This window comes from Salvelinus namaycush, chromosome 31 (assembly GCF_016432855.1).
Source record: "Salvelinus namaycush isolate Seneca chromosome 31, SaNama_1.0, whole genome shotgun sequence".
NCBI lineage: Eukaryota > Metazoa > Chordata > Actinopteri > Salmoniformes > Salmonidae > Salvelinus > Salvelinus namaycush.
Genome location: NC_052337.1, coordinates 4461739 through 4750096, shown reverse-complemented (window position 1 = coordinate 4750096; position 288358 = coordinate 4461739). Strand labels below are relative to the sequence as shown.

The following is a 288358-nucleotide window of genomic DNA, read 5'->3' as shown; positions in this document are numbered from 1 at the left end:
CAAGTAAAAGTGAGTTACCCAGTAAAATACTACTTGAGTAAGTCTAAAAGTATCTGGTTTTAATTGTACGTAAGTACAGTGGTAGCAAAAGTACATCATTTTCATACAAAGTTAAAGTAAATGCTATACATCAAATTCCTGATATTAAGCAAACCAGATGGCACAATTTGTGTATTATTTTTAATTACGGAGACAGGGGCACACTCAGACATCATTTACAAACACAGTATTTGTGTTTAGTGAGTCTGCCAGATCAGAGGCAGTAGGGATGACAAAGTGGTATATTGACAGGTGCCATAATTCTGTCCTGCTTTAGCAGTCTAAATGTAACAATTACTTTTAGGTATCAGGGAAAGTGTATGGAGTAAAAAGTACATTATTTTCTTTAAGAATGTAGTGGAGTAAAAGTTGTCAGCAATATAAATAGTAAAGTACAGATACCAAAAAAAAACTACTTAAGTAGTACTTAAAAGTATTTATACTTAAGTAATTTACACCACTGTTCTGAGGCAAAAGTGGAAATTACTATCTGGATATTATTGTTGCTTATCTGGCATCTTGTTGATGCTATGGCTCTGGTATAGTACACTATACTGTGTACTTATCGTTTGTTTATCTCCTACAGGGCGGATGAAAGGCCTGGATTTGCGATTGTTGAGCCGAGACTGAGGGATTACTACTATGACATATCGTCACAATGATCGGTCACCTCAATCAGCAACCAGTGGAGTGTATAGAGCATTTGACTCTGGACCTCAGGAGATACTGTCTGCTGTGGGGGGGGGGGGGGTGCTAGTGTTTTGCTCTTGGCACCGGTGGCTTCTTGGGAGTTCCTCTCATTAAAAAGTGTTATTAAAACCGAGAAACCTGATCAGTATAGATTTAAAGATTGAACATATTGTAAATTGATTACAAACATCAGTTTTAAACAATGTTGGAAAGTAAAGAAAAATATATTTAAAACCACTTGATTGAAACACACATTCATATTTTTGTCATTTATCAGACGCTCTTATCCAGAGCGACTTACAGTTAGTGCATTCATCTTAAGATAGCTATGTGGGACCACTACATAAGTACATGTTTCCTCAATGAAGTAGCTCTCAGCAAAGCTTGTAAGGGGGAATGAGCTATTGTGGGAGGAGGGATGTTGTGGGATTATTTAAGGTAATCTTTGAAGAGGTAGTGTTTTTGGGAAGTTGGGCAGGGACTCTTGCTGTCCTAGCTTCAGGGGGAAGCTGGTTCCACAATTGGGGTGCCAGGACATAGAAGAGCTTTGAAGATTTTCTTTTGTTCTGTTTAATTTACTGGAAATCTTTTTTTCTTCTCAATCAATATTGAATTTACAATAAAACAAGGAGCCTGGTGTTTTGTATTTCTTTTATCATGACTTTTTTTTACTTCTCTTTATTGACATTTATAAATATTTTTATTTCATGATTCTACTGGAGTTATGTATCAAAATGCTTCCACATTTTCCTCAGGATGTTATGTTCTGTTTTCCTCATCCTGGCACATATTGTATAATCCAACGGGCGAAGATATATCTGATGTAAATTATTACATTCTGGTTAAATACATTCACTGATGAGAATTATAATTAGTGCTAAAAAAATGAATCAATACAATTATTTTAAACTGTCTCACTGTCTTTGAATTGATTTGAAAAGAAATAGAACCGAGGGAGAACATTCAACATCACCGACTGAACAAAATGAAAAAGCACTGCTCTATTAATATGCATTGCTGTACTTTTGTGTTTTATACATGGCAATTGAATTCTAAAATATATTGTCATATACTGTTGTTGTATAGCACACTGTATAGCACAATGTTAATTGAAAAGTGAAAGACTAAAGTTACATACATGGGATGCTTTAGTGAATTTCAGAATGTCTGGAATAGAAAAGGCAGAAATAAAACAATTCAATAAGCATTCGCAGTGCTTCGCAGACTATATAGGGAACACACACACCTGTTGACCATTAATTATACAACTAATATAAGGACATGACATGAGACGGGAGTAGAAATTAACGTGGGCATTGTTTAATGCGTTTCACAGGAAGAACATTCCAAGCATTTAAACGTAGGTAAGCAAGGGGGGTTACAGGTGCCCTAAAGGGACAAAACTAGAATATCAATACACAACATATTCCTCCCCCTTTACCTTTGATGACTCATAAGGAAAAAGTAAATATTCACTGTTTTCTTTTTAACATAAATTCTCTTAATGTAAATAAATTAACTTTTCAGAATAACCTTTTCTAAATAAGGGAAAGAGGGTAGACTGCCTCAGTTCCCAGACTTAACCCTGGGGTGTATTCTGCCCCAATGTCGGAGGTTAGTCTGAACTAAATAGTCAACCTGTCAGGGGGTCGTCTTTCTCTTGCAGGGTAATGACGACGTACAGGTGAGTCTACAGTCACATTATCTCTGAGTCTGAGTGGTGATGGTGTATGCCCAGACTGGGGTGCAACAGTACCCTGCGTAAGCACTCTGGCTGGTTCAGGTGAGTCTGGAGCACTTTCCACATTTATAGGTTGCTGCAGTGGATGTTCTGGTGATGGCTCGTAGTCATGGTAGGTCTCCAGTAGCTGATCTTGGTTTGTCACTTGACAGGAGTCATCTCTGAGGTTGGTTCCTGGCAACAGTTGATCCACGTGTCTCCTCCAGATTATGTTTTCCGGTGTGTGAACTGTGTAGGACACAGGCCCTGTTTGTGCAACCACTGTCGCTGGTATCCACTTTGGACCTTTGCAGTAGTTCCGAGCAAGAAATCTCTCTCCAGCCATGAAGCTTCTGTATTTTGCTTTTCTCCGTCTCTCCACCTGTGCTAACTGTTGTGTCTGTACAACCTGTTTCGTCTTTGGAGGTCTCAGGAGGTCGAGTCGCGTGCGAAGCTGTCTTTTCATCATGGCTGACGCGGGTGCCACTTTGGTTGTAGCGTGGGGAGTGTTTCTGTAGGTTAACAGGAAGATGTTTAGACGCCTATTGAGGGTGCCGTTCCCTTGTGATGATTTTAAAGCTTGCTTCATCGTTTGGACAAACCTTTCAGCGAGGCCGTTCGTTGCAGGGTGATACGGCGCTGACTTGATGTGTTGAATTCCATTTGCTTCCATGAATGACCGGAACTCTTCAGACACCAGTTGGGTGCCATTATAACTAACGAGTTGTGTTGGCAAGCCGAAGCGACTGAAGATTGACCGTAGCTCTTCGATGGTTCTCTCCGCTGAGGTGCTCTTCATCACTGTGACCTCAGGCCATTTACTGTGTGCGTCAACTACGACTAAGAACATACAATCCTCCAGTGGGCCTGCATAGTCTATGTGGACTCGCTGCCAAGGCTCCTCTGGGAAGTCCCATGGGTGTAGTGGCGCTAGCTGAGGCATGTTCCTCATCTTTTGACATGCAGAACATGACTTGACCTTGTCTTCGATAGCTGCGTCCAGACCTGGCCACCAAAAGTAGCTGCGTGCAATCTCCTTCATTCACACCATGCCACAGTGCCCTGAATGGAATTCTTCAAGCACCTGCCTTCTCAGTGGCGGCAGTATGATGACTCGAAAACCCCATAGCAAGCATACAAACTGAACTGTGAGCTTGTTTCTCCTCACTAGGTAAGGTTGTAGGCTGTCCGACATCTCTACTTCTTTTCCACGAGTGACAATGTCCACGACCTCAGACATCACTGGATCAGTGTGGGTGAACTTTTTCACTCGGACAGATGTAACTGGGGCGTTCGTCACTTCCTTGAGGTAGAAGATTTCATCCTGGGAGTGCTCAGTGTGTGCGACAGCTAAGGGAAGCCTTGAGAGGCTGTCTGCATTGCAGTGCTGCTCAGACCTTCTGTACTTGATATCGTACTGGTGAGCAGATAACAATAATGCCCATCGCTGCATGCGGCTGGCTGCAAGCGACGGAATGCCGGTGTGGGGACCAAATATGGAGGTGAGGGGTCTACGGTCCGTCAGCAGTGTGAATCGTCGGCCAAACAGAAACTGATGAAATTTCTTAACTCCAAACACAATGGCGAGTGCTTCACGCTCTATCTGTGCATAATTGCTCTCGGCTTTACTTAAGGTCCGTGATGCGAAAGCAATTGGCCTTTCTTCACCTGATGGCATGATGTGTGAGACAACTGCACCAACGCCATAAGGCGATGCATCACATGCCAACTGTAATGGCAAGTTGGGGTTGAAGTGGGTTAGGGCCTCTGACTGAGCTAAAGCTGTTTTCACTTTCTTGAAGGCCTCCTCACATCTGTCTGTCCACTTCCACTGTTTGCTTTTGTTCAAAAGTTCCTGCAGTGGCTTTAACATGTTAGCTAGGTTTGGCACAAACTTTGCGTAGTATGTCAGTAGTCCTAAGAATGATCTCAGCTGACTCACGTTCTGTGGGGATGGAGCTTCCGCAACGGCCTTCGCCTTCGATGGCGCCTTGTGGAGCCCCGAACTGTCGATGACGTGGCCCAGGTACTCAATAGAGGGCCGGAAAAACTTGCATTTGTCCTTCCGGACCCTCAGACCGTACTCCTCCAATCTCTGTAGTGTAGCGTTCAGGTTTCTCAGGTGCTCCTGCTCGTCTTTGCCGGTGATGAGTAAATCATCGAGGTAACATTGGACCCCAGTGAGCCCGCTCAGTATCTGGTCCATAGCTCTCTGAAACAAGGCCGGAGCTGAGGTGATTCCAAAAGGAAGCCTCCGGTACCTGTACAGTCCTTTGTGAGTCACTATGGTCAACAGTTCTTGTGACTTGGTCCACATGCATCTGTAGATAGGCCTGACATAAGTCTATCTTACTGAATTTTTGTCCTCCAGCTAAACCAGAAAAGAGGTCGTCAATGAGGGGTAGTGGATATTTTTCAGCAGTCAATACTGGGTTAATGGTGACTTTGAAATCACCACAGAGTCTGAGTGATCCATCTTTTTTTATGACTGGAACAATGGGTGTAGCACATTCACTAACATTCACTGGATCCAATACTCCACTCTCGACTAGTCTGTTTAGCTCAATTTCAACTTTTGGTTTTATGGCGTATGGGACAGGTCTAGCTTTGAAGCATTTTTGGCTTGCTGTCTGGTTTCACGGTCAGTTTAACTGTTATGTCCTTCATACTGCCAAGTTCTCCTTTGAACACATCCGTGTGTTTCCTCAATGTCCCTTGTAGGTTTGTGTCCTCTTTTGCAACTATGTGAATTCCCTGCCAGTTTAGTTTGATCTTTTCTAGCCATGTGCGTCCTAGCAATGCTGGATGGTTGGCTTTCACAATGTAGAGTGGTAGCTTTACCTTCTGTTTGTTGAGCTCCACCGTAACAATCACACTTCCTCTCACTGGAACAAACTCACCGGTGTATGTTTTCAGCGTCATCTTTGTGGGCTGTAGTGTGAGGGGATGTAGTTTCTCCTTGTATACAGCCTCAGACAGCAAAGATATGGCTGCTCCAGTGTCCACTTGCATCCGTACTGCGTTTCCATCCAGTAGCGGTGTCACCCAGTAGCCGTATCCATTGTCTGAAATGGACATGACATGCAAAGATTCTTCCCCTCCAGACAGGGTATCACTTTGTTCATCCTCTGTGTGCTCCATTTCATGCACTTTCTTTTTGTACTTCCTGAAGTCGCTTTTCCTTTGTTCAGTACTTTTGTTTGATTGTGTCTTTTTATTTTTACATGCACGTTCGATGTGACCCTTTTTCCCCACAACTTCTGCAGTCTAAGTCTTTGCACCAACACTCCTCTGCTTGGTGACCTGGTTTCCCACAGCAATAGCATGGCTTGCCACCTCCTGCCTTGTTTTTTAACCACGTAGACACCTTATGCACTTTGGTCGATGCACTTAGCTGTTGTGCGTCATTATTTGCCATTTCCATTGACGTACTCACTTCTATTGCTCTCTGCAATGTTAAGTTACTCTCAGTCAAAAGGCGTTACTGAATTGCCTCGCTGCGCATGCCACACACTAACCGATCACGTATAGTGTCACTCATTGAACTCCCAAATTCACAGTGTTCAGATAACTGTATCAATACAGCCACAAACTGTGAGATTGATTCCCCCTCATCTTGATTTCTCTTATGAAACCGGAATCTCTCTGCGATTATTAGTGGTTTGGGAGAATAATGTCCTTTTAAGGTAGCCACAATTTCATCATATGATTTATCACCTGGTTTTTCAGGCGTTACTAGGCTGCGCAGTAGATTGAATGTTTTTCCCCCCCATAACAGTCAAAAATTGTTGGCACAACAACTTCTGCTTTAATTCCATTTGCCAACACAAAGTACTCAAAACGTTCTGTGTAAGAACTCCATTGTTCCACAGATTCATCAAATGTTCCTATATTTCCAATCAATGCAGACATTTTCGGTTTATTTTTCTTTCTCACACTTTTCAGACGGTCCCTTACTCCCAGACCCTTTTCTTTCTTTCTTTTAACTCACGCTGACTTCACTTTCTCCCGCAGCGAAACTCTTCCTATCCCTCGAGGCTCTCGTTGCCGTGACATCAAAAGCTAGCTAGCATCACTCGACTGGCTAGCTCCACGTTTTGTTTGCGTCTTTCTACGGCGAAAAAAAAGACTTTCTAACTCAAGACTTTCTGCCAAAGATGATGAGCACAAACGTGAGAACGTTTCTTCCTCGTTGCCAGTTTTGTTGTATAGCACACTGTATTACTTATACAACTAATATAAGGACATGACATGAGACGGGAGTAGAAATTAACGTGGGCATTGCTTAATGCGTTTCACAGGAAGAACATTCCAAGCATTTAAACGTAGGTAAGCAAGTTACAGGTGCCCTAAAGGGACAAAACTAGAATATCAATAAACAACAACTGTAGAATGGTGTTATGGGACCACCTGCAACATGTGGGCTGGAGTTTTATTGTACATCAGCCATCATAGAAACAGAGGCTCTATTGCACGTCACTTACCTTGCACGTCACTTACCTTAGCTACGGTTTTAGAACGATTCCACTAAAACGGGTAACTTTGATGGTTTTACATGTGTTAGGTTAAACCTGACTGCTCTGTCCACACAGGAATGAGTTCAGCTGAATGGGTGTAAATCCCTTTTGATGGCTAAAGCATAGCTATGCTAACAACACATTACATTTACATGTTAGTCATTTAGCAGATGTTCTTATCCAGAGCGATTTACAGTTAGTGTATTCATCGTAAGATAGCGAGGTGAGACAACTACATATCACAGTCGAAGTAAGTACATTTTTCTTCAATAAAGAAGTCAGTGCTAGTAGGAAAAGACAAATGCATTTCATTTGTATTTTGTTGGGGGGGATACAACAGATATGTTATTTAAGTTGCTCTTGTTGCTCCATAGGCAAGCGCCATGGTCTTGTAGTGGATGCGAGCTTCGACTGGCAGGCAATGGAGTGTACGGAGGAGCGGGGTGACATGGGAGAACTTGGGAAGGTTGAATGCCAGACGGGCTGCGGTGTTCTGGATAAGTTGCAGGGGTTTTTCACTCAGTTAAAACTCCCTTCAATTGCCTTCAAACATCACCAAACTCATGGACTATGTAGTTAACCATGTTATGTCAATTGTCATATTGCACTTTTTGCGCATTACATACCTGAATTAACATGGAACATGATGAGACTGAGAAAAGTTGGTAGTGTTCAGTACATGGCATTCTCCAAGATTGAGGAAGAAACATCCAAAATCTCACGATCCCACTAACGCCCACCATTGACGTCACAGCTCCGCCTCTTCCTGTGTGAGGAAAGGTTGTACTCTACAAATGTTGCACAGAATGAACCTGCAGGAGCGGGTCACTGTTTTGTTGTTTGCAGAGAATAATAGGGTATTGTCCAGGGTCACGCCAAGGTTCTTTGCACTCTGTGAAGGGGACACAGTGGAGTTGTCAACCGTGATGGAGAGGTGTTGGAGCGGCAGGCCTTCCCCGGGAGTCAGAGCAGCTCCATGTTGTTGAAATTGAGATTGGATGTCGGCCCACTAATTCAATCTGAGATATCTGGCAGGCACGCAGAGATGCTTGTCGCCACCTGGGTGTCAGAAGGGGGGAATGACAAAAGTAGTTGAGTGTCATCTGCATAGCAACGATAGGAGAGACCGTGTGAGGATATGATGGAGAAAAGGGGAGAGGGCCTAGAACCAAGCCCTGGGGGATACCAGTAGTGAGAGCACGTGGTGCAGACACAGATCCTCTCCAAGTCACCTGATAGTAGCGGCCTGCCAGGTAGGATGCAATCCAAGAGTGTGCAGAGCCTTAGACAATCAGCTCTGAGAGGGTGGAGAGGAGGAGCTAATGGTTTACGGCAGCGGATAGAAATAGGAGAATGAGAACAGAGGAGAGAGAGTCAGCATTGGCAGTGCGGGGATCATCTGTGACACAGAGAAGAGCAGTCTCAGTTGAGTGACCCATCTTGAAGCATGACTGGTTAGTGTCAAGAATATCGTTCTGAGAGAGATAGCGAGAGTGTTGGTCAGAAACAGCATTTTCAAGTGTTTTGGAAAGAAAAGAAAGAAGGGATACTGGTCTGTAGTTGGAATCAGAGGGGCCGAGTGTTAGTTTATTGAGGAGGGGAGCGACTTTTTGAAGTCAGAGGGGATGCAGCCAGTGGTCAGGGATGAGTTGATGAGGGACGTGATAGTGTAGAGAAGGGAAGTGGTGATGGGGTCGAGTGGGCAGGTTATCGAGCGGCTGGACATCATTAGTTGCAGGATGTTCAGCACTATGGCGCTATGTTCAGCACTATGGCGCTATGTTCAACACTATGGAGCTATGTTCAGCACTATGGCACTATGTTCAGCACTATGGCGCTATGTTCAGCACTATGGCGCTATGTTCAGCGCTATGTTCAGCACTATGGCACTATGTTCAGCTCTATGGCGCTATGTTCAGCACTATGGCGCTATGTTAAGCTCTATGGCGCTATGTTCAGCACTATAGCGCTATGTTCAGCACTATGGCGCTATGTTCAGCACTATGGCGTTATGTTCAGCACTATGGCGCTATGTTCAGCACTATGGCGCTATGTTCAGCACTATGGCACTATGTTCAGCACTATGGCGCTATGTTCAGCTCTATGGCGCTATGTTCAGCACTATGGCACTATGTTCAGCACTATGGCGCTATGTTCAGCACTATGGCACTATGTTCAGCACTATGGCACTATGTTCAGCACTATGGCGCTATGTTCAGCACTATGGCACTATGTTCAGCACTATGGCGCTATGTTCAGCACTATGCACAACGCTGCCTTCGGGAAGTAGCTGCCTTCGGGAAGTATTCAGACCCCTTGACTTTTTCCACATTTTGTTATGTTACAGCCTTATTATAACATGGATAAAAAATTCAAACAAATCTCAGAAATCTACACACAATAACCCATAATGACAAAGCAAAATGTTTGCTAATAAAAAATAAATAAACAGAAATACCTTATTTACATAAATATTCAGACCCTTTGCTATGAGACTTGCAATTGAGATCAGGTCCATCCTGTTTCCATTGATCACCCTTGAGATTTTTCTACAACTTCTACAAATTGATTGGACATGATTTGGAAAGGCACACACCTGTCTATATAAGGTCCCATAGTTGAAAGTGCATGTCAGAGCAAAACCCAAGCCATGAGGTTGAAGGAATTGTCCGTAGAGCTCCGGGACAGGATTGTGTGAAGCCACAGATCTAGGGAAGGGTACCAAACATTTCTGCAGCATTAAAGGTCCCCAAGAACACAGTTGCCGGCCAGACTGAGCTATCTGGGGAGAAGGGCCTTGGTCAGGTAGGTGACCAAGAACCCGATGCTCACTCAGACAGAGGTCTAGAGTTCCTCTGTGGAGATGGGAGAACTTTCCAGAAGAACAACCATCTCTGCAGCACTCCACCAATCAGACCGTTATAGTAGAGTGGTCAGACGGCAGCCACTCCTCAGTAAAAGGCACAGGACAGCTCGCTTCGAGTTTGCCAAAAGGCACCTAAAGCACCTCTGGTCTGATGAAACCAAGATTTATTTGCCGTAAATACCAAGCGTCACATCTGGAGGAAACCTGGCATGCCTACGGTGAAGCATGGTGGTGGCAGCATCATGCTGTGGGGATGTTTTTCAGTGGCAGGGACTGGGAGACTAGTCAGGATCAAGGCAAAGATGAACAGAGCAAAGTACAGAGAGATCCTTGTTGAAAATCTGCTCTGGAGCGTTCAGGACCTCAAACTGGGACGAAGGTTCACCTTCCAACAGGACAACGACCCTAAGCACACAGCCAAGACAACGGAGGAGTGGCTTTGGGACAAGTCTCGAAATATCCTTGAGTGGACCAGCCAGAGCCCGGACTTGAACCCAATCGAACATCTCTGGAGAGACCTGAAAATAGCTGTGCAGCAACGCTCCCCATCCAACCTGACAGAGCTTGAGAGGATCTGCAGAGAAGAATGGGAGAAACTCACCAAATACAGGTGTGCCAAGCTTGTAGCGTCATACCCAAGAAGACTTGATGCTGTAATCGCTGCCAAAGGTTTCTTCAACAAAGTACTGAGTAAAGGGTGTGAATATGTAAATGTGATATTTCTGTTTTGTATTTGTAATAAATTAGTAACATTTTCAAAAAAACTGTTTTTGCTTTGTCATTATGAGGTATTGTGTGTAGATCGATGAGGGGAAAAAACAATATAATCCATTTTAGAATAAGGCTGTAACATAACAAAATGTGGAAAAACTCAAGGGGTCCGAATACTTTCCAAAGGCACTGTATGTCAGCTCCATACGAATTTACTTTTAAATCTCAATTGCGCTATAGCGCTGAACTTGCGTGATACGGATTTAATCCAGCCCTAAGGCAAAGCTGACCTGGACAACCGTAGATCTAGAGCATGTGTAAGTATTTCACTGTAAGGTCTACACCTGTTGTATTCAGCGCATGTGACAAATAACATTTTATTTGATGTGTCAAAAACTCCACCTGGGGCGGCAGGTAGCCTAGTGGTTAGAGCGTTGGGCCAGTAACCGAAAGGTTGCTAGATTGAATCCCCGAGCTGACAAGGTAAAAATCTGTCGTTCTGCCGCTGAACAAGGCAGTTAACCCACTGTTCCTAGGCCGTCATTGTAAATAAGAATTTGTTCTTAACTGACTTGCCTAGTTAAACAAAGGTTAAATAAAAAAACAAGGCCCGAGGGCTGTGACACATTTCTATCCGGCCTGCGCAATGATTTGGGTTGTCAATTCATTTTGACTTGCTTCAATACAGCCCCCTATGCGCTGCACTATAAGTCACAGCAATGCACTGCCAACGTGCTGCACGCCAAACAACAGTGCATTGCCACACACACACACACACCTCTCATCCCAGACCCACACACACTCCCACACATGAGCCAGACAGCCAGTATCATATCATAACTAATAGCAATGACTGAGTCTTCTACTGGACCGAAAGTTTAAAAGTGTTCTAGGTAGGGCCAGGGGCACCGCCAGGGATTTTGGGCCCCATGAAAAGATATCACATTGGGCCCCACCACCACCACAGGCCACACCAACCCTGCACAATTGCTGTAACCCCACACCTCCAGAACCCAATCGACCCATTCAAAGCTTTAAATAACTCTACCTTTGCAGGCTTGTAACTCTCTTGTAGTCCAATATTTACTGTGCGATATTTACTTACAGTGAGCTGTGAAAATATAACACTGTGCAGACATGCATGCAACATTCTGCATACAGTGGAATTCACTATTTTATGCAAGACTGATACCCTCTATAAGAAATGTGCTAAAGGCCATCTTTTACAGTCTAAATGTAATTTTAATGGTAAAATTCTTGAATGGAAAGTTATCTTAACATTAAAGTTAAAATAAATATAACTTAAATATACATTAACCTCTTGAATTCAAATCAATTAACATTATCATCTATAGAATAATATAACAAAATAATAAAATCAGCAGCAGATTTTTGAACTAAGTATACATACCAACTAGACAATAAGCAGCTGTAAAAGAGGAAATGGAAAACAAAATGGAAATGAAAAGGCCTGATGGTGGCGCTAGAGCAAAGGTCAAGTGGTCACCAAATCAATAGGTTTCTTCCACTTGGGGTCTTGATTGTGCACAACAAATGTTATAGCAATCCAGCCATTACTTTGTGAGATATATCTTGTTCTTAGCCTGTGGGCATCATGTGTGTAGTGATCCAATATCATAGCCATGCCATTTAACAGTTATCACTGGCCCTTGCACAGACTTAGTCACCAAGAGCCCAGCTAGCAAAGTCACTGATCAAGTCTTTGAAGTCCAGCTTTCTAGCTAACTGACTTTCAATGGACAGCATGGCAAGACTGCAAAGCCTGTCCTGGGACATAGTGGACCTCAAATAGTTTTTAAAATCAGTTTTAGCTTACTGAAAGCTCTCTCGCCACCAGCAACAGTCACATGTAATGTGCAAAATATACGTAAAGCAAAGCACACTTCTCCAAAAATGCTTTGCAGCTGCATCTTACAAATTGCATTCAGGAAACCAAGAGGGGACAAGTTAGGGGGGAAAGTGGCAGCATATACGGTCCCGTGTGGCTCAGTTGGTAGAGCATGGCGCTTGCAACGCCAGGGTTGTGGGTTCATTTCCCACGGGGGGACCAGGGTTCAATTCCCACGGGGGGACCAGGATGAATATGTATGAACTTTCCAATTTGTAAGTCGCTCTGGATAAGAGCGTCTGCTAAATGACTTAAATGTAAATATACAGTGTTCAGGTGTCTTACTTCATTTTGAAACTCAGGTGTAAGATCTCTGGAATACTTCATGATCAGTGGTTGGCACACAGAAGAGACTTTATCCTCACTAATCTGCTAAAACAGCAGAAAATTCTTCAACAATTTTTGCAGTGGTGTGGAACCTAGTGTCCAAGTCACTTATGATGTTGTCCATAGCAGTAAAAAAACACCTTTGTTGCACTGTCCTGAGCTGTCTCATCATGGAATCTCTTCATTTTCCTCTGGCGGCTGTGTTCCTTACTAAATTGAGGTGCAACATCCATTTGTGTAGCAATCAGTGTTGCCTCAGACAGGAGAGCCTCTCATCCATCTCTAAGAGCCTGCATCTCTTCCTTTAAGGCGCTGATATTGGCTGCCTCTGTATCAAGTGAGATTTTTCCTGACTGGAGAATCACATTCCTGTCCTCAATGCATTGCTGTACCTGCAATTATGCCAACTTACATGTCATTCAACACAATGCTGCTCACCTCCTTCAGTTGGAAGTAGGGCTGGTTCAGGGGTATGGGGATGTGGAGACAGGGCTGCTGAGCCTGAAGCTGCATCTGTTGGGCCTGGCACCAGGCAGGGGCAGGGACAACTGATTTATTATGAATTTGCCTGCATTGATTAAATGTCGGCAAAAAGAGGAGCGAAATGTAAACACTCAGTATTTTCTGTGAAGATATTATGTAACTAATGTTAGTAGAGCAAAAGTAGGCTATTTCACTATGGGCTAAACTAACAGGTTAATTTCCACCACTCACGGACTACACCCATCTTCCTTTGTGAAAAATTGGGTGACATACTGTCGCCCTTCCTTTTCTCTCTCCTGTCTTTCTTTTCGTTTATGGAAGCCAGATTTTTCTTTAGGAAGCTGAGACATGATGAACCACCGCACTCCTCACTCGCAATTCACTGCTAGCAAGTACCGTTCCCGCCTGGTTTGGGGCAGGACCGAACCATTTCATGTAAATAGAGGGGGGCAATACAGAGGCTCCCACAAGAAAAGAAAAAGAAACCGTTAGTTTTATTAGTACATTGTAAATAAAATATTAAATTAAGGATGATAGGTTAATAATTTAATATATACATTTTTGTTCCTAATGTTCTAATACACAGGTCCGTAGAATCGTCCTAACTACAGGTCTAAAGAAACATGATATGACGAAAATATAGTATATTTCAGAAGAACAGAGTAGCGTACTCTGAGTTGTACTTATGTTAGGTCCTGATCTGGCTATGCCATATGGCTGTGGGTACACGAGTTCATTTAGCAGACACAATTTGCTTAGAATTCCGTGGCATTATTTTATATTATTTTATAGTATGAAGAATACAATTTAATAAAGCTGAATAAATAAAACATTCTATTTTCTCCAAACGAAAATATCGAAATGTCCACTTCAAGCTTAGGTTCCAACAGGTCATTGCTGTAGCCTACAGAAAATGTAATCTTGGTTGTTAAAAAGTTATAAGATAAAGGATTCAGACGCGGGTATAAATTACTAATAAAGGACAATAGGACACTCAAGCGAGTATAAATGAGTCTGCAGTTGAGTCATCTACTTCATGAAATTATAGCCTGATGTGCTCACATTGGTGAAAGAAACTTCAATTGCGCTGCTTTCGTTCGTCCCGCTTACTGGCAAAGCAGCAGAGGGAAAGTTGACAGACAGACAAATGCCACAGTTTTAGCTAGGCTACTAAAATGTTGTAGTCCGGCTTCGGTTTTTAATGCTTGACTAACCAAAAAACAAAACCTGCGACAAATCACCATGCAAAGGAGACACACGTAGGCCTATTTCAGCAACATCTGGGCAGTAACCTAGTAGCCTAGGCTGTCTACTCAACGACAATACATTTTGAGTGCACCATAAGCCAATGCTGCATTCAACCGCACGGGTGATCCATGCAGTGCAACAAAAACATTTAAAAATGTTTTAAGTTTAAATAGTACAATAATCTAGCTAAGTTTTTGGTATTTGGAGTTAAATACTTTTTGATTAGGATCGCAGCATATTATGCACATCTGCAAGAATAGCAGCAAAGGCTGGACAAATATTGATATCTTATTTTGTTTTAATATGTTAATACGGCTATATGCATTATAAAGGGCCATATTTTATCATATGTAAAACAATCATTACCATAACAGTCTATGTATGGCCCGGTAGTCCCTTGTGTTTTTTCAATATGGCCCAACAATTCCTTGTGTCTTTTCAACATGGCCCACGAATCGCTTGTGTTCTTTCAATAAGGCCCACGAATCCCTTGTGTCTTTTCAATATGGCCCACGAATCCCTTGTGTCTTTTCAATATGGCCCGCAAATCACTTGTGTCTTTTCAATATGGCCCACGAATCCCTTGTGTTTTTTCAATATGGCTTTTGCACTGATTGAGGTTGACGCCCCTGATCTAGAGTATAGGGCCAGGATTCAATCAAAGGCCTGTTGTCTACAAAAGCACAGTGCTTTACATTTAAATGTAATTTCAGCTTGAGCCCGACAACTGCAGCGTTTACTCAGCCTAGATATTCAACTCTATAAATATAGATGAACCAGAACTAGACTAGACATCCAACACCTCCAACTCCACTATAGACCTAGACAGACTAGACAGACTAGATATTGTACTCCACTATAGAACTAATTTCATAGACTAGACATCCAACTCGATTACAGACCTAGACCGTCTAGACATTGAACTCCATTATAGTCCTAAACCAACTAGAATAGATGGTCCATCCATCCACTAATTTCATAAAGACAATTATGTGTTATTATATTACCCATTAACACTAGATGGCAGTATTGATTCATTTCGATGTCGGCTCAAGACAGACAGACCGTGGCACTTCTCATCAAGTGACCCACTTCTGATAAAGACCACCACTAGGCTTGCTAATTTCACAAAAAAAATGTATTTTTAGATCGAACCAGGTAGTGTTAAGCATGCAGTCCACTATATTGGCACAAGTAAAACAGAGACATTTGTATTTATTAAGACCAGGCACCACAGGCAAAAATTGTGATTTTGCTTCCGTCAATTTTCAGATTTTGGGATATTTTGCAACTATATCAAATATCAATATCAAATGTACAAAATGTATCGGCAATAATGTATATAAATACTTTATTTGTATAATTTTATCCCAACTCGGTCAACTACACCTAACATAAATGTCGTTCTTGATAGCATGTTTAATGTAGAACTTCAACCGCTATTTTTTTAAACTCTCCACGTTGAATCGTTCAAAAGCTTGTTTTCCGGAGCATGTCGTTAGCTAGTCCATACATGGCTATATCCTTTGTAGACGTAGTGCCTAGTGCTGAAAGATTAGTAATTTCCTGACATCCGATTGGTTACTGGCATTTAAAGGCCCTTTCCGGCAACCTGATTGGTTAAATGGCCTCACGTGCCACACAGCGCTTCCTTGTTTGAAAATATCTCCCGCAAAGAATCAAATGTAAAGAGAGACCAAATGAGAAAATGTCAAAGAATATACCTACGGTATGTGAATAAAAATAGGCGATCTCAGTTAGCCAATGCGAGAAACGCAGTGAATCAAAGAAAACAACTGCCTGATCCGCCGATCGAGGCAGTGGCACTACAGGTAGAGGAGGTAAAGGAGGTAGCCCGCAGCAGCGCGTTGAGACTCAAATTAGTTTAAATGAAGATGACAACAAGCAGCGATCAATCTAGCAGCCAGCCAACAGTGGCTTTTATTCCACATGTCTCAAATAAACCAACCTGTACATGATTTGATTTGCCCTAATTGTCTGAACACTGGACTGAAAATCACCACAGACTTCACCAACCAGTGATTCTGTAATTCTGTCATGATAGAATATGCAGACTGTGAAGGTGATCGTGATGCATTTAGGAGGAGTGTTTACACTTCCTCCATGCTGCAGGACTACTCCAGGGGAGATGTGGCATTTGATATATATGTGAGGATTATTATTCTAGCCCACGAACTTGGACTTGGTAATGCAGTTTTAGGGATTCCTTCCTTGCTTCTCAGCTCATATCAGAGACATGACAGGTAAATAAAAAGGGAGAGTAGCCCATTATTGTCAGGTGACTTGCTGTGTATAAATAATATTTACTTCCTTGTTCCAGCAAATGTATTCAATGTTAACAAAACAGAGTGATAGGAAAACAACTATACAATGAGACTATCACATGGGCCTACAGTGTCATAGGGCTGTAGCCTAATGTGATTAGTGAGAAATTAGCTTTACATAACGTAAATGCGTGCTGATATGCTAATATTTACATAGGGTAACATGCTGATAATTTAGTCCTGCAGTTATGTCTGTAATGTCAACAGACATACAGTGGCTTGCGAAAGTATTCACCCCCCTTGGCATTTTTCCTATTTTGTTACCTTACAACTTGGAATTAAAATAGATTTTTGGGGGGTTTGTGTCATTTGATTTACACAACATGCCTACCACTTTGAAGATGCTAAATCATTTTTATTGTGAAACAAACAAGAAATAAGACAAAATTAACAGAACTTGAGCGTGCATAACTATTCACCCCCCCTAAGACAATACTTTGTAGAGCCACCTTTTGCAGTAATTACAGCTGCAAGTCCCTTGGGGTATATCTCTATAAGCTTGGCACATCTAGCCACTGGGAGTTTTGCCCATTCTTCATGGCAAAACTGCTCCAGCTCCTTCAAGTTGGATGGGTTCCACTGATGTACAGCAATCTAAGTCATACCACAGATTCTCTATTGGAATGAGGTCTGGGCTTTGACTAGGCCATTCCAAGACATTTAAATGTTTCCCCTTAAACAACTTGTGTTGCTTTAGCAGTATGCTTAGGGTCATTGTCCTGCTGGAAGGTGAACCTCTGTCCCAGTCTCAAATGTCTGGAAGACTGAAACAAGTTTCCCTCAAGAATTTCCCTGTATTTAGCGCCATCCATAATTCCTTCAATTCTGACCAGTTTCCCAGTCCCTGCCAATGAAAAACACAGCATGATGCTGCCACCACCATGCTTCACTGTGGGGATGGTGTTCTCAGGCTGATGAGAGGTGTTGGGTTTGCGCCAGACAGTTTTAGTCTGATCTGACCAGAGTACCTTCCATATGTTTGGGGAGTCTCCCACATGCCTTTTGGCGAACACCAAACGTGTTTGCTTATTTATTTCTTTAAGCAATGGCTTTTTTCTGGACACTCTTCCGTAAAGCCCAGCTCTGTGGAGTGTACGGCATGAAGTGGTCCTATGGACAGATAGTCCAATCTCCGCTGGGGAGCGTTGCAGCTCCTTCAGGGTTATCTTTGGTCTCTTTGTTGCTTCTCTGATTAATGCCCTCCTTGCCTGGTCCGTCACTTTTGGTGGGCGGCCCTCTCTTGGCAGGTTTGTTGTGGTGCCATATTCTTTCCATTTTTTAATAATGGGATGTTCAAAGTTTAGGATATTTTTTAAGGTCTCTGACCTGTTTTGAGAGCTCCTTGGTCTTCATGGTGCCGCTTGCTTGGTGGTGCCGCTTGCTTGGTGGTGTTGCAGACTCTGGGGTCTTTCAGAACAGGTGTATATATACTGAGTTCATGTGACAGATCATGTGACACTTAGATTGCACACAGGTGAACTTTATTTAACTAACTATGTGACTTCTGAAGGTAATTGGTTGCACCAGATCTTATTTAGGGGCTTCATAGCAAAGGGGGTGAATACATATGCACTCACCACTTTTCCATTATAATTTTTTTTTTAATTTTTTGAAACAAGTAATTTTTTACATTTCCATTCACCAATTTGGACTATTTTGTGTATGTCCATTACATGAAATCCAAAGAAAAATCGATTTAAATTACAGGTTGTAATGCAACCAAATAGGAAAAACGCCAAGGGGGATGAATACTTTTTCAAGGCACTGTAATAAGTACTTTCCCCCCCACTTTAGTTGCAGAGATTCAGAGAGGGCTACAGTCAATGGAGAGTGCTGCAAAGATAATTAGAAGAGCATACGCAGATAGAGACCCAGACATAGCAGAGATGCTGAAGGAGGATGAGGATGACATCATAGACATTAATGTATCCTTCGATGGCACTTGGCACAAGAGAGGATTCACTTCCAACTACGGGATAGGTGTGTGCATTGGATCTGGTACCAGCGAGCCATAGAAAATGGTGAAGATCCAACCTGTCACAAAAACCTTGGAGGCCATACATTTTTAATAGAGAGGTTGCACAGAAAATGGTAGCTGTATATCATAGGATGTCAAATGATAACGTCCTCCAAAGAATGTAGCACGGAGGTACCCAGAATGCAAATGAATGTCTGAACTCTCTAATATAGTCATGATGCCACAAAACTGTCTTCGTGGGCAAAAGCCACATTGACGGAGCATCCAGTATGGCAGTAGCCACGTTCAATGAGTGAGCCACTGTTATAGCAAATGTGATGAACAAATTATGGCTTGACAACACTTTGGTGACACTGGAGCAATCAGAGAGGAGTTGTGAGAGTTGATGCTTCTTCAATGGAGTGTGGCAAGCGTAGGCGCAGGTCCCATGACACAGTCAAGAAAGCAAAGCGTCACCAGCAACAACTCAAAGAGGGCCTTACATATGGGGCAGGCATAGCTGATTCATGTTCTGCACATTTCAACAGCCATACAAAGTCCTTGTATGTGACAAATTGAGCAAAGTGATATGAGAATTTGCCCAAAAGTACATATTTGCCCAACAGACCAGTATTCAAAGCATATCCTCTACTGCTTGAAACAAACATATTAAATGTGCTAATGTATATGTAAAAGGTATATTTGATGTTTATTTGTCAGTTTAGAAGTGATATATGAATAAGAGCTTAATTAATGTGACATAAATTGTCATATTTATGGAAAGTACATTTTAATTGCATTAGCCTATCTTTATCGCCCATTTTCTCAAAATGCTCATGTTCCTGGTGCGCCAATTCATTTTTCTCAGTCTTCAAAGGACATATATTCCCATTATTCCACACACAGGTTCTTAGGTCTTATAGTCAGACTTTTACAGAGGCTTTTTTTAATATCTTGTGTCGTTTTGATTTTAAGTGTCATTTTATGTGTAAATATATGCTAAATATGCATCCATCATACATGTGAATAGTGTTTTTTAAATAATTTCATGAAATGACAATATTTTGATAAACTGATCTGTAAAAGTCTGACCATTGAGTGTCTTATCACAATAAAAAAAAATAACATTCTGCATTGAAGCAATGTGTTGAAAAACAGATTCTTGGAATATGCAAATTAGCACATATTTAAGGATAGGTTGCCTAATTTGCATATTTTAATTTACAAATAAATAAAACTTGTAATACAATAATATATTGAATTTATGTATACTTTGAACTGGTAAAGTTTTAGTCTGACGAGAGTAAAGAAGAAAAAATAAATCCATATTAGCCTGTGGTGCCTGGCCTTAAGGATCCCCATTAGTTCCTGCCAAGGCAGCAGCTCTTCTTCCTGGGGTCCAGCAAAATACATTTTGTTAAACATTACAATACATTTCACAACAGATTTCAAAACACATTGTGTTCCCTCATGCCACTACTCTACTACCACATATCTATAACACAAAATGTATGTGTACGTGTGTGTATAGTGCGTATGTCATCATGTGTGTGTGTATACATGTGTCTGTGCCTGTGTGTGTGTCTCTTCACAGTCTCTGCTGTTCCATAAGGTTTATTTGTATTTGTTTTTTAAAATTATATATTACTCCTCATATAATAACAATAATTTCCATATTTTAAGTGAAATTAAACTGTTCTCATTATCTTATACCACTTATGCTGCTGCCATACTGTTTACTATTATTATAATTATTCATCCTGCTACCAGTCACTTTCTCCTAATCCCTGCCTACATGTACACATCTACCTCAAACTACTCCAGTAATTTGTACATTTGGTATTGCCACACTACATGCCCTTTAAGTATATGCGTAGTCTTTAATACATTTTTAATTTCAGGTTAATCTTCCACTGCTTTAACTGTTTAAAGTCATGGAGATGAGAATCAGTTGCTAACTAACATAATGGTTAAGTTTGGGTTTCCTTTAAAGCCGTAATCCGTAGAGGTGAAACTGCCTCGTCCGTTTGCGATATTACAACAACAAAGATGTTAATTGAAACAACAAATACTGTTTTATACCCTCTGACATAATTGCCAGTGCGATAGAACAGCAGACTACGTAGTATTATTTTGATTTTACCACGGTGCAGAATGATCAGACTACGTAGGGCTATTTTGGTTTTACCACGGTGCGGAATGATCCTCTGCTCCATGTCATAAACCAAACAATAACAAAATGCGCCTGGGGCGACCAGTGGCAGATGCAGTTTCACCTCGTGCATTAACTGTCAACCTCACATGACATAAGATTGTTTTATTTTATTAATACAGTGGAAGTGGTGTACTATGCACTAGAGGCATCTGAGCTTGTGAATGACAAACTCTTGACCCTCAGTTGATACAGGCCCTTGAGTTGACACAACTAGGAGTCTGACAAAAACTAGGAGTCTGACAGAACTAGGAGTCTGACAGAACTAGGAGTCTGACAAAACTAGGAGTCTGACAAAAACTAGGAGTCTGACAGAACTAGGAGTCTGACAGAACTAGGAGTCTGACAAAACTAGGAGTCTGACAAAACTAGGAGTCTGACACAACTAGGAGTCTGACACAACTAGGAGTCTGACAAAACTAGGAGTCTGACAAAACTAGGAGTCTGACACAACTAGGAGTTTGACACAACTAGGATTCTGACATAACTAGGAGTCTGACAAAACTAGGACACACTACCAGCCGTTCCACATGCACATACAGTACATATAAGTTAATTCAGTCTATTGATATAATACCAACATGACTCTGACGTGGAGTACATGTTTTACACAATGAATAAACAACTGAGACACTGTTAATCTCCTAAAGAATTTGCTAATGCTACAATATATATATTGAAATGGTGTGGTGCTGAAGAACGCTCCAGATGAACCACAGCCTCCAGCTTTGTTTAGACGTACAGTAGAAGAGAGACGGTTACTCGAAATGAGGAGGAAGACAAATCCGTTACGCTGGTTGGGCTGCGGTGACAATTCAACAAAAAAAGGTTGACTTTCTCGAACATCTGCTCGGAGTGGATGTCGACCACAGTGCACCTAGGATGTCTCCCACGAGCCCGGCCAGCGGAAAGAGTCGGCCCTCAGGTTGAAGGAGGGAGCCTCTCTTTTTCTTTTTTAAATTATTTTATTCTTTTTTTACGCAACCTTCACTTTGTGGTGGGATCCCCCTCGGCTCAGTGCTGGGGCATCTGCCGGAAACAGGGCAGCCACAGTGGGGATGTGCTTGCAGCTTTGTCTCAGGCTTCACAGGCCTGAAACAGCAGCTCTGGTCAGGGCCCTAACAGTCTGTCTGCCTGTCTGCACGGGTGTGATAGATAGCCAGAGGCCCCCTGAAGACTTCTACACACACACACACACACACACACACACACACACACACACACACACACACACACACACACACACACACACACACACACACACACACACACACACACACACACACACACACACACATTTATTTGCACAAAAACACACAAATGTATGTACATACACACACATATACACACACTCTCTATTTTTTTCTCTTTCACTCTCTCTCTCTCTCACACACACACACACACACACACACACACACACACACACACACACACACACACACACACACACACACACACACACACACACACACACACACACACACACAACACACACACACAATATGACATGAGAAACACTGGGCTGGTAAACCAGATATTATTTCTGACAGAATGAAGAGTAGTTCTGAGAGGCATTGTGTCTGCTTGTGGTCGACTGGGTTCTAGTGGAAAGTGACACCTGTTTCTCCTGGTTCCGAGGTATTTTAGTCTTTGGAGCGGTTCAACTGTCAATTTGAGTTAAAGGCACAGTTTGCACTTCTAAACGCAAGCGGACTTGCAGAACTCTGTGCTAAATTCACCTCTATGCTCCCTGTTCATTTTCACCTGTTATTGTTCTACAATAATATCAGGTCAGGTCCTGACAAAGACCTAGTTGTACTTTTCTTCTTAAACACTTTGGGGGCAGCATAACAGTGTGCAGATTTATATTTTTCTACTCTATATTATTCTACAACAGGGCAATTAGTTAAATTAAAAGAGCAAAGCAGGACTGAAATCCGTTCTTCCTCGCCACAAATGGAAGAAAATTTGTGTTTACCTCAACTGAAAATAGGCCTGCTCTGATTATCGCCAAGTGTCTGTGTCCTGGTTAACACCAAGTAACAAAACATATCTTAGAAAGTCAAGCATCTGCAAACTACTAGCGTAGTAAAAAAGTAAATAGCTGGCATATTGTCAAAGGACTACATCCATTCCTTCACAGCATTTGTGAACTTCTGCGACGGTGCTTCGAACCCCTTCCATCTACAATACATACGTATTACACCTACAGTGAGCTCCAAAAGCATTAGGATAGTACATTTTATCTTGTTGTTTTGTCTCTGTACTCCAGCACTTTGGATTTGACCGTTCATTTCTATTGGCCATAAATAAATCTGAAACACAACCAAAACGAACAGCAAATGCATCCAACAAATTTGTAGAGTCACAAGCGTGATGTAGTCATTGAGTGCTAAGAATATGGGACCAAATACTTAACTTTTTACTACTTTAATACACAGTAAAATGGGGGGGACTATGTACAAAAAGTGCTGTAATTTCTAAACGGTTCACCCGACATGGATGAAAGTACCCTCAAATTAAAGCTGACAGTCTCCACTTTAACCTCATAGTCATTGTATAATTTCATATCCAAAGTGTTGGATTACAGAACCAAAACAACAAAGAATGTGTCACTGTCCCAATACTTTTAGAGCTCACTGTACATATTGAGTCAATAAAACTGTGCCCTCTCTAAAGTCAACGAAGAGTGAACTAAACAAATATAATCACAGTCGACCAACAATATCTCTAATCCCAACAGTCACTTGCAGCCTCATCCTGACGTGTAATTACGAGGTGCTCAACTACAGTATTGAATAACCACCGTATGAGGAGACAGTGATGAAGGTCCTATGTGGTGTGAAGTTTAATTTATTACGCTGTGTGCAGTGGAAGCGGCTGCCAGGTTCAAACCACCGGATATCCATTAGAAGTCTATACAGTCAGGCTGAATCTGCCCTGGGTCCTGTGTGGTTGACCTGCGGTAGACCTTTGCCAGTCACTGTATTGCAGAGCCACTAGTTGGGAGCTAATGCTAAGCTAATGCCCAGAGGCTATCTAACTACAGCAAAACTAGCAGATCAACGGACTACACACCGAGCAGATTCTTTTAACAACTGTCCATAGGTGGTTGGGTTGGCTATAGTTGGATAGATGTGTAGAATCCTTAACAACCCTGTGAGACCCAAGCATAGATCCAAATGCGGAAACATTTTCACTACTCCTCAGAAATACTTGTAATAGGCCTCTGTTTATAAAAAAAATAATATGCAAAAATGCTACATTGGGCTTCAATGGTTGGAAACTTTTGTGGTAAGAAAACTGTGAAATTCTATAAAAATCACATCAAAGTGGATGAAAAGCATCGACGTGTGATGGAACACATTGTATAAAGGTATACAAATCTGAAATTAAGTTATATTTAGTCAGAAATTGCCAAATGTATCAACTTGACCAATTAAAAAAAAAAATGTATTTTGCTATCAAAAACATATATTTTTGAAAAGGTTCAAATATTTTGTGGGTTTTCTTTCTATAGAGAACATGTAACTTACTTTGAATCATATTTGGTTGTCCTTTCTGGTCTGTAAAGCAGGGATCTTTGAGCCTGAGCCTGGGGAACCACAATCTAACTAAACTAATCAAATCATCATAAAGCCTTGGGTGAATCAGGTATGTTAGTGCAGGGCTGGAACAAATGCCTGCACACCCTGTGTGTCCACAAGACCAGAATTGTGTTTTACATCTAAAGCAAAATCTTCTTACTTCCTTTAGGTTCCTTTAGGATCATATAGGTTCCTTTAGGTTCCTGTTGACTCCTGTGGATTCTTGTAGGTTCCTTTAGGTTCCTGTGGGCTCCTGTAGGTTATTGTAGGTTCCTTTAGGTTCCTGTGGACTCCTGTGGATTCTTGTAGGTTCCTTTAGGTTCCTGTGGACTCCTGTGGATTCTTGTAGGTTCCTTTAGGTTCCTGTGGACTCCTGTAGGTTCTTGTAGGTTCCTTTAGCACATAGGCGTTTTTGGTCCAATAATCTACATCGATATCATTGGTTTATTCTGCTGTGACTTCACAGGTCAAAGATATGCTAAATCATGGGTTGTGTATTATTTAAGGTCACTCTTAATCTCAACAGAATTGATCAACCCTTAGCTATGAAACATATGAAGAGTATATTACACTGGCAGAACAAAAAAAATTAAGATTAAGCATAGGGGTCGAAATGAATTAAGGTTAGGATTAAGGTTTGGTTTAGGGACAAGAGTTCGGTTAAGATTAAGGTTAGGTTTAGTTTCAGTAAGGTTAGGTTAGGTTTAGAGAAAGGCTTAAAAGTTAACATTGTGTTAGCGGACTGCCATCTGCCGCCAAACGAAATCTGCCAGTTGAATATCATCATCATCATCATCATCATCATCATTGTTCAGCTGCAGAACAGTCGACTAGTCCAGTGGTTCCCAAACTGTAGGGAATACACATTACACACATTAGGCATAATGTATAGAATTGGAGCTTTAAAAGTGCAAAATGTTCTCTGCACCCCATGACAAAATGTGTAGAATTGAAGGACATATGCTTGAAACCTGCAACAAGAGGGGTGTGAACCGTTTGTGTCGTGAACAATGCTTGTGCCCATAGAAATAGACGTGGCACGTGCAGGGGCGCGGGATGTTTCCCAATGCTGGAAGGGGAGCAATGTTGGAAGGGGGGCAATGCTAGTTCGGGGAGCAATGCTGTAAGGGGGGCAATGCTGTAAGGGGAGCAATGCTGGAAAGGGGCAATGCTGGAAGGGGAGCAATGCTGGAAGGGGAGCAATGCTGGAAGGGGGGCAATGCTGGAAGGGGAGCAATGCTGGAAGGGGGGCAATGCTGGAAAAGGGCAATGCTGGAAGGGGGGCAATGCTGGAAAAGGGCAATGCTGGAAGGGGGGCAATGCTGGAAGGGGGGCAATGCTGGAAAAGGGCAATGCTGGAAGGGGAGCAATGCTGGAAGGGGGGCAATGCTGGAAAAGGGCAATGCTGGAAGGGGAGCAATGCTGGAAGGGGGGCAATGCTGGAAGGGGAGCAATGCTGGAAGGGGAGCAATGCTGGAAGGGGGGCAATGCTGGAAGGGGGGCAATGCTGGAAAAGGGCAATACTGGAAGGGGGCAATGCTGGAAGGGGGGCAATGCTGGAAAGGGGCAATGCTGGAAGGAGAGCAATGCTGGAAGGGGAGCAATGCTGGAAGGGGAGCAATGCTGTAAGTGGGGCAATGCTGGAAGGGGAGCAATGCTGGAAGGGGGGCAATGCTGGAAGGGGGCAATGCTGGAAGGGGAGCAATGCTGGAAGGGAAGCAATGCTGGAAGGGGAGCAATGCTGGAAGGGGGGCAATGCTGGAAGGGGAGCAATGCTGGAAGGGGCAATACTGGAAGCGGGGCAATGCTGGAAGGGGAGCAATGCTGGAGGGGGAGCAATGCTGAAATGGGGGGAAATGCTGAAAGGGGAGCCCCAACTGAAAATGTTTGGGAACACCTGAACTAGTCGACCAGTTGACTGGCTTGCTCCTACCTATCTTTCCGATTTGGTCCTTCCGTACATACCGACACGTACGCTACGGTCACAAGACGCAGGCCTACTAATTGTCCCTAGAATTTCTAAGCAAACAACTGAAGGCAGGGCCTTCTCCTATAGAGTTCCATTTTTATGGAATGGTCTGCCTACCCATGTGAGAGACGCAGACTCGGTCTCAACCTTTAAGTCTTTACTGAAGACTCATCTCTTCAGTGGGTCGTATGATTGAGTGTAGTCTGGCCCAGGAGTGTGAAGGTGAACGGAAAGGCTCTGGAGCAACGAACCGCCCTTGCTGTCTCTGCCTGGCCGGTTCCCCTCTCTCCACTGGGATTCTCTGCCTCTAACCCTATTACAGGGGCTGAGTCACTGGCTTACTGGTGCTCTTTCATGCCGTCCCTAGGAAGGGTGCGTCACTTGAGTGGGTTGAGTCACTGACGTGATCTTCCTGTCTGGGTTGGCGCCCCCCCTTGGGTTGTGCCGTGGCGGAGATCTTTGTGGGCTATACTCGGCCTTGTCTCAGGATGGTAAGTTGGTGGTTGAAGATATCCCTCTAGTGGTGTGGGGGCTGTGCTTTGGCAAAGTGGGTGGGGTTATATCCTTCCTGTTTGGCCCTGTCCGGAGGTATCATCGGATGGGGCCACAGTGTCTCCTGACCCCTCCTGTCTCAGCCTCCAGTATTTATGCTGCAGTAGTTTATGTGTCAGGTGGCTAGGGTCAGTTTGTTATATCTGGAGTACTTCTCCTGTCTTATCCGGTGTCCTGTGTGAATTTAAGTATGCTCTCTCTAATTCTCTATTTCTCTCTTTCTTTCTCTCTCTCGGAGGACCTGAGCCCTAGGACCATGCCTCAGGACTACCTGGCATGATGACTCCTTGCTGTCCCCAGTCCACCTGGCCGTGCTGCTGCTCCAGTTTCAACTGTTCTGCCTGCGGCTATGGAACCCTGACCTGTTCACCGGACGTGCTACCTGTCCCAGACCTGCTGTTTTCAACTCTCTAGAGACAGCAGGAGCGGTAGAGATACTCTCAATGATTGGCTATGAAAAGCCAACTGACATTTACTCCCGAGGTGTTGACTTGCTGCACCCTCGACAACTACTGTGATTATTATTATTTGACCATGCTGGTCATTTATGAACATTTGAACATCTTTGCCATGTTCTGTTATAATCTCCACCCGGCACAGCTAGAAGAGGACTGGCCACCCATCATAGCCTGGTTCCTCTCTAGGTTTCTTCCTAGGTTTTGGCCTTTCTAGGGTGTTTTTCCTAGCCACCGTGCTTCTACACCTGCATTGCTTGCTGTTTGGGGTTTTAGGCTGGGTTTCTGTACAGCACTTTGAGATATCAGCTGATGTAAGAAGGGCTATATAAATACATTTGATTTGATTTGATCATCATCGTTCAGCTGCAGACCAGTCGCCTAGTTGACCAGTTGAATATCATCATCGTTCTGCTGCAGACCAGTCACCTAGTTGACCAGTTGAATATCATCATCGTTCTGCTGCAGACCAGTCACCTAGTTGACCAGTTGAATATCATCATTGTTCAGCTGCAGACCAGTCACCTAGTTGACCAGTTGAATATCATCATCGTTCTGCTGCAGACCAGTCACCTAGTTGACCAGTTGAATATCATCATCGTTCTGCTGCAGACCAGTCACCTAGTTGACCAGTTGAATATCATCATCGTTCAGCTGCAGACCAGTCACCTAGTTGACCAGTTGAATATCATCATCGTTCTGCTGCAGACCAGTCACCTAGTTGACCAGTTGAATATCATCATCGTCGTTCAGCTGCAGAACAGTCGACTAGTTGACCAGTTGAATATCATCATCGTTCTGCTGCAGAACAGCCGACACGTTGAATATACACTACATAAAACATGAGAAAGGGATGTTAAAAATGGATTTGGAGTACAGTGGGAGCTACTGTACCAAGTGAGTCACTGAAAACATGCTTAGTCCCTTTATCAACCACTAGAGGGGGCCCGTGCACAGAGGAAGACTGACTGTCTGAGGGCCGTGTCTTACCACCGTCTCGGGGCCGTGTCTTACCACCGTCTCGGGGCCGTGTCTTACCACCGTCTCGGGGCCGTGTCTTACCACCGTCTCGGGGCCGTGTCTTACCACCGTCTCGGGGCCGTGTCTTACCACCGTCTCGGGGCCGTGTCTTACCACCGTCTCGGGGCCGTGTCTTACCACCGTCTCGGGGCCGTGTCTTACCACCGTCTCGGGGCCGTGTCTTACCACCGTCTCAGGGCCGTGTCTTACCACTGTCACAAACGGTCCCAACCAACAACTGTTTCTCTATTGCATCCTCTACAGCAGATATCATCAACTATTCAGCAGTGGGACGATTCTTTCTTGAGCAGTTGGTCAGGGGTGCGGAATACTTTGGGAACAGATTTCCATCATTTAAATAATCACTTGGTGCTGATTTGCTGGTGTTTTTACAGTTTTTATGTCCAAAAATAATAATCGTTTTTTTTTTTACTTTAGGGGGGGCAAATAAAATCACCTGTGAGGTGCCAGTTGTAAATCCACTGAATAGCTATAACAACCTCTGCATGATATATCAGCATGTACACATGCTTCACACATGTTGTGCCAAAGACCTCATACCTTCATCCACAGGAAGTGGATGTTGACATAGTCCAGCCCACGCTGGTGATTCAGGACTATGACATGCAGACGCAATAGGGCTATTCACGGCTTGGCCTGACTTAAGAAAAATATTTGTGTGCTTATGTAAATTTAACTTCCTTTATTGTGACTTAAGAGTGTCTCATTTGGAAGTTAAGGTGTTTGGTACAGGATAAAACTTGAAGTTGATCATATTTGCTCACTGTACCTTGGTGATCACGTTTGGTGCCTAAACTTAACCATAACCCGTACCATTAACCATTTTACTTTTCAACTTCAATGGGGTAGAGACGTCACAAGGATCCCGGAGAGCAAGGACCTTAAACAAATACAGTGGACTACCTCTTGGCTTCTGTTTCTACTAGCTGGTGGTGACATCAGATTTTGGTAGAGCCACACCCAGTTGAAAATGCCCCACGGTCAGACATGCTAGGCATGCAGCTGTGATCCACTGACATAGTGGACAGACTGAATAAATGGAAATAAGTCTCAGTCACAAGCTCAAGGCGATATACCTTTACCATTTACTCAACTTATGGACATTTGGTAACACTACTTACAGCCAACAGTTATAATGCATTATGATGTGGTTGTAATGCATTGTAACATCAGCATGTATGACCTCCTTATAATGTCTTATATGGTAGCCATTTTAAATCAGTTGAACATTTGCTAGATGGATAGACATAATACATTATAAGCCCTGTAATAAGACAATGTAAATGCTCATACATGCTCCTGACAGGTAATAATATGTTACAAGACATTTCGACAGAGGCATCAACTACTTCCTGCTTGAGAGCTAGAAATGACAGCGCTGATGAAGTGTTCAGTCTAGTATGAGATAAATTACCTTGATGCTGGTTTTATCACAGCCTCCTAAGTGAGACCAACTATATGTGTAGAGAAGAAACAAGTCTAAACAAATAATCAACAAGGTCTGGAAATCAAAATAAATGATTGTGAATGTGGATCAAAAACAATCTTGCAAAAGCAGCCTCCCTAATGCTCCTGGCCAAGAGGCCAATAGGGGCAGTCACAGGAAGTAAAGTGTTTTGCCTGATCTGTATTTGTGCCTGTCACTCAAACATTCCACAGTAATCAAGGTCCTGTTGCATAATGCCATGAATGGGCATGTTCCCCGTGGGTGCATTAACCACACCACAAGAGGTGTGTTCATAAGAACTAAACATTGTGGTGTTTTTCTTTACAGGTCTGTTTTTTCATGTACAGTACTGTATCTACAGTAGAGTACTTTATCTACAGTAGAGTACTTTATCTACAGTAGAGTACTGTATCTACAGTAGAGTGCTTTTATCTACAGTAGAGTACTTTATCTACAGTAGAGTACTGTATCTACAGTATAGTACTTTATCTACAGTAGAGTACTGTATCTACGGTATAGTACTTTATCTACGGTAGAGTACTTTATCTACAGTATAGTACTTTATCTACAGTAGAGTACTTTATCTACAGTAGAGTACTGTATCTACAGTAGAGTACTTTATCTACAGTAGAGTACTTTATCTACAGTATAGAACCTTATCTACAGTAGAGTGCTTTTATCTACAGTAGAGTACTTTATCTACAGTAGAGTACTTTATCTACAGTAGAGTACTTTATCTACAGTATAGAACCTTATCTACAGTAGAGTGCTTTTATCTACAGTAGAGTACTTTATCTACAGTAGAGTGCTTTTATCTACAGTAGAGTACTTTATCTACAGTAGAGTACTTTATCTACGGTAAAGTACTTTATCTACAGTATAGTACTTTATCTACGGTAGAGTACTTTATCTACAGTATAGTACTTTATCTACAGTAGAGTACTTTATCTACAGTAGAGTGCTTTTATCTACAGTATAGTACTTTATCTACAGTAGAGTACTTTATCTACAGTATAGTACTTTATCTACAGTATAGTAGTTTATCTACAGTAGAGTGCTTTTATCTACGGTAGAGTACTTTATCTACAGTATAGTACTTTATCTACAGTATAGTACTTTATCTACGGTAGAGTACTTTATCTACAGTATAGTACTTTATCTCCAGTACAGTACTTTATCTACAGTAGAGTACTTTATCTACGGTAAAGTATTTTATCTACAGAAGAGTGATTTTATCTACGGTAAAGTATTTTATCTACGGTACAGTACTTTAACTACAGCAGAGTACTTTATCTACAGTAGATTACATAACCATCACAGTAACTGTAGACGGAATCTTTCTAGAATTACATCTTCATTTGGGTCATTTCCAGTTGACTGTTATATTTGTCATTATGCAGTGTTTCTATTTACAGTTCTAGCATTGATTTACATGTGGTTGAGTTGTCAACTAACGTGAATTCAGTGTGAAATGAACAAAACATTTCACCATCTCATTGGATTTAGGTTAAAAGTTGGGTGGGAAAAAAAGCTGAAATTCCCCTTTACGTTGATTACTTTCTTCAAATCCAATCAGTTTTCCAACATTGATTCAATGTCATCACATTTCTCAATTTTTGGTTGAAATGATGTGGGAACCATGTTGATTCAACCAGTTGGTGCCCAGTGGGTGGTGCCTTTAGTCAAGGCCAAATTTGAACAGTTCAACCGTCTATAGAGAGGGTGCTTACATTTCTAAGGGAGCTGGTGGTTACATTTAATATAGCCTATTTCTAGACATTGTAATACAAAACCAACTATTTTCATCTACATTCAGGATGAAAACAAAGGGATATGTCCACCCGGTTTGAATAGATGCAGTGGCCTCAGAAAGTATTCACACCACTTGACGTTTTCCCCATTTCGTTGTGTTACAAAGCGGGATTCAAATGGATTTGTCATTTTTTGTCAGCGATCTACACAAAGCACTCTATAATGTCAAAGTGGAAGAGAAATAAATATGATAACAATAATATTAATGAATTGTACAATATTTGCCCATTATTCTTAAAACAATTCTTCAAGCTCTGTCAAATTGGTTGTTGATCATTGCTAGACAGCCCTTTTTAAGTCTTGCCATAAATTTTCAATCTGATTGAAGTCAAAACTGTAACTAAGGCCAATCAGGAACATTCAATGTCGTCTTGGTAAGAAACTCCAGCGTATATTTGGCCTTGCGTTTTAGGTTATTGTCCTGCTGAAAGGTACATTTGTCTGTGGGAAAGCAGACTGGACCTGGTTTTCTTCTAGGACTTTACCTGTGCTTAGCTCTATTCCATTTATTTTTATCCTAAAAAACTCCCCCAGTCCTTGCTGATGACAAGCATACCCATAACATGATGCAGCCAACACCATGCTTGAAAATAATGAAGCATGGTACTCAGTTGTGTTGAATTTGATGCAAAAATAACACTTGTATTCAGGGCAAAAAGTTAATTTCTTTGCCACATTTTTTTGCAGTATTACTTTAGTGCCTTATTGAAAACAGGATGCATGTTTTGGAATATTTTTTATTCTGTACAGGCTTCCTTCATTTCACTCTGTCATTTAGGTTAGTATTGAAGAGTAACTACAATGTTGTTGATCCATCCTCAGTTTTCTCCTATCGCAACCATTTAACTCTGTAACTGGTTTAAAAATCACCATTGGCCTCATGGTGAAATTCCCTTAGCGGTTTCCTTCCTCTCCGTCTCCTGAGTTAGGAAGGACACCTGTATTTTTGTAGTGACTGGGTGTATTGATACATCATCCAAAGTGTAATTAATAACTTCACCATGCTCAAAGGGATATTCAATGTCTACTTTTTTTTACCCATCTACCAATAGGTGCCCTTCTTTGCAAGGCACTGGAAAACCTCCATGGTCTTTGTCGTTGAATCTGTGCTTGAAATTCATTGCTCGCCTGAGGGACCTTACAATTATCTGTATGTGTGGGGTACAGAGATGAGGTAGTCATTCAAAAACACTATTATTGAACACAAAGTGAGTCCATGCAACTTATTATCTGACTTTTAAAGTACATTTTTACTCCGGAAGTTATTTAGGCTTGGCATCACAAAGGGGTTGAATACTTATTGACTCAAGACATTTCAAGCTTTTCGTGTTTTATTCATTTATAAACTTTTTTTTAAACATAATTCTACTTTGACATTATGGGGTATCATGTGTAGATCAGTGACACAAAATCAAAACGACAAATCCATTTTAATCCCACTTTGTAACACAACAAAATGTGGAAATAGTCAAGTAGTGTGAAAACTTTCTGAAGGCTCTGTATATCTGAAACTTCGGTTAGGCCGGTAACCAAAAGGGCATGGGTTCAAATCCCTGAGCCGACTAGGTGAACAATATGTCGATGTGCCCTTGAGCAAGGCACTCAACCCTAACTACTCTGCATAAGAACGTCTGCTAAACGACTAAAATGTAAAATGGGTAGAATATACAGCACATCTCACCTCTAGCTGAACCAATATACTCCACTGTTTAATCCACCCACACGTCAGTAAGGCTCAACTAGAGGGGTTCTGAACCAAAATACTCCACTGTTTAATCCACCCACACGTCAGTAAGGCTCAACTAGAGGGGTTCTGAACCAATATACTCCACTGTTTAATCCACCCACATGTCAGTAAGGCTCAACTAGAGGGGTTCTGAACCAATATACTCCACTGTTTAATCCACCCACACGTCAGTAAGGCTCAACTAGAGGGGTTCTGAACCAATATACTCCACTGTTTAATCCACCCACATGTCAGTAAGGCTCAACTAGAGGGGTTCTGAACCAATATACTCCACTGTTTAATCCACCCACACGTCAGTAAGGCTCAACTAGAGGGGTTCTGAACCAATATACTCCACTGTTTAATCCACCCACATGTCAGTAAGGCTCAACTAGAGGGGTTCTGAACCAATATACTCCACTGTTTAATAGAGGGGTCACCCCAGCCAGTAGAAAGTGTGTACGGCAGTGGGCTGTTTGCGGGACTACAGACCACGTAAAAAGGCCACTCGTCTTACTTGGTTCTATGCTTAATCAAAGCCGCTATATTATAGGTTCGTTCAGCACTATGACATCATCACACTCAATGGGGTGACTTCCTGCAGCTTGGAAACACACACAACGCATAGAAACACACATTCACATAGAAATTCAGACACACACACACACACACACACACACACACACACACACACACACACACACACACACACACACACACACACACACACACACACACACACACACACACACACACACACACACACACACATACAGAAACAAACCCCTTCCCCCCACCCTTATTCATAGTACACCACGGCCGAACTTGTTGACCCCCCGGAGGCAAACATGCCTGTCCGACTGGGCCACGTGAGAGGGACGATACACAAGCACTGGCTAGCTAGCATTTGGCTTCTGGAATGAGTGCAGTGGGCATGGCTCACCGTTCAACATTCCAGCTGCATTCAGCACATCGAGCTAGTTAATAATCGTGGACCAACCTTATATCAGAATTGAGGCGTACCAAGTATAGTCACTGATAAGCAACTAAAATTGGGTCAGCTGTCGGCCTACAAAAGCAGCTGTGCCGGGGCTAAAACAAACTGGACTTTGGACTTCAAAGCATGTTTGGCTTGTGTCTTCGGTAACTATGTAACTCTCTATTGCAAGCGCAGGCCTATATAGGCCTACTAAATTTAGATACATCTCATATACTACACTTAGACCAAGAGACAATACTGTTCAACAGTAGTCTAGAAGAAAGTCAAAAGAGACATGAAATAGAAATGAACTAAAAGGGGATGGGCTCTTCAGCTGTGGCTACAGCAGCTGCTGTAAATCTATATTGTTTTAGGCCGGTTGATAATGAAGCAGAGATATGGCTGTTTCAGGCCGGTTGGTAATGAAGCCGAAATAAGGCTGTTTCAGGCCGGTTGGTAATGAAGCCAAGACAAGGCTGTTTCAGGCCGGTTGATAATGAAGCCAAGACAAGGCTGTTTCAGGCCGGTTGGTAATGAAGCAGAGATAAGGCTGTTTCAGGCCGGTTGGTAATGAAGCAGAGATATGGTTGTTTCAGGCCGGTTGGTAATGAAGCCGAGATAAGGCTGTTTCAGGCCGGTTGGTAATGAGTACTAGTTTATTACTGACATAATTTACTGACAGAGGGGACATAGCCCTAGGCAGAGGGGACAGAGCCCTAGGCAGAGGGGACATAGCCTTAGACATATTGGACATAGCCCTAGGCAGAGGAGACATAGCCTTAGACAGAAGGGACATAGCCTTAGGCAGCGGGGACATAGCTTTAGACAGAAGGGACATAGCCTTAGACAGATTGGACATAGCCTTAGACAGAGGGAACATAGCCTTAGGCAGAGGGGACATAGCTTTAGACAGAAGGGACATAGCCTTAGACAGAGGAGACATAGCCTTAGACAGAAGGGACATAGCCTTAGACAGAAGGGACATAGCCTTAGACAGAAGGGACATAGCTTTAGACAGAAGGGACATAGCCTTAGACAGAGGAGACATAGCCTTAGACAGAAGGGACATAGCCTTAGACAGAAGGGACATAGCCTTAGACAGATTGGACATAGCCTTAGACAGAGGGAACATAGCCTTAGGCAGAGGGGACATAGCTTTAGACAGAAGGGACATAGCCTTAGACAGAGGAGACATAGCCTTAGACAGAAGGGACATAGCCTTAGACAGAAGGGACATAGCCTTAGACAGATTGGACATAGCCTTAGACAGATTGGACATAGCCTTAGACAGATTGGACATAGCCTTAGACAGAGGGGACATAGCCTTAGACAGAAGGGACATAGCCTTAGACAGATTGGACATAGCCTTAGGCAGCGGGGACATGTTTAAGTGTTTAAGTTATTGGACTTTCAAGATGCACCATGATGATGATGATGATGATGATGATGATGTGGGTCAAATTACACTTTGCTTTCCTGGTCAAAGCAGTGCACCATGTAGGGAGACATACTGTGTTTGTGAGTCCAGACAGTGGTCAGACGGGTTACATAACCTTATGGACGAGAGGCCAGTTGGCAGTGTGTCCAGTGTGGTATCCAGTGTGGTGTCCAATGTGGTGTCCAGTGTGTGTCCAGTGTGTGTCCAATGTGGTGTCCAGTGTGGTGTCCAGTGTGGTGTCCTGTGGTGTCCAGTGTGTGTCCAGTGTGGTGTCAGTGTGTGTCCAGTGTGGTGTCCAATGTGGTGTCCAGTGTGTTGTCCAGTGTGTGTCCAGTGTTTGTCCAATGTGGGGTCCAGTGTGGTGTCCAGTGTGTGTCCAGTGTGGTGTCCAGTTTGTATCCAGTGTGTGTCCAATGTGTGTCCAGTGTGGTGTCCAGTGTGGTGTCCAGTTTGGTGTCCAATGTGGTTTCCAGTGTGGTTTCCAGTGTGGTGTCCAGTTTGTGTCCAGTGTGGTGTCCATTGTAGTTTCCAGTGTGTGTCCAGTGTGGTGTCCAGTTTGTGTCCAGTGTGTGTCCAGTGTGGTGTCCAGTTTGTGTCCAGTTGGTGTCCAGTGTGGTGTCCAGTGTGGTGTCCAGTTTGTGTCCAGTGTGGTGTCCAGTGTGTGTCCAGGGGGAAACAACAGCTGTGCTAACGCAATGTCAGGCCCATGTCACATTCCACACATCCACTTCCACACTGATCCACAATCAGCTGTGGGTGGCAAACAAGAGCTTACTGTAGAGAACGAGGTATGCAATATACACACTCCCTTACAATAGCTTGTCTCATCTGTTGGTTCTATGCCTCCACTTTCACAGCTTCCTACTCTGAACTCAAGAGGAGAAGTCCTATCTTCATTATGACTCTTTATGTCTTCATTATGACTCTTCATGTCTTCATTATGACTCTTCATGTCTTCATTATGACTCTTTATGTCATGCATTTAAGGCTTTATAAATGCAACATAATCACCACCGTAAGGTAAGTTACTGACAAAACTGAGATCTCATCTTTGTGGATGGAAAGAACTGTCTATCTGCTGTCTATGTTTCTATTTTCAAATAATAGTTCCCTCTGGATGGTGAATGTAGTCCCCTCTGGGTAGTGAATGTAGTCCCCTCTGGGTAGTGAATGTAGTCCCCTCTGGGTGGTAAATGTAGTCCCCTCTGGGTGGTGAATGTAGTCCCCTCTGGGTGGTGAATGTAGTCCCCTCTGGATGGTGAATGTAGTCCCCTCTGGGTAGTGAATGTAGTCCCTCTGGGTGGTGAATGTAGTCCCCTCTGGGTGGTAAATGTAGTCCCCTCTGGGTAGTGAATGTAGTCCCCTCTGGATGGTGAATGTAGTCCCTCTGGGTGGTGAATGTAGTCCCCTCTGGATGGTGAATGTAGTCCCCTCTGGGTGGTGAATGTAGTCCCCTCTGGGTAGTGAATGTAGTCCCCTCTGGGTGGTGAATGTAGTCCCCTCTGGGTGGTGAATGTAGTCCCCTCTGGATGGTGAATGTAGTCCCTCTGGGTGGTGAATGTAGTCCCTCTGGGTGGTGAATGTAGTCCCTCTGGGTGGTGAATGTAGTCCCCTCTGGGTGGTGAATGTAGTCCCCTCTGGGTGGTGAATGTAGTCCCCTCTGGGTGGTAAATGTAGTCCCCTCTGGGTGGTGAATGTAGTCCCCTCTGGGTGGTGAATGTAGTCCCCTCTGGGTGGTGAATGTAGTCCCTCTGGGTGGTGAATGTAGTCCCCTCTGGGTGGTGAATGTAGTCCCCTCTGGGTGGTAAATGTAGTCCCCTCTGGGTAGTGAATGTAGTCCCCTCTGGGTGGTGAATGTAGTCCCCTCTGGGTAGTGAATGTAGTCCCCTCTGGGTGGTGAATGTAGTCCCCTCTGGGTGGTGAATGTAGTCCCCTCTGGGTGGTGAATGTAGTCCCCTCTGGGTGGTGAATGTAGTCCCCTCTGGGTAGTGAATGTAGTCCCTCTGGGTGGTGAATGTAGTCCCCTCTGGGTGGTGAATGTAGTCCCCTCTGGGTGGTGAATGTAGTCCCCTCTGGGTGGTGAATGTAGTCCCCTCTGGGTGGTGAATGTAGTCCCCTCTGGGTAGTGAATGTAGTCCCCTCTGGGTGGTGAATGTAGTCCCCTCTGGATGGTGAATGTAGTCCCCTCTGGGTGGTGAATGTAGTCCCCTCTGGGTGGTGAATGTAGTCCCCTCTGGGTGGTGAATGTAGTCCCCTCTGGGTGGTAAATGTAGTCCCCTCTGGGTGGTGAATGTAGTCCCCTCTGGGTGGTGAATGTAGTCCCCTCTGGGTAGTGAATGTAGTCCCCTCTGGGTAGTGAATGTAGTCCCCTCTGGGTGGTAAATGTAGTCCCCTCTGGGTAGTGAATGTAGTCCCTCTGGGTAGTGAATGTAGTCCCTCTGGGTGGTGCATGTAGTCCCCTCTGGGTGGTGAATGTAGTCCCCTCTGGGTAGTGAATGTAGTCCCCTCTGGGTAGTGAATGTAGTCCCCTCTGGGTAGTGAATGTAGTCCCCTCTGGGTAGTGAATGTAGTCCCCTCTGGGTGGTAAATGTAGTCCCCTCTGGGTAGTGAATGTAGTCCCCTCTGGGTAGTGAATGTAGTCCCCTCTGGGTAGTGAATGTAGTCCCCTCTGGGTAGTGAATGTAGTCCCCTCTGGGTAGTGAATGTAGTCCCCTCTGGGTAGTGAATGTAGTCCCCTCTGGGTAGTGAATGTAGTCCCCTCTGGGTGGTAAATGTAGTCCCCTCTGGGTAGTGAATGTAGTCCCCTCTGGGTAGTGAATGTAGTCCCCTCTGGGTGGTAAATGTAGTCCCCTCTGGGTGGTGAATGTAGTCCCCTCTGGGTAGTGAATGTAGTCCCCTCTGGGTGGTGAATGTAGTCCCCTCTGGGTGGTGAATGTAGTCCCCTCTGGGTAGTGAATGTAGTCCCCTCTGGGTAGTGAATGTAGTCCCCTCTGGGTGGTAAATGTAGTCCCCTCTGGGTAGTGAATGTAGTCCCCTCTGGGTGGTGAATGTAGTCCCCTCTGGATGGTGAATGTAGTCCCCTCTGGGTGGTGAATGTAGTCCCCTCTGGATGGTGAATGTAGTCCCCTCTGGGTAGTGAATGTAGTCCCCTCTGGGTGGTGAATGTAGTCCCCTCTGGGTAGTGAATGTAGTCCCCTCTGGGTGGTGAATGTAGTCCCCTCTGGGTGGTGAATGTAGTCCCTCTGGGTAGTGCATGTAGTCCCTCTGGGTGGTGAATGTAGTCCCCTCTGGGTGGTGAATGTAGTCCCCTCTGGGTAGTGAATGTAGTCCCCTCTGGGTGGTGAATGTAGTCCCCTCTGGGTGGTAAATGTAGTCCCCTCTGGGTAGTGAATGTAGTCCCCTCTGGGTAGTGAATGTAGTCCCCTCTGGGTGGTGAATGTAGTCCCCTCTGGGTGGTGAATGTAGTCCCCTCTGGGTGGTGAATGTAGTCCCTCTGGGTAGTGCATGTAGTCCCTCTGGGTGGTGAATGTAGAGCCTTAAAATTGCCCAATAGAAACCTTCTCTGAGTTATTTGAAAGCTCATTTTGAGCAGTAACATTAGAACAGAAGTTATGGTGAAACTGTGATTGAGTTAAACACAGTTGTTAATGTAACATTGTTAAAGGTATGTGAAGTGTACAACTGTATGTAAGACAAGATTGCTCAGCTCACAGAGTGATAACTGGTGTACCCCATACGTAGGTAGCCTAGTGGTTAGAGCGTTGGGCCAGTAACCGAAAGATTGCTGGATCGAATACCTGAGCTTACAAGGTAAAAATCTGTCATTCTGCCCCATAGCAAGGCAGTTAACCCACTGTTCCCAGAGGCGCCGAAGACGTGGATGTCGATTATGGTAGCACCCCGCACCTCTCTGATTCAGAGGGGGTTGGCTTAAATGGAGGAAGACACATTTCAGTTGGACAACTGAGTAGGTGTCTCCCCTTACCCTTTGGTTCAGTGCACACACAGGCAAGGTGGCTACTATATACACTTTTACTATGGCCTCTTACATGCTATGCCTTCTCTGCCACCACAGATATTTATACATTTGAACAGATAGTGTGCACAGAGACGCAGCTTTCACTGGAGACGGGGGACAGGGGACATTTCCCCCCCCCCCCCACACATTCTGAAATTGCATTTTTGTCCTCCCCAGTTTTATCATTGGAATGTGATACAAAACGAGACGACTGTGTGCTTTAGGACCATGCGGACGTCTCCAATTTCCCCCCTACTTCTAAAACCAAAGTTGCGCCCCTGAGTGTGTACCTATTTCTGCACAGTAAATTACATTTTTATAGTGTATCTTTTCATTAAATGGAGGCCGAAGTAAAGTATGGAAAAGTTTTATGTATAGCCAGGATCAAAACAACACCAAAGAAGTCTGATATAGCCATATGACTTAAATTAGCGTAGTGCAATCAACGGTTTTTCTAAAAACGGCACGAGCTACGCCACAGCAACAACTTTTCACCGTGGCAACAGGGAAATGTCAGGCTGAATGAATCAGACAAGGCCTAGTCTCTGCACACAGATCACTGTAATTAATTAATGGTTTTCAGCAAGGTGGTAGTTTCCATGGCGACATAAAGACCCACTAGACCCAATCAGAATCATACGTTCACCGGAGGTATGGCTGTTATTCATATGGAGGTATGGCTGTTATTCATATGGAGGTATGGCTGTTATTCATATGGAGGTATGGCTGTTATTCATTTGGAGGTATGGCTGTTATTCATATGGAGGTATGGCTGTTATTCATATGGAGGTATGGCTGTTATTCATATGGAGGTATGGCTGTTATTCATATGGAGGTATGGCTGTTATTCATATGGAGGTATGGCTGTTATTCATATGGAGGTATGGCTGTTATTCATATGGAGGTATGGCTGTTATTCATATGGAGGTATGGCTGTTATTCATATGGAGGTATGGCTGTTATTCATATGGAGGTATGGCTGTTATTCACATGGAGGTATGGCTGTTATTCACATGGAGGTATGGCTGTTATTCATATGGAGGTATGGCTGTTATTCATATGGAGGTATGGCTGTTATTCACATGGAGGTATGGCTGTTATTCATATGGAGGTATGGCTGTTATTCATTTGGAGGTATGGCTGTTATTCACATGGAGGTATGGCTGTTATTCATATGGAGGTATGGCTGTTATTCACATGGAGGTATGGCTGTTATTCATATCAAATCAAATCAAATTGTATTGGTCACACACATGGTTAGCAGATGTTAATGCGAGTGTAGCGAAATGCTTGTGCTTCTAGTTCCAACCATGCAGTAATATCTAACAATTTCACAACAACTACCTTATACACACAAGTGTAAAGGAATGAATAAGAATATGTACATAAAAATATATGGATGAGCGATGGCCAAACGGCATAGGCAAGATGCAGTAGATGGTGTAGAGTACAGTATGTACATATGAGATGAGTAATGTAGGGTATGTAAACATTATATAAAGTGGCATTGTTTAAAGTGGCTAGTGATACATTTATTACATGCAATTTTTAATTATTAAAGTGGCTAGAGATGAGTCAGTATGTTGGTAGCAGCCACTTAATGTTAGTGGTGGCTGTTTAGCAGTCTGATGGCCTTGAGATAGCAGCTGTTTTTCAGTCTCTCGGTCCCCGCTTTGATGCACCTGTACTGACCTCGCCTTCTGGATGATAGCGGGGTGAACAGGAAGTGGCTCGGGTGCTTGTTGTCCCTGATGATCTTTATGGCCTTCCTGTGACATTGGGTGGTGTAGGTGTCCTGGAGGGCAGGTAGTTTGCCCCCGGTGATGCGTTGTGCAGACCTCACTACCCTCTGGAGAGCCTTACGGTTGTGGACGGAGCAGTTGCCTTACCAGGCGGTGATACAGCCCGACAGGATGCTCTCGATTGGGCATCTGTAAAAGTTTGTGAGTGTTTTTGGTGACAAGCCGAATTTCTTCAGCCTCCTGAGGTTGAAGAGGCGCTGCTGCGCCTTCTTCACCACGCTGTCTGAGTGGGTGGACCATTTCAGTTTGTCCGTGAAGTGTACGCCGAGGAACTTAAAACTTTACACCTTCTCCACTACTGTCCCGTCGATGTGGATAGAGGGCTGCTCCCTCTGCTGTTTCCTGAAGTCCACGATCATCCTCTTTGTTTAATTGACATTGAGTGTGAGGTTATTTTCCTGACACCACATTCCGAGGGCCCTCACCTCCTCTCTGTAGGCCGTCTCATCGTTGTTGGTAATCAAGCCTACCACTGTAGTGTCATCTGCAAACTTGATGATTGAGTTGGAGGCGTGCATGGCCACGCAGTCATGGGTGAACAGGGAGTACAGGAGAGAGCTGAGAATGCACCCTTGTGGGGCCCCAGTGTTGAGGATCAGCGGGGTGGAGATGTTGTTTCCTACCCTCACCACCTGGGGGCGGCCCGTCAGGAAGTCCAGGACCCAGTTGCACAGGGCGGGGTTGAGACCCAGGGTCTCGAGCTTAATGACGAGTTTGGAGGGTACTATGGTGTTAAATGCTGAGCTGTGGCCAATGAACAGCATTCTTACATAGGTATTCCTCTTGTCCAGATGGGTTAGGGCAGTGTGCAGTGTGATTGCGATTGCGTCGTCTGTGGACCTATTGGGGCGGTAAGCAAATTGGAGTGGGTCTAGGGTTTCAGGTAGGGTGGAGGTGATATGGTCCTTGACTAGTCTCTCAAAGCACTTCATGATGACGGAAGTGAGTGCTACGGGGCGATAGTCATTTAGCTCAGTTACCTTAGCTTTCTTGGGAACAGGAACAATAGTGGCCCTCTTGAAGCATGTGGGAACAGCAGACTGGGATAAGGATTGATTGAATATGTCCGTAAACACACCAGCCAGCTGGTCTGCACATGCTCTGAGGATGCGGCTAGGGATGCCGTCTGGGCCGGCATGAGGCCGCAGGTTTTGGTAGCGGGCTGTGTCGGTGGCACTGTATTGTCCTCAAAGCGAGCAAAGAAGTTGTTTAGTTTGTCTGGGAGCAAGACATTGTGGTCTGCGATGGGGCTGGTTTTCCTTTTGTAGTCCGTGATTGACTGTAGACCCTGCCACATTCCTCTCGTGTCTGAGCCGCTGAATTGCGACTCTACTTTGTCTCTATACTGACGCTTAGCTTGTTTGATTGCCTTGCGGAGGGAATAACTACACTGTTTGTATTCGGTCATGTTCCGGTCGCCTTGCCCTGATTAAAAGCAGTGGTTCGTGCTTTCAGTTTTGCCCGAATGCTGCCATCAATCCACGGTTTCTGGTTGGGGAAGGTTTTAATAGACGCTGTGGTACAACATCACCGATGCACTTGCTAATAAACTCACTCACCGAATCAGCGTATTCAACAATGTTATTGTCCGACGCTATGCAGAACATATCCCAGTCCATGTGATCACGTGGAATCCGATTAGTCAGACCAGCGTTGAACAGACCTGAACACGGGCGTTTCCTGTTAAAGTTTCTGTCTATAGGCTGGGAGCAACAAAATGGAGTCGTGGTCAGATATTTCGAAAGGAGGGCGGGGGAGGGCTTTGCATGCGTCGCGGAAGTTAGAATAACAATGATCCAGGGTTTTGCCAGCCCAGGTCGCGCATTCGATATGCTGATAACATTTAGGGAGCCTTGTTTTCAGATTAGCCTTGTTAAAATCCCCAGCTACAATAAATGCAGCCTCGGGATATGTGGTTTCCAGTTTACATAGAGTCCAAGGCAGTTCTTTCAGGGCGGCGGAGGAGGTATGGCTGTTATTCATTTGGAGGTATGGCTGTTATTCATATGGAGGTATGGCTGTTATTCATATGGAGGTATGGCTGTTATTCACATGGAGGTATGGCTGTTATTCATTTGGAGGTATGGCTGTTATTCATATGGAGGTATGGCTGTTATTCATATGGAGGTATGGCTGTTATTCATTTGGAGGTATGGCTGTTATTCATTAGGAGGTATGGCTGTTATTCATATGGAGGTATGGCTGTTATTCATATGGAGGTATGGCTGTTATTCACATGGAGGTATGGCTGTTATTCATTTGGAGGTATGGCTGTTATTCATATGGAGGTATGGCTGTTATTCATATGGCGGTATGGCTGTTATTCATTTGGAGGTATGGCTGTTATTCATATGGAGGTATGGCTGTTATTAATTTGGAGGTATGGCTGTTATTCATATGGCGGTATGGCTGTTATTCATTGGATCTGATGCACCGACAAGCATTTTCAGGGCTAAATGTTCAGAAGATCAAGCTACACCCCTAAAGGAAGACTTAGGGCTCTATTCAATCTGTAACGCAGAAGTTCAGAGCTGAAGCCCCATTGAAATTTAAAGACAACGTTCCCGCGTTGGTGGAGACCGCATTCACGATAAACGGTGCATATGTCAGCTCAATCTAAAATGACTTTTACATTTCTGTCACGCAAACCTGTAACACTTCAGCGATACAGACTGAACAGAGCCCTTAAAAGATGATGATAAGTGCCGTTTGCGTCATTCACCGTAGTTATTAGGCCTGCCCTAATCTTTTTCTCTTTGCTGGGTTGCCGAGCAACTGGAGTTCATCTCCGATGTTCGAAACACATGAACGTAAGGTAACACACTGAACATAGAGGGGTCTGCGGTAGAAGGGAAAGGGTAAATGGGGATATCTAGTCAGCTGTACAACTGAATGCCTTCAATTGAAAGAGGGTTGAGAACATGGGGAGACAAGGGTGAGACTGACCCTGAATAGAGGGTGGAACACAAACAAGGACACACAGATGAAAGGACAAGGACACTCTGCTGACAAGGACACACGGATGAAAGGACAAGGACACTCTGCTGACAAGGACACACGGATGAAAGGACAAGGACACTCGGCTGACAAAGACACACGGATGAAAGGACAAGGACACTCTGCTGACAAGGACACACAGATGAAAGGACAAGGACACTGCTGACAAGGACACACAGATGAAAGGACAAGGACACTCTGCTTGTTTCATCCCTTTCTTATTCATTTCTTTCTGTTGAGGATAAAATAAAAATACTTCGTGTTCAAGTCGGCAGGCGTAAATTATTTCAAATGTAATTTTGTAATTGAAACGGGCCCTTTGGTTTTCTATAAGGCATGGCAAAGGAATTGACCCCAAACTCTGAAATGGGGACCTGGGGACCATTAAATAGGCCACTTGACACACATTTGATGTCATTCCAGTTTCAACAACAAGAAGCTACGCTAAGCTCTGGTAATATAAGTACATGTGCTTTGGTTCAGAGTATGGTTACACAGAACAGACATGGTTTCATTTCAAAAGAGGGCATCATAGAGCCTTCGCAAACCATATGGGAGGTCAGTTACTCAACAGGGGGTGAGAAAGACGGAGGGTGAGAGAGTAAGAGAGAGGGAGGGAGATAGAGATAGGGAGTGGGAGAGAGAGAGCAAGAGAAAGGGGGAGAGAAAGAAAGAGAGAAAGATGGAGTGGGAGAGAGCGAGAGAAAGAGAGAGAGAGGGAGAGATAGAGATATGGAGTGGGAGAGAGAGTGAGACAGAGAGAGGGATATGGAGTGGGAGAGAGTAAGAGAGGGAGAGAGAGAGAGATATGGAGTGGGAGAGAGCGATATGGAGTGGGAGAGAGCGAGAGAGAGAGGGAGATATGGAGTGGGAGAGAGAGAGGGAGATATGGAGTGGGAGAGAGCGAGAGAGAGAGGGAGATATGGAGTGGGAGAGAGAGAGAGAGAGAGGGAGATAGGGAGTGGGAGAGAAAGAGACAAAGAGAGAGCGATAGGAATAAACAGTGGGACAGTTGCTGACTCGCAAGCACTCCAAGCCCTTGGCGTGAAGAGCTGACTGCACTTGTTGGCAAGGGGGGGGGCACGGACTGTGAAACAGAGAGTCTATTTAAAGGTCTTCCCCCAGAATAGCACACATGTGAAGAGAGAGAGCAGCTGTCCTGGGAGGGAGAGCTGGACTGTAGGAGCCCAGCAGGGCTGCCCCCAAATGGCTCCCTATTCCCTATGTAGTGCACTACATTTGACCAGGGCCCTATTCCCTATGTATTGCACTACATTTGACCAGGGCCCATAGGAAACAAGATGCCATTTGGGACGTAGACAGTAATGTGACAGCAGGAAGGAGGGACATTGATAAAGGGATATGTTGTTCTTTGATGGGGGCCTTTCATGATGTGTTCTTCATTGATGGGGGCCTTTCATGATGTGTTGTTCTTTGATGGGGGCCTTTCATGGTGTGTTGTTCTTTGATGGGGGCCTTTCATGGTGTGTTGTTCTTTGATGGGGGCCTTTCATGGTGTGTTGTTCTTTGATGGGGGCCTTTCATGGTGTGTTGTTCTTTGATGGGGGCCTTTCATGGTGTGTTGTTCTTTGATGGGGGCCTTTCATGGTGTGTTGTTCTTTGATGGGGGCCTTTCATGATGTGTTGTTCTTTGATGGGGGCCTTTCATGGTGTGTTGTTCTTTGATGGGGGTCTTTCATGGTGTGTTGTTCTTTCATGGGGGCCTTTCATGGTGTGTTGTTCTTTGATGGGGGCCTTTCATGGTGTGTTGTTCTTTGATGGGGGTCTTTCATGGTGTGTTGTTCTTTGATGGGGGCCTTTCATGGTGTGTTGTTCTTTGATGGGGGTCTTTCATGGTGTGTTGTTCTTTCTTGGGGGCCTTCCATGATGTGTTGTTCTTTGATGGGGGCCTTTCATGATGTGTTGTTCTTGATGGGGGCCTTTCATGGCCTTTCACCACCCAGTCTTAACAGCAGCTAGGGTTTCAAAACCACTGACACCAATGGCGAGGATTATTATTAAACTAGAGCTGACATGGATATACACGCACGCACGCATGAAAACACACACACATTCACACACATAAAAGCTACCAAAGACATGTCAAGTGGCTAACATTACACGAAGAATGTAGAGTGTTACATTGTGGAAGACGACATCATTGGATAGCTGGGTGAGTTTATACTAGGACTATAATCTATTCCTTACTAGGGCTATAATCTATTCCTTACTAGGACTATAATCTATTCCTTACTAGGACTATAATCTATTCCGTACTAGAGCTATACTCTATTCCTTACTAGAGCTATACTCTATTCCTTACTAGGACTATAATCTATTCCGTACTAGAGCTATAATCTATTCCTTGCGAAAACCAAATCACTTTCCGTCAGATCTAAAGTGAGAAAGTGCTCACCATTCTTTGCAGATAGAAAGCACTTTATCACCATAAACAGCTTTTCTCCCACACACAACATCAAATGAATCATCTCCAGCACCACCACAACATCAAATGAATCACCTGCAGCACCACCACAAAACCTACATTGTATGTAGATTGATGAGCAATTCGTTTTATTTAATCCATTTTAGAATAAGGCTGTAACGTAAAACAAAATATGGAAAAAGTCAAGGGGTCTGAATACTTTCAGAATGCACTGTATAAGAATGCTGGGTAGGCCATTATTATATTATGGTAGGCCATTATTTTGGCTACCATGGCTATGCGCCCATTGGATGATAATGCCCTAATCCACAGGGTACGACTAGTCACCCAGCTAGCACAGTGGATCTGGGCCGATTCCGGCTGAGAGTCGGTGCACTCGGCTGAGAGTCAGACTCGGCCGACGTCATGTGGCCCGAGACTTGGCCGCCTTCGGCAGTATTACTTATGGCTAGGATGCGGGGATTGAGCTCGGGCAGATTCTGGTGTGAGTTATCTGACCAAAATGTATTACTTGGGTCTCGGGCCGATTGGGGCTACTCTCTGGCAGATGATTACACGGGCTGCTTTATATAATTAACATTTCATTATTTATTTTATTTTTCCATATTTTTGTTTCTGTGATCAAAAAACACAATTAACATTTAAATTAAATTCTTTAAGAGTCCTGTTTAAGTTGTATTTTAGTATTTTGATACTTTGTGCCGCAACCGGGAGACACATGAGGCGCCTGTTGGCCCAGCGTCGTCCAAGTTAGGGGAGGGTTTCGCCGGCCGGGATATCCTTGTCCCATCGCGCTTTAGCAACTTCTGTGGCAGGCCAGGCCACTGACATGGACACTGACACGATCACCAGGTGTACGGTGATTCCTCCAACATATTTTTTGGGAGTGGATGGGTATAATTTGTATGCATAAAATGTGTAACAGTAATATTTAAAATTACTAAATCGGGTAATTTGTATACATTTATTTAAATTTGCATTGGGCCGCTTCTGGGGGGATTCTAGTAAGATGCCGACAAAGTCGGCTGAATTCCAGTAGATAGAAACGGCCCGATTGTCACGGCCGCCGTAAGAAGCGGACCAAATCCTTATGCGTACATAATCTGTTTATTTAGAAAAATGACGCCAACAAAACAACAAACAATACAAAAACAACCGTGAAGCTTAAGGCTATAGTGCCACAAACAAAGTTAACTTCCCACAACGAAAGGAGGGAAAAAGGGCTACCTAAGTATGGTTCCCAATCAGAGACAACGATAGACAGCTGTCCCTGATTGAGAACCATACCAGGCCAAAACATAGAAATACAAAATCATAGAAAAACAAAACATAGAATGCCCATCACAAATCACACACTGATCAAACCAAATAGAGACATAAAAAGGCTCTCTAAGGTCAGGGCGTGACACCGATGTACTTAGGCCGATTCTGGGCAATCATTCATTTTGATTCCGGAGCGAGTCCGACACCCGATTCCAGCCCGATTCAATCAGTTCCGGCCCCCTGGAAGAGGGCCACTTCTGGGCCGATTCCTCATTGCTAGCTGGGCACTGAATGGTTTGATGAGCATGAAAATTAGGTAAACATGCCATGGCCGTCTCAGTCACCAGATCTCAACCCAATTGAAAACTTCTGGGAGATTCTGGAGCTGCTCCTGAGGCAGAGTTTTGCCCTACCATTAACAAAACACCAAATGGTGGAAGAATGGTGTCGCATCCCTGCAATAGCGTTCCAGACACTTGTAGATCTATGCCAAGGTGACATAAGGTGTTTCCTTTATTTTGGCAGTTACCTGTAGATCGCTTTAAAACAAACCTATTGTAAGTCTTGTAAAATGAAGCCATGCCTGTCAAACCTGTCTCCACTGATGACTATTACGACTGCGTTGCCTTCGACCAGGCAAAGCCCTGCAGGGCTGTGGCAGCCTGCTTCCGTGGCCTCTCTATTCCAGGAAGGAATGCAAGGTATTTCGTCAGCACAGCTGAAGGGGGTGGAGGAACACGTAGGCCTGGACCCCGGGGCCTATAAACACACAGGCTATGAGCTGGCAGCTGGGTCTCTTTGTGTGGCGGTCAACTGTGCTTCCTCGTGTGTGTGCGCGTGTGCGTGTGCGCGTGTGCGTGTGTGTTTGTGTGTGTCTCGCCCTCGATTGTTTAACTTTAGAGAACATGGGAGAGTTGTGGGAGCCAGTGCTCTCACTGACTAAGGGGGACAGTTGGGGGAGCCAGTGCTGTCACACTGACTAAGGGGGACAGTTGGGGGAGCCAGTGCTCCCACTGACTAAGGGGGACAGTTGGGGGAGCCAGTGCTGTCTCACTGACTAAGGGGGACAGTTGGGGGAGCCAGTGCTGTCTCACTGACTAAGGGGGACAGTTGGGGGAGCCAGTGCTGTCTCACTGACTAAGGGGGACAGTTGGGGGAGCCAGTGCTGTCTCACTGACTAAGGGGGACAGTTGGGGGAGCCAGTGCTGTCACACTGACTAAGGGGGACAGTTGTGGGAGCCAGTGCTCTCACTGACTAAGGGGGACAGTTGGGGGAACCAGTGCTGTCACACTGACTAAGGGGGACAGTTGGGGGAGCCAGTGCTGTCACACTGACTAAGGGGGACAGTTGGGGGAGCCAGTGCTCTCACTGACTAAGGGGGACAGTTGGGGGAGCCAGTGCTGTCACACTGACTAAGGGGGACAGTTGGGGGAGCCAGTGCTGTCTCACTGACTAAGGGGGGCAGTTGTGGGAGCCAGTGCTGTCTCACTGACTAAGGGGGACAGTTGGGGGAGCCAGTGCTGTCACACTGACTAAGGGGGGCAGTTGTGGGAGCCAGTGCTGTCTCACTGACTAAGGGGGACAGTTGGGGGAGCCAGTGCTGTCACACTGACTAAGGGGGACAGTTTGGGGAGCCAGTGCTGTCTCACTGACTAAGGGGGGCAGTTGTGGGAGCCAGTGCTGTCTCACTGACTAAGGGGGACAGTTGGGGGAGCCAGTGCTGTCACACTGACTAAGGGGGACAGTTGGGGGAGCCAGTGCTGTCTCACTGACTAAGGGGGGCAGTTGTGGGAGCCAGTGCTGTCTCACTGACTAAGGGGGACAGTTGTGGGAGCCAGTGCTGTCTCACTGACTAAGGGGGACAGTTGGGGGAGCCAGTGCTGTCTCACTGACTAAGGGGGACAGTTGGGGGAGCCAGTGCTGTCTCACTGACTAAGGGGGGCAGTTGTGGGAGCCAGTGCTGTCTCACTGACTAAGGGGGACAGTTGTGGGAGCCAGTGCTGTCTCACTGACTAAGGGGGACAGTTGGGGGAGCCAGTGCTGTCTCACTGACTAAGGGGGACAGTTGTGGGAGCCAGTGCTCTCACTGACTAAGGGGGACAGTTGGGGGAGCCAGTGCTGTCTCACTGACTAAGGGGGACAGTTGTGGGAGCCAGTGCTGTCACACTGACTAAGGGGGACAGTTGGGGGAGCCAGTGCTGTCACACTGACTAAGGGGGACAGTTGTGGGAGCCAGTGCTGTCACACTGACTAAGGGGGACAGTTGGGGGAGCCAGTGCTGTCACACTGACTAAGGGGGACAGTTGTGGGAGCCAGTGCTGTCACACTGACTAAGGGGGACAGTTGTGGGAGCCAGTGCTGTCACACTGACTAAGGGGGACAGTTGGGGGAGCCAGTGCTGTCACACTGACTAAGGGGGACAGTTGGGGGAGCCAGTGCTGTTACACTGACTAAGGGGGACAGTTGTGGGAGCCAGTGCTGTCTCACTGACTATGGGGGACAGTTGGGGGAGCCAGTGCTGTCTCACTGACTAAGGGGGGCAGTTGTGGGAGCCAGTGCTGTCTCACTGACTAAGGGGGACAGTTGTGGGAGCCAGTGCTGTCTCACTGACTAAGGGGGACAGTTGGGGGAGCCAGTGCTGTCACACTGACTAAGGGGGACAGTTGTGGGAGCCAGTGCTGTCTCACTGACTAAGGGGGACAGTTGGGGGAACCAGTGCTGTCTCACTGACTAAGGGGGACAGTTGTGGGAGCCAGTGCTGTCTCACTGACTAAGGGGGACAGTTGGGGGAGCCAGTGCTGTCACACTGACTAAGGGGGACAGTTGTGGGAGCCAGTGCTGTCACACTGACTAAGGGGGACAGTTGGGGGAGCCAGTGCTGTCACACTGACTAAGGGGGACAGTTGGGGGAGCCAGTGCTGTCTCACTGACTAAGGGGGACAGTTGGGGGAGCCAGTGCTGTCACACTGACTAAGGGGGACAGTTGGGGGAGCCAGTGCTCTCACTGACTAAGGGGGACAGTTGGGGGAGCCAGTGCTGTTACACTGACTAAGGGGGACAGTTGTGGGAGCCAGTGCTGTCTCACTGACTAAGGGGGACAGTTGGGGGAGCCAGTGCTGTCACACTGACTAAGGGGGACAGTTGGGGGAGCCAGTGCTGTCACACTGACTAAGGGGGACAGTTGGGGGAGCCAGTGCTGTTACACTGACTAAGGGGGACAGTTGGGGGAGCCAGTGCTGTCACACTGACTAAGGGGGACAGTTGGGGGAGCCAGTGCTGTCACACTGACTAAGGGGGACAGTTGGGGGAACCAGTGCTGTCACACTGACTAAGGGGGACAGCTGGGGGAGCCAGTGCTCTCACTGACTAAGGGGGACAGTTGGGGGAGCCAGTGCTGTCTCACTGACTAAGGGGGACAGTTGGGGGAGCCAGTGCTCTCACTGACTAAGGGGGACAGTTGGGGGAGCCAGTGCTGTCACACTGACTAAGGGGGACAGTTGGGGGAGCCAGTGCTCTCACTGACTAAGGGGGACAGTTGGGGGAGCCAGTGCTGTCACACTGACTAAGGGGGACAGTTGGGGGAACCAGTGCTGTCTCACTGACTAAGGGGGACAGTTGTGGGAGCCAGTGCTGTCTCACTGACTAAGGGGGACAGTTGGGGGAGCCAGTGCTGTCACACTGACTAAGGGGGACAGTTGTGGGAGCCAGTGCTGTCACACTGACTAAGGGGGACAGTTGGGGGAGCCAGTGCTGTCACACTGACTAAGGGGGACAGTTGGGGGAGCCAGTGCTGTCTCACTGACTAAGGGGGACAGTTGGGGGAGCCAGTGCTGTCACACTGACTAAGGGGGACAGTTGGGGGAGCCAGTGCTCTCACTGACTAAGGGGGACAGTTGTGGGAGCCAGTGCTGTTACACTGACTAAGGGGGACAGTTGTGGGAGCCAGTGCTGTCTCACTGACTAAGGGGGACAGTTGGGGGAGCCAGTGCTGTCACACTGACTAAGGGGGACAGTTGGGGGAGCCAGTCCTGTCACACTGACTAAGGGGGACAGTTGGGGGAGCCAGTGCTGTTACACTGACTAAGGGGGACAGTTGGGGGAGCCAGTGCTGTCACACTGACTAAGGGGGACAGTTGGGGGAGCCAGTGCTGTCACACTGACTAAGGGGGACAGTTGGGGGAACCAGTGCTGTCACACTGACTAAGGGGGATAGTTGGGGGAGCCAGTGCTCTCACTGACTAAGGGGGACAGTTGGGGGAGCCAGTGCTGTCTCACTGACTAAGGGGGACAGTTGGGGGAGCCAGTGCTCTCACTGACTAAGGGGGACAGTTGGGGGAGCCAGTGCTGTCACACTGACTAAGGGGGACAGTTGGGGGAGCCAGTGCTCTCACTGACTAAGGGGGACAGTTGGGGGAGCCAGTGCTGTCACACTGACTAAGGGGGACAGTTGGGGGAGCCAGTGCTCTCACTGACTAAGGGGGACAGTTGGGGGAGCCAGTGCTGTCACACTGACTAAGGGGGACAGTTGGGGGAGCCAGTGCTGTCACACTGACTAAGGGGGACAGTTGGGGGAGCCAGTGCTGTCACACTGACTAAGGGGGACAGTTGGGGGAGCCAGTGCTCTCACTGACTAAGGGGGACAGTTGGGGGAGCCAGTGCTGTCACACTGACTAAGGGGGACAGTTTCAAATCATTGTTTGCCGAGGTCTACAGTGGTGTAATGTCTCTCAAGGTTGTTTGACAACGCCTGGAAAAGGGTAAGGAGAGAATTGTTCAATAAGAGTAGAGGCTCTGTTTGTGATAAGAACAATGCTCTGGGTTTCTGTTCACTGTGACAGGGGGAAATGGGTTACGTTCATGATTTGCTCGTGTAGTCACTGTTTTCCCTGCAGGCTCACTAACCATAATAGAGGATCTTATCATTTAGAAGAGTTTCTAAGAGCTTTCAGACAAAACAGCACGTCATGTGCTGCGATGAAACGGCTCTGAATCGGTTGATCTGATATTTTTGGGTGATTTTTTTTTGCCCTTTTCGTGATATCCAATTGGTAGTTACAGTCTTGTACCATCGTTGCAACTTCTGTACGGACTCGGGAGAGGCGAAGGTCGAGAGCTGTGCGTCCTCCGAAACACAACCCCGCCAAGCCGCACTGCTTCTTGACACAATGCTCGCTTAACCCAGAAGCCAGCTGCACCAATGTGTTGGAGGAACCACCGTACAACTGGCAACCGTGTCAGTGCGCATGCACCTGGCTCGCCACAGGAGTCGCTAGAGCGCGATGGGACAAGGACATCCCTGCCGGCCAAACGCTCCCCTAATTCGGACGCTGGGCCAATTGTACATCGCCTCATGGGTCTCCCGGTCGTGGCCGGCTGCGACACAGCCCGGTATCGAACCAGGATCTGTAGTAACGCAGCTAGCACTCCAATGTTGTGCCTTAGACCGCTGAGCCACTCGGCTGGCCCAAACAAAGAAACTTTACTTGATATGAAATGAAACATGCCCTGCATTCTCATGTGTTAGCAGAACGGCAAATAGCCATTTGCCCAGAAACAGTTAAAGGTAGACCAAGTACAATGACAGGTAGTGGCAGGTAGTCTAGTGGTTAGAGCACTAGGCCAATAACCGAAAGTTTGCTAGATCGAATCTCTGAGCTGACAAGGTAAAAATCTGTCATTCTGCCCCTGAACAAGGCAGTTAACCTGCTGTTCCTAGGCCATCATTGTTAATAAGAATTTGCTCTTAACTTAACTTATAATTCTTGATTTACCTACATTCAGCCCTGAGATATAATACTTGTTTCACCTACATTCAGCCCAGAGATATAGTTTTACCTACATTCAGCCAAGAGATATAGTTTTACCTATATTCAGCCCAGAGATATAGTTTTACCTACATTCAGCCAAGAGATATAGTTTTACCTACATTCAGCCAAGAGATATAGTTTTACCTACATTCAGCCCAGAGATATAGTTTCACCTACATTCAGCCAAGAGATATAGTTTTACCTACATTCAGCCAAGAGATATAGTTTTACCTACATTCAGCCCAGAGATATAGTTTTACCTACATTCAGCCAAGAGATATAGTTTCACCTACATTCAGCCCAGAGATATAGTTTTACCTACATTCAGCCCAGAGATATAGTTTCACCTACATTCAGCCCAGAGATATAGTTTTACCTACATTCAGCCCAGAGATATAGTTTCACCTACATTCAGCCCAGAGATATAGTTTTACCTACATTCAGCCAAGAGATATAGTTTTACCTACATTCAGCCAAGAGATATAGTTTTACCTACATTCAGCCCAGAGATATAGTTTTACCTATATTCAGCCCAGAGATATAGTTTTACCTACATTCAGCCCAGAGATATAGTTTTACCTACATTCAGCACAGAGATATTTGACCCTAATTAGACAGCATTTAGGAAATGGCAACAGACGCAGAGTAAGCACTTCTCAGGGTCTTTGTTCATTCAGCTAACTGTTATACAGAGTGAAAAAACTGGGCCTGTATTACAATGTACTCTGTAGCCTGACTAGAGGCAGGGATGTTTTTGTGTGAATGTACTTTAATGTCTTTCTTTACTGTCGAATGACATTAATCAAGACTCTGTCTCATTCTTTTAAAGCGATAAATGTACCCTTTAGGGACAATCTTACTGTACTTCTAATAAAATAAGGATACGTCAAACACTTATGAAACGTGTAGCAACATGGTGTTGACTGTTAACATCAGTGAGAATCCAAAAAGGTATGTCGATTAGAAATGCATGGTTGGATAAAAACCATGCTGCAAATAGCTGGTTGAATACATACAGTTGAAGTCGGAAGTTTACATACACCTTAGCCAAATACATTTAAACTCAGTTTTTCACAATTCCTGACATTTAATCCTAGTAAAAATTCCCTGTCTTAGTTCAGTTAGGATCACCACTTTATTTTAAGAATGTGAAATGTCAGAATAATAGTAGAGATAATGATTATTTCAGCTTTTATTTCTTTCATCACATTCCCAGTGGGTCAGAAGTTCACATACACTCAATTAGTATTTGGTAGCATTGCCTTTAAATTGTTTAACTTGAGTCAAACGTTTCGGGTAGCCTTCCACACGCTTTTTCAGTTCTGCCCACAAATGTTCTATAGGATTGAGGTCAGGGCTTTGTGATGGCCACTCAAATACCTTGACTTTGTTGTCCTTAAGCCATTTTGCCACAACTTAGGAAGTATGCTTGAGGTCATTGTCCATTTGGAAGACCCATTTGCGACCAAGCTTTAACTTCCTGACTGATGTCTTGAGATGTTGCTTCAATATATCCACATAATTTTCCATCCTCATGAGGCCATCCATTTTGTGAAGTGCACCAGTCCCTCCTGCAGCAAAGCACCCCCACAACATGATGCTGCCAGCCCCGTGCTTCACGGTTAGGATGGTATTCTTCGGCTAGCAAGCTTCCCCCTTTTTCCTCCAAACATAACGATGGTCATTATGGCCAAACAGTTCTATTTTCGTTTCATCAGACTAGAGGACATTTCTTCATTCTTTGTCCCCATGTGCAGTTGCAAACCGTAGTCTGGCTTTTTTATGGCGGTTTTGGAGCAGTGGCTTCTTCCTTGCTGAGCAGCCTTTCAGGTTATGTCGATAAAGGACTCGTTTTACTGTGGATATAGATACTTTTGTACCTGTTTCCTCCAGCATCGTCACAAGGTCCTTTGCTGTTGTTCTGGGATTGATTTGCACTTTTCGCACCAAAGTACGTTCATCTCTAGGAGACAGAACGCGTCTCCTTCCTGAGCGGTATGACGGCTGCGTGGTCCCACGGTGTTTATACTTGCGTACTATTGTTTGTACAGATGAACGTGGTACCTTCAGGCATTTGGAAATTGCTCCCAAGGATGAACCAGAAATGTGGAGGTCTACAATTTTTTTCGGAGGTCTTGGCTGATATCTTTTGATTTTCCCATGATGTCAAGCAAAGAGGCGCTGAGTTTGAAGGTAGGCCTTGAAATACATCCACAGGTACACCTCCAATTGAATCAAATTATGTCAATTAGCCTATCAGAAGCTTCTCAAGCCATGACATTATTTTCTGGAATTTTCCAAGCTGTTTAAAAAGGCACAGTCAACTTAGTGTATGTAAACTTCTGACCCACTGGAATTGTGATACAGTGAATTATAAGTGAAATAATCTGTCTGTAAACAATTGTTGGAAAAATGACTTGTGTCATGCACAAAGTAGATGTCCTAACCGACTTGCCAAAACTATAGTTGTTAACAATAAATGTGTGGAGTGGTTGAAAAACAAGTTTTAATGACTCCAACCTAAGTGTATGTAAACTTCCGACTTCAACAGTATTATTGTTGCATCATGGTTTCATGAGAAGTTATCAGGCTCCAACCTGTTCAAACGCCTACACAGTTCCTACCCTATTGAAGTTTTATTGCTCTTTTGTAAAAAAAAATATTTCACTAGGCAATCTAGTCAAGAACAAATTCTTATTTACAATGACGGCAATGAACTGCCTTGTTCAGGGGCAGTAATATCTAACAAGTAATATCTAACAATTTCACATATACCCAATACACACAAATCAAGTAAAGGAATGGAGTTAAGAATATAGAGCGGCACAGACTAAGATAGAGTAGAATAGTATAGAATACAGTATATACATATGAGATGAGTGCAAGATATGTAACAGGAGGAACACTCTTACTGACAGTTGTGGCTGCTTTGTGTGATGTATTGTTGTTTCTACCTTCTTGCCCTTTGGGCTGTTGTCTGTGCCCAATAATGTTTGTACCCTGTTTTGTGCTACTACCATGTTGTGTTGCTACCATGTTGTTGTCATGTTGTGTTGCTACCATGCTGTGTTGTCATGTGTTGCTGCCATGATATGTTGTTGTCTTAGGTCTCTCTTTATGTGGTGTTGTCTCTCTTGTCGTGATGTGTGTTTTGTCCTATATGTTTATTTAATCCTGGCCTTTTGCCTTTTGGTAGGCCGTCATTGTAAATAAGAATATGTTCTTAACTGACTTGCCTAGTTAAATAAAGGTTAAATAAAATATAAATAGAACACTCCCTAGTCCCTTGCCGATGACAAGCATACCCATAACATGATGCAGCCAACACCATGCTTGAAAATATGAAGTGGTACTCAGTGATGTGTTGTGTTGGATTTGACCCAAACATAATGCTTTGTATTCAAGACAAAAAGTTAATTTCTTTGCAACATTTGTTGTATTGCAAACTTATTGCAAACAGGATGCATGTTTTGGAATATTTTTATTCTGTACAGGCTTCCTTCATTTCACTCTGTCATTTAGGTTAGTATTGAAGAGTAACTACAATGTTGTTGATCCATTCTCAGTTTTCTCCTATCACAACCATTTAAACTCTGTAACTGGTTTAAAAATCACCATTGGCCTCATGGTGAAATTCCCTTAGCGGTTTCCTTCCTCTCCGTCTACTGAGTTAGGAAGGACACCTGTATTTTGTAGTGACTGGGTGTATTGATACACCATCCAAAGTGTAATTAATAACTTCACCATGCTCAAAGGGATATTCAATGTCTGCTGTATTTTCTTTTACCCATCTACCAATAGGTGCCCTTCTTTGCAAGGCACTGGAAAACCTCCCTTGTCTTTGTCATTGAATCTGTGCTTGAAATTCACTGCTCAACTGAGGGACCTTTTTAAATCATGTTAAACACCATTATTGCACACAGAGCTAGTCCATGCAACTCATTATATGACGTTTTAAGCAGATTTGTACTACTGAAGTTATTTAGGCTTAATAAAGGGGTTGAATACTAGTAAAAATATGACGTGGGGTATTGTGTGTAGATCAGTGACTCAAAATCTCAATTGAATCCATTTTAAATTCAGGCTGTAATAACAAAATGTGGAAAAGGTCAAGGGGTGTGAATACTTTTTGAAGGCAGACAATGTGGCTAACCTTCAGCCCTGAGGAAACTATGTCCTCAAGCAGACAAATTGGCTAACCTTCAGCCCAAATGCTAACGTTTTTGCAACTGACTGTTAGAAGTATGAGATTAACCTTCCCACAAGAAAAATAAAATAATCTCAGGAAAGGTCTACTAATGTTTACCACTTAGCCACTTCCTTTGAAATGCATTCAGGGTGAAATAAATGACCAGTGGGTTTTTGAAGGGGGATGAAACGCCATTCTCCGATAATTTTTCATGGAAAACATTAAACATGTTCGCTGTAAGGCCTAAAGCATTTAAACAGCACATTTCATAAACTACTGTAAACTGTAAAAACACCAGCTGACTTGTTTTCATGAGAGTTTCTCTTAGGGTGAAAGGTCATAAAACATCAATACATTGATATTCATTTGGTGTCAAGAAACTAGGCTTAGATCCAAGGTTGGCAGAAGGTCTTTTTACACTACAGTATGTCATGTGTAACTAGCTTCAAAACATGAGACGAGAAGCATAGACAGGTGACAGAGTTTGAGACAGAACTTTATTGTGATAGCTCTACAAAGATTTCCTCTGTGATCTAGGAACAGATCCTTTCTCTAACATTCAAACATTAGAAAACACAGCGAACTTGGGAAGTGCAAGGCTTTTATCATGTGATTTGCTGTTAGCCTGCCTGATATCATGAAATGTAATTAGAAAATGGATTGGATGCGCTGACGACCACACGCTCATCAAATAAATAGGGAATTTCGGGGACGATTCGTTTCTGCGTAATACTAAGGATCTAATCTCATCTCATCACAGTAGCAAATTCTTCATTATTCTGATCTTCTGAATCACTGAGAAACAAACACTCGATAATGTTAACATACAACAGACAGACCACATGTTGGACACGACAACAAGGAAAGGCAACTCATGACATTAGAAACTGAAAAAAATAAAGTCATCATGCAGATTAGCGGTTCTGGTTATGAATCAGCTGTAAAGTTGTTCTCTCCCTAACTTCTATCTCTGTCCGGATACAGTACTTTTATGTGACCTCTCACGTCTCGGTTAGGACACCCCACTCCAGTTATAGTGCGGAGGGTACTGCCTATATTGCCGTCTTATGGGAATCTGACAGAAGCAGTGAAAGGAGGAGAACTGAAGGTAGCCATTTGCGATTGCTCTTGATTGACCCAGGGTGAACGTTTACTCTCCCTTGAAGCGAGGAGGCCTCTTCTCCTTGAACGCAGCCAGTCCCTCCAGCCTGTCTTTTGTCGGAATCACCTTGGAAACCACAAAAGATGTGTCAACGAAAGACAACAACGTATATGTTCTATTTTTAGTGATCCTGCGAGCCATGATGGTGGTGGTTGTTTATGCGTCATACTGTGTGAGTTGTTTGATGGACAACTGAAGACTGTTCAAAGTGGTGTCCAAAGTGAGCGTAGCTATGCAGCAGGTGGAAGAGGTACACTATGTCAATAGACACTATCTAACCTTGACAAAATCGTGGCGTTATTGTATGTGAACTGCGTATAAAAAGAAGTGTACATTTTAAATAGTTCTAGCAAAAAAATAAGCGTCAGAAATCTACAGCATATGGGCTATTTAACAGAATATGGGCTATTTAACAGAATATGGGCTATTTAACAGAATATGGGCTATTTAACAGAATATGGGCTATTTAACAGAATATGGGCTATTTAACAGAATAATGGGCTATTTAACAGAAGGGTTGTGGAATTTAAGTTCTTGTTCATGACTAGACGTACCTGGGCATAGCATGCTTCTTCAATTGCTAATCCCGTATTTAAATCCACCTGAAAAATATCAAGATATTAGAGAAAATAACAAACATATGCAGCAATATAAACCGTATAAAATAGCTATTTTCTACCATCTTTATTCTTGACCAGCTATGTGGTTTCATTGTTCCCTGTCATTCCTACAGGATCGAAACTACAGATGTAGTGTCTTAATTTGATCACCCTGTTGCAGAAGAACTTTCCTGCAATGGAAATGGAAAACTTGTAGTGTAGTATTTCAGGTTTAAAAAGGCTTCTCACGTTTGTAATTTCCACTGAAATTTCAGACTTGATTTTCCCTTATGAAAAATGTATCAACACCTACAAAAATTTTCATTAATTACATCGAACAAAAACATAAACGCAAATGGTAAAGCCTTGGTCATATGTTTCATGAGCTGAAATAAAAGATCCCTGAAATTGTCCATACGCATAAAAAGCTTATTTCTCTCAAATTTCTTTACATCCCTGTTAGTGAGCATTTCCCCTTTGCCAAAATATTCCATCCACCTGAGAGGTGTGGCATATCAAGAAGATGATTAAAAAGCATGATCACTACACAGGTGCACCTTGTGCTGGGGGACAATAAAAGGCCACTAAAATGTGCGGTTTTGTCAAACAACACAATGCCACAGAAGTTTTGAGGGAGTGTGCAATTGGCATGCTGACTGCAGGAATATCCACCAGAGTTGTTGCCAGAGAATTTAATGTTAATTTCTCTACCATAAGCCACCTCCAACGTCGTATTAGATCATTTGGCAGTACGTCCAACCAGCCTCGCAAACGCAGACCACGTGTAACCATGCCAACCCAGGACCACATCTGGCTTCTTCACCTGCGGAATCGTCTCAGACCAGTCACCCGGACAGCTGATGAAACTGTGGGTTTGCACAACCGAATAATTACTGCACAAATTGTCAAGGAAACGTCGTCATCACCAAATGCTCATCTTTGATGGCCACTGGAACACTGGAGAAGTGTTCTCTACACGGATGAATGGAGGTTTCAATTGTACCGCACAGATGGTAGACCGCGTGTATGGTGTCGTGTGGGTGAGCGGTTTGCTGATGTCAATGTTGTGAAGAGAGTGCCCCATGGTGGCGGTGGGGTTATGGTATGGGCAGCATAAGCTATGGACAACGAACACAATTGCATTTTATCGCTGGCAATTTGAATGCACAGAGATACCATGACGAGATCCTGAGGCCTATTGTTGTGCCATTCATCAGCCTCCATCACTTCATGTTTCAGCATGATAATGCATGGCCCCATGTCGCAATAATCTGTACACAATTCCTGGAAGCTGAAAATGTACCAGTTCTTCCATGGCCTGCATACTCACCAGACATGTCACCCATTGAGCATGTTTGGGATGCTCTGGATCGACATGTACGACAGCGTGTACCAGTTCCCGCCAATATCCAGTAACTTTGCACAGCCATTGAAGAGCAGTGGGACAACATTCCACAGGCCACAATCAACAGCCTGATCAACTGTATGCGAAGGAGATGTGTCACGCTGCAGGAGGCAAATGGTGGTCACACCAGATGCTGACTGGTTTTCTGATCCACTCCCCTACTTTTTTTTTAAAGGTATCTGTGACCAACAGATGCATATCTGTATTCCCATTTATGTGAAATCCATAGATTAGGGCCTAATTAATTTAAATTGACTGATTTCCTTCTATGAACTGTAACTCAGTAAAATCTTTGAAGTTGTTGTGTTTATATTTTTGTTCAGTGTATAAGCCACATAATAATTAACATTTCCTGTTACTGTAGGATTCTTTTCCAGCTGTAGCAAACTGGCTCAAATTACGATCCTATATCTGTATTGAGCATATGTCTGTGCATTGGTGAAATGTTCACCAACTTTAACAAACCTACCTAGATCCAAGACCCATTCCAAATTCACACTTTAAAGGTTGAATTATACAGAATTAGGGGGCAGCATTTATTTTCCCTGACAGCACAGAGGGAGGAGAAACCTACTTTCATAGGTTACCTTGGCATTAAAACCGAACCAGAAATATCTCCTGTGCCATACTCTCCTTTAGAAAATAACCTACATTTAAAAGAGATCGTTGTTGAGCAATTTTATAAAGGAATGCACAGGTTCTTTGTGGGGAAAAAATTCTCTCTGTTTAAAAATGTGCATCTTTCAAGTGGGCCACCTGCTGTTCAAAGTAGTTAGGAACACGTTAAGCTTTAATGACCCGTATTCATATAGCCTGAGAAAACTACATGAAACCAGGCTGGTCTTGTTTGTGATTTGACCATTTGTCAAATTTGGCCCCAATATGGATATTGGCAGTTAGTGTAGCCTATGATACATTAACTTGGTAGAACAGGCTGTCTACAAACAACACCTGTCAGAAAGTGCGGTTTGGAGATATCTTCACTTGACTTGTCAGTTGTGACCGTTGGCCTCTGGTATAACGAAGTCACTCAACAGATTCTCTCAGGTTTCTCTGACGGCCTTCAGATGTGACATGGGTCCCTTTGGCAAGTGAGCTGACTCACTGACTACTGAATCAGATGCTTACTTCAATCCTCCACCATGCTTTGTGGCACCGATTCCTAAATGCAGCAAGACCCAAGAGGCCATACCCAAATACTATTACTAGACCTGAGGTCATTCCCAAATATTATTACTAGACCTGAGGTCATTCCCAAATACTATTACTAGACCTGAGGTCATTCCCAAATATTATTACTAGACCTGAGGTCATTCCCAAATACTATTACTAGACCTGAGGTCATTCCCAAATACTATTACTAGACCTGAGATCATTCCCAAATACTATTACTAGACCTGAGGTCATTCCCAAATACTATTACTAGACCTGAGGTCATTCCCAAATACTATTACTAGACCTAGGAGATCATTCCCAAATACTATTACTAGACCTAGGAGGTCATTCCCAAATACTATTACTAGACCTGAGGTCATTCCCAAATACTATTACTAGACCTAGGAGATCATTCCCAAATACTATTACTAGACCTAGGAGATCATTCCCAAATAATATTACTAGACCTGAGGTCATTCCCAAATACTATTACTAGACCTAGGAGATCATTCCCAAATACTTTTACTAGACCTGAGGTCATACCCAAATACTATTACTAGACCTGAGAACATTCCCAAATACTATTACTAGACCTGAGATCATTCCCAAATACTATTACTAGACCTGAGGTCATTCCCAAATACTATTACTAGACCTGAGGTCATACCCAAATACTATTACTAGACCTGAGATCATTCCCAAATAATATTACTAGACCTGAGATCATTCCCAAATACTATTACTAGACCTGAGGTCATACCCAAATACTATTACTAGACCTAGGAGATCATTCCCAAATACTAATACTAGACCTGAGGTCATTCCCAAATACTATTACTAGACCTAGGAGATCATTCCCAAATACTATTACTAGACCTAGGAGGTCATTCCCAAATACTATTACTAGACCTGAGGTCATTCCCAAATACTATTACTAGACCTAGGAGATCATTCCCAATTACTATTACTAGACCTGAGGTCATACCCAAATACTATTACTAGACCTAGGAGATCATTCCCAAATACTATTACTAGACATAGGAGATCATTCCCAAATACTATTGCTAGACCTAGGAAATCATTCCCAAATACTATTACTAGACCTAGGAGATCATTCCCAAATACTATTACTAGACCTAGGAGATCATTCCCAAATACTATTACTAGACCTGAGGTCATTCCCAAATACTATTACTAGACCTAGGAGATCATTCCCAAATACTATTACTAGACCTGAGGTCATTCCCAAATACTATTACTAGACCTGAGGTCATTCCCAAATACTATTACTAGACCTGAGGTCATCCCCAAATACTATTACTAGACCTGAGGTCATCCCCAAATACTATTACTAGACCTGAGGTCATTCCCAAATACTATTACTAGACCTAGGAGATCATTCCCAAATACTATTACTAGACCTGAGGTCATTCCCAAATACTATTACTAGACCTAAGAGATCATTCCCAAATACTATTACTAGACCTAAGAGATCATTCCCAAATACTATTACTAGACCTAAGAGATAATTCCCAAATACTATTACTAGACCTAGGAGATCATTCCCAAATACTATTACTAGACCTAGGAGATCATTCCCAAATACTATTGCTAGACCGGAGGTCATACCCAAATACTATTACTAGACCTAGGAGATCATTCCCAAATACTATTACTAGACCTGAGGTCATTCCAAAATACTATTACTAGACCTAGGAGATCATTCCCAAATACTATTACTAGACCTAGGAGATCATTCCCAAATACTATTACTAGACCTGAGGTCATTCCCAAATACTATTACTAGACCTGAGGTCATTCCCAAATACTATTACTAGACCTGAGGTCATTCCCAAATACTATTACTAGACCTAGGAGATCATTCCCAAATACTAATGCTAGACACAAGAGGTCATCCTTAAAAGGTCATCCCTAAGGGGCCAATCTCAAATATGATTTGAACCCAAGTCTGCTTAGAACATCAAAATGACGTAACCGGTGCCCCAACCATTCAATCATAAACATATGACCAGATTTGGTCAAATTATAAAATACTGTACTTGAGGCCAGTATGTCGACTGAAAACTGAATTTGGGGACATTTGATCACTTATTACAGAGATGGAAAAAGTACCGTTATGTATGAGTCTTACCTCTATGCCCTGGTTGATGGCCAACTTTGCCATCCTAATTGCAATGGGACCCTGAGGACATCAAAGCAAAACAATAGTTTGTTTAGGGTCAAAAGTACATTTAAATAACAATGGTTGTTGTGTCTACCCTGAGTCAATATAACAGATGGTTCTCCGGTATAATGTTGAAGGTCACTAGAAATCTAATCCGTACATAAAAGGTACAACACCTGCATTCGCTCAGGTGTTATTTCTAAGAAGTTGATACAACACGACTGTATGCTAAACTCCAAATCATTCAGTGTAGCAGGCTATTCTGAGGATCTGAGAATAGGTTTGATTTCAGGGCAGAGTCAACGGCCATGTCGGAACACCCGTACGTGCATCTAAAGAGTACGCTGATTGGGTATGCAAAAATAAAACGTTTTATATTATGTGAAATTTCTAAACATGTAGTACATTTTATATGCCAGGATGTAAATGTCATTTCAGTTTTTTCATCTAGTATGAATTCGCTGCACGAATTGAGGAAGAAAATGACATCTATAGACCCAGCTGATAACCAAGTAAGGGGACACGAATGTGTAATTTCGTCCCTGCTTAAAGGTGGTATTACTCCGGTTTTGATACAATGTACAGTGCATTCGTCAACTATTCAGACCCCTTGACTTTTCCCATTTTGTTACGTTACAGCCTTATTCTAAAATGGATCAAATACTTTATCCCAACTCATCAATCTACACACAGTACCCCATAATGACATAGTGAAAACAGGTTTACATTTTTTTGTGCAAATTTATACAAAATAAAAAAACTCATACCTTATTTACATAAGTATTCAGACCCTTTGCTATGAGACTCAAAATTGAGCTCAGGTGCATCCTATTTCCATTGATCATCCTTGAGATGTTTCTACAACTTGATTGGAGTCCACCTGTGTAAATTCAATTGATTGGACATGATTTGGAAAGCCACACACCTGTCTATATAAGGTCCCACAGTTGACAGTGCATGTCAGAGCAAAAACCAAGCCATTAGGTTTAAGGAATTGTCCGTAGAGCTCCGAGACAGGATTGTGTCGAGCCACAGATCTAGGGAAGGGTACCAAACATTTCTGCAGCATTGAAGGTCCCCAAGAGCACAGTTGCCTTCATCATTCTTATTAAATGGAAGAAGTTTGGAACCACCAAGACTCTTCCTAGAGCTGGCCACCCAGCCAAACTGAGCAAATGGGGGAGAAGGGCCTTGGTTAGGGAGGTGACCAAAAACCTGATGGTCACTCTGACAGAGCTCCAGAGTTCCTCTGTGGAGATGGGAGAACCTTCCAGACGGACAACCATCTCTGCAGCACTCCACCAATCAGGCCTTTATGGTAGAGTGGTCAGACGGAAGCCAGTCCTCAGTAAAAGGCACATGACAGCCCACTTCGAGTTTTCCAAAAGGCACCTAAAGGACTCTTAGAACATGAGAAACAAGATTCTCTGGTCTGATGAAACCAAGATTGAACTCTATGGCCTGAATGCAGAGCGTCACGTCTGGAGGAAACCCTACAGTGAAGCATGGTGGTGGCAGCATCATGCTGTGGGGATGTTTGCAGCGGCAGGGACTGGGAGACTAGTCAGGATCGAGGGAAAGATGAACGGAGCAAAGTACAGAGAGATCCTTGATGAAAACCTAATCCGGATCACTCAGGACCTTAGACTGGTGCGAAGGTTCACCTTCCAACAGGACAACAACCCTAAGTACACAGCCAAGACAACGCAGTAGTGGCTTCGGGACAAGTCTCTGAATGTCCTTGAGTGGCCCAGCCAGGGGCTGGACTTGAACCCGATCGAACATCTCTGGAGAGACCTGAAAATAGCTGTGCAGCGACGCTCCCCATCCAACCTGACAGAGCTTGAGAGGATCTGCAGAGAAAAATGGGAGAAACTGCCCAAATACAGGTGTGCCAAGCTTTTAGCGTCATACCCAAGAAGCTAAAGGTGCTTCAACAAAGAACTGAGTAAAGGGTCTGAATACTTATGTAAATGTGATATTTAAATGTAGCATTTTTAATACATTTGCAAACATTTCTAAAAACCTGTTTTTGCTTTGTCATTATGGTGTATTGTGTGTAGATTGATGAGGAAGAACATTTTTTTAAATCAATTTTAGAATAAGGCTGTAAGTTAACAAAATGTGGAAAATGTCAAGGGGTTTGAAAACTTTCTGAATGCACTGTACGTACATGCTTTATCATATACTCACATTTGGGTTGAACTCGCGGGCCAGGTCCAGTGCTCTGAGGTAGGCTGCATCTCCGCTCTTGTTCTGCTCCACAGCATGGCTGACCAGGCCCAGTCTCTTCGCCTCTGTTCCGTCAATTGCCCTCGCTGCAAAGATCAGCTCCTTAGCCAGGGCTACCCCGATGGCCCTGGGTAGTCGCTGGGTACCACCTGGATGGAGGCGGTGGAGGAGAATGAAGTGGAGGAGGAAGAGGGGGTGGAGGAGGAAGAGAAAGAGAAGGAAGAGGTGGTGGAGGAGAAGGAAGTGGAGGAGGAAGAGGTGGTGGAGGAGAAGGAAGTGGAGGAGGAAGAGGGGGTGGAGGAGAAGGAAGTGGAGGAGGAAGAGGGGGTGGAGGAGGAGAAGGAAGAGGAGGAGGAGAAGGAAGTAGAGGAGGAAGAGGGGGTGGAGGAGGAGAAGGAAGAGGAGGGAGTGGAGGAGAAGGAAGTGGAGGAGGAAGAGGGGGTGGAGGAGAAGGAAGTGGAGGAGGAAGAGGGGGTGGAGGAGGAGAAGGAAGAGGAGGGGGTGGAGGAGAAGGAAGTGGAGGAGGAAGAGGGGGTGGAGGAGAAGGAAGTGGAGGAGGAAGAGGGGTGGAGGAGGAGAAGGAAGAGGAGGAGGAAGAGGAGGTGAAAGAAGAGAAGAGATTGGGCGCTACAGTGAGTAACGTTATGTTAATGAATAAATATGGCTAGCCTGCTGAAACAGAACAAAATATGAGCTATAATTCTATTTGTGAGAGCTGGCTGTTTTTATTCATACATGTTGGATTATTCATGGTTTATAACAACCAAAGACAGTCTACAACACTAACACACCTGATTTAAAACATTAACCAATCATGGAATGAAAGCCTGCACACTCTGTGAAGCTGTCCAGGACCTTTGGAGCTGGAGAGGAGACCCCTGGTCTACAGTGCATCTTTGTTGAAGTTTTCAGTTGAGGTTATTGTGATGATTTGACAAGGAATATTCCCCACAAATGAGATAAGGATGAAAAGCCATGTTTGAACAAGGCTGTGGGTCATAGCACATTCCTCCTGGGCTGTGACCTCCTGGGCTGTGGGTCATAGCACATTCCTCCTGGGCTGTGACCTCCTGGGCTGTGGGTCATAGCACATTCCTCCTGGGCTGTGACCTCCTGGGCTGTGGGTCATAGCACATTCCTCCTGGGCTGCGACCTCCTGGGCTGTGGGTCATGGCACATTCCTCCTGGGCTGTGACCTCCTGGGCTGTGGGTCATGGCACATTCCTCCTGGGCTGTGACCTCCTGGGCTGTGGGTCATGGCACATTCCTCCTGGGCTGTGACCTCCTGGGCTGTGGGTCATGGCACATTCCTCCTGGGCTGTGATCTCCTGGGCTGTGGGTCATAGCACATTCCTCCTGGGCTGTGACCTCCTGGGCTGTGGGTCATAGCACATTCCTCCTGGGCTGTGGGTCATAGCACATTCCTCCTGGGCTGTGACCTCCTGGGCTGTGGGTCATAGCACATTCCTCCTGGGCTGTGACCTCCTGGGCTGTTGGTCATGGCACATTCTTCCTGGGCTGTGACCTCCTGGGCTGTGATGTACTGGCAGGTGGATCGTGGTTAAACATTCTATAATACTCCACTTCTCTGTATCTTTTGGGGTGGAAAACATGTACAGTAGTGAATCAATTTCTTCCTTGTTGAAAGGACACTGTAAATCCTGACCTTTCTCACTCAGTGCAAGCAATTGCCTCTGTCTGTGGAAGTCACATAACTGGGAGGTGAAATACAAAGACAAAGAAGGCCTTGGCTTCTCACCACCTGAATAAACAGTAACCTCATCTTGCAGGAGCTGTGATGCACTTGGCAGCAGTTATGTCAAGCCTAGATCTAGATGCATCAAATATCTAGAAGGTGAACACAACTAAACGAGGGGTACAAAAAAAAGGGAGAAATTTGAGATAAACAGCAATGTGCTTTTTATTGGGCTTCTCTTAAAAATGCTAAAGTAGATAGCTTTCCTGAAACCACGAGGAGAATGCTGAAGTAATTTATTTTATTTTTATTTATTTTATTAAACCTTTATTTAACCAGGTAGGCCAGTAGAGAACAAGTTATCATTTACAACTGCGACCTGGCCAAGATAAAGCAAAGCAGTGTAACAAAAACAACGCAGAGTTACACAAACAAACGTACAGTCAATAACACAATAGAAAAATATATGTACAGTGTGTGCAAATGTAGAAGAGTAGGGAGGTAAGACAATAAATAGGCCATAGAGGCTAAATAATTACAATTTAGCATTAACACTGGAGTGATGGATGTGCAAGTAGAGATACTGGGGTGCAAAAGAGCAAGAAGATAAATAACAATATGGGGATGAGGTAGTTGGGTGTACTATTTAGAGATTGGCTGTGTACGGCTGTGTACAGGTACAGTGATCGGTAAGTTTCTCTGACAGCTGATGCTTAAAGTTAGTGAGGGAGATATAAGACTCCAACTTCAGTGATTTTTGCAATTCGTTTGAGTCATTGGCAGCAGAGAACTGGAAGGAAAGGCGGCCAAATTAAGTGTTGGCTTTGGGGTGACCAGTGAAAAATACCTGCTGGAGCGTGTGCTACGGGTGGGAGTTGCTATGGTGACCAGTGAACTGAGATAAGGCGGGGCTTTACCTAGCAAAGACTTATAGATGACCTGGAGCCAGTGGGTTTGGCGACGAATATGAAGCGAGGGCCAGCCAACGAGAGCATACAGGTCGCAGTGGTGGTTAGTATATGGGGCTTTGGTGACAAAACGGATGGAACTGTGATAGACTACATCCAGTTTTCTGAGTAGAGTGTTGGAGGCTATTTTGTAAATGACATCGCCAAAGTCAAGGATCGGTAGGATGGTCAGTTTTACAAGGGTATGTTTGGCAGCATGAGTGAAGGAGGTTTTGTTGCGAAATAGGAAGCCGATTCTAGATTTAATTTTGGATTGGAGATGCTTAATGTGAGTCTGGAACGAGAGTTTACAGGCATACCAGACACCTAGGTATTTGTAGTTGTCCACATATACTAAGTCAGAACCATCCAGAGTAGTGATGCTAGTCGGGCGGGCGGGTGCGGGGAGCGATCGGTTGAAGAGCATGCATTTAGTTTTACTAGCATTTAAAAGCAGTTGGAGGCCACGGATGGAAGGAGTGTTGTATGGCGTTGAAGCTCGTCTGGAGGTTTGTTAACACGTATACTATGACTAACTTCCTTATCAGACTAGAATGGCGGTTATATTGCTCATGGCACTGCTCACCAAGGTAATAACCTCAGTCCGGATGCATTTCTACAGGAAATAAAACATTTACATACAAACAATGCAATGCACATAGTCCGGAGGAAAATAAAACAAGACATTTTAAACAAATGGCAGTGTAATTCCTTGGTAATAGGGCTTAGAGTGAATATGGGTCAGTCACTTAATTATCAGCGTGTATTATCAGTATGTTTACAGTGATCACAGACACATTCTCACCTCCCAGACAGGATGCTCACACATATTCAGTCATTCTGAGTTGATCAGATAGAACAGGTAGGGGAGTGGTGGTGACGACATTATTCTCTGTTAGTTGTGTTTTCATTCTGACAGCTGCTACAGCCCATGTTGTGTCGACTAAGACAAAATGATAACACGGGAAAAATAAGGGACATCACTAAAAAGTTACATATTATTATTATATATTTGTATAAAATTACAGGTAAACTATACACAAGGTGGAATGTAGCTGTTCGAGACTTTTGCATATAAATAAATGCCATCTGTTTTTGTTGTCATGAAAGTGTTAGTTAGTAGTTGGTTTGAAGTGGTCCTTGTTGCTCAACTCTTACACAAGAACTTGGATGGGAAAGTGTTTACCCGTGGAGGAGCCTGCATGAGTTATCACAGAACCCTGATGGCGCAATGATAAACACTCATTTGTTGCCAATTGCTGTTTTCTCTGTCTACCTCCCTTTGCTTTGGACTGTTTCTCTGTCTACCTCCCTTTGCTTTGGACTGTTTTCACTGTTTCTCTGTCTACCCCTCTTTGCTTTGGACTGTTTTCACTGTTTCTCTGTCTACCTCCCTTTGCTTTGGACTGTTTTCACTGTCTCTGTCTACCTCCCTTTGCTTTGGACTGTTTTCACTGTGTCTCTGTCTACCTCCCTTTGCTTTGGACTGTTTTCACTGTGTCTCTGTCTACCTCTCTTTGCTTTGGACTGTTTTCACTGTGTCTCTGTCTACCTCCCTTTGCTTTGGACTGTTTTCACTGTTTCTCTGTCTACCTCCCTTTGCTTTGGACTGTTTTCACTGTGTCTCTGTCTACCTCCCTTTGCTTTGGACTGTTTTCACTGTTTCTCTGTCTACCTCCCTTTGCTTTGGACTGTTTTCACTGTGTCTCTGTCTACCCCTCTTTGCTTTGGACTGTTTTCACTGTGTCTCTGTCTACCCCTCTTTGCTTTGGACTGTTTTCACTGTCTCTGTCTACCTCCCTTTGCTTTGGACTGTTTTCACTGTGTCTCTGTCTACCCCTCTTTGCTTTGGACTGTTTTCACTGTTTCTCTGTCTACCTCCCTTTGCTTTGGACTGTTTTCACTGTCTCTGCCTACCTCCCTTTGCTTTGGACTGTTTTCACTGTGTCTCTGTCTACATCTCTTTGCTTTGGATTGCCTCCTTTCTTACTTGCTTCATCAACTCATAACAGTTAGCTTAAAATAACGCAACATAACATAATAACAGAACTCTGAAGGCTAAAAACCTTTGATTAGCCCAAAAAAATTGGCTATTGTTTACCCATTCCACAGAGCGCAAGATAGTGCACTGCAAATTCTCAGACAACATATTCAAGACTTCCTCGACAAACACATAAGTGAAGAAAAAGGCAGATGAGAGATAAGATGTTACATAGAATCGTTGTGTCACTCGTCACTTACATTATTAACCACACAATTCTGGTAACTTCTGTGGCTCGACCTCATAGTCTTGCATAACATTGTGTAACTAAGTTTTAATACACCAGGGGGAAAAAAATGGTGCAACGACTTCTGAGAAATCATTGTCACAATGCCATTTTCCTCATGGCGGTTGGTCAATTTTCTCATTGCTTAACCATTGCCTGAACCGTAAACATTGCACAATGGGGAAAAGCTACAGTTAGTGTCTTGACATGCCTTGAGAAAGTATGATGTAGTGCAAATACTGTTGCACAGTGCTATCATGTCAAGGAGCTGCCTTTGGAGGCGTGTGTTTGAAATCAGTGAGCCGGACAGCAAATGAAGTGAAGTGAAAATGCATTTTGGCTTCAAAGAAAAGTTCAAGGTCGGTGCTGAAGAGGACTCGTGACACATGGCAGCTTTGTGAGGAGTCAGACACTTTCTGCAGAAATGAGGCTCCTAGAATCGCAACATTAACCCTTCCCAATAGCCAGCACTATAGACTTATGTCTAGCGCAATGTTTCTGTTTACCACAGACGGTTGGGGTCAATTCAGGATTGAAATGACCAGACAATTCGTCAAGTGTAACATGGTGAAATACCTGAATAACTGAAATCTTGCTGGAGCTCTGCTGAGTACCGCATTACAAAAAGTTTGTTGAATTCCCAACGTGTTTTCACTATGCTTTCAACCATCTAAAAGCACAACCAAATTCCAAGGGAAAAACAACTTGTGACTTTTGGTTTAGTTGTCATCTTAATGTGTTATCACTGCACTTTCAGCCATTTAAAAGCACAACAAAGTTAAAATGGGAAATACAATGTCTGACATTTTGTTTTTAAAAATACAACATAATGTGTTACCACTGTGCTTCAACTAACAGCAGATTACCTGGATTATAGTTCAGATGACTTTAGATGTACATTGTGCAAGTGAGATTCTGCATAGATTATCAACATTGTGAAGACTTTGTATGATTACATAATAAAACACTTGTAGTTACAGTAACCTCAAAATGTGGCCATGGATGAGTTACACATTTTGGAGTTGAATAAAAAAAAACTGCTCAGAGCTACTGGCTTAATCCTATTCCTTAAATTTCATTTTTGGTTTAGTTGGAGATATAATTTGTTAACTTTTTGCAAATCCAATGTATTTTCCACATAGATTCCACGTCACAATACGTGACAAATTACGTTGGAGCAACATTGACTTAACTAGTTTGTGCCCAGTGGGCATGAACTGATTTATCACATACTATTTTAACAGAAGACATTTTTCAATATCTATATCAAAAGTACTTTGTTTTTATCATTTTCATTAAAAAATAAAAATAATCTCAACATATGGCTGCTTAATCTTGATAGGACAGACCTGATTTTGTTAAATGCAAAATTAAATTTAGATTTATTATTTTATTTATTTAACCTTTATTTAACTAGGAAAGTCAGTTAAGAACAAATTCTTATATACAATGACGGCCTACCCCGGCCAAACCCAGACCAATTGTGCGCCGCCCTATGGGACTCCCAATCACGACCGGTTGTGATAAAGCCTGGATTTGAACCAGGGTCTGTACTGACACCTCTAGCACTGAGATGCAGTGGCTTAGACCACTGTGCCACTCGAGAGTCTTATCTAAAAATGAATCTGAATCAAAATGTTCTATCTATTTCAAACAGACTGCCAAATAAGGCCAGCCTTAGACATAAACTAGGCTATTAGGTAATCTAGAGCTTTTAAGGACACGGTTTGGAGGAGCTGGCAGAAGTGGTGTTGGCTGGCTGACACCCTGGGAACAACACATAATATATATAAACTCAGCAAAAAAAGAAATGTCCTCTCACTGTCAACTGTGTTTATTTTCAGCAAACGTATCATGTGTAAATATTTGTATGAACATAACAAGATTCAACAACTGAGACATAAACTGAACAAGTTCCACAGCCATGTGACTAACAGAAATGGAATAATGTGTCCCTGAACAAAGGGGGGGGGGTCGAAATCAAAAGTAACAGTCAGTATCTGGTGTGGCCACCAGCTGCATTAAGTACTGCAGTGCATCTCCTCCTCATGGACTGCACCAGATTTGCCCGTTCTTGCTGTGAGATGTTACCCCACTCTTCCACCAATGCACCTGCATTTCCGGGGGGAATGGCCCTAGCCCTCACCCTCCGATCCAACAGGTCCCAGACGTGCTCAATGGGATTGAGATCCGGTTAAATAAAAGGATGGGCCTCTCCAAATTACAAAGCCATATTCACATGACATGGATAAATGTCAACCGCTTGTACACAGACTCCAAAGGGCAGTGGGTTTTCTGCATAGAAAAATTTGTTTTTTCAGTTGCCTATGTCCAAACGGTAAAAAAAGAAAACATTGAAAATAATTTGGGATGGGGGGCATCGCTGCACAACTATTTTCAGATCTCTCCAGAGATGTTCGATCGGGTTCAAGTCCGGGCTCTGGCTGGGCCACTCAAGGACATTTGGAGACTTGTCCCGAAGCCACTCCTGCCTTGGCTGTGTGCTGAGGGTCGTTGTCCGGTTGGAAGGTGAACCTTCGCCCCAGTCTGAGGTCTTCAGTGCTCTGGAGCAGGTTTTCATCTCTGTATGTTGCTCCATTCAACCCGATCGAACATCTCTGGAGACCTGAAAATAGCTGTGCAGCAACGCTCCCCATCCAACCTGACAGAGCTTGAGAGGATCTGCAGAGAAGAATGGGAGAAACTCCCCAAATACAGGTGTGCCAAGCTTGTAGTGTCATACCCAAGAAGACTCAAGGCTGTAATCGCTGCCAAAGGTGCTTCAACAAAGTACCGAGTAAAGGGTCTGAATACTTATGTAAATGTGATGTCAGTTTTTTTTAAATACATTTACAACAAAAAAATGTAAACCTGTTGTTTTTACTTTGTCATTATGGTGTATTGTGTGTAGATTGATGAGGGAAAAAACAATTTACTCCATTTTAGAATAAGGCTCTAAAGTAACAAAATGTGGAAAAAGTCAAGGGGTCTGAATACTTTCCGAATGCACTCTATGTGTGCCATTCAGAGGGTGAATGGGCAAGATTAAATATTTAAGTGGCTTTGAACGGGGTATGGTAGTAGGTGCCAGGCGCTCCAGTTTGAGTGTGTCAAGAACTGCAACACTGCTGGGTTTTTCACGCTTAACAGTTTCCTGTGTGTATCAATAATGGTCCACCACCCAAAGGACATCCAGCCAACTTGTGGGAAGCATTGGAGTCAACATGGGCCAGCATCCCTGTGGAAAGCTTGACACCTTGTAGAGTCCATGCCACAACAAATTGAGGTTATTCTGAGGGCAAAAGTGGGTGCAACTCAATATTAGGAAGTGTTCCTAATGTTTTATACACTCAGTGTATTTTTAAATAAGATCTTTGAAAACTAACAATAAGTATTTCTGACATGGCATGGGGCCCCCAGTGATTTTGTTAGAATGTTTCAGTCACTCAGATAGCACAAGCCATGGCAAAATATATAGAGTTGAAGGACATTTTTATCTAAGCCCAATAGCAAAATGTGTTAAATTTTAGCTTTAAAACTTCTAAATGCTCTCTCCACCACTTTTTCACTGCAGCCAAAAGGAGGGCCTCTAAAATGTTTCGGTCTGTGACCACACCAGTGGCCACGCCCACAGCCAAGTCCCCCCTACGCCCACCACCCAAGCCCCACTTTGACCCAGATAAAAACCCTTGAGTGAAACATTGCTGGTATTGCAATCTTGAAAAGTAAATAGAATGCAATCTCTATTTAATTAGACACAAAACAAAAACCACATGGCTTTGGAAAGCAAACTATTCTAAATAAATTACAAAATACACTCCAAATTGTACCGAACATGTTACAACACATGGCAACTTCCGGTAACGCCTTTGATTCATGCTTTGATCTGTTTCAATAACCCATCACTTTCATGTGCTTAATCTGTAATTTAAAAAAAAAATAATAACTCATAGTGAGCAATACAAACGTACACATCTAGGCTACATTTCACCCCTGAATTCCTCCTTTGTGGCCTACATAAAGTGTTGCCTACATGGGGCCATGTTTTTGTTGACAGCAACTGTGGAACTAAAACAAAACTTTACTGTAGCAGGATGCTTTACGAGAGACTTGGCAGCGATGTCACGAACATGTACCTTGGCGCATGCTTGGAACTTTGTTCAGGGAAAAATAGGGATATATATATATATATATATATATATATATATATATATATATATATATAGTTACAGGCAGGGATCTACTTCTTGTGTTACCGTTGCTCATCACTAGGCAACAGGGCTCAACTGTGCTAGCCTATTTCAAGACGCTCCATTCAACCTGGGTTTGTTAACATTTCTGCTCACACTGCTGTTGACAACATTTGCCATTATCCAATTTATCAATTGAGTTCTATCTCAGTTGGCCCAGTTTTGAACTCTGACCGTGGCAAATGCGTAACTATGGTTCCGAAGAGTGCTCACAACCAAGAAAAACATGTTTTATTATCTGCACCAAACAAATACTTATATTCCTACACTGTCTCTCTGTTTACTGTAGGTCAAAACGGGGGGAAAGCAAACCCCATGGCACTACGGTATTGAGTTACATGATACAGTGCTTTTAGATATGCTTATATAATGTCCTGTCTTATCCCCATGGGGTTGCTGGACATTAATAATGGGCCTGTGATATTAAAAACGCCTACTTCTGAGACAAAGAGGCTCTTTTAAAAGGATCTGGGCCCAGTACTGACTGTTATGAGGAGACCTGGAACTGGGTCAGTGGAGTCATGCAGATACAGTATGTACTACTTCACAGATACAGTATGTACTACTTCACAGATACAGTATGTTGTACTTCACAGACACAGTATGTTGTACTACTTCACAGACACAGTATGTTGTACTACTTCACAGATACAGTATGCACAACTTCACAGATACAGTATGTACAACTTCACAGATACAGTATGTTGTACTACTTCACAGATACAGTATGTTGTACTACTTCACAGATAGAGTATGTACTACTTATCAGATGCAGTATGTGGTACTTCACAGATACAGTATGTGGTACTTCACAGATACAGTATGTGGTACTTCACAGATACAGTATGTAGTACTTCACAGATACAGTATGTTGTACTTCACAGATACAGTATGTTGTACTTCACAGACACAGTATGTTGTACTTCACAGACACAGTATGTACTACTTCACAGACACAGCATGTACTACTTCACAGATACAGTATGTACTACTTCACAGATACAGTATGTTGTACTTCACAGACACAGTATGTTGTACTACTTCACAGATACAGTATGTACAACTTCACAGATACAGTATGTACAACTTCACAGATACAGTATGTTGTACTACTTCACAGATACAATATGTACTACTTCACAGATAGAGTATGTACTACTTATCAGATGCAGTATGTGGTACTTCACAGATACAGTATGTGGTACTTCACAGATACAGTATGTAATACTTCACAGATACAGTATGTTGTACTTCACAGATACAGTATGTTGTACTTCACAGACACAGTATGTTGTACTTCACAGATACAGTATGTTGTACTACTTCACAGATACAGTATGTTGTACTACTTCACAGATGCAGTATGTACTACTTAACAGATGCAGTATGTACTACTTCACAGATATAGTATGTGGTACTTCACAGATACAGTATGTAATACTTCACAGATACAGTATATTGTACTTCACAGATACAGTATGTACTACTTCACAGATACAGTATGTACTACTTCACAGATACAGTATGTTGTACTTCACAGATACAATATGTACTACTTCACAGATACAGTATGTTGTACTACTTCACAGATACAGTATGTACTACTTCACAGATACAGTATGTTGTACTACTTCACAGATACAGTATGTACTACTTCACAGATAGAGTATGTACTACTTCACAGATAGAGTATGTACTACTTCACAGATAGAGTATGTACTACTTCACAGATACAGTATGTACTACTTCACAGATACAGTATGTACTACTTCACAGATACAGTATGTACTACTTCACAGATACAGTATGTACTACTTCACAGATACAGTATGTTGTACTTCACAGATACAGTATGTTGTACTACTTCACAGATACAGTATGTACTACTTCACAGATAGAGTATGTACTACTTCACAGATAGAGTATGTACTACTTCACAGATAGAGTATGTACTACTTCACAGATAGAGTATGTACTACTTAACAGATACAGTATGTTGTACTTAACAGATACAGTATGTTGTACTTCACAGATACAGTATGTACTACTTCACAGATACAGTATGTACTACTTCACAGATACAGTATGTACTACTTCACAGATACAGTATGTTGTACTTCACAGATACAGTATGTACTACTTCACAGATACAGTATGTACTACTTCACAGATACAGTATGTACTACTTCACAGACACAGTATGTACTACTTCACAGATACAGATGTTGTACTTCACAGATACAATATGTACTACTTCACAGATACAGTATGTACTACTTCACAGATACAGTATGTACTACTTCACAGATACAGTATGTACTACTTCACAGATACAGTATGTTGTACTACTTCACAGATACAGTATGTTGTACTACTTCACAGATACAGTATGTTGTACTACTTCACAGATACAGTATGTACTACTTCACAGATACAGTATGTTGTACTTCACATATACAATATGTACTACTTCACAGATACAGTATGTACTACTTCACAGATACAGTATGTACTACTTCACAGATACAGTATGTACTACTTCACAGATACAGTATGTTGTACTACTTCACAGATACAGTATGTTGTACTACTTCACAGATACAGTATGTTGTACTACTTCACAGATAGAGTATGTACTACTTAACAGATGCAGTATGTGGTACTTCACAGATACAGTATGTGGTACTTCACAGATACAGTATGTAATACTTCACAGATACAGTATGTTGTACTTCACAGATACAGTATATTGTACTTCACAGATACAGTATGTACTACTTCACAGATACAGTATGTACTACTTCACAGATACAGTATGTTGTACTACTTCACAGATACAGTATGTTGTACTACTTCACAGATACAGTATGTTGTACTACTTCACATATACAGTATGTACTACTTCACAGATACAGTATGTACTACTTCACAGATACAGCATGTTGTACTTCACAGATACAGTATGTTGTACTTCACAGATACAGCATGTTGTTCTTCACAGATACAGTATGTTGTACTTCACAGATACAGTATGTTGCACTTCACAGATACAGTATGTTGCACTTCACAGATACAGTATGTTGCACTTCACAGATACAGTATGTTGCACTTCACAGATACAGTATGTTGCACTTCACAGATACAGTATGTTGCACTTCACAGCACGTGGTACCTGTTGGCACACTTTATGATGGGGAGCGAAACATGTCATAACACCATGTTCTCAGTATTGGTGTCTGGTACTTATATATTAAAACACGTCCCAAATGGCACTCTATTCCCGTGTCAAAAGCAGTGCACTTTATAGGGACCCATTTGGGATTCAGCCACAGTCTTCATAGAGGTACCAGATGACAAGGAATGAAAAAGGGAAAAAGTATTCTCAGGTTTGAACAATACTTCCAAGTGCACTTTTTAAAAATCTCTATAGAAGACTTTGAACCAGGTTACTAAGTATGTTTCTAAAAGCGAAATTGGAACTGTGGGAAAGGCAAATTGAATAGACAACACTTTGAACAACTAGCTGTATTAAAATATTTAACTGCAGCAATTTCTCGCTGCTCGCTCTAACCTTTTGGTCACCGTTACTAAAATAAACTATATGGGGATGAGGTTGTCATTAGATCAGAGGAAATTCAGATTTCTCAGAAATGGTGAATGGCTTTTTTTTTAAAGAAAATTAAAGCTTCTTTGGCAATGTCAAGAAATGAATAACAAGGTAAAATGTTTTCTGTCCAATTTGCATCATGGCAACCATTACATCCTGAGAGGAGTAAAGCACATCCTGAGTTCTTAGAATCAGAGCTGATGCAAGCACCATCATCACAGGAAATCACTGTTGATATAAAATTAAGATTGTAACATTCACAGTTGGATAATACTTCAAAATAAACATAAGGAATACGTAAGATTCGTTACACCTTCATAACTGTAACGATTGTCTACTTCGTCTTCCTCCTCCTCAGACGAGGAGAGGCGAGACGGATCAGATGACCAATATGCAGCGTGGTAGTTAGACATAATGATTTATTGCAAGACGAAGACTGACACGAAATACACTTGATAATTTACAAAATAACAAACGACGTAGACAGACCTGGACATGCGAACTTACATACAACGAAGAACTCACGAACAGGAAAATGACTACACAAAACGAACGAACGGACAAACAAACCGAAACAGTCCCGTGTGGCGCAACACAGACACAGACACAGGAGACAACCACCCACCACAATCAATGTGAAAACACCTACCTTAATATGGCTCTCAATCAGAGGAAATGAAAACCACCTGCCTCTAATTGAGAGCCATATCAGGTCACCCTTTAACAAACATAGAAACACATAACATAGACTACCCACCCAAACTCACGCCCTGACCGTAAAACACATACAAAATAACAGAAAACCGGTCAGGAACGTGACAATAACGCATCAAAGTCTTTCAGAATTAGGCCTAATTCTTGTATGACACAACATACTTACCAAACAATAAAAATGTATTAATACTTTCTATTATTATTTGTTATTAGATTTGTCAGGATCCCCATTAGCTGACGCCAATGGCGACAGGGGTCCGACACATAACGAAAATGTCAATTAGTTTACTATGCAGTAAACTAATTGAAATCATAAAATGATTGCATTGCAGTCCAGACTTTAGTCAAAGCACGGTATGCATTGATCCAAGAACAGCTCACTTGGAAACCAGCAGACGAGGCAAACAAATTTGGAAAATCCCTAGTCATGGCCATGCCAAACAAATGAGCTTTCGTTTCTTTTCCGGTTAAACCTAACTGGTTTTCTCATTAAAGAACATGCCAAGATTCTGTGTAAGGATACTGTATTCTTTGAATTTAGGTGTGTCATAGTTGGTAAACGTTTGCCTGGGACTACGGCTGCATCCCAAAAGGCACCATATTTCCAACATAATGCACTACTGTTGACCAGGGCTTTTACTCTACTAGGGCTCTGGTCAAAAGTAGTGCACTATATAGGGAAAAGGGTGCCAAATAGGGCACAGCCAATATCTGGGAACACCACTTCCCTAAGTGTTTCGGAAATCCCCTCAGATGACAAGAGCACTTATTATCTTAATATCAATGTCTTTATTAATTCATTATAAATATTAACAACGTCTATATTAACGTCTATATTAACATTGTCTTATTATCAAAGTCTTTATTATCTCATTATCAATGTCTATATTATCAACGTCTTATTAACAACATCTATATTATCAAGGTCTATATTATCAATGTCTTATTATCAATGTCTTATTATCAATGTCTTATTATCAATGTCTTATTATCAATGTCTTTATTATCAACGTCGGCAGGTGGCCTACTGGTTATGGCGTTGGGCCAATAACAGAAAGGTTGCCCATTTGAATCCTCAACCTAACAAGGTGAAAAATCGGTCATTCTGCCCTTGAGCAAGGCAGTTAACCCCCCCACAACAACAGCTCCCAGTGTGGTAGCAAGGCAGTTAACCCCCTCCCCACAACAACAGCTCCCAGTGTGGTAGCAAGGCAGTTAACCCCCCCACAACAACAGCTCCCAGTGTGGTAGCAAGGCAGTTAACCCCCCACAACAACAGCTCCCAGTGTGGTAGCAAGGCAGTTAACCCCCCACAACAACAGCTCCCAGTGTGGTAGCAAGGCAGTTAACCCCCCACAACAACAGCTCCCAGTGTGGTAGCAAGGCAGTTAACCCCCCCACAACAACAGCTCCCAGTGTGGTAGCAAGGCAGTTAACCCCCCCACAACAACAGCTAACAGTGTGGTAGCAAGGCAGTTAACCCCCCACAACAACAGCTCCCAGTGCGGTAGCAAGGCAGTTAACCCCCCACAACAACAGCTCCCAGTGTGGTAGCAAGGCAGTTAACCCCCCACAACAACAGCTCCCAGTGTGGTAGCAAGGCAGTTAACCCCCCACAACAACAGCTCCCAGTGCGGTAGCAAGGCAGTTAACCCCCCACAACAACAGCTCCCAGTGTGGTAGCAAGGCAGTTAACCCCCCACAACAACAGTTCCCAGTGCGGTAGCAAGGCAGTTAACCCCCCACAACAACAGCTCCCAGTGTGGTAGCAAGGCAGTTAACCCCCCACAACAACAGCTCCCAGTGTGGTAGCAAGGCAGTTAACCCCCACAACAACAGCTCCCAGTGTGGTAGCAAGGCAGTTAACCCCCCACAACAACAGCTCCCAGTGCGGTAGCAAGGCAGTTAACCCCCCACAACAACAGCTCCCAGTGTGGTAGCAAGGCAGTTAACCCCCACAACAACAGCTCCCAGTGTGGTAGCAAGGCAGTTAACCCCCCACAACAACAGCTCCCAGTGTGGTAGCAAGGCAGTTAACCCCCCACAACAACAGTTCCCAGTGCGGTAGCAAGGCAGTTAACCCCCCACAACAACAGCTCCCAGTGTGGTAGCAAGGCAGTTAACCCCCCACAACAACAGCTCCCAGTGTGGTAGCAAGGCAGTTAACCCCCACAACAACAGCTCCCAGTGTGGTAGCAAGGCAGTTAACCCCCCACAACAACAGCTCCCAGTGCGGTAGCAAGGCAGTTAACCCCCCACAACAACAGCTCCCAGTGTGGTAGCAAGGCAGTTAACCCCCCACAACAACAGCTCCCAGTGTGGTAGCAAGGCAGTTAACCCCCCACAACAACAGCTCCCAGTGCGGTAGCAAGGCAGTTAACCCCCCACAACAACAGCTCCCAGTGTGGTAGCAAGGCAGTTAACCTCCCACAACAACAGCTCCCAGTGTGGTAGCAAGGCAGTTAACCCCCCACAACAACAGCTCCCAGTGTGGTAGCAAGGCAGTTAACCCCCCACAACAACAGCTCCCAGTGTGGTAGCAAGGCAGTTAACCCCCCACAACAACAGCTCCCAGTGTGGTAGCAAGGCAGTTAACCCCCCACAACAACAGCTCCCAGTGTGGTAGCAAGGCAGTTAACCCCCCACAACAACAGCTCCCAGTGTGGTAGCAAGGCAGTTAACCCCCCCCACAACAACAGCTCCCAGTGTGGTAGCAAGGCAGTTAACCCCCCACAACAACAGCTCCCAGTGTGGTAGCAAGGCAGTTAACCCCCCACAACAACAGCTCCCAGTGTGGTAGCAAGGCAGTTAACCCCCCACAACAACAGCTCCCAGTGTGGTAGCAAGGCAGTTAACCCCCACAACAACAGCTCCCAGTGTGGTAGCAAGGCAGTTAACCCCCCACAACAACAGCTCCCAGTGTGGTAGCAAGGCAGTTAACCCCCCACAACAACAGCTCCCAGTGTGGTAGCAAGGCAGTTAACCCCCCACAACAACAGCTCCCAGTGTGGTAGCAAGGCAGTTAACCCCCCACAACAACAGCTCCCAGTGTGGTAGCAAGGCAGTTAACCCCCCACAACAACAGCTCCCAGTGTGGTAGCAAGGCAGTTAACCCCCCACAACAACAGCTCCCAGTGTAGTAGCAAGGCAGTTAACCCCCCACAACAACAGCTCCCAGTGTGGTAGCAAGGCAGTTAACCCCCCACAACAACAGCTCCCAGTGTGGTAGCAAGGCAGTTAACCCCCCACAACAACAGCTCCCAGTGTGGTAGCAAGGCAGTTAACCCCCCACAACAACAGCTCCCAGTGTGGTAACAAGGCAGTTAACCCCCCACAACAACAGCTCCCAGTGTGGTAGCAAGGCAGTTAACCCCCCACAACAACAGCTCCCAGTGTGGTAGCAAGGCAGTTAACCCCCCACAACAACAGCTCCCAGGCTTATCGACATCGTTAAAAATAAAGTACAAACCATTTCCAACAAAGAAAACAAACAATATCTGAAATTCTTTCATTATACAGACAGACCCACAGAGTGCTCAGTTGCGCTTTATGTGTTAATTCTCCTTCCTTCCTTATAAATTCCCTCAAATACAAAATAAATAAATGGGGAATATACTTTAGATAGGGGCATTATAACCTACAACAATACAAATGAAAGAATACAACTTCTATATTGTTCCCGGAGCGTTATTCAATCCAAACAGCTTGGACAGCCCTCGACCTTTTAACCCCAGCGTAATCCACCTGAGCTCGGATAACACATCCCCTTTAACATCCCCCTGGGATGTCTGGAGCTCCCTGACCCCTTCCTGCCTGCATCTCACATGTCAAGGCATCCGTCAACCATCAACCTCTAAGACACGCTGTCACCTGATAGGTCAGGTCTGGGTGTGAAAACACAGTCTCTGTACAGACCGCTCTCTGGCCTTGGCGTTGAATGCTGAATCACTGAAAACGGCTCAGTCGGCTGCCAAAGGGTTTGCCAGGGAGCTAAGAGTTTCAACGTAGGGAACTTTGGAAGTGCAAAGGGAGAATGGCATGCACATGACCTTTTAAGGTTTTGTTTCGTGTTTATAGTTGGAGAGAAACATTATTTTGATTATATCCCATTCATAACAACTGAGTGAGCGGATTACCAAATGACTGAAAGTGACGTGCATTTAAGGCTTGGAATACTCTCTACAATAGCAATGGCCTACATAGCGAGGTTTGACATTCTAGCTGTTATTTCATTGTATACAACAGTAATTCAGTTCACGGGTTAACCACTCACTTTCCAAATACCAAACATCACAGGTTAGCGGGTGAAACAACCACTCTTTGTTATATGTTCTGGCAATACAGGCATTAGAACGCTTATATACAGGTACTGCCAAGATAAAGGAAACACTTGAGTAAATGCAGGATATAAAGTATATTGAAAGCAGGTGCTTCTACACAGGTGTTGTTCCTGATTTAATTAAGAAATTAACATCCCATCATGCTTAGGGTCATGTATAAAAAACGCTCACTTGCCCATTATTTTGGCTACCATGGCTAGAAGAGATCTGAGACTTTGAAAGAAGGGGTCTCAAAGGACCATAGGGGGGTTTAAAGGGTGTGTATGTATGTGTGTGTGCACGTACGTCTCAGACACCAGCTCTCAATCCAATTGAACACTTATGTCAGATTCTGGAGCACCTGAGACAGTTGTCCACCAACATCACCAAAACACCAAATGATGGAATTTCTCGTGGAAGAATGATGTCACATCCCTCCGATAGAGTTCCAGACACTTGTAGAATCTATGTAAAGACACATAGAAGCAGTTCTGGCTCGTGGTGGCCTAACACCCTAATAAGACACTTTATGTTGGTAGTTACCGGTAGCTGTTAGTAGTAAAATATCACATTTGTTATACTACAATGGGTGTCTCCTCACATAGCGAACCACAGTCAGGCACTAAGTGAAACACTATTCCCATTAGGAACACATCGAGAGATAATGACAAGCCTTGGTTACTGTAAACAACAACAGTTCAGAGGACTGGGGTTGTGTTCAGTAGGAACTAAATGGAAAGCAACAGGCCAAAACGTGGAGGGACCAGTGGTGTAGTGCCATTTCTTCAGGTGCCAAGCGATTTAAAAAAAAATACATCATCATTCTCAATCAAAGTTGCAATGCAATGTCTGCCTATACATACACATATTGGCTCACAGAAATGTTTATATTTTTAATACCCTTTAAATTAGATCTAATTTCAAAATAGTCCACCATCACTGTCAATCGTGAATTATATTTCTTCACGTTTTACGTGAGCTGCATCTGCGTATACCAAACATCTGATCACAATCAGTTTTGTGGGAATACGCAGATCTACTGATGTGAAACATTTTTTGAGAAGATGGGGTTATAGCCTACCTGTATTTTCTTTCAATAGAAGCACATAGCCCAGTGGTCACCAACCAATCAATCGTGATCAAACATTTCAGTAGAAAAGCCAAAGGTTTGCACTGACTTTTTTGTGTTCATGTTGGCGGTAGGTGCACTTGATTCAGACGTACTCCTCCTACCCGGTGGACCGGGAGATCTGTGGTGCGCCTACTGCTCTGGCCAATCAGATAGCTCAACTCACTGTGTATACAGTTTCCACAACCACAGTCACAGCAAAGTTTGATACTAGGCTACGTGGGCGGCAGGTAGCCTAGTGGTTAGAGCGTTGGATTAGTAACCGAAAGGTTGCAAGATCAAATCCCCGAGCTAACAAGGTAAAAATCTGTCGTACTGCCCCTGAACAAAGCAGTTAACCCACTGTTCCTAGGCTATCATTGAAAATAAGAATTTGTTCTTAACTGACTTGCCTAGTTAAAAAAAGGTAAAATACTTTTTTTTTTTAAACGTGAGATTCATAACTTAAAACCTTGACCAGAGAGAGAGACTGTCAAAGAATACAGCAAAGAGCTGCTGTTTTTACAAGTGAATTCATGTCTAAGTTTTGTATTCAGCACTGTCAAGACTGTTTTTATTTAACACTATTACAAAACTTCTCCGTACTTCCACTGGCGCTGCAACAAATGAGTAGCCAAGTGTATTGATAGCCCTGCTTTTTATTGTTATTAGCAGCTCATCGTGTCTATTTTAATATCGAGGAATAATTCACTTTCTCTGATCATAGGAAAAACATGAATTTGTGGATGAGGCAGATGCGGTACGATTCAAGTTTCGCCATCACGTGGAAGACGGTGTCCCCTCTCTCTGGTCAGTCTCACCGGAGGAGAGGAAGGAGAAAACAGGGACCGTGCGATGCAGACCCTCTGCTGCTTCGCTTCCTCCCTCCGCTGAGACGAATGCCGTGTTAAAAACAACTGGGAAGTCTGGGAAGACTTCCTGGGAAGACTGGGAAGACTTCCGAACTTCAGTGCGTTCGAGACAACTGGGAACTCTGGAAGAAAAGAAAAATAGAGATCTGACTGGGAAAAATAGTTTTGAATGGTCATCCAAACTCTGAAACTTTTTTTCGATTTTTCTAGAGCTCTGACTTTCTGACCAGAAGATCACTGACGTCATGATTTGATCTTGTTTTGTCCGAATTCCTAGTTGTCTTGAAAGCACCATAAATATCAGATGCAGGTACCATCAGTCCAGTAAAATAGAAAAGCTAATTATTTGCAAATAATTTGAACTTATGCTCAGCTGTACCTCACAAGCACTACACCAACTGATGTATTTTGTTATCAAAGCTAGCGTTTTAAAATATAATATCGCCTGAGAAGAAAAAGAATGACAGGCCAGGCATGTAGCCAATCTGCTGTGATAATGTACTAGGCCCACTGCATAAACCTCATTTTTATTAGGTTAATGTTACATGTTTAAAAAAAAATCTGAGCTGTAGATCTCAGCTTGCTTTTTGACTGAGAAAGTGATCTTGACTCAGAAAAGGTTAGTGACCACTGGCCTAGCCTGTTGATGTTTGGCTTCTGTCATTCGCTGAGGAGAGAGAGCTGCATCAGTCAAAGGTCCCTTTGTTTTTAAGACATACAAAGCCCTCAGAAGACGGCAGTGAATGTGCTTGCTGGGTGCCAACGGAGTCAAAAGTCTAATGGATTCAAAAGTTAGGTATCTAACCAGTGGTTCTAACCGGTGGTTCTAACCGGTGATTCTAACCGGTGATTCTAACCGGTGGTTCTAACTGGTGGTGGCCTCTGGGCCGGTGTTTTCTCATGTCCTAAATCTAGATCTGTGTGTCAGTGTATATCTTCTTCCGGAATTAAGCTTTACAGTCCGCTTGACTTGAGATCCGTCAGCTGATTATAAATAGAGACTACAACTCATTATTTTTTATAATAAAACACACAAAACTGACAGAGCAATGAAAATAGCTCTAACTCATCTCCCATTCAAGTGTGCTCCATTTCCTTAGTGAGGAAGTTACTGGGCTACAATCTGACTGGGGCTACACTCTGAATGGGGCTACACTCTGACTGGGCTAAAAAGGAAGACACAAAATATGGTTACATCCTTAATGACTATTTACAGACAGCGCACACCCACACCCACCCACACCAGGGTTTCCGTTAGCCAGTAATCGCCGGCTTTTATCAACAACAAAAAATCTGAAAAACGGACATATGCGCCGAATACAACAGGTATAGACCTTACAGTGAAATGCTTACTTACGAGCCCCTAACCAACAATGCAGTTTAAAAAATATGGATAAGAATATGAAATAAAAGTAACATGCAATTAAGAGCAGCAGTAAAATAACAATAGCAAGACTATATACAGGGGAGTACCAGTACAGAGTCAATGTGCGGGGGCACCGGTTAGTTGAGATAATATGTACATGTAGGTAGAGTTATTAAAGTGACTATGCATAGATGATAACAACAGAGAGTAGCAGCAGTGAAAAGGGGTGGGGGGGGGCATGCAAATAGTCTGGGTTGCCATTAAATGTTTAGGAGTCTTATGGCTTGGGGATAGAAGCTGTTTAGAAGCCTCTTGGACCTAGACTTGGCAGTCCGGTACCACTTGCCGTGCGGTAGCAGAGAGAACAGTCTATGACTAGAGTGGCTGGAGTCTTTTACAATTTTTTGGGCCTTCCTCTGATACCGCCTGGTATAGAGTTCCTAGATGGCAGGAAGCTTGGCCCAAGTGGTGTACTGGGCCATTCGCACTACCCTCTGTAGTGCCTTGCGTTCGGAGGCCGAGCAGTTGCCATACCAGGCAGTGATGCAACCACTCAGGGTGCTCTCGATGGTGCAGCTGTAGAACCTTTTGAAGATCTGAGGACCCATGCCAAATCTTTTCAGTCTCCTGAAGGGGAATAGGTTTTGCCGTGCCCTCTTCACGACTGCCTTGGTGTGCTTGGACCATGTTAGTTTGTTGGTAATGTGGACACCAAGGAACTTGAAGCTCTCAACCTGCTCCACTGCAGCCTCGTCGATGAGAATGGGGGTGTGCTTGGTCCTCTTTTTCCTGTAGTCCACAATCATCTCCTTTGTCTTGATCACGTTGAGGGAGAGGTTGTTGTCCTGGCACCACATGGCCAGGTCTCTGACCTCCTCCCTATAGGCTGTCTCATCGTTGTCGGTGGTTAGGCCTACCACTATCGTGTCATCGGCAAATTTAATGATGGTGTTGGAGTCGTGCCCGGCCGTGTAGTCGTGAGGGAACAGGGAGTACACGAGGGGACTGAGCACGCACCCCCGAGGGGCCCCCGTGTTGAGGATCAGTGTGGCGGATGTGTTGTTACCTACCCTTACCACCTGGGGGCGGCCCGTCAGGAAGTCCAGGATCCAGTTGCAGAGGGAGGTGTTTAGTCCCAGGGTCCTTAGCTTATTGATGAGCTTTGAGGGCACTATGGTGTTGAACGCTGAGCTGTAGTTAATGAATAGCATTTTCACATAGGTGTTCCTTTTGTACAGGTGGGAAAGGGCAGTGTGGAGTGCAACAGAGATTGCATCATCTGTGGATCTGTTGGGGCGGTAAGCAAATTGGAGTGGGTCTAGGGTTTCTGGGATAATGGTGTTGATGTGAGCCATGACCAGCCTTTCAAAGCAATGCATGGCTACAGACGTGAGTGCTACGGGTCGGTAGTCATTTAGGCAGGTTACCTTAGTGTTCTTGGGCACAGGCACTATGGTGGTCTGCTTAAAACATGTTGTTATTACAGACTCGGACAGGGAGAGGTTGAAAATGTCAGTGAAGACACTTGCCAGTTGGTTATGTTGGAGTCATTAAAACTCATTTTTCAACCACACCACAAATTTCTTGTTAACAAACTATAGTTTTGACAAGTCGTTTAGGACATCTACTTTGTGCACGACACAAGTCATTTTTCCAACAATTGTTTACAGACAGATTATTTCACTTATTATTCACTGTATCACAATTCCAGTGGGTCAGAAGTTTACATACACTAATGCCTTTAAACAGCTTGGAAAATCCAGAAAAAGATGTCATGGCTTTAGAAGCTTCTGATTGACATCATTAGAGTCAATTGGAGGTGTACCTGTGGATGAATTTAAAGGCCTACCTTCAAACTCAGTGCCTCTTTGCTTGACATCTTGGGAAAATCAAAAGAAATCAGCCAAATTGTAGACCTCCACATTTCTAATTCATCCTTCGGAGCAATTTCCAAACGCCTGAAGGTATCACGTTCATCTGTACAAACAATAGTACGCAAGTATAAACACCGTGGGACCACGCATCCGTCATACCGCTCAGGAAGGAGACGCGTTCTGTCTCCTAGAGATGAACGTACGTTGGTGCGAAAAGTGCAAATCAATCCCAGAACAACAGCAAAGGACCTTGTGAAGATGCTGGAGGAAACAGATACAAAAGTATCTATATCCACAGTAAAATGAGTCCTATATCGACATAACCTGAAAGGCCGCTCAGCAAGGAAGAAGCCACTGCTCCAAAACCGCCATAAAAAAGCCAGACTACGGTTTTCTAACTGCATGGGGACAAAGAATGTACTTTTTGGAGAAATGCCCTCTGGTCTGACGAAACAAAAATAGAACTGTTTGGCCATAAAGATCATCATTATGTTTGGAGGAAAAAGTGGGAGACTTGCAAGCCAGAGAACACTATCCCAACCATGAAGCACGGGGTGGCGGCATCATGTTGTGGGGGTGCTTTGCTGCAGGAGGGACTGGTGCACTTCACAAAATAGATGGCATCATGAGGATGGAAAATGATGTGGATATATTGAAGCAACATCTCAAGACATCAGTCAGGATGTTTAAGCTTGGTCGCAAATGGGTCTCCAAATGGACAATGACCCCAAACATACTTCCAAAGTTGTGGCAAAATGGCTTAAGGACAACAAAGTCAAGGTATTGGAGTGGCCATCACAAAGCCCTGACCTCAATCATATAGAAAATTGTTGGGCAGAACTGAAAAAGCGTGTGCGAGCAAGGAGGTCTACAAACCTGACTCAGTTACACCAGTTCTGTCAGGAGGAATGGGCCAAAATTCACCCAACTTATTGTGGGAAGCTTGTGGAAGGCTACCCAAAACGTTTGACCCATGTTAAACAATTTATAGGCAATGCTACCAAATACACTCAATTAGTATGTCAACTTCTGACACATTGGGAAAATTATGAAAGAAATAAAAGCTGAAATAAATCATTCTCTCTACTTTTATTCTGACATTTCACATTCTTAGAATAAAAGTGGTGATCCTAACTGACCAAAGACAGGGAATTTTTACTAGGATTAAATGTCAGGAATTGTGAAAAACTGAGTTTAAATGTATTTGGCTAAGGTGTATGTAAACTTATTGATGAAGCCAATGACTGATGTGGTGTACTCCTCAATGCCATCGGAGGAATCCCGGAACATATTCCAGTCTGTGCTAGCAAAACAGTCCTGTAGCTTAGCATCTGCTTCATCTGACCACTTTTTATTGATCTAGTCATTGGTGCTTCCTGCTTTCATTTTTGCTTGTAAGCAGGAATCAGGAGGATAGAATTATGGCAAGATTTGCCAAATGGAGGCCGAGGGAGAGCTTTGTACGCGACTCTGTGTGTGGAGTAGAGGTGGCCCAGAGTTTTTTTCCCCTCTAGATACACATTTAACATGCAGATAGAAATTTGGTGAAACAGATTTAAGTTTCCCTGCATTAAAGTCCCCGGCTACTAGGAGCGATGCCTCTGGGTGGACAAACCTGGACATACCTCTCCACATCTTGAATCTATATTTTTTAAAGATTTAATAGTTTATTTTTAATTTTACCTCCTTTTTCTCCCCAATTTCGTGATATACAATTGCAATCCAATAACAATCTTGTCTCATCGCAGCAACTCCCCAACGGGCTTGGGACAGGCGAAGGTCGAGTCATGCGTCATCCGAAACATGACCCGCCAAACCACCTTACCACCTACTTACCACCTGCCCGCTTAACCCGGAAGCCAGCTGCACCAATGTGTCGGAGGAAACACGGTTCAACTGAAGACCCAAGTCAGCCTGCAGGCGCCCGGCCCGCCACAACGAGTCGCTAGAGTGTGATGAGCCACACCATTCATTACCAGATTCAGCTGAGGTCTGGAACTTCGGGAATGATTTGTACCAAATACAGTGCTCTTATTGCTAACATATGTAATGGGGAATTGATTTAAACTATCAAAGGGCAAAGAATTCACACAATAAAACAACATGCTTTTCACTGACAGCTGCAACTCAATAATTAGCTAGGCCTTTTGCCAGGCAAGCGGCGTATGAAAGACTTCCTCATATGCCATTTCTCTCCTTTTCTACTGGTTTTCACTGTCCAGAAGCCAAATGTACAATCCTAGTCATATTAGCAACCCGTCCTAGTTGTTACATCTTTAGATTCACCCTCTTCCTACGTTTGTGAGGGAGACGTTCATCTCTGTTACACACCGTTCACATCAGGTGCAGTGTTTAGAATGTTGTTTTCTCGCAAAACTGCATTTTGGCAAACGTTTGAAAATGACGTTTTATTTGATGTTTCATTACAGGAGTTGCATGGTATGTTAAGATGAATGCTAATGGGTTACGCACCGGTAAATTTCTCAAACGGCCAGTAAATTAAAATCTTCCCCCACATTTTTCTCATGGAAACCCTCACACAACACACAAACAGAAAGATGGACAGACAGCTCACACACAAAGAGAGAGACAGAAAGACAGACAGCGCACACACAGACGGACAGGTTGGAGTGGTCAGACATAGTGGTCAGACATAGTGGGCCAGACATTTCCGTGGGTAACTGCAACAGCCCTTCAGATAGATGCCGCTTAATAACAGTAAATGTGTTCCAGGGCACAGGACGGCACGCCAGCCAGACAAAACATGTATCCTGCTGACGTCTCCCCTGCCACCCCACCCCCAACCCACACATTACCAGGGAGTGCGGCGGCAGCGGTGAATAAATCTCCAAAGACTTGGACGGGTGCCAAGGATTTGGTGACCTATTTTCAACCAGGTGGAGAGCAATAGGCAGAGGAAAGACACTCTCTTTTGTGGATCTGTCTTTTTCCTCTCTCTCTCTCTGCAGAAAGCCACAGCTTCAAATTATAGAGTCCTAGATAAGAATGCTTTATCTCGCTCTCAAATTTCAATAGAGACCGAACAGATTTTTAAAAAGGCATTTGGGTGCATTAGTGAGACCTCATTAGAAGACAGGCAGTCTTCTCTGATCCGCTGCTTGGTCACAGGTTTATTCAGCTGTTGTAGTGAAGCTTTGGGCCCGTATAAAATCTATGTTGCGGAAAACACGGAAGGAATCACAGAATCCAGAAATTAAAACGGAATTCAACAATTTTCAAAAATGTGTTGAATTTAGTATGATATCAACTAAAGATATTGAACTGAGTAGGAACTAAACTAAATGTACTGAACTTCATAGACAATTATTTAATTTGCCCAAGTTAATCATAAGACATTAACAAAATTGCATCAGTGATTGGTATTTTCCTGCAACTTTCTTAAAGGGCACAGGAATTCCCGTCTGTGTGTGTTGTGTGGCGCAGGTATGTCTAGTCTACACTTTGTGTAGCCATTAGCGATAATGCTAACGATACCTATCTGCTGGTAGATGGAAAGGCTTTCCCAAAACCTTTTCAATTAAATGTCAACTACAAAGTAGCCTATGCCTTGCCTTGCAGAATTAAATTATGATTATTGGCATCATTCCAGTGGCCATTTGTTTTGCAAACTCTGCAATCCTATGAGCACTAAAGAAACACCACCAAAACAATGCTCTCTGGATGGTATGCCCTTGCATTAAAAAGGTAACTACACCCAAAATTCAGAGAAAATGTACTTGATACGATTGTGATGTGTTGTCTCACCTAGCAATCTTAAAATGAATGCACTAATTGTAAATCACTCTGGATGTATGCATAAGAGCCTCTGCTAAATTACTAAAATGTTTTAAAAAATCTAAATTTCTTAGATTTTTTCCCAGAGCTAAAAAGTGGGCCACTGATGTGGGTTAATCAATGCTGTGGACTTAAAACATAAATTGTTGTTGTTTTTCTGTTTCAAAAAGTGTGATTTTGAAAGCAAAAACCTGAAAAAAAAATGAAAACTGAAACCTGGAAAAACAAAATGGAAAAAACTACATTTGTGAGAATTTTTGGAGTGAATAATAAAATGACTGTCGTCCTTTTACAGGGCTCTAGAAGCTCCTTCAGCCTGATGGAGTGGGAGGGGAGGATAGTGTTGAATAATGTCCCAGTTATCTCTCCTTCCTCCATAAGTGTGCACTTGTTCCGTTCCCTTCACTGAATTGAAAGGAAATGACAGGTGTAAGAAATATGGTGTAAACTCCCACTAGCCTATGGCTACACCAATCCAAATGCAAGTGCACACTTCAGGAGAAAGGACATATTATTGGGACACACCCTTGAACTGACTTCCTTCAGTTTCTCAGCTGTGGTCAAGGATCTGTGGATACTGGAGAACCTCAAGAGCTCTTTGTTGCTCTTAATTTAGAGGACCTTTTATACATCCCCCAAAAACCATTAGAACATTATTTTTAAGGGGAAGTGATATGTAAAATTTTAAACGATGCCCAGCGAGAAGGCAGAGATCATTTACACGAGATTTAAGTAAATAGTGCAACAATGAGTTGCATGCAGTGCAATCACCAGCTGTCGTCCTAAAGTTAATTTGGGTTTGTATCCATCTACATCAAATCTGTTATTTTGGGAAACATTTGGTGCTGCAAGAGCTTTTCCGTGGACACGATTGATACTGTAACGAACACAAATCACTACTAAAACTTCAATGATACATTTTAGGCCATTGACAGATCATTAGGTCAATCCTCAATAGTCAAATTTGACTTAAAAACTGTGTGACAACTGTGGCTGTCAAATATCCCACAAAAATAAAGTGTGAGGAGAGATCAGCAGAGAGAGAAATTGATTTCAGAGAGGCAGCCAGCGAAATGTCAAGAGCTAAATCCCTTAGGCCTTGCGAGAGACAAAGACAAAGGGCACCTGAATCCCTGGATGAGACTGAACAGAGACGGACAAAGCTCTGACATCAACCCTGATGAATCGTACAGCAATGGGCTGGTGGTGCCTCAGAAATGACTGGCATGCTCTATGTAATGTAGAACACCTGTCAAATCCAAACAGAATTCACACTGACATGCAGTCTACCACAGCGAACTACGTTTCATTATGGTCGACAGGTTTAGCAGTCTACACATCTTCAAAATTCTCTCCATTCCCTCTTTGGGTGGCTGTGCAGCTAATAGCTATAAACAGACACAAGACCTCTGTTGATGCCTCTCTACTCTTAGACTGGAGAGAAGTAAGCTGGTTTTATTAAACAATCCTTGAAGGGGGTTCAACACCAGTGTAGCTCAATCAGACATGGATTGACCTAGTTCCCTACTGTGACCTCCCTTATAACTACTCATCATGTTGCACATATAGCACAATTATATTGGTTAAGTGATGTCCAAAGAGTTTGGGTAGCATACTGTATGTGCAATAAAAACTGTTGAGGAATATGCACTAGAATGAGTCAGTGTAAGCTTCTCCTAATAAAAGGCTGACCCACAGCAGTTCAGGGTTGTGTACATTTTGTAGGCGAACAAATGTGAAGTGTGTACCTTCCTGGTTACAATTGATGATAAAAGGCAGGAAAGAAACAGGCATTTACCACATACATAGCTAGGACACAATGCTACATATCTCTTCCTTGCTTACATATCGGAGCGGCTTTTCTTTTAGGTTAGACAGAGACACAGACAGTCTTGAGCTCTGTTTTTCATGCCACATTAAACAATTCTGCAACCAAAATATATCTCTGTGTACATTTTCATGCGGTGCACCATTTTATCCAAATTGACCCAGTCAACCTCATATCTGGTCAACATTTGAAAGTTGGTACACCAGGGATACTAAATAAAGAACTCTCAGGGATTCCGGGAAAGAAAAAGCCATTTTGGCCCATCGACGTAGGACGTGTTATAACAGCCAAGAGAGAGAATGTCGCCCATACGTCACACCTGGACAAATGCCGCAATTTATTTCAAACAACAACATTTACTTGAGATTGACATTTCTTAGAAATACAAAACTGTGTCATTTAGAAAGAGGTTGTATATTCACCATATCGCTTGTGGTCAAATTTGAAAGGCAAGCATTTTTTGGTTTGATTGTCAATTTCACGAATTGTAGTCTTAGCACACAAAGGCACAACAGCACACTAGGAAATGAAACCTTACCTGCTCCTGGAATGATGGCGAGTTTGGTTTCAGTCAGGCCGAGCTTTGCATTGTTAGCTACAGAAAAAGGGAAATGTGACAGAGTCAGAATATCTGGAATCAATCAGTTCTAGACAAACATCTTTGATCTATTTCCTTACAGTAGAAAGGGAATTCCGGCATCGGCTCAGAGCAAACTAACAAATCACACGTCTTGGCTTGAATATTTATATTTAGAGTGACTAATACTTAAGCAATAAGGCCTGAAGGGGTGTGGTATATGGCCAATATACCACGGCTAAGGGTGTGAAATGTGGTGAGTGACTTTTTCTGTAGGGATGCACAATATATTCATATCGGTAACAGATGGCAATGGCTAAAAACATATCTGCCATACCGTTGATGTACCCTTATTTTTGTGTTTACCTTTTGGCTTACAGGCCACAGAACTGCTGCAGGTATCTTTAATGTAAATAAAGGAGGGAGATACATTCTAGGTTGTAAATGTTTTCTGCACCCACCCGGGCACCAAGAACCACACACCTACTGAGTCAGCCCTCACAAAATAGTTTAGTTTCATCCCTCACTAAAAACAATGACAACCACTATGGCTGTCGACAGTTGATTCATTCAGAGAGGACTCTTCAGTCACTCAAGTCTGGCATGCATGCTCACATCCATCTGTGGTGCTATGATGCCCTGAAACTTTAAAGCCACTTTCATCTGTGAACACCCCCCCCCATCCAATCCGATGCTTAAAATAGATGCTAATAAACTCATCAGAGAACATGTGTGAAAGCATATGGAATATCGCAGCTCTCTCGTACGAGGAAGGGGAGTGATGCGCTAGGAACGAGGAACAGATTTAATTCTGAGGCTGAGGAAAAACATTGCACACGCTGACATCTGTTCCTTGGTCATTTTAAAGATGGAGTGTTGATTCGCTCCAGCAAATGGAAGCCGTGTGGATCTCAATAGAAGGGACTTGTCATGCTTGACGAGGACAACATGTACATTCAACAACAATTTGATCAAATACAGTGATGTTTTTAGATAGGCATTCATCTTACAAATATCATAACGAATGAATCAAATTATACTAATTTCATCAGTAAATGAATCAACCAACTGCCATAGTCTAATCTCTCAATGTGGGGAAACAAAATATAGGTTATGTAAATTCTACTAAATCTGTTCTGTACAGTCTATTCATTCATCAGGGCATGTGGGGGCATGTACACTCTTATATTTGCTCATGATCATTTGTCAACTAGAGAAGTACAGTATTTCAAAAAACATGTACATTAACTCTGTTGAACAGGAATTTTATCATGTCTCATAATCGACCCAGCACAAAGACACTGTGTCAACACTTTGTTTTACTAGTATGAATCTTTGGAGGCTCTAGAGAAATTCTAGCTGTGTGTACTGTAATGTCTATGCTACACCGCTATATATTAGTCATTTAGCAGACTCTCTTATCCAGAGCGACTTGCAGGAACAATTAGGGGTTTAAGTGCCTTGCTCAAGGGCACATCGACAGATTTTTCACCTAGTCTGCTCTGGGATTCGACCCAGTGACCTTTCGGTTACTGGCCCAAAACTCTTAACCACTAGGCTACCTGCTACCTATATGTACCTGTTTTACATACAAGCACCGGCACACCCATTTTAGCACAATGGGTTACTTACAGGCAATTCTGATGTCACAGGACAGAGCCATCTCCAGACCACCACCAAGGGCAGCTCCATCGATAGCTGCGATCGTTGGCATGGGCAGATTACCTACACAGAAACGGGGGTATTTGTCAAAATGGAGTATGATGTAAAACATTTTTCCTCCAGTAGACACAAAGAAAATAAGAAGACATGTCATCGATCATCTCTCTGAAGACAGTCATGTCTCACACACATCCACAACATAAAACAATAACAAAATGAAATATGTATAAATGACTCTACGAATTAGCAATGAGTCCTTAGCCCTCAATCACAACAGTGTAAAATGTGCACAGGCAATATGAACACATCTCCCTGAAACACTGAACCTTGTGTAAACCAATGTGTAAATACATACAGCGCATTCGGGAAAGTATTCAGACCCTTTAACTTTTTCCACATATTGTTACGTTACAGCCTTATTCTAAAATTGATTAAAATTGTTTTTCCCCCTCATCAAATCTACACACAATACCCCATAATGACATCACATTATGGTGATATTGTGAGGTATTATGGTGTATATTATGGGGTATTGTGATGTAATAATGACATCACAATACCCCATAATGACAAAGAAAAAACTGGTATAAGAAATAAAAAACAGAAATACCTTATTTACATAAGTATTCAGACCCTTTAGCTATGAGACTCGAAATTGAGCTCAGGTGCATCCTGTTTCCATTGATCACCCTTGAGATGTTTCTACAACTTGTCCACCCGTGGTAAGTCCACCCGTGGTAAATTCAATTTATTGGACATGATTTAGAAAGGCACACCAGTCTATATAAGGTCCCACAGTTGGAAGAGCATGTCAGAGCAAAAACCAAGCCATGAGGTTGAAGGAATTGTCTGTAGAGCTCCGAGACAGGATTGTGTCACAACAAATTTCTGCACAATTGAAGGTCCCCAAGAACACAGTGTCCTCCATCATTCTTCAATGCAAAACGTTTGGAAGCACCAAGACTCTTCGTAGAGCTGGCTGCCTGGCCAAACTGAGCAATTGGGGGTGAAGGGCCTTGGTCAGGGAGGTGACCATCGGGTTCTGCAGAGAAGAATGGGAGAATCTCCCCAAATACAGGTGTGCCAAGCTTGTAGCATCATACCCAAGATGACTCAAGGCTATAATTTCTTCCAAAGGTGCCTCAACAAAGTACTGAGTAAAGGATCTGAATACTTATGTAAATGTAATATTTCTGTTTTGTTATTTAAAAGCCTGTTTCTGCTTTGTCATTAAAGGGTATAGTGTGTAGGTCGATGAGGGGAAAAAATGATTTAATCAATTTTAGAAGGGGAAAATGTGGGAAAAGTCAAGGTGTCTGAGTACTTTCTGAAGGCACTGTAGGTGCAGTGTGGCAGCTCAGTGTTTATCCCATATCGCCTAGGTGCCCTCAAACTAAACTCTGGACCTCCAAGCCAGTTCCACTGTGTTTTTTTTCCATTGTTCCCTTCTAATCAGGGACTGATTTAGACCTGGGACACCAGGTGGGTGTAATTAATTATCAGGTAGAGGAGAAAACCAGCAGGTTCCAGACCTCGTGGGGTAAGAGTTGAATACCCCTGGCCTAGTGAATAACAAGACTCTAAAAATGGAATGGAATGAGTCATCTCATTCCAGTCCACCTGGCATGAATTTATAACCACAGGAAATGAGCAAGAAAAAAGTATTATCAATGACTCGAATGGATTTTAAGATGATGAAATGATTCATGTGCTGCTTTGTGAACATGAAACAATTAGGGACATAATGTCCAGACTAATTTGTGTGAAATACTAGGGCCGTGACAATACCAGTATCGTGATAATAGTATCGTGGAAAGGAAACAAAACACGAAGCGGATTTAACTTCTTTAGGAAAACGTCCCTTGGAAGGAAAAAAACATCATTATGTTGTCATCCAGTCACATTTACTGATTTTTCAAACTATAGCACACAATATTTTACATACTGCAGGTTTTTAACCCCTTAGAGTCGATGTCCACGCCCCTGCAGAAATCTAATTTCTATAATACAAAAAATATGTCTGTTTAAAGTAGCAAAGAGTTTGGTCTACTTCGTGTTTGAATTTGTTTGTAATTGGGGGAAAAATATTGCGATACTGGTACCGTCCCGGCCCTATGAAATAAGTCGTCAACAATTCCCTCACCAAGTTCTGAGATTAGTGCCCTTGCCTTGGACACAAAGGGTCCAACTTCACTTTGGTGCATTTTGGCCCTCTCTTTAAGGTCCGCACCTGTACAGAGAAAACAACATGTCATTGTCATCTAATAAATCATGTAATAGAATGAAAATGTGCTCTTTCCCCCCCCCCAGCTTTTCCACCAGCATCTACGCTACAACATAGGTTAAATAAATTGGTGAGGAGTTACAGACAGCATAAAAGCAACAAAAACGTACACAGATTATGGCTAGAGGTAACTGATTCCACACTCCCGCGAGTTATAAAAATACATGCAGGAAATATTCAATTGTACACTAATAAATATCAGCCTTCAAATTAACGACATACCTCATAGATTTTTTTTACAAAATTTAAGACTATCACTTACACAGTAAATGCATCATGGGCATAGTTCAAACTGTCTGATCCCATTGTCACCCAAAATATAAAGTTGTTGTGTACCTGCACAGAATATCCCAGGCACCATGCTACAAATGATGACAGTCCGCACTTTGCTGTTCTTTTTTACACTCTCCACAGCCTCAGTCATCTAACAGAAAACACAATCAAAATGGGTGCTAATAACAGCCATAATTGATGTAGGCCACCTCACGGATGTCCATACATACCTGAATGACAAGGTTTTTGCTGATGGCATTTTTTTGCTTTGGTCGATTGATCCCAAAGACGACAATCCCTAAAAGACAGATAACATGTTAGAACTACGGAGAGGGGGCCATGAATAGCAGACGGAGTGGGGGCCATGAATAGCAGACGGAGTGGGGGCCATGAATAGCAGACGGAGTGGGGGCCATGAATAGCAGACGGAGTGGGGGCCATGAATAGCAGACAGAGTGGGGGCCATGAATAGCAGACAGAGTGGGGACCATGAATAGCAGACAGAGTGGGGGCCATGAATAGCAGACAGAGTGGGGACCATGAATAGCAGACAGAGTGGGGACCATGAATAGCAGACGGAGTGGGGGCCATGAATAGCAGACGGAGTGGGGACCATGAATAGCAGACAGAGTGGGGGTCATGAATAGCAGACAGAGTGGGGGCCATGAATAGCAGACAGAGTGGGGGCCATGAATAGCAGACGGAGTGGGGGCCATGAATAGCAGACAGAGTGGGGGCCATGAATAGCAGACAGAGTGGGGACCATGAATAGCAGACAGAGTGGGGACCATGAATAACAAACATGATATATGATATTATATAGTACCATAGTACTATGATATAATATAGTACAGTACCATAGTACTATGATAAAATATAGTACAGTAACATAGTACTATAATATAGTACAGTACCATAGTACTATAATATAGTACAGTACCATAGTACTATGATATAAGATAGTACACCCATAGTACTATATAATATAGTACAGTAACATAGTACTATGATATAATATAGTACAGTAACACAGTACGATGATAAAATATAGTACAGTACCATAATACTATATAGTACAGTACTATACTACAGTACAGTACCATAGTACTACGATATAATATAGACACCCATAGTACTATATAATATAGTACAGCACCATAGTACTATGATATAGTATAGTACCATAGCACTATGATATAATATAGTACAGTACCATAGCACTAGGATTGAATATAGTACAGTACCATAGCACTATGATTTAATATAGTACACCCATAGTACTATGATATAACATGGAAATTATATAAATCAATACGATCCCTTATTGTTTAAATGTGTCCTATGGAATAACGAGACATCACCATTACTTACTACGTCTGTGATCATACTGAATACCATCAATAACACTATGGCACTGTGCCCAACAGAGGCTTGTGGGAATGTATTCTTGGTTCCATGTCTCTGACAGAGGCCAATGGCCATGGGTGAATCTCAAAAGTGTTTATCTAGATTCCTCCAGGATTTTCCTTGCCTCCTCAATCAAAACAAATCAAATGTTGTGTCACATGCGCCGAGTACAACAGGTGAAATACATACTTACAAGCCCTTAACAATGTAGTTTTAAGAAAAATAAACTCAAGTTTTTTTTTTTTTTTTAAGTAACACAAAATAACAATAACGAGGCTATAGCCTAGTGGTTAGAGTGTTGGGAAAGTAACCGAAAGGTTGCTGGATTGAATCAACCCCGAGCTGACAAGGTAAAAATCTGTCGTTCTGCCCCTGAACAAGGCAGTTCATCCACTGTTCCCGGTAGGCCGTCATTGTTGATGAGAATTTGTTCTAAACTGACTTGCCTAGTTAAAGGTTAAATAAATAATAAAAATATATATACACAGGGGGTACCGGAACCGAGTCAATGTGCAGGGAACAGGATAGTTTAAGTAATTGAGGTAATATTTACTTGTAGGTAGGGGGTAAAGTGACTATGCATAGATAATTAACAGAGAGTAGAAGCAGCGGGGGAAAAAGGCGAGGGGGGGTTCATGAAAAACGTCAGAGGGAAGCAGTACTCTCTCTGACATTTTGAGAAGCAGGCGAGGAATTGAGCAAAATACTTCTGACATTAACTGGTAAGTCCTGGACTGGGGATTGAAGGGATAATACCAAACTCATCATCCTTTATATTGACATGGGACACCCTTAGGACAAGATCACAAGGTTGGGAAGTGGTGAGATTTTGCAAAGAGTCAAGTAATTGACACTGACAAATACCTTGCAGTCAGTTTGAACATGGATGTTGTACGCAGGTTCCATTGAAAAAGTTCAAGGTTTTTCTACATACTTGACTTCTGGATAGTGATCTCTGACAAAGCTAGAGAAAATGTGACAAATATTTTTGGAGATGATTTATCTAGTTTTACAATTGGATCATTTGGGAACCGTTTTTACCAAAATAGTCCCCCCCCCAAAAAAAAAAAATAAAGAAAATATTGGCAATTTAAGCTTTCTTTAGTGTTATGTGTCAGTCATTCAAATTCGCTATGTAGGCAACAGGTAATGTACAATAGGTGTAGGTAGACCTTGGTAATTAGCATAGGACATTGTAACATATTTTTTAGAAACAATGTTTCTCTTTCAAGGATTAGTCACTGTAACATTGTTTTTGACAAGTTATGACGTTGAGCGACAGATAGCGTAGCAGCTAACAGAGCAGCTTTATCTGCAGGAGACTCAAGCGTGTCGCGTTGAGTTGTTAATAGTTTTTTGATTTGGCAACACTTCCTGAAACAAAGTCGTCTTACACCAACAACACGATTTGGGATTGTTTTATACACTAATGGCAATGGCTAGCTACCTGAATCTTCTCCGTCCAGATATCTAATGCTCAAGTCATCCTTAATATCGGAGCTGTAATGACGGGTCGCTCCATTGCTTGTCGGACGAATGTACTGTAGTTTGTTGTTGAGGACATTGTGCAAAGACTTCGTATGCTCCTGCAATCTGCGCACTCCCTCGATGGTACCCGTTTGGGGTCGAATAGCTTGCAGAAGAACTCGGCAACCCACAAGAACCGCCATACTGTAGTGCTGCAGTGTTGTTTTGACTTTCAACTTTGAACCGAGTGTGACGTGGGGTTGACCACGTGACCAGCCACACACGCCGCAGAATAGGATTCCCTCTGCTAGCTACAGTCATACGATAATGCTCTCAATGCTCTCTCCATTATTGTTTAATAAACAAACAAAAAAACTCGCCATCGAAATCCATCAATTTGACCTGTGTATCTTCGTCGAGACCGTAATAACACTACAGTGAAATTCTGAGCTATGGCACGAACGCATTTTCGCCCAAACATGCATTAGATGGGACAAAAACAAAGCAACTTGAATTGTTGCCTGCACTCAAGATGCATTGGTCTCAGGTTGTCCATCAAAGAGTGAAACCACCAACAAAATGTAAACACTGCAGTGTGCTGTATCTCTTTACATGGTAACTGCCCTTGATCCTGTATGCAGTTCTCAAGGAATGACATTCCATGAAATTAAGCAGTTTGGCTATTAGAAAACATGACTGCATGACACCATTGTTCTCCTATGGCTTAGCTTTATGGTTATAATGGACTAAGAAAGACAGTTGTATTAATCTCATTAAGGTAGGCTATTCATGAAAATGATGTGGTATTTCAATAATTGAAATGACTGAGACTGGAGTCTTTAAACAAGTATTTCAGTAGTACCCCAGTCAGCCAGTGAAGGAATGTAGACATGCCGACTGTATAGTAGTTTTTGCTGTGATGAGGCTGGATTACTTTCCCAGATTTAATGAGATAAGTAATATTGTTATTATTAGGTGTCTGTAGATTTACATCCCAGGCATTATCTTATAATTGGCAATTGAGGAGACTGAAAAGATTTGGCATGGGTCCTCAGATGGGTCCTCAGATCCTCAAAAGGTTCTACAGCTGCACCATTGAGAGCATCTTGACTGGTTGCATCACTGCCTGGTATGGCAACTGCTCGGCCTCCGACCATAAGGCACTACAGGGAGTAGTGCGTACGGCCCAGTACATCACTGGGGCAAAGCTTCCTGCGATCCAGGACCTCTATACCAGGCGGTGTCAGTGGAAGGCCCAAAACATTTTCAAAGACTCCAGCCACACTAGTCATAGACTGTTCTCTCTGCTACCGCACGGCAAGCGGTACCGGAGCGCCAAGTCTAGGTCCAAGAGGCTTCTAAACAGCTTCTACCCCCAAGCCATAAGACTCCTGAACATCTAATCAAATGGCTACCCAGACTATTTGCATTGCCCCTCTCCCACTCTTACACCGCTGCTACTCTCTGTTATTATCATCTATGCATAGTCACTTTAATAACTATACCTACATGTACATATTACCTCAATTACCTCGACTAACCGGTGCCCCCTGTATATAGTCTCACTAATGTTATTTTACGGCTGCTCTTTAATTACGTGTTACTTTTATTTCTTATTCTTATTTGTACTGCGTTGTTGGTTAGGGGCTCGTAAGTAAGCATTTCACTCTAAGGTTGTATTCGGCGCATGTGACTAATAAAATGTGATGATTTGATTTGACCAAGATACTGGGGAAAGAGCCAACATGGTCTTCAATGCTTTACTTTGTTATAGTTGTGGCCATATGACTGAAATCTATCAACTCTTTCTGGCTAAATGCAAGTTAGGCTGGTTGCTGATGAGAAAACAAGTTCTCAACGGGATATATTTGTTGGCTTCAGATAGCAATAATTTATTCATAATGATTCATTTACTGTATATGTAATATTCTAATTTCAAGGTAAGGTTGTATAGTTAGTTGTATGTCAGCTGATTTTCAGGGTTAAAAAGAGTATTATTTTGCCTAGGGGTGCTCATGGGACAAAAGGGGTCCCTTTAAATGGACAGAAATATTGTCCAGAAATGACCTCATTGGACAGAAAGAGGCACACCTCCCCACACTTATCAGCAAAAAGCATATAGGCTATTGTTGGCCAAATACTTTGTGTGGTTTCATGATATACTGTAAGAAATGGATAATTATCATAAATGTATATGACTTGAACCATTCAGCAAAGATTCTATCCAAAATTGTATGTAAACAATTAGCAATTTAACTCACATAGTGTTTCTTTAACTTGTCTGGGTTGGGGCGGGAACACAAAAGTGGGCATCCCTTCATGTACATGCCTCACCTGTAGTTTTTCCCCTGCTAAACTCTTCAGAGATTGTAACGGATATGAACAGTTTCTGATGAGTGTATTGCATTAATCCTACCAGTTTCTGATGAGTGTATTGCATTAATCCTACCAGTGTCAGAGACAATGATTTATCTGCATCCTTGCCGTGAACTGTTTGTTGAAATACTTAACAGATCAACTGAAAATAATACTGCTAAATTACACACACACGCACAAGGTTCAGTGCTTACACATATTTATTGTCAACAAAAAGTCACCATTTACAACAAAACTTTTCAAAAGTTGACGTAAAATGTGCATGTACAGTAGTAGCCTCAGCCTGACATTTGGCTTTGGGTTACAGGTGGAGTTATGAAGAAGATACGCCGAACTACAACAGCAAGTGCACAACACACCATTCATTTTAAATGTACTGCATTTATACACCATATCAACCGCACAGTGCAATAGTAAATACAGTGGAAAACAAGGCATTGTGCAAACAGAACTCATTTTGAGTAACATCCTTTCGATAATGACTCATGATCAGCAGTGCTTTTGGTTGATTCTATCACGGACCCTTGCCTCGATGTTATCAGTCTTTTCAGAGACAAAACTTCTGCAGACAGGTCAGCTATGCCTCGTTTTAAGTACAAGTTCTCAGAGTCTGAGTGGGCGTAGGAGCCGTCTTCAAGGTCCAGAGTGAGTTTTTTGGAGACAGGGACCGGGGACAGCCTGTTCTGGTAGCCATTTTGTGGCTTCTCTGAGCTGTCTTTGTGCCAGTGCTCTGGCTGGTGGGTCCAATCCCGGATGTTGGTCACTTGGAGTGACAAGGGGCTGAGGGACGACTGCATGTAGTCTGCCACGGCACCCTGGCCCCTCTGGTAGCCTTCTCTGGCCGACATGTCGATGGGAGAGGAGGACTTTCCAGAAGAGTCGTAGTCAGGGTCGATGGCCTCCACTTTGATTGGAATGGCCCTGTTCTTGAGCCGCAGTTTGTGGGGCAGAGCCGACGAACAAGCATCTGGCACTTTGAGGCGGGATACGATGACGCTCTTCGGGTCGGCGGCATGTGGCATGGGGCCTTTGGGGACCTGCTGCTCATCCTCGCCGTCCGAGGACTTACTCACGGCACCGTCGTCCGAGGTCCTCGGGGAGTTGCTGATCGACCTGGTGAGCGGCAGGAACGGGGAGGGTTGGGAGTAAACCCCGGGGAAAGGGCTGGCAATGTAGTTCCTGTACAGTTCGTATGGACTGCTCCTCTCACGCACGTAGCTTCCGTGCTCGGCTGGCTCTTGCTTGATGATCTCGGGGGTCCTGCACATGCTACCCTTGGTCGCTGTAGAGATTTCGGCCATGTCAGACTGCGTGCTGTGAGGGGAGTGCTTGATGACCGATATGCAGCTGCTGCCCAGGTGAGGGGACTCCAGGTCCCTGATGCAAGAGCCTCGGGCTTCGCCCGGCGAGACAAAGTCGTGGTAGAGGGCGGCCGTTGACACAGAGATCTTCTGCACCTCCTGCGTGTAGGCCGCAGAGCTGACCAGGCCGAATTTGAGTTTCAGGGCCAGCAGCTCTCCTTTGAGGGAAGCGTTCTCCTCGCCCAGGGCCAGCAGCTTGTTCTCCAGCACCATGTCGTTGAGGCGCCGCTTCTCCCGCGAACGCTTGGCCGCCTCGTTGTTCTTGCGCCGCCTCTCCCAGTAGAGATTGTCTTTCTTCTCGTCCGGAATGAACTCCCGTTTCCTGCGGCAGGAGGTGCCTTTGGCCTTGAAGGGCATGGCAGAGAGCTTGTGGTCCATCAGATCCCTGTTGGCCTCTTGACGGGGCACAGCCAGAAACAGGGCATCCTCTCCGCTGTAGGAGCCATTTGACAGTGGCTCGCTTTTGATGGTCTGCATATTTCAACGATTGGGATATTTGTGTTCAAGAAACTCATAGGTCCTTAGTCCTTTTGACTGGACATCTCGTTATCTTAAACCAAAAGGTACCAATGACATTTGTGTCCAACAATGGTAGTTCCAACAGGGGAATAGTCCTTTAGAATTCACCAAAGCTGTTGAGAAAAGAAAAAAGGGGAAGTTTTAGATATCAAAGTTTAAGATCAGATGGTTTTTCACATTTGTCTTTGGCTTCCATTTCATGTGCTTAGTCACAGTGTACATCACTATCACATTAATCTTTCGGCTGAGTAAACATAGATGTTGCTTAGTACTCAGAGTACTGTAAGAAACAAATTCTTGAAGATTATATTCACGCTCACCTTTTCTACATACTGCTTAATAAAGGGAAAGTATTGTGTTTGAAGTTTTTGATGGGTATTTTTTGTGCAGAACATACCATATATACCATATATACCCGAAAAGGAGTAGCCAGGCTAGTTAAGCAAGCCAGGCACCATAATATGGTTTTGTCTTCAAACGTATCAGTGGATGAACTTGAAAAACTGTATCTGGAGTTAGTGATGCCATAATAATCTTATAACGTTTAGTATAACTAACTCTCAAAGTAGCTGAAATCCTCAGCGGTTTTGAGATGTGAAATATCCTCCACATCATTATTAAAACTCATTTTGTAATCTAGACTTTGGACATCTTGTATTATTACACCATAAAGTAAAGCAACTTTTACAGCAGAGGAAAATTAATGTCTTGAGCTCAGTTGAGCTTCGTAACAAATGACGGAATGTCTGCATAGTAAGCTTATGTAATGGCTTTAACATTCCCCTCCTGCTTAACAGTAGATTTACACCAGTCCATGTCCAATTAAATACACTGTTTAGGTATAGGTATGTATTATTCTTTATTATAAACTGGGTGGTTCGAACCCTGAATGCTGATTGGCTGACAACTGTGGTATATCAGATACCGTATACCATGGGTATGACAAAAACATTTATTTTTACTGTTCTAATTATGTTGGCAACCAGTTTATAATAGCAATAAGGCACCTCAGGGGCTTGTGGTATATGGCCAATATTGCTGTATGCAGGCACATGCGTAAGAAAGGCTTACGCTGTGATATATTGGCCATATACCACACCCCCTCGGGCCTTATTGCTTAATTCTGTATTGTTTACTGACAGGGTGCCTGTGAACAGGTTACACCACTGAGGGTGGCCCTTGGCCACACATCTTACAACTCTGAGCCTGCTGGCCATCTATGAACGTTTGAACATCTGGAAGAACAATCTTGCCTTAATGGCCATCTACTCTTATAATCTCCACCCGGTACAGCCAGAAGAGGACTGGCCATCCCTCAGAGCCTGATTCCTCTCTAGGTTTCTTCCTAGGTTCTTGCCTTTCTAGAGAGTTTTTCTTTAGCCACTGTGCTTCTACATCTGCATTTCTTGGTGTTTGGGGTTTTAGGCTGGGTTTCTGTATAGCACTTTGTGACATCTGCTGATGTAAAAAGGGCTTTATAAATACATTTGATTGATTGATGTTACTCATCCTGAGAGGGGACATAAACTGTTAAACTTTGCAACCTCTTCAGATCACAATATCAAGAGGGAGATGCTTGCTGAACCAGGTCTCCATTTCCCTATTATAATAGACCAATCAGATGCCCTATCTTCATTCTTCACTAGAGAAAATGTATTACAGTGGATTCAAGGTTTTATTAACTATTACCATTAGTTGGGTCCCATTCTCTCTCTCCCTCTCAAATTCTAATTCAAATTGGCTTATTGGCATGGGAAACATGTTTACATTGCCAAAGCAAGTCTTTATTGATCTCTTTCTCTCCCTCTCTCTTTCTCCCTCTATAAGTACAGTGTAGGAATTAGGTAAAAACATTGTCATAAATACATTAGACTGTCCATCTGTATCTACAGACAAAGTAGATGCTTGTAACAAGTACAACCTTTCCAGGACGAATGGAGGACAAGACTACTCTGACATTTTAGGGTGACACAACTGCGAAATCCATTGGTCGGAGAGTGGCGAAAATTATGCGATTTTTGAGCGCGCACGACCCCATTCAGGCTCTACAAATGATGTCATCGCCAGAGGTCTTTAAGCACTAAGTCATGCACACTGAAACAATCCCCGTTTCAAAACAGTCTAGGAGGAAAAGCTATTTGCTATTTCCTTGCGGCAAGTCAGTTGAACAGCAAGATCTATTAGTGCCGTAAACCCACTACCCTAAACATAGATGTTTAGCTCCAGTCGTAAAAGAGCTGCGAGACCGCCTGACAATGACCTTCAATGGTCAAGCTCGGTGGTGCGTTCAAATCGAATGAGATAAACAGCTCGGAGCCAAAGGCGTGGTCCTTTAGTAACCACCGCCTAGGTTTATAGTCAGATTAAGCAGCAATGGAAGAAGAAAAAAAAACTACGCAGCTATACTGTAGTTACATTGTGTTCCTATATTAGAGCCTACACCGTGCTCCCATAACTCCCCAAAACAAGGAACAAAGGAATGCGTCCAGTCATAATCATCACACGTGGTCGGACAGAAACAACAAAATAAAAACAAAATCAGTGAACAATGACGTCAGACTCACACAATTGACACTATGCTAACTAAAGGGCCGAAACACGTGCGAATGAGTCTGCGATGTTTTTCTACACATTTATAATGGAGTTGTTTTTTTTGGAATGAACTTGAGTCAATATCGCGGTAATAATGTAGGCAACAACGGTATAATAACGTGTTATACTACGGTAGCATACAATGTCGCCAAACGCGCACCAAATGGAACAATACACTCTGCAAATATTGATTCCCCGCTCTTTTTTTGATACCATGCTCGGATTTGTGAGTCATTTTAGCCTATGGGCAACAACTCCAGACAGTCTATAGGTGTAGCGTGCAAAGTTCCTCAATCGTTAAACAGCGACGGAATGTTCTGATTGTCAGTTGAACGGACCCGAAAGAATGAGGTGCTCGTTCACCGTCATGTCCCATTGCCCCTGATTACTTCATTGTGTCAGGATTATAAAATAAGCGCGATCAACTCCATCCCTCCCCAGCAAATTCTGTGGCTGAGGAGGTTATGCAATGTTAGCCTATACAGGACTGGTAATTGGTTTAAAGAAAAATGATCTAACACTAAGAACAAATACATGTCTACTTGAAATAGATTACCCAAGCCTATTTCCTCAGAGGAAAGCATATACACATATGTAGTACCATGCATATTTTGCTTGCTGTATTGGTATGTAGGCTAATGCCCATTTTAAACTGCAACGGTGTGAGGTAAAGCAGTGCTTGGATAAGCCACCAACACAGGCATATTAGGCTATTATATATATAAATATATATTGTTTTACTTATTTCCATCCGCAGAGAGACAGCAGCAAATCCACCCACATCGAATTCCAGGTCACTGTGCCATGTTCCGTCTGCGCGTAATGTTTACTGGTAGTTATCGAGCCTATAATGATACTAAATATCAAACTAAACCGCACGCTCGCTACTGTAGCAACATGTGAAGTCTCCAGCCGTTACAGCTAACAAAGCAGGCGAACCTCATACGTAACATCATACGTGATACCACAGCTATCCAACTAGCTAATTGCACAGTAATACACTTGTTATGAGTTAATGTAATACGTTTAAAAAAAATAACAGGTAAACTTTTTAAATTAATGAATATGGTGCAATACAATAGCTAGAGATTTTGTCTATAGAGACAAAATAGTTAGGGCGGCCAACTAGACTGCGTAAACATAATTTCTACCAGTATGGCTGGCTTTCCAACGCTTAACTAAAATAAAAATTACCTTTTCAAGCATCAGGTTGATAAAAAAAAAGTATTGTTTTCCGGTGTATACCGTGTAAAAGAGTATAGGCTGAGTTTCTGATATACAAAAACAAATCGTTTTGCCGGAGGCAAAATCCAGTAAATTTGGAGTAGCGTTCCTTGTCTGCTTCGCTTTTCCTTTCGGAGTGACACTAGTATTCTGCCAGCAGCACAAACGGTGACGTATGCTAATGAAGAATTCTTCAAAATAAAAGCCCGCATTTCAAAACATTGCAATGTGGTTAACTAATTCATTTAAGATATTAGATTTTAATCAATGGACATTTTTATTGTGATTAGAAGCGAATGAAATAAGGACTTTATGCAAACAATTACACATATGCTTCTAAAAACATTTTTTAAGACAACTATATCGAAAAAATACAATGTTCAGATAATGTTCACAATATTGGGCTTTCCACTCCACCCATTCCGTTGGTCCCAATGCAATACACTGTAGGGCCTATACATTACATATTGGCTTATAGAGAAAAAAACGATTCTATGTGCCTCTGGTTAAAGTGTGGTTGGGTATACTCAATAGGCTCTGTAGAATCTATAGATGGTGTTTTTGGGGTACTGAGGTCTATATACCCAGTAACAGTTTATACTCCAACCATTCCATTCACTGTAATGCCTATAAATTACATATTGGCTTATAAAGAAAAAAATGAGGTACTAAAAAAATATATAACACTTTAGCCAAAGGCACATAACTATTTTATTTCTCTATAAGCCAATATGTAATTTATAGGCCCTACAATGTATTGCATTGGGACCAATGGAATGGGTGGAGTAGAAAGTGATGCTGGGTGTTTAGACCACAGTCCCCCAAGAAACAAAACCCATATATAGATTCTACAGACCCTACTGAGTATTCCCAACCCTACTTAGAAATACAAAAAAAAATCTGCAATCGTGCTTCCAGCATAATATCCTGTTGCCAGGAGAACAGTAATCGAAGTGACCGCTGCCTCGTGAATTTGTGTTAGTAGGTCAGTGGAGAAGTGTATTGGCGGCGTGCTGTGAGTGACAGCCCATGCAGCCAATTGAAACCCAGCATTTTCTGTTTTGAGCCAATGATTCTTTATTCCAGTAGACATATCAAGTCTGATGCTCGTGAAGTCGCAAATCTTTTTCGGGGAACACAGTAACATGAGATATTCATATCAATGGAAGAATCTAAAACATTGTGAATTTTGATTGATGGCAGTTTTTTATATTTTAATTAGATGGAAACATTTCAAGTACAAATATGATTCTAGAAAAAAAAAACATTAATGTTAAAGATTTTTGCATTAAAGTAACCAAAGTCAACTCTTTAGTGAGCTAACATACACCACCGCATATAGTACATTTATAACAATGAAGTGACCCTGCAAAACAAGTGTCCTCTATTGACTAAAATAGATAAAAACTAGATATGATGCCATATTTGATGCCATATTTAGAGGCCATTTAAATAATTTTGGTTATAATATATATATATATTTTTTTTTTTAATGACCATAACTTAGGCCAAGTTAATATGAATCGAATTGTGCAGTTTAGTTTCTAGGCTACTCAAGAAAAATGACTTGGAGTAATGGAACATGAGCATATAACCGTGGCTATTTATTTTACACCTGCCCTCAACAATGACTAGACTAACTGATTGACACAAGTAAGATAATTTTTCCAAATTGCTAAATTATGCGATGAAGGATGAAAAACGAATTAGTATGAGCAGTACTAATGTGTAGGTAGGGCTTACAGACTCATGCTCTTTATAAACAAAGTGCGACATCACCTGGCGGTAAAGTCCATATTCATGATTTTGCAACCTTAACAATTTTGTAACTGTAATTTACTGTTCAACGTATGTTTGAATAATAAACGAACTAGGCATGCAATAGGACCATTGTCGTTTAGGGGATTTTAATCATAACATACCGTTCATTTAAATTTTATAATAGGCTTCAATCGTTTTAAGCCAAAACCGATTTTGGAAGGGCAACACAACAGCATAATATCAACAACAACATTTTAAAAAGGTTCTAACAGTCAATGGGGATTCAATCCAAAAATCTGTGTGATTTTGACAAAATGATTTGCTTTAGGTTTTTCACCTCGGCACATAGCGACGCCAACTGATGCCTTAAATGTCCGTTCTCAATCATTTCACCTGAGACGATTGTAGCAGGTGAACTTGTCATTATTTCTGGCGTCGTTGCTTCTTTTGACACTAACTGTTTACTGCAAGAGCTGGCAAAATATTGCGGCAACTTGTCTTTTTCAGGTTGAATGTTAGACCTACTTGAATTAGGCTTACTTTCTTTTGCGCAATCCCATTGTATCAATTCTTGCTCATCCATATGGCGCATAGGCCTAGTCCCATTGTAGATGCACAGTTGACCACTGTTCTTTATTTCATTGTCGTTATCTGTAGAAGCTCTGTTAAACAAATTCGTTTGTTGCTTTAGAGGTTTGTTAGCTTTGAACCTTAATTTGTGAGGTAAAAGGTACATTGTCCCACCGTCAGATGTTTCGGTGGTTGTTCTGTCATGGGCTTGTGCGCCCCTTTCATTTCTTTCCGAAGAGCACGGCTCTATACCGTGACTCTGACCGTCAGTTGAGATTCCTTTATTTGCGCGGTCGAGATCCACAGGTGTGATTCCATTTGCAAAATCTTCAATGTTGGCATCTCGCGCATGGTGCGCACGTGCATTGGAGTATTGAGCGCTTGTCCGAATCACTGAGTATGATATGTCGACATTTGGAGAGGTGCTATATCTGGATGGTGATTCAAATATATGAGAAGGATAATGTCCAACATTGCATGCAACACCAACATTTCTGTAGCACTGATAGTCATTCAAAATTGGCACAGGTGGATAAGAATCGGGTACTCCAGCTCCGGAGAAACATTCCTTGTCCGGAGAATGGAATTGGTGAGAAACATCTGAACAGTTAAGATGGGTTCTTCGACAGGTGCCAACATTGGGGAAATCTGGGTTATGGATAAATCCAGGAACATCAGTAAATATATTGTCCGACACATCTTTTGAAACGTTAAACTTTGTGCCAAATGACACATCGGGTGGCAGCATCCAAGGAGCCGCACGAGGGACGCTAGTTGAGGACGGATGAAAACAATGTGTTGAGAAGTGTTGTTCATCAACGGGTTTATCGCGACCACCGTCCACTCCAATGGCGCGATATTGAACGGCTGAAAGGGTCGCTCTTAGTTTTTCGTTCTCTCTGAGAAGTTCATTTGCTCGCCCCTCTAACAGAATCCCTTCCATTCTCCGACGCTGCCTTGACATTTTCGCTGCCTCGTTGTTTCTTTTCCTTTTGAACCAATAATTGCCATCTTTTTGCTCCTCAGGTATGAACTCTCTCTTTCTGCGCACTCGTAGTCTCCCTTTAGGACTAAAGGTCGAATTTAATCCCAAAACGGAGTTTGCGTAAAGACGCACAGGGCTGCTGGTGTTGTCACCAGACTCCTGAGAAGGAGAGGACAACATGGTGGTCGTGGACATGACTTTTGGATAAAGCGATGTATCTTGGCTAGTCTGCATCCCACCTACACTTATCCATTGTTTTGCCATAAATTATGTGCGTAAATCCAACCTTTTTTCTGTGCACGGGCAACGTCCATTCTGTAGGCCACAACTTCGAGGTCCATCTATGTGCATGCCTTTTACGTGAATTCAGAGGGAAATTCGAGGATGCTGTCATTGTCAGTTGGATCAGTGAGGCACGCCTACACTTTGCAAAACCACAAGGATAAATCGAGTGAAGCTGTGTCTGTTATGTTTTTACGCGCCAGCCCAGCATCGGGCAGCTCGTGCACTTTTGTTAATCACAATGCAGCATTTTACAGCGCTCTACGTTTTGATCTGAACCAAGGTCACCCCCCCATTTCAAAAACGTAGAAATGGGATGCCAGCACGGGAGAGATATCAAAACCACTCAACTTGTATGTTCACTGCAAAGATTAGGATTATTTCAAATATTCTTACTTTAATACTATTTTATGTTCATTGTAATGCATTTATATATTTTGGCTTTTGATGGTAAAGGTTATGTAAAAGGAACCTTCTCCCCTTTTTGCTGTTTTCTCGGAAAAAAGTATCAGCAGAGGATATTTTATCAACTAAATATTTTACATTACATCGCTCTTCTTCAGGGGATGAAGTGGATATATATAACAAATACAATATATATATAGATATACAGTACACTCCGTAATTATTAGCACAGTGAAGCATTTTTTCCTCTTTTGGCTCTATACTCTAGAAATTTGGATTTGAAATCAAACAATGACAACGAGGTTAAAGAGCAGAATGTCAACTTTAATTTGAGGGTATTTTCGTCCATATCGAGTGAACCGTTTGATGTAGTCATTGCGTGCTATGCATATGGGACCAAATACTTAACCTTTTACTACTTTAATAGACATATAAGTGAATTTGTCCCAATACTTTTGGTCCCCTAAAATGGGTGTACTGTGTACAAAAAAGCGCTGTAATTTCTAAACGGTTCATCCGATATTGTAGTGAATATTCAGGGAGAAAAAGGTGTAGATTCTCGCGCAGAGCGCGGCAGGTGTTTATTTCGCCTTCGCAGAAGGCAGGAATCAAGGTCACGGGTAGGCAAACAAGCAGGTGAATCAAAAAACTAGGACTGAAGGCTATAACTGGTTCTCACAAACGAGCCAGGAACATGCTTAGTAGAGTCAAAACGAGCAATACCTCACAAAGACACAAACAGAACGAACTGAACTAAATAAGGAGCTGATGAGACCAGGTGAGTAACTAACACAGGTGAAATCAATGAACAAAAATGAAAGACAGGGGCTACGTTCAAGAACACAAAGAAACAGAACACACGGTTGACTAAGAATATAAATACAGAACTTTACAGATATGGATGAAAATACCCTCAAATTAAAGTTGACAGTCTGCAATTTAACATCGTAGTCATTGTTTGGTTTCAAATCCAAACTGTTGACGTATAAAGCCAATGGAAGAAACAATGCTTCTCTGTCCCAATAATTATGGAGGGGACTGTATTGATTGAATTATACATCTTCAGTTACACTCCCGTGGAATGATGAAAAATAAGAAATAGTTTTGTTTGACTTTTATTTTCAGGTTTACTCTGATCAGTTTAAACTTAAAGTGAACATATACAGTGCATTCGGGAACTATTCAGACCCATTTACATTTTGTGACATTACAGCGTTTTTCCAAAAAATGATTAAATTGTTTCTTTCCCCTGTCTACAAACAATACCCCATAATGTCAAAGCAAAAACAGTTTTTTATACAGTATCAGTCAAAAGTTTGGACACACCTACTCATTCAAGGGGTTTTCTTTATTTTTAATATTTTCTACATTGTAGAATAATAGTGAAGACATCAAAACTATGAAATAACACATGAAATTATATAGTAACCAAAAAATTTGTTAAACAAAATGATTCTTCAAAGTAGCCAGCCTTTGCCTTGATGACAGCTTTGCACACTTTTGTCATTCTCTCAACCAGCTTTATGAGGTAGTCACCTGGAATGCATTTCAATTAACAGGTGTGCCTTGTTAAAAGTTCATTTGTGGAATGTCTTTCCTTCTTAATGCATTTGAGCCAATCAGTTGTGTTGTGACAAGGTAGGGTTTGGTATACAGAAGATAGCCCTATTTGGTAAAAGACCAAGTCCATATTATGGCAAGAACTGTGATGTGATGAGGTTGCACCCAGGAGCAGAGAAGAGACCAGAGGAGGAATCAGTGGTTTAGGATAAACGTAAATACTTTACTGAGAAACGGTAACAGGAGGATCACAGTAACACTGGGAAAACAACAAACACTAGGTTTTGAAAACTCACTCAGGAGACAAACACACACGGCAAACTAATCAAGCTTCTGCAAAAGGAAACAGAAAACACACCTCTCTTAAAGAACAAGAAGACCCGCACACTGTTTACAAAAGCTTTGTTAACAGGGAAATCATAATGCGTTATAGAACACACCTGAGTGTCATTAATGTCTCTAGGACGGTTTCTGCCGCCTCCTGGTGACAGGTGGAACCATGACAAGAACAGCTAAAATAAGCATAGAGAAACGACAGTCCATCATTACTTTAAGACATGAAGGTCAGTCAATCTGGAAAATTTCAAGAACCATCAAGCGCTATGAAGAAACTGCCTCTCATGAGGACGCCACAGGAAAGGAAGACCCAGAGTTACGCTATGCGCTTCAGCACTCGGCGATCCCGTTCTGTGAGCTTGTGTGGCCTATCACTTAGCGGCTGAGCCGCTGTTGCTCCTAGACGTTTCCACTTCAAAACAACAGCACTTACAGTTGACTGGGGCAGCTCTAGCAGGGCAGAAATTTGACAACTGACTTGTTGGAAAGGTGGCATCCTATGACGGTGCCAGGTTGAGCTCTTCAGTAAGGTCATTCTACTGCCAATGTGTCTCTACGGAGATTGCATGGCTGTGTGCTCGATTTTATACACCTGTCAGCAGTGTGTGTGGCTGAAATAGCCGAATCCACTAATTTGAAGGGGTGTCCACATACTTTTGTATATATAGTGTACCTGCCTCCATGGTTATAATGCCATTTGTGCAAATATTGCAATGTATGCCACTGGTTTTTAGGACTCCAAACAATATGATTCTGAAGTCGTATAACCCCCTCACTGGTGCTGTGAAGAAACACTGAAAACTTTGAAAAGACAGAACACATATGAGTACCCCTCCCCCCCCCCCCCCTCAAAATATAAAACTGCAGTGAAGGATACATTACAATTCACCATTTGTTGGGTTGTAGTGCTTGCCGATGATAGTGAGGATGTTTTTGTGGACCAGGGTATTATATTTGTTGAAGGATCCATAGTAACCACTAGTCCCCAAAGTAATCCATAGTAACCACTAGCCCCCAAAGTAATCCATAGTAACCACTAGCCCCCAAAGTAATCCATAGTAACCACTAGCCCTCAAAGTAATCCATAGTAACCACTAGCCCTCAAAGTAATCCATAGTAACCACTAGCCCCCAAAGTAATCCATAGTAACCACTAGCCCCCAAAGTAATCCATAGTAACCACTAGCCCCCAAAGTAATCCATAGTAACCACTAGCCCTCAAAGTAATCCATAGTAACCACTAGCCCCCAAAGTAATCCCTAGTAACCACTAGCCCCCATAGTAATCCATAGTAACAGCTAGCCCCCAAAGTAATCCATAGTAACCCACTAGCCCTCAAAATAACAGAGAATGCCACCTTCCATTCTGTAAGAGGAAACACACACACACACACACACACAAACAAACAAAATCAGACTCGAAATCAAACGATACCTACCAGAGGCCTGTTCCACCCAAAAAAGTGATTTTGTTGTTGATTAATGTGGCAGTTCCAGTTATGTACGTGTATCTCAAGATAGTATTGTAAACTAAGACCAGTCTACCTGTGTCTCACCTGTGTTCTCTATCTTCAGCTCCTCCACCTCAGTCTCCTGGAGTTCCACCTGGTTCTCAGTGTGGTTGGAGCAGACATCAAGAGGTTCTCAGTGTGGTTGGAGCAGACATTAAGAGTCCTCAGTGTGGTTGGAGCAGACATCAAGAGTCCTCAGTGTGGTTGGAGCAGACATCAAGAGGTTCTCAGTGTGGTTGGAGCAGACATCAAGAGGTTATCAGTGTGGTTGGAGCAGACATCAAGAGGTTCTCAGTGTGGTTGGAGCAGACATCAAGAGTCCTCAGTGTGGTTGGAGCAGACATCAAGAGGTTCTCAGTGTGGTTGGAGCAGACATCAAGAGTCCTCAGTGTGGTTGGAGCAGACATCAAGAGTCCTCAGTGTGGTTGGAGCAGACATCAATAGGTTCTCAGTGTGGTTGGAGCAGACATCAAGAGGTTCTCAGTGTGGTTGGAGCAGACATCAAGAGGTTCTCAGTGTGGTTGGAGCAGACATCAAGAGGTTCTCAGTGTGGTTGGAGCAGACATCAAGAGTCCTCAGTGTGGTTGGAGCAGACATCAAGAGGTTCTCAGTGTGGTTGGAGCAGACATCAAGAGGTTCTCAGTGTGGTTGGAGCAGACATCAAGAGGTTCTCAGTGTGGTTGGAGCAGACATCAAGAGGTTCTCAGTGTGGTTGGAGCAGACATCAAGAGTCCTCAGTGTGGTTGGAGCAGACATCAAGAGGTTCTCAGTGTGGTTGGAGCAGACATCAAGAGGTTCTCAGTGTGGTTGGAGCAGACATCAAGAGGTTCTCAGTGTGGTTGGAGCAGATATCAAGAGGTTCTCATTGTGGTTGGAGCAGACATCAATAGGTTATCAGTGTGGTTGGAGCAGACATCAAGAGGTTCTCAGTGTGGTTGGAGCAGACATCAAGAGGTTCTCATTGTGGTTGGAGCAGACATCAAGAGTCCTCAGTGTGGTTGGAGCAGACATCAAGAGTCCTCAGTGTGGTTGGAGCAGACATCAATAGGTTATCAGTGTGGTTGGAGCAGACATCAAGAGGTTCTCAGTGTGGTTGGAGCAGACATCAAGAGTCCTCAGTGTGGTTGGAGCAGACATCAAGAGGTTCTCAGTGTGGTTGGAGCAGACATCAAGAGGTTCTCAGTGTGGTTGGAGCAGACATCAAGAGTCCTCAGTGTGGTTGGAGCAGACATCAAGAGGTTCTCAGTGTGGTTGGAGCAGACATCAATAGGTTCTCAGTGTGGTTGGAGCAGACATCAAGAGTCCTCAGTGTGGTTGGAGCAGACATCAAGAGTCCTCAGTGTGGTTGGAGCAGACATCAAGAGGTTCTCAGTGTGGTTGGAGCAGACATCAAGAGGTTCTCAGTGTGGTTGGAGCAGACATCAAGAGTCCTCAGTGTGGTTGGAGCAGACATCAATAGGTTCTCAGTGTGGTTGGAGCAGACATCAAGAGTCCTCAGCTCCAGGGCTTGGGCTGGAACCAGTGAGTTTAACCATTGATTGATTGGAGTAACAAATGACAAAATATTGGTAGGTTATCCAATTCACCAAAAAATTGCCAAAAAATCTTGTTTTCTGTGTCATCTCCTTCATTCCATTCAGCTCTTCCACCTGCATTCCATTCAGCTCTTCCACCTGCATTCCATTCAGCTCTTCCACCTGCATTCCCTTCAGCTCTTCCACCTGCATTCCCTTCAGCTCTTCCACCTGCATTCCCTTCAGCTCTTCCACCTGCATTCCATTCAGCTCTTCCACCTGCATTCCATTCAGCTCTTCCACCTGCATTCCTTTCAGCTCTTCCACCTGCATTCCCTTCAGCTCTTCCACCTGCATTCCATTCAGCTCTTCCACCTGCATTCCATTCAGCTCTTCCACCTGCATTCCACACAGCTCTTCCACCTGCATTCCCTTCAGCTCTTCCACCTGCATTCCATTCAGCTCTTCCACCTGCATTCCATTCAGCTCTTCCACCTGCATTCCCTTCAGCTCTTCCACCTGCATTCCATTCAGCTCTTCCACCTGCATTCTCTTCAGCTCTTCCACCTGCATTCCCTTCAGCTCTTCCACCTGCATTCCCTTCAGCTCTTCCACCTGCATTCTCTTCAGCTCTTCCACCTGCATTCCCTTCAGCTCTTCCACCTGCATTCCCTTCAGCTCTTCCACCTGCATTCCCTTCAGCTCTTCCACCTGCATTCCCTTCAGCTCTTCCACCTGCATTCCCTTCAGCTCTTCCACCTGCATTCCATTCAGCTCTTCCACCTGCATTCCATTCAGCTCTTCCACCTGCATTCCATTCAGCTCTTCCACCTGCATTCCATACAGCTCTTCCACCTGCATTCCCTTCAGCTCTTCCACCTGCATTCCCTTCAGCTCTTCCACCTGCATTCCATTCAGCTCTTCCACCTGCATTCTCTTCAGCTCTTCCACCTGCATTCCCTTCAGCTCTTCCACCTGCATTCCCTTCAGCTCTTCCACCTGCATTCTCTTCAGCTCTTCCACCTGCATTCCCTTCAGCTCTTCCACCTGCATTCCCTTCAGCTCTTCCACCTGCATTCCATTCAGCTCTTCCACCTGCATTCCCTTCAGCTCTTCCACCTGCATTCCATTCAGCTCTTCCACCTGCATTCCATTCAGCTCTTCCACCTGCATTCCCTTCAGCTCTTCCACCTGCATTCCATTCAGCTCTTCCACCTGCATTCCCTTCAGCTCTTCCACCTGCATTCCCTTCAGCTCTTCCACCTGCATTCCATTCAGCTCTTCCACCTGCATTCCCTTCAGCTCTTCCACCTGCATTCCATTCAGCTCTTCCACCTGCATTCCCTTCAGCTCTTCCACCTGCATTCCATTCAGCTCTTCCACCTGCATTCCCTTCAGCTCTTCCACCTGCATTCCATTCAGCTCTTCCACCTGCATTCCCTTCAGCTCTTCCACCTGCATTCCCTTCAGCTCTTCCACCTGCATTCTCTTCAGCTCTTCCACCTGCATTCCATTCAGCTCTTCCACCTGCATTCTCTTCAGCTCTTCCACCTGGCTCACATTGGTTGTAAGTCTGGCCTGTGTTTCTGAAATGTAATGACAGTAAGGGCTCTATTCAATCTGCACCCTTAAAGCGTTACAGATTGCCAGATATAAATGTAAAAATAATTTCAGATTGCAACATTTGCAGCGTTTACCGTGAATGCAGTCTCTGCTAAGGCGGGAACATCGCCTTTACATTTCAATATGATGTAACGCTGAACTTCAGCTTCACGTTGGGATGGGGGGAATGGAATGGGATGTTGTGGAGTTGGGGGGTGATGTTTGGCTGGGGGTGAATGGAATGGGCAGTTGTGGAGTTGGGGGGTGATGTTTGGCTGGGGGTGAATGGGATGGGATGTTGGAGGTGATATTGGGCAAGTTGATGATGGGATGGGGAATTGGGAGTGTTATTGGGCTGGGGGGAACGGGATGTGGAGTTGGGGGTGAGGTTCTGCTGGGGGGAATGGGATGGGGAGCTGGGGGTAATGGGATGGGGAGCTGGGGGTAATGGGATGGGAAGCTAGGGGTAATGGGATGGGGAGCTGGGGGTAATGGGATGGGGGCCTTGGTGTAATGGGATGGGGAGCTGGGGGTAATGGGATGGGGAGCTGGGGGTAATGGGATGGGGAGCTGGGGGTAATGGGATGGGGGCCTGGGTGTAATGGGAAGGGGAGCTGGGGGTAATGGGATGGGGGCCTGGGGGTAATGGGAAGGGGAGCTGGGGGTAATGGGATGGGGGCCTGGGGGTAATGGGATGAGCTAGGGGTAATGGGATGGGGAGCTGGGGGTAATGGGATGGGGAGCTGGGGGTAATGGGATGGGGAGCTGGGGGTAATGGGATGGGGAGCTGGGGGTAATGGGATGGGGAGCTGGGGGTAATGGGATGGGGAGCTGGGGGGAATGAGATGGAGAGCTGGGGGGAATGGGATGGGGAGCTGGGGGGAATGAGATGGAGAGCTGGGGGTACCTTGTCCCCAGCTCCACTTTCTGCTCCACCACCATGGTCCCCAGTGCTCCCAGCCCAGATGTTCGGCTCTGCGGATGTCTGTCTGTTGACGTTTTGACCTCATTTCTTGTCTTGAACTCTACACCTTTACCTTTAGTGAACTGTACACTTTGACCTCTCGTGACCTCTACCCCAGACATAGTGAGCAGTAGCAGAGGAACAACAAAGACTTGCATCTTCGTATCACAAACACACCTTTCTAATGGAACAGGAGGTAGTCTGAATATCTCTCACCCTTATATGCACACATACATATTCAGGCGCAAGGAACCCACACACACACCTAGCCTGTGCAGGTGTGTGATAGTCAATCATTACCAGTGTTTGTCAACAGCTCTGCAGTGTTACTTACTAGTTTGGTCTGGTTTGGTTAACAGTGTCCTCAACTGCCCTGGGACCAGTTTAAAGGGCTCTGGTCCAAAGAAGTGCACTATATATGGAATAGGGTACCATCTTGGATGCACCCTAGGAGTTTGGAGGATCAAGTGTACATCTATATTGTAATACCACAAACTCGCTCCTAGTTTTATACAGATTTTCTTCATTTTAGGCTCAAAAGAAGATGCCACAGGCCGCTCAGTGTTTGGTATGTGTTTTTTTGGGGTGTTTTTGTGTTTTTGGCAAGTCTGTAACCCTAATGTCACAATGCATACTACCTAATTAGGCCAGTTAGGAAATGTAAGAATGACTACATTACCCATAATGCTCTGTATATCGGCTTCCATAGAACTATGTGACATCATGAAAATCCATCATAAGTCTTTTGGTACAAACCTCACAATGACCAAGGGAACTATGGCTCTGCAAAACAGGTGTTGGAGGTAATGACCAAGGAAGGGAACTATAATGAATCAAATAAGCACTAGGCCTAAAACCTAGGCAACAAACATGAGTGGGTAGGTTTGTCAGCCTACACTGGACAAATAACCTATATCATTACTCTGTGTGAATTCTGTCTCTCTTTGATTCTTTGTCTGCGTTTCTCTGAGCACGTGTCTCTCACTCTCTTTCTTAGATGTCCCTGTCTACAGAGCAGAAGAAGCCCATATGTAACAATGTTTACCTAATTCACTGTACCTACTACCTATGTAACTAATCATTCTCTGGGTGGACAGCATCTGACCAAATTACACAATATTTTAGTTCTGGGTTAACCAAGATTACTATGTAACTACACATGCATTGGGTACTTATTGTAAAGTGTGGGCTTTAATAAAGAGAGGAACAAGGCTGATGTCTTTATAATGTATCACTTTATTGGATACTCCATGTGGCTGGATGTATACAATATATGGTTAAAATTTGTTATTACACCTTTGAGAAGAAAAAAAAAGAAAGCAAATATCTGGTTGCAATGACATTTAAGTATTAACCTCAGACTAAACACTTTTTGCCCAACAACGCATGATAAAAAAAAATGGTGTTTAAAAAACAAAAAGATAATTACATAAATTACAAATCTGTAAAACAGGGTATCAAAGTTGAAGTTGAGCAACGTGTAACATACAAGCCCATACGAAGGAGAATATGAGCATAAGGCTCATACGTAATAAGGCTAAACATCAACAATTCCCACGCTAATATACTTATCATGTACAGTTCTTTCTTGTCTTATCACATGAAGATGTATGTTGAGTAGTGACACATCCATGTTTAGTGACAGTGAGCAATATCAATCTACTGAGTATAACAATTATTTGCTAAAGTTTTATTCCAAAATACTGTATCTAAGGAAGGTTTAATAAGGCAATTCTGCCACTTTTCAACCTCATATTCATTATATCCAGCACCATACCAGTATCTACATACTGTATGCATTTCTATGATCTGTGGTCCTAACAAATGCTTCTCTGGTACGGATTAAATGGTATGGTATGGATTAAAAGTACGATTGTTTGATTAAAAGGAAGACGGCGATTTTCAAAATCGGCAACGAGTTTCTAAAAATCACCTTTTTAAACATTTGAACTTTTGATGATGTCATGTGCCATTTTCACATATATAGACATATGAAGACAATGAAAAGGGAGGTTGAAAAGTGGTGGAATTGCCCTGTAAACTCCCAATCATTTTTTTCGTCCATTCATCATACATTCTGCCAAATTGACACACTCCTATCTCACGTAAAACCACAGTAAAATCATCTCTGGAGTAGGCCTACTACTATACAATTGAACATTTTGAAAACATTAACACAAGGCAACTTCAGGAATCCTTTGTCGAAAAGAAAATACTTCATGTTGCACAGAAACAGTAAGAACCTAAATTCTTCTGAATGGCTTTGCAACAAAGTGAGAACACTGTCCATGCCGGTCGCACCCGCAGCCCAAATGGTGAAAATGGTTCTCTTCATTGACGTTTTCTGTCGAGCGGCTTTCAGGGTTCAGGGTTCGTTTTATGACACTTCGCTAAAGGGGTCCTGCAGGGAAGAACCTGAGACACTGATATCATTCGGATGCACCAGTGACAACTAAACAACCCATAAATAACATTCAGTCACTGTTTTTCCAATGCGTTCCCTTCACTTATTCATGGCGCTCAATCGAAACTCAAACAAACTAAGTTCACAGAGCGTTTTAGCTCTAGTTTGTTCCCCAGTCCTCCAGACTTTCGGTCCCCCTATGCCTCAGAGTGCATCTCCATGTCGTCAGTTTGTGGCAGGTCATTATCACCCAGTAATTCAGTTTCGGGGACTGTTGTGTCCTCCCCATGCCCCAGCCCATTCTGGGACGCACCGTCCGCCATGTCCTCCATGTTTGCCTTGGGGCTATCGCTGAGCAAGCCCGCCCGCTCCGTACCTGAGGCGTTGGAGGGCGCCGTGGTGACGTAACCCGTGGAGGTGGAGCCGCTGCCGCTGTGGTGCGATCCTGCCTTGGCCACCATCTGCGGCGGGTGGTGCGCCATCTGCTGGTGCGCCATTTGGTGCATGGACATCTGCATGGGGTAGAAGTTCTGCAGGTATGGGTACGCCGGCATGGGCTGGTAGCCATTGACCGGGATGTAGAGCTGCTGCGGGTGCTGCTGCAGCATGGGCCGGTGCATCTGGCCCTTCATGGGCATGAACTGGGGCTGGGGGAAGGGTGAGTTCTTCTTGGGGTTGGCGTAGCGCGCGGCATTGGTTGCACTCATGCTGATGCTACTGATGGGGCTGGTGCTCAGGGAGCTGGTCTGGGTGGTGTTGCTGGTGCCCGAGGTCTGAGCCGAGCTGTTGTAGTTGGACAGGCTCTCCCAGGTGCGCAGGCGTGTGTGGATGTCCTTAAAGCGTGGGCGGCGTGCCGGGAACTCGCTCCAGCACTCTAGCATGAGTGTGTAGATCCAGGCGGGGCAGTCGTCGGGACAGGCCAGCACCTGTCGGTTGCGCACCATCTCGATCACGTCCTGGTTGGAGTAGCCGCAGTAGGGCTGCAGGCCGTAGCTGAAGATCTCCCACAGCACCACACCGTAGGACCAGATGTCCGAGTCGGTAGAAAACTTGCCGTACATGATTGCCTCCGGGGACATCCAGCGGATGGGGAAGGGGCTGGTGCCCATCAGCTTGTAGTAGTCGGCTGAGTAGACCTCCCGGAAGAGGCCCAGGTCCAGGATCTTGACGTTGAGCTTGTCGCAGACCAAGATGTTGCGGGCAGCCAGATCCTTGTGTACCACGTGGTGGCTGGACAGATACTCCATGCCGGCGGCCACCTGTGTCACCACGTGCAGGAAGTCGGCCTGCTCCAGCGTGGACTTCACAGTCTTGTCGTCGTCCGAGCTGCCCACGTCGGAGTGTGGCGAGCGCATGACCAGAAACTCGTGTAGATCGCCCAGGCCCGAGTAGCTGAAGATCATGCTGATGGGTTGCTCTTTAGTCACCACGCCCAGCAGGCACACGATGTTGGGGTGCTGGAGGCGCGAGCGCAACATGGCCTCGTGGCGGAACTCCTCGCGGAGAGTGCCCTCGTCCTTGTCCTTGACCGTCTTGATGGCCACCACCTGGGTCTGCTCGCCGGGCGCCGTGCCGTATAGGTGGCCCTTGTAGACCTTGCCGAAGCGGTCCTCGCCCAGCTCCTCCATGAAGCGCACCGCTGAGAGGTTGATCTCCCGCAGCTTCGCCTGGGTCACAAGCGGAAAACAGAGAGAGAATCAGAGTTTTAAAAAAACTGACACTGATTCATGCTGATGTTAAAATAACACATGCAATAACAGTTAAAAGTTTGGACACACCTACTCATTCAAGGGTTTTTCTTTGTTTTTAGTATTTTCTACATTGTAGAATAATAGTGAAGACATCAAAACTATGAAAAAAGACATGTAATCATGTAGTAACCAAAAGTGTTAAACAAATCAAAATATATTTAACATTTTTGATTCTTCAAAGTAACCACCATTTGCCTTGACAGCTTTTCACACTCTTGGCATTCTCTCAACCAGCTTCATGAGGTAGTCACCTGGAATGCATTTCAATTAACAGGTGTGACTTGTTAAAAGTTAATTTGTGGAATATCTTTCCTTCTTAATGCGTTTGAGCCAATCAGTTGTGTTGTTACAAGGAAGGGGTGGTATACAGAAGATAGCCCTATTTGGTAAAAGACCAAGTCCATATAATGGCAAGAACAGCTCAAATAAGCAAAGAGAAATGACAGTCCATCACTACTTTAAGACATGACAGTCAGTCAATCCGGAACAAGTGCAGTCGCAAAAACTGATATGATGATATGAGGACCGCCACAGGAAAGGAAGACCCAGAGTTAATTCTGCTGCAAAGGATAAGGTCATTAGAGTTCACTAGCTAACCCATATGACGGCAGCTAGCCCATATGACACTAGTTAACCCCATACGACTGTAGTTAACCCCATACGACTGTAGTTAACCCCATACGACTGTAGTTAACCCCATACGACTGTAGTTAACCCCATACGACTGTAGTTAACCCCATACGACTGTAGTTAACCCCATACGACTGTAGTTAACCCCATACGACTGTAGTTAACCCCATACGACTGTAGTTAACCCCATACGACTGTGGTTAACCCCATACGACTGTGGTTAACCCCATACGACTGTGGTTAACCCCATACGACTGTAGTTAACCCCATATGACAGTAGCTAACCCCATATGACAGTAGCTAACCCCATATGACAGTAGCTAGCCCCATATGACAGTAGCTAGCCCCATATGACAGTGGCTAGCAAACCCCATATGACAGTGGGTAGCCAACCCCATATGACAGTAGCTAGCCAACCCCATATGACAGTAGCTAGCCAACCCCATATGACAGTAGCTAGCCAACCCCATATGACAGTAGCTAGCCCATATGACAGTAGCTAGCCAACCCCATATGACAGTAGCTAGCCAACCCCATATGACATTAGCTAGCCCATATGACAGTAGCTAGCCCATATGACAGTAGCTAGCCAACCCCATATGACAGTAGCTAGCCAACCCCATATGACAGTAGCTAGCCAACCCCATATGACAGTAGCTAGCCTAGCCCATATGACAGTAGCTAGCCAACCCCATATGACAGTAGCTAGCCAACCCCATATGACAGTAGCTAGCCAACCCCATATGACAGTAGCTAGCCAACCCCATATGACAGTAGCTAACCAACCCCATTTGTCAGTAGCTAGCCAACCCCATTTGACAGTAGATAGCCCATATGACAGTAGCTAGCCAACCCCATATGACAGTAGCTAGCCTAGCCCATATAACATTAGCTAGCCCATTTGACAGTAGCTAGCCCATATGACAGTAGCTAGCCCATATGACAGTAGCTAGCCCATATGACAGTAGCTAGCCAACCCCATATGACAGTAGCTAGCCAACCCCATAGGACAGTAGCTAGCCAACCCCATAGGACAGTAGCTAGCCAACCCCATTTGACAGTAGCTAGCCAACCCCATTTGACAGTAGCTAGCCAACCCCATATGACAGTAGCTAGCCAACACCATATGACAGTAGATAGCCCATATGACAGTAGCTAGCCTAGCCCATATGACAGTAGCTAGCCTAGCCCATATGACAGTAGCTAGCCAATATGACAGTAGCTAGCCCATATGACAGTAGCTAGCCCATATGACAGTAGCTAGCCCATATGACAGTAGCTAGCCCATATGACAGTAGCTAGCCCATATGACAGTAGTTAGCCCATATGACAGTAGTTAGCCCATATGACAGTAGCTAGCCCATATGACAGTAGCTAGCCCATATGACAGTAGCTAGCCCATATGACAGTAGCTAGCCCATATGACAGTAGCTAGCCCATATGACAGTAGTTAGCATACATTACAGTATTTAGCCCTTATGACTGTAGCTAGCCCACCTGGTGCTTGTGCTGGTTGAGCAGCGGCAGCTCCATGTCCTGGCTGGGCGAGGCAGTGAGCTGACGGCGAGGGGGCGTGTCAGTGGGCTCCTTCTGCTTGTTGCGGCACATGCAGACCAGGAAGAAAAGGCATGCGATGACCAGTGGGATGGCGATGCTGGGGATCAAGATGTACAGGATCTCCTTCTTCAGGTTCTCTGGCGGTGCTGGAGGTCAAAGGTCAAACAGGGTTTGACTGACACTGACAACTGACACTTGTTTGACTGACAACTGACACTCAGCAGTATAATGTCGCCACGAGCAGTACCACACACATTTAGGTGGTGAAAACGTTGAAAGACTTTGCTCTCACACAGTCAGTCACACAGTGTATCTGCACATGTACACAGGCACACTTCACGCTGCAATGTGGTAGCTATGGGACCAAAACAGAGGAGTTTAGTTGTTCGGAAATTGACCCGATATTGCGGTTTACTTTGTTTAACGCTGACTCTACCTTGAACTGGGCTGAGTTAACTACTTTTGTGTTTTTTTTAATTAAATGCAGATTTTCCAGATTCAGATTCTTGGACTGAAAAGCACGTTCAATGGAGATTCTTCACTGAGCCTACATTTGAGTCCATTAAAGGTCTGGAAAAAACGGCCTATTATGTGTGTACATATAATGCAATGTAGAAAAGTCCAAGTGTACTCATGTAAGAGGAATGGAATGGTATGTAGTAAAAGTAACACTATCATTATGCACTGGCATCACAAACAAACACATGCCTTTTTTTACTACTCATTCTAACATTTTCCACCAGACTGGGACTCTTAGATCTCACACCTTTTATGTGAAGTGGGGGAGGGGGGGGAGGGGGGATGCCAAATCGGTGACAAAATGCTAAAAAGACATGCTCAGCTCTTACTAAGTTTAGTAAATAAGTATTTGGGTGCTATAGCCCAGGAGTATTTTCCATGGAAATCAACGGCTAGCCATAAAATAACTCTGGGGTTCAGTACTCACTGCAGGGGCGGACGTCGCACAGGTCCACTCTGACCTGCTGGTCAAGGGTGAAGCACCAGGGACCCTCCATCTGGCCCCCGGGGTTACGGCAGAAGTTGTGGCCCCCTCGCAGCTCAGGATACTCCACGGGGGACAGGTGGTGGCTGTGGGGGTACTGGGCACTCCACGGTTGGCAGGGGTAGCCCGACTTGGAGACGCTCACCGTGCCCTTGTAGTTGGCTCCGCTGCCATTGTAGCAGCTGTGATCTGTTGGCGAATCTTTCACGAAGATTAAAAGTTAGTTTTGGATGACTTCATTTATGTTTTTACAATGTTTGAATTATAACTGCCAGGAAATCAAATAAGGAAGAAGAAGCAAGTTTGAAGTTGTGTTAAGTTTCTTCAAATGTAGTTCCATCTACCTAAATGTGCCAAAGTAACAATTTCCAGAAATGCCACAAGAGGGCTCCCTAGATACACAATACAAACAACCATAGTTCCTTAACCTGATGATGTAATGAAATGTCATTCAAAAATGTGTATATTACAAAATATAGGCGACAGCCTGTGTCTATGTCTATGTCTATCCGTCTGTCCACCTCTGCCTGCATGTTTGTGTTCAGGTGTCCACCTACATGTCCCTGTCTTGTGTGTTCATGTCTATGTGTCTATGTCTATTGTCCACTTACATGTGCCTAGCTTGTCCAGGGGCACCCCGATCCTCATGCAGTTGGCAGCGTCGGGCGAGCCCGGGTGGGGCAGCAGGTGGCAGCTGGGCAGCTCCAGTTGCATCAGGATGAGAGGGTTGGAGCGGGCGATGGTGTACTCGGTGTGACACAACTCGTTCTCTAGTGCCTCGCACTCGTCACGGCACAGCTGGCGGCGCCGCGGGCCCCGAGCCCCCTCGTCGCACAGCGGGAACACGTAGTGACAGAAGGAGGGGATGGCGAACTTGGAGCACTGGTCCGAGAGCTGCGTGGACGTGCCGATCATGGTGAACGCGGCTGTGGGGGGGAAGAGCAGGAGTAGTGAGTCATTATATTATAGAGACTTGAGTTCAATCAGGTGCCCACTGTCCATGTAAATCTTATTCATTATGACCTAAAAAGGCAGAACTGACTAGATCAGCACTGCTACTCTGAGACATTTGAATGAATATGGGCCCTGGTCAAACTACCCCTTGAATTCACAAGAATACATGATGGGGATGAGTTTGGCCAAATTTAGAGATGCCATTCTAAGAGTATATTCTGATTCTAGTATTTAGCCTTTCATTAGGATCTCCACTGGCTGCAGCACATGCAGCAGCTACTCTTCCTGTGGTCCACTAGCTACAGCACATGAAGCAGCTACTCTTCCTGGGGTCCACTAGCTGCAGCACACGAAGCAGCTACTCTTCCTGTGGTCCACTAGCTGCAGCACATGAAGCAGCTACTCTTCCTGTGGTCCACTAGCTACAGCACATGAAGCAGCTACTCTTCCTGGGGTCCACTAGCTGCAGCACATGCAGCAGCTACTCTTCCTGTGGTCCACTAGCTACAGCACATGCAGCAGCTACTCTTCCTGTGGTCCACTAGCTACAGCACATGAAGCAGCTACTCTTCCTGGGGTCCACTAGCTGCAGCACATGCAGCAGCTACTCTTCCTGTGGTCCACTAGCTACAGCACATGAAGCAGCTACTCTTCCTGGGGTCCACTAGCTGCAGCACATGAAGCAGCTACTCTTCCTGGGGTCCACTAGCTGCAGCACATGAAGCAGCTACTCTTCCTGGGGTCCACTAGCTGCAGCACATGAAGCAGCTACTCTTCCTAGGGTCCACTAGCTACAGCACATGAAGCAGCTACTCTTCCTGGGGTCCACTAGCTGCAGCACATGAAGCAGCTACTCTTCCTGGGGTCCACTGGCTGCAGCACATGAAGCAGCTACTCTTCCTGGGGTGCACTAGCTGCAGCACATGAAGCAGCTACTCTTCCTGGGGTCCACTAGCTGCAGCACATGAAGCAGCTACTCTTCCTGGGGTCCACTAGCTGCAGCACATGAAGCAGCTACTCTTCCTGGGGTCCACTAGCTACAGCACATGAAGCAGCTACTCTTCCTGGGGTCCACTAGCTGCAGCACATGCAGCAGCTACTCTTCCTGTGGTCCACTAGCTACAGCACATGAAGCAGCTACTCTTCCTGGGGTCCACTAGCTGCAGCACATGAAGCAGCTACTCTTCCTGGGGTCCACTAGCTGCAGCACATGAAGCAGCTACTCTTCCTGGGGTCCACTAGCTGCAGCACATGAAGCAGCTACTCTTCCTAGGGTCCACTAGCTACAGCACATGAAGCAGCTACTCTTCCTGGGGTCCACTAGCTGCAGCACATGAAGCAGCTACTCTTCCTGGGGTCCACTGGCTGCAGCACATGAAGCAGCTACTCTTCCTGGGGTGCACTAGCTGCAGCACATGAAGCAGCTACTCTTCCTGGGGTCCACTAGCTGCAGCACATGAAGCAGCTACTCTTCCTGGGGTCCATTAGCTGCAGCACATGCAGCAGCTACTCTTCCTGGGGTCCATTAGCTGCAGCACATGCAGCAGCTACTCTTCCTGGGGTCCATTAGCTGCAGCACATGCAGCAGCTACTCTTCCTGGGGTCCATTAGCTGCAGCACATGCAGCAGCTACTCTTCCTGGGGTCCACTACTGTCTTTATATCAACTTTTGTATGCCATCAATACAAAGTAAGCAAAGTGAACGGGAAACTCTTCCTATAAGCCTTTTCTGTTTTGGGGGGTTAGTCTTCTACTTGAGGTAGACGGACACCAAGATATTATTACATAGAGGAGTGAAAGTAATGAAAGAAAATACCCTCATTTCCTGAGAGAACCCATGCCAAACAGAACAGGGCTACGTCCCAAAACGGCACCCCCTATTCCTCATGTAGTGCACTACTTTTGACCAGAGCCCTATGGTCAAAAGTTGTGCACTATATAGGGAATAGGGTGCCATTTGTGATGCAGCCCGAGTTTGGGACAGAGGAATCATGGGGCAATATCTTCTCTGACGGAGATATTGCTTCAAATGTATTTCATTTGAGGGGCTTAACGATAAGATTATACTTCTTAGTCATATTTTCTATGTCCTTATGGTATCTTAAACTCGAGTTAGGTAACTGTACTTGGCATCTGTTTTGTGTAAAGACCCGTGCATTCCGAAGGTTTAAAACCCCCCCCCAGAACCCACAATTTTACAGATCTGATATGTACCACGATCTGCCAGGGCAATTTTCACCAGTCAGATTTGCTTGCCATACATACTTTAATAGCCTCCAGATCTATACACTACTCAAGTAAAAACAATCCTTTCCTTATGCATCCTACAAAACGACCCTTCATCTACACCACTTGGAAAACATGGAAACGTTCAAAACACACATCATGCCTGTGCGAAGGTGATTATGTGCTTGCATTTTTGTGTGCGGGTGTGAATAAGCAAGAGAGCGAGAGAAACAGACAGTGTTTTACTCCAGCAGAGCTTGTGACTGTATTTTGGCATACCTCCCCACGGGCAGCCCCGGGACGTGCCTCCCCACGGGCAGCCCCGGGACGTGCCTCCCCATGGGCAGTCACGGCACATAACTTCTTATGGGCAGCCCCAGGTCTAGGGTTGCAAAATTCCAGGAACTTTCAACAAATTCCCTGGTTTAAACCAAAATCTTGGTTGGAGGAATCCAGATTACCTTCTTATTCCCTCCTGATTCTGGGAATCCTCCAACTGGAATTTAGGAAAAACCAGGGAATTTATTGAAAGTTCCTGGAATTTTGCAACCATACCCAGGACATATGAGTCACAGTGAAAATAAAGAAGTGCTGTACGGTGGGTCAGAACATTATAATATAAATGGGCAGCAAATTGGCGAACAATAAATGATTGAGAGATAAATCCAAGGCACATCACTACTAAACCGACCATGTAGACAAAGTCAAATCTTAATGAGTTGGGATAATTTTTATTCCAGTGTCCAATTTTCCAGTTCTAGGTGTTGAACTAAATATGGAACATTTACATTATGGCTAATAAATGCATGCATTATTGTCTAATAATGGACCAGCCTTGGAATGGAACTGAGCAACATTATGGATGTCGTCAGGGTATTCTTGATCAATGCAATGATTTAAATCAAAATAAGATAACACAACATTGTATCTCTCTGGTAGTAATGGAGACAAAACACAGTGTACTGAATTCGCTCCGAGATGGAACTGATCTTGGTTCAGTTTTGAAGTTTCCCCCGCCAATAGTGAAGGTTAGCATTTGGGGAGGGGAAGCTGATCCTAGATCTGTACCTAGTGGGAACTTCCCCCCCAGAGCGTAACGGTGGTCGAGGGGTGTGATCTCACCTGTGATGCGGTTCTCACTCTCTCCCTGCATCTGCAGAGATTCCACGTAGATGCTGCGGTTGCCGATGAAGCGGGCACAAGCGATGCCCCGGTAGGGCTGGCAGAAGCCCTTCTCATGCGTCCTGTAGGAACACAGACAGACAATGAACCACAGGTTCACTCAATGTTTCCCCTACCGTTGTATAGGCGGGGTGGAGCAAGAGAGAGACACACACACAGGATACAGAGAGCCTGTTCAGCCAGATATCTCGGCTAGGCTACATGCTAACACTAGTATGCTACCGTATTACATGACAGCCTCTCCTGTGTACGCTGATGTACAGGTAGCCTGTGAGCTAACATAACAGCCTCTCCTGTTTACGCTGATGTACAGGTAGCCTGTGAGCTAACATACCAGCCTCTCCTGTTTACGCTGATGTACAGGTAGCCTGTGAGCTAACATACCAGCCTCTCCTGTTTACGCTGATGTACAGGTAGCCTGTGAGCTAACATAACAGCCTCTCCTGTTTACGCTGATGTACAGGTAGCCTGTGAGCTAACATAACAGCCTCTCCTGTTTAAGCTGATGTACAGGTAGCTTGTGAGCTAACATAACAGCCTCTCCTTCCAGCTAGCACAGTGGATCTGGGGCGATTTCGGCTGAGAGTCAGGGAACTTGGCTGAGAATCAGACTCGGCCGACGTCATGTGGCCCGAGACTTGGCCGCCTTCGGCAGTATTACTTATGGCTAGGATGCGGGGATTGAGCTCGGGCCGATTCCGGTGTGAGTTATCTGACCAAAATGTATTACTTGGGTCTCAGGCCGATTGGGGCTACTCTCTGGCAGATGATTACATGGGCTGCTTTATATAATTAACATTTCAGTATTTATTTATTTTTCCATATTTTTGTTTCTGTGATCAAAAAATACAATTAACATTGAAATGAAATTCTTTAAGAGTCCTGTTTAAGTTGTATTTTAGTATTTTGATACTTTATGGAAGGCAATTGATAAGCATTAAAAACTTTGTGGATGGAGCCTCCCGAGTGACGCAGTGATCTAAGACACTGCATCGCAGTGCAAACTGTGTTGCTACAGATGCTGGTTCGAGACCCGTTCCGGCCGCAACTGGGAGACCCATGAGGTGACCCACAATTGGCCCAGCATCGTCCAAGTTAGAGGAGGGTTTGGCTGGCTGGGATGTCCTTGTCCCATCGCGTTGTGGCGACTCCTGTGGCTAACCAGGCGCATACCTGCTGACATGGTCAGCAGGGGTACAGTCGTGGCCAAAAGTTTTGAGAATTATACAAAAAGGGCTTCACAGGCAAGGATATTGCTGCCAGTAAGATTGCACCTAAATCAACCATTTATCGGATCATCAAGAACTTCAAGGAGAGCGGTCCAATTGTTGTGAAGAAGGCTTCAGGGTGCCCAAGAAAGTCCAGCAAGCGCCAGGACCGTCTCCTAAAGTTGATTCAGCTGCGGGATCGGGGCACCACCACTACAGAGCTTGCTCAGGAATGGCAGCAGGCAGGTGTGAGTGCATCTGCACGCACATTGAAGCGAAGACTTTTGGAGGATGGCCTGGTGTCAAGAAGGGCAACAAAGAAGCCACTTCTCTCCAGGAAAAACATCAGGGACAGACTGATATTGTGCAAAAGGTACAGGGATTGGACTGCTGAGGACTGGGGTAAAGTCATTTTCTCTGATGAATCCACTTTCCGATTGTTTGGGACATCCGGAAAAAAGCTTGTCAGGAGAAGACAAGGTGAGCGCTACCATCAGTCCTGTGTCATGCCAACAGTAAAGCATCCTGAGACCATTCATGTGTGGGGTTGCTTCTCAGCCAAGGTAGTGGGCTCACTCACAATTTTGCCTAAGAACACAGCCATGAATAAAGAATGGTACCAACACATCCTCCGAGAGCAACTTCTCCCAACCATCCTGAATGGGCTGCCATCAGTCAGAATGTGGCCCAGAAGTTAATTGACAGCATGCCAGGGTGGATTGCAGAGGTCTTGAAAAAGATGGGTCAACACTGCAAATATTGACTCTTTGCATCAACTTCATGTAATTGTCAATAAAAGCCTTTGACACTTATGAAATGCTTGTAATTATACTTCAGTATTCCATAGTAACATCTGACAAAAATATCTAAAGACACTGAAGCAGCAAACTTTGTGGCAATGAATACTTTGTCATTCTCAAAACGTTTGGCCACAACTGTATGGTGTTTCCTCCGACACAAAACTATTTTTTGTGGATGGGTATAATTACTATTACTACTATTTATAATAGTAATATTTAAAATTACTAAAATTGGACAATTTGTATACGTTTATTTAAATTTGCATTGGGCCGCTTCTGGGGGGGGGGTTCTAGTAAGATGCCGGCAAAGTCGGCTGAATTCCGGTAGACGGAAACGGCCCGATGTACTTAGGCCGATTCTGGGCAGTCATTCATTTTGATTCCAGGCTGAGTCCAACACCCGATTCCGGGCCGATTCAATCAGTTCCAGGGGGCCGCTTCTGGGCCGATTTCTCATGGCTGTGTACGCTAATGTACAGGTAGCCTGTGAGCTAAACCAAAGGGGAAATGTCTAATGTAATCTTGCCTTGTTTTGAAACTTTTCTCTGAGAACATTAGCATTTTGTGTTTGCACTGGGCTTAAATCTGGTTCCAGATCAGTTAGCTAGCTGCTACAGACTTTAATCCCCAACACAAACAGGCAGTGGGTTCAGTGACAAAACCTGTATGTTACTGAAATGTGAGACTTACCTTAGGTTTGCACATGATCTAGAATGGGTAGGAAGGGTTGCATCCTTTTTCTGTATCCCTGAGAAGTTGTGTGTGTCTTTCTGTGCAAATGTCTCTTTTCAGTCACCGGTATATGAAAACACATTGAACTGAGTGTGTAAACTCATTATACAGACTGAAGGTAGGCATATGAGCACTTTGTATAATCTGGTAGGCTGTTTGATTCAGTATCCTCTGTCTCTGTACAACCCTGTGTGGAGGAACCAGTGAGAGCTGGTCAAACGTTTAGCTTTTTGCCATTCTCAGTGCAGGAGGTACATAAAGCCCTGAAATCCTTAGATCAGAGAAAGCCTGCAGGTCCTGATCTTCTGGATCCCTGCTTTTTAAAACTGGCAGCTGATTTTATAGCTGAACCACTTACACATCTGTTAAATCTAACCCTGGAATGTAATGAAATTCCAAGGATCTGGAAATCAGCATTTGTCCTACCACTTTTAAAAGAGGGAGATCCAACTCTTTAAAAAAAAAATACAGGTCAATCTCAAAGCTGTCACCCTTGGCGAAAATACTTGAAACCCTTGTTAGTGAACAGCTAAAATAGAGTTAGTATATAAAAAAAAAACTATTTTATCAATGTACCAATCGGGCTTCAGGAAGAAGCATAGCACGATTCTAGCAGCCATGATGTAACTGAAGGCTTGACAAAAAATTGATCTCTCTAAGGCTTTTGATACAGTTGATCATGCTATACTGAGGCAGAGATTGTCGAGCGTAGGTCGCATGCAGTTGCATGGTTTGCTAACTATCTGTCTGATAGAACTCAGTGCACTCAATTTGATGGGCTCATGTCTGTTAAATTGTCTGTCTGTAATGGTGTGCCCCAGGGCTCTGTACTTGGTCCCATCTTATTCACTATTTATATAAATAATTCAGACAAAAATTTGCAAAATGCACAACTTCACTTTTATGCTGATGATACTGTTATTTATTGTTGTGCCTCGTCTCTCACAAAAGCTTTCCAGAACTTGCAAACTGCTTTTTATACTGTTCAACATACCTTGTGTCAATTGAAGCTTATCCTCAATACTGACAAAACAAATGAATGGTGTTTTCTAAAGGAAGAAATAGACCTCTGAACCTTTCACCTATTACTACCTGTCAGGACAAGGAGATTGATGCTGTTACCTCATATAGACATCTTGGAATTTTAATTGATGAAGGCCTCTCTTCTAAATTGCATGTTCCACAACTTACAAAAAAATGTAAACTGAAGTTGGGATTTTATTTTAGGAATAAGGCCTGTTTTTCTATTGAAGCCAGGAGGCTAGTATCAGCTACATTTATGCCTTTACTAGACTATGGGGATATTTTATATATGAATGCTTCCGCTCAGTGTTTGAGATGAATTGACACCCTTTACCATGGGGCACTGAGATTTATTTTAAACTGCAAAACCCTTACGCACCACTGCACTTTATATACCAGGGTTGGCTGGCCTTCTCTAGTCATCCGTAGGCTCAGTCACTGGTATACTTTTATTTATAAAGCCATTTTGGGTTTACCACCATTTTGGGGGCATTTTGATTCTTCAGAAATGTGGTGGGTACTCTCTTCGTTCGCAGGACTTCATCCTGCAATCTGTTCCAAATGTCCGAACGGAATTTGGTAAAAGGGCTTTTATGTACTCTGCGCCATCGACTTGGAATGCCTTAAAAAAAATTTTTTAAATGGAATAACAAATACATAATTTGAAGAACTAACATCAGTGTTAAACTGTAAATAAGACTTTAATCAAGAGAATACAGGTTAAATGTAAAAATAAAAATAAAGTTTAATGTTCTCTTACTTAGAAAATAGTCCTGATCATATAGGCCTAGACCTAGATCATTCCCAAAACAACTAACACATTGAACTCATACATTTTCAGTCATTTAAATTTTAAAGTCATGCCTTTCTACACAATACCACAACAACAACAAAAAACTATCTGGGAGGTAAACACGAATAAATATTCAATAATTTTGCTGTTAATTTCAAATGTAATCAAGGCATTAGAGCATAACCAGAGGCCACCAAAAGAGAGCTCCTTCGGCCCGGGTGTGCCTGGTTGGCTACTTTTTCTATTTGGCTGGCTACTCTATGTACTTGTAGAAAACACTGCTTTGGATGTGCTTGAATCATACTTCCTCACAACAGAGAGTGGGAGAGAGACGGGAAGAACATCGAATATTGCAAAGCTCCCAATCCTAAAACTCGGCTGCCGCTCACAGACCTCTCAGCTGACAGGCAGCCCCCATATGTATAGGGAGACGTTGCCCTTAGACACTGATCTTGAGTGGGATCAGCTTTGCATCTTTCCCACTAATGGTTAAGGTTAGGATTGGGGAGGGGAAACTGATCCTAGATCTGTACCAGGGAAAACTTCACCCAGAGCCAGCCCATATGGAAGCAGCAGGAGGAGGGAAGGGAAAAGAAAGCCGCAGCACTGGGAAGCAAAGCCACAATGACGTACGTCGACTCTCCAAGGGAGACTTCAGCATTCTAGAGTGTCCCGTGATCTGCCCTTTCCCCAGATTAAAGAAAAGTGGGATCCAAGCAAAGGAAAAGACGTGGGCCAGTGGGGAGGTTTAAGGATTTCAACAACAGTACTGTGGGTTGGGAATCTTTGGATAAAATTCCCCTTATGTAAGACTCTTGTAGGTTACACAGTATGCCTACCTTCCTTTAGTAAGAGTATTGTTGATACACAGTAGGCTTACCTTCCCTTTTGAGTGCAATGCGTTTGCTTTCCCTAAAGGATCTTGGTGCACTAGTCAAATAAGAAGTGAGGACATCCTCTTTTCCAAACCCAAGCAAGCAATCCAGAGAACCTGATACTGATCTCTTAACCCGTACCAACACAAACTGTCTGGAGAGCTAGCTCAAGGCTGCGGTTACTGCCCTTAACAACTGAATTCGGATCAGTTCTCTCTAACCCCAGTTGTGAGCTTAAGCAAGATTAACTAGAACAACAACACTGGTCCAAAGCCAGTTGTTAAAAATGTACAATAACCACACACGGCTCTTGAATACCAGATTCGTATTAGGGGAACATGCACACTTTCCAGCTAAGAGGCACATCTTTCCCTAGGCACAGATCTAGGACCAGTTCAATCCTAAAGATGAATCATAACCACAATCCATACAGGACATAAACTGATCTCAGTGTCAAGGGGGCAACTTCCTCCAACTCCGATTTAAAGGGATTTGGGCACTTAAAACCTTATTTTACTCAACCAGAGTCAGATGTCTCTGCGTGCAGTTTGAAGGAAGTTCAATGTAGCTTCTGGAACAATTGCTAACTAGCATTAGCACAATGACTGGAAGTCTACAGGAACAGCTAGCATGCTACTGACACCTAGATATAGATTAGAGAGACTGGTGAGATCTAGTCTAAGGAGATCTGGGGTCTAAGGCTGTGTTTGGGCTTGCCCTGTAATCAGTAGCAGACAACCTGCCATCGTAAATCAATCTAGGTTATCTCAGGGAACACAAATCAGAGAGTGCTCATGCCTTGTGTGCATCGTGTACCTCAGTGTGTTTAGTCTTCCTCAGATTATCTATAATCCTCTTCACGACGGTTATCGTTGACACCTCTGACTGAATCCTTTCCCCTATGACCAAAAATATTGTGGTGTCGTCATCCGTGGTTGGCTTCAATTGCTCACAAAAAAAGCATCGGATACACGTGAAGTTGTCGTGGATTTGAGAGGTTGAGAGCCAAATTTCAAAACGTCAAAACATAGAGCAAAAAGCAGCCAGCAGTCAATTGCCGTTACGCCTCAGAGAAAGGAAACTGGCTTGATTCATAAATAAAAGGAGAACCTTTGTAGTTGTCCCTCAACAGAAGAGGGGAAATGCAGAAGTAGATGTGGTAGGTAATCTGGGGACATAATTGCATGTGGCGGGCCAACAAAGGCTACTTTGAAAACAGCCATGCCCCTGGGGACTTCGTCCAGACTTTGTTCAGCCGTATTGTAAACAAAAAAAAGGAGTTACTAGAACCAGACTGCTTGAGAGCACAATGCTGCTGTAAAAGTTTAAAGGTCACGAGCAACAGTGTTATGACATATTTTCTCCAATTCATGGGTTAAGTTTACAACAGCTTAGATAAATGGATCCTATTTTTCAGGGCGTTTGTGCGATTTGTGCTTTCTCTCTATTCAAACAAATGAGATGTGTGAATGGATACGGTGCAGAGGGTGGCACCTCTAGAAAAGGAATGTCTGCACCGTTCACTTCTCGTTTGCTTCAACGTCCTCCAGAGAGGCACGTTGCCAGGAGAGCTGTCAATGCTTTAAGCCCTGCAGTCCTTCCAGCTTCAATATCCCATATGGTTACAATTTAACTCCAGTTTGGATCAACTGCGGGGGATTTTTGCCCAAAACGCACGTTTGAAGACTGAAGTTTAACAAGAATTACTGTAGGTTCGACTTCCTACTTTCTTACTTCCTTTTGGCCGACGAATGCGTGGTGAAGGTGAAAAATAAATACTTGCGTGAATAAAAGGGAGGACGGAAAACGTTTCCAACTGGACAGTCGAAACGCAGCTACGGGAGCTAGAGTGTGTTAAAATGCTTGTGGGCACTGAGGGTCAGAACGAGAGAGAGGTCACTATAGTTTATAGCTACAGACTCATAGACAAAGGCGTCAAAACCGACAGAAAGAACTCCCTAAGGCTACTCTGGCATTGACATTGTTTATAGACTTATGGCATTGATTTACCTCCATGTTTTTACAAATGCAGCTCAAGCATTATTAGCACACATGCCACAAAAAAAGTATTAAAACTACATGCGTGTAGTGTACAATTGTGTGGTGTGTGGAAACTGAATTGGATATTTATGCACCAAAAAAATAATATAATCATTAACTTCACTTAGCCCTCATTCACATCAGCTGGACTGAAAAACACAGGAATTGTATTTATAGAAAATTTTAAAAAACGCCTTCATGTGGTGCGAGCAATTTCCAACAGCTTTTGATCTATGAGAGCATCTACTTCTGTAAAGCTGTGCCTTCCTTCTCGGCCTCAACCACCTATTATCCTTGTGACTGCACAAAATATATAGAGAGTCTGGAACCTTCCCTATATTTATTCAAGAAGGTTGTGGACAGTAAAATAACTCCATAGCAGCAAAGACGAGTTGCCGGATGGTTTTCGATGTGATTTCACAAAAAAGGGGGAGAGACTCAAGAAACAAATTTAAAATCGGCACGATCCGTTGGGATGTTTTGCTACGAAGGGAAACTTTTCCAAACCCCCCCCCCCCAAAAAACAATGTTGCAAAAACTGCAAAGACTGGCTTGATTACTTGGCTTTGTAGTTTGTCCTGCAAAGAAAACGAGACAACACCAAAAGCTGTATAATCTTTTCTCCAAGCCTGTAGAACTCTCCTAACACACAGAGAAAGAGTGAGAGAGGGGTATTGGTATCATAACATTCAAGCTCCAAATAAACTCTTTGTACTGATTATCACAGGAAAAACAACATCATCTCCGCACCACAAAACACCATTCCAAACCTGCTCCGCTCCACATTGAGAGAAGTAGGTAACATAACAAGCACATAACATGCAAGCTCCAAATATGAAATTCCCTTTGCTGAAACCCAACGTTCAGAAATGCCGTTTGTTTGGGCATTTCACAGGGGGGAGCCAGCCTGAAGGTGTGTGGACAGGGGCGAAGGGGCGAGGGAGAGACAGAGGAGGGTTTGTGTGAGTCCAAGAGAGTGGAGAGAGGGGAAAGCAACCAGGTCAGGCCAGAGGGCCACAGAACACAGAGAACCTGTATAAGGGAAACATTCTACCTGATCAGCATTAAGCTCTGTACACACACACACACACACACGTGTAGAAACACAAACTGCACACACACACACACAACCATTTTGCAAATTGCAACCTAACTAACACAAACCAGACCCCTTCACCAGAAATCACAAACCTGGCTAAGAACGTTTTCAGAAACAGACAAGTTCTTTAGAAAGTACTTTTGGTTAGGTGAGACATTTGGTTTCTGTTTCAAGGTAAAATACATATTTTCCACTGTAAGTGAACTATTCATTTATACATCCTATTCTAATTCACATCTATTGTAATAATCGACTCAATTCTATATCGCTAGGTTAAAAGGTCACGTTTTACGTTGGCAGCCAGATATTCTAAAAATAAATCAGTAGTAATTGTCAATCTGTGTATTGGACCAGAGACAGGCTCCTATTGGCCAGGCTGTCCAGCTCTGTAGCCAAATTAGTCTGACACTCTTCAGATGGTTCAACAACAATGCAGTTAGTTGTGAACACACCGAATGAGGGGGAGAAATGCCTCCAGAGTTCCATTCACTCTATAGGTGCGTGAGATTCTCTGAGTCAAACAACCTGTCAACAGAGCTAGTATGTGGAGTTGGACTGGGAGTAACAATAACGAAACATAATATGAAGCACACGGTTGCTGCTAAAAATAAATTGTAGGTTTGTTGTGTGTCTTTTGAGAGTGCCCCATACACCGTTCGACTCTTTGTCATAAAGAGCAAAGACTTAGCTATAGCTTAACTTGTCTTAATTTTACTTAAAAACAACACAAGCTTTAGAGTGTGCACACCTGACAAACAACAGCCCCATATCTCCACACGAAGCCTGCTGAGCCAAGTAAGACAAGCCACACATGAATTACACTCACAGAGGGAGGCTGGCACCTCTTTTGAAGCCTGATGAGACGTTTCCTCAGTTCCTCAGCATTGATTGAGCGATGCCAAGTAGCAAGTGACCTATTACAACTCTCCACAAACAAGCATGCTAATTGCTAGGAAGCTCTATAAAGATCTGAGGCCCTCAGCAAGGTAGAGCTCCATTGCGTCCTTGCAGGCTACGAAGAGAAAACTTCGCCTTTGGTGGCAGAGAAACATCAAATTTACCTCAGCGGATATGTGATTATTACCTTCTGAGGTAATATGTGATAGTTTACGACCGTTTCATTTACTTTGGCTGGATTCACCAAGCCATGTAAATGAGTTTTGTAAGCCGATTTCCTCCAGGGAGAAAATTGGGTTTAATGGCGTTACTAGAGGCAATTAGGTATTTACGCACAGGCAGTGTGGTTTGTTTTTCTAATAGGGGGGAAAGCTACAGAAATGTCACTTGTTTGGCCTCTGGATTAAATTAAAAATGGTTCATGCAGTGGCCTTTGTGTCAGTAAAGGACAGTGCAAGTAATAAATCAACTTTACCACTAGGTGGCGATAATGAATTAAATAATGGGAGAGATTGGTTTACATAGAAGCGCGGCCAGGCCGTTAATAACTGCTGTTCACCAAGTTGGAAAAACAAAATCTCACCAGTGACAAAACAGACAGGACCATCTTCTGTGCCACATGTGAGACTCGGTCTTGGTAATTACATATAAAACTATGAGTGGAAAACCCTGGGCCTTCTTCACTGCTCCACTGGGGTGTATTTTAACCCACACAACACTCCGTCTCCCATGACGACAAAAAGGTGAGAGTGGTTCTCTTCTTTCTCGTTTAACATCTCTGAACACACGGCATCTCTCCCTCGCTCTGTAAATCAGTATATGTGGGTGCGGTAACAATCAGCATTACAGAGTCTTGACTGGGGGGAGGAGACAGAGGGGAGGAGAGTGAGAGAGTACACAGTGGCAGAATACCTGACCACTGTGACTGACCCAGAATTAAAGGAAATCTTTGACTATGTACAGACTCTGTGAGCATAGCCTTGCTATTGAGAAAGGCTGCTGAAGGCAGACCTGGCTCTCAAGAGAAGACAGACTGTGCACACTGCCCACAAAATGAGGTGGAAACTAACCTAACCTCCTGCCAAATGTATGACCATATTAAAGACACATATTTCCCTTAGATTACAAAGACCCACAAAGAATTAGAAAACAAATCCAATTTTGATAAACTCCCATATATATTGGGTTAAATACCACAGTGTGCAATCACAGCAGCAAGACTTGTGACCTGTTGCCACAAGAAAAGGGCAACCAGTGAAGAACAAACACCACTGTAAATACAACCTATATTTATGTTTATTTATTTCCCCTTTTGTACTTTAACTATTTACACATCATTACAACAATGGAATATTGACATAATATGACATTTGAAATGTCTTTATTCTTTTGGAACTTTTGTGAGTAATGTTTACTGTAAATGTTTTATTGTTTATTTCACTTTTGTTTATTATCTATTCACTTGCTTTGGCAATGTAAAGTGTAGACATTGTTAATGTTGTAAATGACTATTGTAGCTGGAAATGGCTGATTTTTAATGGAATATCTACATAGGCGTACAGAGGCCCATTATCCTCAACCATCACTCCTGTGTTCCAATGGCACGTTGTGTTTTCTAATCCAAGTTAATCATTTTAAAAGGCTAATTGATCATTAGAAAACCCTTTTGCAATTGTAACAGTTTAACTTTCGTCCGTCCCCTCGCCCCGGGCTCGAACCAGGGACCCTCTACACACATAGACAACAGCCACCCTCGAAGCATCGTTACCCATCGCGCCACAAAAGCCACGGCCCTTGCAGAGCAAGGGGAACAACTACTTCAGGTCTCAGAGCGAGTGACGTCACCGATTGAAACACTATTAGCGCGCACCACCGCTAACTAGCTAGCCATTTCACATCGGTTACACAATTATGTTAGCACACCTGAAAACTGTTGTTCTGATTAAAGAAGGAATAAAACTGGCCTTCTTTAGACTAGTTGAATATCTGGAGCATCAGCATTTGTGGGTTCCATTACAGGCTCCCACTCCTCTTACCAGGGCCTCCCACTCCTCTTTCTATTCTGGTTAGAGCCAATTTGCTCTGTTCTGTGAAGGGAGTAGTACACAGCGTTGTACGAGATCTTCAGCTTCTTGGTAATTTCTCGCATAGAATAGCCTTCATTTCTCAGAACAAGAATAGACTGATGAGTTTCAGAAGAATGTTCTTTGTTTCTGGCCATTTTGAGCCTGTAATCGAACCCACAAATGCTGATGCTCCAGATACTCAACTAGTCTAAAGAAGGACAGTTTTATTGCCTCTTTAAACAGAACAACAGTTTTCAGCTGTGCTAACATAATTGCAAAAGTGTTTTCTAATGATCAAATTAGCCTTTTAAAATGATGAAACTTGGATTAGGTAACACAACGTGCCATTGGAACACAGGAGTGATGGTTGCTGATAATGGGCCTCTGTACACCTATGTAGATATTCAATAAAAAATCTATAATTTCCAGCTACAATAGTCATTTACAACATTAACAATGTCTACACTGTATTTGTGATCAATTTGATGTTATTTTAATGGACAAAAAATTTGCTTTTCTTTCAAAAACAAGGACCTTTCTAAGTGACCCCAAACTTTTGAACGGCAGTGTATGTTCCCCATGCCAATAAAGCCCTTTAAATTGAATTGAAATTGAATTGAAATTGAGAGGAGAGTGAGGAGAAAGGGGTACTCAGAGACACAAAAGCATTGCTCCAGTCTGGTATTTACGACAGAGCACTAATCTACCACCAGTTCTCTGTTTGATTGGGCTAGGGAACCATCGTCACGGAAACAGCCCCCACTATCAGTACTAGCCTGAGAGCCTCTTCTTCTCCCGTGAGCCTCCAGAAAGGGACAATGCTCTAGGGGGGGGGGGGGGGGGGGTAGTTTATCCTAGGTACAGATCTAGGATATGCTTCCCCTCCCCCAATCGTAACCATTAGTGGAAAAAATACAAAACTCACCCAAGATCAGCATCTAGGTGCAACTTCAATTCTACTCCTTTTATTGTGAGACGCCTTTGTGATAATAATGACTGTCTGAATTTGCAGTTGATCAAAACATTCTTAGCACATAGCTTATTGTCTGCATTCCAAATGACATCCTAATTCCCTATATATAGTGCACTACTTTTGACCAGTATGGGCTCTGGTCAAAAGTAGTGCACTAGGATATAGGGTGCCATATTTGGGATGCAGACAAGACCACAGAAGAATGATTCACTACTCTTGCCTCTTCCTCCAAGTTCTACTTCAAAGGGAATTGTCTTGGTTGGTTATTGCTAAGTAAGGTGTTGTTAAAAAGATCTCTCTGAATCATTGCTTAGTCATAATTCAAGTTTAGGTGAGGAGGGTTACAGTTGGAAGTTCTACTAAGGTAACCACACACTGAATGGAAGGGTGGTAGCTCACTTGGGGGTACATTAGAGGTGTGTGTGTGTGTGTGTATATAAAATGGACCACATCCCATCAACAGCTCGCACTTCTGAAACAACCAATCCACAACAAGTCACTTGTAACGGATTTCCTCTTCGTCTGAGGAGGAGTAGCAAGGATCGGACCAATGTGCAGCGTGGTAAGTGTCCATAATGAGAATATTTAATAAATCCACAGAACACTGAACAAAATAACAAAAGTACAAACAAACAACCGAAACAGTCCCGTATGGTACTAACACAGGAAACAACCACCCACAAAACACAATAGAAAACAGGCTACCTAAATATGGCTCCCAATCAGAGACAACGACTGACACCTGCCTCTGATTGAGAACCATACTAGGCCAAACACATAGAAATATAACAACAGAACAAAACATAGAAAAACAACATAGAATGCCCACCCCAACTCACACCCTGACCAAACTAAAATAAAGACATAAAAAAGGAACTAAGGTCAGAACGTGACATCACTACCTAGTCTTGTATCATATTATTTTGAGTGTACCCCCCCCCCCCCAATCTCAATCCATCCTGTTCTCTTCAGTAGCCTACGTTGGTTAACATGCTCCATTCAGTGTGCGTGGCTTTCAGAATGGCCCCTCAGACGTAGCGCTATTTATTTGACCTTGGCTAGGAACAATTACGACCCCAAACCGAGGGTGACTGCCAGCTTTCTTAGGGCTCCCTGGGACATTAAACAGGGCCTGTCCGACATTAGAATGAGTCTTTTGTTTCTCAGCCGACGTAAAGGAGTGCCAAGCAGGGGTCCCACACTGTTGCACCTACGGAGGTCCACCACTCCTTTCAGACACCCCTCCCCCCTTGCTTATCGGCCTCAACTTCCAATCATCACCCGCTTTGTTAGGCTTTATTAGGACGCAACAGCAGCCAACAGCAACAAGTGCTTTTTTTGTGTAACTTGGTGTGTTGGTGTGTGTGTGTTTTGGGGGGGGGCAACTAGCAGTCATTTGGGGGGGGGGGGGGGGGGGGGGGGGCACACTGCCATGGTCATTGAGCTGGTCTGGTTTTGAGGAAACAGAGGGGGAGTGTGATTTATATTGGCCAAGCGCTCTGTTGAGTTAGACACGGTCTGCGTAGAGTGTGTGTGTCTGAGTGGATAGGGGTGGGCGGTGTGAACAGAGCAGAATATAGAGTGCTATACAAGGTCTGACACATTGGTCCAGTCCTAAGCTATGCTAATGCTAACGTCTAGCGCGTGTCCAAAAAACACTGACTGGATTCTAGAACAAGTCTGCCCTTAATAATAGTAATAATAATAACTTCTGACCCACTGGAATTGTGATACAGTGAATTATAAGTCTGTAAAAAATTGTTGGAAAAATTACTTGTGTCATGCACAAAGTAGATGTCCTAACCGACTTGCCAAAACTATAGTTTGTTAACAAGAAATTTGGAGTGGTTGAAAAATGAGTTTTAATGACTCCAGCCTAAGTGCATGCAAACTTCCGACTTCAACTGTAAGCCTCGTGCTTTTCAATGACCCAAAGTCACTTAAAGCTAGGCTAGCAATGAAGCTAGGCTAGCAATAGACACAACGACTGGTTAGCATCCTGCATTTGACAAAACTGCTAATTACATTGTTAGCCTACTGATGATATAAGCAACTTGTTCTGACTGAGATTCCAAAAACAACTGGTCACAATATAGAGACTATGAATCAGCCGGTGTTGTTTTCGAGACCACCTAAAGCAAGACCGATTCAACACTAAGACCGGAGCTAATCAAGTCAGAGTCAAGAATATGGAGACTATGAATCAGCATTCTTTCCAGTTTTGGACCAACCTCGATGAAAACCGCTAGTGTCTGACTCAGTGAAGGAATCTATTCCCTGCTCTGTCTTTAACTCATTCACGTCAGGAGAGCTTCAAAGGAAAGGAGAAGGGAAGCTGCAGGAGCCTCTGTTCTCAAATGAGTTAATATTCTGCTTCAATGCATCTTCTGTTCAATGACATGCTGTTAGACTATGTATTGATAATTGCGTAAACCCACACTGATGTGAAAATCATGAGATAGATAGTGAACATGTGCATGCCTGCATTTAAGTGTGTTTTTGGGTGCAAGTGAGGTCACATGTGCTCATATATATACACAGCGCCAGTCAAACGTTTGGGCACGCCTCCTCATTCAAGGGTTTTACTTTATTTTTTACTATTTTCTACATTGTAGAATAATAGTGAACACATCAAAACTATGAATTAACACTTATGGAATCATGTAGTAACCAAAAAAGTGTTAAACAACCCCAAAAATATGTTATATTTGAGATTCTTCAAAATAGCCACCGTTTGCCTCTTTGTATGACAGCTTTGCACTCTTGGGTTAGGGTTACCTGGAATGCATTTTAATGAACAGGTGTGCCTTGTTAAAAGTTAATTTGTGGAATTTCTTTCCTTCTTAATGCGTTCGAGCCAATCAGTTGTGTTGTGACAAGGTAGGGGTGGGTATACAGAAGATAGCCCTATTTGGTAAAAGACCAAGTCCATATTATAGCTCAAATAAGCAAAGAGAATTGACAGTACATCATTACTTTAAGACATGAAGGTCAGTCAATACGGAACATTTCAAGAACTTTTAAAGCTTCTTCAAGTGCAGTCCCAGAAACCATCAAGCGCTATGATGAAACTGGTTCTCATGAGGACCGTCACAGGAAAGGAAGACCCAGAGTTACTACTGCTGCAGAGGATAAGTTCATTAGAGTTACCAGCCTCAGATTGCAGCCCAAATAAATGCTTCACAGAGTTCATGTAACAGACACATCTCAACATCAACTGTTCAGAGGAGACTGCGTGAAATCAGGCCTTCATGGTCAAATTGCTGCAAAGAAACCACTACTAAAGGACACCAATAATAAGAAGAGACATGCCTGGGCCAAGAAACACAAGCAATGGACCGGTGGGAAGCAATTAGACCGGTGGGAATCTGTCTTTTGGTCAGATGAGTCCAAATTTGAGATTTTTGGTTACAACCGCCGTGTCTTTGTGAGACGCAGAGTATGTGAACGGATGATCTCCGCATGTGTGGTTCCCACTATGAAGCATGGAGGAGGAGGTGTGTTGGTGTGGGGGTGCTTTGCTTGTGACACTGTCTGTGATTTATTATTAATTCAAGGCACACTTAACCAGCATGGCTATCACAGCATTCTGCAGCGATACGCCATCCCATCTGGTTGGCACTTAGTGGGACTATCATTTGTTATTCATGGAGTGCTGCCTCAGATGACCCGGCCTCCACAATCACCCAACCTCAACCCAATTGAGATGGTTTGGGATGAGTTGAACAGCAGAGTGAAGGGAAAGCAGCCAACAAGTGCTCAGCATATGTGGAAACTCCTTCAAGACTATTGGAAAAACATTCCAGGTGAAGCTGGTTGAGAGAATGCCAAGATTCTGCAATGCTGTCATCAAGGCAAATGGTGGCTACTTTGAAGAATCTAAATTATATATTGATTTGTTTAACACTTTTTTGGTTACTACATGATTCCATGTGTTATTTCATAGTTTTAATGTCTTCACTAATGTTTTACAATGTAGAAAATAGTACAAATTAAGAAAAACCCTTGACTGAGTAGGTGTGTCCAAACTTTTGACTGGTAGTGTACACACACACACACACACACACACACACACACACACACACACACACACACACACACACACACACACACACACACACACACACACACACACACACACACACACACACACACACACACACACACACACACACACACACACACACACACACACACACACGTAGTAGAATTACTTACGCTTCATTGGGCTCGTGTGTTGGTGACTGCCCTGTAGAGAACAAGAAAACAGGAGAGTGTGAAAATGGAGCAATATGCGATTGCCTTTTATCAAGCCACATCAGACGCTATCCCATTTCACTTTTCGTATTACAATCATAGGTCAAGGCCAAAGGCTGAGGATTCAGAAAGGGCTTTAGTATCACTGAGGGAGGTTAACACCCAGTTTGTGTTTTTGGCCTTGGTTTACCTCCATAAATCATCAGTTTGTATTTTTGGCCTTGGTTTACCTCCATACATCATCCGTTTGTGTTGTTGGCCTTGGTTTACCTCCATAAATCATCAGTTTGTATTTTTGGCCTTGGTTTACCTCCATATATCATCAGTTTGTGTTTTTGGCCTTGGTTAACCTCCATACATCATCAGTTTGTATTTTTGGCCTTGATTTACCTCCATATATCATCAGTTTGTGTTTTTGGCCTTGGTTTACCTCCACAAATCATCAGTTTGTGTTTTTGGCCTTGGTTTACCTCCATAAATCATCAGTTTGTGTTTTTGGCCTTGATATATGGAGGTAAATCATCAGTTTGTGTTTTTGGCCTTGGTTTACCTCCATACATCATCAGTTTGTGACAGGGAGTGTAGCTAGTAGTGGATGTTCAACAATGCCGGGCATCTAAAAATCTGTGATTTCAATTATGACTCTTGTAATTACAAGTCTACAACATGACCCAGAGCATCCTGATATAGCATAATACAGTATATAGCATAATACAGACATATAGTGGTATATGTCCTGGGAGAAACGTGAATGATAAATTGCTAGTGGCATGAGTTTAGAAATAAAAATCCCACTGGTGACATAACAGACCTTCTCCCTCTGAGGAAATACCTACTTCTGTTTTCAATAGCAGCCTTGGTAAAACGTTCACTTACTAAAAGCACTAACATTATTGTACTGAGATGACTATGCGTGGGGGAAGCTAGCGCTACAATTTTAGCCGGCTATTGCACTAAAACTGTCAGCGGCGTGGGTCTTTAAAAAACGAGTTTATCTAGTATCACATAAAAGCAGTTGAAAACATTTGGAGAGCAAAAACACTGGGGAAACTGTTTCTGTGCTCGGCTAGATTTAGGAATGGTCGTTTTTACGTTAGGGAGGTGGGAGAGTTATACTGGTGCTCTTCAATAAATCTTAGCGCGGTGTCAGGAGTATGAGGTTGTACATATGGCCCCTTCACTAGTGTCGCTCCAGTTCATTTAGATCAATGGCATTGCCACATAATAACCCTCCAAAATAACTGGCCAGAACGGGAATAGGGCTATAATCGCTACTTGGGTGAATTAATCGATTGTGACTTATGAGTAGTGAACAGAAAGTCCAATTACCAAAAATGTGCAGTTTGCCTTGTCCAGGAGTAGCTATGAATGCTGGGTTTATTTATTGAGTGAGTGGTTTCTGAAACCATGTATCCCACGGTAGGTTTAACAACCATCTCTGTATCGCTCTCCTTTTTCGCCCTGCCCTCTCGCTCTTTCTGTTAAAGTGTGAGAGGGAAAGAAAGAGACACAGGGGCAAAAGAAAAAGTAAACGAGCAAGAGAAAGAAGGTGACACAAAGCCCAACCACCAACCTCTCCTTACCCAGCTTCACGTAGAGCACGCCAGTGCCAGAGATCACCTTGACCGGGTTGGAGGCCACGCACTGGTAGTAGCCTGTGTCCGTGGTGTCCAGGTCCGTGATGCGCAGCTTGGAGCCCGCATCGGTTTTGCGGATGGAGATGCGCCCTTGCTCCTGGACCACGGGCGCGTCATTCTTCAGCCAGCGGATGGTGGGCCGCGGATTTCCCGTCACCTTGCAGTGCAGCGTGGCCGCCTGGCCCTGCACGATGGTGATGTTGTTCACCGGCTCCTGGAACTCCAGGAAGTAACCTAGGAGAGAGGTCACAGGTTAGGTTGAAGGTTAGGGGTTAGAGGGCTAGGATAAATATCAATGAAGGATGGAATGTTGGGGTGAAGACCTCTACGTTCTCTTGTCCTGGTTGGTCTTTGCTCAAAGTTTTTCTGCACTTCTCACACTGTTGTGCCGACTCGAACTGCACTCTGCTGGCTTGGATGTTTTGTATTCACTTTGCCGTTTCTAATATAGTTCCAGTAACTATGGTGGATGTGTAACTAACCAGGCCAGTACAGTACAGCTCGGCTCACTAGTGTGAAAAAGGTACAGAGGCCTATTATAGAAATGAAGCAACATACAGCACTATGTTGAATCAATGGGAAAGAATTCCAACATCACATTCTGAAGCTCCGAGGCTTGTCCTGTTGCAGAGAGAAACACCCATTCCCCTCTACTGATATCACTTATTAGGAGGACACGTGATCTCAACGGCTACAATAAGGAACACGATAGTGGAAGCCTTAATGAGTGAGGGGCTGCTCCTTTTCTTTTCATCCAAGTTTCTGTCCCAAATGGCAACCTATTTCCCTACATAGTGCACTACTTTTGATCAGAGATCTATGGGCCCGGGTCAAAAGTAGTGCACTATGTAGGGAATATGGTGCCATTTGGGACACAACACCAGTTTCCTGTCTGGAAGAGGAGAGTTAGAGCCAAACAATCGTGTTCCCCCACCTCCTCCCACTTCCTGTTCAATGGAGGTTGAGTACTTCCTGCATCCCTCTTTCTTTCTCTGTCATTCTCTCTTCATCCCCCCAGATGCCTATTTTTAGAACACAATGCCTGCACTGAGAAAAATATATCTATATGCCAACAATGCCTAATTTATCATAACCATTACAGATAACAAATCCTAATTGCTAAATTGCCGCATATATATACAGTCAATAAAAAAGCAAGCGTAATTTAAGATTGATTTATTGAAACCGTGATATGAACTGGTTATATCTTGGAACAAAATCTTCAAAAAAGGTAGTAAACTCAACACTAACCTCAGCAGTGGCGGCTTGTAGAAGACTATGGTTGTGCAATGGTATAGCCTTGTTTGTTAATTTAGCAGACAAGACGCTTGTCACGCCCTGACCTTAGAGAGACTTTTTATTTCTCTATTTGGTTAGGTCGGGGTGTGATTTGGGTGGGCATTCTAGTTTTTCTATTTCTTTGTTCGCCGGGTATGGTTCTCAACCAGAGGCAGCTGTCTATCGTTGTCTCTGATTGGGGATCATACTTAGCCAGCCTTTTTTCCACCTTTAGTTTGTGGGATCTTGTTTGTGTGTAGTTGCTTTCTGCACTGCATATAGCTTTACGTTAGTTTTTGTATTTTGTTGTTTTTCGGTGTCATTTAAATAAAAGAAAAATGTACGCCGACCACGCTGCACCTTGGTCCAATCCATCTTTCAACAGACGTGACAGAAGATCCCACCACAAACGGACCAAGCAGCGTGGCCAGGAGGAGCAGACATCCTGGACATGGGAGGATATCTTGGATGGTAAGGGATCCTGGACGTGGGAGGAGATCCTGGCCGGAAGGGATCGCCTTCCATGGGAGCAGACGGAGGCAGCGAGGGAGGAACAACGACGAAACACCGAGGTTCGCGACCACGAAGGAAGCACGAGAGGCAGGCCCACATTTTTTGGGGTGGTTGGCGGAGCCAGGTTTCAGACCAGAGCCAACTCCCCACACTCGCTTTAAGGAGCGTGTGACCGTTCAGGCACCATGTTTTGCGGAGATACGCAATGTGTCTCCAGTGCGCATCCACAGCCCGGTGCGTTCTGTGCCAGCTCCTCGCACTTGCCGTGCGAAAGTGAACATACAGCCAGGACGGGTTGTGCCGGCTCAGCACTCCTGGTCTCCAGTACGCCTACTCGGTCCAGGATATCCTGCGCCGGCTCTACGCACTGTGTCGCCAGTGCGCCTTCACAGCCCAGTGCGTCCTGTGCCAGCGCCCCGCATTTGCCGGGCTAAAGTGAGCATCCAGCCAGGACACGCTCCAGACCTCCAGTGCGCCTCCACGGTCCAGTATATCCTGTGCCAGCTCCATGCACCCGGCCTCCAGTGCGTGTCTCCAGCCTGGTACGTCCAGTGCCTGCTCCACGCACGAAGCCTCCGGTGATCATCCTTGGCCCGACGCCTCCGGCGATCATCCTTGGCCCGACGCCTCCGGCGATCATCCTTGGCCCGACGCCTCCGGCGATCATCCTTGGCCCGACGCCTCCGGCGATCATCCTTGGCCCGACGCCTCCGGCGATCATCCTTGGCCCGACGCCTCCGGCGATCATCCATGGCCCGGAGCCTCCGGCGATCATCCATGGCCCGGAGCCTCCGGCGATCATCCATGGCCCGGAGCCTCCGGCGACGGTCGGCGGTCCGGAGCCTCCGGCGACGGTCCAGAGCCTCCGGCGACGGTCGGCGGTCCAGAGCCTCCGGCGACGGTCGGCGGTCCAGAGCCTCCGGCGACGGTCGGCGGTCCAGAGCCTCCGGCGACGGTCCAGAGCCTCCGGCGACGGTCCAGAGCCTCCGGCGGCGGTCCAGAGCCTCCGGCGGCGGTCCAGAGCCTCCGGCGGCGGTCCAGAGCCTCCGGCGACGGTCGGCGGTCCAGAGCCTCCGGCGACGGTCCAGAGCCTCCGGCGACGGTCCAGAGCCTCCGGCGACGGTCCAGAGCCTCCGGCGACGGTCCAGAGCCTCCGGCGACGGGCGACGGTCCAGAGCCTCCGGCGACGGTCGGCGGTCCAGAGCCTCCGGCGACGGTCGGCGGTCCAGAGCCTCCGGCGACGGTCGGCGGTCCAGAGCCTCCGGCGACGGTCGGCGGTCCAGAGCCTCCGGCGACGGTCCAGAGCCTCCAGCGGCGGTCCAGAGCCTCCAGCGACGGTCGGCGGTCCAGAGCCTCCAGCGGCGGTCCAGAGCCTCCAGCGACGGTCGGCGGTCCAGAGCCTCCAGCGGCGGTCCAGAGCCTCCAGCGACGGTCGGCGGTCCAGAGCCTCCAGCGGCGGTCCAGAGCCTCCAGCGACGGTCGGCGGTCCAGAGCCTCCAGCGACGGTCGGCGGTCCAGAGCCTCCAGCGACGGTCGGCGGTCCAGAGCCTCCAGCGACGGTCCAGAGCCTCCAGCGACGGTCCAGAGCCTCCGGCGACGGTCCAGAGCCTCCGGCGACGGTCGGCGGTCCGGAGCCTCCGGCGACGGTCGGCGGTCCGGAGCCTCCGGCGACGGTCGGCGGTCCAGAGCCTCCGGCGACGGTCCAGAGCCTCCGGCGACGGTCGGCGATCCAGAGCCTCCAGCGACGGTCGGCGATCCAGAGCCTCCAGCGACAGTCTGCGGTCCAGAGCCTCCAGCGACAGTCTGCGGTCCAGAGCCTCCAGCGACAGTCTGCGGTCCAGAGCCTCCAGCGACAGTCTGCGGTCCAGAGCCTTCAGCGTCAGTCTGCAAAGCATATTCTACCACAAAGTGGTACAGTATAAAATGGATCTCTGATTAAAGATTACATTTTATTTTAACCTTTATTTAACTAGGCAAGACAGTTGAGAACAAATTCTTATTTACAATGACGACCTACCCCGGACAACGCTGGGCCAATTGTGCGCCGCCCTATGGGACTCCCAATCACAGCCAGATGTGATTCAACCTGGATTCGAACCAGGGACCGTAGTGACTCCTCTTGCACTGAGATGCAGTGCCTTAGACCGCTACGCCAGTCAGGAGTTGACGTCCATTAGAGTACTCCATTACTTATACCCATCCCTACACGCAACCTTGTGGCGGTCGCCACATCTGGTTTACGTAACACTGACTCTTCAACAAAACAAACATGTCACTTCCTCGCGACAGAGATTGAAGGAGTAGGGTGAGAGAGAGAAGGAGGGGGGGGGCCTCTTCTCCCCTCTGCTGCTCACAAGGAGGTGAGGAATACCGCAGGCAATGAACTCTCTCTTGAAATAGAGGGCCCGGGAGGAAGGAATGGACAGAGTGAGCATGAGAGAAAGCAGGAGAAAGAGTGAGAGAAAGAGGGAGAAAGAGGGAGAATGAGAGAGAATAAAGAGAAAAAAGAGAAAGAGAAAGAGAAAGGGAGAGAGAAGAGAGAATAAAGAAAGGGAGAGAGAGAAGAGAGAATAAAGAAAGGGAGAAGGGAGAGAGAGAATAAAGAGAAGGAGATAATAAAGAAAGGGAGAAAGAAAGAGAGAATAAAGAGAAAGGGAGAGAGAGAAGAGAGAATAAAGAGAAAAGGAGAGAGAGAAGAGAGAATAAAGAGAAAGGGAGAGAATAAAGAGAAAGACAGAGAGAATAAAGAGAAAGACCATTCAGGTCCTCTGCATTCCGACCAGCGCGACTCACTACAAATAACCGATGCCATTGGATAAGAGACCCAGACCGAGCCTACACTGCACAGTCATGTGATCCTGCCCTGTCGCCAGGTAACCAATGTTAACAAACATTGTCCAGGGTCAACACTCTGGTCAAGACCAGTAGACCACTGAACCATAGAAATAGCCAATAGAATATCTAAGTACTGAACTCTGTGTACCAAGGTTACAGACGCCTAGCCCCAGACCTGCATGTGATTTAGCCAACTGCTTTCGCAGATTTGGGGTCCATTCCATTTCAACTCTGCAAGGTATATAACATCAATCATCACATTGGACATTTGCGTCAAAATAATTTCTGTTCACATACTGTATCCTATTCCCTATATAATTTATTCCTTGCCCATAGGCTTCTGGTCAAAGGCAATGCATTATGTAGGACAGTGTTTCCCAACTCCAGTCCTCCAGTAACCCCTACAGTACACATTATATAGGGCAGTGTTTCCCAACTCCAGTCCTCCAGTAACCCCTACAGTACACATTATGTAGGACAGTGTTTCCCAACTCCAGTCCTCCAGTAACCCCTACAGTACACATTATGTAGGACAGTGTTTCCCAACTCCAGTCCTCCAGTAACCCCTACAGTACACATTATGTAGGGCAGTGTTTCCCAACTCCAGTCCTCCAGTAACCCCTACAGTACACATTATGTAGGACAGTGTTTCCCAACTCCAGTCCTCCAGTAACCCCTACAGTACACATTATGTAGGACAGTGTTTCCCAACTCCAGTCCTCCAGTAACCCCTACAGTACACATTATGTAGGACAGTGTTTCCCAACTCCAGTCCTCCAGTAACCCCTACAGTACACATTATGTAGGACAGTGTTTACCCAACTCCAGTCCTCCAGTAACCCCTACAGTACACATTATGTAGGACAGTGTTTCCCAACTCCAGTCCTCCAGTAACCCCTACAGTACACATTATGTAGGACAGTGTTTCCCAACTCCAGTCCTCCAGTAACCCCTACAGCACACATTATGTAGGACAGTGTTTCCCAACTCCAGTCCTCCAGTAACCCCTACAGTACACATTATGTAGGACAGTGTTTCCCAACTCCAGTCCTCCAGTAACCCCTACAGCACACATTATGTAGGACAGTGTTTCCCAACTCCAGTCCTCCAGTAACCCCTACAGTACACATCATGTAGGGCAGTGTTTCCCAACTCCAGTCCTCCAGTAACCCCTACAGTACACATTATGTAGGGATGGAGAAAGGGGGGATTGGAGGGGGGGTGAGAGAAGAGGGGGAGAAGGCAGATGGAGAGGGGGAGATGAGAGAGGGAGAGACGGAGGGGAGATGAGAGAGAATGTTGGCCAGGTTCTGACAGGCAATCATGTCTCAATCTCTCATCACACTGTCTATCTCTATGGTCTGGTCATTCTCTGTTAACACCCTGCATTGGGAGACTTACAACACACACACACACACACACACACACACACACACACACACACACACACACACGGCCCATAACTCTAAAGGTAATGACTTATTCTCTGATAATTACTGAACCATCTCTGATTTAACAGTTGATGACTTCCTGCTTTCTTATCCTTTAATCTGAGGATTTGCCTGTGTGCCATCTGTCCTATGATAAATCCTGTTGTCTTGGCCCAAACCTTGGTGAGGTGGCATGCCTGCTCATGTAGGTTTGGTAAATGCCTATGACCACATAAGCAATCAAGTACTTTGGTGGTTAACACAGTAGATCAGTTGTTACATACATGCTGTCACTGAATCCTACAGGACCTACCGTGAGTATGCACACTGTAACCACTAACCTAATCTACTGTTCTACAGTAGTGAAATCCATGTACACACACACACACACACACACTTAGAGAAAATAACATATGACCTTCATAGAGCCCACCACTTGGATATGCCTTCAAGTTGTATATTTTGTAATGCCATAACATCATGTTGCCAAGCCACAACTAGCCCCGCTAGCCTCCAACAGCCTTGATGGAAAGTAATGGACAATGTTAGCAGGCCAAGGAGAGTGCAAGGCAAAGCTCCACTCCAGCTATATTCCAATTGAAAAATAACCTCAAACAGCCTCAAATAACCTCAATCACTTTGGTGTTTTTCCTTTCCTCCAGGCCAAAAGGCTGTTGGCGCCTGTACAACTGTTGATTTGAACAAATACACTTAAACAGTTTTGGAGTCGGTAGATATCTTGGATACTTGTCCTCAAGGCATCGGTTCAAAAGGCCGGTGATAGGATTTATCTATTTAAACGGCAACAAAGGGTCAAGGGTGAAACCAATGGTGTGGGATGAGTCTCAAGTAGTTACAATATTCAGTGCATTATGCCTATATGCCTATATGCAAATGCCTATAGGCATTTGATGTGTAATGTCTTCACGCATGGCAAATAATGGGATTTAAATCAGGAAGTGATGACCATCATCATCTTCACTATCAACTTATATCATTAACCAATAAAATTGTACAAGCAATAACCCAAGTTCAAAAGTGGCCTGGAAAGTTTTCCAACCTATAAATTCGACTATTCTCTAGAAAACATTTTACGCTATATTTTCTCCAAATTGATCTCAATATGTTGTGTTTTGGACAATTATTCCCCCATAATGCCATTAGATAATATAGTAATACCATTACTTCTTTTTTATTTATTTATTTATATATTTTTTAGATGTATTATTTTTTATTATGAATAATAATACCATTACTGTTAGACCCCCTTTTCCCATATGTCACCCATAACACAAAATGTTAGTCTATTATCAAAAATATCAGGATGACAACATAATGTCCTCTTCCCTCAACTTACCCCTTTAATATAGGGAGCACCCCCCTATCCACGTCGACAGGACAGCAGTGGAGAAGGTGGAAAGTTTTAAGTTCCTCGGCGTACACATCACAGACCAACTGAAATGGTCCACCTACAGAGACAGTGTGCTGAAGAAGGGGCAACAGCGCCTCTTCAACCTCAGGATTCTAAAGAAATTTGGCTTGTCACCTAAAACCCTCACAAACTTTTACAGATGCACAATTGAGAGCATCCTGTTGGGCTGTATCATCGGCTGGTAAGGCAACTGCACCGCCCACAACCGCAAGGCTCTCCAGAGCAACGCATCACCGGGGGAAAACTACCTGCCCTCCAGGACACTTACAGCACCTGATGTCACAGGAAGGCCAAAAAGATCATCAAGGACAACAACCATCAGACTGTTAAACAGCCATCACTAAACACAGAGAGGCTGCTGCCAATATACTGACTTGAAATCATTGGCCACTTTAATAACTGGATCACTAGTCACTTGAATAATGCCACTATGATTATGTTCACATATCTTGCATTACTCGTCTCATATGTATATACTGTATTTTATACCATCTATTGCATCTTGCCTATGCTGCTCTGTCATTGCTCATCCATATATTTATATGTATATATTCTTATTCCATTTCATTAATTTACTTAGATTTGTTTGTATTAGGTAGTTGTTGTGGAATTGTTAGATTACATGTTAGATATTGCTGCACTGTCAGAACTAGAAGCACAAGCATTTCGCTACACTCGCAATAACATCTGCTAACCATGTGTATGTGACCAATACATTTTGATTTGATTTGCTAATTGTAGTTCATTAGAGGAGCAACATAATGTCCTCTTCCCTCAACTTACCCCTTTACTGATTACAGTTCACTAGGAAGAGCCAGAGAATGTATGGTTGAATAGTGACACACATACACAATTTCAATACAACTTGTACATCCCATCCCCTGGCTCCACTCACTACAACATCTGCCTGGAGTACTTGTGGTCCGCCTCAGAGAGAGAGCTTATGCAATGGAAAAATGGCGCTGAGGCGTGTGCCTATCCCCACCGCATGCAGCAGAGTACTCAGCATAGCGCAGAGCAATGATGTCACCATTTAGGGTTTAATTAAAGCTTCCTAGTCCAAATGGCATCCTATTCTCTACGTAGTGCACTTATTTTCACTATGTAAGGAATAGGGTGTCATTTGGAACACATCCCTCCATTTGGGACACACCCCTCCATTTGGAATGCAACCCTCCATTTGGGACACATCCCTCCATTTGGAATGCAACCCTCCATTTGGAACACGACCCCACTGTTTTCTTCTGACAGCCCAGAGGAAGTGGAGGCTGCAGCTCTGCAGCTGGCAGACAGAGCCAAATGGGTTTGACTGTTTGTGTGCAGTGGTGATTGGAGGACAGTAAACAACGTGTTGAGTGCTGACAGGGCGTTGCACACTTCAACGACGCAGCGCCACTGGACGAGCCAAAGTACGCCGGAAACAAACGGAGGAGCTCATTAAGAGGTGAAAATGACAGGAGGGTTTTAGTTTGGGATAAACACGTAACATGCTGTCTTTAGGCAAGAAGAGGCGAATACGTTTATTTTCAGGAAACACGGCCAAAGAACTGTTAAAGTACATTTGTATCGATAACTCGATGCTTTCTTTCCAATCCTCGGCGTAATGAAATACATCTCCAGCTGCAACAGCCCCCATGCGCTTGTAACTGGGTCTGGTCCACTAAAATCCTCTGAGTATTCCATCATCAGTCCTGGTCAAAAGCCAAACTACTTTGTGTCCAGTGCCGGGGCTCTTGTGGCAAACACGGTTGTGTATCAAATATCAAGGCTTGAGTGATTTACTTCTCCCCGAGAGATAGACGTAATGAAAAGCAGCTTCCTCCTAAAGCCCAGTGCTGCCACCCTGTCGGACCAGGCCAACGAAACCTCAGTCTTAGAAATGCCTGGGTATGTGTGTTGGATCATGCCACAGCGGTGGTGTTGATGCTTCCAAAACACACAATGGCCGTTCCAAAGCATCGAATCCCACCCCATGTCCCCACCTATGACCCTCATGGCTGTATTTCCCCTCCATCGCTGATATCACTGTATCCCATCTCCTTTCAACTACCCAAATTCACTGTGAAAAGAAACTGGCTCGGTATGACTTGGGCAAATTCAAACAACCACTGTTTGAGGACTTAACCTGGTCTTAACAACCCATGTACCTTACTAATACAAACCAAAACGTTCCTTTGCATCTGTCAAAGGAGAGGGAAACACTGAGATTAGGGAGCTTTGATTTCTCTCCAAAGTTCAATTTGTTTTTAATTGAATGAATTGTTCCGAATGTGAAGAGTAGACCCGCTCCTCTGAAAACTACTACCGTGTCCCAAGACCCTGGACCGATGGCCAACACAAAGCCTCCATGGTGCAGCATTCCATTTCCCCTCCGCTGGTATTAAACAGACCCCCCCCCCCCTCCTAACTCAGGATAAATGATATCCTGAGTTATGCACGCAGTTGACTGGGGGGCGCCCTCAACGCACGTCAAACCCCCACCGCTCTCCACGACATAATTAGGCTGCACATGGAAGATGGAGATCTCTGCGTTTGGGAGGGCTATGTAGTGTTTGATGTCCGTGCCAATATGGCTGTCGGTGGCTTCAAAGCCTCACATTTGCCAATACATAGCATCAGCAATCCAGGGTTTACACACATCATGGCTATGTTGCGTTTGACGTTTGTACAGCCATTCGGGGGGGGGGGGGGGGGGGGGCTATTACAAAGTTTGTCTGGTCGTCATTAATTATCCTAATAACATAGGACTGTGGGCTGATTTTCATTATGAATTCTGGAGTATGGTTTTGGGTGGAGGGCTGTAGAATGGCTGTGCTCCAGTTACTTCCCGTCCTTCATAACAGATCTAGGATCAGTTCTTGCAGCCCTAGTCTAACACATTCTGAACATCTCAGCCAATCTGGCCAGGAATCAGTTCTTATGTGGAACAAATGTACTGTATCAACATGACAGAATAGAGGGGGCCTCCGCTACACGCCTCCACTCCAGGATCCAGATAAGAATGGGGATGGGGGGGGGGGGGGGGGGGGGACAAACGGCTAAAGGAACTCTCAGAACAAATGCTTTATTCCGACATAACGGCTTCCCTCGTCTGCAATCACCCAGAGTCATTGAGGCAGAGGAGGCTGGTTGGAGGAGCTATAGTAGGATGTCTTCATGGAATGGAAGAAATGGAATGGAGTCCAACATGTGGTTGCCATGTGCTTGATGTGCTTGACTCCATTCCAGCCATTACAATGAGCCAGTCCTCCTGTAGCTCCTCCCCAGCAGCCTCTTCTGAACTTAAGCATGGGATGAGATGAGCTGTGAGGGCCCTGCTGCAAAGGGATGGGAGCTCTGTTCAACTCCAAAAGGCTTTCGTTTTGCAGGTTGCCGTGCCGCCACGCTGACCTTCAACACGGGGGTCCCCCAGGGGTGTGTGTTTAGTCCTCTCCTGTACTCCCTGTTCGCCCATGACTGCGTGGCCGCGCACGACTCCAACACCATCATCAGGTTTGCTGACGACACGACGGTGGTAGGCCTGATCACCTGCAACGATGAGACAGCCTACAGGGAGGAGGCCAGTGACCTGGCAGTGTGGTGTCGGGTAAACAACCTCTTCCTCAATGTCAGTAAGACCAAGGACCTGATCGTGGTCTACAGGACACGGGGAGGCGAGCACGCCTCCATCCACATCAACGGGGGTGCAGTGGAACGGGTCGAGAGCTTCAAGTTCCTCGATGTCCAAATCACTGGAGGACTTAAAATGGTCCACTAACACGGGCACAGTCGTGAAGAAGGTGCGACAGCACCTCTTCCCCCCCAGGAGGTTGAAAAGGTTTGGCATGAGTCCTCAAATCCTCAAAAAGTTATACAGCTGCACCATTGAGAGCATCTTCACTGGCTGCATCACCACCTGGTATGGAAATAGCACCGTTCTCGATTGCATGGTGCTACAGAGGGTGGTGCGGACAGCCCAGTATTTCACTTGGGCCGAGCTCCCTGCCATCCTGCACCACTATAACAGGCAGTGTGAAAGGAAGGCCCGGAAAATCATTAAGGACTCCAACCACCCAAGCCATAGACTGCTCTCTCTGCTTCCACACGGCATGTGGTACACCAACAGGCTCCTGAACAGCTTCTATCCCCAAGCCATGACTGCTAAATAGCTAACACACACACACACACACACACACACACACAAAATCATAATTTACTCTGCTGCTAATCTGTTTATCATATATCCTGATGCCTAGTCACCTTACCCCTATACATATCTACCTCCATCACTCCAGTATCCCAGCACATTGTTAATACGATACTGAACTGACCCTGTATATAGTATGGTACTGACCCTGTATATAGTCACCTTACCCCTATACATATCTACCTCTATCACTCCAGTATCCCAGCACATTGTTAATATGGAACTGACCCTGTATATCGCTTCTTAGGTTCTCCTGTTCTTATTTCTATTTCTCTGGTGTTTTTGTTCTACCTTGTTATTTTTAGTACTACATTTATTTTGAATACTGCATTGTTGGGTTTATAGCTCGCAAGAAATACATTTCACTGTACTTGTGCACGTGACATTAAAACTTGAAACTTAATCTCGACCCGGGACCTTCCATTGAACTGCGTAGTGAATCAAACGAGAGCTTTTCTTACAGCTGCAATATGTAACTTTTTGGGCGACCCAACCAAATTCACATAGAAATGTGTGTCATAGATCTGTCATTGAAAGCAAGTCTAAGAAGCGGTAGATATGTTCTATATGCGTAATTATGTATGCTTCCCGTTTTTTTTTTTTTTTACGTATTTGACTTTTGGTTATGTACACCAGCTTCAAAGAGCAGAAAATACAATAGTATTGGTTATGGAAAATATATTTCACAGCGGTTTAGATGGTACAATGACTCTCTCTACACTACGACTCTCTCTACACAACGACTCTCTCTACACTTGTTTGTTTTGTCACAAACTGACATTTGATTTGATTTTAGGAACCAGGAAATAGCGGAGCGATTTCTGCATAGTGCATCTTTAACCGAGAACCCGAGGCTGTGTCCCAAAAGGCACCCTATTCCCTATATAGTGCATTAAATGAGGAAGTCATTTGGGACGCATACAGAGACACTCAAGAAACAGGAGAGTCGAGGACATCGTTGCGCTTGAGAAGAAGCAGGTCTCTGCAGAGCCTTTTGGGGAGAGGTTTTAGGCCAGGGCGGGTCTGGAAGCCTGGAATGTTCTTTCCAGAGATCCTGTGCTCTGTCACACCACACCGGGTTCAGAGTAACGTGAACAACTACTCTTCAGATCGAGATAAGGGGAGTCCGTCTGTCAGTCAATTTGTCCGTCTGACAGTAAACAGCTGTACGAACTGATAACAAGTAAATATGTGTGTGTGTGTTTACAGCTCATGTACACTCCTATAGTAAATCATGATTAGGGAAAGGAGAAAAAGAGGGGGTGGAGCCATAAACAGAGAGAGAAGGAGAAGGAGAGAGGGGGGGGTTACCTTCAGCTGTGGGTGCTGCTCCACTTTAATAAAGAGAGAGAGAGAGAAGGAGAGGGGGGGGGTTACCTTCAGCTGTGTGTGCTGCTCCACTTTAATAAAGAGAGAGCGAGAGAGAGAAGGAGAAGGAGAGAGGGGGGGTTACCTTCAGCTGTGGGTGCTGCTCCACTTTAATAAAGAGAGTTAGCGAGAGAGAGAAGGAGAAGGAGAGAGGGGGGGGTTACCTTCAGCTGTGGGTGCTGCTCCACTTTAATAAAGAGAGTTAGCGAGAGAGAGAAGGAGAAGGAGAGAGGGGGGGTTACCTTCAGCTGTGGGTGCTGCTCCACTTTAATAAAGAGAGAGCGAGAGAGAGAAGGAGAAGGAGAGAGGGGGGGTTACCTTCAGCTGTGGGTGCTGCTCCACTTTAATAAAGAGAGAGCGAGAGAGAGAAGGAGAAGGAGAGAGGGGGGGGGGTTACCTTCAGCTGTGGGTGCTGCTCCACTTTAATAAAGAGAGAGCGAGAGAGAGAAGGAGAAGGAGAGAGGGGGGGTGGTTACCTTCAGCTGTGGGTGCTGCTCCACTTTAATAAAGAGAGAGCGAGAGAGAGAAGGAGAAGGAGAGAGGGGGGGTGGTTACCTTCAGCTGTGGGTGCTGCTCCACTTTAATAAAGAGAGAGAGAGAGAGAAGGAGAGGGGGGGGGGGGGGGGGGGGTTACCTTCAGCTGTGGGTGCTGCTCCACTTTGAGCTTCTGCCAGCCCCTCAGACTCCACTGGCTGGGATAAGCTAGGATCTGCTTCTGCTGCAGAGACAGGAAGGAGACCAGAGTTAGGAGGGAACAGAACTCACATAACCCTGCCTTGGTTTGCCTTAGATCCAGGTGTCTGCACAGAAACCTGGTGATACTGACTACAGTGTTGCTGACACATCAAACAATATACCACCTGAAATATTAAACACCTGAACATGTTTCTGTTAGTAAATGATCCTATCATCTTGCTAAATGTGCAGCAAAGAATGATCCAACAACTGTCATGTCTCAATGCTTGGAGTCACATACAATTTTAGATCTATGTAACTACACAAGTCAGTTAAGAACAAATTTTTATTTACAATGAAGGCCTACACCAGCCAAACCCTAACGACGCTGTGCCAATTGTGCACCACCATATGGGACTCCCAATCACGGCCGGTTGTGATACAGCCTGGATTTGAACCAGGGTGTCTGTAGTGATGCTTCAAGCACTGAGATGCAGTGCCTTAGACCACTGCGCCACTCGGGAACCCAGAACAGAATGAGAAAGGAGTCTTCATAAACTCTGCCAAACACAACGGTGGATCCAAAACCTCAATTTAATACAGCCGTTTTGGGAACAAGGCTTTAGAGTGACTAGAAGGATATACCATCTGATGAAAATTGCCATGGCCAAAAGCAAAAAAAACAAACAGTTTTGATGAAACTATGATATTGTTGTATTCCATACAACATCTGCCACCAAGAGTGCTGGTCTTGCTACAAGATGAACAAAGATCGATTCTCAGTGAGCCTGGCTAGAAATGACTCCATCACAACAAAGGATAAACGTTGCCTATTGATTTGTCATTAGACCAATGTGCTACAGATGTTAGTTACGTGCTCTACTGATGTTTACGATCACACAATGGATAATTACTGCCGAATTGGTCTCAGGGCACTATTGAAAATTAGATGTATTTATTTATCCCAGAGGAATTAGGAAAAAATACAAATACATATGTGCACAGAAAAATCATGATTTATATTCATGGTCAAAATTCACAACAGGTTATTTTTCAAAACAATCTGGACATTATTTTGGGACAAACACTCATTCATATGTTCAGTTTTTGATCCAAGAAAAATCTAAAAGATCAACAGATTTATGGTAGTGATTTTCCCCCCCAAAAAACTTTACGATCGTTAAGAATTGCTTTCCAAAAGTACCGGAAAGAGAGAGAGAGTTCATCTTATAGGAAACCACACTTTGGCACATAGAAGCCCAAACATAGCTGCTGGACAAGTTGAGGTCACTCACATGGTCTGCGTCTCAAACGCCACCCTATTCCCTATATAGTGCACTAGTTTTGACCAGGGCTCATAGGTCTCTGGTCAAAAGTAGTGCACTATATAGGGGATAAGCTGCCATGTGGGATGCAACTATGATTACTCTGCAGTAGCATTTCCCCACAACTGGGTTAGGAATGTGCTGCGGGGCTGGCAATTAGCGATTAGCACATTAATGAGTGAGTGGCAATGGAGGAGCGTTTTAGCCCTGTCCAGTCCAATCCCCAGCTCCCATGGCCTGACATACACAGGGCTACGTTCAGTAGCCAAACGTTGTCGAACATTGCAGATTGAAATGGCTTGAATAGAGCTGAAGCGATTCTCCTTATTCTACAGGTCAGAGGCATGTTTGTTTTTACATAGCATATTTATATCTGAACGTTCCACAAGTGTGTCCTACTGAAGGCCCCGGGTCACCAGACAACACATCAGCTGTGTCCTACTGAAGGCCCCGGTCACCAGACAACACATCAGCTGTGTCCTACTGAAGGCCCCGGTCACCAGACAACACATCAGCTGTGTCCTACTGAAGGCCCCGGTCACCAGACAACACATCAGCTGTGTCCTACTGAAGACCCCGGTCACCAGACAACACATCAGCTGTGTCCTACTGAAGACCCCGGTCACCAGACAACACATCAGCTGTGTCCTACTGAAGACCCCGGGTCACCAGACAGCACATCAGCTGTGTCCTACTGAAGGCCCCGGTCACCAGACAACACATCAGCTGTGTCCTACTGAAGACCCCGGTCACCAGACAACACATCAGCTGTGTCCTACTGAAGGCCCCGGTCACCAGACAACACATCAGCTGTGTCCTACTGAAGACCCCGGTCACCAGACAACACATCAGCTGTGTCCTACTGAAGGCCCCGGCCCCGGTCACCAGACAACACATCAGCTGTGTCCTACTGAAGGCCCCGGCCCCGGTCACCAGACAACACATCAGCTGTGTCCTACTGAAGGCCCCGGCCCCGGTCACCAGACAACACATCAGCTGTGTCCTACTGAAGGCCCCGGTCACCAGACAACACATCAGCTGTGTCCTACTGAAGGCCCCGGTCACCAGACAACACATCAGCTGTGTCCTACTGAAGGCCCCGGGTCACCAGACAGCACATCAGCTGTGTCCTACTGAAGGCTTGTGTTCAGTAGGGCACACCATAGCAAATGTATTTAGAAAAATGTGCATTTCTTATTGCACAAATTGTGGTAGTACCTCCCCCGTTTCTTTCAGTTTTAATTTTTTTTCTCCCTACTGGGCATGGCCCTGGAAGCCTCAAGAACATGTCCATCTGGTAGACATATCTCACTAGTCTTCACTTCAAATCGATCCAACTCCTAGGATTTATCACCTTTAGTAGTGTTCAGTGTAATGAAAATATGTCAAGCACACAAACTATTATTACAACTTCCTGCAAGTCTTCACTTGAAAAACATCACACTAACATTTTTCTAGTTATAGTGCATGACGATGAGAGGAGTTTAAAAGTTGATATGTACATGAGCTCCTTCAAAGATACATCCTAAATGACACCCTGTTCCCTATGTAGTGCACTACTTTGACCAGGGCATATAGGGCTCTGGTGTAGTCCACTACGAAGTAGTGCACTTGTAAGGTGAATAGGGTGCCACTTGGGACGCAAACCAAAGGTTTAGCTCAGTTCCCACGGTCTGGTTAAGTCATGCTGAAAAGCACAGCTAGGATCTGAGAGCGCAACACCTCATGCAAATTCCATACATTGCAAGACCCATTAATTTGACTGAAGTTTTACCACGGCAATGGGCCTTTAATCAAATCAATTCTCAACCCAATTATGTCAAATCTAAATATGTTTTTTTGCAATTCCATTTTTTAAATTCTATTCAGAGAAGACTCAATTGAAGTGTTCATAAAAAACAGCTTTATCCTTGACTGGGCAACATTCTTAAAAAATAATATTTAAAAATGGGATGATGGACTTTCAATTGCATTGAAACGCAAACTATTTCCTTCCTCTACAATGACTGCAAAACTACTCAAATACCCGTCCTTGATGAGCGTATAGGGCTTGTCAGCTAATATAATTCATTGAACTGCTTGCATTTTGACTGGTACTGTATATATATATATATATATACAGTACCTTAAAAAAAAAAACAGCTGAAACAATATTTTTTTTTGCTGTAATTAGTTTGATTCACATTTCCTTGTGTGTTTTGTATATTTCTGTTTTTGTGTATCAGACTGTCATCTGATGAAGTTGTTTCTTGGTTAGTGGCTATTTATATCTTTATTTGGTCGAATTTGTGATGTCTATATATATATATAGCTATTTCCTTGTTTTTGAAAGAAAATACAATTTTTTTTGTCCATTAAAATAACATCAAATTGATCAGAAATATAGTGTAGACATTGTTAACTTCTTGTCAATAGGGGGTGCTGTTAGCACTTTGTAATAATTACGTTCCCAAATTAAACTGCCTCGTACTCAATTCTTGCTCGTACAATATGCATATTATTATTACTATTGGATAGAAAACACTCTCTAGTTTCTAAAACCGTTTGAATTATATCTGTGAGTGAAACAGAACTGGACTTAGAGCAATTTTCCTATGTGGATGTGAGGATGCAGAATTCTGCAAGCTGTTCTGAGATCTGTTTATAAATCTGCCTGTCTTCTATTGGTTGAGATGCACTGCATACGCCTTCCCCTGGTTGTTAGCGAATAGTGAGACTTGAAATGGAGTCTCTACGCAGATCTGAAAGTTTATAAATAGCTTGGAAAGGAAGTGTCTGGTCTTTTCCCTCTTCGCTCTGACGCAGGGAGGACCTTGGCATATCGTACTAGAACCTTCGGTTATAGCTCTTAGAAATATCCGGCTGTGTTTTTATTCGATATAGGCGTTAAAGACATCATAATGTTGTTATTTTAAACCGAATTATATCAGTTTATGTCAGTATATTGCGATTTTCGGGTATTTATTTTTGTGGCGTTCTAGGGAGTTGGGTATCTCTGGCTCACATGCTACTGTTTACTGCTAATTGCAACGTTGAAGACGACATTCTACAACCGAGCAACGATTCTTTTGGACAAAGGACACCTTTCCCAAGATTCTGATGGGAGTTCATCAAAAAGTAAGAACTATTTATGCTGATAATTCGTTGTTCTGTTGAAAAATGTTAAATGCATAAGCCGCCATTAATTTCAGTGTAGCCTCGCTTTAACGCACGCTGTATGTTGTAGTAACGTTAATTTTAAAAATGTAACACAGCGATTGCATTAAGAACTAATTTGTCTTTCATTTGCTGTCCAACCTGTATTTTTTAGTCAAGTTTATGATTATTTATTGATTAGAATAGGTGCCTCTCCAAAGATTTCTCCCGACATTTTCTGGGCAGCTTGGCAACTTTTCTCATTGTATAACCACGATTTGTGCCGCTAAATATGCACATTTTCGAACAAACTCTATATGCATTGTGTAATATGATGTTATAGGACTGTCATCTGAAGAATTCTGAGAAGGTTAGTGAAAAAATTAATATATTTTGGTGGTTTATACGTTATCGCTATTTTTGGCTTGAATCAATGCTGTTGTGATGTTTGCTATTGTGGTAAGCTAATATAACGCTATATTGTGTTTTCGCTGTAAAACACTTAAAAAATCTGAAATATTGGCTGGATTCACAAGATCTGTGTCTTTCATTTGCTGTAAGAAATGTTTTATGATGAGTAATTAGGTAATACACGTTGCTCTCTGTAGTTATTCTAGTCGCTTTGGTGAGAGTTGTGATGGTGGCTGCAATGGTAAACTATGATTTATACCTGAAATATGCACATTTTTCTAACAAAACATATGCTATACAATAAATATGTTATCAGACTGTCATCTGATGAAGTTGTTTCTTGGTTAGTGGCTATTTATATCTTTATTTGGTCGAATTTGTGATAGCTACTGATGGAGTAAAAAACTGGTGGAGTAAAAAAAGTGGTGTCTTTTGCTAACGTGGTTAGCTAATAGATTTACATATTGTGTCTTCCCTGTAAAACATTTTAAAAATCAGAAATGATGGCTGGATTCACAAGATGTGTATCTTTCATCTGGTGTCTTGGACTTGTGATTTAATGATATTTAGATGCTAGTATTTACTTGTGACGCTATGTTAGGCTATGCTAGTCAGCTTTTTTACTGATGGGGTGCTCCCGGATCCGGGTTTGGGAGGAATTAGAGGTTAATGTTGTAAATGACTATTGTAGCTGGAAACAGCTGATTTTTAATAGAATAGAATATCTACATAGGTGTACAGAGGCCCATTATCAGCAACCATCACTCCTGTGTTCCAATGGCACGTTGTGTTAGCTAATCCAAGTTAATCATTTTAAAAGGCTAATTGATCATTTGAAAATCCTTTTGCAATTATGTTAGCACAGCTGAAAACTGTTGTTCTGATTAAAGAAGCAATAAAACTGGCCTTCTTTAGACTAGTTGAGAATCTGGAGCATCAGCATTTGTGGGTTTGATTACAGGCTCAAAATGGCTAGAAACAAAGAACTTTCTTCTGAAACTCGCCAGTCTATTCTTGTTCTGAGAAATGATGGCTATTCCATGCGAGAAATTGCCAATAAACTGAAGATCTCGTACCTCTGTACACCTATGTAGATATTCCATTAAAAATCAGCCGTTTCCAGCTACAATACTCATTTACAACATTAACAATGTCTACACTGTATTTCTGATCAATTTGATGTTATCTTAATGGACAAAAAAAAAAATCTTTCAAAAACAAGGACATTCCAAGTGACCCCAAACTTTTGAATAGTAGTATATACTACCAGTCAAAAGTTTGGTTCACCTACTCATTCAAGGGTTTTTATAAATGTTTACTCATTTATACATTGTAGAATAATAGTGAAGACATCAAAACTATGAAATAACAAATATATAATCATGTAGTAACCAAAAAAAAGTGTTAAATCAAAATATATTTTATATTTGAGATTCTTCAAATAGCCACCCTTTGCCTTGATGACAGCTTTGCACACTCTTGGCATTCTCTCAACTAGCTTCATGAGGTAGTCACCTGGAATGCATTTCAATTAACAGGTGTACCTTGTTAAAAGTACATTTGTGGCATTTCTTTCCTTCTTAATGCGTTTGAGCCAATCAGTTGTGTTGTGACAAGTTAGGGGTGGTATACAGAAGATAGCCCTATTTCGTAAAAGACCAAGCCCATATTATGGCAAGAACAGCTCAAATAAGCAAAGAGAATTGACAGTCCATCATTACTTTAAGACATGAAGGTCAGTCAATGTGGAACATTTCAAGAACTTTGAAAGTTTCTTCAAGTGCAGTCGCAAAAACCATCAAGCGCTATGATGAAACTGGCTCTCATGAGGACCGCCACAGGAAAGGAAGACCCAGAGTTACCTCTGCTGCAGAGGATAAGTTCATTAGAGTTACCAGCCTCAGAACAGACACATCTCAACATCAACTGTTCAGAGGAGACTGCGTGAAATCAGGCCTTCATGGTCGAATTGCTGAAAAGAAACCACTACTAAAAGACACCAATAAGAAGAGACTTACTTGGGCCAAGAAACACGAGGAATGGACATTAGACTGGTGGAAATCTGTCCTTTGGTCTGATGAGTACAAATTTAAGATGTTTGATTTCAACCGCCGTGAACGGATGATCTCAGCATGATGGTGTGCTTTGCTTAAGGTCACATCGACAGATTTTTCCCCTTGTTGGCACGGGCATTCGAACCAACAGCCTTTTGGTTACTGGCCCAACACTCTAACCAAAACTGACTCAGTGAGGAATGTTATGTCTGTAAGGAAGAGACTGCTTGGCTGCCTGTGTGTGTGTGTGTTACCAGTATCAAAGCATTACTCCACAGGGATCTCCGCAGCTAGGACGTTCCTTGTCCTAGTCCCAAATGGCACCCTATTCCTTATATAGTGCGCTACATTTGACTATAGCCATACGTTCTGAAGAGGGAGGATGAGTTATGGCTAGTAATGGAGCCAAAACCAACACGGATGGAGAGTTCCCATGTCAAATGATCGTCCCATTGTTGTGGAAATACGCCTGGGATTACTTTTACAATGTACATAATACACATACTCTTTCTTGGAGAAGCTTACCTCAGAAAAGGCACAAAACCATTTCCTAAAATAAAAACAGGTAAGAGAAGAAAAAAAGTCTGCTTGTTTAAATCAGCCATCTTTAAACTACGCTTAATGTTCAATGGCCAGAAGCATGAGAGAGAGAGAGAGAATCTGACAGCTGACCTTGGTGAGAGAAAAAAAAGTTATCCAGTGTCCTAAGGGGGGGGGGGGGAGAAAGATGAATGAATGCCTGTCGTAGCGCAGGAAGTCATAGTAATTTATGTTCGCCGAGTAACAAATGAATAGAAAGAGTGGATAATTGTTTCAGTGTTAACAACGGCTCCGCGAGATACTTCAATTTCACCGGCAGTAAGTAATGAGTCTAGAGGCTCACAACTTACAACAAAGCCAATGCTGCTCAGTGCTCAGTGATCAGTGATCTTTATTTTACTTCAAGTACTATCTGTAATATTCAGTTTGAAGGCCCAATTTATTTATTATTATTATTATTGTTTTATTTAACTAGGCAGGTCAGTTAAGAACAAATTATAATTTTACAATGACGGCCTACACCGGCCAAACTCTAACCCGGACGATGCTGGGCCAATTGTGCGCCGCCCTATGGTACTCCCAATCACGGCCGGTTGTGATACAGCCTGGAATCGAACCAGGGTCTGGCGTGACACATCTTAGACCGCTGCGCCACTCGGGAGCCCCAATGCAGATGTTTTATATCAATATCAAATAATTTATGTGTAACAATTAAGTACCTTACTGTAATAGTTCTCCATAAAAATTGTAAAAAATAAATAAAAATAGCTTTTTAACAAAAAAAATATTTCTCAAGCAATAATTTTTCTTGGACTGTTTGGAACTGGTCTGTGGGGAGGGGGGAAACTGAAAACTAGCTGCTATTGGCAGAGAGGTTTGGAACTCTTTGTTATTGGTCTATTATTGGTATATTAACTAATTGAACACCTGGTGATGTTACCAGGCGGTCTGAAACTCCCCTCATGCAAAACCTGCTGACTAGAACGTCCTGTGTAGACTGTATTTTTAACCAGCAACTTTGTTCACAATTTTACAGTGTTAGTTTCATCAGCTGTTGTACGATATGATACAAAATGCAGGGAAAAAATGAATTTTGACTGCACTGTGCCTTTAAATTTAGACTAGTGTATATTCCTGGTCAATATCCATGAAGAAGAACTCTTAACATTAGGACCCTTCAAGGCCATTTTTGTCCGACTTGCTCAAAAGGCACTTTGTAACATGACCCTTCCAGCACTACCTAATGTCCTACCATTGACACCTGACACAACAAAGCCCTCCCTTGATAATGAGCGCTGGTATTAATCAAAAAATAGATACCATGTTCTCCCCCTCCCACCCGTGTAGAATGGGCTGATGCACAGAAACAGAAACACAGAGAGCGAGAGAGAGGGAAAGAGAAGAGAAGGGCAGTAAGAAACCAAAAGAAAGAGAAAAAGAAACAGAGGTAGAGAGAATGACAGAAAGAGAAAGAAAGGAGTAAGAGAGAGAGGGGAGAGAGGGGAGAGTGGAGAGAGAGTAGAGAGAGAAAGAGTGGAGAGAGAGAGAAGAGAGAGGGGAAAGAGAGGGGAAAGAGAGGGGAAAGAGAGGGGAAAGAGAGGAAAGAGAGGGGAAAGAGAGGGGAAAGAGAGGGGAAAGAGAGGGGAAAGAGAGGGGAAAGAGACAGCGCGACATTGGACTGAGGAGTTAGCTGATTATTTTGTCTCTGCGACAGTGGAGCCCTCGAGGAGCCCACAGTGCCCCCCGAATCACAGCCACCTTTCACAGAGGATTCTCCTTTTTCAACATCCGCTTCTCCTGGCAACGGCCAGCCCAGCCACTCCAAACGCTCATAAAGACGAGAGAGGAGGCAGTGGAGGGAGGAGAGGGGGGGCAAATGGCCTCCAGCCTTCACTGGGGCTTAGTTGGGCTCCAACGAGGGGAGCAGCAGACCCCATTGGCCCAGCCCAAAATGTAGGAGCTTGTTAACACTCCTCGTGCCCCTCAGGAGAGCCATTTTGACCAGGCCTGTTTTGCCAAAGTAATAAAATAAAAAAGCTGAATAAAATAATGAAATTGAGCAGCTGGAAGCCTTGTTGGGACCAACACAGTATTAAAATGCAACTTCAAAATTCATAAGTCTTCAGCGTCTACAAATGTCATTTCTCAGTGTGGATGGCTGATGTAAGTATGTTCGCATCATTACCCCTCTTCATACCACTTGTTGACAGCAAGGTAACAGATGCTTGAGCTTTCAGGATTTCTCCAGTAAGACTCCAACTGGAGCACATCTCTGTCTGCAAAAGCCCTTAGAGCAGAAGAGGCTGCTTGGAGACAAACAGCTCCTGGAGGTGCCTGACATCCGTTAACTTCCAAATGCAGTGACCTGGAGTTCCACGAGTGTGTAGAAATGTTGGCAACGTTGTGCACACGGAGTCCATATCTCTCCATTTAAGATGAAGAATGAATTGAATGGATGGATGAATGACAAAACATGTTGGGTTCTCTCCTTCCTGTGGATCGTTTATTTGCTGAAAAGTTCACTTCTTTTGACCAGAGCAATATGGGTCCTGGTCAAAAGTAGAGCACTAAATAGGGAATAGGGTGCCATTGGACCCTGGTAAAAAGTAGTGCACTAAATAGGGAATAAGGTGCCATTGGACCCTGGTAAAAAGTAGTGCACTAAATAGGGAATAAGGTGCCATTGGACCACGGTAAAAAGTAGTGCACTAAATAAGGAATAGGGTGCCATTTGGGACACATCCAGGGAGACGTCCAGGGTCTCTCAGGCTAAATGTTCAGGACTAAACACAGAGTCACTCTGGACTCTCTCTGTGACCCGGTGAGAGCCTGCTAGCTAAGTGCATTGTACACCACATTCTAATTTGGGAACTAACGCCTTCAGTGCAAAACAATGTTAGAAATGAGGTCTACGGCTCTGGACCAAGTGGTGCGTAAGTTAGGCCTTGCTCTGTAGTTTAACCTCTGGACCAAGTGGTGCGTAAGTTAGGCCTTGCTCTGTAGTTTAACCTCTGGACCAAGTGGTGCGTAAGTTAGGCCTTGCTCTGTAGTTTAACCTCTGGACCAAGTGGTGCGTAAGTTAGGCCTTGCTCTGTAGTTTAACCTCTGGACCAAGTGGTGCGTAAGTTAGGCCTTGCTCTGTAGTTTAACCTCTGGACCAAGTGGTGCGTAAGTTAGGCCTTGCTCTGTAGTTTAACCTCTGGACCAAGTGGTACGTAAGTTAGGCCTTGCTCTGTAGTTTAACCTCTGGTTCAAGTTTGAATCCCACATACTATTTCCAAACCAAGGCCTTTTCAAGAAATGACATCATGGCCTAGCAGTTAAGAGCGTTGGGCCAGTAACCGAAAGGTCTCTGGTTTGACTAGGTGAAACATCTGTTGATGTGCCCTTGAGCAAGGCCCTTAAACCTAATTGCTCCTGTAAGTTGCTCTGCATAAGTGTTTGCTAAATTACTAAAATGTAAAAAATGTCAAACTTGAGAATTTCAGTGGGATGCTGCTATCATATTACAATAGCCATTACACACATCCTATCCTTTTATGAAACTAGACTAAGGACTCGGGTAAACCTGAGCATGCATGCATATGTTTTGCTAGCCTGAAATGTACCTTGCAGGTGGATTGTGATTGGACAAGGTTTGGCCTCTCTCCAGTGGACTGCCAATAGCTCTTGTTATCACGCTACACAGGTGCACATGCCCAAATCTGTGTCGTCCCAGGGAGGTAAAGGTGGGGCCTTATAAGGACTGTGAGGATTATGGAATTTTGGGTAATGATGAATTGACAAATGTTTTGATCTTGTAATTCATCTTTAAAAATGAGCTATGACATACCTAACGAATACAACACAGTTTTAGAGACACCCCTGTCTCAAGAACTTGTCACGCCCTGACCTTAGAGATCCTTTTTATGTCTCTATTTTGGTTTGGTCAGGGCGTGAGTTGGGGTGGTTATTCTATGTTCTATGTTTTCTATTTCTTTGTGTTTGGCCGGGTGTGGTTCTCAGAGGCAGCTGTCTATCGTTGTCTCTGATTGAGAACCATACTTAGGTAGCCTGTTTTCCACCTGTCTTTGTGGGAAGTTGACTTTGTTTAGAGCACATAGCTTTTAGCTTCACGGTTTGTTTTTGTAGTGTTTATTGTTTTGTTCGGAGTCATTGTTATTAATTAAAGAAAATGTACGCTCACCACGCTGCACCTTGGTCCTCTTCTTTAAACAGCCGTGACAGAACTAATGGTTGGAACTTTTGGAAATCAAGCTTCTCCTCCTGACCGTGCCGTTCTGTTCGTAAAATGATTACCAACTTTACTCATTTTATTTCTAATTGAAAAACTGCTATTGGATAAACTCTAACTACTCGAATATGAAGTTGAATTCCCCCTTCTCCTAAAATAAATGTATTAAGATGATTGACGATTAAAAAAAAATTGTTGACAGATATTGTCCATTATTGTCGGTCACCCTGGGGTCTATTGCAGCTTTCATTATGTCATTGAATCTACCGCCCTCTGCCTTCAGTATTACCCAATCTGAGATACAGTAGATTTATATTAATTTACAGCTATATTCACCCCATAAGTACATTCCTCAGTATTACCCAATCTGAGATATAGTAGATTTATATTAATTTACAGCTATATTCACCCCATAAGTACATTCCTCAGTATTACCCAATCTGAGATACAGTAGATTTATATTAATTTACAGCTATATTCACCCCATAAGTACATTCCTCAGTATTACCCAATCTGAGATATAGTAGATTTATATTAATTTACAGCTATATTCACCCCATAAGTACATTTCTCAGTATTACCCAATCTGAGATATCTTTATATTAATTTACAGCTATATTCACCCAATAAGTACATTTCTCAGTATTACCCAATCGGAGATATCTTTATATTAATTTACAGCTATATTCACCCCATAAGTACATTTCTCAGTATTACCCAATCGGAGATATCTTTATATTAATTTACAGCTATATTCACCCCATAAGTACATTCCTCAGTATTACCCAATCGGAGATATCTTTATATTAATTTACAGCTATATTCACCCCATAAGTACATTTCTCAGTATTACCCAATCTGAGATATCTTTATATTAATTTACAGCTATATTCACCCAATAAGTACATTTCTCAGTATTACCCAATCGGAGATATCTTTATATTAATTTACAGCTATATTCACCCCATAAGTACATTCCTCAGTATTACCCAATCTGAGATACAGTAGATTTATATTAATTTACAGCTATATTCACCCCATAAGTACATTCCTCAGTATTACCCAATCTGAGATACAGTAGATTTATATTAATTTACAGCTATATTCACCCCATAAGTACATTTCTCAGTATTACCCAATCTGAGATATCTTTATATTAATTTACAGCTATATTCACCCCATAAGTACATTCCTCAGTATTACCCAATCTGAGATACAGTAGATTTATATTAATTTACAGCTATATTCACCCCATAAGTACATTCCTCAGTATTACCCAATCGGAGATATCTTTATATTAATTTACAGCTATATTCACCCCATAAGTACATTCCTCAGTATTACCCAATCTGAGATATCTTTATATTAATTTACAGCTATATTCACCCAATAAGTACATTTCTCAGTATTACCCAATCGGAGATATCTTTATATTAATTTACAGCTATATTCACCCCATAAGTACATTTCTCAGTATTACCCAATCGGAGATATCTTTATATTAATTTACAGCTATATTCACCCCATAAGTACATTTCTCAGTATTACCCAATCGGAGATATCTTTATATTAATTTACAGCTATATTCACCCCATAAGTACATTTCTCAGTATTACCCAATCTGAGATATCTTTATATTAATTTACAGCTATATTCACCCCATAAGTACATTCCTCAGTATTACCCAATTGGAGATATCTTTATATTAATTTACAGCTATATTCACCCCATAAGTACATTCCTCAGTATTACCCAATCGGAGATATCTTTATATTAATTTACAGCTATATTCACCCCATAAGTACATTTCTCAATAAGTAACAAAAACATCACAGTGGACTGCACCTCGAGTATTCTGGCAAGAGGCACAACATTAGAAACAATTGTGTTTATTAGCTAATAACAAAATCACCAAATGTAACAGCGCATGAGACAAAGTTGGAATCAAACTCGTCATATGGCAATTACCGTAAATTGTCCTTTACATAGAACGGCAATTTACAACAGCTTGAGTAAATCCCCTTACAGTGTGGGAAAATCATTGGTATAAAAGTAAGCAACTTCATGTTCCCGGAAAAAAATAAAAAAATAATGGATGGTCTGATCCTAATAAGACCCTTATGAAAATATCAAACTAATGATATTTTTCTAAAAAAAGAAAACGACTCAAATACTCCGGCAGCGTGCAAACACAACAGTACAGTGTTGTAGTGTTGGAAATAATTCAAGGTGTTTCCACCCATGCATAGCTGTAGAAGCCAGGGTTGTGGAAACGTGCTAACAGCAATCAATCAATAGGGTGTTTTAAGAACAGAACCCTCAGACCGCCCTTACACAAAGCAGGCACATTCAGGTCTCCGTGTGCCCGAGGCCATCCGCCTGGTTAACAGCAACATTAAGGAAGACCTAGGGACTATTCTAGAGATAGTTTAGCCCCGACATTAATTAAGAACTGTGGCTAGCATTGGACTTTTAGTTTCTTAAATTGCACCATGTACTTTTAACTGATGCCTTCATGTTTTTTTATTTTATTATACTGTGTGTTTGTCCTGTCTGAAGCCCTCTGTCAGCACTGAACGAATTACCCCTAGAGGATTAATAAAGTTGTATTGTATTCAACCTTGGCCTGAGCTACGTCCCAAATTAGACCCTATTCCCTATTTAGTGCACTACTTTTGACCAGGGCCCATCTGGCTCTGATCAGAAGTAGTGCACTACAGAGCCTGGGAACAGATGTGTGTGAGGGTGGACGTGTTTGTTTCAATTCAGGACTGTATTTTCCTACCCTACCAATATTTCTGCATGTCTCTAGCTGTTGATGCTTGTCATTCCAAATTTCGAATGAACATGGTAGCCGGTAGCCTAGTGGTTAGAGTGTTAGACTTGTAACTGAAAGGTTGCAAGATCGAATCCCTGAGCTGACAAGGTAAACATTTGTTGTTCTGCCTCTGAACAAGGCAGTTAATCCACTGTTCCTAGTCCGTCATTGAAAATAAGAATTTGTTCTTAACTGACTTGCCTAGTTAAATGAAGGTAAAATAAATAAAAATCTTTCTAGCAGCTTCTGAGGCTTTTCTTTACCAGCCATCCTCTGAACACAACAAACCGAATACTTTATTATTCACTGTGTGCATTCGATATGTGAAGTCATTCAATCTATTTTGATCTGAGCAGTACACTGAGGGTAGTTATGAACACCAAAACACTACAACCCTCTGTTCATTGATGCTTAAAATGAGAAATAGCCTCAGATATGACACTGTCAGGTTTAGGGGTGGTATACTGTATTAGCTTTAGTCACTACGATCACCAATTAACTGATTGAACAAAGCCCTTAAAGTGCTCCCCATGTAACATGTTATGCCCGCTGCGCTAAAAATACGACACAAAGCCTTTGATTCCAGTGGAGCGGTGCATTTTTATGCCAAACGCAATTACATAGCGGAACAGCCGACTCCTCAGATCTTCCACAATTACGGGATAACGACAGCTCTCTCCGCAGACATAAACTACACTCCACGGAACTCGCAAGGTTCTGTGTTTATTGTCAGGAATTCTGGTCGTCATAACAACACCTCTAAATATAAAATTGCAACAGGTCATTAGACAAATAGAGTACATGGAACAGAAATGTTCAACACCCAACCCCCCCTCCTCCTCCAGTTGGTATGTGCCATGCCACCATGTGTCCCAATAGTTGTAATTAGGGTGGCAACATGTTGTGACATTCTGAAAGGTTGGTTCGGGTTGGGGAGGAGAGGTTGATGCGAAATGTAAGGTCATGCCTTGAACTTCGAGCTGAAACAGATGTAATGAATCATATCGAGGATCAGCCGTGGTGACAAGAAAAACATGGGGAAATAATGTCGTCTCCAACATTTTGGAGTTTCGAGGGTCTGAACATTGCACTTGAACAGTTACACAGTTCAGTGAATCTGATGTGACTGCCGTTCATGCAGGTACAGTAAATCATGGTACAGAAGCTCAGCTGAACAGGACCACCCCATATCGTGTGCCTGACTGAAATGCAGTAATGCAAAGATATATGGACCCTCTCGGCCAATGGGGTAATTAAATAAATCAACTGGTTGCACAGTGAGCAATAACATCGTACAATGTTCGACTGTGGAGGTCCGTAAGTGAGATTACTTGGCCTTTGCCCAAGATATAACACAGCTTACTGTCCCATAACAGTATTTTGCAGGAACGACAATCAAATGTAAGAAATGTGATTATGTTAGTTGTTTGGAGTTGAACTTCAGGGAGTCCAAGTTCCTGGGGTCTGAACAGGCATGTTTGGTCCACTGCCTCATCAAACCTCTGGTCCAATGCAGATGCTGGGGGAGACGAAGGAGATGGTGGCCTGGTGGGAGACGTCTCCCCCAGCATCTCTGCCAGAAGGAGATGGTGGCCTGGTGGGAGATGTGCAGAGATGCTGGGGGAGACGAAGGAGGGAGTGGCAGAGTGGGAGACTTGCAGAGATGCTGGGGGAGACGAAGGAGGGAGTGGCCGGCTGGGAGACTTGGCACGACTAAAGGCTCTTGAGCGTGCTTCTCAACCAGACTAATTTATTTTCTGCATGCTCATCAGTGTGAGGGAGTAGCAGTGGTGAGGGGTTGGAAATGGTTCCCTGAAGCCTGGAAGACTTCCCAACCATTTCCTCCCTCCCTTCCCCTCACCAGAGCAGAGCAGGGAGCTGCTGCTGGAACCCGGCTAAGGTTCACCGAGTTAAGATCAGAGTCTTTCATCAGCCAAACAACACGACAGCTGGAACCGTTGGAATATATTGAAATTATCCACGGAAAAAAAGCTACATCAGCAATAAACTTTCACAGACAAATTCATAATGTCTTTGTCACTTATGGTAAAAATAGGATTGTCAATAAATAAAAGGGGTAAATGTTAAATGTGGAGCACTAAACCAGTACTGCACTTCTGAGTAAGTCTGTAATGATGTAGTGGTTACAAGGTTTGTTGCAGAAACACTCAAATGTAGGCTATCGAACTCCATGCCATTTATGAATGACAGTGAAACTTTTCTCTGAATGACTGCAAGCAGGTCCACAGGAAGGCCTCTGTGCATTATGGACGTCAATAAAGCTCTACAGCGATAAGCTGTAATGAAAGTCGCTATCGCTAGCCATAGATTCTTTATTTCTGCGTCCCATAGCCTGTCAGGGTTCAAGGTCAACAAACATGATTAATACGGTGGGTAAACAGTTTAAGTCCCGATTCCAGTCAAATTACAGTCTGTGTTCTTTTATGGACTGGCAGCTCAGACATTTTTCTTCACAAACAATTTAGTCAAACGCAATTCATAAGTCAACATAATTTAATCTCTTTAAGTTTCCTATGGGGTGGGGGATACCCAGCCAGCTCTTGCCAGTGAAAACATTAAGAACATGAGTTATCTCTCTGGGTACGCTCAGATCAAAGCCATAGCGCTGCCTTGAGAATTTCTAAAGGAACTCTCCTCCCTGTGGGTAACAAGGGCCTCCCTGTGGGTAACAAGGGCCCTTATAGATGCCTCCAGTCCAGTACCACTTCAAATGATTAATCACCACCTAACTACCCTGGGTCATGACACAGTACACAACATGATGTCTGCATGCATGTACAGTGGGCCTCTACTGTCAATGGAATTAATGGATATGTGGCTTCCATTTAAGTAAGTGGAGAAACGTATTAGTTTGACTCGACAATCTCTGGTTCTGCATGAGAAAGCATTTTTTTTTTTTATAACTAAGCATTTAATATCTATTCATGTCTAAATATGAATAATAGTGTCCCACAAGGTGGTTAAGCCCAGTATTACTTCCAGGGCAACAATTAGTCCTTTGATATCCATGTAAGGGTCACAACCAGAACCATGAAATAAGACCATAAACAACTTTATAGTTTTGTCCAAGATGCCAAAGCGTGGAGTTACCGGAGGTCTTCCAGGCTGGTAGGACCTACATCCGTTAATGTTGTTCTGCCATGCCTCTTGATTTGCAGTTACCTAAGCAACAAAGCTTCTGGTTCGAGGTGTTAAACCTTATTTAATGTAAACAAGCTTTATGACTTTTCCTAAAAGACTACAACCACTCACAGCCAACAGAAGTCTGATTAGCTATGTGAGGCATTCACCTTGTTTGTTCTACCCCCAGTGAATGGAAAATGTAAGTTCATGAGAGGAAACAGGTTTAGTATTTTAGGGGCAGTTGGAGAGATGGCTGCTAAGCTAGTCTTCCTAGTGTGAACGTAACGTCATCAGGAGAGCAGAGGGGGGGAAAGTGCTTCGTTCCAAGTTCACATTTTTCCTTCCATATGAAATGTAAGAAAAATAAACAGTGAGGGAAGACGACCCCTAACAAAACCCTGGTCAATACCCTCAGGTCTGCCCTTTTATATCTACACAACAATAAGACAAAGGCCAATTCCTTTTCCTGACTTACTGAGGATTCTTGAGGAAAAGTGTTGTTTAAATGTGTTGGCAACGGGGCGCTATTCAAAACAATGGCACATGAAGATGCAATGAGCACTTATGGGGTAATCAGGTTACCAGACAGACTGCTGCATAGATTGCCAAGGCAACTAGTGTCAGCCCCCGACAGTTTGTGGCTTTATGGGACTAAATTATTTTACGTCCCCTTGCTTCCTTCGATTTGACCGTACTGCCCATTTGGTAACCTCAGTGAGGGTTAGGGTTAGGAGGAATGAGTGAGGAATTTGTCTTTCAGAGACTGTCCCCTCCCATCAGTGGCACGTTAAATGATTAATAAATGGACTTCAACCATAGTGAAAACTAACAAACTATGTTCGGCACTATCACAACTGGGAGTTTGGGTTGAAATTTCTCCCTTCCCGTTTCAGCGCTTATACGCCGCGAAGACTGTTACAAATAGGCATCTCTTTTGTCTCACTTACGACCCCCTTCTTACTGACAGCAGAGTGAAACAGCAATGGCGCTAGACAAACTAGAAAGCAGTATGTGGAAAACTGAATGTCTGAGCTAGACCAAAAAACAGAGAACATGAGAAGACTCCAAGTCAACTGTGACAAAGGGCCACGTTTACCTTCTTAAAATTACCCACAGTCACCTTCAATTAAAGGCCAAAGTGAGCTGGGCAATGTGGCCCATCATAGAGGCTTTGGGGTCAGTTCATTATCCCTAAAAATGTCTGAAGGTTAGCCTATTTTCACTGATTCACAGTATGGCTCTTCATGAATCTTCATTGTTACGCAGTAGGAATAACAAATACATGTATGCACAATGTCGTACACATCTCATGCCACAGTCAGCCCGACTACGCGAGAGTAGTCTCCCCACGCACACTGTAAATTATGGGTTGGTGTTTTATCACGATCCGGCTCCATTTCATTTTCCATGGGGTTTGAAGCCTTGGCAGCATCCTTAAAACCAACAGCCATTTCCTTCCTCTGACTGGTTAGAGAGTGAAAGACATTGCGTGGCATTCACACCAGTTATGACATGAGCGTTTCTTCTAAAAGTTGAGATCCTTCCCCAGACCCTCAACACCACAATGAATGACTACAATATTAGGCTCATCAACACTAGTTTATAAGGGAAGGAAATGTGAGAACGTGATGAGAAACATTGGAGAGGGAAGGTGAGAACGTGATGAGAAACATTGGAGGGAAGGTGAGAACGTGATGAGAAACATTGGAGAGGGAAGATGAGAACGTGATGAGAAACATTGAAGAGGCTAGGGAAGGTGAGAACGTGATGAGAAACATTGGAGAGGGAAGGTGAGAACGTGATGAGAAACATTGGAGAGGGAAGGTGAGAACGTGATGAGAAACATTGGAGAGGGAAGATGAGAACGTGATGAGAAACATTGAAGAGGGAAGGTGAGAACATGATGAGAAACATTGGAGAGGGAAGGTGAGAACGTGATGAGAAACATTGGAGAGGGAAGGTGAGAACGTGATGAGAAACATTGAAGAGGGAAAGTGAGAACGTGATGAGAAACATTGAAGAGGCTAGGGAAGGTGAGAACGTGATGAGAAACATTGGAGAGGCTAGGGAAGGTGAGAACGTGTTTTAACCAACAGCAGCTTATGGTGTGAAAACTGGGCCAAGGTGTCAGAGAGCCAGCCATAACACCCCGGTTTGTTTGTGTTTTCAGCCACCTAAGGGACTCTTTGTTTGGTAACGTGTTGTCTACACTGACAGACACTGACCCTTTGCTCCAGTTGATGTTCAATTAGACCCTCAACAACCCGACAACTCGAAATCGACGCCTCAGATGATCTGACCTTGTACGACCCAAAGCAAAGTCCTCCCACCACATTAAAACAACAGAGTGGCTGCGGTTCTGGATTTTCTGGAAACCCGATTTGCCGTGGTTAAACATACGGAGATTTCTGCACAGGTGCTGGATTTTCTTTTACCTAGCTGCTGCTGAGTGGTCCGCTGCCTCTTACCCCATCCTTGATCAGCAATGAACACCTTTATCTGGTGTAGCATAGAAACGTAATGTTGTACACAAAGGACATGGTCGACATATTCCAACTATTGCACTATTAAGCATAAGCGCGATTTCATGTTCTTTTCTTTGAGGAAGTTAAAAGGCTACATGCAGCTATTAACATGTTGTACACAAAAGACATGATCAAAATGTTCGTACAAACTCGCAGATAGTTTTTTTTGCCCCAATGCAAAACTCAAGTAGGGAGTTACATGCAGCTAGCTAGGCAGCACATCAAAACTCAAGTAGGGAGTTACATGCAGCTAGCTAGGCAGCACATCAAAACTCAAGTAGGGAGTTACATGCAGCTAGCTAGGCAGCACATCAAAACACAAGTAGGGAGTTACATGCAGCTAGCTAGGCAGCACATCAAAACTCAAGTAGGGAGTTACATGCAGCTAGCTAGGCAGCACATCAAAACTCAAGTAGGGAGTTACATGCAGCTAGCTAGGCAGCACATCAAAACACAAGTAGGGAGTTACATGCAGCTAGCTAGGCAGCACATCAAAACACAAGTAGGGAGTTACATGCAGCTAGCTAGGCAGCACATCAAAACACAAGTAGGGAGTTACATGCAGCTAGCTAGGCAGCACATCAAAACACAAGTAGGGAGTTACATGCAGCTAGCTAGGCAGCACATCAAAACACAAGTAGGGAGTTACATGCAGCTAGCTAGGCAGCACATCAAAACACAAGTAGGGAGTTACATGCAGCTAGCTAGGCAGCACATCAAAACACAAGCAAGACACAGACACGCAGTATAATTAGCGGTTTAATGATCTTTTTTTAATCATCATTGCAAAAAATTGGCTAAGCAGGAGGCAGGCATAGAGTCAAAGTAGTAGTGTTATTTTTTGAGCAACTCTAGCAGCAAATACAAAAATATAAGCTTGCATCGTGACACAAAACGCTGTTTTTTTATGCCCAATGCAATGTGTACTGCAATATCCGTTACAGACAGGGAAGGTTGTAGCAAAGATGGTTTAGTTTGGTTTGGAAACGGCACTGAATGTTCCTTCAAATCACTACAGGGTTTTTATTTCAGCTGTTCAGAGACATAGATTAGGATTAGGCTACATTATCATGGTTCAGAAGAGGGTGAGTAAAGAGAGAAACGTGAAGGGAGGTGGAGTATGAGTAGCAACTATGTAGAAACTAATGTGTGCATAAAATAAATCCTGTATTTGAAGCCACGGCCTTAAAAAAAATAAAAAATTTAAAAAGGGAAAAAAGGCCCCTGGTTTCAGCGGTTTGAGGACACTGACGTGTGGTGAGCCGGACTGAAATGAATCGGCCACTTGTCTTCTGAGGAGGCAGCATGTTTCACAGCTGGGGGAAGAAGAGGACCCTCACTAAGGTACATTCAACCACCTCACATGACTGCTAGGGAGGGTGCCTGAAAATGTGAGTCTCTCATCATTAGCAAGCAGTAAAACCAATGTATTTTTTGTCAGGGGATTTCAATCATTCCTTCAAAACCAGGGAAGGAACAACAAGCCCAGTAAAAGTTATTTAAAAAGTACTCATCATCCTAGGTGATTAGGAGCAATTTATGTTAAACTAAATGTAGTGTCTGCGATTGTACCCTGATGAAGACAGCTTGCCTGTCGAAACGTTGGTAAATTAAATATTTTTGCATCTGAGCTCCTAGAGTGTGCGGGTCTCCTTTATTTTCAAGTAAACTAAATGTTTAACACAGTTCGAAACTGAAAACTCATGTTCTTCCTTCACCATTTTTTCCATTGAGGACATCGCTTGAGTGCTAGGATTCTAACATTGCCACGATGAAGGGGTTGAAAAGTGAAATTACAGACTTCAGACTCTTACTCCTAGACAAATATGGGAACATTTAATGTGATATTCTTAAAACGCCACTAACTGTCCTTTTGAACTCTCTCCTTAACACAAAGTACCGATTCACTGTGTGTCTGACATTGACGGCAAAAAGAAAGTCTTAGATGCTCAGCCAAGGGGCGAAGGTCCAAATAAACCGTTATCCTCTTCTCTCTTCCATAGATGGAGGGAAACCAAACAACACATGTGATCAATGGTGTAGCAGAGCTGTAGAAATGTTCCCTTGTTGAAGCTCAACATCACCAGCTGGGCACACAGACTTTTTGGACCCGAGGAACAATCTCCGGCGTATAATTCTCAAGATGGAAGGTTGGCAGAGCACAGATTTATCAAATTGCACCTTGATGCAGCACATCTCGCCAGCGCACGTCAAGCTGCATTGGGCTACAAATTACAACCGTTGACACTTGCATAACCTAAACTTTCCACCCAGGAGTTGCTCCAGTCTACAGGTACAGTACACTGAGCTTATATGTGTAATAGTGCCCGGAGCAGGGACCACTATTCCAAGTCCCAGACCACTACTCCAAGTCCCAGACCACTACTCCAAGTCCCAGACCACTACTCCAAGCGTCTGACAGACCACTACTCCAAGTCCCAGACAGACCACTACTCCAAGTCCCAGACAGACCACTACTCTAAGTCCCAGACCACTACTCCAAGCGTCTGACAGACATTTGTCAACTGTGGATTTCCCTCCTACCCCCCCACCCCCCCCATGACTGTTTACCTTGAGAAATATGTCCGTCGATTACGTCGTCCACTAGAGTTGGGTGGTATCCAGATGTTCATACCGTCATACCGTTTCTGTACCATACCAGGGTATACGGTATTACCGAATGTGCACACAAGAGGCGCTATTAAACAAATATTATTTTTGACGCACAAAACAATTTTGGCAACAGGGATCTTGATCAAGGAGGGGATGTCTCTGCAGTAACCAAGTAGTTTGAGCTGGACAACTAGCATATTAGCTAGAAAGTTAGCAAACCAAATGCATAGCCGAAGCCCTGAGCTGAATCTAATTTATTTCACACATCTTAAGATTTCTTATAGTTATGCTTAAAAAGGTCATGAACAGTCAAAATCATGTTTTTCATGAAATTGGATGATATTTGAAGGAAACCTGATCAAAGTATGATGACCAAAGTTTGAAAAAAAAGACTTGTTTCTACATTGATAAAGGTAAATCATAAAGTTACTGGAACCTTCCCCATGTCAAACACTTGGATTTGTTATTAAAGGGGACATCACTTGAACTCTCATTTTAATACACCAATGGTAACGTGATATTCTGTTATCTAATTTAAATAAGTACCTAGCCTTGTAATCAACTTTGGAAAAGGCATGTTTGCAGAGGGGCGTGGATTATATAGCTAGATAGCTACTCTACTGGTGACAAAATTTTACTGTAGGGTGTCAGTCAACATAAATAAAGGTTTATCTACTCATCTACGGCAAAGACACTTATTTTTATTCATATTTTTAATTTCACCTTTATTTAACCAGGTAGGCAAGTTGAGAACAAGTTCTCATTTACAACTGCGACCTGGCCAAGATAAAGCAAAGCAGTGCGACACAAACAACAACACAGAGTTACACATGGAATAAACAAACATACAGTCAATAACACAATAGAAAAATTCTATATACAATGTGTGCAAATGAGGTAAGATAAGGGAGGTAAGGCAATAAATAGGCCATTGTGGCTAAATAATTACAATTTAGCAATTAAACACTGGAGTGATAGATGTGCAGAAGATGAATGTGCAAGTAGAGATACTGGGGTGCAAAGGAGCAAAAAATAAATAACAGTATGGGGACGAGGTAGTTGGATGGGCAATTTACAGATGGGCTATGTACAGGTGCAGTGATCTGTGAGCTGCTTCTGACAGCTGGGGCTTAAAGTTAGTGAGGGAGATATGAGTCTCCAGCTTCAGTGATTTTTGCAATTCGTTCCAGTCATTTGTAGCAAAGAACTGGAAGGCGGCCAAAGGAAGAATTGGCTTTGGGGGTGACCGGTGAAATATACCTGCTGGAGCGCGTGCTACGGGTGGGTGCTGCTATGGTGAAATGTGAGCTGAGATAAGGTGGGGCTTTACCTAGCAAAGACTTATAGATGACCTGGAGCCAGTGGGTTTGGCGACGAATATGTAGTGAGGGCCAGCCAACGAGAGCATACAGGTCGCAGTGGTGGGTAGTATATGGGACTTTGGTGACAAAACGGATGGCACTGTGATAGACTGCATCCGACTGCATCCAATCTGCTGAGTGTTGGATTCTATTTTGTAAATGACCTCGACGAAGTCAAGGATCGGTAGGATAGTTCATTTTGGATTGGAGATGCTTAACGTGCTTAACGAGTCTGGAGCGTTTCAATAGCGTTTCAATCGGTGACGTCACTCGCTCTGAGACCTTGAAGTAGTTGTTCCCCTTGCTCTGCAAGGGCCGCGGCTTTTGAGGAGCGATGGGTAACGATGCTTCGAGGGTGGCTGTTGTCGATGTGTGCAGAGAGTCCCTGGTTCGGGGCGAGGAGGGGGACGGAAACTATACTGGGACATTGATGCTGTTGACCTGGATCATTGGTTGCTACGGAAAAAGGAGGAGGTCAAAAGGGAGGTGAGTGTAACTGATGTGAAATGGCTAGCTAGTTAGCGGGGTGTGCGCTAATAGCGTTTCAAATCGGTGACCTCACTCACTCCGAGACCTTGAAGTAGTTGTTCCCCTTGCTCTGCAAGAGCCGCGGCTTTTGTGGAGTGATGGGTAACGATGCTTCGTGGGAGGCAGTTGTAGGTGTGTGCAGAGGGTCCCTGGTTCGAGCCCAGGTAGGGGCGAGGAGAGGGACGGAAGCTAAACTGTTACACAGACACCTAGGTATTTGTAGTTGTCCACATATTCTGAGTCAGAACCATCCAGAGTAGTGATGCTGGACGGGCCGGCAGGTGTGGGCAGCGATCGGTTGAAGAGCATGCATTTCGTTTTACTTGCATTTAAGAGCAGTTGGAGGCCATGGAAGGAGAGTTGTATGGCATTGAAGCTCGTCTGGAGGTTTGTTAACACAGTGTCCAAAGAAGGGCCAGAAGTATACAGAATGGTGTCGTCTGCGTAGAGGTGGATCAGAGAATCACCAGCAGCAAGAGCGACATCATTGATGTATACAGAGAAAAGAGTCGGCCAGAGAAATGAACTCTGTGGCACCCCCATAGAAACTGCCAAAGGTCCGGACAACAGGCTCTCCGATTTGATACACTGAACTCTGTCTGAGAAGTAGTTGGTGAACCAGGCAAGGCAGTCATTTGAGAAACCAAAGCTGTTGAGTCTGCCGATAATAATGTGGTGATTGACAGTCGAAAGCCTTGGCCAGGTCGATGAATACAGCTGCACAGTATTGTCTCTTATCGATGGCGGTTATGATATTGTTTAGGACCTTGAGCGTGGCTGAGGTGCACCCATGACCAGCTTGGAAACCAGATTGCATAGCAGAGAAGGTACGGTGGGATTCAAAACTTGGCTTTCGAAGACCTTAGAAAAGGTAGGGTAGGATAGATATAGGTCTGTAGCAGTTTGGGTCTACAGTGTCTCCGTGGCAGCTTTCCAATCTTTGGGGATCTCAGACGATATACGAAAGAGAGGTTGAACCGGCTAGTAATAGGGGTTGCAACAATTTCGGAGGATAATTTTAGAAAGAGAGGGTCCAGATTTTCTAGCCTGGCTGATTTGTAGGGGTCCTGATTTTGCAGCTCTTTCAGAACATCAGCTATCTGGATTTGGGTGAAGGAGAAATGGGGGAGGCTTGGGCAAATTGCTGTGGGGGGTGCAGGGCTGTTGACCGGGGTAGGGGTAGCCAGGTGGAAACCATGGTCAGCAGTAGAAAAATGCTTATTGAAATTCTCAATTATCATAAATTTATCGGTGGTGACAGTGTTTCCTAGCCTCAGTGCAGTGGGCAGCTGGGAGGAGGTGCTCTTATTCTCCATGGACTTTACAGTGTCCCAGAACTTTGGGCTGTTTGTGCTACAGGATGCACATTTCTGTTTGAAAAAGCTAGCCTTTGCTTTCCTAACTGTCTGTGTATATTGGTTCCTAACTTCCCTGAAAAGTTGCATATCGCGGGGGCTGTTCGATGTTAATGCAGTACGCCACAGGATGTTTTTGTGCTGGTCAAGGGCAGTCAGGTCTGGAGTGAACCAAGGGCTATATCTGTTCCTGGTTCTACATTTTTTGAATGGGGCATGCTTATTTAAGATGGTGAGGAAAGCACTTTTAAAGAATAACCAGGCATCCTCTACTGATGGAATGAGGTCAATATCCTTCCAGGATACCCGGGCCAGGTCGATTAGAAAGGCATGCTCGCTGAAGTGTTTTAGGGAGCGTTTGACAGTGATGAAGGGTGGTCGTTTGACCGCAGACCCATTACGGACGCAGGCAATGAGGCAGTGATCGCTGAGATCCTGGTTGAAGAGAGCAAAGGTGTATTTGGAGGGCAGGTTGGTTAGGATGATATCTAAGAGTGTGCCCGTGTTTACAGAATTGGGGTTGTACCTGGTAGGTTCATTGATCATTTGTGTGAGATTGAGGGCATCAAGCTTAGATTGTAGGATGGCCAGGATATTAAGCATGTCCCAGTTTAGGTCACCTAACAACACGAGCTCTGAAGATAGATGGGGGGCAATCAATTCACATATGGTGTCCAGGGCACAGTTTATACGTTTCCCTTTTCATCTGTGCCTGGTGTTAGCTAGTTGCTGGTTAGCTAGGTCTTCATCTGTGCCTGGTGTAAGCTAGTTGCTGGTTAGCTAGGTCTTCATCTGTGCCTGGTGTAAGCTAGTTGCTGGTTAGCTAGGTCTTCATCTGTGCCTGGTGTAAGCTAGTTGCTGGTTAGCTAGGTCTTCATCTGTACCTGGTGTAAGCTAGTTGCTGGTTAGCTAGGTCTTCATCTGTACCTGGTGTAAGCTAGTTGCTGGTTAGCTAGGTCTTCAGCCAGCATGGAACAAACAAGGGGGGGGGGGGGGGGGGGGGGGTTCGTTCAAAACAGTTGTCATGTCAACACATCAGTCAGTGCTGCTGTGAACCACTTCACAAGAGATATGCCAAATGGGAGACATATAAAATATACATATATATATTATCATTGATGAAATTTAAAGGTTGTTTGCTTTGTGTATCACCAAATTTGCTTGAGATGACATAGGCATTTCAACGAGCTGTCAGTCAAGGCGAGCACATGAACATAAGCTCCCCACCCCCACAGCCTGTAGGTAGCCAAATATATATATTTTTGGAATTGAAAATCATACCGTTGGTACTTTGAAATATCCCTGTATACTGTATAAACAGTATATCGCCCAAGGCTATCTTCCACCTCTGGGCTCCTTACTCACGAAGTACTTTGTTGTTACTCAATGAACAAACTGACAGAACACAAACTGAGTCAACAGATGAACACTGTCAAAAGATGTAGACCGACGTAGACTCATGTAGACAGTCAACAGATGTAGACAGTCAACAGATGTAGACAGTCAGACGTAGACAGGCAACAGATGTAGACAGGCAACAGATGTAGACAGGCAACAGATGTAGACAGTCAGATGTAGACAGTCAGATGTAGACAGTCAGATGTAGACAGTTAACGGTTGTAGACAGTCAACAGACGTACACAGACATATACAGTCAACAGATGTAGACAGTCAACAGACGTAGACAGAAGTAGACAGTTAACGGATGAAGATAGATGTAGACAGTCAGCAGATGTAGACAGTCAGATGTAGACAGATGTAGACAGTCAGATGTAGACAGTCAACAAATGCAGACAGATGTAGACAGTCAGATGTCGACAGTCAACAAATGTAGTCAGATGTAGACAGATGTCAACAGTCATTTGTAGACAGTCAACAGATGTAGGCAGATGTAGTCAGTCAACAGATGTCGACAGTCAGATGTCGACAGTCAGATGTCAACAGTCAGATGTCAACAGTCAGATGTCAACAGTCAGATGTCAACAGTCAGATGTCAACAGTCAGATGTCAACAGTCAGATGTCAACAGGAATTTGTAGACAGTCAACAAATGTAGTCAGATGTCGACAGTCATTTGTAGACAGTCAACAGATGTAGACAATCAATTGTAGACAGTCAACAAATGTAGTCAGATGTAGACAGCCCTTTGTAGACAGTCAACAAATGTAGACAGATGTAGTCAACAGATGAAGACAGTCAACAAATGTAGACAGATGTAGACAGTCAACACATGTAGACAATCAATTGTAGACAGTCAACAAATGTAGTCAGATGTAGAGAGTCAGATGTAGACAGCCCTTTGTAGACAGTCAACAAATGTAGACAGGTGTAGTCAACAGATGAAGACAGTCAACAAATGTAGACAGACAGTCAACAGGTGTAGACAATCAATTGTAGACAGTCAACAAATGTAGACAGATGTAGACAGTCAACTGATGTAGACAGTCAACTGATGTAGACAATCAATTGTAGACAGTCAACAAATGTAGACAGATGTAGACAGCCAGACGTCGACAGTCATTTGTAGACAGACGTAGACAGTCAACAGATGTAGCCAGTCAACAGATGTAGAGAGTCAGATGTAGACAGATGAAGACAGTCAACAAATGTACAGCTGTAGACAGTTAATTGTAGACAGTCAACAGCTGTAGCCAGATGTAGCCAGTCAACAGCTGTAGCCAGATGTAGCCAGTCAACAGCTGTAGCCAGATGTAGCCAGTCAACAGCTGTAGCCAGATGTAGCCAGTCAACAGCTGTAGCCAGATGTAGCCAGTCAACAGATGTAGACAGTCAACCAATGTAGATAGATGTAGACAGTCAAAAGATGTAGACATATGTAGCCAGATGTAGACAGTCAACAGGTGTAGACAGGTGTAGACAGTCAACAGATGTAGACAGTCAACAGATGTAGACAGATGTAGAGAGTCAACAGATGTAGACAGTCAGATGTAGACAGTCAAAAGATGTAGACATATGTAGCCAGATGTAGACAGTCAACAGGTGTAGACAGGTGTAGACAGTCAACAGATGTAGACAGTCAACAGATGTAGACAGATGTAGAGAGTCAACAGATGTAGACAGTCAGATGTACAGTCAACAGATGTAGACAGTCAGATGTACAGTCAGATGTAGACAGTCAACAGATGTAGACAATCAATTGTAGACAGTCATTTGTAGACAGTCAGATGTCGACAGTCATTTGTAGGCAGTCAACAGATGTAGCCAAATGTAGACAGTCAACAGATGTAGTGAGATGTAGACAGTCAACAACTGTAGCCAGTCAACAGCTGTAGCCAGATGTAGACAGTCAACAGATGTAGACAGTCAACTGATGTAGACAGTCAACAGATGTAGACAGTCAACAGATGTAGACAGTCAACTGATGTAGACAGTCAGATGTAGACAGTCAAAAGATGTAGACATATGTAGCCAGATGTAGACAGTCAACAGGTGTAGACAGGTGTAGACAGTCAACAGATGTAGACAGTCAGATGTAGACAGTCAAAAGATGTAGACATATGTAGCCAGATGTAGACAGTCAACAGGTGTAGACAGTCAACAGATGTAGACAGTCAACAGATGTAGAGAGTCAACAGATGTAGAGAGTCAACAGATGTAGAGAGTCAACAGATGTAGACAGTCAACAGATGTAGAGAGTCAGATGTAGACAGATGAAGACAGTCAACAAATGTACAGATGTAGACAGTTAATTGTAGCCAGTCAACAGCTGTAGCCAGATGTAGCCAGTCAACAGCTGTAGCCAGATGTAGCCAGTCAACAGCTGTAGCCAGATGTAGCCAGTCAACAGCTGTAGCCAGATGTAGCCAGTCAACAGATGTAGACAGTCAACCAATGTAGATAGATGTAGACAGTCAAAAGATGTAGACATATGTAGCCAGATGTAGACAGTCAACAGGTGTAGACAGGTGTAGACAGTCAACAGATGTAGACAGTCAACAGATGTAGACAGATGTAGAGAGTCAACAGATGTAGACAGTCAGATGTAGACAGTCAAAAGATGTAGACATATGTAGCCAGATGTAGACAGTCAACAGGTGTAGACAGGTGTAGACAGTCAACAGATGTAGACAGTCAACAGATGTAGACAGATGTAGAGAGTCAACAGATGTAGACAGTCAGATGTACAGTCAGATGTAGACAGTCAACAGATGTAGACAATCAATTGTAGACAGTCATTTGTAGACAGTCAGATGTCGACAGTCATTTGTAGGCAGTCAACAGATGTAGCCAAATGTAGACAGTCAACAGATGTAGTGAGATGTAGACAGTCAACAGCTGTAGCCAGTCAACAGCTGTAGCCAGATGTAGACAGTCAACAGATGTAGACAGTCAACTGATGTAGACAGTCAACAGATGTAGACAGTCAGATGTAGACAGTCAACAGATGTAGACAGTCAACAGATGTAGACAGTCAACTGATGTAGACAGTCAGATGTAGACAGTCAAAAGATGTAGACATATGTAGCCAGATGTAGACAGTCAACAGGTGTAGACAGGTGTAGACAGTCAACAGATGTAGACAGTCAACTGATGTAGACAGTCAGATGTAGACAGTCAAAAGATGTAGACATATGTAGCCAGATGTAGACAGTCAACAGGTGTAGACAGGTGTAGACAGTCAACAGATGTAGACAGTCAACAGATGTAGACAGATGTAGAGAGTCAACAGATGTAGACAGTCAGATGTAGACAGATGTAGACAGTCAACAGATGTAAACAGAAGTAGACAGTCAACCAATGTAGATAGATGTAGACAGTCAGATGTAGCCAGTCAAAAGATGTAGACATATGTAGCCAGATGTAGACAGTCAACAGGTGTAGACAGTCAACAGATGTAGCCAGTCAACAGATGTAGAGAGTCAGATGTAGACAGATGAAGACAGTCAACAAATGTACAGCTGTAGACAGTTAATTGTAGACAGTCAACAGCTGTAGCCAGATGTAGACAGTCAACAGCTGTAGCCAGATGTAGCCAGTCAACAGCTGTAGCCAGATGTAGCCAGTCAACAGCTGTAGCCAGATGTAGCCAGTCAACAGCTGTAGCCAGATGTAGCCAGTCAACAGCTGTAGCCAGATGTAGCCAGTCAACAGCTGTAGCCAGATGTAGCCAGTCAACAGCTGTAGCCAGATGTAGCCAGTCAACAGCTGTAGCCAGATGTAGCCAGTCAACAGCTGTAGCCAGATGTAGCCAGTCAACAGCTGTAGCCAGATGTAGCCAGTCAACAGCTGTAGCCAGATGTAGCCAGTCAACAGATGTAGACAGTCAACCAATGTAGATAGATGTAGACAGTCAAAAGATGTAGACATATGTAGCCAGATGTAGACAGTCAACAGGTGTAGACAGGTGTAGACAGTCAACAGATGTAGACAGTCAACAGATGTAGACAGATGTAGAGAGTCAACAGATGTAGACAGTCAGATGTAGACAGTCAAAAGATGTAGACATATGTAGCCAGATGTAGACAGTCAACAGGTGTAGACAGGTGTAGACAGTCAACAGATGTAGACAGTCAACAGATGTAGACAGATGTAGACAGTCAGATGTAAACAGTCAACATATGTAGAGAGTCAACAGATGTAGAGAGTCAGATGTAGAGAGTCAGATGTACAGTCAACAGATGTAGACAGTCAGATGTACAGTCAGATGTAGACAGTCAACAGATGTAGACAATCAATTGTAGACAGTCATTTGTAGACAGTCAGATGTCGACAGTCATTTGTAGGCAGTCAACAGATGTAGCCAAATGTACAGTCAACAGATGTAGTGAGATGTAGACAGTCAACAGCTGTAGCCAGTCAACAGCTGTAGCCAGATGTAGACAGTCAACAGATGTAGACAGTCAACAGATGTAGACAGTCAACAGATGTAGACAGTCAACAGATGTAGACAGTCAACTGATGTAGACAGTCAGATGTAGACAGTCAAAAGATGTAGACATATGTAGCCAGATGTAGACAGTCAACAGGTGTAGACAGGTGTAGACAGTCAACAGATGTAGACAGTCAACAGATGTAGACAGATGTAGAGAGTCAACAGATGTAGACAGTCAGATGTAGACAGATGTAGACAGTCAACAGATGTAAACAGAAGTAGACAGTCAACCAATGTAGATAGATGTAGACAGTCAGATGTAGCCAGTCAAAAGATGTAGACATATGTAGCCAGATGTAGACAGTCAACAGGTGTAGACAGTCAACAGATGTAGACAGATGTAGAGAGTCAACAGATGTAGACAGTCAGATGTAGACAGTCAAAAGATGTAGACATATGTAGCCAGATGTAGACAGTCAACAGGTGTAGACAGGTCAACAGGTGTAGACAGGTCAACAGATGTAGACAGGTCAACAGATGTAGACAGATGTAGAGAGTCAACAGATGTAGACAGTCAGATGTAGACAGTCAACAGCTGTAGCCAGATGTAGCCAGTCAACAGCTGTAGCCAGATGTAGCCAGTCAACAGCTGTAGCCAGATGTAGACAGTCAACTGATGTAGACAGTCAACAGATGTAGACAGTCAACAGATGTAGACAGTCAACTGATGTAGACAGTCAGATGTAGACAGTCAAAAGATGTAGACATATGTAGCCAGATGTAGACAGTCAACAGGTGTAGACAGATGTAGAGAGTCAGATGTAGACAGATGAAGACAGTCAACAAATGTACAGATGTAGACAGTTAATTGTAGCCAGTCAACAGCTGTAGCCAGATGTAGCCAGTCAACAGCTGTAGCCAGATGTAGCCAGTCAACAGCTGTAGCCAGATGTAGCCAGTCAACAGCTGTAGCCAGATGTAGCCAGTCAACAGATGTAGACAGTCAACCAATGTAGATAGATGTAGACAGTCAAAAGATGTAGACATATGTAGCCAGATGTAGACAGTCAACAGGTGTAGACAGGTGTAGACAGTCAACAGATGTAGACAGTCAACAGATGTAGACAGATGTAGAGAGTCAACAGATGTAGACAGTCAGATGTAGACAGTCAAAAGATGTAGACATATGTAGCCAGATGTAGACAGTCAACAGGTGTAGACAGGTGTAGACAGTCAACAGATGTAGACAGTCAACAGATGTAGACAGATGTAGAGAGTCAACAGATGTAGACAGTCAGATGTACAGTCAGATGTAGACAGTCAACAGATGTAGACAATCAATTGTAGACAGTCATTTGTAGACAGTCAGATGTCGACAGTCATTTGTAGGCAGTCAACAGATGTAGCCAAATGTAGACAGTCAACAGATGTAGTGAGATGTAGACAGTCAACAGCTGTAGCCAGTCAACAGCTGTAGCCAGATGTAGACAGTCAACAGATGTAGACAGTCAACTGATGTAGACAGTCAACAGATGTAGACAGTCAACAGATGTAGACAGTCAACAGATGTAGACAGTCAACAGATGTAGACAGTCAGATGTAGACAGTCAAAAGATGTAGACATATGTAGCCAGATGTAGACAGTCAACAGGTGTAGACAGGTGTAGACAGTCAACAGATGTAGACAGTCAACTGATGTAGACAGTCAGATGTAGACAGTCAAAAGATGTAGACATATGTAGCCAGATGTAGACAGTCAACAGGTGTAGACAGGTGTAGACAGTCAACAGATGTAGACAGTCAACAGATGTAGACAGATGTAGAGAGTCAACAGATGTAGACAGTCAGATGTAGACAGATGTAGACAGTCAACAGATGTAGACAGTCAACAGATGTAGACAGTCAACAGATGTAGACAGTCAACAGATGTAGACAGTCAGATGTAGACAGTCAAAAGATGTAGACATATGTAGCCAGATGTAGACAGTCAACAGGTGTAGACAGGTGTAGACAGTCAACAGATGTAGACAGTCAACTGATGTAGACAGTCAGATGTAGACAGTCAAAAGATGTAGACATATGTAGCCAGATGTAGACAGTCAACAGGTGTAGACAGGTGTAGACAGTCAACAGATGTAGACAGTCAACAGATGTAGACAGATGTAGAGAGTCAACAGATGTAGACAGTCAGATGTAGACAGATGTAGACAGTCAACAGATGTAAACAGAAGTAGACAGTCAACCAATGTAGATAGATGTAGACAGTCAGATGTAGCCAGTCAAAAGATGTAGACATATGTAGCCAGATGTAGACAGTCAACAGGTGTAGACAGTCAACAGATGTAGACAGATGTAGAGAGTCAACAGATGTAGACAGTCAGATGTAGACAGTCAAAAGATGTAGACATATGTAGCCAGATGTAGAGAGTCAACAGATGTAGAGAGTCAACAGATGTAGCCAGTCAACAGATGTAGAGAGTCAGATGTAGCCAGATGAAGACAGTCAACAAATGTACAGCTGTAGCCAGATGTAGCCAGTCAACAGCTGTAGCCAGATGTAGCCAGTCAACAGCTGTAGCCAGATGTAGCCAGTCAACAGCTGTAGCCAGATGTAGCCAGTCAACAGCTGTAGCCAGATGTAGCCAGTCAACAGCTGTAGCCAGATGTAGCCAGTCAACAGATGTAGACAGTCAACCAATGTAGATAGATGTAGACAGTCAAAAGATGTAGACATATGTAGCCAGATGTAGACAGTCAACAGGTGTAGACAGGTGTAGACAGTCAACAGATGTAGACAGTCAACAGATGTAGACAGATGTAGAGAGTCAACAGATGTAGACAGTCAGATGTAGACAGTCAAAAGATGTAGACATATGTAGCCAGATGTAGACAGTCAACAGGTGTAGACAGGTGTAGACAGTCAACAGATGTAGACAGTCAACAGATGTAGACAGATGTAGACAGTCAGATGTAAACAGTCAACATATGTAGAGAGTCAACAGATGTAGAGAGTCAGATGTAGAGAGTCAGATGTACAGTCAACAGATGTAGACAGTCAGATGTACAGTCAGATGTAGACAGTCAACAGATGTAGACAATCAATTGTAGACAGTCATTTGTAGACAGTCAGATGTCGACAGTCATTTGTAGGCAGTCAACAGATGTAGCCAAATGTAGACAGTCAACAGATGTAGTGAGATGTAGACAGTCAACAGCTGTAGCCAGTCAACAGCTGTAGCCAGATGTAGACAGTCAACAGATGTAGACAGTCAACAGATGTAGACAGTCAACAGATGTAGACAGTCAACAGATGTAGACAGTCAACTGATGTAGACAGTCAGATGTAGACAGTCAAAAGATGTAGACATATGTAGCCAGATGTAGACAGTCAACAGGTGTAGACAGGTGTAGACAGTCAACAGATGTAGACAGTCAACAGATGTAGACAGATGTAGAGAGTCAACAGATGTAGACAGTCAGATGTAGACAGATGTAGACAGTCAACAGATGTAAACAGAAGTAGACAGTCAACCAATGTAGATAGATGTAGACAGTCAGATGTAGCCAGTCAAAAGATGTAGACATATGTAGCCAGATGTAGACAGTCAACAGGTGTAGACAGTCAACAGATGTAGACAGATGTAGAGAGTCAGATGTAGACAGTCAGATGTAGACAGTCAAAAGATGTAGACATATGTAGCCAGATGTAGACAGTCAACAGGTGTAGACAGGTCAACAGGTGTAGACAGGTCAACAGATGTAGACAGGTCAACAGATGTAGACAGATGTAGAGAGTCAACAGATGTAGACAGTCAGATGTAGCCAGTCAACAGCTGTAGCCAGATGTAGCCAGTCAACAGCTGTAGCCAGATGTAGACAGTCAACTGATGTAGACAGTCAACAGATGTAGACAGTCAACAGATGTAGACAGTCAACTGATGTAGACAGTCAAAAGATGTAGACATATGTAGCCAGATGTAGACAGTCAACAGGTGTAGACAGATGTAGAGAGTCAACAGATGTAGACAGATGTAGACAGTCAGATGTAAACAGTCAACATATGTAGAGTCAACAGATGTAGAGAGTCAGATGTAGAGAGTCAGATGTAGACAGTCAGATGTACAGTCAACAGATGTAGACAGTCAACAGATGTAGACAATCAATTGTAGACAGTCATTTGTAGACAGTCAGATGTCGACAGTCATTTGTAGGCAGTCAACAGATGTAGCCAAATGTAGACAGTCAACAGATGTAGTGAGATGTAGACAGTCAACAGATGTAGACAGTCAGATGTAGCCAGTCAAAAGATGTAGACATATGTAGCCAGATGTAGACAGTCAACAGGTGTAGACAGTCAACAGATGTAGACATATGTAGAGAGTCAACAGATGTAGACAGTCAACAGATGTAGACAGTCAAAAGATGTAGACATATGTAGCCAGATGTAGACAGTCAACAGATGTAGACAGTCAACAGATGTAGAGAGTCAACAGATGTAGAGAGTCAACAGATGTAGAGAGTCAACAGATGTAGCCAGTCAACAGATGTAGCCAGTCAACAGATGTAGACAGTCAACAGCTGTAGCCAGATGTAGCCAGTCAACAGCTGTAGCCAGATGTAGCCAGTCAACAGCTGTAGCCAGATGTAGCCAGTCAACAGCTGTAGCCAGATGTAGCCAGTCAACAGCTGTAGCCAGATGTAGCCAGTCAACAGCTGTAGCCAGATGTAGCCAGTCAACAGCTGTAGCCAGATGTAGCCAGTCAACAGCTGTAGCCAGATGTAGCCAGTCAACAGCTGTAGCCAGATGTAGCCAGTCAACAGCTGTAGCCAGATGTAGACAGTCAACCAATGTAGATAGATGTAGACAGTCAGATGTAGCCAGTCAAAAGATGTAGACATATGTAGCCAGATGTAGACAGTCAACAGGTGTAGACAGTCAACAGATGTAGAGAGTCAGATGTAGAGAGTCAGATGTAGAGAGTCAGATGTAGACAGTCAACAGATGTAGACAGTCAACTGATGTAGACAGTCAAAAGATGTAGACAGTCAAAAGATGTTGACAGTCAAAAGATGTAGACATATGTAGCCAGATGTAGACAGTCAACAGGTGTAGACAGGTGTAGACAGTCAACAGATGTAGACAGATGTAGAGAGTCAACAGATGTAGACAGTCAGATGTAGACAGTCAAAAGATGTAGAGAGTCAGATGTAGACAGTCAACAGATGTAAACAGAAGTAGACAGTCAACCAATGTAGATAGATGTAGACAGTCAGATGTAGCCAGTCAAAAGATGTAGACATATGTAGCCAGATGTAGACAGTCAACAGGTGTAGACAGTCAGATGTAGACAGATGTAGAGAGTCAACAGATGTAGACAGTCAAAAGATGTAGACATATGTAGCCAGATGTAGACAGTCAACAGGTGTAGACAGTCAACAGATGTAAACAGTCAACAGATGTAGAGAGTCAACAGATGTAGACAGTCAACAGATGTAGACAGTCAACAGATGTACAGTCAACAGATGTAGACAATCAATTGTAGACAGTCATTTGTAGACAGTCATTTGTAGACAGTCAACAGATGTAGCCAAATGTAGACAGTCAACAGATGTAGTGAGATGTAGACGGTCAACAGATGTAGCCAGTCAACAGATGTAGACATATGTAGCCAGTCAACAGATGTAGACAGGTGTAGACAGTCAACAGGTGTAGACAGATGTAGAGAGTCAACAGATGTAGACAGTCAGATGTCGACAGTCATTTGTAGACAGTCAACAGATGTAGCCAAATGTAGACAGTCAACAGATGTAGTGAGATGTAGACGGTCAACAGATATAGACAGTCAACATATGTAGACAGATGTAGCCAGTCAACAGATGTAGACATATGTAGCCAGATGTAGACAGTCAACAGATGTAGACAGGTGTAGACAGTCAGATTCAGCCAGTCAACAGATGTAGACATATGTAGCCAGATGTAGCCAGTCAACAGATGTAGACAGTCAACATATGTAGCCAGGTGTAGACAGTCAGATGTAGACAGATGTAGCCAGTCAACAGATGTAGCCAGATGTAGACAGTCAGATGTAGCCAGTCAACAGATGTAGACAGTCAACCAATGTAGAAAGATGTAGACAGTCAACAGATGTAGACAATCAATTGTAGACAGTCATTTGTAGACAGTCAGATGTCGACAGTCATTTGTAGACAGTCAACAGATGTAGCCAAATGTAGACAGTCAGATGTAGACAGATATAGCCAGATGTAGACAGTCAACAGATGTAGCCAGTCAACAGATGTAGACAGTCAACCAATGTAGAAAGATGTAGACAGTCAGATGTAGCCAGTCAACAGATGTAGACATATGTAGCCAGATGTAGACAGTCAACAGATGTAGACAGATGTAGACAGTCAGCAGATAGACAGTCAACATATGTAGACAGATGTAGCCAGTCAACAGATGTAGACATATGTAGCCAGATGTAGACAGTCAACAGATGTAGACAGGTGTAGACAGTCAGATTCAGCCAGTCAACAGATGTAGACATATGTAGCCAGATGTAGCCAGTCAACAGATGTAGACAGTCAACATATGTAGCCAGGTGTAGACAGTCAGATGTAGACAGATGTAGCCAGTCAACAGATGTAGCCAGATGTAGACAGTCAACAGATGTAGACAGTCAACCAATGTAGAAAGATGTAGACAGTCAACAGATGTAGACAATCAATTGTAGACAGTCATTTGTAGACAGTCAACAGATGTAGCCAAATGTAGACAGTCAGATGTAGTGAGATGTAGACGGTCAACAGATGTAGCCAGTCAACAGATGTAGACAGGTGTAGACAGTCAACAGATGTCGACAGTCATTTGTAGACAGTCATTTGTAGACAGTCAGATGTAGCCAAATGTAGCCAGTCAACAGATGTAGTGAAATGTAGACAGTCAACAGATGCAGCCAGTCAACAGGTGTAGACAGTCAACAACTGTCGACAGATGTAGACAGTCAGATGTAGACAGGTGTAGCCAGTCAACAGGTGTAGACAGGTGTAGCCAGTCAACAGATAGACAGTCAACATATGTAGCCAGGTGTAGACAGTCAGATGTAGACAGATGTAGCCAGTCAACAGATGTAGCCAGATGTAGACAGTCAGATGTAGCCAGTCAACAGATGTAGACAGTCAACCAATGTAGAAAGATGTAGACAGTCAACAGATGTAGACAATCAATTGTAGACAGTCATTTGTAGACAGTCAGATGTCGACAGTCATTTGTAGACAGTCAACAGATGTAGCCAAATGTAGACAGTCAGATGTAGACAGATATAGCCAGATGTAGACAGTCAACAGATGTAGCCAGTCAACAGATGTAGACAGTCAACCAATGTAGAAAGATGTAGACAGTCAGATGTAGCCAGTCAACAGATGTAGACATATGTAGCCAGATGTAGACAGTCAACAGATGTAGACAGATGTAGACAGTCAGCAGATAGACAGTCAACATATGTAGACAGATGTAGCCAGTCAACAGATGTAGACATATGTAGCCAGATGTAGACAGTCAACAGATGTAGACAGGTGTAGACAGTCAGATTCAGCCAGTCAACAGATGTAGACATATGTAGCCAGATGTAGCCAGTCAACAGATGTAGACAGTCAACATATGTAGCCAGGTGTAGACAGTCAGATGTAGACAGATGTAGCCAGTCAACAGATGTAGCCAGATGTAGACAGTCAACAGATGTAGACAGTCAACCAATGTAGAAAGATGTAGACAGTCAACAGATGTAGACAATCAATTGTAGACAGTCATTTGTAGACAGTCAACAGATGTAGCCAAATGTAGACAGTCAACAGATGTAGTGAGATGTAGACGGTCAACAGATGTAGCCAGTCAACAGATGTAGACAGGTGTAGACAGTCAACAGATGTCGACAGTCATTTGTAGACAGTCATTTGTAGACAGTCAGATGTAGCCAAATGTAGCCAGTCAACAGATGTAGTGAAATGTAGACAGTCAACAGATGCAGCCAGTCAACAGGTGTAGACAGTCAACAACTGTCGACAGATGTAGACAGTCAGATGTAGACAGGTGTAGCCAGTCAACAGGTGTAGACAGGTGTAGCCAGTCAACAGATAGACAGTCAACATATGTAGCCAGGTGTAGACAGTCAGATGTAGACAGATGTAGCCAGTCAACAGATGTAGACATATGTAGCCAGATGTAGACAGTCAGATGTAGACAGGTGTAGACAGTCAAAAGATTCAGCCAGTCAACAGATGTAGACATATGTAGCCAGATGTAGACAGTCAAAAGATTCAGCCAGTCAACAGATGTAGACATATGTAGCCAGATGTAGACAGTCAACAGATGTAGACAGATGTAGACAGTCAACAGATGTAGACAGTCAACATATGTAGCCAGGTGTAGACAGTCAGATGTAGACAGATATAGCCAGATGTAGACAGTCAACAGATGTAGCCAGTCAACAGATGTAGCCAGTCAACCAATGTAGAAAGATGTAGACAGTCAGATGTAGCCAGTCAACAGATGTAGACATATGTAGCCAGATGTAGACAGTCAACAGATGTAGACAGGTGTAGACAGTCAACAGGTGTAGACAGGTGTAGCCAGTCAACAGGTGTAGACAGATGTAGCCAGATGTAGACAGTCAACAGATGTAGACAGATGTAGACAGTCAACAGTTGTAGACAGATGTAGACAGTCAACAGTTGTAGACAGATGTAGACAGTCAACAGTTGTAGACAGATGTAGACAGTCAACAGTTGTAGACAGATGTAGACAGTCAACAGTTGTAGACAGATGTAGACAGTCAACATATGTAGACAAACAGATGTAGACAATCAGATGTCGACAGTCATTTGTAGACAGTCAGATGTAGCCAAATGTAGACAGACAGATGTAGTGAGATGTAGACGGTCAACAGATGTAGCCAGTCAACAGATGTAGACATATGTAGCCAGATGTAGACAGTCAGATGTAGACAGGTGTAGACAGTCAACAGGTGTAGACAGTCAGATGTAGACAGATGTAGAGAGTCAACAGATGTAGACAGTCAGATGTAGACAGTCATTTGTAGACAGTCAACAGATGTAGTGAGATGTAGACGGTCAACAGATGTAGCCAGTCAACAGATGTAGACATATGTAGCCAGTCAACAGATGTAGACATATGTAGCCAGTCAACAGATGTAGACATATGTAGCCAGATATAGACAGTCAGATGTAACCAGTCAACAGATGTAGACATATGTAGACAGATGTAGACAGTCAACAGTTGTAGACAGATGTAGACAGTCAACAGTTGTAGACAGATGTAGACAGTCAACAGTTGTAGACAGATGTAGACAGTCAACAGTTGTAGACAGATGTAGACAGTCAACAGTTGTAGACAGATGTAGACAGTCAACAGATGTACTATTCACAGATGTGGACAGATGTAGACAGTCAACAGATGTACTATTCACAGATGTGGACAGATGTAGACAGTCAACAGATGTAGAAAGAACCCATGACTGGGTTTTTTACTCTAATGGTAAATAAAACACCAACTGTAAAGTGATTACCCTGTGTACCTGTTGACAAGGAAGCCAGCTTGAGACAAACGTGCAGCAGTGAAGGAGTTTCTCCAGTCAGGGCATAACTTGCTGTGGCAGGTTTTCACTCCCAGGTGAGCGCTACAGAGCAGCCTCCCCAGTCTTTATCACTTCCAGAGTGTTGATGGGGAACTATTGCCCTGTAGGGATGGGCCAAGTGTACTAGCACGCTTCCTCCCGAGCACAACTTACACAACACAGGAAGTAAGGCTGGCGTGTTGTGGGGCAACTTCCACAACACAGCTGGAAGTAAGATGTTGGGCGGCATGCGTGCACGCACACACATACACACGGCAAAGCGGGTTGTGTGTATGTGTGTGTGTGACTGTTATGGTTGCACAGACAGCTGCCACCTAGCCTGGCGCCATCCCACCACAACCAACCTTCTAAAATCTTCCACTACAGAAAAAACACAAGAGGAACTTGAAATTAAATTCACTCTTCTTTCTCACAGTGTAATATAAGCCTTGAACAACCAGTTCTACTTTTAAAATAGTACTTCTCTCCCTAGCGTCTAGTCAACTAAAATAAACTGATAGTGAGTCATGTGGGTCGGCTGGGTCCTACATTAGTGGCCCAGGCTAAGGAACGATGAGGGCCTCCAGGTCTGTGTATGTCATGTACATGGTCCTCCTTCGGTCTGAAATCTTTGGGGAATAAAACACTAGTACATCTAATCTCAGGGGAAGCGGGCTGCCAAACACGCCTGTGGCTGCAAGATCACAGCAGTCCCTTGCTGTAAACAGAAGAGGATGGCCACATGGCCCTACTAATGCCAAACAGATCCCCCTGTATTAAGCCCGATGGAAAATATATCTGCTAGCTAGAGGGACCCACATTAAGCCATTTTGATGTATCTTATTCCAAAACAGTTTGAGTCGTGCGTGCCCTCCCTCTACCAAAATATAGTGTAGGTATGTAGGTAGAATAAGTCCTGCTGCTGGCTCCAAAGTTGCATTGCCAGTAATAATTATTTCATGTTTCCTTTATGGACTGTGCTTAGGCCCCCGAGGGACTCTCTCCCCATCTGTTCTGGGCCAAATGGGCCAAGCCGTAAATCACATGCAGTCAGTCCCGAGCCTGTCAGAATTGAGAAACGGAGACCAGAGACGAATAATGCATGACTATGAACTGCAGGTTCCCCAATAGGTTGATCACTTGCGTCAATACCAATACAAGGTAAAGTCATTTCATCGTAAACTCACTTTTCTAATTTAAGGAGATAATTGAGCCCTGTGAGGCCAAGCTTAGCCTTGACCAACACAAAAATAGCATCTAGTTCTTCCTACATGTACATATTACCTCAATTACCTCGACTAACCGGTGCCCCCGCACATTAACTCTGTACCGGTACCCCCCTGTATATAGCCTCGCTATTGTTATTTTACTGCTGCTGTTAAATTATTTGTTATTTTAAATTTTTCTACTTATCTATTTTTTACTTAAGATAAAATAAAAATGTGTTAAAGCATTGTTGGTCTTTTAAGTTTGCATTTCCCTGTAAGGTCTACACCTGTTGTTTTCGGGCGCATGTGACAAATACAATTTGATTTGATTAGTTAGTGACACAAGACTGCTCATGGATATCCTTGTCCACTAGTGGATTTCTTGAAACTCAACAGATAAAAAAAAGTATTCACAAGAAAATAAGGCTAGACTATGTGGCCAAAATATCACATTACGATATTAGTCATATTTTTTTGACTGTATTTTATGTTTCTGAATAGTAAAAGTTCTAAATAATGTTTAATGAGTAGTGCATAACCCTAAGATGGCAACACATGATGTCTAAGTGGTTTTAATTGCTTTCTCCATTCTGATGGTTTTATACTCAACCAAACTAAGACAAAACCGACAGTGAAGTAGTCCAATTTGTAGAACTAAATTTGTTTTGTTGCACTGTATCAACATAGACTGTATTCTAAAAATCCATACCGGTATGTGGTTGGTTGCCGTGTTAAAATAGCTTTTTTTCTGAGCTGTGAGAGACAACTTGTGTCGAACAACATCGTTTTCCCCTTTTTTCTTTTTTAGGGCACTTTCTTCTTTTAACATTCTTGGAAGGGGCAGCAGGGGGTTTGCACAAGCACTAAACGCTAATAGGAGTGTTGTGTCATAGGCAGGAAGCTGAGGAGTAATTTGCCTCAGACAGTGTCGACGAAGCCCCGAGGGGGGCTCTTACTTTTTAGGGCCCTGGAATGACAACAGCTTCACTGTACAGCTGTGGTAGCTAGCTGCTATTGGAGGGGGCTTGAAACAAGAGTTTAGACCAAGCGCTCAGATGCACAAAACTGCTTTTCTTTTACCATTTCCTCCAGTCCTTTTCACAACATACTCAGCCCCAACCCCCTGTTCTTCGTGAAAGACAAAGACAAGACAGCTTTTCTTGTTATTAGCCTTTAGGTTATAATGAAAAGTCCTATTCTCTGTGTAATAGGTAACCAAAACAAATGGTATTTATAGCCTATATAGAAGGATACTTGAGGTGAAACAGGAATTGTTTGAGTAATTCTAAAAATGCTTAATCCTGTCATCAATGCTTTCTTATCAAGTGTACAATTGAGAGATCTGAGATAGGAAAATCAGGCACATTTAGTAGTCTTTTTTAGAACATACGGTATCAGTCATGCCCATTGTCTGCATAGCACAAAGAATGAGTTGGTATAGCTTGAAGAGAAGCAGTCTCTGAGCAGTGCTGTTGACTTTAGGACTTCACACTGTCATAAATAACATGGGAACCCCCCTAACACCATACAGGTTGACGTTTATTATCATGAGTCTTGTCCTGGAGGCAGAACTGAGCAATTTCCCCTTTGATAGGCCAGCTGCAAAGTCAACATTGTCTATAATAATTCATGATTTTTTGTTGTTGTTGATTTTTGGTCTTAATATAAGGTTAGGGTTATGCATTAGGATAAGCAAAGTGGTTAAGGTTAAAATCTGATTTTATGACCTTGTGGCTGTGCCAGCTAGTGACCACACTGCAGTGCTGCTTCCAGAACAAGATTCATGACTAAAACCTCTAACCTGCTAACACCGCAGGACACTGGGAAAGTAAATGAGTCAAAACAAACGTGCTCCCAACTGGCACCCTATACCCTATATAGTGCACTACTTTTGACTAGGGCACATAGGGCTCAAGTTTAAAAAAAAAAAAAAAAAAGGGGAAAAAAAGAGTGCCCTATGTAGGGACTAGGGCGCCATTTGGGACACAAACAACAAACAAGGATACCGGGGGAGAATGGGGGGGGGGGGGGGGGCTTGACTCCCTCTAGTGCATAGGGAATGAAGGGTAGATCCGATTATATACATTTCCATAAAGGCATAGCTTCCATAAACCACCAACCGGGTGAAACTGCAAGGCTTCCAGAAACTAAAAGTGTGCGTCGTCAAGTTTCTCCCGAAAGGGGAGGGACGGAGCCAGGGGACTTGACAATGAACAGCCACGGGTCACAGTCCCATTCTGCTGCTAATGTTCCCCGTCTGGGGAGATTTTTTTTATGGCTTACTTTACACACTCAGGCCCTTGGCAGATCCATATGGAAATTACTAAATTACCTTCCAGTTTTTTATAAGTGTGGTCGCTTTTGATTTTGTTCGACTTGCATTTCCTTCCAAAGTTCCACAAAACCCCATCAAAAAGGGAGGGGCCAGGCAAGGCTTGTACTTGGAATATGCTTCATTGTGGAGTGGGTGCTGGGGGTTCAAAACAACAGCTTTTTTATGTCTAAACAAAGTCATCCATGTCAAAACTCTGGTTCTCGTGCACCGCCGGTACCATCATTCTTATACTGTAACTAAAGGGTAGAGCAAGAGAGAGACATTTACAAAGAAGTAGGGCTGGGCGATATGGCCCAAAAAAATCATAGCACAGTATTTTTTTAATTTTTTTTTTTTTAATTGGACGGTATGTAACGTATTTTATGTTTTTGAATAATAAAAGTTATACATTTGCTTTATGAGTAGTGCGTGACCCTAAGTGATTTCAAATGGGTCTTCCTCCATTCTGATTGTTTTTATACTGTTCAATTCAACTTCAACCCAAAATATATTTTTGTGGCATTTTCATCAATTTCTACACTCACTTGAGATTATTTCCACACTGCCACGTAGGGCTGCAGAACATGGGCAAACAATCTAGGCTTTATTTTTAACCAAATGTTGCAATTGCGATTTCACTTGCGATTTACAGCAAAACACTTGGGTGAACTGTTGAAATCATGGCAATATAATGATCGTTAGAATATATTAGTGGGCACTTATAATACGGTGTTGTTTGAGATGACAATGAATGAAAATGCCAGGGAGGAGTTATTGTGACAGGGTAGGAACCAAAGTGTTGACAAGTGTTTCCTAGGGGACCCTATAATTCTTGGCTACATTGAATGTTTTCTGTTTTTCTTTGTTACTTCATAGCTAACATATTCTTGCTTCACGTATTCCTCTTTGATTTAGAAGATACTGTGGCACAAAAAACATGCTGATTTAGGTCTACACCATCACTTATAGTATCAGGATGTATTGCTAATTACGTTTGCTCTTTACTCAGTACATTTATTAGCTAGCTAGCCATTAGCATTAGTGGCTAACAATTAGCAGCTAACAAGATTTAGGCCCAACTTGCTAAGAAAAGACAAGCTAGCTGTTTGCAGATGTAAGAAACACAAGCTGATAGTGTAATTATAGAACGCTAGTTGATTTATATTAAGAAGCAAAGTGAAAACAGCATCGTTGTTATCAACATTGTTGCATGTGCTGCATTGACCATGCAGACTGAACGCAAGTGTCTCGTAGTCGAGGAACAACAAATGCGCTCCTTGAGTGTCAGGGGGCGGAGCTAGTTCTGTGTTGAAAGCAGCATAGAGAGAGAGCTGAGAGAGATGACTCAAGTAGGGAAGTAAACTATAAAAATGGTCGTTACACACGGCGTAACACATTTAATAAACCAAAACATTCAAATAGCATTAAAGGGTGAAGTAAAAGCCCAAACCGGTCTGTGCATCAATACCGGTATATCGGAATATACGGTATACCGCCCAGACCTACAAAGAAGCTTGTAATAAACAATTCTGCAACTCATCCAAAAAACGTAAATGCTCTGGAATCATCATGTGTCTTGGGCTGTGATGTCTAGAGGAGTAAATAGCTATGGGGATTATAGGAATCCAGTTTATCACATCATGTAATTATTTTACAATGAACTTAAGGACAAAAGGTTCAGTGCTAGCTGTCAGTAACCCAAATTAAATGATATGAAATGAAATTCTGAAAACCCTCAATTTCTACACATCTGAAAGTCATACATGGCAAAATGAAATTACTCTGCAAACAGCCAGTTGCAACACATTGTGCAACGTATGACTCGACTGAAACGCTAAAATAGTAGTGTGCGGATGGTGTAAACCATAATCAACATGGCTAAACCATCTGCAAAACAGACCTCAAGTACCACAACATCCGGGGAAACTTGGAAAACAGCAAAACACAATGGCGCTGACCGCCAGAACAGCCAGAAAAACACAATAACCCCATAAATGCAAGTTGACAGTAACTAGAGACCGGTGGTGTTTCTTAGGCCTACTTACAGTATGCCTTTCCTAATCTGTAATAGATAGATCTAACATTTGCATTGTGGGTTTATTTTGCCCTTAGAAACTGGTCCAAGGCCAGTTTTGTTGTAAAGCTCAAAAGACTGGCATTAGAGGAGCTGACCCCAGATCTGTTTGTCAGGACAGAGGGTTATTGGGACTGGGATAGCACTGTCTGAACTACTCTGTGGAGGTTGCCTAGGGGCTTATGGGGCTGCTGGTAGACAGAATGAAACACACACACACACACACACACACACACACACACACACACACACACACTTCTGGTATGCCCTCTGGCTGAGACCCACATCTCTGCCACTTCAAACCCTTGAGCCCGCTCCAATGTGGGTCTGATTAGGACTCAGCGCCCCTATGCTAAAAGACAAGCAGCTTCATTTCTCACACCAGTGACTACACGTTTACAGATTCTGTTTCACAACCATTGTGCTACCAAAGTGTCATATGGGTACAGAGCTTTTAGATTTCCATCAGACCTATTTGACCATGTTTCCAGTTAATCACTGCATAAAAACCTCAGATCGTACTTTGACAGATAGCGAAAACCGAAAGTCGGTCTCATAAGGGAGGTGAAAAGGTGAAACCGAGACTGTCAGACTTCCTGTTATGAATCCAAGTCCTAAAATACAGGTCTATGGATCGGAATTTGGTGAAGACTTGGCAGAAGCGAAAAACAGATGCTAAGCTGCCAACCAGGCTGATAATGTAGATTCCACACATGAAACCAGTAAGACCTGAGGACTGACTACACTTGGCTAGTCTCTCTCACCTCTGGCCAGGTATGATGCTCTGTCTGTACATTGTGTCTGTCCACTGGTACCATATTTGGTTATGGATGGATGACCACCAAATGAAAGGTGATCCACAAGTGAAAGTCAAGATCTAGAGTTCCACTCTTGTGCTGCGTGTTTGGATTCATGTGATACCTATGTAAATTAATTCAGTGTAAATTCAGTGTAATTCTTTATGTAAAACACAAAGGAGCCAGTCTTGTTATTAATTCAGACACACTCTCTCAAAGCACAGGGAACAAGTTGTTTGGCCTCCCTCTGTAAATGTCCACACACAGGATGTGATTGAATGGGGCACTTAGATGTTAAGAGTTTGAAGGAAGGCACAGTTAGGAAATTAGCTGGACAGCTTCGCACCATTCCAGATCCACAACCAACCAACGGGCAATTTAAAGATGAAAAAATAAAAACATGCAGAATGATGATCTGCCGTTCTTTCGGCACTGTGTTTTAGGGACCACCTTGCCTACATTTTCACCCGTTGTTACAAGTACAATCGGTTTGCAGATTACGGCCTGCACTCTGTTCGGAGGTGCTAAGTACTCTTGACCGGTGTGTCTATGCCTTTACACTTATCAAATCCTACTGCCCTTTCAATACCCTCATATTAACAACGTATTGAGTAAATCCCAACCAGATATTGCCATACAATGGGATTCATGTAAGCTGTTAAGAAAACACAATCATTACGGGGGACTGTGAGTAGCCAAAATGGGATTAGTAGTAGTAGTAGTAGTAGTAGTGAGCAGTAGTAATAGTAATACTAGTAGTAGTAGTGACATTAGTAGCAGTAGTAATAATAGTAGTAGTAGTAATAATAGTAGTAGTAATAGTAGTGATAGTAGTAGTAGCAGTAGTAGTAATAGTAGTGATGGTAGTAGTAGCAGTAATAGTAGTAGTAGTAGTAGTAGCAGCAGTAATAGTTGCAGTAGTGATAACAGTAGTAGTAGTAGTGATAGTAGCAGTGATAGTAGTAGTAGCAGCAGTAATAGTTGCAGTAGTGATAACAGTAGTAGTAGTAGTGATAGTAGCAGTGATAGTAGTAGTAGCAGCAGTGGTGATAGTAGTAGTAATAGTAGTAGAGTAGTAGTAGTGGTAGTGGTAGTAGTAGTAGTGATAGTAGCAGTGATAGTAGTGATAGCAGTAGTAGCAGCAGTAATAGTAGCAGTAGTGATAGTAGTAGTAGTAGTAGTAGTGATAGTAGTAGTAGTTCTAGTAATAGTGGTAGTAGTAATAGTAGTAGTAGCGGTAATAATAGTAGTATCGTAGTAGTAATAATGGTAGTAATAATAGTGGTAGTAGTAATAATAATAGAGGTCGGAGTGGTAGTACTAATAGTAGTAGTAATAGTGGTAGTAGTAATAGCAGTAGTAGTGGTAGTAGTAATAGTAGTAGTAGCAGTAACAGTAGTAGTGGTGGTGGTAGTAGTAATATCAGTAGTAGTTGCAATATTCGTAGTAATAGTAGTAGTAGTAATAATAGCAGTAGTGGTAATATTAGTAGTAGTAGTGGTGATAGTAGCAGTAGTAGTAGTGATAGTAGTAGTAGTTTTAGTAATAGTGGTAGTAGTAATAGTAGTAGTAGTAGTAGTAGTGGTAATAATAGTAGTATAGCAGTAGTAATAATGGTAGTAGTAGTAGTAACAGTAGTAGTAGTGGTAGTAGTAGCAATAGTCGTAGTTATAGTAGTAGTAATAGGGGTAGTGGTAATAGTAGCGGTAGTAGTAATAGTGGTAGGAGTAATAGTAGTAGTGGCGGTGGTAGTGGTAATAGCAGTATTAACAGTAGTATTAATAGTAATATTGGTAGTAGTAATAGTAAATAGTAGTAGTAAGTAGCAGTAGTATCGGTAGCAGTAATAGTAGTAGTAGTAGCAGTGGTAGTTGTAATAGTAATAGTAGTAGTAACAGTATAGGTGGTAGTGGTGATAGTGGTAATAGTTGTAGCAATAGTGGTAGTAGTAGTAGTAATAGTAGTAGTAGTAGTAGTAGTAGTAGTAATAGTGGTAGTAGTAGTAGTAATAATAGTCGTGGTAGTAGTAGCAGTAGTCGTAGTAATAGTAGTAGTAATAGGGATAGTAGTAATAGTAGTGGTAGCAGTAATAGTGGTAGTAGTAATAGTTTTATTAATAGTGGTAGTTAAAATAGTATTAGTAGTAATAGTAGTAGTAGCGGTGGTAGTAGTAATGACAGTAGTAACAGTAGTAGTAATAGTGGTAGTAGTAAATAGCATTAATAATAGTAGCATTGGTAGTAGTAATGGTAATAGTAGTAATAGTAGTAGTAGTATTGGTAGTAGTGGAAGTAGTAATAGTAATAGTAGTAGTAGTAATAGTAGTGGTAGTAGTAATAGTAATAGTAGTAGTAGTGGTAGTAGTAATAGTTGTAGCAATAGTGGTAGTAGTAGTATTGGTAGTAGTAATAGTAGTAGTAATAGTCATGGTAGTAGTAGCAGTAGTCGTAGTAATAGTAGTACTAATAGGGGTAGTAATAGGGATAGTAGTAATAGTAGTGGTAGCAGTAATAGTGGTAGTAGTAATAGTTGTATTAATAGTGTCAGTAAAAATAGTATTAGCAGTAATAGTAGTAGTAGTGGTGGTAGTAGTAATAGCAGTAGTAACAGTAGTAGTAATAGTAGTAATAGTAGTAAGTAGCATTAATAATAGTAGCAGTGGTAGTGGTAATAGTAGTAGTGGTAGTAGTATTGGAAGTAGTAATAGTATTAGTAGTAGTAATAGTAGTAGAATTAGTAGTAGTAATAGTAGTAGTAGTAATAGCAGTAGTAGTAGTAGTAGTTGTGGTAGTTGTAATAGCAGTAGTGGTAGTAGTAGTAGCAGTAGTGGTAGTAGTAATAGCAGTAGTAGTTGCAGTAGTGGTAGTAGTAATAGTGGTAGTAATAGTGGTAGTAGCAATAATAGCAGTAGTAGTAATAGTAATATTGGTGGTAGTAATAGTGGTAGTAGTAATAGCAGTAGTACTAGCAGTGGTAGTTGTGGTTGTAGTAATAGTGGCAGTAGTAATATTGGTAATAGCAATAGTGGTAGTCGTGGTAGTGGTAGTAGTAGTAGTAGTAGTAGTGGTAGTAATAGCAGTAGTAGTGGTAGTAGTAATAGTAGTAGCAGTAGTAGTAATAGTAGTAGTAGTGGTAGTAGTACCAGTGGTAGTAATAATAGTGGTGGTAGTAATAGTAGTAGTAATAGTGGTGGTAGTAATAGTAGTAATAGTGGTAGTAATAGTCATATTGTTATAGTGGTAGTAGTAATAGTAGTAGTAGTAGTAGTAATAGTGGTAGTAGTACTAGTAGTAATAGCGGTAGTAGTAGTAGTAGTAGTGCTAGTAGTAGGACTGTCTTCTCTGGTTTAGATAAAGCCATCGTTGTGGAGGAGCACTGAAGTGAGACAGACAAGGCTTTGTGGGTAATCAAAGCCAGAGATGTGCATAGGCACTCTGGAGACACAGGGTCAATGGAAGAGATAGGAGAGGGAGAGGTAAGCGTGAGCGCCATGACGTCATCAACCATGGTGGCATTTCACAACTGCTAGTACGAGTAGAGACTTCTTGGAAGTACCTGAGGTCATTGAAGAGAATGGAACATATACTAGGATGCCTTATGGTGATGGAACCCTCTAATTGAAGTAGGCTTGGATAAGTGTACGCAAGGATACCATCCAATGATTTTAACCAATTCAGGTCTGTGATTTATTCAAGGAAGGTAGGAAGTAAGGAAGGATTTCTACCAGGGATGGTTAATTGTCTTTTTCCCGCTGAAACTGAGAGGTTACCGTCTTTAGAGACCAACGTAGCCAACAAAAAGAGACCATATCTGATCGTTTAGACTTTCATCTAGGCCCACAGTTGGCGATGTGTAATGGTTATGCCATCCGTATAACTGATTTCATCTAGGCCCACAGTTGGCGATGTGTAACTACCAGGTCTCCCTGGGAGCTAATCAGTACAAGAGACACACAGCGGGCGGCTAAGTCCCAAAATGAAACCCTTTCCCCTATATAGTGCACTACTTTTATCCAGAGCCCTATGCTATATAGGGTATAATTTGGGACACAGGTGGCGACTGTGGTAGCTTGAGGTGTGAGACTCCCATCACCCCCCTCACTCTCATTTTAGTCATTTAGCAGACGCTCTTATCCAGAGCGACTTAGGGAGTGAACGTTATTTATAATAACATGGAGAAAATCGAACCCCTCTGAAATCGGACCTCCCTGAATACTTGAAAAATAAAAATAAGTGACCCTCCCATATACCCAAAATAATAATTAAACCAAAGTGGATAGCAGACAAAAAAAATGCCATTTACCCTCACTTCTTAGACCGAACAGAGCCTTAGACATGCAGTTTCAGAAAGGGTTCTTCATCCTGCCAGCATTACATGGCAACACAGGAATGTTGATAGCACACAGGGCTGCGGGCCAGAAGGTTGTGGATTCGCAGAAACACTGTGGACAAGAGTAGGGTTGGAATGATCTCCTTCATAGTAAAAGCATTGTATGGATTTATCATCGTATTTGCAGTCCTGAGTTTTAAAAAAAGAAGCCTTTTATAAAAAAAAAAGTACATATTTTTTATTAAACCTTTATTTAACTCGGTAAGTCAGTTAAGAACAAATTCTTATTTACAATGACGGCCTACCCCGGCCAAACCTGGACCAATTGTGCGCTGCCCTATGGGACTCCCAATCACGGCCGGATGTGATGCAGTGCCTTATACCGCTGCGCCACTCGGGAGACCAAGCCCAATATTAGCATAATCTTTTTTTGAATACCACACAAATTACCGAAATTAGAGGATAAGAACAGAGAGAGATATAGGTCTATGTGTTCATCTTATATTTAGCAGTCTATAGCCTAATTTATTCTCTCAAATTGGTAGGCCGACCTCTTATTTCTTAAACAGGCTCCAACACAAAGCTTTCTTGTTGTTAGTAAAGTCTAATTATAACGAAGACTGTTTGAATGAATTATGTCTACTCAAATTTGCCTACTTTCAGCACTATGAGCTATGCATTTCTGATTGATTATGCTGCAGCTGCTGCTTCAAGTTTCAGCACCACAATGTTAATTACTTGAATCTGGCTTATTGTGAGGTCAATAACTCTGATAAATACATCATGGGCAAGAAACAATGTTTTTAATCAAATCAATTATAGTAGCAGCAAGTCATCAAAGTTGACCTCCGTTCCTCCTCGTCTTCGCGCTCTCCTTCTCAAACGGAACAGAACATAGGCTAGTCTGTGCGCAAGATAGTGCATTTTTGTTGGACTATAGAGGCCTAATCAAAAATGATTTTCAGAAGAAACCTTTGACTCTCCACCTGAATGGCCACCGTAGGCCTACGCAGCACAGCCATTGGTTAGACAGCATACAAAAACGTTTTGGATCAGCAAGAGCAGAGCAGGCCCGGGGCTCAGTGTTGGAGTATCCATTGCAGCTTAGTTTAATTTACACCATTCCAGCAGCTATCTTATAAATATAATTTTGCTCTTTGCTTCTCCAAGCACACACTTTGTAGCCTATAGGCTATGAATCATTTGATTGAGCCCACACTAAAATAGCCTATATGCTATGAATCATTTGAATGAGGCCACACTAAATAACCTATAGGCTATGAATCATTTGATTCCCACAGTAAGTAGGCTATGCATCATTTGACTGAGCCCACACTAAATAGCCTATTAGGCGCAATTGATATTATGCACACAGTGGAGAATAAGATACGAGTGGCCTTGGGCACACATCAATATATAGCCTAAGTCAACTAGTTCTAAAATATAGAAATTTCATCAATTACAATTTACATGACCCTCCCCTGGACTAGATTTCAAAAAGACTAAACCCTCCCCTTGACTGAAATTGAAAAAGCATGACCCTCTCCCCTTTTCCTCCAGGTAACCATTTTGTAAATTCTGATCCATCTCTTACAGTAGTGAGTGCATACATTTGTGAAGTTTTTCATTATAGTCCCCTGTGGGAATCGAACCCACAACCCTGGCATTGCAAGTGCCATGCTCCACCAATTGAGCCATACAGGACCTCTCCCATGTGCTCGGCAGGTGTGGAGGGAGGAGGACAAAAGCCTGAGCATTTCCCTCTGTACCCATGCACCCTTGATTCTGTTGTGTGGTTTAGCCCGACAATCCAGACTGTGGTCTCAAAAAAGCTCATTAATATGAAAACACTGATTTCTCTCTGCTGATCTACAAAGTTATTTTCAGGGCCAAAAATATCTGACTTCCAATAATCAAAAAGCCCTTGAAGGGAAGAAAATCATTGTTTGAATCAAGGAATTAAAGTTTAAGAAAGTAAATATGAGTTATTTCACACCACGGATGCCCTGGCAGAACTTTAAAACGAGACTGTCACATTTAACGAACGTGTCCAAAGCGATGTTGACTTAATGTAAACATTCGACCGAGTGGTTTTGGAGGAGTAGCTCAACGCTAAACAAACATGTTCTCACAAACACAGCTAACGTTCATACAACGAGACAAACACACACATAGCTACCGGATACGAGACAAACACAGACAGACACAAAAGGGCTTTTTCTCCAACTTTCTTACAGAGTCTGTACCCTTTCACTTCTCCTTCTCACAGTGAACAGTGACTAGCTCATTGTGGGCAATGGGATCATTCATGTTCCTTCGAGATGCCATTGGGGACTCCTCCAGGGTCTAGGCTTGCTCTCGCAAACCCCATTGAGCCAATTCGTCAAATCTGATGATCGAGGGCTTCCTCAACACAACAGATTGGTTGTACATTCATCCCGGTGTTTTCTTTCTATACACAGTTGACTTTTCACCGGACTAAAAATCTACTCCGATATGTAACATAAACCTAATGAAAATACAAACCGCCTGTATTAAGCCTTCTTATACCACCATACATCATTTGTGATTATTGTGATTATTTCATGAACAGCCAAGGCTTTGTACCATTGGAAGTCTAGGCTCAGGTCAACTCCATTGGATGTCTAGGCTCAGGTCAACTCCATTGGATGTCTAGGCTCAGGTCAACTCCATTGGATGTCTAGGCTCAGGTCAACTCCATTGGATGTCTAGGCTCAGGTCAACTCCATTGGATGTCTAGGCTCAGGTCAACTCCATTGGATGTCTAGGCTCAGGTCAACTCCATTGGATGTCTAGGCTCAGGTCAACTCCATTGGATGTCTAGGCTCAGGTCAACTCCATTGGATGTCTAGGCTCAGGTCAACTCCATTGGATGTCTAGGCTCAGGTCAACTCCATTGGATGTCTAGGCTCAGGTCAACTCCATTGGATGTCTAGGCTCAGGTCAACTCCATTGGATGTCTAGGCTCAGGTCAACTCCATTGGACTATTACAGAGCCTCCAGAAAGTGTTTCACACCCCTTTACTTTTTACACATGTTGTTGTGTTACAGTCTGAATTTAAAATGGATTAAATGGAACGTTTGTGTCACTGGCCTACACACAATACCCCATAATGTCAAAGTGGAATTATGTTTTTAGACATTTGTACAAATGTATAAAGAAATGTCAAACTGAAATGTCTTGAGTCAATAAGTATTCAACCCCTTTGTTATGGCAAGCCTAAATATGTTTAAGGAGTAAACATTTGCTTAACAAATCACATAATAAGTTGCATGGACTCACTCTGTGCAATAAGTGTTTACCATGATTTTTGAATGACAACCTCATCTCTGTATCCCACACACAGATAATTGTAAGGTCCCACAGTTGAGCAGTGAATTCCAAGCACAGATTCACCCACAAAGACCAGGGAGGTTTTCCAATGCCTCGCAAAGAAGGGCACCTATTGGTAGATGAAAAAAACAAACAGACATTGAATATCCCTTTGAGCATGGTGAAGTTACGAATTACCCTTTGGATGGTGTATCAATACATCCAGTCACTACAAAGATACAGGTGTCCTTCCTAAATCAGTTGACTGAGAGGAAGGAAACCACTCAGGGATTTCACCGTGAGGCCAATTGTGACTTTAAAACGGTTACGGAGTTTAATGGCTGTGATATGAGAAAACTGAGTATGGATCAACAACATTGTAGTTACTCCACAATACTAAATGACAGAGTGAAAAGAAGGAAGCCTGTACAGAATAACAGAATTTTCAGACCATGCATCCTGTTTGCAACAAGGCACTAAAGTATAACTGCAAAGAAATGTGACAAAGGAATTAACTTTATGTCTTGAATACAAAGTGTTATGTTTGGGGCAAATCCTACACAACACAATGAGTACCACTCTGCATATGTTCAAGCATGGTGGTGGCTGCATCATGTTATGGGTATGCTTGTCATCGGTATGCTTGTCATCGGCAAGGACTAGAGAGTTTAAAAAAATAACGCAATACAGCTATAAGCACAGGCAAAATCTTAGGTAAAAACCTGGTTCAGTCTGCTTTCCCACAGTCACTGGGAGACAAATTGACCTTTCAGCAGGACAATAACCTAAAACAGAAGGCCAAATATACACTGGAGTTTCTTACCAAGACAACATTGAATGTTCCTGAGTGGCCTAGTGACTTAAATCGGCTTGGAAATCTATGGAAAGACCTGAAAATGTCTGTCTAGCAGTGATCAACAACCAGCTTGACAGAGCTTGAAGATTTTTAAAGAATAATGAGCAAATATTGTACAATCCAGGTGTGCAAAGCTCTTAGACTTACCCAGAAACTCACAGCTGTATTGAGTCAGGGGTGTGAATTCTTATGTAAATTAGATATTTCTGTATTTAATTTTCAATAAATTTGCAAAAGCTTCAAAATACATATTTTCACTTTGTCATTATGGGGTATTTGGTATTTTATTAGGATCCCCATTAGCTGTTGCAAAAGCAGCAGCTATTCTTCCTGGGGTCCACACAAAACATGAACCATGACACAACACAGAACATTAAATAGACAACAACAGCTCAAGGACAGAACTACATATAGAAAAAAATATATGTAAAAAAGGCACACTACATATCAATACCAATACATACACACAAACTATCTAGGTCTCCCGCGTTCCCCATCCTACGGTCTCCCGCGTCCCCCATCCTACGGTCTCCCGCGTCCCCCATCCTACGGTCTCCCGCGTCCCCCATCCTACGGTCTCCCGCGTCCCCCATCCTACGGTCTCCCGCGTCCCCCTCCTCCTGCGTCCCCCATCCTACGGTCTCCCGCGTCCCCCATCCTACGGTCTCCCGCGTCCCCCATCCTACGGTCTCCCGCGTCCCCCTCCTCCCGTGTTCCCCTCCCCTGGTCTCCCACGTTCCCCTCCTCCCTCGTTTCCCCTCCACCCTCCTCCCTCGTTTCCCCTCCACCGGTCTCCCTCGTTTCCCCTCCTCCCTCGTTTCCCCTCCTACGGTCTCCCTCGTTCCCATCCTCCCTCATTCCCCTCGTTCCCCTCAGCCCTCGTTCCCCTCCTACGGTCTCCCTCGTTCCCCTCCTACGGTCTCCCTCGTTCCCCTCCTACGGTCTCCCTCGTTCCCCTCCTACGGTCTCCCTCGTTCCCCTCCTACGGTCTCCCTCGTTCCCCTCCTACGGTCTCCCTCGTTCCCCTCCTACGGTCTCCCTCGTTCCCCTCCTACGGTCTCCCTCGTTCCCCTCCTCCCTTTTACGGTGTGGTCTCTCTCTTTCCCCTCCTACGGTCTCCCTCTTCCTCTCTGTAAGGCCATTTCATAGAGCTGGATTTCAGATGAGATAGGCCCTGATTTGATCCAGACTAAAATGGAACCCATTTGACTTGGGGATTTCATCCTAGTAAGTAGGGAAAAAAACAAAATGAATGACAAATCATGGAGCGAGAGAGAAAGGCAGACAGAGAAAGAGAGAAGGAGCAACCGAGAGAGAGAGAGGGAGAGATTAGGAGGGTTTAGAAGTGACCAGAGGAAGTATTTACTGTCGGAACCACAGCACTGCATTAAACTTAAGGGCCAAGATCGCTTAAAAAAAAAGAAAAAAAGAACTGTTCTTCCAACAACTGACCAAATAAGGTCTTTAAACGTATCTGTTGTTAGTACAGACAAGAACAAAACAAAATAAAAATATTTTTTACCACATTTTCTTTTAAATTAAAAGTATTGTGGTTCCACTCTTGCAATGCACTGTAATGAAATTACTATTTATTGTCCATTCTGAAAGAATTCACAGCTCCGGTGCACAAAATTGATAGCTAGGGCATGCTTCCATCCACAGCTGAATATCAGTGCTGGCTGCATTGCATTCCTGTAGCCTGCTTCCCTGGCCATGAAAGGGCCCTTTGAGAGTGGAGAGAGGAGGGCCAGACTGCTGGGGTATCAGCACAGCCTGGCGAACCTCAAGCCCCTCCTGCCAGGCTGTTCAAACTGCCTTTTGGAGAGAGGTAGGTGTGTGAGCTCTCTCTCCCTCCCTCCCTCTCTGTCTTCCTCCCTCCCTCCCCCTCCTTTGTAGTTTCTCATCCTCCGTCAGCCCCAGGTTTCTACCCATAAGGAGGCTCCTATTAACTTCTAGATTTCTGCCCACCATTTCACTTTCAGCCCTGTGGTAAATACCTTTTGGCCTCTTATGGAAAGGACAGCAGTCCACTGGGGCTGAGGCCTGTGGAACTGCTCAGGGTGTCAAAGTGTGGATCATGAATCCTGAACCAGATGTCTCAGGAATGGTTTAAAATACCAGTATATATTATATTACATATATATATTTTTTTTTAAGTTGTAAAATGTATTGAAATTAAAAATATTTGACCATTACATTCTAATCTACATGACAGACGAAAATTGTCAAGCAAACAGAATATTGGCCCTGAATGCTGAGATGGCAATGAGATGGCAATCTTCTCAACATATACTGCATAGCTGATGTCGGAGCCTTCAGTTAAATCATCAACTGCCCTCTAGTAGTCCAGACAGGCTAGTCACAGCGTAAGTCACATTCTACAGACCACACACACACACCATGGCAGTGAATTAATCGCCACTACAGCTGGTCATATCCTGCCTGCTTGACCCCTTCGTGACAATACCCAGTCCTATAAACAGTCCAGGGACTGTGGTGCTTTTTATGGAGAATATCATCATCATTTTCAGTTTCCATATACACAGAGCCCTGCGGTCGGCTCAGTTTGGATTTACGCCGCTTGGTTGTTTTCATAGCGCATGCCTCTCCCAGCTTAGAGGGGGCTTCACGTGTGTATCTTTCAGCACCTCACACAAAGTTTACAGTCTCCACCAATCTAAACCTCCCAGAGAGCCAGCTTTGCGGTAAACACGGCCAGGATCGCGACAGCATGGAGGGGGATTAGGCTGGCAATCCCCACCGCCTGCGACCCAACTGCAAGGTTGACCTGCCACTATCGCATGCTAACAACACCTCTCTGTGAAAGCCTTGAATGTCAGCACAGTATCCACAATAAAGCTAATCAAAGAGTGTGGCAAATTGAGGGCTTTGAAACCGACACAGAGTGTGGTGTGCGAAGGGGGTAAGGTTTCTCGCGTCAACTGTACAAGGGGGGGGGGGGGGGGGGGGAGAGATAATATTGGCTTTGATCATGCCCATGCTTAACCCGCAGAGTCAAACCGCACCATAAGAGATACACAATAAAACGTGACCCAACCCTTAGTCAATCTAATTGGAGCCCTCTGAGGAACAGCTTTACAATGGAGGTCTGGTACACATTGTGTTTCCCCCTCCAAAATGTACTTATTCTTAACTGGGGCTTGTAAAACATAACATGCTTTCAGTGCCCAGAATCAGTGGGGACAACATATCATAGCAGTAAAATGTTGGAAAAATATTATTTCAGAGAAAAACCTCCTATAGGTACTAGGTAGCGAGGACTGATGAGTAGAGGGGACTTGGAAGCATCTGGGCCAAGCTTGGGGGTTCATATGGAATTTAAAAACTTCTGACAACTCAGTAAGAAGTTACAAATGTAATAACGGCTTCACAATAATCATCTGAACATAATTCAACAAAGTTTTACAACAGCCCCAATAACTTTTTAAATTCAAAATTTAGGGAGGAATTTGCAGTCAATTTGTACCAGATGAATAAACTACACAAAATGATTGAAAAAGACAAGAGAATGAATGAAACTGCAACCCATTCCTCATACCAAGCGGAGAGAGACATATTTCAGAGTCACTTTTCAGTCCCACCTTCAAAAACCACAATCCATTCCTGCTTCTCCTCAAATGACCATCTGGTTGCCATTTCTACCTCCGCAAACTGCTTTTTAATTGCAACATTAATCAGATGTCCAATCCGACCATCGCTAAGGTCGTCCCGTAAACTGGGTGTTTATTTGATGAACACTTGTCATAACAGCACCGATGGAGAGGACCCAGTTGAACAAACCCACTAATTCTGCATCAGTGCTTATTAAGCCATTAGAAGTGCTCAAGAGGGGAGCAAGGTTAAAACAGCCTTAGTGTTACCACCTCATATTAGATACCAAACTACGTGCTAATTGCACTCTGTGCTTAGAGGGTTTATTTTCTCCCAAATGCTAATCCCAAACTCTGGGATTTGAACTTCGCAGGGTCAATTGTCTGCACCCCCCCCCCCCAAAAGACAAGTCATTCTGAAATATAATATGGCTTCTTCGTAGACACACCACCCATTAGTCTCTGAAGTACTGGGATATCAGCAGCAGAGTAAGTCATCTGGAGAAGTGATATCTCAGCTTGAGGTCAAAGCCTCAACCCCCTGAGGGGCCTTAAGTCACCTAACGCCGTAATCTACTCGTTATCTCTCCGAACAGAGGACTCTGAGACACTCCAGAGATCTCCAGTGGGAGAAACCCAGCATTTCCCTCAGACCTGCCTTCGGGGGGGGGGGGTACGATGAGTGGCTCCGGGAGGATACCAAGAAACTTCACAGGAAGAAACGGGGCTTGGTTCCACAAAGAGGCTGAATCCTGGGTGTAAATCACCGTGGTGACCTGAAAGCAGGTGTGCCTTGAGCGGCAGGCAGTCAGCTGGATCCTGATTTAGTATGGTTGAGTTTAATGGCCGCGTGGTGCGGAGGAGTTCCGTCAGGGCGTTTACAGCTGGGAGGTTTCCCCCCCACTTGGCCCATTGGCCGATCAGTTTTAAATACCTGTAAATTAAATAGACCGAGGTAGAAATTGCCCAGAGTGCTTTAGCAGATACTGTAAAGAGAAGAACATGCCAGGATATTGATCCCCTCTAGGCACAATGACTTTAGGGGCTGGGAGGTGTGATCTGTATGTGTATGTATTATGGATCCTCATTAGCTGTTGCCAAGGCAGCAGCTACTCTTCCTGGGGTCCAGCAAAATTAAGGCAGTTTATACAATAAAAAAAAACAACAACATTACAGTCACAACAGATTTCAAAACATATTAAGTGTGTGCCCTCAGGCCCTTACTCTACTACCACATATCCACAACACATAATCCATGTGTACGTGTGTGTATAATGCCTACGTTATCATGTGTGTGTATGCATGTGTCTGTGACTTTGTTTCTGCTGCTTCACAGTACCCGCTGTTCCATAAGGAGTATTTTTGACCTGCTTTTTAAATCTGATTCTACTGCTTGCATCAGTTACCTGATGTGGAATAGAGTTCCATGTAGTCATGGCTCTATGTAGCACTGTGCGCCTCCCATAGTCTGTTCTGGACTTGGGGACAGTGAAGACACCTCTGGTGGCATGTCTTGTGGGGTATGCATGGGTGTCTGAGCTGTGTACTAGTTGTTTAAAAACAGACCGCTCAGTGCTTTCAACATGTGTGATGTTCGAGGTACTGACAGGTGTGGCCCATCTCTAACCTTTGGACATCTCACGTCCAGCCTTGGTTTAAGTGACAGAAAAATGTATCAAATTTAAACACTTGGCCTGTTTTCACACTGACCACAGCAGTGTGAGTGTGCCCAGGCCTGGCCTGGTTCTCATAGATCCCAGGGTGCGTGCATTCTCCCTCTCGGAAGCATCGCTCTTTAATTACGATGAAAGGCGGTAACCCTGGTAACCCTAGAGCGTGCAAATCCGGGTGTATCACGGCAGTAATGAAAAGGCAAGTGGTCTTCATTGAGAAAGCGCCGCCGCACATGGACTCTCTCGCGCCCCTGTCCTGAGCCCTCACTTCCTGTCTGGGGTTTAACCTAAAGCTTTAAGGGGAGACTGTGGTTGTGTTTGTAGAGCCTTGCAGTGATTTAGCCCCTACACGCTCTGACCTCGGTAAACCTCACGGTCCTGTTTGCCTAGCCGTCTACACAGAGCAGGGGGTGGGGTCGAACCTCTTATCACAGCTGCTTTGTGTTACCTCACCAGCGAGGCAGCCAATTGGGGGTCCCCGACACAAAGAGGGGCGAGATCTCGTGCTGGCGTTATCCAAACAGATTAGCACAGAGAATTTGGGAGTGGAGCATAAATTGGCACCGATTCTGAAATACCTTTAAACTGAGCTTACATGGCCTGGAGGCTTTCTGAGGCCTGATTTATCGTCCATGGCCTGGAGGCTTCCTGAGGCCTGATTTATTGTCCATGGCCTGGAGGCTTTCTGAGGCCTGATTTATTGTCCATGGCCTGGAGGCTTTCTGAGGCCTGATTTATCGTCCATGGCCTGGAGGCTTTCTGAGGCCTGACTTATAGTCCATGGCCTGGAGGCTTTCTGAGGCCTGGTTAATTGTCCATGGCCTGGAGGCTTCCTGAGGCCTGATTTATTGTCCATGGCCTGGAGGCTTTCTGAGGCCTGATTTATTGTCCATGGCCTGGAGGCTTTCTGAGGCCTGATTTATCGTCCATGGCCTGGAGGCTTTCTGAGGCCTGGTTAATTGTCCATGGCCTGGAGGCTTCCTGAGGCCTGGTTTATCATCCATGGCCTGGAGGCTTCCTGAGGCCTGGTTTATCATCCATGGCCTGGATGCTTCCTGAGGCCTGGTTTATCATCCATGGCCTGGAGGCTTCCTGAGGCCTGGTTTATCATCCATGGCCTGGAGGCTTCCTGAGGCCTGGTTTATCATCCATGGCCTGGAGGCTTCCTGAGGCCTGGTTTATCATCGCTTTCTTATCTGTCCATCTGTTTGCAGGATGATTTGGAGCGCAGTAGGGCCACCAGGGGTATTTGCATGTGAAACGTCTGCTACACTGGACAAATCCTCTTTCACTACCCTTCTCAGCTGCAGCCTGCAGCACAACGCTTCGCTTCAACCGAGACGGGAAATCACCAAAAACTTGACTAATTAATTCATGCCCAAAGCGTCATATGAAAGTGACTTGTATAAAAAGGAATTTGTAATGACTTTCTACCAAAGAAGATCACAGAACTCAAAGGTTTGGCCAGAAAATATATCACATGGCCCAGAAGATCAGACGGACATCGGAAAAAAAAAATATCCCCTAAACTTCAAACACTGATATTATCCAGACTTCCTCCAATCCAAGTCTTAATGACTGTCACAGCCGACTGCATCACTGGAAACCATTTTGATGATTTAACTATGATCTTAACAATCAATCATATTGTAAATGATAAATAGGATTAGGCTTCTAATCACATAGAGGAATGTCTTTGTTGTAGTGGACGCCTGACTGGACATGGAGGAACTCATTACTTGACTGTGATGACTTGTCGTCAAATGCACTTTGTAGAGCGATCCATGCATCGTGCAGCGTCTATCCGCTATCTTAGAAGTAAATTGGCAGCTCGCCACTGCTGCTGTTCATGTAAAGCCTAAACACATCGGGTTAGGAGTCACACACACTGGGTTTAGATGCCACAAGGCACCCACAGCTGCCTGAGCATCTTTTCTCCAGTTCCTCTGCTATTTGCCAGCAGAGCGAGTCCCTAAGTCTAAGATTTGAGGAGTACCTGTAGCTACAGTATGTCTTGGAGGGGTGGGTTTTGGACAGAGATGTGGGAGTCCAGAATAGTTCCAATCGTTGCCTTGGACAGAATTGTACAGGTTTTCTGGACTACCCTTCGAACTGTCCAATTTCCCTGGGTTTATCCTTCCCCAGTTTCCTGCGGGTCCGTGAACGGGCAGCAAAACCACAGGCGCACTACTACTGTACACTACTACACCACTCTGCGGTGGTTACAACAAAAGGGTAAATGTACAAATCGTACAAAAAAATAAAACATGATCCCCGATTCTCGCTTCAACATGTGGGAATCCAAGGGAGAGGAAACAAGAGGGACTTGGATGGCCATGCAAATGAATGGATGGATTTGTAATCATAGCCTATTTCTCAAGTCCCCATAGTGTCCATAAATCACTGGAGTGGGCCCCAGACAGGATTGCAGGCACAGCAAAGCCCGGGCCTCGTGTTGAGCTATTTGTTAATTGCTGGGTTTGATGGGCTGAGGCCTGTGATTGAACATGTCTAAAGGCAACTTCTTGTCAAAGAAGGAGAGAGAGAAAAAAAAGCAATTCCCACTCTCAGGTAATGAAGAATAGAAAGAAGTCTAGAAAACAACACTTGCTTGTAAGTCTAGAATACTCATGAATACAACACTTGCCTGGTAAGTATTGACCAATCAGAAAATGATGAACATTGGTCTGATGTCAAGGACATACTTTTAAATATTGAACAATTAGAGACTTCAACTATTAAGAACAATGATTAGTTCTGGCTGTAAACAGAGTATTAGTTCTGGCTGTAAACAGAGTATTAGGTCTGGCTGTAACAGAGTATTAGGTCTGGCTGTAAACAGAGTATTAGGTCTGGCTGTAACAGAGTATTAGGTCTGGCTGTAAACAGAGTATTAGGTCTGGCTGTAAACAGAGTATTAGGTCTGGCTGTAACAGAGTATTAGGTCTGGCTGTAACAGAGTATTAGGTCTGGCTGTAACAGAGTATTAGGTCTGGCTGTAAACAGAGTATTAGGTCTGGCTGTAAACAGAGTATTAGGTCTGGCTGTAAACAGAGTATTAGGTCTGGCTGTAAACAGAGTATTAGGTCTGGCTGTAAACAGAGTATTAGGTCTGGCTGTAAACAGAGTATTAGGTCTGGCTGTAAACAGAGTATTAGGTCTGGCTGTAAACAGAGTATTAGGTCTGGCTGTAAACAGAGTATTAGGTCTGGCTGTAAACAGAGTATTAGGTCTGGCTGTAAACAGAGTATTAGGTCTGGCTGTAAACAGAGTATTAGGTCTGGCTGTAAACAGAGTATTGGGTCTGGCTGTAAACAGAGTATTGGGTCTGGCTGTAAACAGAGTATTAGGTCTGGCTGTAAACAGAGTATTAGGTCTGGCTGTAAACAGAGTATTAGGTCTGGCTGTAAACAGAGTATTAGGTCTGGCTGTAACAGAGTATTAGGTCTGGCTGTAACAGAGTATTAGGTCTGGCTGTAACAGAGTATTAGGTCTGGCTGTAACAGAGTATTAGGTCTGGCTGTAACAGAGTATTAGGTCTGGCTGTAACAGAGTATTAGTTCTGGCTGTAAACAGAGTATTAGGTCTGGCTGTAACAGAGTATTAGGTCTGGCTGTAACAGAGTATTAGGTCTGGCTGTAACAGAGTATTAGGTCTGGCTATAAACCGAGTATTAGGTCTGGCTGTAAACAGAGTATTAGTTCTGGCTGTAAAGGCTGTAAACAGAGTATTAGGTCTGGCTGTAAAGGCTGTAAACAGAGTATTAGGTCTGGCTGCAACAGAGTATTAGGTCTGGCTGTAAACAGAGTATTAGGTCTGGCTGTAAACAGAGTATTAGGTCTGGCTATAAACAGAGTATTAGGTCTGGCTGTAAACAGAGTATTAGTTCTGGCTATAACAGAGCATTAGGTCTGGCTGTAACAGAGATGTAATTTAATACACCAAGATGTGGCTAACATGTTGAAATATGTAGCCTACTGTAATATTGGCTGAAAATTGCATCTAGGCTGGGGATTCATACATTTGTATGTCTGGACTTCTTCTGTAAAAAGAAAACCATTCAAATACAGCATGGAGCATACAGCATGGAGCATACAGCATGGAGCATACAGCATGGAGCATACAGCATGGAGCATACAGCATACAGCATGGAGCATACAGCATGGAGCATACAGCATGGAGCATACAGCATACAGCATGGAGCATACAGCATACAGCATGGCGCATACAGCATGGAGCATACAGCATACAACATGGAGCATACAGCATACAACATGGAGCATACAGCATGGAGCATACAGCATACAACATGGAGCATGGAGCATACAGCATGGAGCATACAGCATACAGCATGGAGCATACAGCATGGAGCATGGAGCATACAGCATACAGCATGGAGCATACAGCATACAGCATGGAGCATGGAGCATACAGCATACAGCATGGAGCATACAGCATGGAGCATGGAGCATACAGCATACAGCATGGAGCATACAGCATACAGCATGGAGCATACAGCATGGAGCATACAGCATGGAGCATGGAGCATACAGCATGGAGCATACAGCATACAGCATGGAGCATACAGCATACAGCATGGAGCATACAGCATACAGCATGGAGCATACAGCATACAGCATGGAGCATACAGCATACAGCATGGAGCATACAGCATGGAGCATACAGCATGGAGCATACAGCATACAGCATACAGCATGGAGCATACAGCATGGAGCATACAGCATACAGCATGGAGCATACAGCATGGAGCATACAGCATGGAGCATGGAGCATACAGCATGGAGCATACAGCATGGAGCATGGAGCATGGAGCATACAGCATACAGCATGGAGCATGGAGCATACAGCATGGAGCATGGAGCATACATCATGGAGCATACAGCATGGAGCATACAGCATGGAGCATACAGCATGGAGCATACAGCATGGAGCATGGAGCATACAGCATGGAGCATACAGCATGGAGCATGGAGCATACAGCATACAGCATGGAGCATACAGCATACAGCATGGAGCATACAGCATGGAGCATACAGCATGGAGCATACAGCATGGAGCATACAGCATACAGCATACAGCATGGAGCATACAGCATGGAGCATACAGCATGGAGCATACAGCATGGAGCATACAGCATGGAACATACAGCATGGAGCATACAGCATACAGCATGGAGCATACAGCATACAGCGTGGAGCATACAGCATGGAGCATGGAGCATACAGCATGGAGCATACAGCATGGAGCATACAGCATACAGCATGGAGCATACAGCATAGAGCATACAGCATACAGCATGGAGCATACAGCATGGAGCATACAGCATACAGCATGGAGCATACAGCATACAGCATACAGCATACAGCATGGAGCATACAGCATGGAGCATACAGCATGGAGCATACAGCATGGAGCATACAGCATGGAGCATACAGCATGGAGCATACAGCATGGAGCATACAGCATACAGCATGGAGCATACAGCATGGAGCATACAGCATGGAGCATACAGCATGGAGCATACAGCATGGAACATACAGCATGGAGCATACAGCATACAGCATGGAGCATACAGCATACAGCGTGGAGCATACAGCATGGAGCATACAGCATACAGCATGGAGCATACAGCATGGAGCATGGAGCATACAGCATGGAGCATACAGCATGGAGCATACAGCATGGAGCATACAGCATACAGCATACAGCATACAGCATGGAGCATACAGCATACAGCATGGAGCATACAGCATACAGCATGGAGCATACAGCATGGAGCATACAGCATACAGCATGGAGCATACAGCATGGAGCATACAGCATGGAGCATACAGCATGGAGCATACAGCATAGAGCATACAGCATACAGCATGGAGCATACAGCATGGAGCATACAGCATACAGCATGGAGCATACAGCATATAGCATGGAGCATACAGCATACAGCATAGAGCATACAGCATACAGCATGGAGCATACAGCATACAGCATGGAGCATACAGCATGGAGCATACAGCATGGAGCATTGAGTGTCAAACTAAACATTGGGAATCCAAGCGCAGTGTTTCTTCTTCCCAAGAATGTGATGGGTTTTTGGAGTGTTTTAATCATTTCTTTCAATTTATGAGAAGTTATGATGTAGATCCAGTGTGCTGATACCCCTCCAACATTACCATCCCAGGGAATATTAAACTTGGACGAACAACAGAAATGACCGACAGGGCCCGCTCTGGTATTGTTCAAGAGTTTAAAAACGGGGAAACCATGTCGGCTCAAAAGGCAGAACATAAAATGTTACATTCGCCACTAAGGTTTGATTGTATACCTATAGACTTTAATAAGGGCTTAAACATATTCATCAATATATTTATTATACCTATAGACTTTAATAAGGGCTTAAACATATTCATCAATATATTTATTATACCTATAGACTTTAATAAGGGCTTAAACATATTCATCAATATATTTATGTGGCTCAGATACACATTTATGCAATGATATGTCAAATCAAATGTGTTTATAAAGCACTTTTTACATCAGCAGATGTCACAAAGTGCTTGTACAGAAACCCAGCCTAAAACCCCAAACAGCAAGCAATGCAGGTGTAGAAGCACAGTGGCTAAAGAAAAACTCTAGAAAGGCAAGAACCTAGGAAGAAACCTAGAGAGGAACCAGGCTCTGTGGGATGGCCCAGTCTTCTTCTGGCTGTGCCGGGTGGAGATTAAAAGAGTACATGACCATTAAGGCCAGATCATTCTTCAAGACGTTCAAACGTTCATAGATGACCAGCAGGGTCAAATACTAATCACAGTGATTGTAGAGGGAGCAACAGGTCAGCACCTCAGGACTAAATGTAATTTTGCATTTCATAGCCAGGCATTCAGAGGTCAAGACAGCAGGTGCGGTAGAGAGGGAGAGAGCATTGAAAACAGCAGGTCCAGGACAAGGTAGCACATCCAGTGAACAGTTCAGGATTCCCAGAACAGTTTCAACTGGAGCAGCAGCACAACCAGGTAAGACATATGTGTCATATTCAAATGAAATGTATTAAGATGGCAGAGTCTGATATTAGGTCTGTAACTTCAGGACATTTCACATTCTCTATGACAAACATAGGTCTACTTATACAACATGCAAGTTGCTTTTGAACCAAGTTCATTTTGAGAGGAGTTCTGTCCACAGTTCACCTGACATGAGTTCAGATCATTTAAATTGTGTTCCGCTAGGTTTTATGTAGTGCATCTGGGCAGGCTAACCATCACCTCTCACCTGAGGAACTCTCCCAGAGGGCCTTGCAATGGGGCACTGCACACTATCCGCCCCACCAAATCAATGTCAGCACCAGAGCCAAAAATAGCCCAAGCAAAACACAGAACCTTCAACATGAATTAGCCTAGAGCTATTTTCCTGAATAAAAGTCAGTCAGTTTATGGCAACCCAATACACACCCGCCTTACTTCCAGGAGAGCCGACTGGGCCGAGACAGGGGCCTCGCTTTGGTAAGACGTTCTAGAGAGAAGACAGTGAGTCAGTGTTAGTAGTAGTTATTGGGGATTAATGACGTATGGTGACGGTGGCAGCCATTTCTGGGTGGTGGTCATCCATTACCCTGGCAGCAGATGGAGCCACATTGGCATCCACCCACCCAGCCAGACAGGCTCTCAAGAGTCTGGCCTAGAGTGCCAACAGCAACAACCCAGGGTGGGGTTTCATTTCTCCATTTCCACTTTAATTAATCACCCCTTTTTACCTCGGTCCTCAGAAACCAAAGCATAATACACTAGATTTAAATGGCTTCGTCACCCAAGGTGTTGCTTATAGAGTTCCTATTGTGAAGAACTACTCTGGACATTCTGACTGATCCTTTATTTTGGACAGCCTGAGTTCACCGAAGAACATGAGGTGTGTAGACAGGGTGAACTGTTTTTGGGTAAATACTCTGGGTGTCCGTCTAAAATAGAGGTCAAGTTCACTTTTGCTCAAACGGAAATGTAAAATGGGTCAGGCACATGAGAAACAAATGTATACTTGGAAGACACCATAATGAGTAAATTTACCAGACACTGCACTGGCATCTTTCTGTTAACAGAAGTAAATTCTCCATTTCAGCTCATTTATCACCCGATTTACTTAACAAAAGGCACATCTCAATAGGTGGTCCAGGTGTCCTCTGACATGGCACAAGTGGGAGGGGGGGGGCTTTCCTCTGTTGTCTGTTGCTCCTCTATTGTTCCTCAAGCAGGGGGAGGGGGCTGATGACATCAGAAGGCACCATCAAACCAACTCCTTGAAGGGCCTACTCTGTGAAGTTTGCACTTGCGTCAACAACAAACAAAAAAAACTACATTTTTGCTAAAAACGTTTCTTTTTTTTTACCCTTAAGTGTTTGTAAATTACTGCATACGTGGGATATTGTTTTTCAACAGGAAACGTAAAGTGTGCATTTCAAGATTCAGTTTTAAACATTGTAGAACTACTTCCTCTATCTTATCAATACAAAAGTTAAGACAAAGCACCTAGAGAATTTCTACACGCAGGGCATTGAACAACACTTAAATTTGGTCAATATTATCTCTACACGCAGGGCATTAAACGACACTTTAATCTGACCACCATTATCTTTAAAAAGCCAAACACAAAAGCAGCCATTTTACAAAAGCTTAAAAAAGGTAGCCGCCACGCACACTTAGCAAACCTATGACAAGAGCCCATTTATCAGAGTAACAGAAGAAGTCCAACCCGAATCCCATGGTAGGGAACCGTGAGCTAACCAAGGCACACCACACAGAGCAGGCCACTTTGGGTAGGCACAATGGAGCTGTATTGGGTAACAACGGGAGAAGAGAGAGGGTTTGACGAGGGGACTTATTTAGACGTAAAAAAAAGGGGCCCTCGGTCACATGGCCCATCACACAGATTGCAGTACAAAGGGATGACCCTGGCAATGGCTATGTACTCTGATCCAGCACAGGTCAAGTGTCCGCTTAGCGGTGTGAATGTGGTCACTTGCGCTAATGCTTTTAGAGAGCGGGCACTTGCACGCTGATAATATTCCACAGTAAACAGAATGGCGCTGAGACTCTGAGATATATCCCTATACATTGTGTGTAAATATCTATACACATCTATCTCTATACAGTAAATATCTATACACATCTATCTCTATACAGTATATATATATATATATAAAGATGAGAGATGAGAAAATCACATTGTAGGATTTTTTATGAATTTATTTGCAAATTATGGTGGAAAATAAGTATTTGGTCACCTACAAACAAGCAAGATTTCTGGCTCTCACAGACCTGTAACTTCATAAATAATTATGAATGTCATGACAGTAGAAGAAGACACTATGAGCTGAACATAACAGTAGGTCAGTGGAAGAGAGGACAGTAACAGGAGACACTATGAGCTGAACATAACAGTCAGTGGAAGGGAGGACAGCAACAGGAGACACTATGAGCTGAACATAACAGTATGTCAGTGGAAGAGAGGACAGTAACAGGAGACACTATGAGCTGAACATAACAGTATGTCAGTGGAAGAGAGGACAGTAACAGGAGACACTATGAGCTGAACATAACAGTCAGTGGAAGAGAGGACAGTAACAGGAGACACTATGAGCTGAACATAACAGTCAGTGGAAGAGAGGACAGTAACAGGAGACACTATGAGCTGAACATAACAGTATGTCAGTGGAAGAGAGGACAGTAACAGGAGACACTATGAGCTGAACATAACAGTATGTCAGTGGAAGAGAGGACAGTAACAGGAGACACTATGAGCTGAACATAACAGTATGTCAGTGGAAGAGAAGACAGTAACAGGAGACACTATGAGCTGAACATAACAGTATGTCAGTGGAAGAGAGGACAGTAACAGGAGACACTATGAGCTGAACATAACAGTATGTCAGTGGAAGAGAGGATAGTAACAGGAGACACTATGAGCTGAACATAACAGTATGTCAGTGGAAGAGAGGATAGTAACAGGAGACACTATGAGCTGAACATAACAGTATGTCAGTGGAAGAGAGGACAGTAACAGGAGACACTATGAGCTGAACATAACAGTCAGTGGAAGAGAGGACAGTAACAGGAGACACTATGAGCTGAACATAACAGTCAGTGGAAGAGAGGACAGTAACAGGAGACACTATGAGCTGAACATAACAGTCAGTGGAAGAGAGGACAGTAACAGGAGACACTATGAGCTGAACATAACAGTCAGTGGAAGAGAGGACAGTAACAGGAGACACTATGAGCTGAACATAACAGTCAGTGGAAGAGAGGACAGTAACAGGAGACACTATGAGCTGAACATAACAGTCAGTGGAAGAGAGGACAGTAACAGGAGACACTATGAGCTGAACATAACAGTCAGTGGAAGAGAGGACAGTAACAGGAGACACTATGAGCTGAACATAACAGTCAGTGGAAGAGAGGACAGTAACAGGAGACACTATGAGCTGAACATAACAGTCAGTGGAAGGGAGGACAGTAACAGGAGACACTATGAGCTGAACATAACAGTCAGTGGAAGAGAGGACAGTAACAGGAGACACTATGAGCTGAACATAACAGTATGTCAGTGGAAGAGAGGACAGTAACAGGAGACACTATGAGCTGAACATAACAGTATGTCCGTGGAAGGGAGGACTGTAGCAGGAGACACTATGAGCTGAACATAAGTCAGTGGAAGAGAGGACAGTAACAGGAGACACTATGAGCTGAACATAACAGTCAGTGGAAGAGAGGACAGTAACAGGAGACACTATGAGCTGAACATAAGTCAGTGGAAGAGAGGACAGTAGCAGGAGACACTATGAGCTGAACATAACAGTCAGTGGAAGGGAGGACAGTAACAGGAGACACTATGAGCTGAACATAACAGTATGTCAGTGGAAGAGAGGACAGTAACAGGAGACACTATGAGCTGAACATAACAGTATGTCAGTGGAAGGGAGGACTGTAGCAGGAGACACTATGAGCTGAACATAACAGTCAGTGGAAGAGAGGACAGTAACAGGAGACACTATGAGCTGAACATAACAGTCAGTGGAAGAGAGGACAGTAACAGGAGACACTATGAGCTGAACATAACAGTCAGTGGAAGAGAGGACAGTAGCAGGAGACACTATGAGCTGAACATAACAGTCAGTGGAAGAGAGGACAGTAACAGGAGACACTATGAGCTGAACATAACAGTATGTCAGTGGAAGAGAGGACAGTAACAGGAGACACTATGAGCTGAACATAACAGTATGTCAGTGGAAGAGAGGACAGTAACAGGAGACACTATGAGCTGAACATAACAGTATGTCAGTGGAAGAGAGGACAGTAACAGGAGACACTATGAGCTGAACATAACAGTATGTCAGTGGAAGAGAGGACAGTAACAGGAGACACTATGAGCTGAACATAACAGTATGTCAGTGGAAGAGAGGACAGTAACAGGAGACACTATGAGCTGAACATAACAGTATGTCAGTGGAAGAGAGGACAGTAACAGGAGACACTATGAGCTGAACATAACAGTATGTCAGTGGAAGAGAGGACAGTAACAGGAGACACTATGAGCTGAACATAACAGTATGTCAGTGGAAGAGAGGACAGTAACAGGAGACACTATGAGCTGAACATAACAGTATGTCAGTGGAAGGGAGAACAGTAACAGGAGACACTATGAGCTGAACATAACAGTCAGTGGAAGGGAGAACAGTAACAGGAGACACTATGAGCTGAACATAACAGTATGTCAGTGGAAGGGAGGACAGTAACAGGAGACACTATGAGCTGAACATAACAGTCAGTGGAAGAGAGGACAGTAGCAGGAGACACTATGAGCTGAACATAACAGTATGTCAGTGGAAGGGAGAACAGTAACAGGAGACACTATGAGCTGAACATAACAGTATGTCAGTGGAAGGGAGGACAGTAACAGGAGACACTATGAGCTGAACATAACAGTCAGTGGAAGAGAGGACAGTAGCAGGAGACACTATGAGCTGAACATAACAGTCAGTGGAAGAGAGGACAGTAACAGGAGACACTATGAGCTGAACATAACAGTCAGTGGAAGAGAGGACAGTAGCAGGAGACACTATGAGCTGAACATAACAGTCAGTGGAGGGGAGGACAGTAACAGGAGACACTATGAGCTGAACATAACAGTCAGTGGAAGAGAGGACAGTAACAGGAGACACTATGAGCTGAACATAACAGTATGTCAGTGGAAGAGAGGACAGTAACAGGAGACACTATGAGCTGAACATAACAGTCAGTGGAAGAGAGGACAGTAACAGGAGACACTATGAGCTGAACATAACAGTATGTCAGTGGAAGAGAGGACAGTAGCAGGAGACACTATGAGCTGAACATAACAGTCAGTGGAAGAGAGGACAGTAACAGGAGACACTATGAGCTGAACATAACAGTCAGTAGAAGAGAGGACAGTAACAGGAGACACTATGAGTTGAACATAACAGTACGTCAGTGGAAGAGAGGACAGTAACAGGAGACACTATGAGCTGAACATAACAGTATGTCAGTGGAAGAGAGGACAGTAACAGGAGACACTATGAGCTGAACATAACAGTCAGTGGAAGAGAGGACAGTAACAGGAGACACTATGAGCTGAACATAAGTCAGTGGAGGGGAGGACAGTAACAGGAGACACTATGAGCTGAACATAACAGTATATCAGTGGAAGGGAGGACAGTAACAGGAGACACTATGAGCTGAACATAACAGTATGTCAGTAGAAGAGAGGACAGTAACAGGAGACACTATGAGCTGAACATAACAGTCAGTGGAAGAGAGGAAGTAACAGGAGACACTATGAGCTGAACATAACAGTCAGTGGAAGAGAGGACAGTAACAGGAGACACTATGAGCTGAACATAACAGTCAGTGGAAGAGAGGACAGTAACAGGAGACACTATGAGCTGAACATAACAGTATGTCAGTGGAAGAGAGGACAGTAGCAGGAGACACTATGAGCTGAACATAACAGTATGTCAGTGGAAGGGAGGACAGTAACAGGAGACACTATGCGCTGAACATAACAGTATGTCAGTGGAAGAGAGGACAGTAACAGGAGACACTATGAGCTGAACATAACAGTACGTCAGTGGAAGGGAGGACAGTAACAGGAGACACTATGAGCTGAACATAACAGTATGTCAGTGGAAGAGAGGACAGTAACAGGAGACACTATGAGCTGAACATAACAGTATATCAGTGGAAGAGAGGACAGTAACAGGAGACACTATGAGCTGAGCATAACAGTATGTCAGTGGAAGAGAGGACAGTAACAGGAGACACTATGAGCTGAACATAACAGTACGTCAGTGGAAGGGAGGACAGTAACAGGAGACACTATGAGCTGAACATAACAGTATATCAGTGGAAGAGAGGACAGTAACAGGAGACACTATGAGCTGAACATAACAGTACGTCAGTGGAAGGGAGGACAGTAACAGGAGACACTATGAGCTGAACATAACAGTCAGTGGAAGAGAGGACAGTAACAGGAGACACTATGAGCTGAACATAACAGTATGTCAGTAGAAGAGAGGACAGTAACAGGAGACACTATGAGCTGAACATAACAGTCAGTGGAAGAGAGGACAGTAACAGGAGACACTATGAGCTGAACATAACAGTATGTCAGTGTAAGGGAGGACAGTAACAGGAGACACTATGAGCTGAACATAACAGTCAGTGGAGGGGAGGACAGTAACAGGAGACACTATGAGCTGAACATAATAGTCAGTGGAAGAGAGGACAGTAACAGGAGACACTATGAGCTGAACATAACAGTCAGTGGAAGAGAGGACAGTAACAGGAGACACTATGAGCTGAACATAACAGTCAGTGGAAGAGAGGACAGTAACAGGAGACACTATGAGCTGAACATAACAGTATGTCAGTGGAAGAGAGGACAGTAACAGGAGACACTATGAGCTGAACATAACAGTATGTCAGTGGAAGAGAGGACAGTAGCAGGAGACACTATGAGCTGAACATAACAGTATGTCAGTGGAAGAGAGGACAGTAACAGGAGACACTATGAGCTGAACATAACAGTCAGTGGAAGAGAGGACAGTAACAGGAGACACTATGAGCTGAACATAACAGTATGTCAGTGGAAGAGAGGACAGTAACAGGAGACACTATGAGCTGAACATAACAGTATGTCAGTGGAAGAGAGGACAGTAACAGGAGACACTATGAGCTGAACATAACAGTCAGTGGAAGAGAGGACAGTAACAGGAGACACTATGAGCTGAACATAAGTCAGTGGAGGGGAGGACAGTAACAGGAGACACTATGAGCTGAACATAACAGTATATCAGTGGAAGGGAGGACAGTAACAGGAGACACTATGAGCTGAACATAACAGTATGTCAGTAGAAGAGAGGACAGTAACAGGAGACACTATGAGCTGAACATAACAGTCAGTGGAAGAGAGGAAGTAACAGGAGACACTATGAGCTGAACATAACAGTCAGTGGAAGAGAGGACAGTAACAGGAGACACTATGAGCTGAACATAACAGTCAGTGGAAGAGAGGACAGTAACAGGAGACACTATGAGCTGAACATAACAGTATGTCAGTGGAAGAGAGGACAGTAGCAGGAGACACTATGAGCTGAACATAACAGTATGTCAGTGGAAGGGAGGACAGTAACAGGAGACACTATGCGCTGAACATAACAGTATGTCAGTGGAAGAGAGGACAGTAACAGGAGACACTATGAGCTGAACATAACAGTACGTCAGTGGAAGAGGAGGACAGTAACAGGAGACACTATGAGCTGAACATAACAGTATGTCAGTGGAAGAGAGGACAGTAACAGGAGACACTATGAGCTGAACATAACAGTATATCAGTGGAAGAGAGGACAGTAACAGGAGACACTATGAGCTGAACATAACAGTATGTCAGTGGAAGAGAGGACAGTAACAGGAGACACTAATGAGCTGAACATAACAGTAGTCAGTGGAAGGGAGGACAGTAACAGGAGACACTATGAGCTGAACATAACCAGTATATCACAGTGGAAGAGGGAGGACAGTAACAGGAGGACACTATGAGCTGAACATAACAGTCAGTGGAAGAGAGGACATTAACAGTGGACACTATGAGATGAAACATAACAGTCCGTGGAAGACAGAGGACAGTAACAGGAGACACTATGAGCTGAACATAACAGTCATGTAGTGAAGAGAGGGACAGAACAGGAGGACACTATGAGTTGAACAATAACAGTCTGTCAAGTAGAAGAGAGGACAGTAACAGGATACACTATGAGCTGACACTATGAGCTGAACATAACAGTCAGTGGAAGAGAGGACAGTAACAGGAGACACTATGAGCTGAACATAACAGTATGTCAGTGTAAGGGAGGACAGTAACAGGAGACACTATGAGCTGAACATAACAGTCAGTTGGAGGGAGGACAGTAACAGGAGACACTATGAGGCTGAACATAACTAGTCAGTGGAAGAGAGGACAGTAACAGGAGACACTATGAGCTGAACATAACAGTCAGTGGAAGAGAGGACAGTAACAGGAGACACTATGAGCTGAACATAACAGTCAGTGGAAGAGAGGACAGTAACAGGAGACACTATGAGCTGAACATAACAGTATGTCAGTGGAAGAGAGGACAGTAACAGGAGACACTATGAGCTGAACATAACAGTATGTCAGTGGAAGAGAGGACAGTAGCAGGAGGACACTATGAGCTGAACATAACAGTATGTCAGTGGAAGAGAGGACAGTAACAGGAGGACACTATGAGCTGAACATAACAGTCAGTGAAGAGAGGACAGTAACAGGAGACACTATGAGCTGAACATAACAGTATGTCAGTGGAAGAGAGGACAGTACCAGGAGACACGAATGAGCTGACATAACAGTATGTCAGTGGAAGGGAGGACAGTAACAGGAGACACTATGAGCTGAACATAACAGTATGTCAGTGGAAGGGAGGACAGTAAGAGGGGATCCAACTGTGGTTTGTGACTACTATGAATACCCACTGTGAACTTTCAGTATCCTCCCTCATCAGGAGGGAGAGAAATAAGAAAATATCTTGAAGATATATTTCTGTCATTAAGATAATACATAATCAACTTTATTTTTCAATCATATGTTTTCCTGGGATTCCTCTTGGTTTTCAGGGATGATAACATGTATACTTTCTCATTTTCCAGAAAGACTACACACACACACACACACACACACACTGTCCTGACAGCCTAGCCAAAATACCAGAGCGAAAGAGTGACATAAAAAGATTGAGTGTATGTTAAGGAGAAAATTAGAAACTTCTAAGAAAACGAAAATCCTGTGTTATGCCTCAAAAACAGCCAGACGGGAGTGGCGTTCAACAGTCTATGGAGGATGCATACGAAAGAACCTCATCCAAGTTTAGAGCTCCTTTTGGGGGTTCCTCCTAAAAGAGAAGCTATATTTACCATGTGTGAAGTGTAGCTCCTAGTTAACACCCAACAGTATGAAAAGAGGGATTTATGAAAACGTACTGTCTGGAAAAACAGTCAGTCATCTCAGCCTGTGGTTCCCATCCCCTTTCAAAATGGGACCCTGCCAGGGGTATCTTAACCACTGACGTTGTTCCAGGAGGTGGAGACACATTACTGTTCACAATTAGTTCATTGTTACGTTTACGGCTCGTCACCACACAAAAAAAAAGTGAGTCGAGGTATTCCTTTTCATTTAATATGCGTTGCTTTTCATTCTAACAGGTCGGCTCTGAGACCATCTGCTCAAACCTCAGGCTTCAACCTTCTCCCAATGCATCAGAGACAACTTACAATTCAAATACCAAAATAACACTGACTGGGCTGTTGAAATAATTTGATCAAATTGCTTTCGGAGGGTTTATATTTTTCCTTCACGAGAAACGGAATATCGTCTGACACATTGGAGGTATTTGGCGTATAAGCGATTTGGACAGGTGGATAAAGAATACAAGCGCTTGTGGCTTTAAGTGCCAAAATCAAGCTGGAATGTAGCCTATATGTTGTGGAAAGAGGAATTAATGAAGTGACATTTTTTAAATCTTAGTCATGTTTAAAATCCTACAATATAAGTGTAAATGGGAAGGTCTAAAAAGGAGGGAAGTGTTCCTGCACATGGTGGATATTTATGCAGCTAGTTCAACATGTGGCATCTTGAAATATAGTAACATTACCATATTTAACCATTTGATATGAAGCAGATTATACCAAGTATGGTTTCATCTAGTTTCTGCCATCATGAGACTGATAGGAGAAGCACAATGAAGAGGCTCTTCAACTGGATCAGACAGCTCAATGACCAGGCTCTTTAACAGCACATAAATATAACTACTTTATCTATGTTAATCACAGACACACTACTCACATCCCCATCTTGGGTTTTACAGTCTGTTGAGTGTTCGCCTACATCTGTGTGTGTATGTCACATACCATTAGCATGACCACTCAAACTCAAATCTTCCACTGCTCTGTCATTCGCTACATACTTTAGTCTGAGACCATCATTGAAGTCAATTGTGGTGACGAGGAGCGCGTTTTACAAAACAAAGTAAATCAGCAATTGGACCGTCTCTAACCAATCAAAAGTCAATGATGAATTTTCTAACCACTGCTTTACCCACGTGTGTTCTGGCTCCGCCCCAACCAATTGTTTTTTGCACCAATCAGACGGCCCCGAATGTGTTCGGTGAAGGGTCGGGGAGGTAATCAGATCCAGACTCATTGAGGAGAAGAAACTAACGTCCGTGGACGTGGTGTAGTGTTTGGCCGGAGCAAGGAGTCTGGATAACCAGGCAAACATGCCATTGTTCTGTCATTTGTAGTGTGTCTTTGTTGACTGGTCATATGGCTTATGGGCCCTGGGCTGAGGACAGAAGTGTACTGGTCCATTAAACTCCAGCCTCAATGCTGGGATACAGACGTGTAGTACTGCATAACTATGTCCCACTGCTTTTGCCTCCTTAATAGTTCAAGCCTCTCATCTCTCTCCGCTCCACCTCTTAGTTCAAGCCTCTCATCGGTCTCCGCTACACCTCTTCTTCTGTGGACAATAATACAAGACATTGTGATCTTAATCTAATCTGTAAACAAATGTGTGCTATAATGATACAACTTCCTATAAAATAGTTTACAATGTCAGGATAAGGAGCTGTCTGGTTCAGGGGGGACTCAGGGCTATAGGACTAGTTATAGCTATGCTCTATTTTCACAAGCGTAGTTGTTAATGGAAAGGAGAACTCTCATCCTACAAACGTGTTTATCCTACCAAGAGATAACCATAATTAGGGGTGCTTGCTGAAGGCAAAGCATGACTAGATTTCTTTCATAAGCTAGATTTCCATCACTAGCTAGGAGGTTTCCATCATCTAGCTAGGAGGTTTCCATCATCTAGCTAGGAGGTTTCCATCATCTAGCTAGGAGGTTTCCATCATCTAGCTAGGAGGTTTCCATCATCTAGCTAGGAGGTTTCCATCATCTAGCTAGGAGGTTTCCATCATCTAGCTAGGAGGTTTCCATCATCTAGCTAGGAGGTTTCCATCATCTAGCGAGGTTTCAATCATCTTGCGAGGTTTCAATCATCTTGCTAGGTTTCAATCACTAGCTAGGTTTCCATCCAATTGGTGACAGATTTTCATGCAAATATGATAAAACCTGCATAAAGTACGCACTTTTTCCCACCAGAGATGTGTTTCCATCAAATTGACTTGTGCCGATAAAAGGCTGTGCGTGATGACGCAGTGCACATAAAAATTACTTTTGCGTTTACATTCACATGTACGGGATATAAAAAATACAAGTTAGATGGGTTTCCATCGCATTTTAACACCGATGGTTCTCACAAATAATAAATTGCATTATATAGTGAGTGTGCCCACTATGGTATTGGCACGTGCACTCTAGCCAACAGTGTGCAGATACAGTACTGTAGGCTATCTGCACGCTGTTGGCTAGAGTGCATGTATAGCCTACATGATGAAATTATTATGGCCAAAAGATAAAAGATTTTTGTCAAACTGCAGCCAAGCATCAAAGATCATGTCACCAGAATTAGACCCTGGATATTTATTGGAAAGGAGCAACAAGCTCATCACCTTGGACTTTCACCACCCTGTGAAGTTCATAACTGATCTGTAAACTAACATGGTTTACTGAAAAGTCGTAGTGGGAGGACCACACAACATATAAATCGCGTGACTCCAAGTTCACTTCCATATGATGGTTATTATATCAATATTTACGCATAAAAGCTTTTCCACTGATGTTTCTCACATAAATAATTTTACAGACACAAAAAGATCCCACCTTGTCTAGCGTATTTTGGTTTTCGATTTGTAAAGTTTACTGAAAAATGTTCTGTTTCCATCAGGCCTGTCATGACATTCTTTTTTTTTTATCCGACTTGAACTTTACTCGCATAAAAAGGTTGGATGGAAACCTAGTTAAAGTATTATGATGATGATGATGATGATGATGATTATTCACTTATTTCTTCCGCCCGCTCTAGAGAAAAAATTATTATTAACACGAAACCAACTTCCAAATGTCCAAACTGCCCCAACTTAGATCGCTTGAGAAAATATTTTGGATAGCATTTATAATTTTTGAACTACAACAATATTTAAATGAGCTCCCAATGCATTTCAAAGGCAAAAAAAAGGTCCATAGACTTAAAAATGGCAAAACAAATTAAATCTCCTCTTTCGCCGATTAAGCTATCAACTCCAAACCAACATTGAAATGTTCAGACTGACCCAACTTAGATTGCTTGAATTCCAAATTTTGATAACATTTATACTTTTTGAACAAAAACCATTTAAATTAGCACAAATTAACATGGGTTTGAATACAGAGGTAGCTATTCAAAATGGTCCTGCTCATTGGCCAATTAAGCTACAAAACTAACTTTAAAACATTTAGGCTATCCTAAATTCAAATTCTTAAAAACCTTTATCAACTATAACAAAATTATTTGCATAAATTAGCTCGCCAATGAACTAGAGACCAAACCTGTGGTAATTAGCATAAAACTTAATGGATTCAATACAACAAATAAGAACACAGTGGTATGGCCTCTGAAGTGGTGCAGCGGTCTAAGGCACTGCATCACTACAAGCATCACTACAGACCCAGGTTCGATCCTGGGCTGTATCACAACCGGCTGTGATCGGGAGTCACATAGGGCAGCGCACAATTGGCCCAGCATCGTCCGGGTTAGGGGAGGGTTTGGCCGGGGGAGCATTACTTGGCTCATCGCAATCTAGAGACTCCAGGTGGCGTGGCCAGTCGGACGCCTGCTGGCTGTCCTCGGTCGTCAGTTGAACGGTGTTTCCTCCGACACATTGATGCGCTGGCTTCTGGGTTAAGCGGGCTGGTGTTAAGAAGCGCCGTTTGGCGGGTCAAGTTTCGGAGGATGCCTTACTCAACCTTCGCCTCCCGAGCCCGTTGGAGAGTTGCAGCGATGAGACAAGATCGTAATTGGGGAGAAAAAGGGTGTAAAATAAGAACACATTTTATATGCTACCGCTCTTTATCAATTTCAGCTACAAACATGAACGTTTTCAAAACTTAAAACCATAAATGCTTTAAAAACAAGCACACCACATTTTCTTCAGGAAATGTATTCTTCTAGTTCTTTTTTTAGGCTGTGCACTATGGGCCAAAAATGTATTTTTTACCAACGTGATGAAACTGTTGCTCTCCTTGCTGAAACAAGCAAAAGAGTCTTCGGTTTCCTAGGCAACACCACCCACAATGCAGCAGCAGCACACACGGAATGAGCAGAACAGGCTTGGAACCTCTAACCCTGGCATTTTGACTGGCGAACTCTCAATGGCTGCCTGATATTGTGATGCAATAATTTCCATGGTAATGTAGAATGTTTGTTCACATTATGTTAACTGGCTCATGCAACAGAATGTATTTTTTGTAATGTCAGTAGAGTTGAATCAACAAATCACAGCACAGATTTTACATCTTGCTTCGCTACGATGGGTACACTCGCAATGGCCACCAGTCCACCCATTATGCCATCATTGACTTGGAACGGGGATGCCTGTTCTATTCGTTCTATTTCTCTGGCAGCACATGCAGTCAGGAGCGTAGCGAACAGTTATTACGGTGACTGTGTTCATTTGGCTGGCCAATTACCGTCATCTAAAATCCCCAAGACCGTCACAGCCCTACAAATCATTGACATTGATGCATGATTTATGAGCAAGTTTGAATTCCTTTATAACTTTTTATTAAATGTTAAGTAAATCTGAGCCTTTCAAGGACCAAAATGCCATCCCATACATGCTTTTACTGTCTACTTGCTACTAACCTAATGTAGCAGGTGTAAAAACACACCAGAGTGGAGTTCCCTTGTTAGGTTGAAAATACTGTATCCCTGGAAACCGGATGTTAGTGTTGTCTGGCGACTCTGCGTAGGCAGACTTGCTACTGGATGCTTTAAATCCTTTGAAAACCTCTTAACAACCAGATGATGTGATTAAAATAAAACACAAAGTCAGAAAAGTAAAATCAACAGTTGAGACGCTGCTTCTCGCCCAGAGCGGCCGTTGTGTTGTATTACAAAGACGCTAATACTGAAACAAACACTTTTGTTTCAGCTCCTGCCGGGCTAAGAGTAACTTAAACAGAGCAAGAGGAAAGCGAGCCGCACTCCAAACATCAAAATGATATAAAAACATGTCGTTTTTTAATGATGTCACAAACATCTGCAACCCCATTGGATGGCAACCAAGCTCTCAGAAAACATGATCCTTGTCATCTGTATCTGATTAATTAGGGACGGGAGAGAGGAACTCTGGGTAATTGTACGCTGGTAAGTTTTCTAATGTAATCTAAAATCGGAGACCACCAGTGGAAACTTAGCTTTCAGGCAGCAGGGGCAATACAAACACCCAACGACGATTGATTCATCAAACCACTTACTGGTGAGCACAGGTTGAAAGTTGAAATGTCACTGTGGGAATTTGGCAGGAATTTGTGGAGAAAAAATAAAAAACGTTTTCCTGGCTGGTGACTTCTCTCGAAGCGTTGGCAGAAACGCTGATTCTAATCAGCAAATGGGTGAGGGACTGTGAACATGACATCAGAACCCCACAGGCCCCTCCTCCCAGCTCATAACGTCAGGAACGAGTGATGGTGGAGGTCTGTAATTAGAAGCATATGCACCAAACATAAAAGCATCAACAGGCATTATTGGTTGTTGCAGAAAAAGCATTATAAAAGTCCAAGATGGTTTCTTGAACATGGCTTTGTTATACAGTATGGGCTCCTCTAATTGGCTCCTGTTCTGGTGTATGAAGCCATGCTGGGTTTTAATTACATCTCCTTCCTGTATTTCCCCATCATCATTTCTGAGTAAGGAAAACCAAATCAATCATCAGTCAAGCTAGTTAAATCCTTCACTGTGCTGACCTTGGCTAGTAGCTCTATTTCACTTCAGTTCAGACAGACATAGGAGAAAGCTCGTCCACATTGTGATAAACATCCCTTCAATGGGAATAGAGCAGCACTTTTACAGTGTTGCTAACACACTGGCTGTGTGTGTCTGTAGTTTTTCCATATGCAGCGAGATTGTATCGCTTGTCTGCGTACAAATGGAATTCTCCCCCCATATTACCGATTCAGATGCTATCTCCCCCACCAGCGACAGAGCTCGCCCTCATCGTCAAGGTAACTTACGCACGGTAACTTCATCCCAGTGGCTGGGTTAAAACAACAATGGCCGTCTCGTAAAATGGAGGCACTGCCCTTTGAAGCCTTGGCCATTTGGAGGCCTAAAAAGACAAAGATAATAAACGAGGTGAGGAATGAAAGCTGTGAAGGGGGACCATCTCCTCATGGCATGTTGCATTTACATTTTACTGGCTCTGAGATAGAGTTAGCGCAGTGCTAAACAGATTATTGTCACCTGTGTTCTGTTACCGATGAAGGACATTGGATTTGGACACAAACCCTCAATATTAGTGAACATGGCATGCAGAGTGTCATCTACTGTCATCTGTCTGTCTCGTTTTCTTTGACAGCTAGAGTATGCAGACATTACCCTCGAGTACATCTTTCCGGTTGTGAATAACGCTCTCACATTGCAAAAGGGCATATATCATTAAGCACAAAGCTTTGTAAGTGAATGCATTTGGGCTAGCGGGGAAAATGTCTCCCCCATTCCTTCCCAGGCTCCCTCCTTTGGCCTCCATCACCAAGCTATGATTAACAAAGCATCTGTGTGAGGAGGGACAGACTTTATCTAAGGGGCTTGTTAAACCCCCCACTACGCACATGTCATTTCCTCACGTTCGCGGGAGACTGTTTTTAACTCTTCTGTAAAAGGAAAACAAAAACACTTGGAACAAAATTGGACAGGGTCGATCCACTTGGAAGGAGAATGATGTGTTCTCATTTGGGGTTGTTTAAAACATTCGAGCTATCATTCTTTTTCACTGGTTGTGTGTATGCTAGTGCTTAGGCTACACATGGTTTGAAACATCGCTGCCAATTGTTGACAAATGTTGAAGGTTCATCCTGGTTGGGATGTTGTGCCGTTCAATCATTATATTTGCATTTTTTGGTCACTAGACTTTATTCACTTCACTGCGGAGAATGTCAGGATCAAAAGGAGGCAGTGGAGAAGTACACGTGTTTGGAACCAGGCCCATTTGTTTTAATTAAGTTAGGGGAGGAAGCCAAGACAAGAGCCCTGGGCTGGAGAGAGAAATATACAGAAACACACACACACACACAAAAAAACAACAACTGGCGGTCGACTTTAAACAAGGTTACACAGTTGGGGAAGTATGTGCTATCAAACATGAGACAACGTCCTGTGACTGTTTACGAGGTAGATTAGGAACAGATCGGAGAAAACGGCCTAATGGTTTATTACGGGCCCAAACAGCTTGTAATCTAAACAGACATTTGCCAGGCAGGCACATGTGAAAATTATTTAGAAAAAATAAATAAGCTGTAACACTCATTCATATCACATGAGAAGTGAAAATACTTGTGCCATATGGAAACTGATTAGGACATATTAAAGAAACTTACTATAAAATATTCAGGATTCACTGAAATCAGTGTCAGAGCAAATGCAATTACCTGAAGAACCGGTTTTGAGGACTTTTATCAAATTACATTTTTATGTTCTATATGATATCATTTGGAGAAGAAACTAATGCAAAAATTACTATGACATTTGAGCTAATGTCCTAAATAAAAATAGTAATTTGTATCTGTGGCAAATCAAATCAACACTAAACAACAAAAGCCATGTGTAATAAAATGCTCCTTTACCTCTTGAACTTAACTTAGGTATTTAGCCTGATTCACAATCTCCCTTTGTCTCACTGACGGTCACAACCACTAATATGGCATGACACCACAGTTCAGGGAAATACTCAACACACTCCATGCAGGAATGTGGTCAAATAAATAGTAAAAAAAGTCAACAGGAGAGAGCGGATCCATTTTTCAAACACTGTCAAAAAACATTAGGGCAGGACAACGAGGGTCTACTTGCCAAAATTAACTACAAGCTCAAAACTCCTTCCTTGCCCCGTGTTTACTCTCAAAATATCTCTGATGCAACACCCCAGAAAGCCAGCCAGACATCTTCCAAACTTCTCAACCGGAATCTGAACCAAACACTGCTGGTTGAGTCAGGGAAATTCCTCACGCCAAGTGAGGACCTCAAATAATCCATCCCCATCTCTCACGCCACCGTTATCACCTCACATTCTTTTATTACATTCCTGCATTTTAAGTGTCCTTCCCCTTGTCCCGGCTTTCATGTTTATTACAGAGCTGGAGTATCAGTGGATGAAATACTGGGCTCTTGGGAACACCTGGTGCTGGGGTGGGTGGATAGTAAAACCTCTTTGGATTCAGCTGGTCAGGTATGTGACGGACAATAATGGAAGCCACACCTCACCACACCTTCATTACCCAACTAGCTACAGCACATGTCAAAGTCATTCCACGGAGGGCTGAGTGGCTGCGGGTTTTCGTTCCTCCCTTGTACTTGATTGATGAATTAAGGTCACTAATTAGTAAGGAACTCTCCTCACCTGGTTGTCTAGGTCTTAATAGAAAGGAACAACCCAAAACCTGCAGACACTAGGCCCTCCATGGAAAGTGTTCAGCAACCCTGAACTACAGGGTCGTTCCACCTCAAAAAGCACCAGAAAGAGGTTTGACACCCACCATCTCAGATTGTTTCTGTAGTAGTTACTAACAGGTACGATTATCATTCCTGAAAACATTATTTTGTTGACATATAATTTTCTGAGAAATTAAGCTAATTGATTGCACTCAAATTGGCCATTTAAATGTATAGGATTCAGATAATATTCAATAAATATAGTACCCAACAAACGATTTGGACCAAACTTCCTCCTACCAATGAGTAAGACATGAGGAACCCCCCCCCCCCCTCCCCTTTTTTTGTCAAGAGCCACCCATGGACCCCCACGCCAATCTCACCCCAACAAACAGTATACAGAATTAGTTCTCTCTGTTTGACAAGTAGTATGAGGCAGTGGCTTGGAGAATTGCTTCTCCATAATATGTCATGTATTCCCTGTGAATCTGGTTGTTTTTCACCTGCTCTGTGAAATTAGTAATTGAAGTTGGTTGAATTATTTCCCATAAAGTAGTCTGATAATATGATGTAACTAGGTTTTGGCCGTTGTTCCTACTATACCGCCACACTTTTATCTATTTTGCTGGTCTCTTGTGTTTATTAAATAGATCACAACATTTCCTCTGCAACTTTGGGTAGAAACTCAATAGATTTGGCTCATGATGAAAATACAGTGTGTAATCATCCTCACAATTCAAGCCAGTCCTCCATGAAAGCCAATCAGTTTGAATTGTTTCACTTCTCTTATAAACCTAAAGCTTCAACCAAACTCTCCTTGAACAGTCCAACAAGTGGCCTCTCTCTGAGAGGGCTATCCCGATGCAATTCTCATATGAAAACTTTTCCTACAAGCCCAAAACTGATGGAGAAATGGGCTAGGGACTAAAACATTGGGACAACCCTAATAAAATAATGAATTGATGACAGTCTTCTGTTTTTCAATAAAGTTGTCAGGAAACAGCTCTATATGTAGTGTGATTAGTGACATTTACCATTAAACCCAACACAACCCAATTACAAAACAATGTGTGTTTGGGACTTTTACCATTGAAGACCATAATATTGAAACCATTACAACTGCTGTAGCCTAATGGTTTGCTTGTACACCAGGAATGGTCTAACAGTAACTGGAAGGGAATAAACCACACACACACACACACACACACACACACACACAAAGGGACCGTTTCCTGGACACAGATTAAGCCTAAAGACAAACTGAATCACTTTCATGGACGACTGGCTTGAATTGTGAGGATGATCACACTTTATTTTCATCATGAGCAAAATCTATTGAGTTTCTACCCAAAGTTGCAGAGACAATGTTGTGATCTATTTAATACAGGGAAAGAATAGATTTCCAGATTCACAGGGAATACGTTACATAGTATGGAGAGGCAATAATCCAAGCGGCAGGTTCATACTACTTGTTAAACATAGAGAACTGATACTGTGTACAGGTTGTTGAGGTGGGATTGGCGTGGTTGTTGGGGTGGGATTGGGGTGGGATTGGCGTGGTTGTTGGGGTGGGATTGGCGTGGTTGTTGGGGTGGGATTGGCGTGGTTGTTGGGGTGGGATTGGCGTGGTTGTTGGGGTGGGATTGGCGTGGTTGTTGGGGTGGGATTGGCGTGGTTGTTGGGGTGGTTGTTGGGGTGGGATTGGCGTGGTTGTTGGGGTGGGATTGGCGTGGTTGTTGGGGTGGGATTGGCGTGGTTGTTGGGGTGGGATTGGCGTGGTTGTTGGGGTGGGATTGGCGTGGTTGTTGGGGTGGGATTGGCGTGGTTGTTGGGGTGGTTGTGGCATGGTTGGCTTTTGACCATTTGGTCCAGATGGGATGTTGGGTACTACAGTTATTGATATTAACTGAATCCTATACATTACAATGGCTAATTTGTGTGAAAATCTAATTATCTGAGATAACATTTTATTTTCAACAAAATAATGGATTCAGGAATGCCAAGATTACCTGTTCCTAACTAAAGAAACAATTTCAGACAATTCCAACGGCACATTTTCTAAATCGCTAGAATTTCATCTAGGAGAACATTTCCCTCCCTTGTTAAATATCATTTGAAGTCATTTTCCTTGCCGACATCCGTTCTTATCTTTATTTTCAAGTTACGCCTATCCTCTATGTACACATCCCTGGCTTTGACCATCTTTCACTCCCTGTAACTATCATCTGACAGAGTCCTATGATCCCTTTTACAATCAAAACGGACAGAGACAGAGACGCAGAGAAAGAACCAAACCTAGAGGTTATGACAATCTTCTAGACTTTCTGATTAGCCATCTTGAATAGTGTATTGTAGTAAATACAGTCACTTCTAACATCATTAAAAGTATACTAGCTATGGAATGAGCAATTTCCTCCACAAAACACCCTGAGCTGTACTAAAGGGGAGGTACTGCTGGTTTTCTTATGGTCCTTCTCAGCAGGAGTGGTTCTCCTTCACTGTAGCACCGAAGGCAATTAGTTGGATGTGTTCACATTATGGGTAAATAGGCACGGCTCTGTTTTACATGCAATCAAGATAATTTTGCCCAATCAACGACGTCAAATGAATGTTCCAGCCAAAAAAATAAAGACCACTGCAGGTCACGGACAAAAGTCATTATCTTTAAGAGTGCAAGCTTTTTCAATCATTGGCTAGCCTGGCTTTCTGTTGAATAGGAGCTAGGTCCAAGAAGGTATAGTTTCATTTGGAGGAGTAACTCAAGGTAATTTTCACTGACTACAATGTACTAAAGTAGTCATAATAAATTAGTTGCGATTTAGGTTTCAGTGCTGTTTTTTTGCAATCATAAATCTGACTGAAAGATACAAGAAAAACACGGCTCTTAAAACGGTAGGAGAGAAATTCCACAAAAATACTCATATTGATGTTGAAATTACGACCAAGAGTTCTAGACCCCTGCGGAGACATGCATAGAGGCACCAAGGCTGAGCTGTTGGTGCTAAAGCAACCGCATTAATGACACGTCCTTGGTTTATGGTTTTCTACCGATGAAATATGATCCATTCTTGGAGGAGACTGGTACAGCAAAGCAGATTTTTAGCGATTTAAGAACATTCAATTTGCCTGTGTTTACCTTTCTATGCCTCATGCACAATTCCAGATTGAGGATGGGGGGGGGGAATTATAAATCGCTCTCAAAACATTTTGAATTACCTTCACATTAGTGTTGCACCAGGGACAGAGGAGAGATCCAATTTTCCAACAGAAGGCAACCGCATTAATATTCCTTTCCACTGAAAAGTCAATGTTCATCTTTGAGTTTGGTTAGACTCTGACCTTTTCCCTCACCATAAATCACTGGATCTCCTAGTGTGGTTTTCAACCATCTTGAACCAAGTTACTCCTAAGAGCTGATCTGAGGTCAGATTTTTATTTTAATATATGAATTCCTTTTAAGATATGAAGAGTAAACTGACCCTAGAACAGTACGGTTTACATTACCCCCGCCTCATCTCACCAAAACCAGTGCAACAGAATCTGTAACAATTTAGATGTTCCTTTACAGATGATTGAGGCCTGGTGTTCACTATTCCACTAACTAAACACATGCCGTCCGTTTCATGTATTCAGAGCCATCTGTAGCACGCAACAACTAGGCCAACTTTTACAGCTAGGGCGGACGACGATAATAAACAGTTACGGATGTCAGCGGAGTAGCAGTTGACTTTCAATAAATCTATGCATATAGTTTGTTGAACGTCTGTGAAGCTGTGAGGGACTATCCAAATAGAGCTGTCCAGATTACATGAAAGTACACCGATTCTGGTGTTCTTTTATGCCCTACTATTTTACTTCTCTGGTATACTGATGCCCTAACCTAATTTAGAAATTGATTCAGCTTAAATCAGAGTGTAAGCCTGAAGGTTCCAAACAAAATGGGGACCAAATCAAATCAAATGTATTTATATAGCTCTTCTTACATCAGCTGATATCTCAAAGTACTATACAGAAACCCAGCCTAAAACCCCAAACAGCAAGCAATGCAGGTGTAGAAGCATGACTAGGAAAAACTCCCTAGAAAGGCCAAAACCTAGGAAGAAACCTAGAGAGGAACCAGGCTATGAGGGGTGGCCAGTCCTCTTCTGGCTGTGCCGGGTGGAGATTATAACAGAACATGGCCAAGATGTTCAAATGTTCATAAATGACCAGCATGGTCAAATAATAATACCAAGAGATCCAAGTTCATAGAACTACAACCAAGCTGAGAATAAAAACATGGAATGGTCTTGTTACACGTTTCAGTTTGTTCACGTTACTCTATGAAAAAGGGGGAAATGAATGATACAATAGGACTGCTGTTGGTTTGTGTCAAGCCTTTCTTAGGCTTACTCTCTACTCCGTGACCGCAGCTCTGAGCGACTATTCCGGAGCTGTGCTTTGGGTGGCCCAAAGAAAATGTTACTATGTGGCTTTAATGCGGTGTGTGGATGAATTAGGGCCCTCCAACTGCCAGAAGAAAATCATAAGTTACAGAGTCAGCACAAATTCCACGGACGTTAGTCATCCAACAGAATGGCTTGGAAAACTCTCAAATGTCAAGAACAAGCTTGGCACAGAGGGTAATGGCTGTCAATCACAACAAGTAAAATGAGCGCCTTGTGTAAAATTTTAGGTGTGAGAAGAAAAATGACTGACACAAATAAATACATATTTTAGAGAGAGAGAGTTCTATTTTTTTTTTGATTGATTAGAATGCAAGAATTACACAGAGGGCATGGAATATTTTGTCTGATTAAAAAAAAATGTCAGTTACACCAGGGGAAAACTTGACAAAAAAATATGACAGACTAGTGGGGATGTGACAATACCAGTAACGTAATATTTTTCCCACTGTAAAATCAAAACACAACTCAGAATAAACTCTTTGATCCTTTAAAAACCTGCTGTATGTAAAACATTGTGTGTTATAGCTTGTTAAATAAATACATGTGACTCTGGATGACAACACAATGATGTTTGTTTCCAACATTAGGGCTATTTTCCTAAAGAAGTTAAATTCACTTTGTATTTTGTCCCTTGCCACGATACTAAACGGTATCGCAATACTGGTATCATCCTGGACCTACTAGACTAGTATGCCTTTAAATCCATTTGATATCAAACTTATTAAAATATCATGGACAACACGTAACTGTGTTTCAGGGGTTAGACAACAGACAGGGTTAGACTCCTATATTTTCCTAGTCACTAGCATGACTAGAAGCCTAGCAAGAAAGGCTGGTTGGGACCCTACAGATGTGCCTTCTAATAGCAGAACTTAAAGCTCCACCTGCTCTTGCAGGAGGCAGATCAGATCAGCCCTCTTGTTTTCCGTGTCTCTCTTCTCCCTCCATCCTGGCATCTTTCAGCACTCCCCACATGTGTCTGATTATCTAATGACGTGATGCTGAGATCTCATTTCCAGCCAAGGCCCCCTTGATTACAAATGGAGCTCTTCTCCCACAACTTCAGGTATGCCCAAGAAGAGTCGCGTTTCCACAACCCAGCAAGGCTTTCTCGGGGTAATTAATCCACCTGGGATGCTTCGCCTGGGCCCGTATTCATAAAGAGTCTCAGACTAGGAGTGCTGATCTAGGATCAGGTCTCCCTGTCCATGTAAATGTTATTCATTATGATATAAAAAGGCAAAACTGATCCTAAATAAGCACTCAATTCTCTAAGACTCTTTAAGAATAGGGGCCATGGTCAGTTAAAGCTCCGTGCTTGATCAGCATTAAGGTTTCTGTGTTTGTATTTTTATTCTTTGGGATAAGCTTATAGGGAACCACTGGGAGAGGGTTGAGTTGATAGCGGAGGAGGAAAGGGTTGGGGGGTGGGAGAGTGTTGATAGCGGAGGAGGAAAGGGTTGGGGGTGTGGGAGAGTGTTGATAGCGGAGGAGGAAAGGGAGAGGGTTGGGGGTGGGAGAGTGTTGATAGCGGAGGAGGAAAGGGAGAGGGTTGGGGGGTGGGAGAGTGTTGATAGCGGAGGAGGAAAGGGAGAGGGTTGGGGGGTGGGAGAGTGTTGATAGCGGAGGAGGAAAGGGTTGGGGGTGTGGGAGAGTGTTGATAGCGGAGGAGGAAAGGGAGAGGATTGGGGGAGAGTTGATAGCGGAGGAGGAAAGGGAGAGGATTGGGGGAGAGTTGATAGCGGAGGAGGAAAGGGAGAGGATTGGGGGAGAGTTGATAGCGGAGGAGGAAAGGGAGAGGATTGGGGAGAGTTGATAGCGGAGGAGGAAAGGGAGAGGGTTGGGGAGAGTTGATAGCGGAGGAGGAAAGGTAGAGGGTTGGGGGAGAGTTGATAGCGGAGGAGGAAAGGGAGAGGGTCGGGGGAAGAGTTGATAGCGGAGGAGGAAAGGGAGAGGGTTGGGGAGAGTTGATAGCGGAGGAGGAAAGGTAGAGGGTTGGGGGACGAGCATATAGGGAACCACTGACCACAACTTGAGAACGCACAATGAGGCCTTTATGCTGACACTGTGTTCTCTTTGCTGACACTGTGTTCTCTTTGCTGACACTGTGTTCTCTTTGCTGACACTGCATGTCATCGTTGGTGCACATCTGCATGGGTTTCGTGTGATAGCTGCTCAGTCGTATTGACACACCATATCTTAGCCTCTCCTCCTCGCTCCTGTTCTGCTGGAGGGGAGTGCTGTGTACATCAACACGTCAACTACCATGTCAGTTTCTCTCCTCACAGTTGTCACCAGCTGGTAATTACAGGACAAAGGAGACAATTACTGTTCTCTGACCACTGGGAACGAACTACTCCTTATAGGCATGAGGGCACATTGATATGAACCCCCTTCATGTGTTGAGTTAGTGAGTGAGATGAACATTTATATAAATATCCAAATCTAGACTATGCCAATTAGGAAAGCTGCCAAGCCTACAAAGGTACGCCTCACTATGCCAAATTGTAATGCATTAGAGGACAAACAAATGTAAGCTTGCCAAAATTGCATTTGCAAGCTATGCTATTGGCATGGCTGAAATATTATGAAAAATTAAGAGGGGGGATCAAAACTGTTGTTGAGATGCGGAGCAGGGAGCAGCTTTGAAGATTTCCATCCGCGGCCTGAGTTAACACTAGATTAGCTAGCTGAACTCTGGCTAACTTCTCTACCACGTCCAGTCCCATTACCTCTCGCCTTACTTCACAGCTCAACTGTGGGAGAGGAATGGGAGAGGGTTGGGGGTTGGGGAAGAGTTGATAGCGGAGGAGGAAAGGGAGAGTTGATAGCGAAGGAGGAAAAGGAGAGAGTTGGGGGTTGGGAGAGTTGATAGCGAAGGAGGAAAGGGAGAGGGTTGGGGGGTGGGAGAGTTGATAGCGGAGGAGGAAAGGGAGAGTTGATAGCGAAGGAGGAAAGGGAGAGGGTTGGGGGAGAGTTGATAGCGAAGGAGGAAAGGGAGAGGGTTGGGAGAGTTGATAGCGAAGGAGGAAAGGGAGAGTTGATAGCGAAGCAGGAAAGGGAGAGGGTTGGGAGAGTTGATAGCGGAGGAGGAAAGGGAGAGGGTTGGGAGTGTGAGAGTTGATAGCGAAGCAGGAAAGGGAGAGGGTTGGGAGAGTTGATAGCGGAGGAGGAAAGGGAGAGGGTTGGGGGGTGGGAGAGTTGATAGCAAAGGAGGAAAGGGAGAGGGTTGGGGGGTGGGAGAGTTGATAGCAAAGGAGGAAAGGGAGAGGGTTGGGGGGTGGGAGAGTTGATAGCAAAGGAGGAAAGGGAGAGGGTTGGGGGTGGGAGATTTGATAGCGAAGGAGGAAAGGGAGAGGGTTGGGGCGAGTTGATAGTGGAGGAGGAAAGGGAGAGGGTTGGGGGGTGGGAGAGTTGATAGCGAAGGAGGAAAGGGAGAGGGTTGGGGTGGGAGAGTTGATAGCGAAGGAGGAAAGGGAGAGGGTTGGTGCGTGGGAGAGTTGATGGCGAAGGAGGAAAGGGAGAGGGTTGGGGCGAGTTGATAGTGGAGGCAGTAAAAAAAAAGAAAAAAGAGAAACCTGCCCTGTTTGTAACTCTTCTTCTGCCAGTCCCCTGCCCTGTTTGTAACTCTTCTTCTGCCAGTCCCCTGCCCTGTTTGTAACTCTTCTTCTGCCAATCCCCTGCCCTGCGACTATTATCAATAGTTCCCCTCAATACAATTGCACCATGTGAGGCAGTTCTGTTAATAGCATCACCGGTTGTGTGTTGTGATTGTAGCAAAGCTATTGGTTAGTATTACAAACCAAATATAAGTGATCCACTACCATGAGAGATGTGTTTATTATGCTCTTAAACTAATTCAAATCACTAAATTAGAGGGCACCTCGTTGCAACACCAAGCATGGTCTGTTTACTCTACACCGAAAAAGGGGCCAGACATCAATCGTTTTGACCTGCTGTTACTATTGCAAGTTTCAAACTGCATTAGGGTTGGGCACTGCAGGGAGAAACACTGGAAAAGGTATGTTATGGTTTTGCTTGTGATGAAGAAAAAAAATGAGTTGTATGAACACAAAGTTGTTTTAGAAGTAAATGAAGAGGACCAGTTATCACCACGTTGACATACCTGGATATTGCCATGGCTTGAACATACAAGGAGGACACCCATACAATGAGGACTCCTGAGTGGAGCAGCGGTCTAAGGCACTGCATCTCAGTGCTAGAGGCGTCACTACAGACACCCTGGTTCGAATCCAGGCTGTTCGAATCCAGGTTTGGCTGGTGTAGGCTGTCATTGTAAATATGAATTTGTTCTTTAACTGACTTGCCTAGTTAAATAAAGGTTAAATAAATTAATAAAACCCATATAGTCTTTAATGTAAATAATGTTTTCTCAAGAAAAGTCATACAAAAGGTGCATTTAAAACACCATGTATGCATAATCATTACAGTTAAAGAGGATAGACATCAACTCAAGACTAAAAGACAGCCTCAACACTTTCACATTCTAAAAATCAACTACTCTTTAGAGGAGAAATGCTCCTTTGTTCGATGGTAAGGACTATAGGCCTGTAAGTTCAAGGGCCGGTTATTAGCAAGTGAAACTATTAGCATGTCAATGGCCAGTTTGAATATCCCCCAACACCTTTTGATGGGATGTGAGTAAGGAGCAGAAGAGGTGAGCCTTCTGTGGATACCCCCTGCCCCCTCACATACCTCCCCAGGCCAAGCTGTGCCTGGCCCCATCAACAGACACTTCTATTCTATTTATACCCAAACCCCTGGATGAGAGACTGTTGCGCCAGCCAGTAAAAAAAAAAAGCCTGCATGACCAGTAGCCAATAAGTTACAGAATTTGTAAAAACGAACTAACCACCCCAGGTGAAAAGAGCAAACCCTTTAGCTTGATTTGTCGTTAAAAAAAAATCCACTGCAATTGAAAGCAATTCCATAGGAGTACCATAACTTATACCATTTTTTCCTTTCAATCAAATGGGCCTATAGTCTTTTCCCCCAATCATGAACCAATTTAATTCTACTAAGGTAGTCAATTACATTATTTTATATGTTATTGGAAGGTCCTTTGAGGGGACCTGGAGATACAAGTTAGGCCTACATGGTCCTAAATCTCTGTGCTACCCCCCTTTGACCTGATACCAAATGGCAGGACCTGGGGACCCAAGCTGAAAACAGGAAATCCCAACATCTGTCACCCCCCACCAGGGTCTAAATGAATTAGCAAGACTGACAAAGACAAGAGATCACTTTCAAATAGGCAACTGATTAACACCTTCACCAACCGTGGCCTCTGCCTAGTATTCCTTGGTTTTATAGGAGATGGATACTGAATATCATACGATGGACACATTTAGTGTCATGGCACCAAAACAGCCTCTTCAGTTCAGTCTGTAGGCCGACAACATTTCAGATCATACACATCAAAAACAGGACAAAGATAGCTACATTTTGAACTTGTCCAATACAGTGCACCACTCTATTCTATTCCTTGAATAAGCGGGCCTAATAGGATGAGGAAAACACACTCTCCTGTTCCACTAGCACCTTGATTTAAAATGACCGAGGTCTGATCATCACAACCTGAATGTATCCCGCCCCAACAACAATGGACGTGCTTGTTGAACCAAATCCAAACGTCCCACAGACAAGAAAAGAACTGGAAGAAGTCCGACAGGAATCATAGGAAAAGAAACCACTTCAAGTTTTCCAATCAACTCTTTCAGAACCTATCCCTGCGATGCAACACAGAATAAGAATTACATATTTATGTGTGTGAAAATGATTGCTCAAACTTCAGAAACGGATGACATATCTTATTTAAGGTTTATTTAACTACGCAAGTTAAAAGTACTTGAGAGTACTCACTGACATAAAATGTGACAGAGTAGCGTATAACACGAAGTTATAAATAACTGCGAATTCCAAAGGAGCACTTACCTGCGGATCTCAAACTTGGAGCCAATACAACCGCAATAAGGAAGCTTTTGAAGAGCTTGATCAAAACACCACTCTTTATCCATGCCATGGTTCCACAAAGTGCTCATGCAGTTTTATGAAACTTGACCTAGGAAAGTCTCATCCGATATGCACTACAGGTATTTCAATTATTATCTTGGGAGATTGAATTCGTCTGGGGAAAAATTGAAGTAGTAAGTAGCACTCAATGGGATAAAAACTACGGTGTGCAATAAACGAAACTCCTGTTTATAGTAGCTAGTTTTTTCTGAAAAATAACGGCGAATTTCATCCAGTGCATTCAGAGGGAGACCGTCGAGAGTCGCTATTCCTTCCTTAACTGTTGCCCGAAGTATCCTAGTTAAAAACGTCAGCTTTCTTCACACATGACGCAGCATGGATCTCTCCCCCAAGGAGTGAAGCAACTTTGGGGCGCTTTGTGTTGTGGGAGAAGCGCCATCTACGGGCGAAATATGTGATACGTTAAAAACCTTGAAGCGCAACATTGTTTCTGAGAGGTCTACTTTGTGGATCATTTGCGCGTCACGTGCGCATTGGTCGATACCTACAATAAGGAATTTTTTGTATTTTTTTTTACAATAATTTTACTAACCCTTAAAGCCGAAATATGCGATTTCTACATACATTTTGGGACTTTTAAATTAATTATATACCCATTGATTCTTGAAGAATATAGAGTATAAATCCTCATGAACTTATTAGTTCAACAGTTGTCTTCCATCAGAACCCAAAGTATTAACTTGTTTTACTCCAATGTTTGCAAACGTAAACAAACACTGTATAGCCTCAACATGGTTAAAACTATAATTTAGATATCATGGATGTCCTGTCCTTGGATGATCCATAAATATGAGTGGTTACATTGCTCCAGCCCCATCCCGGTTTGATGACGACCCCCCCCCCCCAAAAAAATGATACTAAGTTACCATTTTCCCATTTATTTGATTAATAGTCAATCAAATTGATAGCACAGTTAGCAACACAAAGGCACATAATATACTGCATATTGGATGTTGTATAAATGAACCAGTGAGTATGTCTTTGTGTTACAAAATAAGTGACACTAGTGTGTCTTGCAGTAGTGTCATTATGTCACTCAACAATAGGCTTCAACATGAAAACGAGATTGATGTGCATCACAGTGCAAATACAGTGCAAATATATTTATAGTCAAGTTGGCATGTGTTAAAACTCTCAAATTACATTCGGTGAAATTTGTATGCAATTCATTCTGTGTAACAATCATTTATGTGATCTAATGAAGAAAATTAACTGTTCAAATCAAACAATTTAAAACACGTAAAAACACTGAGGCAAGTTACTTAATGATCAGTAACAGAACAAAATTGTAATACGTTCACAAAGAGCCTAACATAAAAAGAAATCCCCAATGATAAATACCGTCAGGGTGCCAATGCAGGCTGACCTAACCATGATGCCAAGTGGGGCGATTGGTAAGATGTGAAAGAGAAACAATCTCACAAGGCTTAAAATCAGTGACCGCTTGGAATCAAATATGAATTAGTATACAAGACAAAAAAAACGAAATAGGTGCATTTCATACAACGCAGTGCGAAAATATTAAACTCTTTTTGGAATACAATCTAACATTTAGTCAAAAGAAGGAAAATCATAGTATACACAATTTGGTTTTTGTCAGTATATCAAATCAAATGTATTTATATAGCCCTTCGTACATCAGCTGATATCTCAAAGTGCTGTACAGAAACCCAGCCTAAAACCCCAAACAGCAAGCAATGCAGGTGTAGAAGCACGGTGGCTAGGAAAAACTCCCTGGAAAGCAATGCAGGTGTAGAAGTATATAAAAAACAAAAACGGTTTCACAATACAGTATGTATAAAAAAAAAATGTTTTTTTAAAGTAATTTGACTTACAAAATGAACCAGCTCTTGGTTACAAATATTTATTGTTTATTAGTTAAGACTTTCAACCTTCATTCAAACAGATAGTGAACTGAATGACGGTTGGTGGACGAGGCCCAGATTTTACATTCATTTATACGTGAGAAGGTGAATGAGGAACGTCAGCAAATGGGAGGTCAAACATAAATAAAGTAGCTGTGAGAAGGATAATCTGATTTAAAAATCGACAACGCTCCTCACAGAAAGTGTTGTCCACCTTGAGTCTTCTCCTCCTCGAGTTTGTGGATGAACGCACCTGGCTATGCCTTGATGGAACTTTCCAACTTCCCTGTCAATTGATGCTCTGCGAAGCCTGGAGGTGAATCCTGGGAATGTCGGCAAACTGAGAACGGAGAACTCCAGGTCTGCTTGTTCAGGAGCCAGGAATCATTTGAGGATAGCCAGAGCTGCCTCTTTGATGCAGGATGTAGCTTTCTCAATCTCCTCTTCTGTCTGCTCGATGGTGACCACTACCCGGATCCTGCAGACAGTGGGGCAGTCATGGCAAATGTCATCTTTCAATGCTATGATAACTTCCAATAGATATTCTACTAATTTACAACAAAAAAACTGCATACATAACCTTTATGTTAATATATATAAAAATATATATATTTGATAAACTTACGAAGGCGGAGGGAGAAACCGCTCCTCTTTATCCAAGTACCGAGCTAGGGTGAGTGCGATCTGTCTCTCCAAACACTGGTCAATGAAGAACAGTAGAACCATCAAACAAAACCTAACCTAAAGAAACTCATGGTATCCATATCTCTACAGTACTTCCTTCATGTGTAACGTAAGGTAAAAACACTCACCTATGAGCAACACTCAAGAATCAAGGCAAACCATTTTAAATTGAAAAACTCAACATAGTAAAGCCAATGTTTATCATTAAGACACTAGTGTTCTAAATATGTCATACAAATGTAGATGTCTTACGTAATCTACGATGCTGCGAAGCATCCTCACGTCCGTGTCTCTGGATCCAGAGCTTCTCTCTAGCTGTAGGTGAAGCGCAGGGGCATAAGCTTCCCCTACTACCTTCATCCCAGGACTTCTGCAATACAGAGACGACATCCACATGAGAATAGTGTAAAATACAGATTTCACAGCAGATTAAAAGAGTCTATTTGAAAATATTTATTCACCAAATCATACATTAAAATAAAAATCTAAACCAGATAAATATTACAACTTTGAAAGGACTATTTCTTCTTCAAACCCTTGAGAAACCAACACCGAATTTCCCAATGTCTAACGCATATTGAATACGAAGCGCTCTCTCCCTACAGACTTCTGGGAACAGAAGAATTCTTAGCAACCCTGTGGTCATAAGTCTGAACATGCTTCCCTTTTAGCGTCGCTGCAGTTTTCAGCTTTGGGAAGCTATTTACAAGGAAAGGAGGTTCTCTAGCACTGCTTTTCCACAGTAACACCAGTGTTCCACCCTGATGCTATACTAGGGACATGGGGTTTCCATATCTAGGGCTGACAATGAGGACTTGTGAAAAGCAGAATCAACAACCTCTGCATAATCAAAACAGTTGCTTTGTGAGAAGGTGTTAAAGTCCACAGTTAACCTTTGTTATGTAAATGACAGCTGAAAAGTACCAGTGGCCTGGCTTTGTCTCTAAGTGAGAGCAGGTCCGCCGGAGCCATGGCCCAGTGAGACATGGGTGCCAGCCCAAGTAGATAGAAACCGAGGAGTCTGACCCTTTTGGGGTAAAACACTGGGGTAAATCCTGAGCCTTTTTGGGTAAAACACGGGGGTAGATCCTGAGCCTTTTTGGGTAAAACACTGGGGTAAATCGTGAGCCTTTTTGGGTAAAACACCGGGGTAAATCGTGAGCCTTTTTGGGTAAAACACCGGGGTAAAACACCGGGGTAAATCCTGAGCCTTTTTGGGTAAAACACCGGGGTAAATCCTGAGCCTTTTTGGGTAAAACACTGGGGTAAATCCTGAGCCTTTTTGGGTAAAATACTGGGGTAAATCCTGAGCCTTTTTGGGTAAAACACTGGGGTAAATCCTGAGCCTTTTTGGGTAAAACACCGGGGTAAATCCTGAGCCTTTTTGGGTAAAAAACACCGGGGTAAATCCTGACCCTTTTTGGGTAAAAAACACTGGGGTAAATCCTGAGCCTTTTTGGGTAAAAAACACCGGGGTAAATCCTGACCCTTTTTGGGTAAAAAACACCGGGGTAAATCCTGAGCCTTTTTGGGTAAAAAACACTGGGGTAGATCCTGAATGGAAATATTTCGATGTTCCAATCATATGACCCCTTTGTTAACTTCCCAGTACAGTGTGTCAGATATGAAATACTTACTACATCCCTATGGAACAAGACTGATTTTATGCTCTGATGTATAGCCTAGCTATAGTATAGAGACAGCCAATATAAGCAGTGGGGGGGGGGAGGGGGGATCTGGATAAAGAGAGACATGTGAGCCTCAAAACTAGGAGGAGGTCTCCTAAGAGATATCCTATTGCCAGACGAGAGGAAGAGACACTAAGCAGACACCATGGAACAGTCGCAGGGAGAATCCATGGAAAACAGAGAGCCTTGTGAGAGACTGCTGTTATAGTTTGGTGTATAGGATTTCAAAATGTGTAAAAACACATATGGATAACCCCAGGATCCCGCACAGAGGTTGAGCGAAGAAGGTAAAAGGGGAAGGTTTCGTGAGAGCAGCGCGATTGCGTGTGGAGATCTCATTGTTAAAAGGTGTAATAAATAACTGAAAATGTCTGCGTCTCGCTTTAACTACTCCCACGCCCTGCCTATATTCACTGTTTTCTTCAGTTTGGTTTCATTTCAATCAAATTTATTTATATAGCCTTTATTTTTTTACATCACTCGATGTCACAAAGTGCTATACAGAAACCCAGCCTAAAACCCCAAACAGCAAGCAATTCAGAAGCATGGTGCCTAGGAAAAACTCCCTAGACAGGCAGGAACCTAGAAAGAAACCTAGAGAGGAACCAGGCTCTGAGGGGTGGCCAGTCCTCTTCTGGCTGTGCCGGGTGGAGCTTATAACAGAACATGATTGGTTTTCACTCTTTTTTCCCCCGCAAGGACCAGTGTTAATATAAATGGGAACAACCTGACTGCTAGGACATACAGTTGAAGTCGGAAGCTTACATACACTTAGGTTGGAGTCATTAAAACTCGTTTTTCAACCACTCCACAAATTTCTTGTTAACAAACTATAGTTTTGGCAAGTCGGTTAGGACATCTATACTTTGTGCATGACACAAGTAATTTTTCCAACAATTGTTTACAGAGATTATTTCACAGTATCACAATTCCAGTGGGTCAGAAGTTTACATACACTAAGTTGACTGTGCCTTTAAACAGCTTGGAAAATTCCAGAAAATGATGTCATGGCTTTAGAAGCTTCTGATAGGCTAATTGACATAATTTGAGTCAATTGGAGGTGTACCTGTGGATGTATTTCAAGGCCTACTTTCAAACTCTGTGCCTCTTTGCTTGACATCATGGGAAAATCAAAAGATATCAGCCAAGACCTCAGAAAAATAATTGTAGACCTCCACAAGTCTGGTTCATCCTTGGGAGCAATTTTCAAACGCCTGAAGGTACCACGTTCATCTGTACAAACAATAGTACGCAAGTATAAACACCATGGGACCACGCAGCCGTCATACCGCTCAGAAAAGAGACGCGTTCTGTCTCCTAGAGATGAACGTACTTTGGTGCGAAAAGTGCAAATCAATCCCAGAACAACAGCAAAGGACCTTGTGAAGATGCTGGAGGAAACAGGCACAAAAGTATCTATATTCACAGTAAAACGAGTTCTATATCGACATAGCCTGAAAGGCTGCTCAGCAAGGAAGAAGCCGCTGCCTGAAAACTGCCATAAAAAAGCCAGACTACGGTTTGCAACTGCACATGGGGACAAAGATCGTACTTTTTGGAAAAATGTCCTCTGGTCTGATGAAATCAAAAATAGAACTGTTTGGCCATAATGACCATCGTTATTTTTGGAGGAGAAAGGGGGAGGCTTGCAAGCCGAAGAACACCATCCCAACCATGAAGCACGGGGGTGGCAGCATCATGTTGTGGGGGTGCTTTGCTGCAGGAAGGACTGGTTCCTTCCTGCAAAAAAAATAGATAAAATAGATGGTATCATGGGGCAAAATGATGTGGATATATTGAAGCAATATCTCAAGACATCAGTCAGGAAGTTAAAGCTTGGTCGCAAATGGGTCTTCCAAATGGACAATGACCCCAAGCATACTTTCAAAGTTGTGGCAAAATGGCTTAACGACAACAAAGTCAAAGTATTGGAGTGTCCATCACAAAGCCCTGACCTCAATCCTATAGAAAATTTGTGGGCAGAACTGAAAAAGCATGTCCGAGCAAGGAGGTCTACAACCTGACTCAGTTACACCAGCTCTGTCAGGAGGAATGGGCCAAAATTCACCCAACTTATTGTGGGAAGCTTGTGGAAGGCTACCCAAAATGTTTGACAATTTAAAGGCAATGCTACCAAATACTAATTGAGTATGTAAACTTCTGACCCACTGGGAATGTGATGAAAGAAATTAAAAGCTGAAATAAATCATTCTCTACTATTATTCTGACATTTCATATTCTTAAAATAAAGTGGTGATCCTAACTGACCTAAGACAGGGCATTTTTACTAGGATTAAATGTCAGGAATTGTGACAAACTGAGTTTAAATGTATTTGGCTATGGTGTATGTAAACTTCTGACTTTGAGGTCTTGGCTGATTTCTTTTGATTTTTCCCATGACGTCAAGCAAAGAGGCACTGAGTTTGAAGGCAGGCCTTGAAATACATCCACAGATACACCTCCTATTTAGTCAAATTATTAAAATTTTGCCTATCAGAAGCTTCTAAAGCCATGACATCATTTTCTGGAATTTTCCAAGCTGTTTAAAGGCACAGTCAACTTAGTGTATGTAAACTTCTGACCCACTGAATTATAAGTGAAATAATCTGTCAGTAAACAATTGTTGGAAAAATTACTTTTGCCATACACAAAGTAGATGTCCTAACCGACTTGCCAAAACTATAGTTTGTTAACAAGAAATGTGTTGAGTGGTTGAAAAACAAGTTTTAATGACTCCAACCTAAGTGTATGTAAACTTTACTCCAATAGTGCGTCGCCCTATGGGACTCCCAATCATGGCCGGTTGTGCGACAGCCTAGAAATGAACCAGGATCTGTAGTAACGCATCTAGCACTGAGATGAAGTGCCTTAAACCGCTGCGCCACTTGGGAGCCCCAATGATATCAATCACAAAATACGCATTAAGAAGGCCTGGATCTTATCGTTCAATGGAAAGTTCACAAGACCATGCAAAATCACAATTCCTTTCCCAGGACAAAATCAACTTAACTTACTCTTGCAACGCTTTGTGAACGTGTTTGCACTTCTCCCTCAGGATGGTAAAAATTTCTACAACACAAGAGAAGGGAAAGGTTCAGTATTTTTCATTCTCAGATTGAAGCACCAGGCGAGCCAAGTTCCAGCTGGCGTACAGTAATTAGTTTACCTTGGCCAGTGTGTGGCTGGCGCCTTTTCAACAGGGAGTGAGACTGGGGTCTGCTCGGCAGTGCTAAGTGCACTCGACCTCAGCTCATCTCACGCTGTGAGACACGCGTGAGTGCACCCATGCACGTAGGCATACTTAGCATTCACAAATGTACTGTTCAAGCACCAATCACACCGAAAATAACTTGCACTGGACATATGCACATACACACTTAGACATTGGACTGCCATTCCTAGAAACGTCCTTATTGGAGGAGAGGAAAAGCTGTCCAGGTTGTGAACAGTGCATGTGGTTTGGATCAGAAACTCAAATTGATCACATGGTGTTTCACTGAAGCGCTGCCAATTCAAATCAGGAATAGTCAAAAGAAAGTCTGGAGTCATTTGATAGGAATTTAATAAACTAATTAGTTGATAGACATGAATATCAGGGGGCAATTAAAAGTGTAAGATATGGTGTGTGTGTTTGGAAGAATCATTGTTGCGAGTGAATGTGTGTGTGTGTGTCTCGCTCATCTACCTGGGTCTTCCTCCATGATGTTAAGGGCCTCTATGGCTGCAGCAGCCAGCATGGGGGGCAGGGAGGCAGAGAAACAGTACCCCTGGCCTGAGAGACGCTGAGAAACAACACATTAGACCTGAGAAACAGTACCCCTGGCATGACAGACGGAGACAAACAGAGAAACAGTACCCCTGGCTTGACAGATGGAGACAAACACAGAGAAACAGTACCCCTGGCTTGACAGACGGAGACAAACAGAGAGAAACAGTACCCCTGGCTTGACAGACAGAGACAAACACAGAGAAACAGTACCCCTGGCTTGACAGATGGAGACAAACACAGAGAAACAGTACCCCTGGCATGACAGACAGAGACAAACACAGAGAAACAGTACCCCTGGCTTGACAGATGGAGACAAACACAGAGAAACAGTACCCCTGGCATGACAGACAGAGACAAACACAGAGAAACAGTACCCCTGGCTTGACAGATGGAGACAAACACAGAGAAACAGTACCCCTGGCATGACAGACAGAGACAAACACAGAGAAACAGTACCCCTGGCTTGACAGATGGAGACAAACACAGAGAAACAGTACCCCTGGCATGACAGACGGAGACAAACAGAGAAACAGTACCCCTGGCTTGACAGACAGAGACAAACACAGAGAAACAGTACCCCTGGCTTGACAGACGGAGACAAACAGAGAAACAGTACCCCTGGCTTGACAGACGGAGACAAACACAGAGAAACAGTACCCCTGGCTTGACAGACGGAGACAAACAGAGAAACAGTACCCCAGCATGTTCGGTTTGCGTGTGTGTGTGTGTGTGTGTGTGTATGTTTGCGTGTGTGTGTAAACTGCTTATGGGAATTGCTCCAAGTGTGTATCCTTTGGAAATAACAAGAGACAGTTCAGGGACCAAAACCAGTTTACACAGTGGGCCTCCAAGCCTATGACTGGGAAATACTGCACTCCAATCTGTAAAAAGCCCATTATCAATACCTGATGGTCTATGACGAACGACCTTCCACAGCAGAAGCCGCCTATGGAAGCCACAGCGTTCTCCATGTTGGCACTAATGAGGTCAATATCGTCAATCTGAAAATGACAAATAGGAGCCAATGGGAGGGTAGTGAGATCCACAACACAGAACCCAGGGTCATGTTCACTAGGGCACACAATCAAAGACGTTTTAAAACGTTTTTGCAACAGAAAATGGACGCAAGCGTCTCTAATTGTCCAGGTAGTTCCTCCCTGTTTCAGTTAGTTGTCTTCCGTTTGGTTTTCTAATGAACATGACCCAGATTAATCCATCATATAGGGTTGGCTGTGTGGCGTACTACTCACGTTGACCCCAAAGTGTTCCGTAACCCCTCTGCCATGTTCTCCCAGCACCCCGAACGACATACTCTCCTCCAGGAAGATGCGGACCTTGTACTTGTACTTCAGCTTCACCTGGTGGCCAATAGAAATATGAGATGGAAGGTGGAACATACCAAACACTATATTCTGTTGTAACGTGCTAGAAACTTGTCCGATAGCCTGAAAGTGGAAAAAAGGGGCGAGCGCTCATTTATATAGCTGCAGTTGATACTTTGATCAAAATACTGTATAATATGAACCAAGTACCATCATTACAAAGTACCACATGACACACATAGCTCTATGGGAATCAACAATTGGTGTGCTCAACTCAACAGTAAAAAGGTCAACCATCTTAGGATATAATGGAACCGTATTGGGTCTCTCACCAGGTCTGGAAGGGGACAAACATCTGCAGTGTTTATATACAGCCCCTCCACTATGATGAACCTCCTGGTCACTCTGGCCTTCCGAGGATTCTACAGCAATAGAACAAGATAGGTTTGATAAGTGTGACTTTCAAAATGGCCTCCACACACTTACAGGTCAACTGGATGGTGTTGAAACAAAATGGTGGCAGCCCTCCCACAGATTGCGTCCCAATAATCTCTCCCCCCCCCCCCCCCCCCCAGAGTGCACTTGTTAGGTTTCCTTCATCGATTTGAGAGGAAATGACTGGTATATGCCTACACCAATCAAATGCTTTTAAATGTGGGGACTAGTGAACAAGCGCAAGCTTCAGTAAAGGTGATATTGAGACTCAACAAGAGTCTACATCCCAAGTCTTCACCCTTCTTCTGAAGTGTGCACTTCCCGTCATGAATTGAACTATGTTGGAAACTCCCATCAGTCAAAACGTACCACACCATTCCTATACTTTTAAATCCATGCCAGGGGGAAAATCTCAATTCATTTCCTTGATTCCTTGCGTCCCCTCTCCAAGCTTCCTTCTCAAAACACAATGGATGAGGTCAGAGATCCCTCCCCTGGGTTTTGAGAAGGAGGTGGGGAGAGAGGATGCAAGTAAATGCAATTGAGATACTCCCACTAGTATTTAAGTGCACACTTTAAAAAATAAAAAAAAGTGTGGAGAATGGGGATGTAGAGATTGGTCAAGTGGATGGTGTTGACAAAATGGTGGCAGGCCTGCTTTGACTAACCCTCTGATCCTCGATCTCCTGCTCTTTGAGCAGTCTCTCCAGATCTTCCATGTCGTTGTGTTTGAAGTACTTGATGAAACTGCGGGAGGCTTGGAGACCCTTTTGTATGGAGAAACATGCTGCCTCATCCCTGGAAAGATTTAAATAAATATGATTAGAAATGCTTGTTGGAGACTAAATTCAAGTAGGACTAGTTGGCTTGTTGAACCAATGGGGAGGGTGTGAGAGAAACTTACACAAACACTATGTCTCCTCTCTTGGAGTAGGCAGGTATTGCACTAGCTATCGTTGCAAAGCCATAGGAATAGATGATGGCCTCCTCTGTTTTCATGAACTTGGCCAAACGATCCTCTAACTCCAAGTGGACATCTGGAATGATCCCAAAAAAAATGTCAGAGTTATGGAGACAAATGGAACATTTTTTGTTTTGTTTTAAGAGACTTACATGGATGTACATGTACAGACTGACAACCAACTTCAGTCTACATTTGTACATGTTGACACAGAGACATCTTGTAAGATCTGTTATACACAAGAGGATAACTGAACTGCACATGCGTCGTATACAACAGGTGTAGACCTTACAATGAAATGCTTACTTACTTACAAGCCCTTGACCAACAATGCAGTTCAAGAAAAATATTTAGTAAATAAACTAATGTAAAAACAGAAAAGAGCAGCAAAATAATAACAAGGCTATATACAGGGGGTACTGGTACCGAGTCAATGTGCAGGGGTACAGGTTAGATAGTAATATGTACAGTACCAGTCAAAAGTGTGGACACACCTACTCATTCCATGTTTTTTGTATTTTTCCCCCACTATTTTTTACATTGTAGAATAATAGTGAAGACATCAAAACTACATGGAATCATGTAGTAACCCCCAAAAGTTATATGTAATCCATTTTTACCATCCTGGGGGAGAAGTGCAAACACATCCACAAAGCGTTGCAAGAGTAAGTTAAGTTTATTTTGTCCTGGGAAAGGAACTGTGATTTTGCATGGTCTTGTGAACTTTCCATTGAACGATAAGATTCACGCCTTAATGCATATTTTGTAATTGATATCTTTGGGCTCCCGAGTGGCCCAGCGGTCGAAGGCACTGCATCTCAGTGCTAGAGGCTTCACTACAGACCCTGGTTCAAAATATATTTTACATTTGAGATTCTTCAAAGTAGCCACCCTTTGCCTTGGTGACAGCTTTGCACACTCTCGGCATTCTCAACCAGCTTCATGGAGGTAGTCACCTGGAATGCATTTCAATTAACAGGTGTAATTTGCAAAAAAATTATTTGTGGAATTTCTTTCCTTCTTAATGCGTTTGAGACAATCAGTTGTGTTATGACATGGAAGGGGTGGTATACAGAAGATATCCCTATTTGGTAAAATACCAAGTCCATACTATGGCAAAAACAGCTCAAATAAGCAAAGAGAAATGACAGTCCATCAACATTTCAAGAATTTTGAAAGTTTCTTCAAGAGCAGTCACAAAAACCATCAAGCGCTATGATGAAACTGACTTATGAGGACCGCCACAGGAAAGGAAGACCCAGAGTTACCTCTACTGCAGAGTATGAGTTCATTAGCCTCAGAAATTGCAGCAAAAAATAAATATTTCAGAGTTCAATTAAGACACATCAACATTAACTGTTCAGATGAGACTGCATGAATCAGCCCTTCATGGTCAAATTGCTGCAATTTAGACCGGTGGAAATCTGTCCTTTGGTCTGATGAGTCCAAATTTGAGATTTTTGATTCTAACCACTGTCTTTGAGACGCAGAGTAGGTGAACGGATGATCTCCACATGTGAGGTTACCACAGTGAAGCATGGAGGAGATGTGATGGTGCTTTGCTGGTGACACTGATTTATTTAGAATTCAAGGCACACTTAACCAGCATGGCTACCACAGCATTCAGCAGCGATACACCATTCCATATGGCGCGTAGTGAGACTATCAATTGTTTTTCAACAGCACAATGACCCAACACACCTCCAGCCTGTGTAAGGGCTATTTGACCAAGAAGGAGAGGGATGGCGTGCTGCATCAGATGACCTGAGGACCCATGCCAAATCTTTTCAGTCTCCTGAAGGGGAATAGGTTTTGCCGTGCCCTCTTCACGACTGCCTTGGTGTGTTTGGACCATGATAGTTTGTTGGTGATGTGGACACCAAGGAACTTAAAGCTCTCAACCTGCTCCACTACAGCCCCGTCGATGAGAATGGGGTGTGCTGGGCCCTCCTTTTCCAGTAGTCCACGATCATCTCCTTCGTCTAGATCACATTGAGGGAGAGGTTGTCGTCCTGGCACCACACTGCCAGGTCTCTGACCTCCTGCCTATAGACTGTCTCATCGCTGTCGGTGATCAGGCCTACCACCGTTGTGTCTTCGACAAACTTAATGGTGTTGGAGTTGTGCTAGGCTACGCAGTCATGGGTGAACAGGGAGTACAGGAAGGGACTAAGCAAGCACCCCTGAGGGGGCCTGTGTTGAGGATCAGCGTGCAGAGGTGTTGTTGCCTACCCTTACCACCTGGTGGCTGCCCATCAGGAAGTCCAGGATCCAGTTGCAGAGGGAGGTGTTCAGTCCCAGGGTCCTTAGCTTAGTGAGGAGCTTTGAGAGCACAAATGGTGTTGAACGCTGAGCTGTAGTCAATGAACAGCATTCTCACGTAGGTGTTCCGTTTGTCCAGGTGGCAAAGGGCAGCGTTGAGTGCTAGAGCTTGCGTCATCTGTGGATCTGTTGAGGCGGTATGCAAATTGAGGTGGGTCTAGGGTTTCCGGGATTATGGTGTTTATGTGAGACATCACCAGCCTTTCAAAGCACTTCATGGCTACCGACGTGAGTGCTACCGGTCGGTAGTCACTTAGGCAGGATAGCTTGGTGTTGTTGGGCTCAGGGACTATGGTGGTCTGCTTGAAACATGTTGGTATTACAGACTCAGGTCAGGGATAGTTTGAAAATGTCTGTGAAGACACTTGCCAGTTGGTCAGCGCATGCTAGGATTACACATCCTGGTAATCCGTCTGGCCCTGCGGCCTTGTGAATGTTGACCTGTTTAAAGGTCTTACTCAGTCATCCGGAACAGCTGGTGCTCTCATGCATGCTTCAGTGTTGCTTGCCTCGAAGCGTGCATAGAAGTCGTTTAGCTCATCTGGTAGGCTTGTGTCACTGGGCAGCTCACGGCTGGGCTTCTCTTTGAAGTACGTAATAGTTTGCCAGCCCTGCCACATTCGACGAGCGTCGGAGACGGTGTAATAGTGTCAATATAGGACTAAGATTGAATCCTGTCTGTTTGATGGTTCGTCTGAGGGCATAGCGGGATTTCTATTAAGCGTCCAGGTTAGAGTCCCACTTCTTGAAAGTGGCAGCTCCAGCCTTTAGCTCAGTAGTTTTAGTTTTTGCTTGTAAGCAGCAATCAGTAGGATAGAATTATGGTCAGATTTGCCAAATGGAGAGAGAGCTTTTTATGCATCTCTGTGTGTGCAGTAAAGGTGGTCTAGAGTTTGCACATGTAACATGCTGGTAGAAATTAGGTTAAACGGATTTAAGTTTCCCTGCATTAAAGTCCCTGACCACTAGGGGCGCCACCTCTGGATGAGCATTTTCTTGTTTGCTTATGGCTATATATAGCTCGTTGAGTAAGGTCTTAGTGCCAGCATTGGTTTGTGGTGGTAAATAGACAGCTACGAAAAATATAGATAAACTCTATTGGTAAATAGTGTGGCCTGGTCCTTTATCTGGAGTAAATCCTTTGCGTACGACTTAAAGAACAAATCTTTGTCCAGTTCGAGGTGAGTAATCGCTGTTCTGATATCCAGAAGCTCTTTTCGGTCATAAGAGATGGTGGCAGGAACATTATGTACAAAATAAGTTACAAACAAGGCGAAAAACCTCCCACAAAATAGCACAATTGGTTAGAAGCCCGTAAAAACAGCAGCCATCTCCTCCGGTGCCATTCTCAGAGCATGATTTTTCTTTAGAGCAACTCACCAAAGGTTCCATAGAAACCTCTTGGACCACAGGTACCAACACCATACCTCCTGAGAGAAGTCAAGGCCTTTTGCTGTCAGAGAAAGAGGGGAAATAGAGCAGTTGAAATTCATTGAAATGCTTTTGTCCTTCTACAAATATGCATTGCCGCTATAGGCATGTGTGGTGATGGTATGTTCAGAAAGACTAAAAACAAAACAAATAGATGGGTTAGCTGACAACGTCACGAAAACGATGCGCACCCTTCAAATGGGGCAGAAGTCTGAGTTGTTGGTCGCTATCTGGCAACTCAACAATGACAAGAAACAGCCATGTGGGGAATCATTAGTGACTCGTTTCAGCTAGTTTCTTGTTCTTGATACTATGTCTTGTTTTGACTGATTTCATGTCAATGCTAATATGGCAAAACATTTGCTAGCTAACCAACCAACAACTTTAACGACGTATTTGAGAGACATTTGCTCATTGTGCAAATGTATCTATGTTTTCAATAAACATTGGGATGGAGAATAAATATAGTTTACATGTCAACATTCTAAACCAACTGTCTGTTTTGCTGCATAGTTGTGCATGTGTCAGTTGGGTTGCTAAACAACCAACATGTCTATAGGGTTAAGCCCAAGAGATACACCATTGGTTGTCAACATAGGGTACTAGTGCCCATAGGGGTACAGGGCACATGGATAATTAATATGGGAAATTTCATAATTTGTCATGTAAAAACAGACTTAATGGTGAAATGAATAATAGTCCCGACCGGTTGAACCGAGGCAGGCAGAGTAAAATGTAATTTGGAGTACAGTAACCTAAATAGGTTGAGAACCAGTGCAATAAGCCATGATTACTGAATGATTGTTTTTGTTTTAGTGTTTGTCTTAGTGTTTGTCTAATCTAAAGTATTTTGCTCATGTCTTAGCATTGTACTGTGCCAACATTTAATGAAAATTGAATCAAAAATGGCTAATATCTTAGAAAATAAACCAAAAAGGTATGCTTCTACTTAAAATAGTACAGACCTTCACTCGCTCGTTGTCAAGGAAACCCAAGAAGTTAAATGAAGCAAAGTTAATGCACTCTTTTCCATTTACAATGATTTTGTGGCTTGGTGGGCTGTAAAATAAAACACCTGCTATTAGCTAAACACAACACAAGGTTCACTTGATGTTAGAATGAAGAGAAGTGAGGTAGACAGCTAGACCGGTCAGGGTACTGTTTAGTAGGCAGAAAACTGTTTTGAAACCATGTACAACATTAACTTGTTCAACAAGACCACATATTGTAGTTCTTGCTACGATGTGCCCTACTGACCATGACCCAGGTATTTGACTGTACTGTGTAAAGCAAAAAATTGGCTAGATTTGCCAACTTGGAAAGATGTTACAGTATAGGCTGTGAGATCATTCACTGCACTTCAAAAACAGTCAATAAAGCATCATTAGCTTACCCAGTGACTATGTCATAATTGAGGGAAGGATGGTCTTTGGACATAGGAGGGACAAGGGGTTCTGGTTGCCATTCTTCAATTAAGTCCTCCTTTTCCTGTTATAGACAAACACTACGGAGTTAACACATTGTGCCAGAAACAGTTACACGCAGAATTTCCATCCCAGAGTGTCCTATGCACTCACAGGTGGGTGAAACCATTTTTCTCTACCTTCTCTGTGAGGTCTGAACGCTCCTGTAGTTTGTACGTCTTTGAAAACAGCAGTCTGATGATCCACAGTATGAGGATCCCCTCCAAGACCAGATGGTAGGCAGGTGCCTGGGGAGAGAAAAGGGTCAAATCTTATTCGTCAAAAGCGTAGAATACAACAGGTAGACCTTACCGTGAAATGCTTACTTACAAGCCCTTAAACAACAATTCAGTTCAAGAAAGAGTTAAAAACACATTTACTAAATAAAGAATAATATAAGGACGTTATATACATACGGGGGTACCGGTACCGAGTAAATGTGCAGGGTTATAGGTTAGTCGAGGTAATTTGTACATGTAGGTAGGGATAAAGTGACTATGCATAGATAATAAATAGTGATTAGCAGCCGTGTCAATGTCAATAGTCAGGGTGGCCAGTTGATTTGATCAGCAGTCTTGTGGCTTGGGGGGGGGGGGGGTAGAAGCTGTTAAGGAGCCTTTTGGACCTAGACTTGGTGCTCCGGTACCGCTTGCCGTGCGGTAGCAGAGAGAACAGTCTATGACTAGGGTGGAGTCCTTGACAATTTTTAGGGCCTTCCTCTGACACAGCCCCGTCGATGAGAATGGAGGCGTGTTCGGCACTCCTTTTCCTGTAGTCCACGATCAGCTCCTTTGTCTTGCTCACATTGAGGGAGAGGTTGTTGTCCTAGCACCACACTGCCAGGTCTCTGACCTCCTCCCTATAGGCCGTCTCATCGTTGTCGTTGATCAGGCTTATCAATGTTGTGTCGTCAGCAAACTTAATGATGGTGTTGGAGCCGTGACTGGCAAAGCAGTCGTGGGTGAACAAGGAGTACAGGAGGGTACTAAGCACGCACCCCTAAGTGGCCCCCGTGTTGAGGATCAGTGTGGCGAACGTGTTGTTACCTACCCTCACCACCTGGGGGCTGCCCATCAGGAAGTCCAGGATCCAGTTGCAGAGGGAGGTGTTCAGTCCCAGGGTCCTTAGCTTAGTGATGAGCTTTGTGGGAATTATGGTGTTGAACGCTGAGCTGTAGTCAATGAACAGCATTCTCACGTAGGTGTTCCTTTTGTCCAGGTGGGAAAGGGCAATGTGGAGTGGAATTGAAATTGCATCATCTGTGGATCTGTTGAGGCGGTATGCAAATTGGAGTGGGTGTAGGGTTTCCGGGATGGTGTTGCTGATGTGAGCCATGACCAGCCTTTCAAAACACTTCATGGCTAACGACGTGAGTGTTACGGGGCGGTAGTCATTTAGGCAGGTTCCCTTCTCTTTCTTGGGCACATGGACTATGGTGGTCTGCTTGAAATATGTAGGTATTACAGACTCGGTCAGGGAGAGGTTGAAAATGTCAGTGAAGACACTTGCCAGTGGGTCCGCGCATGCTCTGAGTATACATCTTAGTAATCCGTCTGGCACCACAGCCTTGTGAATGTTGACCTGTTTAAAGGTCTTGCCAACATCGGCTACGGCGAGCGTGATCACACAGTCATCCGGAACAGCTGGCGCGCTCCTTGAAAGCGGCAGCTCTGGCCTTTAGCTCAGTGCAGGTGTTGCCTGTAATCCATGGCTTCTGGTTGAGATATGTACGTACAGTCACTGTGGGGACGACGTCATCGATGCACTTACTGATGAAGCCGGTAACTGAGGTGGTGTACTCCTCGATGCCATTGGATGAATCCCGGAACATATTCCAGTCTGTGCTAGCAAAACAGTCCTGTAGCGTAGCATCCACATCATCTGACCACTTCCACGTTGAGTGCGTCTCTGGTACTTTTTGATTTAGTTTTTGCTTGTAAGCAGGAATCAGGAGGATAGAATTATGGTCAGATTTGAAAAATGGAGGGCGAGCTTTGTATCTCCATGCTTAATCACTGATTTGTGAAAACTGGTTCAGCAGGAAGAGAGATTACTAGTTGAATATGCTGTGCAAACATTGTGTGGAGTAAAGGTGGTCTAGTTTTTTCCCCCCCTCTGGTTGCACATGTGACATGCTGGTAGAAATTAGGTAAAACGGATTTATGTTTGCCTGCATTAAAGTCCCTTTCATAGTAGGTTTGAGCAGGTAGGGTATTTTATAATACTGTATACCAGGATATTTTGAAATACTGCGGGTATTATTAACAAAACAGGTGGCGTTGAACCTGTTTCTTTAGTTTGTGTTAAACACCATAGTGATGAAAACGATTACTGCTCCTCCAAGGGACTTGGCTTTCTTGGAGCATTTCCGGCTCTGGATCCTACTGGGCTCCATTTATTCCTCATTGTACTTCTGAATCGAGGCGTGAATTCAACTCAGCACCCTTGATTATCACAATATAATCGTGCTTATTAACTCCATTGTCATACAGTTTAGGGATCTCCTGTAATTTAAAAACCATTACTCCTTAGTTGTTACTGTAGGCCTAGCCTTGTGAAGTGTAGGCTAAAAAGGTATCCTAATAGGAAATGGCTTTGCCTGCAATTCACAACTCTGAACTTCATGCTATTATCTGGTAAATTAAGGGGTGAATTGAACCCAGTATCTTTGGTTCAAGTATCTTTGGTTCCAGAGCTGAACATGGTAAGGCTGCTCCAAGACAACTAGGCTAGCTCCCATAGGGGAGCGGTAATCATGCTTACCAACGCTAGGATCATTACAGTATCTTAGATACTTCCCCTCTCCCAAACCATGTAAAGCAGTTGTTGACAAGTGTACTCTCAAGTAAAAGTGGTCCAACTAATTTTACTTGCAAAGTTGAACTCAACACGCAATAGGTCTACTGTCTTTCCATTTTAACTAAGAGCAACGCTGACATGTCCCAGAAAATGACAAGCACAGATTGCCTATACCTGTTAGGTTAGCCCATGATCATGACTGAGTTCCATTACACAAGTTTTGTTAAGAGCCCCGACGCTCGGTTTGAACATTAACACCCATCGGTTTTGGAAGCATAAGGACCTTCTCTTTCAAATCAGCGTTGAAATAATGTTTTCATTGATACACACCTTTTTAGGGTTAGGGTTCCCACACTGCCAATATTTTCATGTTACAGCACCTGTTTATAGAAAACAGATGGAAGACAGAGTGGACTACCTGTGCTAATTAGCCATCTGCATCTTCGAACACCTGTGTGTAAACGGAAGACAGACGCCACAAACTGAAAAATACTGTCCGCTGCAACTGTTAAAACAGTACACAGTGTTAGGATTTATGTTTATGCACTATAGCCTGCTACCATATTGTATATAGATGAATATTGTTTTGTTACATCTGCATTGTTTGTGTGTGTGTGTATGTGTGTAAAGACTGAGCAACATAGAGTGACATGCTATAAAAGCTGTGGTCAATCTGGAGAGGGGAGGGGTGCATATCTCTAGGCCAACCAGGGAGGGTAGGACACTGGACAATACCATAAAAGGAACTGTTTGAGTGTAGCATCTGGGGAGCGGAACAAGACAGATCTAATCTACCCAAAGACCAGATGCGGACACCTGAGAGCACCAAGAGACTGGGACCAGTCTGAGTGCCAGCGATAGGCTGAGCAAAGTTTAAACCACGCTCAGCCTCTACTGTGATAGGCCAACGGACAGGTTGGAACTATGGCTGTCATAGTATAATAACTGTTGTTTGCGCACATTCCAGAGTTCCCTGTTCAACCCTGCGTGGTGATACAGCGAACCTGTATATACGAAAATTGCATTTGCCATTTATTGCTTGCGTTAATTAAACATAATTAAAGAAAGTTAGCAGACCTTGCTTTTTATTTATCCTGATACCGGATTCGATTAACGCAGCGCTTACAACAGTAAGAGTGTATTTTGCATTTGTGAAATTATTTTTGATGTGACATGGAAGTAGAGGGATTTATGTTTCTAAAACCGTACCGCAACTGAGAATCGATTCACGTTTACATTAAATATTTGGCTGTTTTGACTTCGAACCAATTCACCTTTAAAAAAGAACATGTACGGTCCTTGGACTATAAAAGAGTAATTTTAGGCTCCTTTTGTCCATAATTGGGCTACTGTTAAGAAATAACATCACTTACTCAACACACAATATATCTACTAACAAAATGTGGCTCCATTTCACGGGGTATTGATCAGCAATGCCAAAGTTAACTGTCAAGATAATAGCTCTCAAATCATAAGTTATCTGGTGATCAATGAAGTTGGAACAAACTCAACCCAAAAACTATCAAAATATGCCCTCGGCATGGAACAGGTGAAATAAAAAGAAATACGTGTGTGTTTCGAAATTAAGATAAAGGAAAATGTATGTAGTGTAAAGTTATGTTATAAAATCTTCACAGCTCCCTTCATATTTATCTCACTACGATTGGCTCGTACTACAAAATAGAACGACGCACCTCTGACACGAAAGACTATTGGCTACAATATTCTGTCAATCATATCTGGTAACAATATGAAGTATACTTCCTGAAAAACCGGAGTTATCTATCGTTTCTCTCTTTTTACATAGTTTAATACACAAACGACATATGAGACAGTGCGTTGTAACTGAACAGAATACATCTACAACTTTAAATAAAAACTATTTAAATAAAGACAAATTACCTCGTAGAGTGCTTGTACCATCTCCACTAACACCCACTGCTGCCCCGACGCCATCTTGGTTACCTGATCACATGGTCAACGTCATCGTCCATAAAATGAAGGGTGCGTTCGTAAATTCACTCTGGTTATCTACTCCGATTTCACCGATTAATTAACGAAAACGCAACACCGGTTGAATATGACCGATGTCAGTAAACGTCGCAATATTGTTGCCAGCAGCACAGTTAGTCACCAACCCTATAGATAACATGAAAACAGCCTAACCAGCTCTGCGAATACGAGTAAAATGTTGGTGTTCTCTCATTTGTGTCTGGAAGTAGCTAGCTAACTTTAGCCAGTATGTTTGGGTGTTTGACTGCCGTTGTAAGGTCAGAACGCTCGCATCAACCCTACTCCTTGGCCATAGCATCCGGTGTGCGCTCTGGACGGTCCGAGAGCGAAACGCTCTGAATTTGCGAACGGACAATCTGACAACACTCTGAATTTAAGAACGACCAGACCATCCTCTAGCACTCCAGAGTGAATTTACGAACACACCCGAAGATGCGCACGATAGGGAATGCGCATTTAGGGCTGCGCCCCATTTCCGGGCCATGGCTTGAAGGGTTCCCGCTTTTCTCAAATGATCGTCAAAAGTTGAAATCTCCGGGACGAACTATTATAATTCAAAAGATTAGAAATCGCTTTTAAAAAACGGCGACTTATGTTTATTTTTTTTAAAGGAAAATGTACAAGACTGTGTACATACCAGAATTAGGGGGCAAACAAACTGCTCATCTCATACAATGGCGCGGTCTGTATCGCCCAATCAGAGAGCAGATACAAGTGACGTGACCGGTTAGCGACACGTGAAGGCATGTTTGCAAACAGAGCCCCCCGTGTTTCAATAAATACCTTGATTACTTTAAAAAATAAAACATAAAATATATTTGTTTAAACAGATCACGTGACTTGTATGTTATATGTGATTGGACGATACAGATAGTGAGGCTCATGGTTAGTGTAGGTTTTTGGTGCTATTTGAAACAGAATCTGACGCTAAAAACACCACTTCTCAACACAAACGTGGCCTGCTTTCGCTACGTTTTTACTTTCTGGCTCGTTCAATTGAACGGAAACGACGCTGTACTGAATGACCAGTTGAAAAACGGGGAGGGGTTGGGGAACGCAATCAGCATGGCCACTGTCTTTTAACAACGTCACTCATTGCTTAAAGCCACACCCATCAAACGGTGGCACAAATCAAATTGTATTAGTCACATACACATATTTAGAAGATGTTATTACGGGTGTAGCGAAATGCTTGTGTTCCTAGCTCCAACAGTGCAGTAATATCTAACAATTCACAACAATATACACAAATCTAAATGTAGAATAATGGAATTAAGAAATATATAAATATTAGGACGAGCAATGTCGGAGTGGCGTTGACTAAAATACATTAGAAGTCTGTTCAAAAGTCTACCTCAAAGTCTGTTCAAGAACATATTGGGGTAACATGTCGTTCAGTACAAACCGTTCTGCAACATAGCAAACGTTCAATCGAACTGAATAGGTTTCCATCCAACCTTTTTATTGGGGTGAAGTAGCCAGGGGCGCAAGTTTCACTGGGGATAGTGCAATGTGATACAAAAAGCAGCAATGGTGTTGTTTTTGACCATGCGGACGCCTCCAAACGGCTTGGTAGGCTGCTTGGAGTGTTCAGTCAGCTGGATTTAAACACTAAACTAGTGTTTGTTCTGAGCTAGTATTGCAACTGGCATGTACGGTAATGTTAGCTAATGTTTCATCCCCTCTCAACTGAGGTGAATGAATAAGTTCCGCTAGCTCTTAGTAGCTACTACAGCCAGGTCAGCTCTAGGCTCTAGTTATCTGTCAGATAGTAAAAATAGCCACCCCATATCACTATCTAACAGCTGTTGTTTGTATGGAAATGTTTTGTAGCCTTTGTTTTGTCCCGTTTCAGAAGTACATGAACTTGGCTAGCTTTTGCCAGTTGATGTAACGTTAGAGAGAGAGAGCAGGCCAAAAGTTGGCTAGCGTGAGCTATTCTTTTTTGCCTCAATTACACTATACCTAAATAAAATGATGAAACCATTGGTCAAATGATTAAACATTGATGTTTTTTTCAAGTGCAATGTGAGTTGTATTAGTCAGTATGGCAATGTAACGTTATTGATCTGTCAGTTTCCCTAGCTAATTCCCTACTTTTCATACTGACACAGTAATAAACAGCTCTAATGTTACAGGCTTCACTGTCATGGTGCACAGTAGAGGTCTGTATGGGACCGATTTCTTCATCCTGCTACTGCCCACATCTGCTGGCTTTCTGTCCGACTCTCACCCGCTTCTGCAATAACTGGTCCCAAACCCAACTGAAGTCCCGCAATGTTAATTTTAGGCGTATGTGACACAGCCCAGTTGCCAGCCATGGTCCCAGCAATTTTTGCGCCCTATAGGCAATATCAAATGCTCATAAATAACTTAAGAAATAGGTTAAATTTACTAGAGATTCTCACATGGCCCTTATATTATATTATTGGGCTATATCAGCCAATATGCTAGATGTAGATTGAAGAGAGCAGAGTTGGAGAGACTTGCACTTTCTTTAAAGATATTTTTAAAGCCTACCTTTCAGGAGTGGGAAGATTTTCAGACTGAGAAATATTTAGGCCTATTTCTAGGCAATGTAGTAAACTATAGCCTTAACATAGGCCTATTTAGGAAGTACATTTCCTTGGAAAGATAACTGCCACGTGCTTCTCCGCCCATGCATAGGCTATAGCCTACTCTATTTAATTGAGACCACACGTGCACTTGATCTCGCAGGTATGGCTACTAAACTGGAAGCAGCAAGAATGATGACAGCTACACTTGCTACGTTTTGCATCGTCCTATAGGATATAGTCTACCTTTTAGTATGATTTCAAATCAAATGTATTTTATTTCAAATCAAATCAAATTTATTTATATAGCCCTTCTTACATCAGCTGATATATCAAAGTGCGTGTGAATAATGCGAGAAAAAAAATCTGCTTTTAATACAATAGGTAGGCTAATGCATACAAAGCCGAAAGAGGACCGGTTCCAAATAATCTGTGGGACAACAAAAATAAGTCCATCCCAAAGTTGTTTGTCTGACCGCCGCTCGCGCCCGCAACATGAAAAATGCCGAAAGCCGACCTCGCTGCAATGATCTCTGTCGGGACCCACATGTCCCGCAGGCATCACGCGGGAATGTAGCCCTCTAGTGCAGTCAGTTCACAACACCCTGCTCATCATGTCTTAGCAGGATCAGATGGTGACATGGGATCCCAGTAGGGTCAGACAACCATGGAA

General features: G+C 43.4%; 7 protein-coding genes across 10 annotated transcripts in view; 2 read left to right on the top strand and 5 right to left on the bottom strand.

Moving 5' to 3' along the window:
• The window catches only part of syk (spleen tyrosine kinase), a 36866-nt gene extending 35491 nt beyond the window's left edge, over positions 1–1375 (top strand). For both annotated transcript variants that reach the window (XM_038970784.1, XM_038970783.1), the window contains one exon: positions 626–1375. In XM_038970784.1, the coding sequence (XP_038826712.1) occupies positions 626–701 (76 nt within the window). In that variant the 3' untranslated portion in view covers positions 702–1375. The remainder of the gene's footprint in view (positions 1–625) is intronic.
• A 57653-nt stretch (positions 1376–59028) lies between these two features.
• On the bottom strand, positions 59029–103842 carry auh (AU RNA binding protein/enoyl-CoA hydratase). 2 transcript variants are annotated; one of them, XM_038970247.1, is made up of 10 exons: positions 103585–103842; positions 100961–101028; positions 100794–100881; positions 100317–100403; positions 98144–98236; positions 96473–96529; positions 67253–67440; positions 65027–65077; positions 60270–60317; positions 59029–59781 (listed from the first exon to the last, which is right to left on the bottom strand). In XM_038970247.1, exons 1-10 carry the CDS (start codon positions 103805–103807, stop codon positions 59704–59706), a joined length of 981 nt encoding a protein of 326 aa, XP_038826175.1. In that variant the 5' UTR covers positions 103808–103842; the 3' UTR covers positions 59029–59703. The 2 variants fall into 2 exon arrangements, with proteins under 2 accessions (XP_038826175.1, XP_038826176.1); XM_038970248.1 differs by lacking the exons at positions 59029–59781; positions 60270–60317; positions 65027–65077; positions 67253–67440 and adding an exon at positions 86894–87193.
• Positions 103843–106157: 2315 nt separating this feature from the next.
• nfil3 (nuclear factor, interleukin 3 regulated) lies at positions 106158–111837 on the bottom strand. Of its 2 annotated transcripts, none has more exons than XM_038970245.1 (2): positions 111647–111837; positions 106158–107973 (listed from the first exon to the last, which is right to left on the bottom strand). In XM_038970245.1, exon 2 carries the CDS (start codon positions 107816–107818, stop codon positions 106433–106435), a length of 1386 nt encoding a protein of 461 aa, XP_038826173.1. In that variant the 5' UTR covers positions 107819–107973; positions 111647–111837; the 3' UTR covers positions 106158–106432. The 2 variants fall into 2 exon arrangements, with proteins under 2 accessions (XP_038826173.1, XP_038826174.1); XM_038970246.1 differs by lacking the exon at positions 111647–111837 and adding an exon at positions 111194–111370.
• A 2750-nt stretch (positions 111838–114587) lies between these two features.
• Positions 114588–124376, top strand: LOC120026160. The gene is made up of 3 exons (XM_038970987.1): positions 114588–114596; positions 119149–120652; positions 123697–124376. The coding sequence occupies exons 1-2, from the start codon at positions 114588–114590 to the stop codon at positions 120130–120132; spliced, it is 993 nt and encodes a 330-aa protein (XP_038826915.1). The 3' UTR covers positions 120133–120652; positions 123697–124376.
• On the bottom strand, positions 120442–122131 carry LOC120026159 (trichoplein keratin filament-binding protein-like). The gene is made up of 2 exons (XM_038970986.1): positions 120682–122131; positions 120442–120596 (listed from the first exon to the last, which is right to left on the bottom strand). Exons 1-2 carry the CDS (start codon positions 122129–122131, stop codon positions 120442–120444), a joined length of 1605 nt encoding a protein of 534 aa, XP_038826914.1.
• A 6-nt stretch (positions 124377–124382) lies between the features above and the next one.
• On the bottom strand, positions 124383–264625 carry ror2 (receptor tyrosine kinase-like orphan receptor 2). Its single transcript, XM_038970244.1, has 9 exons — positions 264280–264625; positions 166948–167031; positions 153218–153505; positions 151596–151626; positions 134812–134933; positions 131121–131435; positions 130453–130698; positions 129447–129652; positions 124383–127235 (listed from the first exon to the last, which is right to left on the bottom strand). Exons 1-9 carry the CDS (start codon positions 264365–264367, stop codon positions 125766–125768), a joined length of 2850 nt encoding a protein of 949 aa, XP_038826172.1. The 5' UTR covers positions 264368–264625; the 3' UTR covers positions 124383–125765.
• A 1607-nt stretch (positions 264626–266232) lies between these two features.
• sptlc1 (serine palmitoyltransferase, long chain base subunit 1) lies at positions 266233–285119 on the bottom strand. Its single transcript, XM_038970761.1, has 15 exons — positions 285020–285119; positions 280459–280566; positions 280249–280343; positions 279821–279914; positions 278805–278877; positions 275046–275178; positions 274810–274939; positions 274039–274128; positions 273635–273742; positions 273290–273385; positions 272301–272397; positions 271630–271684; positions 267180–267297; positions 266869–266942; positions 266233–266721 (listed from the first exon to the last, which is right to left on the bottom strand). The coding sequence occupies exons 1-15, from the start codon at positions 285071–285073 to the stop codon at positions 266628–266630; spliced, it is 1419 nt and encodes a 472-aa protein (XP_038826689.1). The 5' UTR covers positions 285074–285119; the 3' UTR covers positions 266233–266627.
• Positions 285120–288358: the final 3239 nt, after the last annotated feature.

Excerpts from the sequence above, each read along its gene's own strand:
- auh (XM_038970247.1), bottom strand. The coding sequence starts at position 103,807 with ATGGCGGTTCTTGTGGGTTGCCGAGTTCTTCTGCAAGCTATTCGACCC. Across the intron at positions 100,882-100,960 it reads GCAAAAACCTTGTCATTCAG|ATGACTGAGGCTGTGGAGAG; the intron begins GTATGTATGGAC and ends GTTTTCTGTTAG. Across the intron at positions 65,078-67,252 it reads CCCGCGAGTTCAACCCAAAT|GGTCCCATTGCAATTAGGAT; the intron begins GTGAGTATATGA and ends TGATGTCCTCAG.
- nfil3 (XM_038970245.1), bottom strand. The coding sequence starts at position 107,818 with ATGCAGACCATCAAAAGCGAGCCACTGTCAAATGGCTCCTACAGCGGA.
- LOC120026159 (XM_038970986.1), bottom strand. The coding sequence starts at position 122,131 with ATGCAGGTGGAAGAGCTGAATGGAATGCAGGTGGAAGAGCTGAAGAGA. Across the intron at positions 120,597-120,681 it reads ACAGAAAACAAGATTTTTTG|CCCAAGCCCTGGAGCTGAGG; the intron begins GCAATTTTTTGG and ends CACTGGTTCCAG.
- sptlc1 (XM_038970761.1), bottom strand. The coding sequence starts at position 285,073 with ATGGCGTCGGGGCAGCAGTGGGTGTTAGTGGAGATGGTACAAGCACTC. Across the intron at positions 279,915-280,248 it reads AATTATGACATAGTCACTGG|CCCACCAAGCCACAAAATCA; the intron begins GTAAGCTAATGA and ends TTTATTTTACAG. Across the intron at positions 266,943-267,179 it reads TTCGCAGCATCGTAGATTAC|TGTTTGGAGAGACAGATCGC; the intron begins GTAAGACATCTA and ends TTCATTGACCAG.
- ror2 (XM_038970244.1), bottom strand. The coding sequence starts at position 264,367 with ATGGCATGGATAAAGAGTGGTGTTTTGATCAAGCTCTTCAAAAGCTTC. Across the intron at positions 167,032-264,279 it reads TCCAAGTTTGAGATCCGCAG|CAGAAGCAGATCCTAGCTTA; the intron begins GTAAGTGCTCCT and ends CTGTCTCTGCAG. Across the intron at positions 131,436-134,811 it reads GAGTGAGAACCGCATCACAG|CCGCGTTCACCATGATCGGC; the intron begins GTGAGATCACAC and ends TCCCCCCCACAG.